This window comes from Drosophila nasuta, chromosome 2L, assembly GCF_023558535.2.
Source record: "Drosophila nasuta strain 15112-1781.00 chromosome 2L, ASM2355853v1, whole genome shotgun sequence".
NCBI lineage: Eukaryota > Metazoa > Arthropoda > Insecta > Diptera > Drosophilidae > Drosophila > Drosophila nasuta.
Genome location: NC_083455.1, coordinates 13,600,915 through 13,881,224, shown reverse-complemented (window position 1 = coordinate 13,881,224; position 280,310 = coordinate 13,600,915). Strand labels below are relative to the sequence as shown.

The window sequence follows — 280,310 nt, the reverse complement described above, 5'->3', positions numbered from 1 at the left end:
GTCAGCCAGAGGATTAGGTGACCATGACAATTGGTCAATGGCCATTGGTCAAAATGGGCGTCTGTTTGTTTTCATCTTTAAAATGCGAAACCCCACAGCAAAAAACAACTTTAAAATGACTCGCAAATTATCCTTTTTTGTGTGAGACAAAACAATGCAGCATTCTAGTGCTTCCTCGGGGAATTCAGTAAAAAGTTTTAATGGAATTGGCTTCAAATGTTTAATGAAAAGATGAGTAATGATGTAGAGCATAGAATGAAAGCACGTACTATTGTGATCGCAGGTCCTCTTTATTTATCTCATTGACACAGTCTGTCCGATACTATGTTTAGTATTAACATAGCTCTTACTTATGTTGTAGTTATGTTAATATTTCAATTACGCTACCTTTTCCATACTATCATGTATTCATCACTGCAAGCCGGCTTCAATATTTATGATTTTAGATTAATATTTTATTGAAACAATGAACAAAATTTCTTTTTGCAATAAGATGAGCTAGAGCGAATAAGACCTTCAGACAACATTTTAATATTCATAATTTCATTAAATGCAAAGAAATTAAGTTTTAAAGTATTTATTATATTCAAAACATTACATAAATACTTTGACAAGATTAAATAATAATTGTCAAATAAACAAGACTGCAAACTTATTTTATTTATATGTTTAATAAAACATCATCATCATGCAATGTAATAATAAAGAAATAAATGAAGAAGTTTCTCAAATTTAATCTATTAGGAGTTCCTCACAAATGTTGTACATTTATTTTTAACTATTATTGTTGTTGTATACAGATTTTGATTCAATTTCTTGTTGTACATTTTTTAGAAAGATTTTACTAGCACTATTTACTTTTATTCCACAATTGTAACTTGATGAATTGACCTCTTCACCTTCATAAGCTATTTACGTTTTCAACAAGATTTTATAGTCTCTATTTGGCGTCTTTTATTCATAATCAATGCAGATTTTAAAATAATTTAAAATGTTAGAAAACTGAATTTGGTAGAGAGATTATTATTATTTAAAAAACGATTCTATATTTTCTCAATTACTCTTTTAAAAATATGTTTATGAACAAAAGCAAACTGAGGATCATTGTGAATTGCCATAAAAATAAAAAGTGTTGCCTACTTTCAGGCAGCTTTAGAAAAACCGTTGCCTACTTTCAGGCAGTTCATAATAATCCCTTCATAGTGGAAAACAACTTTCTCGCTTAACCTATTTATTATTATATCCAATCTATTTTGACTGTTCCAAGCTCTATATGAAATGTTGCCACTCCCCCCGCCCCCGAACTCGTAGCGCCCCTTCTAAAGCCCACTGCCACGCCCCTCGCACTTTAAACTTTGTTGACATTTTTCAATTTGTGGCAACTTGAAAGTTTTGCCAAAAAAAAAGAACGCAAAAAAAAATAAACTTTGCCTCGAAGCTAAAGGAAAAGTAGGAAAACGAAAACGAAAATGTAAAAGGAAAAGCGTCAATGAAACCTGCCCTAAATTTGCACAAGCGGCTTAAAACAACAACAACAATGACACAAAAAGGAAACAAAACATATAAAAAGCACAAAAAAAAACACTGAAACGAAGAAAGTGAAAATAAAAACAGGACACGAAGCGTGGCAAATAAGGCGCTGCAGAAGCAGCAGCAGCACAAGTCACTCAGCGGGGGGGACGGGGATAAAAAGGTGGAAAGTGGCGCAGGAAGTTCTTATTGAAGAAGAAGAAGAAGAAGCAGCGGAAGAAAGGAAACGTCGACGCTGCGTTTTCTTTTTATTTCTTGTGGCTCGTTTGCTGCGTTTCTTGCTGCGCTGTCTACTTCCCTCCTCCTCCTCCTCTCTCTCTCTCTATCTTTCTTTCTTTCTCTCTCCCTGCCTTTTTCTCTCTCAGGACTCCAGCAGGACACGCGCCATAAGCAAAAGGAGGCGCAGCACGCATAAATCTAATGCCAAATTACATTATTTTGTCATTTTGGGGCCGACGCACACACAGCGTCAAAACTCCCTTCTCCACCCCCACCGCCTCCCTCCCCCCTCGTTGTTGCCATTGCTGCAGTGTCCTGGCCACAGGGCATAAAACACTGTCAAAAATAAACTTGCGTCGAGCAGCAGTCGCAGCAACAGCAACAGCAACAAAAGTGAAAGCGAAAGTAAAATATAAAAAGAAAAAATGCAGAAAGCTCTTGGGGTAAAAGTTTTGTTTGCCTCCCCCCGCTCCTCCGCATCTGTTGTTGCCTGTAAAAAGTACATTATATGCAAGCCTGCAAAGAAGCCAGAGGGGGTGTGTGTGTGTGTGTGTGCGAAGAGGGGGAAGGGGGAATGTGACTGTCCCTGGGTCTGGGGTTGTTTGCCAAGTTCGCGGCCAAAGCCGAAAGTGAAAGTAAATGCAAGCGAAGCTCGCGCGTCGCAGTCGCTGCCGGCGTTGCAGTCGACGTCGACGTCGCTGCCGACGTCAGTGTCAGCCAAATATCCTTCGGCACGTTGCTTGGCCAAGGACATTGCGGCCATTAAAAATCGTAGCGCTTTCTTGAGACGCGACTGCAGCGATGTTGTGTGTGAAGCGCACTTTTCTCGCTCTCTTTTCTCTGCACTTGCGCTCGCTCTCTCCGAGTGAAAACTCACTTACACTCTCTCTTTGTCTCTCGCTCTCTGCTCTCTTTGCTGCTGCGCACTTTGTGCACTTTCACTTTCTTTGCCTTGCCCTTTACCTTCGGCAGCTTTTCACTTTCGCTTTTTCAACACAGAGAGAGAAAAACCCTGAAAAGTTCGTCGACGTTTTGTCCCTCTATTGCTATTGCTGTCTCACTCTAAGCTGTCTCTCTGTCGCACGCATTGCGACTTCCTGTCTGTGTGTGTGGGCTTCCGGTTTTGTTTTTACAACTGATAAGGCGTCAGTCAGGCGACGCAACGCAACCCGCCGCCTGCCCCAAAAAAGTATGCTATGCTTTTTGCTTCGCTCCCCTTTTGTGAGTGTGTGCGTGTGTTTGTGTGTGTGCGTGTGTTTTTGTGTTTTGGGAAGACGACCAGCAGGCGCCCCTTTATTGTTGTTGTTGCCTGGCGTTGCAAGGATCAAGGACGTTCAAGAAAACAGAAATGGGCGACGCTCGGCTTCGTGCTTCGCGTTCCAAACTCAACTCAAGTCGAGTCGAGTCGAGTCGAAAAACCGAAAAAACTGCAGGGCGTACATTTCATTTACTTTGGGGCGTCGCTGTTGCTGCTTTTTGGTGGTGGCTTGACTTTGACATGGGTACATTGGGGAGAGGTTGAAGGGAGGCAGTTGTCTTAGAGTGGGGAAAGTTGGGTGGCTTCCTTTTTGCGGCTGCAGCTGCCTCGACATTCAAGTATATAGCCAAAAAGATGTGCGTGTGCGTCTTCTATATACATTAATGGAATAGGGAAAGGGAAACTCTCTCTCTGAGTGTGTGTGTGTGGACTGCGGCTGCAGTCCTTTATTGAGGCGCCACCACCACCACCACCCACAAAACAAAAAAAAAAACAAGAATAACAACAAAAAATAAAAAGCACTTTTGGAAGCCTACGAAAAGCGACCGCTCGCTGCGTTTGTAATTTTGGCGCTTTTTGTGCGTGTGCAGCATTGTGACTGACGTTGATTGCTATTGTTGTTGTTGTTGTTCCTTGTGTATTGCGTGTATATAGACCTATATAATATTGCGACTTCTGCGTAGTTTTTGGCACTGCACAAGCACAAAAATTTCATTTGCTTGTGTTGATTCTTATGTGGGTCGCTGCCTCTGCTTCTCTAGTCTCTGGTGTCTTGCTTCATGTGCGGTGCATAGCAATGAGAATTTATATGCTACTCTCCCTTCCTCCCTCTCTTTCTTGCGGTGCGTTAGTTTAAAGTTGAGTTGCCTTCCCTTTTTCGCCTTTTTTGAGGCTTTTGCGGGTTTTTTGCCTTCCTTTTCAACTTGGTTTCCTCATCAAGTGCGTGCCAAATGTCTTCGTATGCGGTTCCTTTTTTTTAGGAAAGCGGGGGAAAGCGGTTTGAACTCGTTTCCTTTAAACTTAATTGCCAACATTCAGTTTTTGTGCTCGAGCCACGATTTAAATACCTTGGAGATAAATAGTTAAATACACAACATATAATTCAGAAAGGGAAAGCATGCGAAATGCTAATGAGCGTTGAAATGTCAGCAAATGTTTTAGTTAATTGTGAGAAATTGACACTCTTGTGTGGTTAATCATTGACTTTAATATCAGCTGATGAATTTTTGTGGAAAATTATAAATAGAACATAAACTAAATGATTATTTCAATGTTAAGCATCAACTACATTATTAGAAATAAGTACTAAAAAAGAATTTACTTAAATATATCAGCTAACGAATTATAAGAGACTTTTTAATTACAGCAACAATATCATTAATAATTATAGTGATACTTAATCATGAAATACACCTAGAGAATCTGAAAGAAACTTACTATTAAATGAAGAATTTTATGATAATGTTGAAATAAATACAACAAAGAAATTAGTCATTAAATTGCGTAATAGTTTATCATAGTTTAGTTCATTATAGTAATTGTGAATCATTAACTGCAATAAAAGCACAATTTTTCTTAGCATTATGAACATTTTTACAGAATACCATAAATACAATTTTAAAATAAAAAAATGTCAATCCAAACACTCCTAACAAAATGCTAGTATTACTTGTATTATATGAAGTTAAGGGGCAAAATGTCAATGATATGCTCTAAAATGTTCTTCAAACTAAAATATCATCCATATTTAATACTATTAAAAGCAATTCCCTTAATAGTAATCATGAAAAGGCTGCCATGAAACTCAGAAAGTTTTCTTTACAACATTACTTAATAAACTCAATACTTTCGTACATTTGTACATCATAAATTATAGTAATTGAAAAGAGTTAATACAAATTTTTTGCAAAATTTTGAAAAAGGTGCAATCATATTTTAAGAATATTTAAAGTAACGATTTCAAAATTGTTGCAATATAACTTCGTACTAATAGAGTGCTTAGAACTTTATGGTATATTTGATATATGACTTTCGGTATATTTTAGTATTTTATGGTATATTAATTGGTATATTTTATTTAAGTAAAAATTTCAAAATTATTGCAAAGAAAGTATTACTCCCTACCAATAGGGTGTTTACAACTCTATGGTATATTTGGTATATGACTGTCGGTATATTTTAGTATTTTGATGGTATATTTTTTCAAAAAATACCGCACTTTTATGCTTTTAATGGATATTGGGGACTGTAGCATTCTTTCATGTTGTATTTGTCTCCAACTCATAAGTTTTTTTCCAACTCTATGGTATATTTGGTATATGACTTTTGGTATATTTTAGTATTTTGATGGTATATTTTCCAAAAAATACCGCGCTTTTAATGGATATGGGGGACTGTAGCATTATTTCATGTTGTATTTGTCTCCAACTCATAAGTTTTTTTTTTTCTTAACCCTTTTTGCCAATGTAATATGCTTCTCACTTCACCTTTTGATTCGCATTACTTTTGCTTTTTTCGCGTATTCCCACTGCGCATTTGCATTTGACTCAACTGTGTTCGAATTGCTTTTGGCTGCTGCTTTTGTGCGTTTGTGGCATCCTCTTTCATTCAGAAATTACTCAATGACAGCACCTGCCCATCAAAATCAGCAGCGCTTTCTCCCACCTCTCTTCGCTTCGCCTTTGCCTTTGCCCTGGCAACTTGGCAACTACCTGTGTTCCCCCTTCTCTTATTTCATTTGCTGTACTCGCTTTTGTCCCCCTCCACTGACCTCCTCTTGAGTTTTTACTACACTCGTACAATCTCGAAAATGTCAATCAAAACAAAATGTCAGCCTGCAATCTCTTTGCTTTCTTCCCTTTCCCTTTCGCTTTCCCCCAACTCAACTCGCAGCTCATTTGAGCGCAATCGTTGCCATTCGTTACGCTTCGCATTTTCCACTCTGCGTGTGTGTGTGTGTGTGTGCTTTAAGGGGGGCTTTTCAGCTTTTCTACAAAAACAATTAAAAAACTTTCGGGATTAAAATGTATTTGTAATTATGTATTAGGCCAAATAAAAACAGTCAAAAAACAAAAACAAAATAAAAATGTTCGAGGACGCTTTTGTTGTTGTTGTTGTTGTTACTGATAGCACACGCACACACACACACACACACTCACATAGCTACTGCTTTGGGCTATGTAAAAGCTCCGCTTTCTGAGGTACATACTCAACACAGGAAACACGCGCAGCAGCGACGCCAACGTCGACTGCGACGGCGACGTCCAAAAATTTGTGTGTTGCATTGACAGACGCAGCCTACGCACAACATACACACACATACATATACACGCACACAGTGGGAGAGTAATTATGTTGCCCGGCATCCTTTGGCTCTGAACCAAGCCAAGCCTCTGCCTCTGCCAGCTGCCCCGTCCCTGCCCCCCGTCAGCCTTTCCTTTTGGTATTTTTAGTTGTGCTTCTCTGTCTTGTTTTCATTGCATGCCTCAACGCCCCCCCACTCTCCTCCTTCTCCTGCCTTTTCTGGGCTTAGCCTGCCACCTACTAGTTGTGTGTCTATGTGTCTCTGTCTCTCTATGTGCGTGTGTGTGTGTGTGTGCGTTTTGACGTCGCCGTCGACTGCGCAGCTCATTGAAATTTGAGGATTTTTGTCTCAGTGCCCTAATTAATTTTACGTACCATGAAAATCATTGTTTGTTGCTTTGCTTTTACTCTATTTTCCCTCTTGTACTTGCTCTGCTGCTTCTTACTGTTTGCTGTCACTGTATGTGTGTGTGTGTGTGTGCGATTGCGAGTCGCATTGCAGAGACAGAAACCTGTTTGAGCTACAACAACAATGAAGACAACGCAGCAGCTCGCGCATCTCATAAGAACATATTCCTGCAACACTAGTCCCGACTACACTGTACAAAATTTAACTACAGTTATTTATGCCATTCATTATTTGCAACTGTTTTACCTATTACTAGCTCGGATACTTATCAAAACAATTCAAATTCAAATCTTTAAACTTTAAAAAAGAGCATTTATTAAATATTTGAACAGTCAGTGGTATCTTTCTAGAATCTTCAGATAGTATAAAAAAATTAAAAATATAAATAAGGTATAGGAAAATAAATTTGCATGGATATAAAAAGAAAGTAAATCATAAATATAAAGCTTGGCATTATCACATTCTTTTTGAAATTATATGAATAACTGAAAATACTCAAGAAACAAAGTTATCATTAAACAAGTAAGAAAGCTACAGTCGAGTATGCTCGACTGTGAGATACCCGACACCCATGTTGAATAAAAGCAATATATTTTGCGGTATTATTTTCAAAATATACCAAATATACTACATAATTGATAAATATATACCAAATGGTATGTTTGGTATATCGATATAGTACCACATTCAAAATATACCATAGACGGCACAATATACCAGATTGTCGGCCAAAGCAACTCAGACCCCTAGTAAGTAGGCGTTTTTGCCCATACAAAAGTATTTCTTTAATAACTTCAACAATTTTTTATCTGATCGCAACCAAATTTTTACTAAAAACAAATTATAACTACTACAGTTATTATTGTATATACAAATATTCGTAACTCTAGCTTTAAAATTACCCTTGCTATTCGATTTTTTTGATTTGCGGGGGCGGAAGTGGGCGTGGCAAAAATTTGAAACAAACTTGATTTGCGTGCAAACATAACAAATGCTGTCGAAAAAAAATTATAGCTCTATCTCTTATAGTCTCTGAGATCCAGTGTTTCATACGGACAGACGGACAGACGGACAGACGGACATGGCTACATCGTCTCGGCTGTTGACGCTGATCAAGAATATATATACTTTATAGTCTCGGAGATGCCTCGTTCTACCTGTTACATACATTTCTTGCCGGCACAAAGTTATAATACCCTTCTACCCTATGGGTAGGTAAATATATTATCAAGAAATTTCAAGAAATTAGAGAGTATAAATTTCTACAAATTTTGTTATCGAAATAAGAACTACATTTCAAAAAAGAATTCATTGTAACTGGGAAGCTCGATTGTTTCAAAATGATTAACCAATTAGTAGATGCATTTCAAAATCCATTGCTTGAAACTGATTTCTAAGTTATAAATGCACTTTATGATTTATTCGTTTTAAACTGAAAACTATCATATATTTTGAAGCAGTGTAAGAACCGCTTCTAATGAATTCATTTGATTTTATTAATTCTTGAACATTCCTGTATACATATGTATGTTATGAGTTTTGTGAAGTTAACCAGCGTGCTATCAAATATTTTTTGTACAGTGTCAGAACAATGTTTTGTCAAATTTTCTACCAAAATTAATTCTTAAGCAAATCTTAAAATGTAGAACATATTTTATGCAGCTTGATAAGCTTGCCAACAAATACTTTTGTTGCAGTGTATATAACTCCGGCAATCTCCTCAAATAGAACGCACTTAAACTGCGCCATATTTTGCCGACATTGTTGGCCTAAACGTTTGGCTAGAAAGAACATTGGCAGCGTTGTCGTTGCTGTTGTCGTTGCCGTTTGCTGTTGTCGTTTTTGTTGACGTTGTTGTTGGTCGTTTGGAAATTTGAGAAAATTAGGTTTTGTTTTCGCTGTTGGCAAGCCGGCAAGCGAAAGACAGGCAATGTCCTGGCACGTCCTGCGTCCGCGTCTTCATCTGGCGGCCTAACCTGTTTTCTCTGCTCCCCTCCGTTCGTGTTTTTCTCTTTGTGTTTTTGTGCTGAAGTTGCCGCCGTGGTTGGTTGGTAATTAAATGCTGCGTTGCTGGACCACAGCAACAAGGCGAATAAAGGGGAGGCGAGAAGAGAGAAGAGAGTGGAAGTCGATGGCAGGCACCTAATCAGCAATCCCAGCAGCGATGCTCGAATCTGAGCCGACGCCTTTCACCCATTCCTGGGGTGGAAATTATGCAAATGCCAGTTGCCAGTTACCAGGACCAAGGACCAAAGACGACCCTCAGCGCTTTTTTGGCTGGCAAATTGTTTTTCATTGCTGCATTTAAAATATGCTCCAGTTCTCATTTGCCATGGCTACAAATGGCTCTGGCAGTTTAATTAAAATTTCACTTTCGATGTGCGCTTCCATTTTTTAACCCCACTGGAATACCGAAGCGAAGCAAAGCAGTTGCATTTGAATGCTAAGTACGTCTCAAAAGACGCGACTGATGAATTGATAACTCTGATAGCTGCGATTGTACGATATCTAAGACAATATTTTTCAAAGATTATTTATCAGATGGATTGAAACAATAGCTACTCTTGTAATTTAATACTTTTGAAGATAAATTAAAGCTTAAACAGGGTTTTCATTGCAGTATTTGAGAAGATTACATGAGAATGGGAAAGCAGCTTTTCATTGAATAGTTGTAGATCTATTTATGCATACAACGTTTATTAATTAGCTGACCAATTTTCATAGCTAATTATGTTGATTAAGTACTTAGCGATAAGTTTTAATACATAAATTAATATTTAAGAAAGAAGATAAGAAATAGCAGAATATTGAAGCTAATTACGCTAATTTTAAATAATTATTTGATATTGTTGTATTTTAAACGATTAGTTACAACTTTAACGAGTTTTTTATTGCAAATAATCAAGGAAAGTTATAATATTTACTTTATATATTGATTTCTTGATATATTGTCATAGCTATATTTATTTGGCGATATATAATCATAGTTAAATATAAATAAGTAAATAAAGAAAAAGGAAAGTAGTAGTAGAAGTAGTTGTAAAAAGATCCATATATTGCTCAAGCTGTAAAATTGTTTTCAATTGATCTTCGGATGTCGCAGGCCTTTTAAAATTTATTTTTAAATCTTGTAAACAAAAATTTATTGAATATTATGTTAAAGTATAAAAAAATATTTTATATACGATAGGCTTAAGTATATAGTGACCCTTTATTTCTTATTGTTAAATTTTACTCAAAGGAAGTCTCGGGTTCTCTCAGAGATATTAAAATTTACTTTAAAATTGTGTATGCAAAACTTATTGAATAGCAAGTTTCAGTATAAAGAAAGTTTTATTAAAAGTAAACAGATTATAAAATACTTAAAAATTAAATTAATTGTCTTACACAAGATAGAGTTAAGTATTAAGTGGCGCATTTTCTATTATACTTAAATTTTACTTAGTGGAAGTCTTGGGTTATGTTTATAATAATCAATGGATAGCTTAAAGATTTGTCCATATATTTATACCCAATATAAGATCGTCTAATAGAAAAGAAAACTATATATTTTCTAAATGCTTTCCTTCCATAATTATTGGATAATTACAAATATAAATTTTTAATATACTATACTTATTTATAATATCTACGAATCATAGTCCGATAAAGCTCTTTAGAGGTCTCCAGGGGCTACACGGACCATCAATTGCTTGGCCTCACACTTTAGACTTGACTTTTGCAATCTACCCTCTTTTTTTTTTAGCGTTTTCCTCATTTTCCGCATAAATTTATGCTCGTGCATATTAGTTTTGTTATTGCCTTTTGTTTTATTAATTCGACTTCCTCTTTTCACATGGCACATCGCCTTGGCAACTTAAATCCCTCACAATTGTGGCCATCCATTAGTCTGATGCGCTCCTCTTGGATTGAAGCTGACTCAGCTTCAATTGCTTTTGTTGCTGTTGTGGCTAATTAAGTGCCCGTTGGGCCTTCATAAATAACAATTTCTTAAGATTTTTTTAAGCACAGTTTGGCGCAGCTCAAAAGTCGTCACTAAGTAGGAAATATACATTTTGATATTGCAGTGAAAATTCTACGAATTTAAAAATTATAAAGTTTTTAATTTTATGAGCTGGTGTAGAAAGAATTTAGTTCGTTTTAAGCGAAGATAATTTGCTGTCTAATACAAACTGAATGTCTAAAGTATTAAATGAATATTTGATATTAAGATTCGTATATTATTATTTTATAGAGAAATACGAAATCATAAGCATGTCTGCAAACAGCATTATCTTAACTTGGATTGCGAAATTCTTAGAAAATGGTAAGATTTTAGCAAATCTTCAGGCAGCTTTTCAAGTCGCTAGTTTTACTGTATTTAGTTCGTTTTTTTCAATATCTTTGTTTTCACATTTGTATTTATATAATTTTTTAGTAATTACAAGTTGATGTTTAGTTCGTTAGTTTTATTTGTTATTGTTATTGGAGAATTCTTAGCAGCCTTTATTCAAAAGGTCTCAGAGTTTAGCATATCTGCAGATAGCTTTTCTTATCACCAATTTCCCATTATCTTTGCTCGCATATTGAATAGAAATAACCGCAACAACGCATTGCGTTTGACTGCATCGTGCGGCATGATTTATTTGTTCAAATTTGTTGCTCTCGATGTCGTTGTGTGACCATTAAATTAATTGCAATTTATCGATTTTTAAATTGCAATCACAACGTTGCTGCCTCGTCTTTTGTTTTTTTGCTGTGGGGGTCGAGGCCATAAAAAATATTGCGCGTCGCAACGCATGAATCCCCAAAATGCCGCAACGACTCGCGTCAGATAAGGGCGAGAACTGGGCCGTGTGTGTGTGTGAGAGAGGAGGGTGGCTGGGATTGGGGGCGTGGCAAAATAAGCCCACAACTCGTTGGGGTTTTGAGTTGTGCCTCTGGCAGGATGCAGTCGCGAAATTTTGTGTTCTCGCGTGTATACAAAATAAATTTAGTCAGTGTCTGGCTGACAGAGCGTATACGTAATGCGAATGAGGCAGCTAAAAAGGGAGGCTTAAGTGCTACACTATGGAATTAAGTGAACTATTTGTGAGCAAGTTTTGTGAGTGGGATTTGGCAAGTGATTTTATGACTGCGATTTAAGAAAGGAGGCGGCAAATTTATAAGATAGAGTAGAGTAGAGATAGAGTATAATCTAGGGTATTTAATAGTCATTGCTTATTCAATTTGCTGCTTTGCAAATTTATAAGATACAGTAGAGTAGAGATGGAGTACAATCTAGGGTATGTAATAGTCGTTGATTATTCAATTTGCTGCTCTCACTCGCTGTTGCTGCCGCTTTATTTTGTTGCGCTTTTTGTGTGACAGCAGCAATAATGAAAAATATATGTGAGCGCCATTAAAATACATCAGATAGGCATAGATCACACCCGACTCTCTGTACTATCCTCTCCTCTGTCCTTTGCTCTCAGTATGCTGTGCTGTGTCCTGCTGGTCATTTGCTTGCCACACACACACACACATGCATTGAACAATCCTCGCACCATGTTGCTGCCACAGTTGCTGTTGCTGTCGCGTTATCTTTGCTGTCACAGCAACGACAGCCGAGTGTGCTCCCCGGGCAATCTCATGTGGGTGGCGTGTGTGTGTGTGAGTTTGGATTATGTGCGTGTCTCTCCCTCCCTCTCTCCTTCTCTCCCTTGATGTCTGTGCGTGCAACTTTATGCAGGTTGAAATAGCTTGTTAGCAGCGAGCAAAAACAGTAACAGCGACAGCAACAGCAGTATGTAACTTTAATGAGGTGCGGCCCACAGCAGTTGAAGGTAAACTTCTCCTCCTCCTTCTCCCTCTCCCTCTCCCCCTCTCTCTCTCTCTTTCCCAACAGACCCCTAATAAACTTGAGTGCTTGGCTTACCAAAACTCATTATGGCTCGTAGAAACTCTAGAGCTTTGGTAAAAGCAAATGGTAATGAAAGATGCAAGCTTCAATTTCTGCCAATAAATTAAGTTAAACTTCAACTCAATTGAAATACGATCTCTTTGATTGAACTGTGATTGTACTGCGTTGCAATTTGTTAAAACAGCACTCTAAAGTTCGGCTTGATTGCGCATTAAGTGCGACTTGTTACCTTTTATTTTTTAGACTTGCGTACTTAATTCTTTTACAATAGTTGATTAAGCACTGATTGATTGATTTTAGTATTAAAAAAAGGGAATTTTATTCTTTTATAGTTAAGTAGAATCTTTTGTTTGTCCACTTTGAAATATCTAATCTTTTCTTTCTGTTTCTTTCAGTGAAATTTTTTGTTTTTTTTTAAGTGCTGTGTCAATTCTATTTTGTGATTGAAAAGTGATATAAAAAGTGCATAGGTGTTAAAGCTAGTATTAAGTGGAATGCTGTTTGACGCGTTCTAATGCGCAAATTTGCTAAGTAAAATATACATTTTATTTAAATGTAATCATTGAATAATATATTGAAATATTTGACAGCAAAGTTTGCTTTACATTTTCAAATTAAAGTGCGCATCATTCATGATTGATCTCTGATTAAAGCTTATTTATTAGCTATATTTTTTTTAGCTGTTTTCTGTTTGAAGCCCTTTTCTTTTATATATTTATTGTTGTTGTTTATTGATTGAACTCTGATTGACGCCATTTAATTCTTCTAAAAATAATTCAAATCTGAAAGTAATTTCTGTGACTAATAAATGTATAAAAATATACTATGTAGTCTATCTTCATTATTCTCACAAGATTAATACTCTCAAACTATTTGCAAAGCACTTGATTGAACTCTGATTGAAGCTGTTTAACTTTTAAAGAATTATTTGCCAACTTTCGTAAATTAAAATTTAAATTACTTTTAAAAATTACAAATTTCTGTACAAATAATTTCTTTGGCTTATTAATAAACCGTTTAATCTCACTTCATTATTGTGACACATTAATTGCCTCATACCGTTTGCAAAGCATTTGATCTTTGATTGAAGCTTTATACCTTTTAAAGCTTTCAATTCAAATTACAAATTTCTGTTGAAGCAATTTTTAGGTTAATTAATATACCATTTAATCACTTTCCTACTTTAATTGGCTTAAACCGTGTGCAAAGCTCTTGATTGAGCTCTGATTGAAGCTGTTTAAATTTTAAAGAATTCTCGCCCAACTCTCGTTAAATGGTTGGTCAGCACTTGAAGCGAATGCCGAATGTAATTTTTCGCATTTTCGCAGAATCCGACAATTACGAAGGTATTTAGAAGGCTCTGTCGTAAGAAGACGTTGCTGTTGTTGTTGTTATTGTTGTTGCCGCTGTCGTTTGTCGCAAAAGCAGCTTATGTTTAGGATCTATGGCACTTTAAACTGGATGTCTAAGCAACATAAATTTGCGCAAGGAGAGCAAAGTGGAAGTTGCACAAGTAGAAGCAGAAGACAGCGAAATATATTTCAAGTGCTTCTTGACTTGCCCTACTTGTTGTAAATTTTTCGCCCTCGACACACACAAAAAAAGTAAAGGAAAGGAAGAAAAAAAAAGAAGGGAAAAAGAAAGATGAAGCAGAGAAAAACAAGTTGGGCGCCGGTGTAACTTTGCTTCGCATGTGTTGTGGTCTTCCATCATGGCCAGAGCATACTTTTATGGTAGGCGGGGCGGAGCATCAAGTATGCGCACTGTTGGCCAGGCAGGCAAAAGGAAAGCAAAAAGGAAAAAAAAGCACAAAATTCAGATATACAGCTGCCTCACTAAAGAGTGTGTGTGCCTAAAAATTGTATGTTTTGCAACGCAGTCGTCGTCCCACAAAAACAGTCAAGAAAGAAGAAGTTTGGAGAGGGGGGTGGCGACAGGCGGTAGGCGTGGCAACTGCTGGAAAAGTGCGTGTGTCTGCATTGTAAAACTTTTAATGGCTTGTAGGTTGTTGCTGTTGTTGTTAGGCTACAGCATCAAGAGCAACGCAACTTTCGCCTTACACATGTGTCCCGGCAGGTGCGCTTGCCCCTCTCCCCTCTCCACATCCCTTCTCTCTTCTCTCTTTACTAAGGCCTCTTATCGCCTTGCCCGAGTTGCCATAATCATTAACGTTATTGCCGGCATCGCGTGCAGCTGCTAAATCTGCCGCTTGGCTCTTTAAAATAATGCTTGAATTTTCAATTTGTTTTCGTGAAAATGCATTTTCAATATTCGCACAGAGAGAGAAAACGTCGCACACAAATTTATTTGTGTTGCTTTGTTTTTGTGCACATAAATCAAAAATGCGTAAAAAATTTATACGTCGTACGCAAAGAGCCGGCATCTACTTCGTCTCCTGCTTCTCCTTCTCCTTCAGCTGCTTACCCCAGGAGGCAAAACCTCCAGGCCCATTATCATCATCAACAGTCAGCAAAATGGCCCCAACTTGAATGTTGAATGTTGAATGGCAACAGCAACAGTAACAGCAACAGCAACAGCAACGACAGCAGCAATGGTTGTGGCAGCAACAAGCAGCCGCACCTGAAGCTGCTACAAGTTGAACGGGTGGATAAACGAGAGAGGAAAGAGAAAGGGGAACACAGAAGGAAGGGAAGCCATGTGATGTGTTAGCAAAGTGAGCTCGCTTGATGGGTGTATTGAGCAGTTCTAGATAATGCGGCGAATATAAAGCGCACTTTATGATAAACGTCGTCGTGTGCAAAGAATTGTCTGCGTAACTTTATGTCTATGGCATTGTTAAGCCCTCGATCTATGCCTGAGATGAAATGAGAGCTTAGCATAAGGCAGCTCTTGTGCATTTGAAAAGTATTCGAATAGAACTGAAGCAAGCTAAATGTTACTCAAAAAAGATGCTTTCCAAATTAACGTTTGCCACAAACGTGTTGAATTTCATTTTGTTGTCAATAATTGATAGTTAAAAAGGATTTAAAAGTTTATATTCTTTTTAAAAATGAAAACAAACATTTAAGAATATAAAATGAAAAAATAATATATATGTATATATATAAAAAAAAAAACAGAAAATAGTTGATACCTTCCATATTTTATTCAGATTTCAATTAATCCATGCATACTATTTTAACTTTAAATTTCGAAGGGAGGAACACTACATAAATATATGTGCATTTGTATATTTATAGTTAAAAGGGAAAGCTATACAATTATTATCTTTATTTTCACATACAGTTTTAAAATTTTCAGAGAAAACAATTATAATTTGAATTTTTATAGTTGCATTCAACGAAACTATAAGAAATGTATTACATTGTTAATTTTGTTGACAATAATTGTCATTTAAAAGACTTTTCATATTTAGGAGTGCAGGAAAACAACACAAAACATTTATATCGTTTTATATTTGGTTCAAATTTTTTTTAATCTATAGTAATATATTTTTATTTCACTTTAAGGGAAGCAAATTTATATCTATAATTGAAAGCTAAAACAATTTATGAAACAATAAAATAACAGACATTTAAATTAAAATTATTGTTTAGCTTTTATTTTTAAACAGTACATTATTTCCTCTTTATCATATTTTTAAAATACTGTTTAATGAATCAATTGAAAAGTTCCCGGCATGCCTTAGTAAAACAAATTTTTTTTTTGCAAAATTTCGTATTCTTTATTCAACATGGTTCCTTTGAAGTGTGATATACTTATTATAGACTTTTCGATCAAATTTGTGTAGTATGATTTGTTCTTAGCTTCAAAATACGCCTCAGTTTAAGGGATCAATTCATTATTTGACGAAAATTTCTTCCTAGCGAGCATTTTTAGAGATTTGAGAACAGAAAATTGGAACGATTCTTGAACCTGGTTGCATTTTATAGGGTTATAATGTTATAATGTACAGCAACAGGACTTCTATTATATAAATAAGTAAGAGGTTTTTCAAATCTAAACACTAAATACTTCACATAATTAGAAGAGTCAGAAAACAAGACTTTAACATGAATTTCTAGTTAATTTTAAAGCTGTTTATTTCTTTCAAATTTGTTCAAAGATAACACAGTTTTTTAATACTAAAATAGTAATGCAAACATATTTATGACATACTGAAATGTCTTTGACTATTCGGTATGAAATAAATAGTTTGCCTCAAAGTACTTTATATTATTAAAATTTTGTGAACAATTTAAAATTACTTAACTATTCAGCAATTAATTCATTGTTCAAAAATTAATTAACTAAATTAGAGAAGCCTCTAAAGCAGTATAAAACAGTATCAGCAGAACCATCATCATAATCATCATCATATTGATATAAATCTGATGAAATTTCGGTCATCTTTCGAGCTGGCCCTCGTTTAGCCACCCCTTTAATGTTGTATATTTGGGCAACAACGTTGCAGCAACAACAACAACAACAGCAGCAATAACAATAATAGCAGCAACAAGAGAACAGTGTAGTAAAGGCCGCCAGCCGTTGCTACAAGTGCCCATGGCCAGCAACCGAGTACCAGAGAACCAGAAGCTGTGCAAGAAGAAAACGACAGAAAAAAAGGTAGCAACAACAGCAGCAGCTGAGGGGGTGATGGAAGAAGGGGATGAGGGAAAGCGCAAAGGTGCGTACAATCATTTTATTGATTTATATGCCGAAGCTATTACAACTGACATTCGAATTTTCCAACAAAATGCTGCCCAAGTTTCGGCTGTACATGGGGAGCATAAGGATGAGCATGAGGGCATGAGTAAGAGGGGGGAGAGGGAGGAGAGTGCTGTGGGTAGGCGGGATAAATGGGCAAAGGCAGAGAGAAAGAGAGAAAACCCCAAGCCAACAAAACCTTTTGTCAATGTTGCTGCTGATGCTGATGCTGCTGCTGTTGTTGTTGCACTTGGCTGAATCTGAAGCTCATGGCCATGTTGCCATGCCTCTCCCCCCTGCGCCTCTCCTTTGCTCCCCTCGTCGCCAGGCAACCTGCAAAGATGAAGACGCAGCAGCAGCAGCAGTTGAAGTATATAAGGCCCAGTCGAAGCTGCTGCTGTTGCTGTTGCTTTCTTATGTGTAGCACACTTTTAGGCGTTGCTTTTGTCTTTTTAGTTTACTTACTTTGCCTCGCTTCGCTTTTGGTGGGCGTTATTTGGCAGCTGGTTGGGGCGGGGGGTGTGGAGGCAACATCTCTGACAGAGACTTGACAGCGCACTCGTTACTTTGACAACAGCACTGCGAGACTTTCCCCCCTCTTTCTCCTCCTCCCCTGCAAACAACTTGCCATTTGCTGACAGCTTTCCCTCCGGTCTCTCTCTTTCTCTCTCCCTTTTAGTCTCTCTATCGGCTGCCTACAGTTTTGTGTATCCGTGAGATACTTTCGCGCTGCGCTTTTGCACTTGTCGTTTTCTTAGGGCTCCAACAAAACTTTCGCTCTGTGAAAATCAATTCATCATGCGACGCAGCTCCTATAATGCTGTGTGCGTGTGTGTGTGAGCAATGTCACTTGGCCAAAAATTAATTAAGGCCAAAATGAATCCCCGCTTCAAAATGTCGGTTTCTATGCCGCTTCTCTCACTTCTCTCTGTATCTGTATGTGTGTGTGTGTGTGTGTTTGTGTGCAAAGTCTAATTAAAATTTATATATGCGCAGTTGATAAGTTTTTAGTGGCTTTACTTGTTGACGGAGCTGAAGCTGAAGATGAAGCTACAGCTGTCTCTTGTGAGATTTAAGTTCTATTCGCTTAACATCAAAATCAAATTAAATTGCTGTATTTTATATTGACGGAAGCGCTTTACTGTCATTAGTATATATGAAGCTCATATTAAAAATATTGAAAGTATGACATCTAGATTTAATAACTTAATAATTATTGGTAATCTTAGGTAATTATCAAATTATAATTGAGTACCAACAAAAGTTGAGAGCTATAACACAAATTCACTGTTTTCTAATGGCTTTTCATACTAACATTTAAAAGGCAATTCAATAACAGCATAGTTAGAGTATGTAGAGTGAATTAAGGAAACTCATTATCTCTCTATCACACAATCAAAAGACGAAAACTATTGTGAAGAAATTGCAAACTCACTCAAATTCACTTAGTCAAGAATTATGAATTAAATAATTTTCTAAATAAAGGTAAAATGTCTTATAGTTTTTCTTGATAAGTTTAAAATAATATGCGACTATAAGTTTCATTATAGAATTCATTAAAATCACATATTATTTTAGGTTTTTCAAGGAAAACTATTAAATATTTTACCTTTAGTTAGCTTTATTTAGAAATATATGTAACTCCAAAAGATAATGAATGAAGTGAGCTCTAACGTTTTATATTTTCATAGCTATAACTATCGAAAGTCCTATTTAACTTGATAGAGGATTTGGAAATTATTTTGTTAGAAAGCAATTTAATAAAAACAAAAAAAAAAGAAATTGAATTTTTACTTCTGAACACCGAAAAATTCAGCTGGTTTCGCTATATTTTTCGAACCCTAAAGCTTAATAATAATTACGACACTTTATTAAGATAATAGGGGAATAAATGGTAAAAGTCAGCGCTAGTATATTTAGTCTAGGTTAAAATAATTTTGTAAACTGCGCTTTAATAGTAACAAGTAAGAAAGTTACAGTCGAGTGTGCTCGACTGTGAGATACCCGCTACTCATTTTTAATGAAATCAGAACAGTGCGATATTATTCTTAAAATATACCAAATTAATATACCATAACAATACTTAAATATACTACGTATTTAGTATATTATATATACATTTAGTACAATATTGCAAATGTACCATAAAGTACTAAAATGTACTAAATTGTCAGCCAAAGCACCGTAGTAATTAGACGTATTTGCCCATATTTCTTCAATAACTTCTACACTTTTTATCTGATCTACCCTATGGGGTACCCTATAAAGAACTCTTTAACGCAATTAACTTAATATTCTTTTAAACTTTAACACTCTTTCAATTCATTACTCAAACTATTCACACTTAGTCAACTTCTACATTGAATTTTGAATACCTTCCTTTAACTAATATACTATAGTTCTGACGCGTGCTTAATTCCCAGTGTCTAAGGCGACAAAATCTTGAGGGGAAAGTACAATGAATGCTGGTTATCAACAGCTCAATGGAGCTGAAACACAGTGACCAACATTTATGACAAATTTTTAGCAAATTGTAATCCAATTTGACATATTAATTAAGTACATTGTTAATTTGTCGCATTACACACACGCACAACAACAACAATGAATACAAACAATAATAACAACCCTCACAAGGCCAACATTTTTGGCCATTTCTATCCCTTGACACACTGCCAAAACTCTGGCTCCAACTGTAAGTAGTGAAAGTAATAGCCAAAAACTTTTTGACACACTTTGCGCACTGCGGGCAGACACGCACACTAACACACACACACACAGACTGGCATTAATGTATTTTGGGACAGGACAAAGGACGCAGTACATAAGAATTACTTGGACAGAGCCCAGCATACAGGAAGCGTGCATGTTTGTGTGAAAAAAGGGATAAACATGTGGAAATTTATTGTGCGCGCTTTTAGTGCCTGTCTGTGTGTGCATGTGGATGTGGGTGTGTGTGTGTGGGAGAATGTTGTGGTTAGCAAGTGCAGCAAAGCTGCCCGAAAATAAACTGAGCTCAACGTACTCGTCCTGGCGTTAAATGAGATATTTAAGTCATCGAGAGATGCGTGCGAGATAACTTAAATTCGGGTCAGCACAAATGCTGTGCACCTTTTTGCCAATACCCTGTAAAAGCAATAGAAGATGGGTATAAGCAACTGTAGTTGATGAAAGAAAACTTAGTTGGATAATGAAAACAATAAAAAAGTTGTGGAATACATGCATTGAAAACAGCTTCTTCAAAATAATAACTAGCAAAATTTGAAGATAGAAAAATAGTTAATATAGATTAATTGAAAAATTCCGCATTTAAAAAGGCACCTCCAACATTGAATTATTATTTTTAAAAAATTTTAAATATTCAAAGAAATAATTGGAGATAAAAAAATAGATAAATATAGATTATTATTCAAATCAAGGAATCAAAATAGTTTATAAAAATTAATTATTTAAAATAATATTAAAAAATTTAAATTTTTTGTAAATTGACAAAAGAAAGAGCTTCTTAAAAGTAATAACTCAAAATTTTGTAGACAAATAAACAATATATTTCTTATAGATTAATTGAAAAATTAAGGTTTCAAATCAGCTTCTTTAAAACTTAATTATTAAAATTATTTTTAAAAAATGATTTCTTATAAAAAAACATAAAAAGGCATATTTTATCTCGATTTATATTCAATCTCTTCTCATTCTCTAGTTTTGAAAAGACAGCATACTATTTTCTTAATAAACAGAGCATCTTGATAGTCTAAGTCTTCACTCAATTTGCTTAACAGCTGAGATTGAGGCAATCAAAGTATGTGAAAATAATGCAAAAGGTCTGTTTTACAGACAAAATAAAAACACTCGAACAGAAGCGAAGCGCAAATTCAGACTAGATTCATTTTATTTGCATATGTTATATACGCATATTTGAAAAAGGGATAATTACTTGCAGCAACTCTCGCTGTACTGTCTAGATTAAAATGTATATTATGTTACATATTAAGTGGCTTAGTGGGCCAACTTTCTGACAGGTTTGTGCCAGATGTGTCAGATGAAATTGGCTTAGCAAAAAAAGGTTGCATACTTTCAGGTGCTGCGCTTAAAGCTTACAGTTTGAAATTATTGATTCAGTTCCAAATTCGTTGATAATGATTTTAATAAAATGTTCAAAAAATAATAGATAACGTCATATATAATGTTTAGTAATTTTGACTAAAACAATGAAGTGAGAATGTTTAGATATAAAATGTTGTTTTTTGTGAAATTGCACAAAAATTATATTCAACTTGTCTATAATTAATTTGCTTTCTTTTCTTTATATCTCTTTGAATGCATTAGGCAATTAGTTAAACAATAATATGTAAAAGTATAAATAAGGAAGAGTACTGTCATAAATACTATTTGATTTTTTTGAAAATTGCATAAAAGTTATATTGAATTTATCTATAAATAAAATTCCTTTCCATTCTCCCTTTAAATCTTTTTAATTTTATATCATTGGTTAATTAAAGAATTCGAAAATACTAGATAGAGGCACAAAAACAAATAAGTATATACATATATATTTCATTTCCATTATTTCGTATTTTTTTGTTTAATAATTTCCAGAAAATTGTACAAGAACAATTTGTAAACACATTAACAATTACTATTCTTAAATGTTATAACGTTATACGATATGTAGCTAAAAGTATTTTTTAATTTTATTGTATTGTAACTTGCTAAAGTTATTAAAAGGAGTTAATTAACAATTTTTTCAATATTTTTATTGATATTCTAATTGTAGTTCATATATTGTACTCATCCCATTTAACATATTCCTAATTTTCTCTCCCCTTTTTTCTTTTTTTTATATATCAGCTATGTTTTCAATCAAATATTTATTTCTTTATATAGACTATGTCGGTATTTTTTTTTTATTTAATTCTAACTATTTATAGTTCATATGTTGAGCTATCTATATTCCCTCAACAACTCATAAACTGATCAACTTATTTTCTTTATTATTATCTATGCTTTCAATCAAATATTTATGTTATTTATAGTATGTGCACTTGCGATTTGTCAATTATCAACAATTAGTCAATTTATTATTATCAACACTTGAAGTCGTCTCTCTGCTTCCACAACCTACATCAAATGTTTTTTGTTAATAAATGTCCAAAAAATTAGATAAAAATAAATCGCAGATGACAGGCGCACGCACACACACGCACAAATACGCTCAATATTCGCATATTCCCACATCAACTATTTAACTTTATGCTATATATTATATGTTACGAGACAGACAGATAGACTGCTGAGCATAGTAATCATATGTAGAGTAATCCGATGGCAGACTTTTGGCCTGGGCCTCAACTCGACACTAGATGAATCAAAAACCCAATAAACTACTTAATAGAGAGTCATTTAAAATGATGTTGTCGTCGTTATTGTTGTTGTTAGTTCAGAGAAGGCACGATCCGTCAGATTAGATAAGATCTACGTGGTACGTTGGCGTTGTCGAAGCTTTTTTTTTTTTTTGGCATTTGAAAGCTGCGCGGCACACGCAATTTACACACTCACACACTCACACACACACGCACTTCTATATAGTATATACAATAGATAAAGCATATGTCTACTAGTTTTTTTGTGATTCTCTTTTGGGGTCTGCTTTCTGCTGTCTGCTGATTGTTATTGTATTCTATTCTGATCGCACGCATGTTTTGGGTTCCCGGCTTCAGTCCCTAACATTCTCTCCCTCTCTTTCTCCTTCTCGCTATCTATATGTTGCTCTCTCACTCTTTTCTCTCGCTACATTAGTTAATGTTAGTTTTCTCTTTGCTTTTTTTCCTTTTTCCTCAGTTTTGCTTTGTGTATTTGATTTAATGGCACATACCTTGAACTTCACCGAATTTTCGCCATTTGTTTTGATATGTGCAAAAAAAAAGTAAGGAAAAAAAATTAGACGCATGAGGGGAAAGAAAACAAATTATTTTTGCGGTTGTTGTTGTTGCTTTTTGATTTCGCATTTTGCCAATTTTGATAGTTTTTTATTGTGTGTGCGAATTTTTGTTGTTGTTTCTCTGTGCGTGTTTTTTTTGTGGTTTTGATTGCCCCACGCAGACAGAAAACTGCGTAATCAGAACTATTTCATTTTTGGGGTTGCCTTTGGCAAAACCCAAACAGTTTTCGTTTATTTTTTTTTTCTCTTTCGCTCTTTCTCGTACTTTTGTTTTGCAAATGAGTCACGGAGGCTTCCGATTGTGGCATTAATGATAGGAAGTACGCGAAAATTTAGATAGATTTACGGCAAAGTGATTGCGGATCTTCGCCGCTAATTTTGGGGGGCCAAATTTAGTTTGCTTGTTTATGTGGAAAATTTTCTGGAGGATATTGCTGCAGACAGGCTTTGGGAATTTGTGTTAATTTGTAGGTTATCTAAGAAGGGAGAGGGAAGGAAATAAATAGGTAAAGACTTTGGAAATTGAAGATTGAACATTTTTAGCTAGAACATTTTTAATTTGGTAATGAATTAATAAATATGAAATTTATAGAGATAATATGATATATAAATTTTCACAAAAAAAATCTCTACATATTTTATTTTTATTCTCCAGTTTTAACATTCTAAGGCTTTGAAATTGAAGTTTGGCCATTTCTTAACTAGCAAATCTATTATTAGAATGAATTAGTAAATATGAATTCTATATTAAATTTTGCACAAAAAATTCTCCTAACATATATTACTTTCATTTTGCAATTTTTTAATTGCAAATTTACTTGTTCCACGTTGGTAGCGAATAAAACAAGTAAGAAAGCTACAGTCGAGTGTACTCGACTGTGAGATACCCGCTACCCATTTTGAATAAAAGAAACATATTTTGCGGTATTTTCTCAAAATATACCGAATATACTGCAAAATACTAAAAATAAACCAAATGGTATATTTGGTATATCGACATAGTACCACATTCAAAATATACCATAGACGGCACAGTATACCAGATTGTCAGCCAAAGCAACTAAGACCCCTAGTAAGTAGGCGTTTTTGCCCATACAAAAGTATTTCTTTACTAACTTCGACAATTTTTATCTGATCGCTACCAAATTTTCAGGAATCATAACTACTATAGTAAGTACTGTATATACCAAAATTCGCAACTCTAGCTTTAAAATTACGCTTGTTATTCGATTTTTTTGATTTGCGGGGGCGGAAGTGGGCGTGTCAAAAATTTGAAATTTGATCTGCGTGCAAACATAACAAATGCTGTCCAAAAAAAATTATAGCTCTATCTCTTATAGTCTTTGAGATCCAGTGTTTCATACGGACGGACGGACAGAAACACAGACGGACAGACGGACATGGCTATATCGTCTCGGCTGTTGACGCTGGTCAAGAATATATATACTTTATAGGGTCGGAGATGCCTCCTTCTACCTGTTACATACATTTCCTGCCGGCACAAAGTTATAATACCCTTCTACCCTATGGGTAGCGGGTATAAAAATATTGCATCTTAGATTATAGACCAATGAAATTATCATCTCATACTTTAATTACATTTACATTAATTGCATTTTCTTATAAACAGTTTTAACTATGATTTTTAATAGTAATATCAAACATTGGAGAGAAAATAGTAAATAGCTTTAAAAAAATGTGTTAAATTTGGCCAAAAATTTGTTTCACATATTTCGGTTTAAGTTTCTTGATATCTAGAAAACGTATTAGAAATTTGTATTACTTTATGCAGTTCAATGATTTCCATTTTTAGTATTGTAACTTCTTATACACAATAATTTTAACTACTATTCTAAACTGAAATCAAGTTGGGTTAAAAGTTTTACCCACAAAAAAGTGTTGTGTTGTAAGTGTGGTCTGATTGACTGGGCTGTAGTGATAGTAAATTCGTATATAGTATATGCTATATCATATCTGGACTGCACATAATCGCATGATAAGATTACATGTTGGCAACATGCGAGTTTTTCTTCTTTTTTTTTTGCTGGGATCCCTTGCGGAACCTTTTACTGGCATGCCATAAACTTAATTGGTGCGAGGGGGGAAAGGGAGGCCGAAAAATTTGATGGCCCTGCAACTGCGTTGAATGCTTTTCACATGGAATTTCCCAGAACTGTTCGAGAAAAACCCTGAGTGCAAACGTGGCTAAAAGAAATAGAAGTCGAAACGAAACGAAAACAAAAACTTGGTCATAAATAGTCGTTGAAACGTTTGGTAAGAAAAAAGTGCGTATATATTTGCATTATAAACGATTCGCAGTGACCGGCAATTGGTCAGCAGTTAGAAGAACCCAACAACAGCTCACACTCTTTCTCTTTTCCACCTCCACTCATTCTTTTTATTTCTCTCTCTTTCATTCTCTTCCCATCTTTGGCTGTTTCTCTAGTGCGTGCAGGCAGCGAAAAAATAAATTATGTTATTTTTGTGCAAGTTTTTTACTACTTTTTGTTGTTGTGGACTTTGGCGCTGCGTTTCGACTTTTTTTCTGTTTTTTGGCAACGGCGTGAATGAACTTTTCAAGGTGAAACTAGCTAGAATAGGCAAAGTGTAGCGAAGACGTCGACGTCGCCGCTGACGTTGACGCTGACGCTGGCAACGCTGACAGCAACGCAAGCGACAGCAGCGAAGCGGGCAGCGAGTTTAGCTGCAAAAAGGAAAAATGCTTTTGGGAGGCATATTCTACCAAGAGATACGCTATAAATTCGTTCAGCAGACAAGCAAACATGCTGAAATTTTTAGAATCGATTCATAAAATGTCAATAAAATTAAGTGGCGCATATTTAAATTTGTATGGAAAGTGTTTATAACTTTTACAACGTTTTTAGTAAATGCTAAAATTTCAAAAAACAAGCTGAAATTTGCAGAACACCTTAAAAAAATACTAATTTTATATTGTAGTGAAAACTGAAATTGTTGTTAAAGTATTTTGACTTTTATAAAGTTTTTAAGGAATGCTAAACTATTCAAAATACGCTGATATTTTCAGAACAGCTTAAGAGGTGGAAACTGAAAGTGTTGTTAAAGTATTATATCTTTTATAAAGTTTTCAGTATTTCTGAAAACAAGCTGAAATTTTCAGAAATGCCAAAAAAGAAAATCTAAATGAAGCGAATGTTAAAATATAGCGAAAATATTTTACTTTTACAAAGTTTTTAGTAAATGCTAAAATGTAAATGTAGTGAAAACTGAAATTGTAGTTAAACTTTTTTAAATTTCATAAAGTTTTTAGTAAAGTATCAAATATTAACATGCTAGCGAAAGTATTTTGATTTTTAAAAAAGTTTTTAGTAAATGCTAAATAAAAATCAATTCCATCTAAGCACAACTCGTCATTCCCTTTCCTCACATGCTTTAATGTGTCCAGGGTGTTGAAGTAATATAAGAAAACTTGTGTGCAAGAGAACAGGAACAGCTCTTGTGTGTGCCGGGAAGCGTGTGATTGGCGCTGCTTTCTGCTGTTGCTGTTGCTGCTGCTTCAACTACAACCTACGAGCTACAACAGCAACAAGAAATCGCACACACGCATTTGCTGCCCGTTTGGGACGAGTTTCGTCGTCGTTGTTGTTTTTGTTGTTCTTATGATTCGTAGAAAGAGTCAAAGTCAACGCTTGCAAGTCGCCATCGTTGGCTACCACGCAAAAAGCTAAAAAAAACAACAACAAGAAAAAAGAACCTCTCCAAAAAAAAAACGACGACAACAACGAAAAGAAACAGAGACCAAAACTGAACCGTAGTACGTACCCAGAATTTGCTAGACAAAAATTTGAATGAGTCCATAGAAAAAGTTAGACTTGGTTTTTTGGTTGAGTTTGGTTTGGTTTTGCTTCTTGCTTCTTGCGGTTGCCGTTTGCTGTTGTTATTCTTGGCTGAAAAGTCATTTTTGTGGTCTCTGTTGTTCTTCCCTTCATCTTCTATTTCTAGTCTCTATTTTTTTTTCTTTTGCGTGTGTTGTGTGTTGTATTTTACCCTGCCCACAGACATCGACTGGTTGTTAATGGTTTGCACTGCCTCAAAGTTTTGGTCACTTGAAGCCAAATTCGTTTCATTTCGTTTTTTTTTCTCTTTTCATTTGCAGCGTTTGTTGCTGCCTGTAATTTACAAATCATTCACTTCATGCTGAAAATGGCCAATGTCTGAGTGGCGTGTGTTTTAATAGTCGCACATTTCGCTGTTCTACATTTCGTGTGCTCCATTTTCACTGTTCCGTGCATTAAAGTCAGTCTTAACTATCATTACATTACCAATTTCATATCTCTTTGTTCCATATAATCTTTGATCTATCAAGTTTGATATTCAACAAATTTAATTTATTTTTTATTAGGTTAAAGTCAACTATGATTTTACATTGAGAAAAATATTAACTTTGCTATATTCAAATTAAAATAATCAGATTTTTAATAAAAATATTTTATATTCATTTGAAAATAAAGTGATTTCAATTTTGTTTCTATTTAGGAAATTTGAACTATATAAAAAATATAATGATAATATCTTTCAAAATATGATTATATCTGAAAAATACTAATACTCTAAATACATTTGAAAATAATAAATTTGAAAGTTATTTTGGTTATTTATGAAATTATGAACTATATTAAAAATAAAGTTATAATATCTTGAAAGTAAAAAAATTTTAAATTTTAAATATAAAAATATCGTAAATACAAAAATGGAAAAAAAGGAATTTAAACTTGGTTTTATTTATAAAATTAAATATTTTTGTATCTTAAAATAATGTTGAATACAGTTTTTAGTTAATTAAATTTTTCTTAAAATTGTCTATTTAATAACTTATTGATTCTCTTCTTTGAAAATTTCTTCATTTTTAACATAATTTAATTATCGTTAAGATTATTTAATTATTGTTGTATTTATGCTCTTTAAATTTAATAATTTTTGTTTACCATTATTTCTCAGAATCAGACAATTTCGATGTTTTTTTTTTAACTATTGTTTCACATATCTCGGTTCCATTCCACCTGTTCCATCATTCGAGCTTCCGTCCTAATTCCTTCCACATCATTTCGCTCATAATATTCACGTCTTGTCCCCAAATGCTTTTTGTGTGCACTTCAATAATGTATTCTATTAGACCCTCAAATATTATATTGTTTTCCTTTACGAGAGTGTGGCAGAGAGCAGCCTCTAACACTTGAAGTCGAACGAAGAACGAAGCCCCACTCGAGTGCTTTATGAATGCCCACGCATTGTAAGTGACGTCTTGGGCCAAGCAAAAACCCTCTAAAGCTATCCAATGGCTTGCCAATCAATTTACAACGCAGCAAACTTGTCCAAAAAGCATAAATAGATAACAACAACAAAACAGAAATAATAGACGAAACCCAGCGAAAAAAAAACAAACTGCCGGTTAATTAATTGCTTTGAGCGCATAGAACGCACCATCAATTTATTCAAACTATTCGAAGACAGCGCTGGCATAAATCGAGCCTATAGCTATCGACGATTCTATTCGATTCGTTATGTTTCGTTTCGTTTCGTTTTGTATGCAGAGAGTGGAATGATCGCATCTACAATATTTCAAGGTTAGCAAACTTCTTTGCCTGACATAGACATCAATTTACGCGCCGAGTTGCGGCCAACTCTCAGTTTTTAGCTATTAAATTATGCGTTAGAAAATTATGACTATTATGTGAGGGTATGCTATGAAATCAATACGAATTCGAATGCCTGAAAACAAGTTTAGCTAAGCGAGTTTAATAGCTGACAGCTATGTGTAGAGTGTGTTGTTGCCCGAGCAAGCACGTTTTATAGCAGTGAACTAAGCAAGCTAAAGGTTCCACTAGTATTGTTCTGGTGTCATAGCAAGCAGCTTTAATCGAATATTTTAATCGCATAGCAAGCAGCTTTATATAATGCAAGTTGTGTAACAGTGAGGAGTAAGCAAGCTCATTGGATTCTTTTATTGTGTTTTAGTGTCATAGCATATAGCTTTATAAAATTCAAGTTTTATAGCAAACAGCTTTATAAAATTATAGTTGTATAACAATTGTTATTGGATTGCGTTAGTAGTAGTTTGGTGTCATAGCAGGCAGCAAGTTTTATAGCAACGAACTAAACATTTGAAGCTCGCTTATTAAATACACTGAATTCGAATCATTTATTTAAAGTAGTGTATTTATATAGTCGACTTTTCCAAAGTGAGTTTGTCACGCACATTTTGTTGAGTTCTTTCAACAATTTGGTATTCAATTTAATGCGTTGCTCATTTGCATAAATGTGCGTGAAGTCAGCGTCTTCAAACTTTTTTGCAGCAATTTGAATGTTGTTATTGCTATTGCGATTGCCATTGCTGTTGTTGTTCTTGTTTTTTTGGGCAAATAAATTGAAATTTATGTTTTGATAATAGGCAAGTGTATCTATATGCATAATGAGCCGCATTAATTGAACAGCACTCAAGCGGCACAAGCAATCGACTTCGGTGACGCCTCTGCAGATCGTGCCACAAAAATTGGGCACACATGCGAATCTCGTCGCATGAGAATTTTGTGAAACGCGTTAGCAAAAAGCAGAAGGAAATGCTCACACTATAGTACAAATGCCAAAAACAACGTCAGCGACAAACGGCAGCGGCAAACGGCAACGTCAACGTCTAACGCTAGCGACAGCGACAGCAACTGCGACGTCGTTGCTGATTGGTGCACGCCAGCAACAACAGCAGCAGCAGCAACGTCAACAGCAGCAGCAGCAACAGCAAATTCTAGCAAATAAAAAAATAAACATTTCTAATGAAGTCAATGAACTTTTTTATGCGCGAGCGATGCGGTAATTTTTTTTTTTGCTTTCTGCTCGCAAAATTTCATTTTGAGTATTATCAAAATAACACAAAAAAAAACCGAGGGGAACAAAATTCAACCTACAATAACTCAAGCTCAACACTTGTCTTTTGTTGGTGTTGTTGTTGTTGTAGCAGATTTGAACGCTGGCTGAGTGCAATGACTGCTACAACAAAAGCCACCAACAACAACAACAAAATGGCAAACACAACATTAGAAATAATCTTTTGACAGCGTCTTTGCGTGGGTTCACAACAAAGCAAAAAGCCAACAACTGGGCGTATGTGTAATATTTCGAAATTTATTTAAATACTTCAAAATGAAGCACTAAACACTCTGCATATTAGAAATTTATATGTGTGTCATTTGGCTAGTTAACTGGTTAACTGGCACAAATTGATAATGGCAAAGAGCCAACAAAAAAAAAGTGATAGTGATAGTGTTCAGCTGTTGTTGTTGTTATTATTTTTATGTATTTTGATGTCTTTCTTTTTTATTTTTTTCGCCGTGCAAACAGCGACTTTCGTTACCTTTTTATGTATGTTATGTATCCACATATATACAACGTATCACCAGCAACGCTTTGCTTTTGTTTTCTTTTGCAGGAACGTGCCACAAAGTTACACAAAAAAATGCCAAGGTAAGTGACTAAGAAATACCCTAGAAAATATAAAGAAGAATCTATAGAAAATATATTTAGTATTTTCAACTATTGTTAGCCAACTTAAAACTCATATTTTGAAGAAAAAACTCTACAATGAAAAGTGAGCTAGTCATGCCTAATAGACTATTTTATGCTTGCAGGGTATTAAATCACAAGAACAAAAATTATAAATACACGTCAAACAGTCAAAAATATTTTGCTAGACATAGCTAGAAGTGTGTGTGTGTGTGTGTGTGTGTGTGCGTGCGAAAAGTAAAATTAGAATTTTTGTGCGTACGCTGCGAATGGCTAATCATAACAAAAGGCCGCAAAAAATAGATGAAAAAAGAAAAAAAAGAGAAGCAACTTTACTTAAACATGAAAAGCCAAAAATATATACACAGAACAGAACCTAAAAAAGCCTTCCTCAAGGTCATGAAAAACTTACCAAAAGAAACAGATAAAAACAAAAGACAACTTGCTCATAAATTTGCATTGAGATAAAAATGAGGCTGGCAATTGTTTTTTATGGGCGATAACAACGAAATTAATCAGAACTACTTAAATTGATTAGCAAATGAAAGTCTTTAAATTATTTTTATGAAATGTGTTAATCGGGAAAAATCTCATTCAATGATTTATTTTCTAAACATTTGCTGTGCATCATTTTTGCACTTTTATAACATTTTCGCTATTTTGACTTAGTTAATTAGTTATTTGCTTTTAAGAGTCTTTGCTTCATCCTAGAAGTATGCAGAAAAGTTTTAACTAGTTTACTCTCTCACATGATTGATCGTTCTATATAATATGTATATATGGTGAAGGTATTATATACATATGCTAACTTCAACTTTGTAATTTACTTATTCTTCTTTTGGCTGTTTCTCTCTGTCTGCTTTAGCTTGCTTTGGTCTAGCCAATTTGTTGTTGTCTTTCAAATGCAAAAAACTTGTTAAGTGGACTTTGATGAATCGCCATTTTCAGTGCGTTCTTGCTGTTGTTCTTCGTCTCAGTCTTTTTTTTTCTTCTTGTTCTTTGCCTATTATTCATGCTATGTCTGCTACTTCTCGTTCTCACTCTCTCTCTCTCCCTCTCTCTCTCTTTTCCTGTCGAATGCGTCCCACATGTGTGTGTGACTGCGAAATTGGAATTAGAAACAAAAGTCGCAGCCTAGCAAAGTGCAGAGTGCGTGTGGAGCGCCAAAAAAAAAAAACAACAACAAGAATTTGAGTAGTAAGAAAACTAATAAGGCTAGCATATTATATGATGAACTAGGTTGATACCCTGTATCTTAAATAATAAATATGTGCAATAATATCTAAAACAGGGTGTTAACTGTACTTGGCATACTTAACGTTCTACTTGTCTTTATATTTATCAGGTTAGATATTATTAAAATTTTCATTAAACGCTTTTACTAAGTCCTTGGCTTATCGAATTATAATTTTTGACAACTCTTACAAAAATTCAATAGTTTTATTTACTTTATTTCATAAAAACAAATATATTCACATTTCTATTTTGGTAGCTGATAAATCTTAAACTTTCTTATTTAATCGATTAATGTTTTACTTTCTTTAAATACATATTAGTAAAAATATCAAAAAAAAAAAAAAAAAATAAAACTAAAATGTAGAGATGAAATTTTATTATACATTTTTATTGTAATATTGGCGTAGTACATTTTTTATTAAATAGTATTATATAGTATTGTTTACATTTTCCTATGTTAAATATTATCATAGCAAGTGCATATTGATGTGAAACTTATCATTTTTTAATTTCTTTCTTTTTATAAACTTAACTTTAATAATTTTTATAGTATTATAGGAAATTTCATTTAATTTTTGAAACATTAAAATAGTTAATTATTTTCATTATTGAACTATTTTTTTTTTTTAAGTAATTATATTAATAAGAATTATGAGTTATAAATTCACATCATTGAGCTGCTCTTTTGAACTCTCCCTTTAGCCTTTTGCAATTGCAGGGTATCGCAAGCGACGCCCTAAAGAGTTGAGGCGTGTGTGCGAAGACGTTAGAATCAACTGGCAGTTGTTATTGTAGTTCTTATTCTTGTTGTCGGCGTCGGCGGCGTTGGCGTCGCTGAGCAAAATGCGTGTATTGCATCATCAAATTTAGAAAAACAAATTTAACGCACAGCAACAGCAACAACAACAGCAGCAGCGGCAATAGGAACAACAACAGCAATCAAAGCGATTACACGAAGCATAAGAACCGAAGGCTGCTTCGTCACTTCTCGGCTCGGCTGCGAATGAAACGCAGCGCGCTGCCTCTGCTGACTTTGCTGCTACTGCTGCTGCTGCTGCTGTCGCTGCTTCTATTGCTGTTCGTTGCTTTCGCAATGTATTTGAATGTGCATGTGTGTTGGTGCGCGTGCTTTCATGCATGTGTGTGTCTGCGTTTGAGTGTGCGTATTTATGCTGATCATTGGAATTTTTTTCATACACTTTTGCACACACACACAAAGGCAACGCATAAGTTTCGTATGGCTCGTTTAATTGTTTGTGTCGCTGCTGCGTCGCTTACTGCTATTTTTTTGTTTGCTTGCGCGCTGATTGTCTTGCTTTCGGCTGTGGCGATTGCTGTTGCTGTTGCTGTTGTTGTGTGGTGGAAAGTGCAATAACCTCGCAGCAAATTTGTGTTTAGTTCTTCTAGTCAACGCTTGACACTGCGACCGCTGCGCGATAGTGGCAAAGTTCCTATACTTTGTGTGCAGGCTTAAGCGGCGTATGCGTAATATTTGCTATGCGCCATTTTTTCGTTTGCTTTTTTTTTGGGCGCACTTGAACCAATAAACCACATAAAAGACATCTGCTTAAGCGTGAGTACTTCGGTTGTCTTCCCATCATCAAGCATAAGTTATTTATGTACTCCATAATGTCATTATATGTTCTATATAAAGTGAGCAGAAAGTACTAGAAGTTTAACATGGAATACACACTTTTTTATAAAGAAAGTTAGTTGGTATAATATTTGTAAACTACGATCTTTAATTTGACAACATGTTTGACTAAATCGAATATTAAGATATGTTACTACATATGTATATTTTAATTAACTCAATTTTTTAACATTCTGATTAACAATTTAATAAGTTTTATTAAATAATATTTCTTGAACTTTGAGTCCTTTAAAAATATTATATTATATGTATTAATTACAAATGATAGGATTAAAAATAATTGAATTTACTTATATCAAAGTCATAATCCTTATTTATTAATCCTCTTAAACTATATTTTGTAATATTGGAATTCATTTTTAAAATGTTTTATAAATATAAATATTAAAGAAAATACTTCTATCATTGTTTGTGCTTCGATTATTAAAAATATTAGAATGAATAATTTTCTTTAAACTTAATATTCGATAAGTAAGTAATTAAGTTATTTAGACTTATATTTATTTGCTTATGCTGCTTCGATGCCACTTTTAATTCCCTCAAACTAGCAAACTTCAAGTTGTCTGATCGAAATCTGCCAAATTTTATGTAACAATTTCACAAATTGCAGTAAAAGCTTTCAAAATGAATTCCAACTAATTTGCAGATGTTTGTTTGTTTTCTTGTGCCTGCAGATCTTGAACACGCATTCGTCACATGTTTTGCTGCTGCCAAAATTTCTCCTTATAAAAATAATAAAAATCTTGCTCAGCAGAGTGCGGCAAGCTCAATACAATTTGCTCACATTTAGAATAGTTCTCAGCATTTGCAGTACACAAAAGAGCAGCAAGAACTACAACAGCAACAACAACAATGACATTAGCTGACTAAGTTGTTTACGAAAGTGCGTGTAAAGCAAGCACTGCGAATTATTCAGTCATTTGGCAAATGGCAACAACAACAACAACAATGGTCTATTGTTGTAGCTCAGCTTCGAGTTCTACCTGCAACGTCCCACACACACACACACACACACATAGATAATAGCATAGAAAACTACCTGTCATTATTATTTGTGCCTTTTTTATAGTTCACATTCAGTTTTTTTGCTGTTGCTTCTCTTTCGCTCTCTCTCTTTGATTCTATGACATTTTCGACTGCTTCTGCTGCTGTTCCTCACGCACTGCGACTTGAAAAATCAAAAAATACAACAGCAATAACAACAACAAAATGCTCAATTAATTTATTTTTGCTGCTGCGACTCTCTCGACTACGCAAAAGTGGAGAAGGCAGCAGCAGCAAAACAGCAAAAAAAAATTGCCTCTATCGCATTTTTCAAAGTCAGTAACCCTCTAACCTTGAATGTTGTGTTCCTATGTTCCAATGTTCCTATGATTCTATGCCAGCCCGACCCCGCGACCCTTCCCCTCTCATTCGCTCTCTCTCTCTCTCTCTCTCACTCTATCTATCTATCACTCATCTCTCAGCTCTCAATGCGTATGCTGTGAGATGTGCGATGTGTTGTGTTGTGTTTTATTTTATTCTTTTGTGTTGTGTTCCTGTGGTTCTTTCATTATGAAACGCTGCAGGGTGCTCACAACAACAATAACAACAACTACTATCTAAAAGTGTGTGTGTGTTCGACAGTTTTTTTTTTTTTAGTTGCAAGTGCGTGTAATTAATCTCTATTTATCAAATCAGTGAAGCACTTGATTGTAGCCTACTCGTCGTATGAGTAACAGGCATAGATCATCTACTGCGCCTCCTCTTTGCGCTTTAGTAATAGTGTTTTTTTTTTATAGTTTTTAGTCAGCAAATATCGACAGTTTATACACTGAAAACAATTTATAATGCAGTTGACATCTTCTGCATATTCTTAAATGCACGATTTAAATTATGTTTTCTGTTATTTTAAGCTAGTACTACGGAATATTACATATAATATTTTTGATTGTATTAGATTCATTCATATTCATTTTTTTATTTTTATTTTTTTTGGTTGCGATACAATTAAATTTGTTGGAGCTACTTAAGAAATAGTTTTGTATATAAAAATACGCAACTGAGTGCTTTGGCTGACAATCTGGTATATTTTTAACTTTACGGGACATTTAGGATTTAGGATTTAAGATTATATTGATATACCAAAAATTCGGTATATTTATTTGGTACAATTAAATTTGTTATTTGTATTTGTACGCTATGGTATATCTAGAATGTCGTACTATATTTTAGTATTTTCGGTTTATTTTTTGGTATTATCCAATTTGTTATATTTTGTACTCTATGGTATATTTCGAATGTAGTACTACATTGATATACCAAAAACAGCTCTGGTATGATTTAGTATTTTTCGGTATTTTTTGGTGTGATTCGAATATAGTACATTGATATACCAAAAACAGCCCTGGTATGTTTTAGTATTTATTGAATATATTTTTGGTATATTTCAAGAATAATATTACACTATTTTATTCAAAATAAGTAGCGGGTAACTCACAGTCGAGCACACTCGACTGTAGCTTTCTCACTTGTTATACAAATTATAGTTACAGTTGTCAATGCAATAGATAACTCAACATTATTTATATATTTTCATCACTGTTCATTACAGTGTCATTACAGTAGTTATTCCTAGTTTTCTTAGTCACAAACTCTTTAAAATAGTTTCCATTTCAATTTTAAACTCAATAAAAAAATAATTCATTTAGATTTATGTTTTTTATCAATAGATTTGCAGACAAACTTTTATTTCTAAAAGCAATTAATACAATAAAATTATTATTCATTATCTTTTTTTTTAGAAGGTTTCCTGTTCAATCTTCATTTATTTCAACAATTATATTATTGCGTTTTTTCTAAATTTTCAAATAATCATCAATAATCCGCATTTGTTTTGTTTAAGACCAGTTTTGTTCTCTCTTTTTTAGCTACGTTGCAATTGCGTATGATGAAAATACATTAATAATTTGACTCGTTAAAACTATTATTATTTTTATTTGTATTTTGGTAATTGGTTTTCGTTTCGTTTCCATTTTTTTTTTTGGCCATTTACTTCAATGCGTATGCGTATATAGAAGTATTTCCGTCTCTGCTAATGACACAACGCCTCTTTGCTATTTTGTAATTTGTTTATGGTTTCCATTTCAGCGCAAAGTGCGTAAGCTGCATGAGAGTTGCTGCTGCCACAAATAACAACAACAACAACAATAATAACAACAGCAGTGGCAACAACATAAAATGGCAGTGCGTGTCTCGAATGACAGCTGTCAAATGCTGCGGTGAGTTCAGCTTTGATTAATGCTCTGTCGCTTGCTAATTTTGCATTTTAAGTATTTACACACACACACACACACACTTGAAACACTTCTTTCGCGTCAAAATACTTGACATACGCATAAGACAAAATATTGGGTGACAATTTTCCGTTTTTCACATTTTTTTCTCTCTCTTTTTTATGGTGGGTGGTCGGTCCGTCTAGAGACTTGTCTGGTCTCAGTTTATGTCGAAATTTATGTGATTTATCTGCAAGTTATTTATAAACATCTTTAGATAAAAGCTACCACAAAAAAAATAAATTTGAAATTGCAAAAATATAAAAAGTGAGAAAGAATTAGAGGAATAAATGCAAATTGCATCGAGCGAATTTCTTGAAATGAAGTAATAAAAATAAATAAATAAAATTTCGATTAATAAAAACAAATTATAGTAAAAAGTAGTTGAAAAAGTCATAAAATAAGTTTAATATAATAAAAAAAATACAAATAAATAGCGAGAGTTGAAAAATAGAAAAAAAAAACATATTTTATTAGTTTATTATATCTAATTTTTTATTTATTTTAAGATATATTTTAGGTATTCATTTCTTATTTTCAATACTAAAGGCAAGCAAATAGCTTAAAATAATAATCGACCCTTAATTAATTGATTTTTTTTTAATACTTAAACAAAACAAATAGTATAATATTTAGCTATTTTACTTTTAATGTTAATCAAAATTTTATTTTTCATTTTTTCATTTTAAAAAATTTGTTTAATTTATTTGTCATCTTTTAATACTTTTATATTTTCAAATTTATTTATTTTTTTCTTGAAGCTCATGTTTTAGTTATTTATCATACATATTATTATATGTTTGAAGTTAAGTCGGTAATTTTATATTATAACTTAACTTTAAATAAATAAAACATGTTTATATCTATACATTTTTTTTTACATATGAATATCCAAAACTAAGTGAATAGTTTAATCCTTTAAACTGTTGCGTATTCTCAGCGCTAGGTGTCGCCACATACTCGGCTCTTTCGTGGCATTTCGTCATAACTGTCAACTTAATATCAAAACTAAATAACTCAACAAGACACTCGCATGGTAATTAGAGGACCGTAATTAAATTGTAAATATCCCACAAGAAAATAAAATAAAAATAAATAAAAAGCAAAGCCAAAGCTCTAAAGAAAGACATCCCACGCACAACTAGAATATAGAGAACGAAGCAGAGATGAAATAACATACAAAATGAAATGAAATGAAATGATAGAGTCGAGTCGAGTCGCGTTGAGTCGCGTCGAAAGTCGCGTGTGTGTCACACCTTTGAAAGGGCACAACAACAAACAAAAAGGCGGCAAGTGTGAATGTGTAATTAAATTTTATGAATTAATCTGTGGAAACATAGATACACACACACACACACTTTACATGATATGCTCATATATTTAATAGGCACACCTGGCGTATACGCAATTTTCATTTACTCATGTAGCACTCTGATTTATGGCTTTCGAACTGTTTGTGTGTCTGTGTCTGATAAGCCAATGACACTGCCCATCAACAGCTCACGCTCAGACAGTGATAATAAAACAGTGCCCACTAATAATGTTCAAAAAACATGCTGTGGCCTACATATAAAGAATTATACAACTTGGAAAGCAATTCAAATACTTGAGATTAGCAAGTGTTTAGTGTGGCAGCTGAAATGCAAATATAATCAGATGAGAATTAAGTACAGTGAGTTCTCTTTTTAAAGAAGCAAAATAGTTTTGTGTTTTTATTGAGAAAATGTTACCCTAAAAATGTATTATGATAATAAGTTAAAAATCCCCCTTCATTTTTCTTTTGTGTTGGTGAAATCTTTTTGCGCGAACCTTGAAGAGAGAAAAATTTGAATTGACATTGGCATTTGGTAATTCAAAATGTATCGTGATTGATCTAATCAAATAAATTGTTCAACGTTACTTACTAAGTTGTGATTGGATTGAATTCTTCTCCTGTATTGCTTTTTTATTATCCTCATTGCTTTTTTGGCATTGCTCTTGAAAAAAACAAATATAAGTTTTGTATTTAAATGAGTTAAGTTTACACTTACTCAAAAGATTGTGATTTTCATTAGATGTTTTCCTCAAATTCCGAATAGTCGAATCCTTTTTAGAAGACTCATTTCTATGTGCTGCGAAATTCTTTTCGCACGAATATTGAAGGGAAAAAGATTTAAGTTGACATTGGCATTTGGTAATTCAGAATTATCCTACGTTAATGTTCTTATGTATCGTGATTGATCTTTTCAAATAAGTTGTTAAACCTTACTTACTAAGTTGTGATTGGATTGAATTCTTCTCCTGTATTGCTTTTTTATTATCCTCATTACTTTTTTGGCATTGCTCTTGAAAAAAAAACAAATAAGTTTTGTATTTAAATGAGCTAAATTTACACTTACTCAAAAGATTTTCTCAAATCCCGAATATTCGAATCCTTTTTAGAAGACTAATTTCTTAGTCCTGCCAAATCCTTTTTGCACGAATCTTGAAGAGAGAAAAATTTAAATTGACATTGGCATTTGGCAATTGAAAGTTTACTTACCTAAAAGGCTTTTTTGATCACTCTGATATTTTTTAAAGTTTTCATCACTCCGTTTTACAATATTGGTGTTATTTAACTCGCATATATCTGAAAGAAGTGGGATTATATTTTCTGTTTGGTTTATCCAAATTACATTTCTAAACTTACTGATTTGATTTTTTTAGCTCATTTATTTTTTTCGTATCCTTCTGAATTTGAGAGTTTAATTGTGTGATTTCTTGTTGTTGCTGATTGACTTTAGCAGAGTAAGTAGCATATTGTTCTCTGGATTTATAAATATCCATAGTTGATTGCAGTTTTTTCCAATTTGAGATCTTTCACTTGTTCTTCATAGTTGGCAATTTGAAACTTCTGGTTGTTTATTATTTCATTTAGTCTTTTTATTTCGATTGCTTGATCGATTGTTAATTCTTTGAGGATTGAAATGCGCGGCTATAACTATTTGTTAGATTTTTGACTTGTTCTTGACATTGCTCCAATTCATTTTTCGAATTTGGTAATTTCCTTTGGCCTTTCTTCCATTTCATTTAGCAATCGCAATTTAACTTCCTCCGTTAAATTTCTAGAATCAAGAAACGATTTCAAATTTTGGGCATTATTTGGACTTAAACTCATTGCGAGTATTGGCACAATTAGAAGAAATATGTTGAGACACTTTTTCATTTTCGTTTTGGAAGTGCAAAACATTCACATCCGTTCACCGACAACGTACAATAACCACTAGAATTTGTGAATAAATTGAAGATGAGTCGAAGTGAAATGAAATACTATATATAGTATATTTATGCGCTATCAGTGGACCGACAATTCACCATTATTAATAAAAGTGACGTCTCAAATTTCATCAGCTAATCACAGAATATGCTTTAAAAACAACAATTTTTTTTTTTTAAAGTTTCAAGATCAGGAATAACATGAATATACATTTTTAGAAAGCTCGAAGAAAAAATCGTTTATAAAGTACTCAATAAAATTACACCAAAATAATATACCGAAATCTATGTTTGGTATTTTGATGTATTCTAAATATAACATATACTATTAAATATAATAATACAACTTTCTTAATTTGAAATATATTTGGACTTATACAGATTTATTTGGTATATTGGCAAAGTATATATTTGGTATATTGTAATATAGTGTTTAGTAGATTATGTTACAGTTTGAATGTATTGCTATATGTAGTATATTTTAGTACCAAATTATCAGACAAAGTAGTTGGAAAAGCTTTTCATTGCCATACAAAAGTATTTCTTAAATAAATTCAACACTTTTCTGCAAGCACAAAGTTCCCTTCTACCCTATGTGTAGAGTATATAAACAGCAAGAATGAAAAGCTACAAGATTGTAGCTTGAATTGTCATATGAATATAAATACTAACTCAAGCACTTGTTGCTTTAACATTTCAAATCTATCACTTTCAAACTCAATTTTCACATTAAATTCAAATTATTTACTTGACCATAGCAGAGACCTCAACGCTGCTCACGTAGACCGACGATGAATATTCATTTGTAACAGAAAACTTTACACCCCGTCAATGGGCCGTGCATTATAATAATATTGTTATTATAATTTGTATAAATAAGCGTAACTTAAGATTGGCCAAGAAATCAAAAGAAGATAAACACGACTTCCTGTGTCATAAAAACGGCCGCTTAACGATTTCAATGCACACAAAATGCAAAGTCGATCGAACGATCGATCGAATCAAATAGCTGATTTAAACGGTTTATTTCGACTGCATTCGAATCGTCGACAAATCGGTAGTCATAGAGGAGAGTAACCAGTTAACCAGCCCAGAGGTCAAGTTGACCACACAATTCGAATATTGACCTTGAAAACAGCCGACGAAGTTACAAGAGTTACAATTTACAGCTCAATTTAAATATTTGAACAGCGGCGTCGAGGGCGACGGGAGGTCTAACAAATTGACTTTTCGATTTTATTATTTGATAGATACACTAACGAAAAAGCATTACGAAGTGCTTGAACTTGCAGTATTCATTTTAATTGGGTTTCTAAGTTGCCTTCACTTTCAGTTCTTTAACTTGGGCTGCAAGAATTCCAAAATCAAGAAAATGTTATGAATAAGTAAATTTATTCTTCTATAAAATGTAAAACATAAAATCTAAAATATAAAGAGTAAATCATAAAGTATAAAGTATAAAGTATAAAGTATAAAGTATAAAGTATAAAGTATAAAGTATAAAGTATAAAGTATAAAGTATAAAGTATAAAGTATAAAGTATAAAGTATAAAGTATAAAGTATAAAGTATAAAGTATAAAGTATAAAGTATAAAGTATAAAGTATAAAGTATAAAGTATAAAGTATAAAGTATAAAGTATAAAGTATAAAGTATAAAGTATAAAGTATAAAGTATAAAGTATAAAGTATAAAGTATAAAGTATAAAGTATAAAGTATAAAGTATAAAGTATAAAGTATAAAGTATAAAGTATAAAGTATAAAGTATAAAGTATAAAGTATAAAGTATAAAGTATAAAGTATAAAGTATAAAGTATAAAGTATAAAGTATAAAGTATAAAGTATAAAGTATAAAGTATAAAGTATAAAGTATAAAGTATAAAGTATAAAGTATAAAGTATAAAGTATAAAGTATAAAGTATAAAGTATAAAGTATAAAGTATAAAGTATAAAGTATAAAGTATAAAGTATAAAGTATAAAGTATAAAATATAAAGTATAAAGTATAAAGTATAAAGTATAAAGTATAAAGTATAAAGTATAAAGTATAAAGTATAAAGTATAAAGTATAAAGTATAAAGTATAAAGTATAAAGTATAAAGTATAAAGTATAAAGTATAAAGTATAAAGTATAAAGTATAAAGTATAAAGTATAAAGTATAAAGTATAAAGTATAAAGTATAAAGTATAAAGTATAAAGTATAAAGTATAAAGTATAAAGTATAAAGTATAAAGTATAAAGTATAAAGTATAAAGTATCAAGTATCAAGTATAAAGTATAAATAAAAGTATTTATAAAGTATAAATAAAATTAAGTAATTTTACTCTTTTATAAAAAAATATAAATCAAGAAAATTTCCATGACATTTTACTATGAAAGTAACTTTAAAATTACATATGTATGTTTTGTTCCTATTCCATTTATTTTATTGATGATCGCTTAATACAATTTTTGCTAAATTTAAATCAAACTTATTCTTATCACATTCAGCTATGAAAAAGTATTTTTTTTTTCATCTTTTTTATTAATGATTTCTCAAGAAAATGTAAATAGAAATTTTACATTTTGCATGGAATTTACTTTAAATAACTGATTTGATTCCTTTGCAAATTTATATTGAGAAGTGTATTACATTTTTGGAGACATTCAACTATGAATTTATCTGAATATTATTTATTTTATTGATGATCGCTAAACAAATGATTTGCAAGAGAAAGTTCAAATTTAATATGGAATAACTAGGAATAACTGATTTGATTATTTTCCAAATCTATTTTGATTAGTGTATTACATTTTGAGACACCCGACAAAAGTTTTCAGTAATGTGTTTCGTCCCCTTTTTGCGGCTTTATTGCACGCAACTAGTTGAAGGCAGGCAAACGTCAGTTGGAGCAACTCTCATATAATCAAACTGAGAATTGAAAACCTTTTGCTCATTTTTCGATTGACCTTGGGCAAGTTCAATGCTTCCTTGAGTTTTTGGTTATGCACTCTGCTAAAGTACATTTATAGTTCTATTATTATTATTACAAAACAAAAAAAACCGAAAAAAAAACTTTATATTTCTAATCATAATTTCATTGCGACTGCGGAAATGAACGCACCAAAAATACAATACCAGAGCTCGACAAATGTAAACTTTATGATTGAAGGGCCTCGACAACAACAACAATAGCATTTAATTGATATACGCATTGATAGCGCAGTGCGAGACTTTTTAGCTTTTGCTTTTTTAGTTTTTCGCTTTTTCGTTTGTGTCTAGAAGGGCAACGCAACGTTTGCCTTGGTTGTCTCTCTCTCTATCTCTCTCGCTCTTACTATCTGTGTATGTGTGTGAGTGCGCTTCATGGGGGCCCTTAACGAACTGCTCTAGCGATACTTGAGCTTTACAATGTGCTCAAGGTCAGCAGCACCCAGCGACAAATACAAAACCAACAACAAGTTCAACAATAATAAAAAACATAAATCGAAATATTTGTTAGAAGCAAATGTAATAGTCAGTCAAGTTCACACACACACACCCACAGCTTTTGTTTAAACAATTAGAATTGGATTTAGAACAGAAGATCAATGGCAGTAACAAACAACCAGTTGTTATTATTTATATTTCCCTCTTTTGTTATCGAGCGGCAGCTCAATCGAATGCATTTTTAAGGTCAAGAAAGAAAAATCAACTAATGAGGGGCATATTATTTTGTATACTAAAATAGTTTTAGATATTATCAGTATAATTAGTAATAAGCAAATATTTGCATAATATTTAAATATTTTACCTAAATCAATGAAATGAAAAATATCAATATAACAATATAAGTAATTTCCATGCTATTTCTAAACTTAAGTAAATTTTTTAGTATGTTCCTTTTATATATTATTAAATTTTATTTAATTAACATAATGCAATATTATATTTTTAGTTGAATTTCTTCTATTTCAATTTAACAATCATATAATTTGAAATATTTAAAATACAAATTAAATGAATTGGGATTTTCAAACTGATTTTATTTAGCATAATTTCGGTGAAGTTTTAGAATCTTCAAATGAAGTTATTTCATTACATTAATATCGAATTTTAAATTGTTAAAATTTTACATACAAATTCAAAAGTATCCATGATTTATTAGTAATTATTTTGAACTCTTTTGAATTCATTTTATATTTAACGATAACATAATAAAATGTTCTCTTTTTAGTTAAAATTGTTTCAATTAAATATTAGTGAAGTTTAAGAATATAAAAATTCAAGAATTCTCTTGAACATATAATTTCAAATGACTACACAAAGTTTTCCTTAAAGTTTTTATTTTACATCAAATAAAATTAAATAAATTTAGTTTTTCAAATTTAGTTTGGTTAAAATAATTCAATGTTCGTAATATAATTTTCGACAGCAATTTGAATTTAAGGAATACTTTATGTAGCAAATTCCTTTAAATGAATAAATACAATTTGATAAATTCCATTAAGTTTATTCTATGCAGAATTATGAATTTAAGAAATACTTTATGTAGTAAATTCATTAATTTGAGTACTCTAAATTTGTTCGCTGAATTTTAAGAATATTCAAATTAAAGAATTTACTATTTGACATATTTCTTAAATTGAAAATTCTATTTACAAGTCTACTTCTCGAAATATTTCTTGAATTCATAATTCTGCATACAATTAAGTCTTTAATTGTCATCAAAAATTGTATTACGCATACGCCGCGTAATTCCATTCGATTTCACTTTCAGTTCTATAATTGTTAAATGTGAATTTTTGACTTTGATACAACCTTCAGTTCACTCTGTAATTGCAATTGCCACAATTGTGTGTGAGCGAACGATCATTATAATTACAAACAACACTCGGTACATAGATAATTGTTCATTTTGAACATAGTTTTATGTGGCCAACTCTCAATTGAAATGTATCTGTATATATTTTTATTTTATATATTTGTATCTGTATCTGTATCTGTTGGTCGCGCCACAAACTTAGTTTGCACTGCAAATACAAATCAGTTGCGTAAATAATGCGTATCGCCAGCCGCTAAAAAAAAATGACTACAACAAAAAAAGCAAAAAAAAAACAGCTTGTTAGAGGCGTTTATAAATTACAGCGAGCGACAGGCCCGGAGAGTATTAGGCATTTTGATTAGCAGCTGCAAACAAAAAAAAAAACACAGCAACAACTGGAAATATGCGTGAACTACAACAACAGAAGCAACAACAAAGTGACAAACGCACTAACGAAAAATTCGACAAACTGAAAAACGCCAAACGAAACAGAAATTCGTTGTCGATGCGATGCGTGTAGCCCTGAACATAACCTTGAAACGAGTCGAGTCGAGTTGAGTTGACTTGACTTCTGTGCGTATAGAGCCCTATATATATACATACATATGTACTTGTGTGTGTGTAGTTTTTTTTATTTAAAGATTCGTTAACTTATTTTTTTTTCTTTATCATAAATTTGTAGTGTGGTTTTTGTAGTTGTTGAATAAATGCGTTAGAGCAACAAAAAATGCGTTACGCATATGAGCAAGAGACAGAGACACAGATACAACATGTAGTATATAGTATAGATATAGCTGTATGAGTGTGTGTGTGCCTAGACAGAAGCGCATGGTTGTTGAGTTATGCGTGTTGAGCTTTTGTTCAGGCTGCGTGGGTCGTTCGCATGCGCTTCACTTGCTGAGAATCGCATAGAGAGGCGATCGACACCACTTACATTCCCAATCTGCATGACAAAAGATCCAACCTGAACCATCATTAATCATATGCAGTATGCAAATAGTTAGTTTATTTCGACTGGCAACTGTGTTAGCTTTGAAAAGAAATAGTTTATGGTGGCCAAGCCTCGAGTTACAATGTTTATTACACATTAGCTTGAAGCTTTTGTAAATGAAATCATAGTATATTAGTATTTTTTATGTTATTGATTGATGCTCCAAAATAATGTTACTCAGTTTGTTTTGTAATAACAGTTAGTAATGAAAGAAGAATAAACTAAATTGTTCATTTTATTGAATATTTTGAATTTAAGTTATATTTCATTTTTTGATTGATTTCGAATTTGCGATACTTTTTTCTAAGTTCAATTTACAATACGCCGCTTAAATTAATTTAAGTATTATTATTAATTATTTTATGCTTTTATGCAGTATATTTTGTAGTAACTTTAAAGAGCTTTATACGGCTTAGAAGACAAAATGATGCATTTTATTTCATAACATTATTTTTATACAATTATTGATTCTTTCGTATAAAAAATTTATCGTATAAATAAAATAAACTATTTTATTTAGTATATTTTATATGCTTTATTCAGTATAATTTATATACGTTTTTGCAGTATATACTTAATTCAGTGCATTTAATATACTTAATTCAGTATATTTAATATAATTTATTCAGTATATTTTATACACTTTAATCAGTATATTTTATATACTTTATTCAGTACATTTTATATACTTTATTCAGTATATATTATATAGACCTTTATTGTAAAAAAGTTAACTTTTTATAAATTATTTTTTATTGATTTTACACTTGCGATAAGTTTACAACAGATTGTAGAGTCCCTTGAGAGTGCCTAAAATTAGCTGCGGCTCTAAAAAAATCCAATCGAAATCAACTTGCAATAGATTTTACACAAAGTTGTAGCGCACTTAAGAGGTCCGAAAGCACTTCAACTTCTGTCCGAGAGTTGAGCTAGCGAACGCTACGAATATGAAGCACAAAAGGCAGCAACGAATGACGAAGAGGCAACGAAAACGAAAACTTTGGCAAACGCATAAAATTCTGCGTACTGCGTGCTGTTGTTGTTGTTTGTTAGCTATGATTGAAGTTTGTTGCTGTAGTTGTTTGTTTGACCGGAGCTGAGCTTGAAACAGGGCCTAGAGAGCTAACCAAATTTTTCTAGGCACATTTTGTATGCGGCTCGACAAAAAACCAGTCAGTTTTTTTTCTGCTTTTTTTTTTTTTGTCGGACCTGTGAGATCAGCATGCGCAGCGTGTTGCCAACCCAACCAGAGCTCAGCTCTCTGCGTCTATCTCACACGCATTTTATGCGTAAGGTCGCAGCTTCAGCGACGCATTTATAAATCGTACAATAACCGGTAATTATATGGCCAAACTTAGGTTTCAGAGCCTCCAAAAAAAAAATAAAATAGAATGACGCTGCAAACGCTGAAAAAAAACGCCTGAGAAAATGAAGCAAAGCTATTTTGACAAATCATAAGATATCATAAATCTTTGGTAACTTCCGCGTTTCAATTGGATTTTTAAAAAAAAATTATTGTTGGCTGCCAATTAAAGAAATTTTCTTAGCTGTTTCGTCCATTTTGCCATTTCAAATGCTTAACGTACAAAAACTTATTCAAGTTGCAAACCTGCAAATCAATTTGACGAAATGCGCGCGTCACTTTTGCTTTCGTTCAGTTTCGTTAAGTCGTTGCAGCGCGTCTCTCAACTTATTGTTTAATTGCCCCTGAGAGTTGACGAAACAATTCCAATATTTCAAATCAAAGTTTACCCCTCACTTTTTGCTTGCCAAAATCTATTTATATTTTCTTAAAAATTGGTTTATAAATAAATATATATCATTTAAATAATTTCAAGCAAAAAAAATGTATTTTAGCTAGTTTAAGATAGATGTATTTGAAAAAGTTATTTTATTATAAGCTCAGCAGCAATTTCAACTTCATTTTCCCCTCTCAGTTTAGGCTCTCATCTCTCTTTGTCACTCATCAACTTTAAATTATGCACAAAACGTTTAAAAATACATATTTTATTTTTGTATTTTCTGTCTGTTATATTCGAGGCACACTTTTATCACCTTTAAATAGTTTTCGCTTGCAGCTCACGTGCAAAATGTAATTTTTTAATGTTTTCGTTTCGACGTTTTTACACATTGTTTTCAGCCTTATCAGCAATGTTTGCTTTGCTGCTCATGCTTTTGTAGTTGTTGGTGTTTTTATGTTGATAGACATATTGACTTAATTACACTAAAGTGTGAGCAACACTTTGATAAAGTTTCTCATATTTTTGATTGACAAAGTTGATGTAATTATTTGATGAATGCATTCAACAGTGAAAAAAATGCAAAGTTAACATTGAATAAAAGTTAAAATGAATAAAAAGAAAATAAATAATATATATTACCAAATAAATATAAAATAAAAGAAAATAAATTAGGAAGGCTTAGAAAGTTTGTCCTCGCTATTATCTTGTTTTTCCTTTGAAATCTGTAAGAAATAATTTGAATGTTGTTATTATATCGACAGAAACTTCGCTGCCTATCAGGAAGTTTAGCTCTCTAACTATGCATCTTCTAACTCGCTCAAGCATATAAATGAAATTTCTGTGCTTTGGCATAAAAATCAAAAATATGTTTATAGACTCCTTGATATTTTGCTATAGTTGTTGTTGTTGTGTTTGTTATTGGCATTATTAACGCAGCAATTTGTTTGCGTGGGCATTGCTCAACAATAAAAACAGTCAAAAGGGTGGCAAACCCACAGAGTGTGTGTGAGAGAGAGAGAGAGAGGTAGAGAAGAGTGAGAAGGATGCTGGCAGTTGTCCCCAAAGGCAAGTACTTAACGTATTGCCCTCCCTGACTCCTTTGTGACCCAATTCGGACAAGTGGGAAATGGAAAAGGACCTTCAAGTCACTTGGCCCCCGATTTATGTTGTTTGTCTTGATTCCGTTTTTGTTTTTGTTTTCATTTTTATTTTTGTTTTCGCTGCTGTTGCTGTTGTTGTTGCTGTCGCAGCGGTCAGCGAAGTGTGTGCCACATGTTAATGTCTTTGTATTGGCAGTTTCTATTACTTTTCTCTCTGTTTTAGTCTTCTCGCTGTCCTTTTTAAACTGTCATTAGAACTTTTTATTTTTTCTTCCTCGTATTTGACAGGCTCGTTTTACGTCTTTTGACTCTATGAAGTATATTATTATTTTACTTTATTTTTTTAATTTTTTGACATTTATTGCCAAGTTCTTTTTGAAGTGTCTTCGTGTTGTTTGTTTCCTCATTTTGCGATGGGATTAGTTTACTTTTTTTTCAAGCCCAAAACATTTCATCTAAACAGTCAATTAGATGGGATATTGATATTCTCTTGCAGGCAATTAGCTTCGATTGAATCAGGAATCATTTTTGGCAATTCCTTTGCAGCGTTTTTCCCATTGGAGTAAGATTTGAGTTGCCTTAATTAATTGAAATTTTGTTAGCTGAGGATTTTGTTATGAATATAATAATAAAATCTAGAGAATTTAACAAATTAAATGTAGAAATTTTTGTAATTCACATTAATTTATTATTCAATTATCTGTATTTAGTATTTCAGTATATTTAATAACAAATATATTATTATATTATTTGTATTTCAGTATTTTTTACACAAAATATTTTATATTATTGCTGGTATTTGGTAATTTTATGTTGAACACTGCATGTAATTACCATTATTATTTTAGTATATTTAGTATATTTAATACCAAATATCTTATTATGTTTTGTTTAGTATTTAGTATTTCAGTATTTTATACACAGTATATTTTATATTATTGCTAGTATTTAGTATTTTTATACAAAATATTTTCTACTATTACTAGCATTTAGTATTTTCCATTGTATATTTTAGTAAACAAACTCTTAATAAATCTAAAAAAGCTTCCCTAAGATTGTCGTCCATTTAGTTTAATCCTTAAATATCAAGCAAAACTTCTTTGACATTCGCTTTCATTTTCACTTAATGCTCTGTATTTAGTATTTCAGTATATTTAATACCAAATATTTTATTATATTATTATTTTTAGTATTTCAGTATTTTGTACTAAGAATATTTTATTTTATTACTAGTAATTGGTACTTTTATACTGAACATTCCATGATATTACCATTATTTAATATTTTAGTATTTTTATACAAAATATGTTCTACTATTACTATCATTTGGTATTTTAGTATTTCCCATTGTATATTTTAGTAAACAACTTCTTGATAAATCTAAAAAAGCATGCCTAAGACTGTCGTCCATAAAGTTTACTCCTTAAATATCCAGCAAAACTACTTTGACATTCGCTTTCATTTTCACTTAATGCTCTATATTTAGTATTTCAGTATATTTAATACCAAATATTTTATTATATTATTAGTATTTAGTATTTCAGTATTTATTACACAGAATATTTTATTTTACTAGTAGTATTTGGTATTTTTATACAAAATATTTTCTACTATTAATGGCATTTAGTATTTTCCATTGTATATTTTAGTAAACAACTTCTGGATAAATCTAAAAAAGCATCCCTTAGACTGCCTTCCATAAAGTTTATTCCTTAAATATCCAGCAAAACTACTTTGACATTCGCTTTCATTTTCACTTAATGCTCCCCCATCATCTCACAGTATTTTCTCTCTCTACTCCCTCCAATGCTCTATCAAGCGACTGGCATCGTCTTTTGTGGTGGCCCAACCATGCAGTTTTTCTGTGCAGACAGTGGGGAAACATTTTCCTTATCAATTTAATGGCCAAGTGGCGTCAGAGAGCGAAAATAAAAGCAAAAATGTTTGTCTCAAATATATTTTACAAATGTCACAAATGCCGACCAAAAGGACTCGACACACTGCACTATATAATCAAGTGACATATATAACCGAAGAGAATAAAGACAAACACATAGATAGGCCTTACATAAGTGAAGCATTAAATGGATGAACTGGCTCCAAACTCTCTCTATGTGTGTGCTTTCTTGTTGTCGGTGGCCAAAAATGTCGCCAGAATGCAATAACTGTGTCTGGATGCTGGCTCCGAAAAACAAGGCCAAAGATTAAAAACAAACTAGTTAGTTGTATGCCACATGCCACATTTTCTGCTGCTTGCTGCTTGCTTCTTGTTGTTCTATTTGTGTTTGTGTATGCGAGTTAGTTTATTTTGCGACAGCATTTTTATGATGCCCCATCTGAAGGCGCCACGATTCCTGCTTCCTTTTTGTGTGAGTGTGTGTGCTCGCTGCTGTGGCAGCACTTTTTCCAAACAACTTTCTTTCTGCTGTTATGTGCTTTCACTTGCAGCATTATCAGCTCGTTTGGTGATTGGATTGCTTCGCTCTCTGATGCTCGTTGTTTTGTTTTTCCTCTGAACTAATTTGAATGATTTTACGGCGTTGCTTTTTTCTCCTTCCTTGTTTGGGGCCTGACATATAAATTTCTAGTTTTATTATCATATTTTTCGCTAGATTTCAGCCTGCTGCTTGCTGTAATAATCGTAAATTTGTTATCTATACAAATTTTGCATATTGACAAATTGATGAAAATTCAATTTTGTTTTTCCTAGAAATAGTTTTTAGCCGTTTAATATTTTTCTCTCTAATTTTGTTTTCCTCATTTCATTAAACTGATTACACTTGGCTAATGTTACAATTAAGCATATATCATATTGCAAAATTTGCATATTTTTGTCGGCCACAACATGAATCATTTTTCCAGCCAACCCCCAGAAAAAAACTCACAGAATAACACAAAAATTCCCCCAGCTCAATAACATGCACGCACCTCAAAAGAACCGGCAATTGGGGTTATTTTTATTGTGAGCAAGTGAGTGCGGGAGGGTCAACCAAATATTATAAATGAAAACGCAATTTTGCAATAAAAATCCATTGAGCAGAATAATGAGTTCGAGTTACATATTTTCTTCCTGTTGTTGTTCGACAAGCCCCAAAAACGCAGCAGCAGCTGAAACTAACTAACTAAAATATTACAATAATTACCGAATTACTTAATTGTTGTAGCGTCGTCGAGCATTGTCACAGAAGGAGGTACAAATGTTGGGATCATAAATGAAGCGCAAAGAATGAAATGTGAAGCAACAAGAAATTTCCATTAAAATGCAATAAAGGACTCACACACTAGCAGAAAACAACAACTACGTTGAGAATTTATGAGAAAATAATAAAATTAAAAGCCGCAAACGTAAACGCAAAAAAAAAAATATAATTTGTTGCCCTTTTGAATTTGTTTTGGGCTGGGCCAACTGGGCGTATGTGTGTTCTATGATTTCTGACTCTCGACTTTATGGTCATTAACACACGCGCCACACACACACACACACACACGGAGGGACGGACACACGCACTCAGAAGTCTTAGAGCATGCACTGCTTGACCCCTTTTGTCACACACTCACACACACATACACACACTCGCATTGCGTATACGCAACATTATTACTCATACGCCACATTGTGTGTCGCTTAGGCGCAGCTTCGTGCAGGGACTTGAATAGCACAGAAACCATTTTTAGGCTGAAATTTTGTGATATATGATTTCGTAATACTTACGATTTTTATGACATGCCCCTGATTTCATTTTGAGGCATATTCACTTGGTCGCTTCGCTTGACTCTAGGTGTGATTAAAAATGTGAAAGGGAAGCATTAGAAATTGGGCAAGCATTGAATTGAAAGTGAAAATGTAGAGCTAGAAATAAGAATGACAACGAATGGAAAGCGAAATGAAAGGAATTGCTTTAATGGTAAAATCAAACTATGAATTGCCAACAAAATATATAATTGATTTAAAAAAGTTTTACATTAGAGGTACTTAACAATAAAAAGTATTTATACTTGTAAAGAAAGTAATTAAAATTTAATAATGTAAATATTTAAAAGATATATTGAAGAACAAATATAAATAAAATTTTAAACACACTTCCTCAGATTTTCAGTTAAGATTTTCTATAAATTTTTCAAAATTAAATTAAGATATTAAATTTATGAGATATCTATTTAAGGAGTGTTATACGTGACAAGACTTTTAGTTATACATTTTATATAAATTGCACATATTTCAATTATTATTTAAAAATTATTAAGCATATTTGGTATAAATTACACTCATTATAATTATTTTAAAATTATGACGCACTGTTATAAAGTGTGTTAAATATGAAATTTATTAAATTGTATATATGCAAGTTTATTTAATCTTCTTCATATTTTAAACTTATTTGTTAAATAATACAAAATCATATTTAGGTTAAAAAGTTGACCATATCGGAATGTTTATAAATTTGATTTGATTTCTATATTGAATATTCTTTCTACTTAATCTAAATTTTCGTATTGATATTCGTTGTACTTAATCTAATTTATTTTTAAAGAAAATGGTCAAATTATTCATAATTAATTTAGTATACTAGCAATTACCTTCATTTTACTACCTTCCTTTGGCTTTGCAGAGCATTAACACTTCGACTTCAATGCTGTCAAAGTTGTGCTTGCTTCTTGGTTTGATTTATTATCGTATTAGTTTTTACACACACACACGCACACACACAGACACATTTTCCGCATATTTTTCTTTACACCATTTTATGACCAACCTGCTGAAAATGCAAATTACAATAATTATGTGTGGTATTTTACCTTTTTTCCTTTTGGCTTCTGTGGCTTCTTGGGTTGCGTGAAAGATTTGGATGGCTTTTGAGTGCAGCACACACACACCCTTGTTGAGTAGCGCACCTTGCCCATTTTTTTGTGATTTTGATTGTTCGGACTGCGTATTTTGATTAATTACATCAAATGGCATCGCAAAAGTCAACAGATTTAATGGAGAACTTCTGTGTTTTAATATCTTTGTGGCTCAATCTTGTGGCTGCCTAGAAAAAATACAAAAAAAAAAACACACACACAAGAACAAGACACATTTCCGGCTATTACAAGACGAAGCAGCCGTTGAAGTTGAAGTTGCAGATGTCAGCAAGTGAAGGGAGGAGCAAAGAAGAAGACGAAGGGAAGAAGACTTGGCAGGGAGAAGAGAGCAAATGACCTACCATACAAGATTTTACATTCAGCTGAATAAAATAGAAGCATGGCGCAGTTGAGCAAGAAGTGCTACACGAAAAAGAAGTGGCAAAAGACAAAGCGAGACAAGCGCGGTAGACTAAAAGTTACCCTGTAAAGTTCGGGAAATAGAAAAGTGAAATTGATAATAGAAAACTTCATCGAAATCGAAATTTCTAATACAAAATAATCAGAAAATAATTTACAGAATTCAGATTTTCAATTTCAACTTTATATTCTAATATACTTTAGAAGTGTTTTTTTTTAGAACTTTGTTGAGTAATTTTATTTGTAAAAAAAATTAAATTTGAATACAAAGCAAAACGTATCCCCAATTTTTAGACCTCAGCTCTGCAAGATCACTTTACAATGTCAAAATCTGTTCTAAGAATTGTTGATAAAAGATACACTTTTGTACAGTAGAAATTAAACAAAGTTTATTCAATTATGTTTTCATACTACATAAATAATAATATGGTACATCTCAAAGATTGCACTTTAAATGGTTATCTTCTTGTACTTTAACAATTGAAAAGCAATTCTAATTAAGTTAAGTAGTCACAAACATACTGCCTCGTGCAGCATACCCGCTTTATGCAGTTTAGTTGCACAGGGTATTAAATTGTAGAAGCAACGAAGGCATTGCCAGATCATTAATTAAAATGTTGCTGGACCAGTTCTTGAGCGCAGGCTAAAGCAGCAAAGACACAGCGCAAAAGAGACAGAGAGAGTAAAAGAGAGGGAGATAGAGAGAGAGAGAGGGGCCAAGCAAAAGTTACAACAAGCGCAAAAGCTTCGAGCAGCAGCAACGAGCAGCAACAGCAACGCAGCGAAGCAGCATTAATAAGAGATCGCACGCTTTTTTAATCAGCACATAGAACATAGACACACACACACAACACACACACATGCATATGGTTTTATTGGTGTGTTGGTGTGCGTGCGGTGGCCTCTAGCATAGCAAAGTGCGTTGCGTCTCACTCTCTGCCCCGCTTCGCACGCATTCCACGCTTCGCATTTGCTCTGCGCTTTTTGACATTCGCTGCGATGAGGTAATCGCCACATGCGTGTGCTTCTATGCCTATGCGTGCGTGCGTGTATGAGTGAGAGTGTGTGCGTGTGTGTGTGTGTGTTTGAGTATAAAGCTTTGTCGCTCTCGTTGCACGCGCTGTTTCTGTTTTCCCCCCACCTCACTTGGCTCCATCCGCTTGGCTGGCCTTCTTCTTCGTGTTGTAGGTTCTACGATTCGTCGTCTCCTCGCCTCTCCCCGCTCGCCCTTCTTTGTTTTTAGTCGCAGCAATAGCAACAGCAATGTCAGTGAGCAGCAGTCGAAGTCGTCGTCGTCGTCAGTCGACGCGACTCGACGCACAGATTATAGCCCTTTGACATCCCATAAATTTCATGTCCACACAGCGCAGTTTCACATTGTTAGAAGATTAACGCTAAACAAGCAAACAGCAAAAGCTTCTTTTACACAGAACTAGCACCGAAATTTACTTACACTTTCAATGAGTACATCGATTGGCAATCGTATGCACAATCGTTGTTATCGGTGACGTTTATTAAATGACAATAACATTTTTATAAGTTACATGTGCAACACAGAATTCCCAATAAAGGTTATTCCCATAATAAATAATTTTTTAATTATATGTTCTCTACATTATCTAGCCAACAAATCTGTTTAAATTGAATTTAAGTAATTTCTAAAAATGTAGAAGTGATAATAACATTTTTCTAAGTTAGAGTTGCAAATTAAAATATTTAATAAAAGTCATTGCTATAGTTAATGATTTTTTTATTGCGTGTTCTCTAAATTTTCTAGTCAAGAAATCTTCTGTTTGAATTGCATTTAAGTAATAATGATTTTTGAATTCCGTATACTTCAAATTTTGTAACCATAATATGTTCTGTTCTGACTGCATTTGAATATTTTCAATATTCAATATTTTCTAATTAAATCATATTTCTGTTAAATTTTTTTGTTTTGCTTTGAATAGCATTTAAATACTCTTCCATATTATAGAATTATTTTTATTTAGTTTTAACAATTTATTTTTATTGCTTTTCATTTTAGTTAAAATGTTCATAAATGTAAATAAAACCATTATTATATTTATCAAGCCGCATATCACATGCATTAGCTAAAGCACGCTTTTTATTAGAGCATAATGTAACAATGCTAAAACTCGTTTGCCACTCTAGTTTTATATATTTACCTCTATATACATATGTAGACACACACCTTCTATATACACTTAACTTACCTACCTATATATATTTGTTATAGCATTAATCTAGAGGGCCCATTTTTGCATTCACTGAATTCTCTGTAAATCTGTTCTTGTTGTTGTTGTTGTGGTTGATGTATTTGGTTGTTATTGTTGCTTGCGATAGTGCGACATGGACACGAATCATTAAACATACTAAGCCATTTCGCATCGTAGAGAGCGATGAGTGTTTGTGTTTTATTTGAAATGTTTGATTATCAATTTTTGTAATAAACTAAATAGCTTCATGTTTAAAATTGGTTCAAGGGTCTCACAGAACGCAGGTAGAAACAACAACGAAATTTGTACTATATTTTTAATGCGTTTCATGTGACATAAATCTGTTTTACAGGGTATGTGTTTGTTAAAATATAAAAATTTATATATGTAAGTAAATTTTAAAGAAAACAGACTTATTTTCTCTTTCACTTTCAATGAAGTAAAATAGTTTAGGTTCCATTGTTACTTTTATGATTTTAAAATATGCTTTTATTTTTTCTGAGTTCATTATTAATTGTATAATTACAGAGTATTTGTAGTATATAAAATAATAATAAAAAATAAATGACAGTATTTAGAAGAGGCTCTTTAGGAACTAAAGTAAATTATTTGAATTTTATACAACTAAAATAATTTACTTTAGTTCCTAAATATCCTCTATTAATTAATGAATTGAAAAAGTTCTGTTACTAAATATATTGACATTTACAGCCCTGCAATAAACGACGCTTTCAATGCGCTTTTAATACTTGCCGATCGCCATTTTCGCGCATCCAATGGGAAACCAGTTGCGAGTCCACGCTATTGCGCTCTCTGTCTAACGCACACGTAGCGACATACTGCAGTTCTGTGCGATAAGCGAAAGCGCGCAAAAGGAAAAAACAAAACAAGAAGAATTGCAATGTGTGTGACAGCAGCCGTCTCGCTCGCACGCATGCGATCTTTGCGGCGAATGCTCAAAGAAAACTAATTAGCTACAAATTGGCAGACATGTTAGACAATTGCTGTTGTTGTTGTTGCTGTTATTGCTTTTTGCACATCATGTAATGGCTAAAATGATTGATTAACTCGAACTATGCCCCCCTCCACCACTCCCTTCCTCTAACGGCAGATGCGCCAAATCAAGTCGAGTTCTAATTGTTGTTGTTATTATTATTGTTGTTGTTGTTGCCCATTGCGGCAACTTAACCAAAGTCATTAATTTGCAATTAGTTTTTGAGGCAGCGGCACGCGTGGGAATTCAACTTGGAATTGGCATTGGAATCGACTGCGATTTGCCTTTCTTACCACAGACACAGGGAAGGGGAAGGAATGAAGGGCAAAGCAAAGGTTCGCTAAAGGGCAGCAAACAACAACAACAACAACAACAGCAATAGCAAATGTTCATAATTACAAGCGACTTCAAACCCATCCCAAATGCAAAACGCTTTCTTTTAATATTCACAATTGCCTTTTCGCTCTTGTTTCTATCGTTTTGCCGCCACGCCTCCCCCGTTTCCGTCCCTCGTCTGGCCTAAGAGCGCTTCTTACACTCAATTGAATACTTCCAGTTGCTGCAAAACTTCGCTCCACATTTACAATTCATGCATAATAAACAAATAAAAAAATATTGCTGGTCACAGAATGCAGAACTTTTAAATACCCTGTAATGTTGTTGTGTCCTTAAATAAATAATAATTTCAGTTAAATATAACATGAATATATATTAAAAAAAATACAAATTGAAAGCAAGGTAAAAAAAATTGAATTCCAATGATAATTTAATTTGACAACTTAACATTCATGATAATAAAACGATTATAATCAAAGTTATGTTTTTTTTTTAAAGTGAATAGAAAGTTAAATTAATTAAAGTTTATGAAAAAATAATAAATTTCCACTAAACATGAAAAGTTAATTAATAGTAGCAACAAATGGAATCAAAAATAAGTTTTGTAATGTTTGAATTTTTCATAAAATTGATTCATTAATTTAACTTTTCATAGTTCTCAAGTTCATTCCAATAAGAATAATTTGTGATCATCAAAACCATCTTTTAAACTACCCTTCTTCTGCACCTTACAGGGTATAAAGGCGCTGAAAATTTCGGAAAAACATTTGGCAGGCGAATCTTCTGCTGCCTTCCATTTCATTTCTGTTTTTCTGTCTGTTGTTTTTTTTTTTTCTGGGGGTTGCTCTAGCTATTAGATTGTGCAAGTTTTTCAACATTTGTTCTGTTTATTTTCTTTTTATTTTTGGTTGTGTTCCTTGTGTGTTTCTCATTCCTTACGTTATATTTTTTTTCTGTTTTTGCATAAAATAAATATAAATAAAACATTGCCAAAGTGAAGGACTGAAATTTTTGTGGACATTTGGTGGATCGACTCATTTTGGTGGTTAGTTTTCTGCTGGTTTTTGCTTAATTTAATTTATGGTTAACCTTTTTTGAAGGTCTTGTAATGGAATAAAGTACTTACAGTTATGATGTGATTATGCTGTAGTTTCTTTTCCCCCTCTTTGTGTATTCTTGTGTCTCGTAGCAGATGCTGCCGCAAAAGAAATACAATCGTATTTGACATTTGGATTTACACATATTTTTGTGATGACTGCAGCGATGTTGAACGGAAATTCCTTATAGGCAACATCAATTGATTTTGGGGAGTATTTATTGCAAATTAATGGCAATTGTCATTAAACAAGTTATCGATAGATTTATGGAAATAGAATTGTTAGTGGGAAAGGAGACAATGAATAAAAGAAAGTTAACCAAATATTTATTAAAAAAGTAAATAAATCTTTACAGTAAAGTTGGTTTTTATTTTAATTTATTTTATGTTTCATAATTAATCATATATGTTACATACATAAGTAGAAGTTTATATCAAAAAGTATTAACTGAATGCTTTTATTTAAATTACAATTACTGTATTACAATAATTTGTTTACTGTATCAATATACTTAATATAGCTTTCGGTACATTTTTGGTATTTTTGTGGTATATTTTAATAATAACAGTGTTCTGTCTTTTCATATTTCAGAATTTTGTGGTATATTTATTTGGTCTTTTTAATTAATACTGATTTTTGTATATTTTATTATTTTTGCGGTATATAAATTTTGTATATTTTAAGAATAAAACCGCTATGCTTTGATATATTTTTGTATTTTTCGGTATTGATATCTAACTATTTTGCTTTTATTCAAAATCTTATTCCTACTTTCTTTAAATAAACTGTATTTATTTTATTTTATTATACTATATATATTATATTGTTTTATATATCATTTTTATAGGTATACTACAAATATTACATTTTTTTATATTCTTTTTTTATTTGTTTAATATTTCTTAACTTCAGTTGGATACTTGACAAGCCCTTAACAAATGATTTTTTTAATTTTTTTAGTATTTCTAAGTTTTATTTCAAAGTTGAATACTTGACAACCCCTTAATAAAATGTTTTCTCCTTTTTTATATTTTCAGATATTTGCTGCAACTATTTTATATTGATTTTCCTCTCATTTAAGAACTGTATTCAATAACGGTAAGTGAATTTCTGTACTTCTTTATTCTTACTTATTAATAATTAAGCATTTCCCCAAAGACTTTTAAACTCATAGTATGAATAAAGCACTTAGTTGTGCTTTTCCTAGACTCTCAATTAGGAAAACCTTCAATTTGTGTGTTTGTGATTTTGCTTATGTTGCACACACAGTTCTTCAATGCTCCCCCAAATGGTCAACAATCGGCATCAGCAATCAGATTGAGATTCCTATTCTTGAGCAAATTCTCGCAGCGGGTTTCCAAAGATTACATAATTGCTCGGTGGTTGCACACGATGTTGTTGTTGTTGTTGTTGGTACATCTGTTGGCATTGCGTTTGATGGATTGCATTCTGAGTGTTGCCACACAGACTGACAGACAGACAGACAGAGTGAGTCGAAGGGTGGAGGGAGGTGTTGGGCGGTGGGTGGATGTTGCGTGCTGAGGCAGAAGAGCGAAGATCAAAGGCACAAAATAATTTACAGAAATTACAGCAGCAGCAACAGCAGCAAGAGCAGCAGCAGCAACTGCGCCATCAGCAGCATTGCAACATCCACAAATACACGCAGACAAAGTGAGGCACACTCACACACAGAGAGTCACACACACACACAGAGTGAGGCACACACACACACTCGTAAATAGTTTGCGGCGAGACGCACTCCAAATTATATGCATTGACCTAATTTGTGTGACCGAAAAAACAACCAACGAAAATGTGTTGAACAATTTTTTACAGAATTGCATAGCATTGAGAGCGAGACAACTGAAGTGTGAGAGATAGAAAGATAGAGAGCAAGAGAGAGAGAGAGAGAGAGAGAGAGAGAGAGAGAGATAAGGCGAGTAACCGAAAATCAACGTGCGTCAATTAGAGAGCGAACACAAAAAAAAAACGAAACGCAGCGCCAGCCACCCACCGCAACTGCCACAGCAACCGCCACAGCAGCCACTGGCAGTTCAACAATTTTTGGAGTAGCTGCTGTTTCCGCATGTAAATGTCAAACATGAGCTACAGTGAACTGTCCATTAAAGCGATAAGCGTTGTAAGTAAAGCAAAGGTTAAAAGATGAGAGTATAGAATAGAGAGACTTGAATAGTGAAAATCTATATAGACCGTTTACTCTTACTTTTATTAGACTTATTTCTGCAACCCATACCTCACTTAATGACCACTACTGGAATAGGGTAAATAGGCCGCTAAGTTAAATGACGTTAAGTATAAGTTTAGGCACTGTTAAGTAGTGAGGTTGCGAGGCGTAGAAAGAATTAAATACTGAAAATATTTAACATAATTTACTCTTACTTCTATTAGACTTCGCTCTGTAATCTATACTCACTTAACGGCCACTACTGGAATAGGGTAAATGATGACAAATGATGTTTAAGTTTAGGCATTTTGAAGTTGTGAGGGTTCCGAATAACAAACAGATTAACAAAGTGAAAATTCAAAGATGTTCTCTCAAAGTTCTATAAGACTTTTCTCTGCACCCTCACTTAACGGCCACTAGTTGAATATGGGAAATAGGCCACTAAGTTAAATAACGATAAGTGAAGCAAATAAATGTTTTATTTTTTCGAACTTATTTTTAGAATGATAGCAAAGCGTAATATTTCACGACTTAATAATGCCGCTTGGCGTATTTTGCTACTCAATTTATCGTGATCGCTAAGTTAAAAGAAAATTTAAAGCGCAGCGGCCGTTAAGTGAAATTTAAATGTAAGTTAAACACTGAAGATAGATTATTTCGACTTCTGATTCATTTTGGCCTATTATTCCGTATTTTATACTTTTCTCTGCACCCTCACTTAACGGCCACTACTTGAATATGGAAAATAGGCCCCTAAGTTAAATAACGATAAGTGAAGCAAATAAATGTTTTTAATTTTAAATTTTTTTTATAATAATAATATCTTAGAATAATATTTAACGACTTAATAATGCTGTTTGGGGTTTTTTGCTACTCAATTTGATCAAAATGCAACGGCTGTTAAGTGAAATTTAAATGTATGTTAAACACTGAAGATAGATTATTTCGACTTTTGATTCATTTTGGTCTATTATTCCGTATTTTATATTTTCTCTGCAACCTTACCTCACTTGAAGGCCACTACTGAAATAGGAAAAATAAGCCGCAAAATTTAATGACGTTCAGTAAAGCAAATGAAGTTTACGTTTAAGCATTGTTAAGTTGTAAAGGTTGTCAGTTTCAGGCAGAACAAAATAGTGCAATTATTAAAGGTAGATCGCTCCAACTTCTCTCTAAGACTCTTCTCTTCACCCTTACCTCACTTAACCGAAAATAGGCCGCAAAGTGAAACAAATGAATCATTTTAATTTCGATTTATTTAGAGTAGAGGAAAATATTAAATGACATCATAATGCCGCTTAGCAAATACTGTGGCTGCTAAGTCGAAATAAATTTGTAGCGAAGCGGCCGATAAATAAAATTTAAATGTTGGTCTATTACTCCGTCTTTCCGTCTGTACACTTAATTGTTAACCTACTATCCTCTCATATTTTTAATTTAACTTTCTTACTTTTGTGTTAATTTTTGTGATAATTTGTCTGGAATTAATAATGAATTAATTTTTAGTACTTCATTTTACTCTCTTACTTCTATTAAAATGTGTCTTGAGATTATATACATTTATTCTGCATTTCGAGTACATTAGTTTTCTTCAAAATTTCTACACTTCTTCGCTAGTTTAGTTGGCTTTAGGCAGTCTTTACTATACTTTTATTTTCTTAGTCTTTGTACACATTTTTCAGTTGCATTTAGGCAGCTTTTGCTGTAAGTTTTTCTATAGTTTTTCCTCGTAATTTGCATGCGTAACCGCATCGCTTACCTTTTTGTCTCTCAACTCTCTGCAGTTGCTCCACTCCCCCCCTCGTCTCTCTCTCGCTCTTTCTCTTGTGTCTTTTTCCCGCATGACATCACGATGCGTCGCATTGTCTGCCACATTTTGTTGCCATTGTCGTTGTTGTTGCTGCTGATGATATCGCGTATCTTGTAACTCGACTGCCACATCTGTCAGTTTTGTAGCTGCAACAAACAGCAGTCGACAGCAGTCGCGTCGTCACATGCGTGCGTGACCCAATTTTCGCCCCCATTCCCCCTTCCCCACCCGCTCTTTCCCTTTGTTTTTCCTACCTTGCCTCGCTTCGCTCTAGTTCACAAATTGCCCCCCAAAAAATGGAATTGCGACGCATTTGTTGTTGCATTCATTGTTCTCTCTCTCTGTCTCTTTTTCAGTCAAATTTATCGATGCAGCTGGTCACACTGCGCAGCTAATCCTTCATTGTATGCAAATACCTCAAGTCGCTTTGTGTCAATTTGCCTTCTTTTTTTTGTAGCCCAGTTCATTCACCCAAAGTGTAATAATCGATTGGCCCGGCCAAAAAGGTAAACAAAGTCGTAGTCCCAAGCTGCTTTTGGCTTGAAGAGAGTGAAGCGGGGAGGGGGGGGGAAAGCGACTGCTAAAGGTGAAAAGGCAATCAATGTCGTCGTCCTAGAAGTTTAGCTCTCCTTTTCGGTTTTTTATTATTTCATTTGATTTTTACTACCCCGCGTGCCGTTGAGCTGATTGTGCGTAATAGAGCGTTAAACTCTTCTCAAGCAACAGCCTTTTACAATGCTTTTTACAATGCTCTTTCCTGTCGTCAGAGTTGTTTAATTTTATTACACGTTCCGCTGCGACGATGCTCACTTTCTTTGAGGGTCTGTCTGGCTGTCCGTCCGCCTGTTTTTTGGCCTTTATCTCGCTTCATTTTAAAGCTGTGTTGTTCAGACTTGGCAGTGTGTTACACATAAGTAAAATACGTGCTAAATTCAAGAATAAAATCTTGGATCAAGATCGAAAAGTTCTTAAATCAAGATTTACAATCTTCTTTTCAATCTCGAGTAAATCATTCTTGAATCAAGATTTTTAATCTTAAAATAAGATGTTTTTAATCTTAAATTGCAAATTTATAATACAAATTTAAATAAGATTTTTTTTTTTTGGTGAGATAAAAAAAATCATAAAGTTTTTTCAATATAGCTTTTTTTCTCTGTGTAGATTATTGCTAAATGCAATTAATATATCACACGAATCTGCTTTCTAATTAATTAATTAACTAATTAACCGATTAAAAAGCGACTATTGTATTTCGTATTTGTAATCATTTTTGTTTGCTAGTCAATAAACAATTTCCATTTTTTAATTATTTACTTTACTATCATTATTACGTAGTTTTCAAAATATTTTCTTTTATTTAATTTGAAGATATGCTACTAAAACTTAAGTATTAAGACATGAGTCTCTAATTTTTTTAACTCCAATTAAATTGTATTGTAATTTTAAAGTAAATTTCGAATTTATTCTAAGTACATTTCAAGAAAAGTTTGACCTAATTTAAATTCAATAATTTCTTCACTTAGAGTGTGATTTCTTCGTCTTAATTTTTAGATATTTTCCGACTTGTTTATGCATGATTCTTTTTGTCGTGTTTCTGCTGCTTTTTCCTGCTTTATGCCTTTCTTTTTGCTGACTGTGAATCAGGACGCAAGGACGTTGAGAGCGCGTCCTGGCGCACATCTTGAAAATTATTACATTAGCATGAACGCTTCGAGAGGGTCGCGACAAAGGGAAACGCCGGGGAGGGGACAGGCTGAGGGTGCAGGACGTCTTTGTCTGCGTGGCGAGTGTGTAAGGTAGTAAAAATTATGTGTAAAATGTCCTTGAACCCCTTTTGATTTTTTTTTTTTTCTGTTGGTGTTCTGTTGTTGTTCTTGTCTTTTGTGCAGAGCTCTTTATTTTCCCTTCTCTCTCTCTCTCTCTTCATTGAGTTTGCTTAAGGATTATTTCGACTGCGTCATTGTTTTGAAATTATGCTGAAATTTTTACTCATTTTTATACAATATTTTCTCCACTCAGTCGTTTTTTTTTTTCATTTTTGGCTTTTCTGTGTCAACGTCACGAATCTCTTTTCCCTTGTTTTTCGCTGCTGAGTCTCAGCGGGTTTTTTGGCGGTTTTCTTTAAATTGTTGTCGTTGTTCTGTGGTTTGCTTTCCATCCTCCCGCTCTTACTCCCCTGTTTGTAATACATCAATTTATGTTTTTTATTTTCTGTGTTTTTGCTTTGCTTTGATGTCAGTCAAAACAATTTTTGCTTCTTGGTTTTTGCGGTTCACTTTTTCTTCTGCCTTATTTGCGCTGTAAAAGGATTCGCTGGCAAAAAAAAATGATTGTTAAAGAAAGATGACTAAACACTTGTTGATTCCAACATTTATGCTTCATTGTTTTCCCTCGCTTTTGATATCAAAAGCTCTCTTTTCCAGCTAAGGCAATTTTTTGTTACCAGTTTTGTGAATTAAGAATGAACGTGTCACAAAATTTTTGAAGGATATGGGAAATGATTTGGCCAAAAAGACGAAAGTTGTGAATGAAAGATAATATAAGGGCTTATTTTGAGACTCAATTTAGAAAATTCTCAAAGTTTTTATTTTATATTTTATTAGTTTGAAGTTCATATGAAATATTAAGTCTAAAAAACACTCAAATTATTTTTAAAGTAATAACAACTAATAATTGTAATTTGTTTTTTACTAAGTGCCATCACGACAGCAATTTAGCAAAATTTTTGTACTTCACTACTTCACATATGTAGCATCAAAGTACATTTTACAAAACATAACCTCAATATTAAAGTAATTAAATTTATTTGTGTTATATAAGAGTTATACAAATAAAACACTATATCTATTGTTATTTTACTCATCCTTTAATCTTTGCTTCTATATTAATTATTTTCATTTCAATTCCAAATTGTTCAACATAACCTCAATTGCACATTCATAACCTCAATGTCTTGCATTTACTTTAATAACATCTACTTTTCGTATGTGATTCGATATAAATTGTTAGTTAACAACGACATATTATTTATTCCCCAAGCGCTCTTCACATATTCCCCGCTCTATTTCTTGCACTCTTCCATCTCTCTCCCACTCGGTCTGTTGGTCTTCCTCTTTTATGTTATTACTGCAATTACTTGTTCTAATTAGCACAATTACTGCCCTAGACACGGTTCGAATTCCTAGCCCAACATATCGAGCATTTTTTCATTGTCAACTGTGCGAGTGTGTGTGTGTGTGTATTCATTTTAGGTGTGTGTGTGTGTGTGTGCGATAACTGGTTCAAACCAATTGACATCGAAACAGCAAAAGAGCAACAAATAAAAAAGCATAAAACGCAGCCATTGCAAGCATCAAAATTTGGGCGGCAGCCAGAATGCGTAAATACACACACACATACAGATAAAAGATATATGTATGTGTGTAACGAATACAAATTTAATGTGCGCCAAATGGCACAAAAACAAATGATATCATCTTATCTGAAAACGCAACGAAAAATCCATCGAAGCATTCAGCTTTTGCCAGTGCGCGCTTCATGAAAAATACATAAATGTGAGTGAGTTAGCAAGTGTGTGTGCGTATTTGTGTGTGAGTGTGTGTATACAGCAAGCTAAACAACATTTGTTTTTGTGCAATTGAAAAAGCTTTTCGGGTAGTAAGCGAAAAAATGCAGTATACACACGAAGAGCGATGGCAGGGTCACAAGCACACTCACGCACACACACACACATAACTCTACATAATTGCCAAATAGTGTACATAACGAGCCTACGCAGCAGCAGCGACGCAGCGTCAGCAGCAGCAGCAACAGCAGCAGTCAAAGTGCGAGTACATAACAAATAAATGCTAAAATTTCACAAAAACGCACACCCAAAAAAGCACACACACACAAACACAAAGCAACGGCAAACGCAGGCTGCAAAAGTGCGTTCATTTAATGGACAGTGTGGGAGTGCGATAGAGAGCGAGAGCGAGAGGGAAGAGGGGCGCACTGTGGCCTGGCGCCAAAATGTGGAGCATATAGGCACAAAAAAAACTGTACATAGGCAGCAGCAGGATAGGGCAGCAAAGCAGGCAGTTGAAAGTGCGTGCACACACTGCAAACGCGCAGCGACGTCGACGCGTCGCCAAAATACGCAATACATATATAAATACACGCATACGCATACGCACTCACACAAACACACACACGCATAGAGCGACATGCATGTACAGCGCAACGCAATACCATCATCATGCAATATACACGCATATAATGGCCTGCATTGGTGTGCGCGCAGCAAACGCACAAAGCTTTTGCTTATTGGATTTCTACAGCACGCAGCAGGCAGCAGCAGCAGCCGCAGCCACATAAGCGCCAACTCTGAAACACACACACACACACTGACGTACGCACACGCACATCCACACAGCACAGAGTGTGGTGAGAGAAGAGCGCCAAAAAATAAAATGCTCTCGACGCTGCGCTTGGTTGCGCCGGCAGCGCTGCCGCTGCTCCACGTGTTTGTTTGGCATTGCGTAAACTTGCTGCGACTGCGACGTCGTCGACTAAGCAAAAGTTTTTTTTTTTGTGTTGGTTCTCATTCTCGCAGTTTTTATTGCGGCTGCAGGCGGCAATAAAATGGCAGCGCCTCGCTTTACGTTTTGCGCGCGCTTTACGCTCTCTCAGAGAGAGCGAGATTGCTCCATGCGCGCGCTCTCTCGCTCTGGGCTGGGGAAGTCAATTGCCGAAAAAGCTCAAAGCGCTCTCCACACTGCAAAATGAATGCGTATTGTTATGCTGTGTGTGTGTGTGTTTTTTCGTTTTTGTTATTGTGCGTTTTTGCTTTTGTTTTGTCACTGGAAGCGCAGGAGAAACGAGTTTATTATTTGCTCTGTTGTCTCTTTGAGCGCTTTTCGCATTGAGTGCTTTTTAAGACGAGATCTTTTTGGATTTCGGCTGGTTAATAAACAACTTTTAATTAACAATAAAGGCGCATATTCTCTATTTTTTTTTTTTGGGATAGTTTTAGATGGTTTTTCTGTAGACAATTGCAAATTAATTTGAGGAATTTGATATATTTGCTGGGAAAATCATTTGAGTAAAAAGGGAAAATTAAAACGCATTGTTTTGTACACAAAAGGATTCGGAAAGCTTCGCTAAAAGCAACAATTGCATCCTTAAAGAGTTCAGTTACCCCCACCCCCAAAAAATGAAAAGCAAGTTTGTAACTTCTGAAAGTATTTCATTTTTACCCACGAGTATTTTCCACATGAGGGAATCGAGGACTTCTCGCAGTTATTAGCTCATGCGACTTATGCAATTTGCCTGCACACAAAGAGAGAGGGAGAGGCAGCGACAGAGAGAGAGAGAGAGAGTGTGTGTTGAAAAGTAACCCCCAAAAGCAAAACAAGAAGAGGTCCTGCATTGCATACACACACAAATCGCATGCAAAGTTGCAGCAATGACATCATAGCTGAATCAGCCAAAAACAAGCTTTTAAAAGCTGCTGCAACAACAGCTTCGAGCTTCATCAAAGGATTAATCTGATTTGAAATAGGAATTCGCACTCAATTGGGAGACCATTTTGCACACACTGCAAGACACACTGCATTCCAATTGGATTAAAATGGCAAATCAAAGAACACATTGCACAGCCGCTGCGCAAGAGGGAGAGAGAGAGAGAGTGCTAAGAGAGAGATCCACAAGTCCAATAAGAGCATACTCACTCGCTCTCTCGCGCACACCAATGCAAATTCTGCATTTGCAAGCAAACAAAATCAAAAACAAAAGCACAAACACACGCACACACACACACACACACGCACACAGCGCAGAGAGCTTCAAATGCAAAATGGGCGCACTCTCCTCGCAGTGGCAGCGACAGCGACGTCAGGGCCCCAAGCAGCACAAAACTTGTTTTTGGCTGCGACAGCAAATGAGAGAGAGAGCGCGCGACGCTTTATGCGAGAGAGGATTGTATGCGAGTGTATATATGAGTGTGTGTGTTTTTTTCGCTGCGCTTTGCTGCGTTCGGCTGCGTTTTTCTCTTACTCTCTTGGAGCTGTTGCGCTGCTTGCGGCTGCTGCTGCTGCTGCTGCTGTTTGCTGCCTTTACTGCTTGCTGCTGCTGCTGCTGTTGCTGTTGCTGGTGGTGGCTCTGCTCGCGCTGTCAATGTATGCGTGTGTGTGTGTGTGAGTGGTTGAGAGACGTAGCGCTGTGTGTATGCGTGCATTTTGTGCGCTTGTGTGCGTCGTCCGCCGCCGCCTGCCTGGTTGATAGGCCATAAACGCAATTTTTGAATTTCATGCTCGTCTATTCGGCGCTAGGTTTCGGTGGTGCGCAGCTCGCAGCAGCAGCAAGCAGCGTTCGTTGTGTGCATTTCTCGTCTCGTCTAACACTAAAAAAAAAAACAAAAAAAAAACATTTCCCCACAACGGCAACACGGCCACGGCAAATAACACAGCAACACTTTAGCAAGCTGACCACACAACCAACAAATTTTTATTAATTTTCTAAATTATTACGAACAACAACAACAACAATACTAACAACAAATATCAACAACAACATCAACAAAGCAACGACAAAGCGGAAATGCATAAAAAAAATAAATACAAATTCAGTTTATAAAATTGCAATTCGAGTGCAAAAGCAAAAAAGAAAAGTTTTGAAGCAGCCACGAAAAATTTTGTGAAGCAGAAAACTGCTTTTCATTTATGATTTAAGTTTAGTTTACGTTTGTGTTCGAAGCACACATCAAATCAAATCATAAAGTAATATATAAATATCAAAATTAAACCACACACATACGTCCAAGGCCGGCAAACAAATACAATAACAAATGCGTGTGTGTGTGCTGCGTATGTGTGTGTAAGTGTGTGTGTGTACATTTGACAAGTGATTGAAGGTAAATTCATTGTTTATTGTTGCTAATCAATGCAATGCTAAAAGTATTCAATATTTAACAAAAAAAAAAAATCTAGCAACATTTTGTGGAAAGTTTCCCAAATAAAATACGAAAATAATAAATGTTAAATGAAATAAAATACAAGTATATGGATAAACGAATTAAATAAATAAAAAATAATAAATATAAAAAGAATGCAAATAAAAATTAATGAAATAAGCAACTTAAATAAATAAAAAAAATAATGTTACATTAAAAAATATGCTAAAGTGCAGTTGACAATAGTTTGCAATATAAATGTGAAATTAAATGAGAACAAATGTTAAAAATTTTAAAATATATTTAATGCAACATACAAATAATCGAATAAACACTTTCAAAATAGTTGTGCATTAAAAAAAAAACTAAAATTATTTAATTATATTTTATAATTGTGAATATTCTAAAAACAAAAAACTAAACTAAATGAAATTCCTTCTAAAAAATCATAAAAATGCAAATTCAAAATGTTGTGAAGCCTCTAAGAAAAAGTTCTCTCTATAAACTACAAATGTATCTCGCAGATACAATTTCAACTGTGCGTGAAGAACAAGCGAAAAGTGTCCCGAATTTCCGATTTCCCAAAAACTGCTTCAACTCGTTCATCAACTCAGTTCCGGGACAAAAATCCATACAAATGCAGTTTGTGTGTGTGTGTGTATCCTGAGTGCGTAAAATCAAATGTGTGTGTTTGTGTGTGTGTGTATCAAATGGGGTTGCTTGACTCGATTTGGATTTGATCCGCTGCTCGTAACTGCAACTGAAACTGGAAAACGCAAATTCGAAGCGCAAAACTTTTATGCAGAACATGAAATCGTCTGCATTTTTAATCAAGCAACAACAATGCCAAACAACAATTACAACAGCAACAACAACAACAGCAAGAGGAATAACTACAACGATAACAAACAGCTATAACAATAACAACAGCAACAGCAATCCATAAACAACCCTGCCACCCTTCATCCCGCTCCTCCTCTCCGCCCCAAGCAAAACTCGAACCCCTTTTTTCCACCACGTGATTGTGTGAGAGTGTGTGTGTTTGTGTGTGTGTGTGTGTATGTATGTGAGAGTGCAACATAAAAACTGCATAAGTGCCACAGCAGATGAAAGATAATCTGCAAAGACAACAAGTAGTGGGAACTTTAAGAAACCTGAAGGAACAATTGCAAAAATTTACTTAATAAAATATTGCAGACAATAAATAAAAGAAAATAATTCTAAAATTAACTTAATAAAATATTGCACACAATAAATTAAAGAAAATAACTCCAATATTATCTTAAAGAAATATTGCATTCCATAAATAAAAGAATACAATTCAAGAAATATAAATTTTAAAAAATATTTCATGTATTAAAAAAATAATATATAGAAATAATATATATAATAAATATATATTGTATAAAAATGAAAAAAAAAAATGTTTCATATGTTACAATAATAATATATAGAAATAATGAAGCAATTAATAAATATATAATGTATAAAAATGAATAAAAATATAACAACAATTAAGTAAATATAAAAACAAAAATATATAAAAATGATGAAGTAATGCTATTAATAAATATATAATTCATAAAAAAAAATAAGAAATAAAATAAAATAAATTATTACAACAATTTTTGAGCTTATTTATGAAAAAAAAAATAATACTTGCATTAAAATGATTTTAAGATATAATATTAACAGTATCAAAGATTATTTCACAAAAAGAATTTCCAAGAATTTTAAGATATAAAATTAACAGTATCAAAGATTATTTCACAAAAAGAATTTCCAAGAAAAAAGATAATAAAATATTATTGTTGAAACCGATACAAATATTCGAATATGACAAAATTTGTTGAAAGCATTAAATATAATTCTAAGCAACTTTCTGATAATGTAGTTCATTCATTTCCTTTAAATGTTTTATTTCAATCATAGTTGACATAGGCAATTAGAATGTTTCTTTATAAAATTTGTTCATAGAATTGTTTTTTCTATTATTTTCTAGTATTTCCTTATACTAAAACATGATTTAATGTGGTTTAAGTTCTTAGACATATTTTTTAAAGAAAATCAACTTTCAGAACAGCAATAAAATCAAATTTATATATTACAGCTAATAATCTTTCAACAAGAATTTTACAAATTATTCATTTCAAATGATTTCCAATTGTTTCACAACATTGTTTATGGTTTACTTAAATGAATTTGTCGCTGGTATTGCACATGCATATAATACGACTCCGATTAGAAGTGTTTTCCACATGCGCGATAAGAAGACATTGACAATTTCCTGATGCTACACACATGCCTCATGCTTAAGTGGCGCGTGTGTTGTGTTTAATGTTGTGTTGTTTCAAAACTATAGTACAACCGAAAAAAAATCAGAAAAGTGTCAACTCTTGGCAAGAGATTATGAATAGAAATTAGAGTAAAAAACGCTTGTGAGAGGTTTTTTTTTTTGTCAAGATTAAAATGCAAACACTGAATATTTTAAAAGCTGATAAGCTTCAATATATTCTTGTGACATTATTTTGCTCATGAATGAAATGTCTATACGGGCAATCTTTTAAACGGGTGATAATTCAAAATATTAGATTAGAAACTGAAATTATAAATTTTTCAAATATGTTTTGCATATTGCAACTCTTATACGAAATTTCACAACTTAAGATCATAAAGATCCTGAGATATTTACAGTGAAGAACTTAAATAATATAATAAAAAATAGAAATCAAAAGATTAAATAAAAGAAACAAGTAAATTCACTTTAGTCTTTTATTTTTAGATATCTCTTTAATCTTTTGATCATAAAGATCCTGAGATATTCCAGTGAAGAACTTAAATAATATAATATAAATAATATAATAAAAGAGAAATCAAAAGATGAAATAAAACAAACAACTAAATTCACTTTAGTCTTAGACATCTCTTTAATATTATAATCATAATGAACCTGAGATATTTACAAGTTCCAGTGAAGAACTTAAATAATATAACAAAAAATATAAATCCAAAGATGAAATAAACCAAACACGTGAATTCACTTCAGTCTTTTTTTTTAATATCTCTTTAATCTTATGATCATAAGGATCCTGAGACAGTCCAGTGATGAACTTAAATAATATAATATAATAAAATAAAAGAGAAATCAAAAGATGAAATAAAACAAACAAATAAATTAAATTCACTCTTTGTTTCTTTGAGTATCTCTTTAATCTTATGTTCTCCTTCCATATATATTTGCAGGTCCAAATGTCACTGTGAAAATGTCTGAACAAACTAATCACGACAACAAAACCAACAACAATCGACAGCAGAATCGGCGCATGCAACAAAATGCACACTTTGAACATTTAACCAACTAGACTACAAAAGCATCAACAACAACAAATAATAACATTCATTTTGATTATGTTCGAAAATGAATAAATAAACAAAAAAAAAATGAACTGATTCAGAAACTTTTGTAAATGCAAAAAGCAACGCAAAAATTCAAATTGGCAAACATCATTTTGGGCTAAACACAAAAAATTTAAAACAAATACAAAAACTATTTTGGCAAGCTGCGTGCAAAAAAGAAAATATATAATTAATAAAATATATAAAATTTTCAATTAAATAAAACATAATTATTTGGCAAACACATTGAGGAAATCGAAATCGGCAACCTACACACATAAAACCGTAAAGGAAAATCAACGACTAACAAGCAAGGAAAACAACAACAATTAAATGTAACATTTAATTAAAAGCGAAAAACAACAACAACAAATAGCAAAAATCGTCTAATTTAAAAAAAAAACAGACGAAAAACCGCAAAAATTTAAGCCAACAACTAAATTGGAAAACTCTTCAAAATTATTGGTTCGGACATAACGCAATACTAAACACAGCAACACAACAACAACAACAACAGCAACAGCAACAAATAGCAGTCATTACAACAATAACAACTACTACAACAACAACAACAACAAGCAGCAGCAAATCGTGTGTGTTAGTTTGCATAAAAATTTCGTTTCGATAACAAAATATATAAAAAACGTAAAAATTATTAAACAAAAAATATACCCCAAACAAAACAAAAACAAAAAAAAAACAATTAAAATATATATTAAATATTTATATATATATATATATATTTAAATATTAATAACTATTTGCTTACAAATTATATAAGCAAACTATTTGGTAAACATTTTGAACTGTAAAAATCAAACTGCAAATCAATTCGAAAATTATCGAAAAAAGAATTTTCAAAACCTAACTTTTCGGCATAAGTGCAGTGCAGTGTGCTAAAATAAACTAAAACAAAACATATTATAATTAAATTAAACAAAATTTGTAAACATTTTTTACAAACTCGACGATCAGCAAAAAGGAAAGGAACATTTTGGATTAACGCGAACATTTGCAATTGGATTTTAAGGTGAGTTTTTGAAAGAGATTTAAGATTTTGAAGTGTGTAAAACTTCTTTGCCCATAAAACAACTTCAGCAAATTTTTATTTAAATTAAGATATTACAAAATGACGTTCTAAAATGTTCTTTAATATCAAATTCATTTTACACAAATCTTTTAAATTCAAATTCTTTTCTAAAAGAACCCAAAATAACTCATATATTTCAATAAAGTTTTTAACTACTTTTGCATAATTACAATTTTTTTTTAAAAAAATACAATTAGTATTACATTTATACTAGTATTTTTTTTTTTTTGATGCAATTTAAATTTTTTTTTTTAAAATATGAAATTTTATTTTCGAATATGAAATTTGAATAACTAGCTTTAAATTTTTCACTACTCTAATGCTTCATCTTTGAAATCAATTGGTATTCTCAAAGTTGCCATTTTAATTGCTGTCACAACTGCAGCCAACTTAACGTTAGGGTTAAAACTTATAACGATCTGGCAACTCTTCGGTTGAGACTGCAGCGTAAGCTCAACAACTAACTTGATGTGTAATATTTTACGCATTTTCACTTATTACTTTGTCTGCCATTCGTCCCTTGCTTCTTCCCCCTTCTGCAGCTCAACTTTTGTCACAGTTAGTTAAAGTGAACTTTTTCGAAAGTTTTTTTTTTCTTGCAAAGCTTTGCAAACATTTGGCAGACGCACTTTACGCACACATGTAATTGTAATTATAATTACATTTTGCTTGTAATTGTAATTTATGCAAAAAGACGAGTTGAAAAATGAGTTTATACATATTTTCTACGCACTTTTTTTTCGAGGCTTATGATTTATGAGCGTCAACGTTGCACATATTAATAACAATTAGGCGTCAAGTGAACGAACAGTGAAGAAAAAAAAAAGCAAAAGTTGCTCACAATAACATTTTTTTGTTTGCTGGGTTTCTTTGCATAAATTAAACTTTTCTTTACGCTGCGACTGTCGCTGTGGTTGTTGCTGCTGTTGCTGCTGCTGCGTCGCAGTCGACGTCACTGACACGCAACCCCCTCGCTCAGTCAGCGCTGCCGGCGTCGCTGCCACTTTGACCTACTTTAAGCGCAGCGCGTTCCAAATTTTTTCTTGTGCGTTGTGTGTACTATTTTTTTTTTTCGTTCGTTTCCATTGTGTTCCTGCTCTAACACATTGTTTGTGCAGTGCTAAAGCTGTCTCGCTTACGCACTGCGTGTGCTTAAATGTAGTTGTTGTTGTTGTTGCGTTTTTCGTGGGTCTTCCGCATTTAATTAAATGCAACAACAACAACAACAATTTGGTAATTTCGAACATTTGCTTTATGCGTTTGCTTCTTTCTATTTTAGTGTTTGCGTGCGTATATTTGTTGTTGGCGTCCTCTTTGTTGCATTTTCACTTGTCGGAAGTGCGTTTTTGTTTTTGTTTTTTGGTTTTGGGGATTGGCCTCTCACCTCTTAATCAGTCCATCTCGCTCGCACATGCATTTGCACAATCGCTGAGTTCAGTTTCCTAGAATAGCCAACACACCACTATAGAAAGCTCACCCCACCCACCACACCACACCACATTTGTCTCACTCTCTCGCTCTCGCGTGTGCAGCGCAGACTGCGCGGTTTTCGGTCTGACGCAACGCTGCGTCGACGTCGACGTCGACGTCGTTGTTGTAGTTGTTGTTGTCGTCGTTTGCAGTTGCGCAAAGTGTGTGACGCAGTTGCTGCGCCTATGCAGTGCCCCTCCCTCCCATTCCCCCATCTGAACTGAGTTGGTTCGTGTTCTGCTTCGTCTTCTTCTTTTACATCTTCTTCTTCTTCTCGTGCTCGTGCTGCTTTAATAATTGTGGCATTTTTTATGACCTGCCACTGCAGTTGCTTGAATTTTAATGTGGCTACCAAGAAATGCGATCCACAGAAAAAAACATATATAAAGCCCGCCAATAGTTGAGTTGAATTGTTGTTTCAGTTGTGCAGCTGTTGAGTTGTGTGGGGGAGGGGGGAAGGGAGCTGTCATAATTGAGCGCGCTGCGTATGCACTTTTCATAGTAATAATAGTATACAATAACGAGAGCTTGTTTATTATTTAAAGTGCGCTTCCACAGAAATGTCAACAAATGATGCATCATTAATAATTACGACACTCAGAATACTTCAAGAGTCCACTCAAAGAGCACTCTCATGCATATACATAAATATGCAAAACTTTGCTGACTCTCTTTACTCAAAATGGCAGCCAACTGCAGACGCGTCTGCCCCACACACTCATTTACTCACTCACTCACTCACTCTTTCCACCCCAGTGCAGATAATCCCAACGCAAAAAGCGACGCCCATGAAATGCGTTTTCTATTTGTACACTCACACGCACGCACACATGCTCACCAAGTTAGGCTCACAATTGTACGTGTATGTGTGGGCAATGCATGCAAAAGTTTTGCGGGAGAGCGTGTGTAAGTTGGGATTCCCAACTTGGGAATGCGAAATAAGCAGAGGGCAAGTGCTAGTGTGAAAGCGAGTGCGAGTGAGTTGGCGAATGCGATTGCGTATGCGTCTCTGTGTGTGTGTGAGTGCGTGTGTTGCTTTGGCGAAGTGGAGCAAAAGGCAACTGGCAACTGGCAATTAGCAGCTGGGGAATAAAAAGCTACATACAATAGTTTGCCAAAGCATTGCACATAGGCTCGCCATATCTACGAAAAAAAAAGTGTGTACACACCACACACACACACATTCATCTATGCGTATCAGCCAATGTGTGTAGGTTTAGGCCTAGGCAACAACAACAACATTCGACTGGCTGGCCGGCAACAAACTTATTTAAGTGCTACAACAACGAGCGAGTAAAACAAATATTTTTACAATGAGTGACACTGACAGGTTTTCACTGTACTTAAATAATATTTTAAAGAAATATTTGCTTTTCGCCGCACTTTTTGTTGCTATTATGACTGTGGATTTTTATAATGAAATTGTCTAGCATTTCGTTGATAAGCTTAATTAGCACCACAAAAAAAAAGCGCTGAAACCTACAAAATAAAACACAAAACTAGAAAACTAACTGCAAGACTTAAGCCAATGTTTGATGCGTGTGTCGTTTATTTTTTTTTTTTTATGGGCCATAAAATTGCAGATTGCGTAGAAATTATGATGCTTATAAAATTGTAGTAAGAAATAAAAATAAGTTTGAATTGAAAATTCATTGAAAAGAAATTTTTAGAATAAATTTCAACAAAAACTAAAAAAAAAATGAAAATATGTGAGGGAAATTATTAAAATATAATTCAAGCTATATCGAATTACATGAAATATATTTTATAGTTTTGTTTTGACAATTGTCGATTAGTCATAGACACAAAAGAATGCGATCTCAATGATCAAGGTTAGATCTTGTTAATTCTTTGAAATTAATTGTGTAGACAGTTTTTAAGAAAAGTCTTCGAGCCAGAAATAAGTCAATTTGTCGCAATTACAACACAGAAATTGTAAAAAATGCGCCGATAATATAAATTTATATTGAATGCCCTCAAACAGACACACACACACACCTATGTATATTGAGAAGGGCGCAGCGAACAAATAAAACTACAGCTATGTATAGAGCTTTAGATATGTATAGAGAGAGAACTATTTACATATGTATGTACACACTTGTCAGCCCATACAGAGTATGTGTGTGTGTGTGCAAACGCAGCGCAAAAAAAATCATGCGTACACATTTTTGTTGTTGTTGCTGTTGAGTTTCGTTTCGTTTATTTGTAGATTGTGTCAGAGTCGCATCTAAATTATTGCGGCCTACAATTGGCTGAAAGTGCGTGCGAGGGGTACAGCGGGTGGGGAGGGGAGGGGGTGGGGAAGCGGCAGCGGTAGCCGCTACGCTCTATCGCCAACGCCTGCACAGCAACGAACACAAAAAAAAAAATCAACAGCAGCGATAGAAAAAAAAACCTTGAGCTCGCACAACATAATTAAAAATGTGCGTAGACACACACACAGACAGAGACAGACACGCATACATGCGTATTTGCAGCGCGCCAAAAGCTTTTCCTGCTTTTATAAATGACATTCACGCGCAATAAATACACATATAGCAACAACCACAACAACAACGAAAACGAAAACTAAAAAAAGCTCAACTGCAAATACAACAATGCGCAGCAAGAAGAAGAACAAGCAGCAGCCGCAGCGAGCTAAAAATGGTTTTCGCCTCATTCACTCACAACGAAACTATTTGCGCGTCTCTCTCTCTCTCACGCAGTTCAAAATGCAAAAGCTTTCACGTTCTCTCACTCTCACGCACTGTTTTGTGCGTAAGCTTTGTAATGGCAAAGCAAAAGCTTTTGCAGTTCGCCGCAAGATCAGCAGACAACTGTCAAATGGCGTAGATCAGTTCTCTCTCTGAAAACTGAACTCAACGAAGAGAGGGGAAGTTATATTTGTATGAAGCACTAATAAGTCAATTACTTCAATTATATTGTAATTAAATTAACCAAGTCTATTCAGCTAAATCAAGTCTTCACTTCACTTCACTTTTTGTTTTTTTTTAGAATTTCCCTCAGAAATGTTTATTTAATTGCGTGAACCCTTTTGCTGGCGTTTTCCCCCTCAATTTGTTTTTAATAACACCTAATTAAGTCAAGCTCAAGATACGTTATGTTAAACACACACTCTCGAAAAACAAAACCAAAAAAACAGAAGAGATTGACTACGTAGCTCTCTTCCTCTTGTTGCTTGTAAATTGGCTCAATCTTGAAGCGCCGGCGTCACCACTTCAAGCGTGTGTGTGTGTGTGTGTGTGTGTCACATGAGATTCCCCATCGCACAAAATATATATATGTATTTATTCTGTCGTTCTCGTCGTTTGATTTCTCCCCTCCCTCTGGCTCTAGCTCTCGCTTGAGCTCTTTTCATGCCCCTTTTTGGGACTCTTGGGAGGCAAGTGAAGCAAAGACGTTTGGAGTGCACTCGTCTCGCAAACACACACACACGAATACAAAAAGCACAAAAGAAAATGGTTAAGGAAATTAAAAAGCATAAAAACAACAGCAACAGCTTCCGTTAAAACAAAGCGCAAAGAATGAGACCAAAAGAGGGCCACCAAAATCACAACAACAACACAAAGAATGAGAATAATATCACAAAAAGGGGTTAAAAAAAACAAAAAAAAAACAACACGCAACTCGTTTGCAGCATATGCAGCATTTACCGTTAGCAAAGGGGAATGCAACGAAAAGGAAACAACGAAAAAAAAACAAAAAGAAGTTGGGGCGGCAACTCTGGTTAATTGCTGGGTTGCCAACGCTACGCGATGTATGCATATCCCAAAGCTTGTCTTTGATCGGAAAAGATTCATTTCATCGGGGGAAATACGGAAACCACTTGAAGTGGAAATCAGCTAAGAGTCGAATTAAATGCAGATAACCGGGAAATGTGCTGGAAAAAATACGAGAGATCTGAAGTGTGATTTCAGCAATAAATCATTGATTGATGTGCATATCAAAAATAATTGTATTATTTCAGCTATGTTTTAGATAGTTGCATATCTTAAGGTTCTGGCGGGGTATTTAATTCAGGATATTTTTAGAAAAATGCTTACTTATTAATTTTGAATTAATCTTTATATTTTATTTTACTGGAATATTTTATATTAACTACAATTTGATATTTTAGGATTTCACTTTTTATACTTTCAAATGTTTTGAGTTTAACAATTTCAAGAATTATTTGTTTTAAGAAATAATTTAGAAATTGAATTTAACATTTTACTAAGTTGAGCTGTGAAATTTGAGACATTTTTACCCAATAAAAGAAAGTATTTTTTACTATAATTGATTGATATTTTGGAATGTATATTTTGATACTCTAATATGTTAAGTATTTAAGCATTTTAAGCGAATAAATTCTTTTATGATTAATTGAGAAATTTGGATATACTTTCGTTGATACTTTTCTAAAGTTTAGAAGCGCTCATCATGAATATATAAAGAGTATTATGAATAATTATTACTAATGTCTTATTTACAAATTTAAGTTATTATTAAAATTTGAGAATACTTAAGAGTATTTTTAGCAATTGCAAATACTTTTTATATAGCAAATCTAATATTATTATCCAATAGCTCATGTTTTTGTTTTGAGTAACAAATATCTTTTTAATATACATATAGTTAATATTGAAGTAACAGAATATTTTAATAGAATTTTTACTATCATTTTATATACAAAATCTAGGATTATTACCAAAGGGTTTATATTTTCATTCAGAAAATTCAAGCTGTTCTCCAAATTTATTTGCATTAGATATATGACTTTACAATTTCTACTTCAAGTTAACTATAATATTTCGTATTCAACTCTTTCTTTGCCACAATCTCGATGCATTCTCGTATAATTTCACTGACATTGCATAGTTTTAAACCGTTTGTTTTCTTTGTTGTTTTTTCGACCCTCTTGCACTTGCTCTTCCGCTTAAAGCAAATGAAATAGAAGCGAAAAAAAAACCCGCTTAAGCTTTGTTTATTTCTGGCTTTTTTCGCTGTGCCTCTAATGAACTCACCAAAAAGAGTGAGCCCCCTCCCTCCCCTCTTTGCGCCACGGGGGGCACTTGCAACAACGTCAAAGTGAAGCGTCGCGTTGCCGTGGCTGCATTTCGATGTGGTAATTAGAGTGGGTAACTAGGTGGCTGCCAGAGTTGCCCCCCCCCCAACTTCAACTGTCTATCAGCCGGTCAGCCATGTGTGCAGTTAACCCTTGCCCTTCCCCCTCCCTCTCCCACTCTCTTCTTGCCATGTTGAGTGCACTTCAAAGTAGCAATTCAATTTCATGGTTACCAACGTTGTTGCCATCTTCTCTTTTGCTAACTACTTCTTTTTTTTCGGTGTCTTTTTTCTTTGTCTTTTTTTTTTTTATTTGACTGCTTCTGTAAATCACGGCCATAAAATGCACGTGAGTGCAGGCCAAGAATTGTTTTATGGGCTCATTCACACTGCGCAAGGGTTAAAAACTGCATTCTAATTGGATCAGTCAACTGTCTAACTTACAGATACATTTATTACACTCTTCAAGTGTATAGGAAAGAATTTTTTCAGTTTTGTTCAACTACGTCTTATATGGTATAAAATAAAATATCAGAGAAAACGCTTCACCCAAAAGAAGAGATTTCAGTTTAATTTATTAAAATATTTTAAAAATAGTTACCAATACTAAAGATTATATTTTTAAAGTATAAAGTATCCAATCTTTAGCTTTCTTCTATAAATTTAAATCAAATAAAATTCAGACGCCCATTACATCTCTTAAACATACAAAAGAAACTTTTAAAATAAAACTCTTTTGTATAAATTAAAATATTTAAATTATATGCAGAAAAATTAAATAATATTTTGTAAATGAATAGAAAATTAAGGGAAAAGAAGGGACATTAAAATATTTTCCGTCTTTTAAACAAAACCAATCACTAAAACATAGCAAAAATGGAAATCTATAAAGATCTTAAAAAAAACTCTTTTGTGATAATTAAAATATTAAAATGATAAGTAAAAGCATAAAACAACATTTTGTAAATAACAAAAAATTATGAAAAAATTAGAGATATTAAAATATTTTATATACATTAAATGAAATCAATCTCTAAAACATAGAAAAATTAAAATCTAAGGAGCTCTTAAAATAAAACTGTTGTGAGTATTAAAATATTAAAATTACTAGTAAAAGCATTAAACAATGTGTTAAAAAAAAATATGAAAATATTTGGTATATTTAAAGACTATTTTTTATTAAACAAATGCAAATTCGAGAAACAGTTCTGTGTAGCAAAATATTTTAAACATATTTAAAAGGTTTAAGTAACAGTTTTATTCAAACCTAGCTAATACATGCATTTAATATACAATTTCAAATGCTAGAGTATCAGATGTTCATAGTTATCTCTATTATAGTTGTAGTTACAACAGTCGCATCGGCAGTCTCATTATCTCGATCAATGAAACACCTTGCACTCTGGTGTCTCTAGACAATAGTTTTCGGTTTTTTTGGGCAAACGCACCCACGCATAACGCAAGCCACGAGGCCTGAGAAAATGCATAAATTTTCGAAAAAAAAGCATTTCGTAAGACTCCTCCGCACTCTTCTCGCTTCCCCTCACTCCTCGTTCCACGCCCTCAACTCCACACTTTACAACTGCATTTCTCTCTCTCAGTCTCAGTCTATGTCGCTGTTAAGTGTGACTTACAACCGAAATTAGGCAACGAAGCGTAAGAAGCAAACACGTTGCCAACTTGGCTTTGACTGTTGAGTCAACAGAGCGCAAAGTGGCCCAAAAACCGGGGGACTGAGACGAGGAGGGAGGGGGGAATGCGTTAACTGCACTCTTGAATCTCCGCAGTTGACTTCGCTTTTGCCCAATTGCGTTACAGCCAACGGCAAACATTGTGTGCAATGCTTTAGATAAACATGAGGTTGCTTTTTGTGGTTTTTCACATGCAGACTTGGCTTTAAAAAGCAGCACAAGAAATGTGCATACTACAAATAGAAAAGAAAGAAATAAGTCTACTTAAATTGTGGCTAAATATATTTGATATACATGTATATATATATAAATTAAAAGAAAGGGAATATTTTATCCAAAAACAATATATTTATTTTAAAAAAATTCAAATTGTATTTCAAAAAACCAAGTATTTTATCTAGAAATAATATCGAAATATGAAAAATATATGAAAAAATTAGTATTTTACCCCAAAACAAAATTTTGAGAACAACAACATTATATCTTGAAAAAAAAAAAATAAATCTTTTATTTAGAAAGCCAATTTATACTTTGAGAAATTGAATATTTTATGAAAAAACTAAACTTTTAAAAATAAAAATATTTGTAGATCAAATATTTATTTTACTTTATCCTTTTAATGCTCGAATTTCAAAAATATAAATATATTATTTGTATATATCAATTTGAATCAAAAAATAATATATTTTGCCCAATTATTACAGTTGATCTTTTATTTATGAAATTATGACAAACAATGTTTGTAACTATTAATATAAATGTTCTATTCGATTTCTATATAATTTAAGATTACAACATATATTCAAATTTCTTTATTTTTAGTTTATTTTTAATCCAATTTGAAATTCAAAATGTAGCACTAAAAAGTTTAATAAAAAATATACAAAATTTTTTAATTTTGTTCTTTTATGCTACAAAGTTAAAGTAAAAAAAATTTCAATATTTTTTAATTTTTACCATTTTGTATTAACTATTAGTCGATTGTTTAATATTGGAATAATTATAGCTTAACGATTTATTGTATTATATTGTGTTAACGATCAATTGGTAGCTTTCAACTGTGGTTAATTTTTATTTATCATTTTTGTATTTTACTTTAAATATTTCAATAATGATATCTAAGCAATTAATTTTTTTAATTTTTATTATTTTACTTTAAATATTTTAACATTATTGAAATAACTATGACTAATCTAAAATTTAGAAGTAGTATTCCAAATACTTATTAAAATATCACAAGATCAAGTTTAATTTATGAGAAACCCCTTCAAGTGCTCTCTAATAAATAATTACACAATCGTCATAATAGTATTAAGAATTACACAACTTGAGCTTATTTCCGTGATTAATTTGTGGCATTTCCTTTTTGCATTTTCATTTTCATTGCAGGTAAGCAAAAGACTAACACAAACACAGACGAATCTTTTTGTGGCCCCAACTAATTAGGCCTTCTAACCGCAAAAAACGTAAGTCGACTTGAGTCCAAGGCAAGTCAAATTTTTAGCCATTTGCTGCCAGGCTGCGAATTTCTCTTACTTTGTATATATTTTGCCCATTTTTGCATTTAGTCGTTTCTCCGTTTTAGCCATCCTTGTGTGTGTGTGTGTTGCTCCGATTTCTGGCCATAAATTTCGCAATTAACGACAAATGTCACTTTGTCTATGCGCCAGGGGGCAGACTGTAGATGAGAGAAGAGACTGAGAAGACTGCAGGAGACTGCGCGTTAACCCTTCGTTGTCCCCCTCCGATCTGTTCACTCTTAACTGAATGCTTTTAGCCTGGCCAAACGAAGCGTGGCTGCCACCTTCTGGGTTGTTTTTCTCCCACTTGTGCCACTCCCACTTACGGTCTGGTTGTTCGTCCTGCAATTGCATTAAAAAGCATAAATTTACTTTAGCATTGGACGTTATAAAATCAATTTATGCACTTCACTTGCCGCTTCTGCTTTTTTGCCATTTCTTTCTCTCTTTTTCCCTTTTTTTTTGTATTTTCGCCAGGACTTGTTTCGGGTCCTGTGGCCATTGCATGCTGGTCAGACATTGTCCAGTCTCGGGCCTGCAATCTACAATAATTTCTGATTTCTTTTGCTGTCCCTTTTCGTTCTTCTTGTTGTTGTTGCTGTTGCTCTACAAAAAATGCCAATTTCTGCAACTAGCAAAAAAAAAATAAAAATAAAAAACACAGCACAGCACACAGTCTATGCAATTTTTGTAGGGTGAAGCAACAAACGCCCATTGACGCTGCCACGCCCCCCTTCACTATACACTTCACTTTACTCCCATCGTGTGGCGCTTTGTTTGCTTGCCTCCGTTTTGCGTTGTGTTGATGATGATGAAGTTTAATTTAGACACGACTCGAGTGCCACAGCCACAGCCTCTGCTCCCGTCTCTGCCTCGGTCGACGTCGCCTGCAGGCTGCGGTGCCCGCATGGCTGAATTACCTCCGCCCCTTCCCACTCCTTCTGTGTATGCAGCCCCCTTTCAGCTGGCATTTTATTGCATGTCATGCCTCTTTGCACCCAACAACAACAGCAACAACTACAACAACAACAAGTCCAGCTCCAACTTTTTGCACAAACCAATTTTTGCATAAGCTTCTCAAATGCCGAATAATTTAAATACTCTTTCAGAAGCCAAGGGAAAGCAAGTTAAAAATTCGTTTATATATTTTGACAAACTTTAAAGACATTTATTTAATTTACTTCAATTAGTTGTGAAACACTCTTAATTTTCAAATAAGTAATTATTTACCTTTAGACAAATTTACAATGTTTAAGAGTTAACTTTTCAATTCTTTTGAATTTTTGTTACTATTGTAATCTATACTTCAGACACTCTTCAAATATAATCTATACTTCATCAACTATTGACAAACTTTGTTATTGAGTTCGATTAGTTGATTTCCAATAATTCAATAAAATTACCTTATGTTCAGTTTTAATATTCAATAATTCCTTATTTTTAAAATATTCAACCATTTTTCTTCAAGGAAAAACAAAAATATAATATAATCCATTCTTCAATATTCTTTGAATAGACACTTTAGAGTGAATTGAATTTCATTATTGGAATGTATTCAAAACAAAATTCAAATTCAGTTTCTTCAGAATAGCTTGTTTGAAGTTTGATTTTCAAAGCTTTAAAGTTGGACTATATAGAAAGAAAAAAATATAGATTGAAAAAAGTAGAATGGAAATCTAGATTTAAGATTTCTTGAAATAAGAATTTTAGGTTACAAAAATTTTCAATCAAGATTTTTATGCTAAATTTGCATTTTAAGATTATTAAGATAATAAAAATGATACCGAAATGAAATAAAAATGATTTCAACAGCTACTATAAACAATTTATTAGTTCAAATTGCTTAATTTAAAAAATATAAATGAAGCGCAGCAATTTTATGTAATTTTGAAAAGTTTTTCTCTATTTTCAATTAAATATTCGCTAAAGTTTAGATAAAAGTTACAATAAAAATAAAATCAAAAATTTTGCATAGTTTTCCCAATGTGAATTCGTTATTTCCTTTTTTCAATGATGGCGATTAGTCGCTCGCTTTATTTTAGCTTTTATTTTAGCGCATAGAATTTCCTTTATTGGCCAGTTTTGATATTTGTGCAGCTTGCAATTGGCCAAACAACGTTTGCAGCATTTCCTCTTAACCATTTTTTTTTTTGGTGCTCTATGCATATTTATCGTTGCACACTCTTTCCCTCTCTCTCTCTCTCTCTGTCTCTTTCGTATGTTGTCCATCTATTTCTATTGCACACTCGAATCCTTCTGTGTCCATTTCCATTTCCGCTTTTGCTGTTGGCTAATATAATTTCGATATTTGGCTTTTTTCTCCTTTCTGTTTTTTGTTTTCTTTTTACTGTCGCCTAAAAGTTCATTTCCTCCGCCTCCCCAAATGGGGCGTGGTTCAGCTGATTCAAAAAATACTGCACTGCGACTGCAGCGACAGCCCAAAAACAATTCGCAAACTGCAGCAACAGCATAAACAAAAAAAAAACCAAAACAACAAAACAAATATTACAACAAAAAGCAAAGAAATGTTTTTGTGGCGCTTCCTGTGAAATTTGTGTCTGGCGCTTTTTTTTGTGTTGTTTGCTTTTGTAATTTGCTGGCTGTGCATGTGTGTGCATGTCGGCACATGTTTGTGCATGTATGCTTTTGTTTGCATGCGCTTTTCTACAGAATTTTCGGCAATATTCCATTAATACTTTTCCTCTCTCTCTCGCTCTCTCTCTCTGTCTATCGCTCTTATCTTCTTCGTCTCGTTTTGTTTGTTTTGGGGCAGCTTTTGATAAATAAATTTGACGATAAAATGCAATGCAGAATTTGCTGCTATTGTTGTTGTTTGTATTTTATGTTGTGTTGTGAAATCGCCAGCCAGACTTAAACTGAGACTGTCGCTTGGTTCTATGCAGCATAAATAAATCATCAATACATTGGGGGGATTTATTTTCGCCGCTTGTTTTCAATTTATTGAAAGTCCCCCTACACGAATTTGCTTTTTCCCATTCTCTCTCTCTCTCTCTCTTCACTCTGTTTTCAAATTCATATAGGAATATTGCAGTTTTGTGCAGGCAAACATCACAAATTTATTAGCAATCGGATATGGAAATGCACGTGTCAAACTTTTCGTTTTTCTAAAGCATTTTTTGTGCAAATAGTTTTCACTGTTGCACCGAAATTGATTAGAAAATATTTTAGGCGAATTGCATTTCAAATAGTTATTGGAATAAATGTTTATTGTGGCATAAACCAAAGTTAAGTTAATTGAAATATGTTTAAAAATGAATTGAATGCTTAAAAACAAGAAAAGCTAGAGTAAATAAAAGTATATACAAAAAATTCTTAATTGTTTGCTTGTTTATATTGTGAAACGTTATCAAATTCTAAAATACCTAAATAATATGCCACTCTGGTAACACTTTTTCTGTTATGCAATCTGAACTTGAATGATGGAAACTTTTACAGCATTTTATTTCAAGTTACAATAAGTATTTCAAAAAAGTTTTTACTTCAGTATTAATGCTGCAGTTTTTTATTATTATTATTTGCAACTTAACATTTAAAAATAACTAAATACTTTGCAACTCTGGTAACATTTTTTGTAAACTTTTTGTACAGACTTTATACGGATTTATTTGTAATTTAGTGAGAGATAATGATAGGAATATTTTCAATAGTTTGGTTCATAAATAGTAAAATGATTTAGTATTACAATTCAATATTTATTTATTATTTTGAATTTCAAATTAAAGTCTAAAATATCCAAATACTTTGCAAGTCTGGTCACACATTGCAATACAATTATAGAGATAATCCATCTTCATTGAATTTAATTTGAACTTTAAACCCAGACTTTGCTTATTGCATTCCTTCTAGCTGCTCAATCAGCATCGCAATCACGATTGACCAATGCCAAATAGCAATTTCTCCTCACCCCCTGCCCAACTAGCCACGCCCACACAGGAAGAAGTTGTAGCAATTGGCTTCAGAACTCCCAGCAGCAAAAACCAAACGAAACGAAACCAAAACTCTGACAGCCAATGCAGCAAATCACACAAATTAACTAGACAAAACTGCCGCAGGATGCCACACAAAATTCTAATGAAAAATACAACGTCAAGCGAGGGAGGAAGGCAAAAAGAGAGAGGGAGGCAGCTATCTGCAATAAATGCGATAAATTGCTCAAGTGCACAAACCGAGAGTTGCCCACAAAACAGGGCCAAAAGCGAAATGCAGGCAAATTATGGCCTCGAAAGAAGCGAAAGACAACAAGTCAGAAAGAGTGTGTAGTAGAAATAGTAGTAGTAGTAAAAAGGTAGTAGAATAGATAGTAGAGTAGAGAAAGAGGGCCAAATGAATTTTCACTCATTTCCTTATCGTCTGTGATTTCCTTGCCAGACAGTCAAGGCACACACACACACACAAACACACACACACACAACATGCTGACAATTTTAAATGAATTTTCTATGCAGGCTGGCAAAGCTATCTAACTGCCACACCCCCTCCACTCTCCGCCTCCTCCAAGTCTGCCGCATTGTCTGCCACATAGAGAGAAAGAAAGAGAGAGAGGGAGAGAGAGAGAGGCAAAAATGCAGTTTGTGTGTTGGCTGAAAGTTTTTTGCGCAAAAAATCAATGAAAGGCAGCAGAGGGTTGATGATGATCATGATGATGATGACGATGACGATGATGATGATGAGGCAGCATCAACGTTTTTGGCTTGTCATCATTATGAAATACACACAACAACCCTCGCAAGTGCACAGCTGACTGCAGCACAACCCCCAAAACAAAAAACCAAAACCAAAAAAAAAATGTGAAAGAAAGCAAGAGGAACAAGCAAAACTGCAGAGCCCAAAAACCAAACTCAACCTCCCCAAAACAGCACCCCCAATATAAAAGCATAAAGAGGGAGGAAGGCAGCGAGACGTGGCCAAAAAAGGAGCAGCAGAAACTTTCACTTTTTGCAGTCGAGGAAAAAGCAACGTCGCCGTCATGCGGCAATTCGTTTGCAGTGCAATGCGCCAAAAAGCAGACACGAAGAGAGCCTCCGAAAGCGAGAGAGAGAGAGAGAGAAAGAAAGAGTGAGCAAGAGAGAGATAGCTAGGCAATGCAAGAGTTTTTGTTGCAATTATTTCATAATACGCGTGCTTATTTCCATTTCCATTTGCAAAGTGCAGCAACAGCAGCGGGCAAAAAAAACTATAGCATACTTTGTGGCGCTGTCTAGGCAAAAGCGCCCTCTGGGGGTTGCAAATTGCAGCTACACTCACTCTAGGGGGTGGGCACAAAGCGAGTGAGAGTTGGGATGAAAACTTTTGCACTTCCCAGAGAGTGAGAAGGAGGAGTGGGCAAAAGAGAAGGGAGATGTCGGAAATGCTAACGCTTGGAAAAACTTTGCCACAGCTGGCTGTATGTGTGTGTGTGTGTGTGTGTGTGTGTGTGTGTGTGTGTGCTGTTGGGGGTTGCATGCTACGTGCACGAGTGTAGATAAAAATATTTTAATTTATTTTACTTGCGACTGCAGTGAGACGACAGCAGCAGCAACTGCTATTTTCCTCTATTCTCCTCTCCTCTCCTCTCCTTCCTCTTGCCTTGCAACTTGGCTGTTGCCGCAGTCGAGTTTTGTGGCGCTTCTTTTTGCTTTTGGGTTCTGCATTCTGTCTGCATGGCTATAGTGCATATGGCGCTAGTCTGCATGTGTGTTATACCCTATAAGTTTAAATAGAGTGAAAAATGGCAAGGCAGACATTGAATCGATTAAGGGAAACATTTGGTATAGAAATATTGTACAAAAATAAGATTCAGAACATTTTCTTAATTTTTAACCATACAAGATTTAAATTAAGAACAATATTTGCTACAGAAAACTTCAGTTCAAATATAAGATTCCGAAATTTTTCTTAATTTTTTACCTAACAATGTGTAAATTATTTCAATATATCAACTTTTCAATAAAACACTTAATTCTTATATGTTGGAACTAACTTTAATTATTTCAATTCAATAAAATTTTCTATCAATTCACTTTCAGCTTGAAGTTGAACTTTTAATCTAACAATATCAGACTTGGAGATTTTTATTGCATATTATCAATTATTTTTTCAAGAAAAGTAAAAAATATTTAAAGTAATTAAGATTACTTAAATTACAAATTAAATAAAATATAATATAACAAAATAAAATAGAAAATGTTTAAAATAAATTAGATTACCTAATTTACAATTTAAATTCTTCTTCAAGAAATGTCATATTTTCAACTATTTCTCTATCAATTTGATTCACATTTCACTTGTTTAGCTGTCGTATAAGTTCAACCTTTTTTTTTAGCAATATAAGTTTGAGAGTCTTAAGCAAATTGTTCTTGAATAGTAACTTCTAACAAACATTACAAATATTTATATTAAAATTGATTATTAAAAGAGTAAAAACTTCTTCTAAAGAATGAATATTCTTGAACATATTCTTAACTCAACTTCACCTTAGTTTAACTTCAACTCCATCATTTATTTCCCTTTTAAATGCTACTAAAGGGTATCAGCTCGTCGTATACATTCCTCAGCCTAGCTTTGGCAGCTGCATTTGTCGCCTGCAGCCAGCAAAACGAAACGAATTCCCCAACGAAGCATTTTCAGTCTGGACGCTTTTTGCATATTCCTTTTTTATGCTCTTCTCTCTCTCTCTCTCTGTCTCTCTTGCGCTTTTTTTGGGTTTGGTTTTTTGCCTTTGCAGTCATTTTATTTATCTTTGATAAAAGGTTTTAGTTTTAGCGTCTAACATGAGTGTACTTCATGTGTGTGTGTGTGTGTGTTTTGGCCAGCGTCAATAGTGGCTTAGGTTAAAAGGTTTTTCGTTTAAAGGATTTTCAGCTCGAAAATCGCTTGCAAAAAAATGTGTTCTCGATGCAACTGAAATTCAACTTGACAGCATGAAAATTGGACAGAAAAACTATAAATGAAGTTTGGAGAATAGTTTTTAATTGGAAGCAAAATATTTAAAAAATTAAATTGATTTTTTTAATACTAAAAAACAGAAAGATTTAAAGTATAAATAAAAAACACTTTGCAAAGAATTTATTCCCATATTCTTAGCTTTAAGCTAAAATTATGTTATTTGACTTTATGTTTTTCTGTTAAGCTAAAAATAAAAGCTTAAAAGTCAAGAAGACATATTGTAGAATAATTTCACAATAGTTTCTTATGCAAATATCGATTTCAGTCGTATAAAACATTTAATCAAATGCCAACAATGCATTTGTTTGCTGTCTACTTCATGCTTTTATTTATTCAAACTCGAGTGACCATAAAAAAAAGGCAACAATTTGATTGTGACAAATGCCAAATGTTGATAAAAACAATTGATGTTTAATTTATTATGCACAATACTCAAAAGGCATATAAAGCAAACATTTCTTGAAGAAAGCCACAAAATGCTGTGACTCAGTAAGTGGACGCCTACGAAGCAAATGCAACAACAACAAAAACAACTAATAACAATAATAATAATAACAATAGCTGCAACAACAAAAGCAACCACAAAGCAGCAGCGAAAAAAAAAGAGAAGATTGAAATTTTTGTAGATACTTTTGTGTTTATAATATGCACACAGAAGGTGGGCTATATAATAGGGCATATATAATAATACATATATAGTATATAAACGCTGTGTTCCAGACGCGTTTGTCACGACTTTAGCTGACACAGACACACAAAATAAAAGCAAGAGATAGAAATGAAACCAAATAACAGAAATGTCGCATGCAATTTACTGCAAAATGTCAAAAAGGAGAGAAGAAAAAAAATATATATGTATCTTTCGCTTTGTCGCATGACTTTTACTTTTTACACAGACTTATTGTTTATATTATTGCTGTTGTTGTTGTTGTTGTTGTTGCTGCTGATTGCGTGCAACAACTCGACGAGACTCTCTTCTGCAAAAAAATGTCTCCCAACTTGGCAGCGCGCGTCTCGAAGAAAGCGAAAGTTATGACATTTCGCTGCCAGTTTTTTTTTCTTTTCCCCCGTTTTGGCAGTCAACGAAAGTGTGACTCGCTATTTGTGTGCGAGTGTGTGTGTGTGAGATGTGTATCTACAAATTGCAGTTGACATAATATTAAATGGAGTGGAAATGTTCAAGATACTCTAACCACAACATTTAGCGCGCAAATTACTTTCCGCCAAGAAAAAGCTTCGAAATATTTTAAATCTGCTCATTCTTCGAAATATTTGTTTTATATTTATTTTATACAAATACAAATATTTCGAATTATTAGTAAATTTTACATTTATTTTGTTATTTAAAATTTTTCCAAGCTTCTGCATATTACTTTCCATTAAGCAACAGCTTGCAAATATTTTAAATAACTCATTTTTGAGTCTAACCAAATAAATTGAAAATTTTCTAATAATTCGAAATATTTGTATAATATAAATTTTGCAAAATATAATATATCATTATTTTCATACAGTTTTTTTTATTTAAAAAAATAAAAATAAAATAAAATTTATGTCATTTTAGAACTAAATAATTTGAATTTTATCGGAAATAAAATATATTAAGAAATTGGAGAATTTCAATTTCCTTTAAATTTCTTGTAATCAAGAAGTATTTCTTAACAAATTTGAATAATATTCTTTGGCAAACTGATTTAATAACATAAAGTTAAAAATAATACACAAATTTTCATACAACAAAAAATATTTCAATTCCAATAAATTTATTGGAATCAGAAATCATGTTTTTTTGTTTTCTAATTTTCCAAAATATAAATGATAAATATGATGATGATAAATATAAATGATATGATTCAAAATAAAATAAGGTAAAGTCAAAAAATAATATAAAAATGTTAAAAAAACAAAATTATGAATAAATAATAATTTTTGTTGCTAAATATTTTTTTACATTTAATAGACAACATTTCTAAAAAGAAAACTCTTCGAAGACAAAAATAATTGTTAATCAAATTTCCTAAGCTTCAAATTATATCATTTTAAATATATTTTGCACACACTCAGAGTAAAGCACTAAGGAAAAACTCTTAAGAAAAGTGCTGCACAAATTTAACTGGCAAATTCGCTTCACACATAAATAATTGTGAGCAGGAAAAACTGTCGAAAGATGTGTTCAACAAAACTACCTTAAAGAAGCAGCTTCAAAACACTCAACAGACGTCTTTATATATTTATTTATTACTCGCACTTACATGACGTATTAAATACCTCAAGCTTATGTGAATCACGTAAATGTGTTACAGTGTTCCCCCTCTCCCCCTTCCCCTTCCATTGAAAATTAACATTTGCGAGGAGGGAAAAGCTGCAAAAGAAAAGCGAAGCGAAGCGAAGCATCTGAGCTGCTTGCCCGCAGTTCATTGAGTGAGCAGCGTCTCTCTTTCGACTTGTATGAATGAAAATATTTATGCATATAAAGCGCCAACAAGATACAGATACAAACACACACACACACACGAATACTCATCTGTGTGTGTTGGCTTGTAAAAAAGTAGCGTAAAAAGAAAAGGAAAAAAGGCAGCTGAAATAAAATAAAATAAAATTTATCTTGAACTTGAACTTGAAATGAAGACATCGAAGTCAACTTTTTTGTTGGAGGGGGAGTGGAGTGAAGTGGAGTGGGAGAGAGAAAAGAGAAAGAGAAGGGGACAGCGACAACGACGTTTTGTCTGCTTTTGTTGTTGTCGTTGTTGTTGTTGTTGGTAAGACATTTAACGGCAATCTGTTGTTGTGGCTAAAGGCAATGATGATGATGATGATGATGATGATGATGATGATGATTGTGGATGCTCATGATTGTTATTGCTGTTGCTGTTGCTGTTGATGAGCAGCTCGTTAATGTTGCCATCTTTTGTTTATAATTATTACAAATGAAGCGCATTTGTTTAACTTATTTATTCACATCAAATGTGCACTGCGCAGTTTTTTTAATGCAATTACGAATCGAGTTTAGTTGCTCGACTTCAGGTTACTATGTAATATACAAGAATTTAAAAAAATAATTTCATAATTATCAATTATGTAAAAAAAATGATATGATAACAAAAAAATAATATTGGAATTTAACTAGCAAGATTTTACAATCTAATAAAAATCAAAAATCATTGAATAATAAAAAATAAAAAAAAATATTGTAATTTATGTTGCAAGAATTTATAATAATAATAATCTGAAATATTATAATAATCCATTATATAAATAAATTAATAATCCATTATATTGAAAAATAATAATTTACTGTTCAATTTTAAATTTATATTAATAATAATCTAAAATATTACAATAATCTATTATCCATCAAGAGATAATATAATAAAATAATTCGGAATTTAACTGACACAAATTTGTAAAAATAATCTAAAATATTACAATAATGAATCAATAATGAATGAAATTTAAATTTGAAAATTTATCTGAAAGGAATTTATAATAATAATCTAAAATGTTCTATAGCCTATCATTTTAACTGCAAATATTTTTTTGTCTAGCCAAATTTTGTAGATATCAAGCTGATAAACTGCTTTATTAAAGGCCCACTTGCAAAGCTTAATTATTATTGCTTGAATGAATGAATTTTGTCACTTGTTCTATAAATAAAAGCTTTGCTTAAACAATTTAGTAAATTTGCACTATATATAAAACCAATTAAGCTTTAAAGATTAGAGTTATTGATTCAAATACGGAGAGGGAAAATAGCTAAACAGCTTTTTATATAAAATTTATTTGGTATTGGATTGTATTAAATGAATTTCAATTTAAAAAAGGAAAATGTTAAAAAGCGTGTATCAAAAATAACCTGATTGAATATATTTTCATATTCTTAAAATAGTTTTGTTCAAACTTTTTTTTTAATTCACCGAAGGAATTGCAATTTAAAGAACTAAATTGAGAAATAACTTTTATTACATTTTTGAACTTTATTTATTTCAAACAGTTATGTTGAAACAGCTTTTCAAATAATTCAAAATAGTAATTTATATGTTTCAATGTTTCTATATTTTTAAAGAAATTTCTCACATTCTTATCACAATTGCAACAGGGTATCCAAAAAAAAAAAAGAAGCAACAAATTTCGCAACAGAAAAAAACCCGCATTTTTGCAGCCGCAATTTGCAATTAATTTGATTTTATTTTGTGTACATTTGTTTTGCACTTTCCTCCCCTTCCTCAGTTCCCTCCCGTTGACCCCTCCAGCGTCACCCTTGCTGTCTGCCTTCTTTCATTGTCTCACACAGCGAATGCTTCTGCTGCTGTGTTTTGTATTTTTGCGCTTTGTCTGAATGTCATCAGCTCAAAGTCGCCCAATTGTGACTTTGAAATTGCGCCAGACACACAACAAAACTGCAGCAACAACAACAGCAACAACAACAACAGCAACTACAAGAGCAACAACAAAAACTTGTATTCATTTCATTTGCACTGCAAAAAAACAAGAGAGAGAGAGAAAGAGGGAGAGGGAGAGAAATACAGCCGAAAATGGTTTTCAAAAAAATGTCAGTCAGAGTTGTCAGGCACCGCTTTGGGTTGGGTAAGCTTAGCTTAGCTTATAGAGGAACCCCCGAGGGGTGGAGGCGGGGGGAAAGGAGAATGGTGTGAAGCAAAAACTGAATGCATACAAAATGTATTTCAATGAGATAATCGCTAAATTCAACAACTAAATAAAACGGCAAGCTCTCAAATAACATATATGTAGATAAAAGCTTCAAAAATGAAATGCAAAAATTAAAGCTGCATATTGTGTGCGGAAAAAAAAACAAATAATAATACTGAAATAATACCAAAAAATATATACAAATAAAACTAAAACATTAGCAATAAATTATTTTTAAAAAATAATGAAAAGAATAGAAAATTAATATAAAAATAAAACCAAAATTATATGATAACAACTTTTAAAAAATAATACCGAAAAAATATAAAAATAAATACCAACAAAAGTATAATAATACAATGTAAAAAGAGAATACTAAAATAAGATATAGTTAATACTGACAAAAATATAAATACAATTTTAAAAAAATAATACCAAAATAATATAATTTTAAATTCCAAAAAATACATAAATAAAATTTTATAAAAATAAAACTTATATAAATAATGTAATAGAAAGATATATGTTTATCAAATATATATATATATATATATAAATATATATAAATTTAAGAAAATAATACTAAAAAAAATATACAGATAAATATAAAAAAAAATTATAAATACAATTAAAAATAATTTGAAAATAGTATCAAGATAAATTCTAAAAAATATATAAAAATGCAACTAAAAGGAAAAATACAAAAAAATATTTAAAAAAGTAAGGCTGAAAAAATAATAAAAATAATATTTAAGAAAAATGCAAAAATTAATGCTAAATATCAAGCGTAAAATACATTAAAAAATTAATTAAAATAAAAGGAACAACTAAAGTTTAAGGGAAAGTATTCCTCTGGTCAATTGATACAAATTTTAAAAGTTGAATCTATAAATTCCATAAATGAAAATATGTTGTAAAAGAAAACGATAAAAATCTCTAACTTTATTTCAGACTAAATCATTCACTATCAGAGTAACAGAAATAAAAATTACTTTAATAGCAACTGCAACAACCTTTAAAATCAAAAAGAATTCCCGTCAGCATGAAACTCTTAAGTTTTTTTTTGGCAGCTAAGCGCTGCTTACAGGGTATCTCAAAGATACTTCCGCAATGTAGAAAGAGATGGCGCGCACATTTAAAGTAGCTACGCGAAACAGATGCAGAAAAAAAAAATAAAAAGCAAAATGCGCCGAAATAAAACAAAAAGTGTGTGTGTGTGTGTATATAAAATGACATAACAGTGCAAATAAATTTAACAAACAGACAACAGCAAAATATGAAATAAATGACAAATTCAAATGCGAAATGCAAAAGTTCATAAATTAAATAAATAATATGAAAAAAACAAAAACCAAAAAAAAAAATAGATACTTTATGTACTTGACTTTATGCATACAAACATACATACATACATACAATTGCACGACGCCAACGCAGCAGCAACAGCAACAGCAGCAAAATAAAATAATAATTTGTATCTTGCGGCTGTGTACGAAAAATGTATCTGCAGCTGTCTATCAGTCTGCGCCATTGTATCTATAAGTGTGTGTGTGTGTGCGAATGTTGATGCCGCTGCTGTTTTTTTGTTATTATTGTTGTCGTTGTCGTTGTTGTTGCTGCTGTTGCTTTTGCTGTTATTATTATGTATTAGCGTTATTATTTACTCGACTCGACTCGCGTATCTTTCGCTTCGCTTCGCTCGCTGTTCGCTTTTCGCCGCTCGAAGCAGCGTAGAATGAAAGATTCGTGGAATTGGGACACTTGTGTGCAGTGTGCTGTCTGTTTTTTTTGCTTCGTATCTGTGAGATACTTTTACGTTACTTTTGTTGAGTTGACTTTTTGCAATGCTGCAGCTAGTTTCTCTCTCTCTCTCTCTTTCTCTGCTTTCATTTGCGTCTGCTTTGAAAATATATCCACAATAAATATAAATAAATTGACTTTTTTTCTTTTTGCGCGTGGCTTTCAATGTCAAGCGGAAAATTTGTGTATTTATATTCGTGTTAATCGCTCTGTCTGTAATTTTATTTTATAATCATTCCATTGCTAATGCGGCGTATGATTAATATTTTATTTTGTTGTGACTGCAATTGACGCGCTTCCGTTTGGCAAATGCAGAGTTGTTGTTGTTGTTTGCATATCTAAAATGCAAATAATAAATGAAAAATTAAAAACTTGAACAGCATTTATTTCTTCTTTTTTTTGTGTTTGCCAAATACTCAGTCAAGATTGCAACCAAGGTCAGCAATGACGAATAACAGCAAAATGCGCTGCTGCTGCTCTTGCTCTTGCTGCTTTTTTGTACCAGTCACAGATCAAAGCAAACAGCGAGCGAAAGAGAGAACGAGTGTGTGTGTGTGTGGTGTGTGCGAGCGAGATGGCGCGCTTTGAAATGCGCCTTTTTTGGTTTCGCCGCACACACGAAAAAAGTAAATAATTTTATTTGTCAGTCACCAAGTCAGTCGGAGAGTCCGGGTTCTGTGTGTTTGAGCACATAGAGCTTCTATGGATATACCCAAAGCACACTCTCACACACACATACACGCATACACGCATACACTTGCACATATTGTATGCACACGATCCGCATTTGTAGTTAAAGCAGCAGCAACAAAAAACTTTGCTGTTATTTTGTGCATTTCACGCGAACAACCAACAAAAATATATTTATCGCACTCGTCGCAGGTGCCAACCAAAAAAATAAAAAAAAACAATATCTAGCCAAGCGAAAATCTACTAATTTTAAGTGCTCAACTCAAGCGTTTAAAATGCAAAAAAAAAAAACAAAAAACAAAATATAGAGAAGTGAGTTTACAGCAATCAACATTTTAAATTTCAATTATAGTTCCCATATTATACAAATAGACAACTGAAATGTTTGAATTTAAAAATTGACTGCATTTCCAGTGTTGTAAAATGCTTAAATAAGTGTTTTAAGTGCTGAAGAAAACTGCATGTCCTTTACAATCTGTTTGCTTAGTACACAAATATGAATTTCTAGTTTAAATACTATATTTACAGTGTTGTAAAATGCTTACTAACAAGCAATTCCTTCAAGATTTGATTGCTTGGCGTCCAAACTATTTTTTTAGTGTTGTAAAACGATTACTCATATGAATTTCCTTCACTATTTGTTTGCTTAATACACACATATGCATTTCTACTTAAAAAAAGTATAATTGTAGTGTTGTAAAACGCCTGCTCACATGCTTAGCAGTGCTTTTAACTGTTTTTTACCAAATTGCCAGAGTTGTCACTTGTCTAAAACACAACTCTGTCGGTAAAATCATTTCTAACAAAATGCATTTTTACTTGCTGTAGTCTCGTCTTAATTGTCAACAAAATTGACTAAAAAGAAAACTTTCAATTGCAACAAGGAATTGAATTATTAACTAAATATAAGGTAATAAGGGGTTACAGATATTTTTAATTTTTAGGAAAAATAATGCAACAAGTGCTCTTCAACTAGTCTTGTTTAGTATCAAGTTTATTTCATAAAATTGACAGTTGCCAAGCACAAATTTCAGTTGCTTTTATCCACTGACCAGCGCACTAAGTTTACTCAATTTTATCAAAGTTTTATGTGCATATTTCTTATATCTTTACAAACCCTAATCAATTAGCCAATATAATGCGAGCAAATCAGATAATGCATTGGTTTTTTTTAAAAGTCATTCTTCATAAAGGTTATTAGCAAAAAAATAAAAATTCTTTTTATTAAATTTATGTGTAGTTTTTGTTTATGCTTCTTAAAAATTAATATGTATAGATATAGTTCTTAGACCAATTATTTATTTGTATAATTAGAAAAAATTATTTAATTTAAAAGTTTAGTAGAAAAAATATTATATAATTAAAATTATATATTTAGAAAAAAAAATCAAAATTTGTATAGAAATTAATTACCAGTTTAATCCACAATCAAGTTGATTCAGTTACCTTGCTTTTTTGTATGCCAGATGAAATAAAGGTAAACTACTTAAGTACTTGCTAAAAGCTTAAAGAGAGAAGGAGAGAGATATGACTATATATCAGCGATATAACTCTTTTTTTTTTTGATGGGCAAGTCCGTTCGAAAGTCTAAAATTATACTTGAAATTTTGCATATTTCACATTGCATTAATTGCTTAATTGATGCCAATGTGCAAAACGCGCATTTATTCAATTCATTCAATTTCGCATTCGCAGCAACAATGACAGACAAAGAGAGCGCGAGAGAGAGAGAGAGAGAGAGAGATAAAGGCACACATTCATAGAACGATCTTGAAGTTTCATTTCTCACCTCCTCGCAAAGGCAGCACAAACAATTCCTGGAATTCCTTTGACTAACTAACACGAACAACTCATCGTATGTTGTTGTTGTTGCTGTTGTTGTTGTTGATGTTCTTCTCACACGCGCAGCATACAAATTGCAAAGCAAAGCAAAGTAAACGAAAACAAAAGCAGCGCGGCGCCGAATATCCTTGAAAAAGGCAAAAGCCGATAATAATAATAATGGCAAAAGTAAACGCAGCAGCGGCAAAAGCTTGTGGCGCAGTCGCAGAGACTGCACAGCAGCAACAACAACAGCAACAACAACAGCAGCAACAACGGAAAAGATAAATCAAACAGTAACTAAACACTCACACTCATACACACACACACTCAAATACTTATACACTTACACGCGCACTCACACCGAGAGAGTGACGCGCAAATATGCAGCGCAGCGAGCAGGCGACAACAACTGCCAGTAAACCGTTTTTTCGGCAGTTTCATACTGATACCCTGTAAGCAAGCAAAGCTTAACAATGGGTAGCTTAGCAAGTGAGTGCATTTAGAAGGTTAAAATTGATTGAAGTGTATTTTACTGCTTGAAAAGTTATTGATTCTTTAAGTTAATTTGTCTCAATGAAAATATACAATATTTTGTATAACATAAACTAGAAGTAGACAAGAGTGAAGAATTGTATTTTATCTTTGTTCTTGTGTATTTAGTTATGAACAAATTGTATCTTAAACTTTCACTTTAAACTTTATCAAACATTCAAGACTAAAACACAAAATATTCTTTAGGTATTTCTTTAGTTAGATAAAGCAGAAGAAAAATATTGTTAAGTTATAATAAAAAACATATTTTTATAGGATTATCTTTAGATAAGTTAATTTATTTGTCAGAAATATTTCTTTTCGACTCTAGATTTGTAAGCTTAACATTCATTTTAGAAGTAATTCTCCTCTAGTTACATTTTACATTTTTTTTTATTAGATAAATTAAAATGTTATATTCTAACAATAAAATATATCGCACTCATTTATTTTAGACGTAATTCTTTTCTAGTTACATCTTACATATGATTAAAACGCCGTCAATTCATAAAAGAAATAAAAATGTTATATTACAGTTATAAAATATATCTCACTCATTCATTTTAGACTGATTTTCCCCAAGTTACATCTTAAGCAGAAGCGATCACTGTTATTATTTCAACTCATTATCACTTACCGAAGCTTTACAGCGCAACTATGCGGCGAGCTTTCAACTCTTTGTTTGTTGTTATTGCTGTTGTTGCGTTTCATTTTTTTTGCAAACGCCAAATTTGCTGTTGTCGTCGTCGTCGTTGTTGTTGTTGTTGTTGTCGTTGTTGTCGACTGAGCAAATAACTGCATTTGACCTTGTTTCGCAGTGCGCCTGTGTTGGTAACTTAGAACAAACAAGATATGCCGATTGTTGTTGTGTGTGAGCTGCTCCCTCGCTCTATCTCCCTCTTCCACGTTCTCTCTTCTCCACTGTGTGTGTGTAAATATATTTTTGATGCTTGTTTGCTTTGCTTTTAATATTCGCAGAGAACTCAAACTTGCTTTGTCCCAGTGTGTGTGTTATTGTGTGTGAGTGTGTGTGTCCGTCTGGCACAAGTGTATTAATTCAGCTGCGCATGGCACTCACACACACATGCACGCAGACAGTGACTCAGCCAACGCCTGCATAGCGCATAGAAAGCTTTTGTGAACTACAAAACTACATAGAAATGGAACCCACACAAAATACCGAAATTTCCATTAGCCCGGCATTTCTCATTCGCTCTCTCTCTCTCTCTTGCTCCCGCTCTGCCTGCACTTTTTTTCGGCATTTTGTTTTTCGCTATGCTTCGCTTTTTTGCCAAAATACAAAATGTAGGTTAAATTTGCGGAAATCACGCGAGTGCGCAAAAAAAAAAAAACAAAAACAACAAAATAAAGAACCAAGAGGTATACAAATATATATAATGGCTATAAAAAAAAATACGCAGATACGTGCGCAGATAGCACACACATACATATAGGAAATAATTTGACTAATTTGTTGTTGTTTATTATGATGTGTGTGTGTGTTTTCTGGGTCTGTTATTCTGTTATTCTTTTTTCGCGCGATTATGCAATACACATATATTGACCGATAGTCATTCATTCAATTCAGTCACTCAATCACTACGTCGTACTACGACGTCACTCAACACTCGTCGTCACTCGAACAGGTGCTAAAACGTTGAGCTTCTTTATTATTGTATCTGTTCTCGCTTAACTACTCACAGCAATCATCATTTTATGATGAACGCTTCTTTATCATTTCTCAATCAATATGGTTATTATGAATTAGCAATTTAAAGCACATTTAACATTGCCCATTGAGACAATGTCGCGCTCGTGTCATAATCAAAAGAAATGAATTAACTGCCTTGCATTCTAATTAGCCGCAACGCCATTTTTGCGCATTTCAATGCGTCCAATCAGAACTGCACATTGTCTATACACAACTGCATGTAATACATACTAAATGTGTGTGTGAGAGTGGGATCACAAGTTACTTTTGTGCTTGTCGTTGTTGCTGCTGCACTGCTGTTGTTTCGCATGCGCTTTTTTGCAAGTGCGTTAGAGTGAGAGCGAGTGACTTTCACGACAACGATGATCATCGTCGGTGCTTCGGCTTCGGCTAGCTTTCGTTTCGGACTGCAATTGTATTCGGCGCGTCGTAGCGAGAGCGCAAGTTGTGCCGATCTTTTAGTTCGGTTCGGCTGCCTTTGTTGTCGCTGCAATTGATTCGCATGCGCTTTTTTCGCTTCGTTTCAAGTTCGTGCAATGCTATGAATTTTAATTCGTCGTCGGTTCGTTTCGCATTGTTTTGCAATGCACGAAGGTTAGTCAATAGTTGTTGTTGTTGTTGTGTTTGTGTTAATTGGCATTACATGCGCGGTTGGCTATTGGTCGGCATTGATCGTTGTTCGTGTAATGCAAGTTCGTGTAAGTTTGCATATGAAATGCATTCTGATTGGTTGGAGATTGTAAGAGAAGAAATAATATGCATTAAAAAGTTACATTGAATGCAGTAGAGATAAAATAATAATAATAATATTATATAAATGCAGTATTTTAATTATAATTTATATATTTTTGTATACATTAATTTATATAGCTAATTATATATAACTAATTGTACGATTTCTTCTATTTCCTTGCAGGTAATTTCACGTTTGCTTAATACATACTACAAGTTGCCGTTTTAATTGTAAGTCTTATCGATTTTATTATCGTTGCCTATTATAATTTACATCCCCTGGCATAGATTGCTTTCCCTTTTTCTCAATCTACTGCTTATCGCAGCATCATGTTGTCGAAGTAATTCCGGTACTAACATATGCCCAATTCCCGGCAACTGCAATTTCATTGTGTCGAATTGTTACTTTCGAGTTTGTTAACCCCACAACCCAGGGTAACCCAACTGAACCACCGGCTGTGATGCTGTTCAACAGCTGAATGCACACACTGACACACACCACCTCAACCCCAATAGCGTTTCCTGCCACTTTGACATGCAACCACAACAACAACAACAACGACAGCAAAAAAAAAAAAAATGCAATTCCTTTTGAAGAAAATTCGAGTGTAAAACGCCGACGTAGTTGGCAACCACCTAAGCTCAACACACGCTCGACTGGCCGTGGAAAAAAGAGGAAAAATCTCGGACACGAGACTGCAGCGCAGTCTGTTATCCTGCCTGTTGTCCTGCCTATTAGCTGTTCCCTTTTTGGGCACGTGCTGCAAATGCGCCGCTTGATAATGAAGCCAGTGTGCAATGCACACACGTTGCAACCCTCTCATGCCACAGTCACTGTGCCACCTCGATCCCAAGGGTCGAGTGGCGCCCAAGGGGTGAGTTGGCATGTTCGCATCCGTAATCCTTGTTTTGTGTTGCAGCTGCAACGTCATTCAAAAGCAACCCCCGACAAAACTTGCTTCAAGTGCAGCGCGGCTTGCAACAAACCTTTCTACTTCTTCTTCGTTGCTTTTTTTTCCACTACGCGTCCAGTTAATTAAGCAACGTCGTCAGCATCTTTGTTGCAATTTGGCAAGGGTTGTTGTTTCCCTCAGTTTCCCTGGTTTCCCAAAATGCTGTTAAGCTGTCAAAATTGCTGATGTGACAGGCGTGTGCCATTGACGGCAACACAACACACAATACAACACAACTAATTGCAGTTTCCACAGCAGCAGCAGCCGCTTCACTGAACTTTTCTTTAAACCGGTTTCGTCTTCAAAGCAAGCAAACCTTCTGTTGCAATATGTTATTAAGGTGTATTTTACCTAGGCCTAGATCTCAAAAACTCTAATAAATAGGGTTGCTAGAGACTGGAAATTACATTTCAAGTGATACTTGATAGAAAGGCATTTGGAAAAATTTCTCGTTATGCAGCCATAAGCTGAAAAATCTTCTATTTTATGCTCAATTGAAGCGTGTTCGGCTTAAAGATATTTGCATAAACAATTTAAGAGGCATATCTCTTAAGATCTCTAAGTTCGGTTGAGTTGGTTTTGATACGGTTGTCATATTAAAAAGCTATCTACAGTGCTTTGGAAGTTAAAAGGTTTTTGTATGTGTATAACATTATTTTATTTTAATTTCTCGAGTTTTTAAGATTTTCTAGTAATTTTTATAATGTTCTTCACTGATTATATTCCAAATATAAACCAACTTTTTGGTTTCCTGGGTTTAACCAAGCTTGTATACCAAATTTCATATAGTTATGTGCAAGGACTGTTGAGTTCAATGGGTTAACATTGACAAAGATGCACAAAATTAGGCTCTTTTGAAGCGCTGCTTTAAAATATATGCCAAATTCCATTTCTTACTGTCTAAAATTGTGTCAAAATGAATAAAAATCCAAAATTCTTCAAATTTTTTTGCATATACCATTACTTTTTAATAATTATAATGTTTTTGGCTACACATGTGCCATGCTTTAGGCTTCCCTTAAGTTTCTTAGTTGGTAAAGCAACTGCACAAAAAATTTCAAGACTCTAAGCCATAAGCCGACTGAGTTCACTGGGTTAGTTTCGCTGTCCAAGTCTAATCTAGGACTTTTATGAGTTGCCTTGTATTGTAAAACTTTTCCAATGCTTTTGCACCATATTAAATCGCCTATAACAGCACTTTTGTTGGCACTTTTTGCCAAGCACTTGAATTCGATTTCATAAAAGTTGCAGCACAACACGCCACCTGACAACGCAAATTACAACTTGAAGCAGCAGCTGCAGAGTTTGTATCCAAGATGCTATTATTCTTGTGTATGTGTGTGTGTTTGGGGCATGCCACAGCAAACTCCCAGAGCAATTCCAAAGCCAGCTCCAAGTAATCCCAATGGCTGCTGATGCTGCTGCGGCTTCTTCTATGCTCTGTTGCAAATCAACTCAAGTAAAAGTGTCAAAACAATACAAACGACGCACAAGCGCTAGAGGGAGATAGCTTAAGAAAGAACAAGAGAGAGAGAGAAAGAGAAATTTTTGTGGGGTTTGAGGAGCCGCAACGCACATAATTTATGCCCATGTAGCTGGGACCTCTTCGAGAATTGCGTTTTCCACACATAAAACGCAGACTGCAGGCCGAAAAACGAAATAACTGCGGAAAAATCAATTTTCTTTTGTTGCTTAAGGGTGGCTAAGACAAGCTGGCAAGGATAAGGCAGCAGCAGGGGATGTGTGTGTGTGTGCAGGGATGACAACAACAGTCCAACAACAACAAAAGCATAAACATGCTGCGTATATTTGGCATTTGGGGGTTGCACACGCACATACACACACGCATACACACACGCACTTGTGCAGCAAATTGTCACCCAGTTTTTGGCAAATATTGAACCAGCAGCCCTCTTTGCCCTGCCCTTCGTAGAGCCACAACGAGAGAGAAAGTGTAGAGAAAAGTGGAGCTAAGGCAGCGCTTTGAAGTGCAAAAGTGCAGCATAATTTTGGGGGCTAATGCAATTAGGCAATTATTTAGCGTCGAATAAAATACATACTACATAAAAGAGAGAGAAAGATATATGTACTGTGTGTGTATATTAAGTAGGTATGTGTGTGTGTGCGTTGCGACTGCTAATTACTCATGCCGCACGCATTTTTGGCGCACTGAGGCGTATACACAATAATTTACAACAAGGCCAAAAACGTGCACTGAATGCGCAGACAGAGACGACAGTTAAGCAACGCTGTATGCCAGACAGAGACAGTGCTACAGCAAGTCCAAAGTAAACAGTGAAGGAGCAAGGCAGAGAGAGAGAGAGAGAGAGAGAGAGAGAGAGAGAGCTAACTGCAGCGATATTACACAAGCGCCTAAAATAATGCTATGGCCAAAAAATGTCATTAAATGCCGCACCAAAATGCCTGACTGCCTTTCTGTGTGTTGGTGTGTGTGTGTGTGGGTGCGTATATTTGCTTGCCTCTCTGTGTGTGTATGTGTGTGTGTGCCACGCAATTGCCAAACGAAATGTGTTTTGGGGCCTGGACAATGCCAAATGACGTCAGCAGAGTGAAAAGCGCAAGTCAAAATTGTTGTTATTAAAAGGCTTCGAGCAAAGCCAAGAAATGGGAGCAGCTTCGTTGTTGTTGTTGTTGTTGCTGTTATTTTAGTTGTTGCTGCTGCTACTGTTGGGCAATTGAAAGCAGACGGCGGCAGCTGCTCACTAAATTTGTTGCAAGCCGCGCACAACTTTTGTTTTTTCTACCGAAACCAAAAAAAAAATCGTTTGGGCACACAAACGTGACTGGAGATTGTGCTTAAATGGTGTCTTTTTCTCTCTCTCTCTCTCTCTCTCTGGTTCTTTCTCCCACTTTCTCTCTTCCTCCCCATAACAACTGTAATCGACTGACTTGCAGATTGATAAGGGTAAGCCTAAGGGGGACATTCAAGAATACTGAACAGTAAACGTCCACTTGGAATTGGAAATGTGTCAAATTGATGCGCAAAACTGACTGACAAACTGACCAGCAAAATACTGTTGAAATCGATGCAAAGATTGAGCTATTAAATGCTTTATATAGTACTTCGAACTGAAGCCCAAGGGAAGTCTATAAGTAGACAGTAGCTTTGGTTCTCTCCAAGTGCAATCTGAGCTATATTTATGCCCAAAGGAGTTGCACTAATTACTAAAGCTTCACTCTCGTTATAACTCACATATGAAGAACTTTTGCAGCTTATTATTCTGGAGATTATGATGAGAGATTATTATTTTAATGTTTTACAATTGACTAGACTTCAGTTGATAATTAGCTGCTAATCAAAGAATATATTACTGAAGACTTATATGTGAAAATTCATAAAAAGATTACTAAAAGAGAAATTAAAGTAAGGTAAGGAACATTGTATGAGAATTTTAATAGAAAACATAAACTGAAATAGCATATATTTTGCATGGCATTAATTTGCTTCAAAAGTTGTAAATATAAAGCAAACAATTTTGCCTAAAAATACAATTGAAGCTTAAAAAATGAATGCTCAAACAATCGCTAACTTGGCTAAAACAAAGGGAAGTCGTTAATCAGACGCATATATCAAAGTCCAAACAGGCTGCAGTTCAGTTCTGTGATGTGCTGTGCTGCGTGTCCTTTGATAACCCTTAAAACAACTCCTTAAACTCCAGCTCCTTGTAATTTTTTTTTTTTGGCACGCATAGCTGCATTAATGCGTATGGAAAACAATTTTTTTTGTGGCGCTTTATTGAAAAAAAGGTTATGAATTTCTAGAGGGTTGCAATGTGCGTGTGTGTTGAGTAGTATGTGTGTGTGTGTGTTGCTATTGAAAAGAAATTGAAGCGAGACTCGCGGACTCGCGATTTCTATACTATATATGCATATATCCTTTTTTGGTAAGCCACATTTTGCGTGTCTCAGTTGACGCAGCACCCACAAAAAAAAATTATGAAATTTAATAGCATAGAGTGAAAAAAAGGGTTCAGCTAGAAGCTAATGCCACAAAAGAGACGGCAAAGAGGGTTAAGAGGGGGGAGAGGGAGTATCGACTACTCCACTTGAGCTCTTTTTGGCCATACTCCAAATTTATTAATGAAAAGTCAAGTGATTTGCCTGCCAGACACGCACAACTCGTTAAGGGTTGTCCATTCAAATTCTCTCCCTCTCTCTCTCGCATTTTTTTGAAGAAACTTTAATCCAAGTTAATTCTCACTTTTGTTTATACTTATCAACTTGTTGCAATAGATCATTTAAACTTGTTTTGCATCCCACAATTGTTCAACAACTTTCGCTCAACGTGCTCATTAATTTCATTTTTGAATGTCACTTGCAAACAACAATTCTTAGTGACTCTCTAATCAAGCTCTAGAGTCCACAAACAAACAACAAACAACACACACACACACTTTTGCAATTGCCTTGAAATCTGATCGCAACTGCATATAAAGCTGATAAAATTAATGGCAAGCGCTCTCGAGTTATTTTTAGCATCATATTTTGGACTTTTGTTTTTATCAAGTTGTGATGCAATGTGGCTCTTTAGCTTAAATTTACTTGAAATTATTATTGTTTTTATTGCTTGTTAAGCATTTGTTTCTTCTCTACTTCAATGCAGGCGTGTTTAGCTAGAATTTTGATTCGCATGAAATGCACACAATGTATTTTAAGCGAAATTATTTTAAGAGGAAGTGTGATAAAATGTTTGCATTTGAGTAAGGGAAAATTTCAAATATGCTATGGAAGTATTTTAAATTTGTAGGAAATTTTACTGTAGAATATTTCAAATTTTGACGTTATTCTTTTTCATTATAAAAATCTTTGAAATTTGTTAGCATTTATTACTATGCAATAAAATAAGTAATATATGATAATAAATAAAAAAAAGAAAATTTTAAAATCATTTTAGCTATTTAAAATTTTTTTACTTTTAAAATAATAATTGCAGTGCATATTCCTTAACATTTTCTCTACATTTTTGACATTCCAAAACTTGATTATTCTTTCTTAACTTTTGTATAAGAATTCCTATTTCATATTAGCTTATATTAATAAACTTGCCAATAACTAAAGACTTTGCTGGCAACCTTATAAGATGCATAAAATTGCAAAACTGCATTAATTACAAAATTCGCTGCAAAGTATTTCAGAAGCAGCAGCAAAATATTCAGTTCTCAGTTTGACTTTTGTTTCGACCAGCAAAACTTTGTTTTTTTTTGTTTTGTGGATGCCACAAAAGTTGTGTTGAAAAGTTGTGCATGAAAGTTGTGCTGCAACACACAAGCTGTTGCAGCAGTTAATGTCTGTTGCTGCTGCTTCTGGTCTAGTCAAAAATAGTTGCAGGTGAGTTGCGGAAAACTCTATAGCCCGAGGGAAGGGAAGAGTTCAGTGGGGTTGCTTTCAGGACGCTGTTCAAAATTCAATGAGCAAAGTGCCGCATGGCCGTTGAATTTATTGAAAAATCATGATATGTGTGAGGGGGTAGAGTGGGGGGTAGGGGCTGGGTTAGCTGACGATATGACAGCTTGAGTGAACTAGCAAAACGCGGCTAGACAAAAGCTGCCCAGACACGCATACCACGCAAAATATGATTTTTCTTTCTTTTTTTTTTTTGCGTTGTCTACGCAGATGGACAGAGCTGTGGCTGTGTGAAAAGGGGGAGGAAGGGAGGCTGGGAGGCAGGCAGAGGGGTAGTTAGTGAGGCTGTTGTATTAGTCTGAGCTGAGCCTACCCCCAATGCTGATTGACGTGCCTTTTATTGATGCTCTTGATTGGTTTTTACCTTTTTACAAACACACACACACACACGTTCAGCATGCGGGTGGCGCACTCGCTACTCGTCACTCGTTACTCGTCCATGATGCCATGTTGTTGTCCTGCCCTCCGCATGGTCGTTAGTTCAATATGTGTGTGTGTCTCGTTTCGAGTTATGATTTTTATTACAGGTAGGCAGCAGGCAGGCAGCAGGTAACGCTGATGAATTGTGTTTGTATTTGAACGCGAATGCGAACTCGTATTTGGTTTGCCCATTCGTTGTTGTTAATTTTTTATGTCCTGCCTACCACACAAGTTCCCTTTCTCTTCCCCTTTCTCTCTCTCTCTCTTTGCACTCATCTCACTTTGGACTGTTTGCGTTTTTAATCAAATGCTAAAAAACGCTGAACGCGTATCGTTTGTTGCTTGTTTAACTTTTATATATCGTAATTGCATATCGGTAGCCCTCCGCCTGAATAGTGTGAGTGCACTCGTTTGAGTGCTCAGTGAGTACTCAGATCGCTTCGCGCATCGCATTGCAAACAAACTAATCAAATGTCTGCAATCGTTGCGCTGGCTACTTTCCACTTCCACTTCCGTTTCCGCTATCACTTTCTGCCCATCTTCTTCCTCACAGCTCATCCACACTGCTAATGCTTTAATCCTTCGGCTGGCAGGACCTTCGCTGTCCGCGTGTATTAAATCGATGAAGTATTAACGACTTAATTGCATGTTTGTTGGACATTTTGCAACAGCTTCTCCCACTGTATTTTTCTCTACTTTTTTTTTTTGTCGGCCAATATCCTTGTTTGAAGTTTATGAAATTCCTGGCTGAACCTGAAGGCGTTGCAGGCCTCTCTCTGTGCTGCTGACGGCAGCTCATTTCATTAAATGCGAATTCGATTAAAGTAATGGCTTTTTGAATACCTGCGTGGTTGCCAAAGACAGCACGGTGGCGTTTAGGGGAAGTTGAGGGAAAGTGTGGCGAGGGAAAACAACAGTTAAAGCATCGCATTATTAGGAAATTAATCATTTGATTTGCGTGCGGTGGATTCTCAATGAGAACACACAACCAAAATACATAGAGACACACTTTCGGTCTCACTTCGAAGACATGTTAACAAGCTGTTAATGCGGTGCTTTTAATACAATGTTAACTAAATGTTATTGGTTGACTTTAATAAGAAGTGGAAATAATAGTTAAAGCTGTATATTTACAATAAAACTTATAAAGAAATTACGTTATTAAAAGGTTAAAGTTACAAATGAAAATCTGATTTCTTGGCTGTTAAGTGAAAGGGTGTTAGCAGGTATGTTAACAAGCTGTTAATGCTATTCTTTTAACGGAATGTTAAATAAATGTTATGGGAATATTTTGTGAAGAAGATGAAATAATAGTTGAAGCACTCAATTTACAATGTAACTTATAATTAACTGACGTTATTAACAAGTTAAAGTTACAAATGAAGATCTGTTCTCTTGACAGTTAAGTAAAAATGTGTTATTTGGCATGTTAACAAGCTGTTAAGGCGATGCTTTTAGTGGAGATGTTGAAATAATAGTTAAAGGATTAAATTTACAGTAAAACGTGTTAGAAGTTGCAAATGAAATCACGGAAATAGTGTATGAATAATATGTTGATTATAATAAGTTTTGATCAATGTTAATAACACACTTTTTACATTGTTCTTCAATGTTAATTTTTGTAGAGCTTCAGTTAATGAAATATTTTGGAATGACATTTTATTCCTTTGTAAGTATATATAATATTACTGAGACTTCTTTAATCAAATCATAAATCCATTGTAAATATACACTACTGAGACTTCTATAATCAAATAAAATAATAGGTATTCATAAAAATATATAAATCATCTAGCAAAAAGTTAGGAGACAATTACTGTTCATATTCTTAAAGATTTTTCAACTAGTTTCTAAACTCTCAAGATATCAATTTCTCATATATAGCTTGGTTTAAAATTAATCCCTTCATTAATTGCCCTTTCCAAAGTATCAATTTCTCTGCCATTTTCACACTTCTATGACAGCCTTTAAGTTGTTAAAGATATCACTCGGTATTAGCCCAACTCATCGAGAGTGTGGCAATCCCTTATCATATGCGAACGTTTTCGCTCGTTCCCCCAAATTGAATTTTGCGCTTTTGCGCGGCAGCAGCAAATTAAATAAAGCTCAATGACAAACTTCATTAGCCAAAAAATCAACTGGCCAAATGCCAAACAACAAAAATAACAATTTGCCTTTTAGTCTCTCTCTCTCTCTCTCTCTCTGTCCAAAACGTTAGCGAGCTCGTTTACTTCTCCATCCATTCCATCAAATTGGAAAAATAAACCCCACTGAATGTTGTCTGAATCGGATTCGAATTCGGATTCGGATTTGGAATCGGATGGCGATTGACAATGCCTGGGCAAACGTTATGCTAAAAACTAAATTAAGATTGAAATGTAAAACTGAAAACGTTTTACACAATTATTGAACGCTGTTGGTTGAAGAGAACAAAAAAGGGGAAAGGGGACAGGACTCTAAATCGTACAGCGAAAACCACTCGAGTTAACCCTTTGGACATTTTTGACGATTTGTGCGAATCAGTCGACTGCATAACTTACAATGCCGTAAATATAAATTCTAGCCAACGAAATGTTTTGTTTGTGCTTGGGGGACTTCCTTTTTGCTGTACTAATGAAGGATTGACTCTGGGAGGCTTCGGCCCGCTTAATATTATCACTCCAGCATGCATTTTGTAAATGAAACTGACAAAAAAAAAACAAAAATGTAGAAAGCAGCCCCCAAAATAAAAGAAAATAGAAAAAGTCAATGTATGGAAATTTTTGTTCAATCACAAATCCAATGATGTTCGCTTCGACGCATTTTGACAGTTGCACAGCGAAGGAGAGCAGAAAGGGGGAGAGGGAGTAAAAGAGGGAGTGGAAGAGGGAGCGTTTGATGGACAGACTCACACACATATGGAGGGAGGTTTTAAAAGCGGGGTTTCGGTTTTGTGGTTGGGGGCTCACTTTGATGAATTCTCCTGTTCCTGTTGAGCCTGGTGAAACGATTGTTGTTTGTTTGAAAGGCTTCTGCTTCTTCTTTCTTTTTTCACTCTGCTTCTTCTTTGTACTACTGATAGGCCTCGCCTCTGTATTTGCCCATTGATTTGGCATTTTCTTCTATTCGATTTCTATTTTTTTGTAGCATCCAGCCTTTGTGCTTTTTGCCTTGGCCTCGACCAGTGCATTGATTAGAATGTTTGGACTTGGGAGCACGTAAATATTTTTGCTTGCTTGTCAATTAGTACGTTAAGCTGTTGTTGCCGATGTCCATTTTCCATTGCCACTCGACGAGAGCAGCTCTCTCAAGAGGCTGAGAGCTTAAAAGCCACGATTAAAGACAGTTTAAAGTAGCTGAAGTGCAGTTTTAATTTTGGGAAAAAACGTGCAGCAAATGTAGAGTACATATCTATAGAAAAGAGTGTTAATGTGAATTTATCAATTACATTTTCTTATTTAAGTACACTGAGAAATAATCTAGAACGTTTTGTCTTGATTTAAGATTTTGCAATCTACATTCAATTTGAAGATTTTCTTCCAAAAACTAATTTCAATTTGTGGCTAATAGAAATTTAAATGATTATTTATTCATATCTTAAGAAGACTGTCTATTCCTTGATCATAATATATGTATTTATTTTGTTTTATTCTCTATTTAATAAAGAATATTCCTGGATCTTTATTAGAGAAGGAATACTTATGACTTACAAAATGATCTCTTGGACTATATTTCTTGAACTATATTTTTATATAATTCAAATTTAATGTTCAATTGTAAAGAATATTTATTGTTATCTAAAAATGAATGTCTTTTATTTAATTATAATCAATTTTTCTACAAATTTCTTCAGCTTTTATAATTTTATATAGTATAATTCAACTATTTATTTATAAAGTTTCTTTCCTGCTGATTGTAATCAATCGTAGACCGAATTTAAAATGCAGCAAAATAATTTTCCAATCCACTAGCAAGTATTCGATTTTCATATAGTATAATTTAATTATTAATCTCTAAAGTCAGACATTCTCTCTAGCTGTTTATGAGAACTGTTTTTTTTACTTTTTTAATCATTTAAAATGCAGATAATGAATTTTCTAATCCAATCGCAAATTCATTTGCTAATTAGTTTAATTTGATGGTTGACAAGGCTTCAGCGCAATGCTTAACCGCATTGAATAAATGTTTTAAGTCAGGTCAAGGCGGTCAAATTTTCAATTACCGCCGTGTTAATCAAGTGACACTCTTTGACGTGTCTTCCATTTGTGTGTTGGCCTGCATAAAACATAAGGAAATGCATTTGAGCTGACAGACAGTTCGGACAGATGGACGGATGGTCAAACGCTTTTCCTTGTCGTGCTCAACTTTGTGACAGCCTCCAAAACGAGAAGACAATTTGAGCTGTCAGTCAGGTGTGTGTGTGTGTGTGTGTGAGTGTTGGTTTGAATGGCAATGAGGGTCGGTTTTGGGGTCGACAAGTTGGGTCAGCAAGGAGGCGGCGACACTAAAACAATTGCGCATACGCCGCATTGTACGCGCGTGGACTGCGTGAAAATTGCAACATTACCGCATGTAAAGCGAGCTAGAAAAGGGAGTGAGAAGAGTGAGAAAGTAGAAGCTTCGTTGCTGCTCTTCAGCTGTCGCAATGGCTGTCGAATGTGGCGTCTGTTTTGTGCGTCTGTCTGCCTGTTACCTTTTTGACATTTGATTGAGATTTGTTATCGGCGTATTCATCAATGATATATACAATAAAAATACACCGAAAGTGGGTGGCAGACTGCAAAACAATCGAGAAAGAGAAAAAACCTGCTCACACATTCTGTCTGCTCGTCTCTCTCTCTATCTCTGTGTCTCTCTCTCTCTCTTTCTGCTCCCCGCTCTCAAATCAAACCAAGGGCTGGCAATTCACAGTAGTTATCGTGCGGGGCCCAGTGACATTTTTAGGCATTTGTTCAATACACCAGGATACGCTATCCCAAAAAAAAAATAAAAGCAGAACAAAAAAATAGCAGTGAAAACAAAGGCAGCAACAACAAGCAGCTGCTGTTTGAGCTGTGGCAGCTCCCGGCTCGACATTCGGCTCGTTGGCTGTTGCTGTGTATTTTTGCAATAAACCTGGCCAAAAAGGAAGGAGAGTGCAGAGAGGTGGGTGGTGGGCGGTGGGGGAGGCAGGACATTGCAAACTGGCCATGCGTACCTTTCGATCCTTGTGTGACATTTGAATTCACCGAATGAAAGTAAACTCGCTGGAAGGAGACAGAGCAGAACAGAGCACAGAGCCAACAACTCGGTGTGCGTTGAATTTCTTTTATAGAAGTTGTGACTGCCCCACTCCCCCGCCTCGCTTTGCGTATCTATTTTTTAATTTTGCTGACGAGGCACATGAGAAAACATACAAACGCAATTGTTCCTCGTCCACAATGCACATTCCATGGGCCTGGTCTGGCTCCTGACATGTGTGCGTCTCCTGCTGATAAGCAGCAGCAGCAACAGCAGCAGACGTCCTCCCTTTCCCCTTTCCCCACTCTCCTCACTGCCCCCTCTTCGTCACTTCTTGTCCAGCTCAGCCGCGAAATGAAAAGTTAAACTGTGTGACGCGCTTCAGATGCGTGGCAAACCCCACAAAAGTGCCAAAGGATTCAGAATTCTTCACTCTGAGTACAACTCAGTTTGAGGGATTGGCATAGAGCAAGAGTTAAAGGGGAAAAGGAGAGGTGGGGAGGAGGCTACGTGGGCTGTCTTTCGCTTTTGGTTTTGGTTTGGCGTGATGAATATTTACTGCGTGCGCTAACTGCTAACTACCTACAGGTATTTTCATTTTTTGACATTTTTAATTGGGTTTGAGCAATGCACACTCACAACAAAACACACACCACATACTACACACACCTCACAACCCACCGCCAACTCGGTAAACTGACAGTTTTTTGCCGCTAGTAGCAACTTCCGGAAGTTTGGAAATGTGACCTCTTATTAAAGTTGCAAAAATGAATTTTCAATAGCGAAAATGTACAGGAAGTCAAAAGCAATAAATATTTCAAAATTATTAAAGGCAAGCTCGAATTTCAAAATAAACTGAAGAATGCCCAACACAAGATTCATTATAAAACACATTCTTAATATTAGAAATTTAAAGTATAATAAATCTTAGCTTTTGCAAACTGTATTTCCAAAATAGAAAAGAAGAATAGCTTGACATATCCAGGAAGCAAATACAGTAAATATTTAATAATGCTTGAAGACAATACTAAAGTTCATTACCAAAGTCTATCAAAATTATGAATAATATTTATATTCAATATATAAATTACTAACAAAATATTACTATATCTTATTTAGTAAAGCAATTTCGAAGTACTATTTTTTGTAATTTTTATCTGATAGCTAATAACTAAATAATAAAGAAGAATTTTTATTTCATAAAAAGAAATTCAAATTTAATGATCAACTATAATTGTTTAATGTAGATTTCTAAATATTGTAAATGGAAAATATAATAATAATAAATAATAAAAAGCAAAATTTAATACCCAAATACATGTTACCAAGAATATTTATTTCATAATAAGAAGTTAAAATATAATAATCAAAGTATATTTCCAAATATTATAAATAGATTATAATTAAAGATTTATTCCTTTTATCAAAAACTTTATATTATATAGTTTATATAGAAAATATTTTCCCTAATTCCACTTTAATTAACCATATACTTTATTCTTTTTCTACTTGCAGGTAAATATGCATTGCCCACATTCAGATTCTACAAATTATTCCCATAATTGCTGAATTTGTGCTGTGTAAGTGACCAAACTACAATCAGAAACATAAATTCAAAGCACTGCAACACATTCCCATACTAATTATGTTTTCATAGGCAATTAATTGGTTTCCCATTTAAAAAAGGGATTCTTTTCTACGTACAAGTAAAGCAGGCAAGAGCTATGACAATTACAATTATGTTACCAAAATGGTAATTGCGGGCAAGGCAAGCGTATCTTAAAGATACACACGTACTCAAAAGGGTGTTTCCACATTTTACATACATACTTGCTTTTTTTCTGGGTGTGCAGCGAGGCGTGAACTGAAATGCAACAATAACTGTCTAACTGTCAACTATTTGTGTTAACTGCGTTTGCTTTCGGTGGCATCATTTATTACGCTCATCATGCACTTGCATTTCCCATTCGACCCAAAAGTGCATTGCATAACTAATTAGTTCAAATGTTTCGAGTTTCTATTTTGTGGAGCAGCCAACTGAGATATTTACATAACTAAACATGCAACAAGTAAGGTAGAAGTATAGTTATAAATATAAGTTATTCATTTGACAAGTTTACATTTCAAATTTTAAATTTTAAGATATTTAGTTAGCTTAGAAAAGAATAATTCTTCAGCAAATGATTCTTTTTTTAGTAATTGCATTCATTGCAATATGAAAATCACTCACAAGTGTCGCTTACAGTTCTCTTTCTTTGAATCAAGACCTGCATGAAAAGTCAGGACCCTTTCAGGCACCTTTTCAGCACATTCCTTCAACAGCCGTTCAATCAAATTAGTCAACCGACAACAGATGTCGCTTTCAGCATTATTCTTAGAACTCGCACGAGAAGTCAACCGATTTGGGGGATGAGTTTGACAGGTTGCATCAATTATGAAATGCAAGTAACTCACTTGCCATTGTGCAACCCGACAACAGATGGCGCTTTGAGACTATTTGGACGTGCCTTCTTCTCAGTCAATTGCAGCATTCGACAATTGTGCAATAATGCCACACATAATACACATAATACATAAAGTAAGCACATGCTACACTAATATGCAATCGCTGAGATTGTTATCAAAACAGTTGACAGTTGTTTTATCTTCTGCAATATTGCAACAATACATGCACCGCGGGGTGGCGCCATCGTTAACTGTGCTGCGATTATGCGATACTTGTCATATTCTTAGATATGTATATTCTGAGATATTCTTATGCCACATCTGCAAAGACTGCAACATGTTATCGCAGTTACAACACCTTGCAACAAACTTCAGCCCGCAGCAAGCACTTGTCAAGTGCAGCAATTGTTTTGCCACACATTCGACCAAAAAGGGTGCAAAGTCTCACAGACTTCTTCAGTCTTCAGCCTGTCTTTGACAGTTGCCGCAACTTGTGCGGTAATCTGCCTGCAGCTTCCTGCCTCCAAACTTGCCACAAACACAAGCGGCATGTTCAAAGCAAATGAAGTGAGTGCGCCTTCTGTACTTGCCCCCTTTTGATGGCCACGCCCCTCTTTATATTATTGTCTCAATTGTTGTCTCTCAAGCGAAGATCAAAGGCAAAGCATGCTAAAGACATTTCACTTAATTTTTCAAAAAGTTGCGGAATTAGTTTGGGTTTAAGATTAAAGACTTACCTTTTTTATTAGCTTTAGTATTTTGGCTTTTATTGACTATTGTGGAAAATATAAATTGTAACAAGATTTTTTACAAAGTACAATGAAAACAAAATTTCGAAAATTTAAGAACTTTTTAAAGACAAAATATATCAATTCGCTTCTTAAAAAAAGATTGCCACAATAAAAGTAAATGAATTTCGTCAGAAATAGATAGTTTAACATTTCAATATAAGTTTTCATACAAAACTCATCTTCGATTTTTATTTCAAAATAGTCTTAAAAAAAAGGGTAAACGAAATTCAAAATGTTGTTCTTCTTTGATGAAGAAGCGGAAGTTCAAACACACGATTTGTTGGAAGAATTGCAGTTTGTATTGATAACAGTGTTGATAATATTGATGTGCATATTTCTGTGTTTCTTTGTTATCAGCAAATTAAAAAGATTGCCAGCCATACAGGTAGATATAATAGTATACAATTATAAAGAGCATTCTCAATCCTGATGCTTGAACAGATAAAGCTGCATCAAATGGAAGAGGCGCGAAGTAAGTGAGACGTGAGAAACCGCGAGACGCGAGAATGCGAGAAGTGAGAAAAGATGAAGACAAAAATGCAAAGAAACTGACATTAAATAAAACAGTGCGTCATTTGTTTGAATTAATTGCCATTCAAATCAAATTAAGCGAATATAACAAAAATAAAAGACAAGGCGACAACACGTAGAGATGAAAGACAGAGATAGATAGATAGAGAGAGAGAGAGAGAGGAGTAGCGACACACTGCAACTATCGAAGCATGAATCACACGGAATCGAATATCGCAAAATAGTGCACAAGGTCAATTAGTTGAAATACCAGAAAAATATAACAATTAAATATTGAATTTGTATTTCTTTTTTTTTCGTTGTTTATTTATTGACATGAAGTTCGATTTGAGTTCGATTTCGATTTCGATTTGGATTCCAATTCGATCGTTGTCGCATTCAATTTGTTTTTCTGCTGCATTTGCGCATATTTCTATTTCCAACTTTATTGCGTAATTTCTCAGTTGTTGTTTGGTTTTTGTTTCTTCGTATTTGTTGTATTAGAAAAGTGCGTTGTCAGTAGTTTAAAAAGCGAACAACCCCGAAACGCAATCCCTTCCTGTATAGAAAAACAATAATAAAATCATAATAAGAAAGAGCAAGAAAAAAGCTGCTCAACTTCTTTGTGTGTGCGTCTTCCAGGAACACATTGCAAAGCTCTTTGTGTGTGTGTGTGTGTGTGTGTGTGTGTGTGTGTGAAAAGGATTTACGCGTTCTTTCGCACATACAGAGATAGCTCAACAGATACCTGAGCTATTTTGCCAAACAAAAAAACAACAACCACAACACAAACAAAACAAAAAAAAAATTCCAGCTTCGAACTCCCTTCAGGTGTCGTCATTTAAATGCCCCGAAAAGCTAAAAGAACTCAACGCAACTTTTGAGAATTTGCTCTATTTTTTCATGTAGTTGTTGCTTTCATTGTCTGTGCTTTGTGTAATTGAGAAATTGAAAAAAGCATTTGAAATGCAGCTGCGTAATTTTTGTTGTTGCTCAACAAGTACAGTCGCATGCAAAGCACTCTCTTTTGGCATAGGCCCAAGTTGAGAGCTTAAGGGAAAGGTCTTTGTGGCAAAAGCCAGCACAAGATGTAAAGGCTAGATAGCAAAAGCGGATTATGACGAATGCGAGGAGAAGCAGGGGCAAAATTGAAAGAGTCGAAAGTACTAGCAAAGTGCATAGAGTAGTAGCAACTGGGAGATTGCAAAGAGAAGCACAACACAAAGAGAGTCACAGTTAATTCAAATCGTCGAGCTTCTTTTGCTAGCTTTACTAGTGAAAGTAAGCTGGACTCCCGCAATAAGTGCCATCGTATGTTTTTCTCTTCGTACAGCTTAGCCTAGCACGCTGCTCTTAAGCACTTGCCTAGTTAAGCACGTTTCTCTTCGACACTTTGTGTGGGCAGTTGATCATGCTGGGCTTTAATAAGCAGCGCGCATACTCTTGTAGCTGCTTCTGCATTGCTGTTACAGCTATGTTAATGTCCAGCTGTTATGTTAAGCTTAGTTCATAATAAAGTGCTGCAGTTAACAGCGACTTGCAAACAGCATTCTTGCTTAGCCATGCAGAGTGGCGTGACCATAATGTTAATGTTAACATGTTGCTCTCTTTGCATAGCTATTAAGGCAAGCCCTTAGTTTAACCTTTAACTGCCTCCTTTACTCAATAGAGAAATACAAATAGAAATAAAAGCAGTCTTATAGCTGTAGTCCTTGAAAGCATAAAGAACCCCTTGTTAAAAGTGGCAAAGTCAAAGTTTTAATTTACTGACTACACCCAATGACTAACCAATTTTGATGCTCCGCAACACTCAAACACACACAGTGGCAAAATATCCGCTACCATTTGATCAAAAAATTCCCGCTGCCACTGCTGCTACTTCAGTTAACAAAAAGAAAAAAAAGACAACGCAGAGCTAAAGCAAAAAGGCAACAAAAAATAAAAGCAGCCAAAACTGCAAACTTCCCAGGAATTTCTTAATAGCTTTTTACCGATATCTTTTTTGGGGCCAATTCAGTGAGCGAGCGAAACCGTTGATTTTATAAACACACATACATATGTACACAAGCCTTGCCCGAAGGCTTGAAGGTTCTGGCTGCTACGTAGGAAAGAGAAAGAGAGAGGGGGAGAGAGGGGGACTCAGTTGCGCGGTCGCATTTTTCTAACGATTAAACAAATTCGAGGAAAAAAAGCGCATCTCATGCAACGCGCAGCCGCAGCCGTCGTCGCATCTTCTTCTTCTGACTTCATAGCGTCCGTCACCTGCAGTTTCCAAGAATTGGAATTGACCACAACAACAACAACAAGAGGAAGGGGAAGAAGCCAAGGCTAAGCACGCAATGCTAGCAGATAGAGTAAGAGAAAGAGAGAAAGAGAGAAAGAAGGAGAAGTTGTTCTGGTTGCAACGTCGGCATTTTTGAGCGCCTAATTCCAGGAATTAAATCGTATATCTTTTGCGGGTCACTCTCTAAATGCTCGATTAATTTCTAATAAATTGGTTGCCAATGCCACAGGAAATGCTGCAGTCGCAGTCGCAGTTGCCAACACACACACACACACATACATATATTCATATAGTATATAGAGTTACCTATACAGTTGCATTGCGTTCGATTCGCCTCACTTTGAAATTTGAGGCTCGCAAAACTTTTTCTTGGAACTTGCAAAAGCGATAGATGGCGCAAGAGAGAGCAAGCAAATGAGAGAGAGAGCTTTCTGTGCCAGAGAGAGAGAGCTTTCAGGTTGTTGCATTTCAAGCTAGGAATTATTATTAGAAAGGGGCAAGCAAATCTGAGAAAGTGCAAAGCAGGCATTGGATTTGTCTTCTTCTGAGACATTTCGTTAGAAAACGACAGCAGCAGCAGCTACAAAAGCAAAAACAACAACTACAAACAGCAGGCATGCACAAAAGCAATAACAACAACAAAAAATAACATCATAACTAATCAGAAATTTTCTCGTCATTCTCGTTGCAGCATTTGTCGTGTTCGGAGTGCGCGTCCTGAATTTCAAACTGCTTAGAAAAACACACAACAAAAAAAGAAAAACAACAACAAATCCGACAGCTCTCATTGCAAGCGTGTGTGTTGTGTACATATGTGTGTAGAAATCTCTACAACAACACACAAATAATAATAATAATAATTTATTTATAATATTCTTATTATTATTATTATCGATCATCTTGGATAGAAAGCATTTGATGCGAAGAAAGTCAACGCACCACAAACTCAACAAACAACAATTGCAAAATTCCCTTTGGCTAAGAATTTGCAGCGGCTACTTGCAAAATATTATTATTATTATTATCATTGCTTTTATGCAAAGTCCGCTAAATAATTCGACGAAATTCCATTTTGGCAACATTACAAAAATCACAAATCGAAAGCAATTCGCAAAGATTGAGACGCATCACAAATCAAAGAGCAGCTTCTTCCATTTGCTTTGGTCGGTTCCGGTTCCGGATCATTGTCATCATTATCATTCTTCTGTTCTTATCAAACATAATAACGACAACAACAACAACAACAATCGAGAGAGTGTAACAGAGCAACAAGTTGAAGAACAACGGCCTGCAACATGGATCCGCAACAACAGTTTTGCCTCAAATGGAACAGTTTTTCCTCCAACTTGGCAATCACATTCTCCAATCTATTCAAATCGGATCTATTGGCCGATGTCACATTATCATGCGATGGTAAGTCCAGCAATATTTACTCTTTAATATTTTACTAGTTTTATGTGAAGTTAAAGTTCAATTATTTTTGATTTTTGTCGATTCATTTCGACAAATAAAACAATGCCAATTGGGTTTAAAAATGAATTTCAATTCAAAAAAAGTTTTCTGAAGAAAACCTCATTTAAGTTTTCAAGACTTGCAATCTACTTTTCAATTTAAATTGTTTAATCTAAAATATTTTAGTCTAGCAATTGCTTCGATTTCAACTAAAAATGCATAAATGTAAATTTGGAATTAAAAATGGATTTTTTTAAAATGCAGAATTTTAGGATATCTCCTTTTCAAATATTAGAATAGAATATAATAGAAGTATTCCTTTTATATACAATTTAAATAATTATTTAGAAATATTAGAAGATTTATGTATTTATACAAAAAAAAAGAAATAAAAAAAAGGTAGCCAAAATATTATATAGAAAACATCGATGGCAAAATGCTACTAAATCCAAGCAAAAATTCAAAATCCGCGATGTTTTAGATATTTTAGAAAAAAGACAGGTTTCTAGACATACCGATTACACTATAAAAAGAATTGCTAATAATAATCTGTTATGATAATACCAAATCATATTTCATTTCAATTTATTTCACATAGGAAAAACGCCTAAAATTATGTTAATTTGTGTGTATTCGATAATTCAAGTGAATAAGCTCAAATATTTCTAATTAGTTGTTGATTAAGAGATATTTTTCGGAAAAATATTTCAAATAAATCCAAATAATATAGTGAAAAGTGTTTTGCAGTTTGTATAAATAACTTAAACGTTGAACAAGCAAAATATGCAAAATATTTAAATGTTTAGTGAAGTTTTTGGGAAAATTTATTTGAAATAGATTCGAATAATATTAAAAATAAAATCAGTGTAGAAGAGTTTCTGCATTTTGCATACTATAAATAACTCAGTCTCATTTATTGAACGCTTTAGTAAAATATTCAAAAATAGATTATATTAAATGTTAAGTGAAATTGTTGTTAAATATATTTCAAATAGATTCGAATAATATAAAGCACAAAAGAGTTTTGCATTTTGCATAAATAGCTAAGTCTTTGTAGGCTTTAGTTGAGCTTTAGATGTCTGAGGCACCTGCGTCTAATTCCGAGTCCTGGAAGAGTTTGTTTGGGCTGCAATCAATAAATCGACTCGCTGTGTTTATGTAATAACGCGTAATAAAGCAAAAGCAGTGGGAGCAGACAGCAGACAGACAGACTAAGGAGACAGATAGAGAGACAGATACGCAGCAGAGAGACAAAGATAAACAGACAATGAAGACAGACGCACATAAATTGAGTTGAGCTGCTTTTTTTTTTTTGTTGCCTCCAACTCTCCCCTGTATACATATCTTATTCTTGGCTAATAAGCCGCTAAAGTGGCATAAAAGGCGAAAAAGCGACCGGCAAATTTAGCAAGCGAACAGACATTGATTTTTCCTCTGGCGGAAATCGGATAAGAGTGTGGAAAGAGGAAAAAGGAAAAGCGGGAACACAAGCCAAAAGACGCGCTGCCACATTTTATGGCTCCGTCTGTTGCTGTCTGTGTTACCCCAAATGTGTATATGTGTGTGTGTGTGTGTGTTACTATTTCATTTACAGCATTTTACTACAGTTTTATGGCGGCTTATTAAATGAATATAAATGTGGGCGAATGCCACGCGGCCAAAGCATTTAGCCCAGTTACTTGTTATGTATAGCCGCAAGTACATATCAAAAAATCTTTGTATATATATATTTATATGTGGGACAATGTGTGCGTCTTTTGGGCCAGGTCAGTAATTGTTTGAGGGTTTCTTTTTTTTGGTTTGTTTGGCGGCTTGTTTGCTGCTCATTTTCATTGCCGGGACCTTTGTTGGCCTTTTTTATGCACGCATTTTGATTTGGGTTTAAATATGCCTAAACACCCAAAAATCCCGTCTCTGTGTGCGTGTCAGCATCTTGGGCGCATGTATTATTTAGGCTTATGCTTTTATTGGCAAATTGTTGCGTCTATCTACGGTTTTAAAGTCGCATCTTTAAGGTTAGCAAAAATTGCGCATACGCCCCGCTACACATGTTCGCTTTTTGATCTTTTTTTTTTGTTGGGCTCTCTAGCTGTGGGATTATGAATCATCAGACGTGACTGCGTCCTCTAACTCTCTGCTCCAAGGGATTCCACAAATCCTTGCCTGTCCCTGGCTAGCCAAAAATACAAACAAACCAACAACAACAAATATAAAAACCAAATGGAAGGATAAACAAAAGCCCTACGTCCGTTTTGTCAGCCATATCAATCGAAGTGCTACTACTTTTGATTAAAATTTCCAAAAACTCGGTGAGCCTTTTGAAAAAATTCCAAAAAAAAAAGAAATGGTCGCCAGGCAACTGAAATTGTTTTTTTTTTTTGGCTGCTTTTAATTGTGGTTTTTAATATTTCGAATATATGAAGAATTCATATATTCATGTTATGTTTGATTTCCCTTTTGCTTTATTTATTTTTGCAATTTTATTCGGATTCAAATCAGTCTCTTTTTTTCTTGTGGTACATTTCGAAATGAAGCATTAAATATTTGCCAGCCCTTAGCGTATGTTTTTGATTGTTTTTTAATATGCACATGTGTGTGCTTTGCTTTTCCACTTCTATTAGAGAAAGAGAGAGAGAGTGAGTGAGGAAGAGGGAGAGGGAGGACTGCATTGGTTTCGGGCATTTTCAGCACTTGAGAAATGAGCATTTATACGAAATGAACATTTGCTTGGCCTTGGGCCATTTCTCTTCTCTACTCGAATCGAATCGAATGTCTGTCTGCGTATTCGAGCTGTTGCCTTATTTTCTTTCGTTTTGGGGTTGCTTTTCATATCTGTGATTTTACAGCCATTAACGAGTATTAGGTGTACTAATGGATTCCAGCATTTTTCACTCCATTTCGCATTCTCTTTTTGCTTCGTTTTCTTAGGCAAAGTGTTTAAGGTCGCAGCATTTTTAGGGAAAGAAAAAAGGCTTTAATTTTAAGTTTTAAGCTTCGAAAGCACATTAAAATATCTGAAAAGTTTATCTACAATGCGCAACTCAAGAATTTTTGATTGTTGCGATGATCAAAGATAAAATAGTTCACTTTTAATACTAAACTTTGAAAGCACATTAAAATAACATATCTGATAAGTTTATCTACAATGCTTAACTCAAAACTTTTTGAATATCAAATACTTCGTTGACTTTATTTGCCCAATGATAAAGGATAAAATCTATGAATAAACTTTCGCTTTTAATTAATGTTAAGATTGTAAGCTTTCAAAATCTTTTAAATCTTTTAATCCATCTTTTCACATGGACTCTTTACATTAAAACTATTCAAATAACACATATTTTCTTCATTTGATTGCTGCCATCGCAAAGATAAAATAGTTCACTTTTAATACTAAATATTGAAAGCACATTAAAATATCTGAAAATGCTTAACTCAAAATTATTTGAATATCAAATATTTACGAGATGATCAAAAATAAATTTTTTAGAATAAACTTTCATTTTAATTTAATGTTTAAATGGTAAGCTTCGAAAGCACATTAAAAGCTCACCAAAGTGTCTTCAGAATCTTTAAAGAAAAACTATTTAAATAGCAAATATTTCTTTCAATTGGTTGGCGCCATGATCAAAGATAAAATTCTTGAAATTGTTTTTTAAATGATTCAATAAACTTTCACTCGCCGTCTGTGAACTTTGAGAATATTTTCTGTGTGTGTGTGTGTTCAATCAATAAGATATCGCACTTAATCTACCACTTGTTCTAGGAGTATCAACATAATAACCTTGAAGTGTTTATGGTTGAATTAGAATTCAGCCATCGCGACATTCTATGCATTTGACAAACACATAAATGAATCATCGTCACAACTTATGCACGATAAGATTAAAAAATTTTCCCCAAAAAAAAAAAAGAAATAATAACCGCAAACAACTTTCAATTGTTGTCATCAACTTAATCAATTTTAAGAGTGCACTTAATACAAAATCAAAACATATTTTTCAAGAGTCGCGTGGAAGAATTCTAAATCTCTCTATATAGAGTATACTATATACTATAATTTATATACATATATGTATATACTTATATAAAAACAGAACGTAAACAAGCGCAAGCAATTAGCATTGGCTTTGTTGTTGGTATTTTTTTTTTTTGGTGTATTTCTCAGTTTGTTTATCAGCTCAACGCGTATGCATATAGAAATAGTAGTATGTGTAGGGTCTTTCATTTATTTCTTTTTATTATTTTTTGCGTTTTCTTTTTTTGGGGCATTTGTGACCCAATTTCTGTTGTATCAAGTGTTAGAAATTCGACAACAAAAAATAAAGAAAATAAAAACGAAATAAAGATTATTATCAACAACAAAAATTGGCGATACGAATGCAGTTGTACACGAATTATATAAGAGCTTCAGAATTTGTTAAACGAAAGTATTCCAAGAAGGTTTGCAAATTTGGGTCAGCTTATGATTAATAAATACAATTTACGTATTTTTACATTATGAATTTCTCTTAATCAGTTCGATGCTTAAATATTCTGCGAAATTTTTGTAGTTGGGGAATATTTTTAAAGTAACTAATCAAGGAATGGAAATTCCTCAAGCTTTACATTGAGGTAAATATTGAGTAATCCAGAAAAAAAACCCTTTTATTTGTTTTCAACATAAATTACGCATATTTCCAGAAGTTCTCTCGCTCTCACTTTTCTCCTTTTGATTTCATAATAATAAGCTGTATTCGCTTTTTGCTGATTGTGCTTGTTTTTTGCCTTATCAAAAAGCCGTGCGCCGCGTGGCGAGTAACCAACGAAATTGACACACATTTCTAAAGAAATATTTCGTCGTATGGCGACGCTGCATTTGGTGATTAGATTAAAGACGTGCACACTTTATATATATTTAAGTAACGACAACCTCGATGGTGTTGTGTGTGCAGCTGCGTCGCACGTCATATGCGTCGTATGAGTATTGTTATATTTGTGTTGCCAAAAAAAACTTGTGAGGCGTAAATAAGACACCTACACATACACTCTTGGCTCCCTCGAGAGAAGAGAGAGAAGAGAGAGAAGGAAAGAAAACGAAGATGACTCCACTGCGTGTCTGTCGTTTCAATTTGGCTTAAGTAACGCGTCACCAAAACACAACAAGTGCCCCATAAAGTCAAAAAGCGCCCCACACACACACACTCTCAAACAATTCCCCAGTTCTGTATTTGCTTCTCTGTGCTATCTCTGTCGCTTTTGTGTCTTTGGCCAAAAAAGTAAAAGCGTGAAAATTTGTTGTGAAGCACACAGAACTCGAGACCCAAAAAAAAAAACCTTTCCTCGTTCCTTTGCATCGTGTACATAACAAAAGCGAGCGACCGAGTCAAGAAAACACATAAAAATATACTTATACAGCGAGCCAGGATTGGGAGGGAGGGAGGGGGGAGTTGCCGGCAAAAGGGATATTGCGTATACGCCACAGTAGCAGAAGCAGCAGCTGGCTTTGTGTGTCACAGGTACACACACAGACACACACACACACACAGAGACAGCAAGAAGACGACGGCCAAGACGTTGATGTTGACGTTGAATAATAACTCAGACACACACACACAGTTGCCAAAAGCTCTTTGTGTATGTGTGTGTGAGTGTGCTTAGTCAAGAGCAAGGAAATCATTTCCTTGCTGACTTTTATTATGCTTTTCCCTCACAGTCAGTGTTTGTGTGTGTGTGTGTGACATGATTTTTACGAGTTCAAGGTCTCTAAACGATTTGCGCTTGCGGCGCCACCTGTTGGCTGCATTTTATAGCTAGTAACAGCGACCCGCCCGAAAGTATGCTTTAATTTCTATATTACAACATTTGCACAATCTACTTGAAGCAGTTTCGTTGTTTGCTCAGCTTTTTGAGTCTGCATAAACATCGAAGGCATTCTTGATAACAACAAGTTAAACCCGAATTAAATTAGAATACTAAATAATACAAAAAATTAGGTTAAAGTAATGATTAACTCTTCAACAACATTTATTTTAAGTAATTCATGTGAAAGAGTTGAAAAATTGAAATTTTTTTTGTGTCTCAGATGAGGTGCTTAAAAAAGTATTATTTTTAAATGGTTGATGTATTAATATAAAATTCAAAATTATATTGAAGTTATAATCACACATAACAAGCCATTAAAATATTCAATGAATTAGCAATATTTAATTAGCTTGGAACAGAATTTTATACAAAAATATAGATCAAATAATGTATATAATATATAGCAAATGTTCTACAATTCAAACAAATTAAGCAAATACAGTTCAGTACACTTCTTTCTCTTTACTATTAAAACAAATTCAGCAAATAATTTATATTCATTCACATTGTAAAGTATATAATAAATAGCAAATGTTCTATATTTCAAACAAATTAAGAAAATACAGTAATATATATTTATTCACGTTGAATTTAATCACATTGTAAAGTATAATAATAAATAGAAAATGTTCTATAACTCAAACAAATTAAGCAAATATAGTTCACTACACTTTTTTCTCTTTAAACAAATTAAGCAAATAATTTATATTCGTTTCATTCACATTGATTTTAAACTGGTTTTCTTCACTCTTTTCTTTATAGGCGCCGTCTTTAGGGCACACAAATTAATCTTGGCAGCCTGCTCGAAAAAGTTCGCCGACCTGTTCGAGAACACGCCCACAAATGGCCAGTGTGTCATCATACTGGAGGCGACAACGCCGGACAACATGGCCGCGCTGCTCGAGTTCATGTACAAAGGCGAGGTGCACGTCTCCCAGGAGGCGCTCAACAGTTTCCTCAAGTCCGCCGAGAGTCTACAAGTGAGTGCCTTGAAATACTTTCTTTCCATTTAAATACTTTTCGAATACTAATTCGTCTTACACTCTTTTCGTCTCTTCAGGTCAAAGGACTGTCCACTGAGACGGGTCGCTTGGCGGCGCAACAGGCGCAACAACAACACATGGGCGGCGACAGTTCGCCGCTCGATTCGCCGACGGGTCGTCGCAGCATGCGCAACAGTTTAAGCGGCAGCAGCGGCGTTGCCATTGGCATTGGCGGCAACAACAACAACAACAGTGGAAGTAACAACAGTCCTGCTATTTCCGGCAACAATGGCTTGAGCCTGGCCGGCGCACTCAGCGGCATGGCAGCCGCTGGTGGCATGGCTGCAGCGGCAAGTGTGGCCGCCAGCGGTCTCAGTGCATTGGCCACAAGTGCTGGCGCCTTGGATCGTTGCGGCAGCGCTGGTGGCAACATCATTAGCGGCTCTGTTGCTGGCGTTGGTCCACTCAGCGCTGGCTCCGGCGTCGGCAGCGGAAACGGCGGCAACGGCAACGGTGGCAATGGCGTTCATCTTGGCGGCAACAATGGACCGATCAGTCTGAGTGGCAGCGGCGCTGGCGCCGCCATGCATCTGGGCGGCGGTTCAACGGGCAGCCTGAAGCAAGAGTGCGATTCGCTGATGCATCCCAGCAGCAGCTCACAGCTGGGCATGGCCTATGTGCCGCCCATGTACCACCGTCCCATGTCCTTCAACGAACCGCTTCGCAAGCGCGCCCTCCGCAGTCCCTATGCCGAGCAGGAGCTGCGCGGCAGCGTCCTCCGCGATGGCTCCAAGAACTCCTCCGAGTGCCCCAGCCCCATCAACAAGCAACCCTACCATCGACCCTCGTCCAGCGCCAGCTCGACAGCGCCCACCGAGGCGGACACCATGCACTCGGAACGCGCCTCGCCACAGTCCAGGTAAGTCAGCAGACCTAGTAAACAAAAAGTAGTATACCATAGTTTGTTTGATAGTTGAGGATGCAAGAATAGTCCCCTATATCTCTAAGAATTTAAGGACCAATATCACTAAATGTCCTGGCAATACTCACATTTATTCTTGCCGTCCACTTTGCTCGAATTTATTTCACAATTTAAGCCCATCCCTTTGTCTCCACACACTACGTTTGACAGCACAAATATTAAACTTATATAATATAATAATATATATGAATTCCAAATTATAAATGCATTCCAAATATATAGAATGTAACAAATTATAATTATTACAAGTTCGCTTCAATATTTCTTATTCAATTTTTCAACACTTTCAAACGAAAAGTGTAGAATATCTGACCAACAGTGATCAAAATCTTACATTTGAATAGTGCAATTCAAAGATGTGTAACGAGAAAAAAGCTGACTGTGATATAAGAGAATGTAGTTCAACAAATTGTGTACAGAGTCTCACGCAGTCAAATGTTCTGACTTGTATAGTTCTTCAGTGCTTCAATTGTAAACATTAATCGTGCAATTCACAAAGGTATAAGGGATGTCTAACAATGATTTCGTTACATAGATTACAAAATTAGTAAAGGGTCTCGCAAAGTTCAATGTACCCACCTTATAGTTCCTTTTTATAAATTTATGCTCGCTTTTACCTCTACATCACTTGTGATGTCTTCTATCTATTCAATATTATTGGAAGAAGTAGAAAGGGTCTTGCAAAGTCAAATGTTTTAGCTTTTAATTTTATAATAGTAATTTCATTATAAATTTGCGTACACTAAGTGGAATGATCTCGCTGCTACTTCAAATTATACTGTGATTCAAATATAGTATTGCTGAGAAAGGTGTAAAGGAGGGTCTCAATAAGTCGAATGCGCTGGATTGTTTATGTGATTTTTATATTGAAAATCTCTTATAGTCAAATGATCTCGCTGTAGTCGTAATTTCATTATAAATTTGCGTACACTAAGTGGAATGATCTCGTTGTTACTTCTATTTATATTCTGATTCAAATATAGTACAGCTGAGAAAGGTGTAAAAGGGTCTCACCAAGTCGAATGTACTTGATAGTTGTTCTACTCTATTTGTTGTAAATGGATTGCTAACGTTCTAATCAACACACTATTGCAGCAGGTATGAGAACCACAGTCCCAGCACTACGGCCGGCAATGGAAATGCGCCGAGCGGCCTGGATCGGATTGTGAAATCGGAACGCAACAATGGCAGCGCCAACGAGGCTAACGACGATGAACGCGAACTGATGGACGAGTCAACCGATGTAGGATACACTCAAATACGCAATCGAAAATCAGTTGCATCAAGCTCAAATTTCCTTTCGATACTTTTGCAGAATGGTGCCGAGGATTTGCGTGTGAAATTGGAGAACTCAAACTATTCGCCGCCACCCGCCAACTCGAACACCTCATCGACCACACCGAATGCGCTGCTGGAGAACCTGAAGAATGCGGACGGATCGCTGTCGGGCAATTTGGCCGCATCGATTGCACCCGCTGACATGTTGAACGTGTGGAATGCCACCAAGATGAATAACAAGAACAGCGTGAACACAGCGGACGGCAAGAAACTGAAGTGTTTGTACTGCGATCGCCTTTACGGCTACGAGACGAATCTGCGCGCACACATCCGGCAGCGGCATCAGGGCATCCGGGTGCCCTGCCCCTTCTGCGAACGGACCTTCACACGCAACAACACGGTGCGGCGGCACATTGCACGTGAGCACAAGCAGGAGATTGGTTTGGCGGCGGGCACAACAATTGCGCCGGCGCATGTGGCAGCAGCGGCGGCGGCAGCGGCGGCCGCGAATCATTCACCATAGGAAGCGGCCGCAACGGCAGCGGCAGCAGTAGTCATGAGCGCGCACAAGGAGGCGGCGAAGCAGCGTAAACGTAAATCACTCAAAATGGCATTGGAGAAGTGCATGCAGCGACGCGATGCGATGGCATGCACTGAGGTAGCGGGCGGCGAACAGGGGGGCGTAATGGGTATCGCAGGAGGAGCAGGAGAAATGGGCGAAACAACAACAACAACGACGACGGCGACGGCGGCAGCGGCTGCAGCTGCGGCAGCAGCAGCGACTGCAGCAGCAGCTGCTGGTCTGCTTAGCTTTGAGCATCAAGAGATCGCAATGCAAATTAAAGCAGCCATGGCAGCCGAACAGCAGCAACGCGAACGAGCCGAAGCCGAAGCTGAGGCAGAAGCCGAAGCGATGGACACGACGGCAAACACAACAGCGAACACGACGGCGACGACGACGACATCAACAACAACGGCGACGACAACAACAACAACGGGCGAAACATCAACCACCACCGACGAAGGCAGCGATGCCGAAGCCGAAGCTGAGTTAAGCGGCAACGAAGCGTTGCCGAAGGCCACAGCCATGGATATCGATGAGCCCGAGTCGGAGCTTGTTGTTGTTGAGCCAAAGATCGAACCGTTGTCGGACAGCGAACCCGAAGACGAAGAAGACGATGAATTGTTGGCACAACAACAACAACAGCAGCAGCATTATGCGGCTGCCGCTGTAATGCCCATCGATGAGCCTGTTGAAATGCAGCGCACGCCCACGTCCACGCCCACCAGCCAAATGTTGATGATGGCCCATGAAGCGCCCGCTTTGACCTCTACGCCCAAGGTCAATGTGGATGTGAATGAGCAGTAAATGAGAAGAAGAGAGAAGTAGAAGACGAAGAAGAAGAAGAATAGGAAGAAGCCCCCACCCGCCCACAACAAAAGAAAAAAAACAAAAAACTATAACGAATTGAATGCCACAATTCAACAAATTGATTGATTAATTGATAGAGAGTGATTGAGTGATTTACAAAGAGAAAGAAGAAGAAGAAGTTTACGTTACGCGCTACGAAAATGATGATGAAGAAGAAGAAGAATGACTACTGTTGCAACTGTCGTTGCCCTCGGAGACCACCTATAACAAAAAAATGCAAGTCCCAAGCAAATCGCTTGGGCAAAGATGTCTACTATAACTAACTATAACTAAATACTAACTTTATGCACACAACAAACACACACACACACACACACACACATATACAACACACACAAACACAAGTACACAAAGGCAGTATTTGATGTTCTTTTGATGTTTATTATTTTTGATTCCTTTTTCCTTCGACAAAAACAGACCAACAACAACAACAACTACCACAAACAACAACAACAACAATGCTAGCGAAAAATGAAAATATAAATATTTTTAATTTATTAGAAGAAAGAGTCTATAACACAAATCCGGCTGAAAAATCGTTTTCAGTGTGCTAAGAAATCGTCTCAACAAAAAGAATAGTGAATGAAAAAAAAAACAAAACGGAAAATGAAACAAACTCACTAGACTCGCTTTGCTTTCATCAGGCAAAGGGTCGAATGAGCTAAATGAGCGAAAATAAAATATGAAAAGAAAGAAATATGAAAATAGTTATGCTTGCACAAAACAAAAAAAGTTTGAACGTTTTTGATTGGTAGCTGAAAATATAATTGTTTTTAATATACTTAACACAAACATATATATTTATTATTCTTTTGAAGAAAGTATTTCATTTTTTTTAAAACACTGCAAAGTTGCCTCAAATCAAACAAAAACGAAACAAAAAAGGAAGAAGAAAAAACGAGAATAAGAATACAAAATAAATACTTAACTGAATTTAAATAGCTGCAAATCAACAACTAAAAACTACAAACTACAAAAAACTATAAAAACAAAAAACAGCAACAACAAACTACAAAGCAACAATAGCAACAAAACCGCAACCACAAGTACCTGCAATAAATAAATAGTATAAAACAAACAAAAAAACAAAACATAAAATATTGAAATGGAAGCATTAAAAAATCGCCTGCGTCGTCAGCCAATTTGGCATTTTGTTTGTCTAGTTTTTTGTAAATAATTTTATTAAATTTATATAATACAATGACAGCAAAATGCAGTTGGCTGCCACGCCCCCCATGCTGTGCGTTCACATTGCTTTTAAACAACAACATTTTTAATTTACATTACATTTTTCATTTCTGTTTTTTTTTTTCACCATTTTGGGCCTCAAAATTTTAACAATCGAAAATCACGCACAACTTTTGGCCAAATCCAAATGCAAAAAAAAACGAAAAAAAAAAAGGAAAATTCTTATGTTTTTAATTTCAACATTCAAGCAACAGAAGTAAACATAAATATATAAAACAATTGGTAAATTGGGTGCCTATTAACAAAAGTAAATTAATTAAACAACTATTAGTGAAATTTTATAAAGAAAACCTAAAGAATAAAATCTAAAATAAAAACGTATATATTTAAATAAAAAAAAACAAAGTAAACAATTAAAGATAGTAAAAGAAATGCAAAAAAAAACGAGAAACTTGTTATAAAAAGAAAAACCACTCAAAAACGTTCTCAACAAACTTGAATGAAAAGCAACAAACAATTAAGAAACAACAACAAAACAGAACAGCAATAATTACAGCAAACAAAAAGAATTACAAAAACAAAAATTCAAAATCAAAAAACACTTTTGGCACACCTTTGGAAAACATTTTTCATAACCAAAAAAGAAAAGAAAATTATGATTTTACCCAACAAACCACAAAAAAAAAAATGAAAAACTTTTCTTAAATTCAAAATTCAGTTCTTTCGGCTTTTATGATTTTTGTACAAGGTAAAAAAAGAAAAACAAAAAACAACAACACGATGAAAATGCTGTAAAAATAATCTGAGAAATCTTGTTGTAAACGCCTTAAATAAACGCAAATGGGCGTGTCAGGCACTGTAAATACAAACACACACAAAGAAAACACACATGCACACACACACACCAACACACAGTTTAAGGTTCAGTTGTAAAATGATATAATATTGATGTAGGATCTAGTATATATATATTATATATATAAATATTAAGCGCATATGTAGGAACACTTAGGCTCGCCAAAAGTTGCTTGCAAAAAAACAAGATTAGGGTTTATGTTCATGTTTAAGTTTCCCTTTTTACATATTGGACACAATAGTGCAAGTTTTTCTTTTTACATAAACTACAGGGTGATAAAAACACACACACACGCACATAAACAATAGTTAAAAAACAAACAAACACACACACAAACACAAACACTCAAATAGTATTCAACGGAATGATTTAAGCAAATAGCCAAATGTTAAAGATCTAGTTACATATATCAAATGTTAAACATGCTCTCAACGATTTTTGAGAATCGCAGAGAGCGCCGCAGACACACATACACATACACGTACACACACACACACACACACACATTTCCTCCCCCCACTCCCGTCGTGTAGTTCTTACTTACGTAATCTACCCCAAAAACCAGTTTGTTCTGTGATGTGCAACGTTCAAACCACGTTTGGCGTTGCAAAGTTTTTGTTTTCTTTATTTTTTGTAATAATTAAACTAATAATATCGTATGGTTTTCCCGCATGCTTAACACTAAACTTAACTAACTAACCGTATATAACTCGAACAGCAAAACAACAAAACAAATCAACAAAAACAACAACAACAACAAAATGAAAGAAAAAGATTTAACGAAACAAATTATGATAAACGTAATTAATTGCAATAATTTACTTTAAATGCAAAGATGAAAAAAATAACAAATTTATTATTAATAATAATAATCCCACCCCTCTTCCCCTCCTCCGCCTCCTGTATCCCCTAAGCAACCCAACCACGTTCCATTCGCAAGCAGCGATTTGTTTCTCAGCAACGTTCTCTGGAGTCTGAATTACATATTATTTTTTAAGTACGTTGTTGTTGCACTCGTCGCCTATGCTGTGCGAATTGGGGGCGTGGCATTTGTGGGTATGCTGCTCAATTGAAAACAAGAGAAATTACATTACATTTTCGTTTTTTTAATTTTTGAGAGAATATAATAATAATAATGATAATATATTGTGTGTATACAACATAATACAAAGTAAATTAATTTTTTAGGTTTCATTTGAATTAGAGCTTAGTTTTATATAACGACTATGTTTAGACTTATGTACTGCAACTTAATTGTATGTATGGAAATCAAACTCAGGAACTCATATACCTCAGAAACTACCTCTTTGTTTTTTATTATTATTATGTGTTTACTGCAACAAACAAACAAACAAGAAAACATCAATAATAATAGTCAACAAGTCAAGCTAATTTGAAGATGCTACAAAACAGCTTTAGTTCTTAGTAGATTTTTTGTTTAGTTCTTAACTCCTTAATATAATAATAATGATGATGACTAATCTTACGTAATATGCAAAAGACAACTTGCACACACACCAACACACCAACACACACACATGCAATAGCAACAATATCGAACTGCAATAGTTAACTAAACTACCTCAATGGGCTCCCATAGACTGCGCATACTCGTAATATTCGAAATGAAACAATATGAGAAATGAAAACTTACAACTTAATACTAAATGCAATTTTAATTTCATTTGTAAAATGGTGACACACACACACACAGAGACGCTAACACACACACACATACACCCACACACACCTTTTGGCTTATAATTTCGAAATATTTACAAAAACAACAACAACAAACTTGAGTAAATCCTTATAAAAATTAGAAGAAAAAAACTTTGGCAGATACGTTTTTTAGATAGGTTTTTGTAAATATGCGCTAAATTACACACACACACACACACACACACACATACAAAACAAAAAAAAACACACACACATTTAATGTAAACATTACAGCAAATTCTTTGGCTATAACTATAAATAACTATACGACAAAAACAAAAAAAAATATTAAAAAATATCGAGAAAAATTTTACTATGTATGTGTAGAGGCAAATAAGGAAAAATGTGTATACATAATTTTCGGCAAAGCAACTAAATGAGGCAAAAACAAAAACAAAAAAAACAAAACACACACACATTATATTAACTAAATATGTAAACAACAACAAAATACAAAGAAATTATTTTAAGGCTATAAAAATTATGAGAACTAAAAGAAATTTCACAAATTAATCGTAAAATAACGGTAAATAACGGTATACTTTTGCTAGAGCTACGCGTAACTGTTCAAACAAATTTTGTTGACAGCCAAAAAACATAAAACATAAAGCATAAAAACATAACTAACTAAGAATTGAAATTTAAATTAACAAAAAACCTATATTAAATTCACAATTCAATTCACGAAAGCGAAACCCAATGGTTATAAAAACAAAACAAATGTAAAAAAAAACACATGAAAATTGAATTCAAATTATTTAAATGGAAATTCTTTCTTAAAGAATTTCGTCGCATGCATATAAGCATTAACATAAACAATTTTAGGCTTAAACTTTCGGCTAAATATTAACAAACGACACAAAAGCAAAAAACAAAAACAAAAAAATGGGGAAAACAAAAACAAAATTACAAACATATTTTTATGTCAAACTTAACACGAAAACCACATTTGGCACTCGCAGAATATATAAATGAAAATTACGCAAAACTTTGCATAAATATTTATTTATAGCGTTCAGCTAATAAAAATTATAAAAAATAATGATAATTTTAGGCCCAACTTTCGACAAAAGCGGCCTAAAATAATTTCTTTGTAAAATATGTTTGCACACAACTACAAAATGTAAGTGAAACACGAAACGAAACGAAAAGAGAAAAACAAAACAAAACAAAAGAAGATTGCATAAGAAAAATCTAAATTTAACAACAAAACACAAATGTCGCCATTTTGCATTTAGAGCGTTAAAAGTTACAAAAAAATGCTGCCAACTCACTTCAATGGAATTTATCGATAACACTTTATCGATCGATTTCGTTTGAAGTGAGTCGATGGCAGAAAACAAGCTAAATACATTTTCAAACGCAAAAAAAAAAAACAACACTTTTAATGTACATAATAAAAACAAAAATATTGAAGAAATTTAATAATGAAAACAAAAAATGCTAAAAAAACAAACTTGTGTATGTATCATATATGTAATTTTTGTGTTTATAATTGTTTTAATTTTCCTTAATTTTCAGTTGTATAAATTAATTTCTAAGAAATATATTAAACGAAAGTAAAAAAAAAACAAAACAAAACAACATTGTAAAACTTGAATATGTGTAATGTGCACAGGTACAAAATGCTAAGTTTAAACAAAATAAAATAAAAATTATGCAAATGAAAATGAAAATGAAAATTATGCTATAAATTTGACGAAACAAAATGAAAAAAGCAAAACACACACATAAATAGCGATCGTTGTAAGTAATTTTTGTTATATATTTTTGTTAGTACTTGTTTTCTATTCTATTAATATTTAGTTGAATAACAGAAAAGTGAATGAAACAAACAACAACAACAACCTCTTCAACAACCAACAACAACAACAAGCCAATTGTACTTATATCAAGCAAACACAACAATTTCAATTCGAGTTTTCCTTATTTTGTTAATTTGCTCAAAAGAAATACAAAGAAACAAAAACAAAACGAAAACAAAAATGAAAATAGAACAAATCGCAGGTTTCTGCGATTTTAATTTCGAGAGTTTTTTTCCTTCACGAAATATCCAAGTTATTTGAAATAACTATAAAATGAAATATCAAGAAGCTGAAATTGAAATTGAAATAAATTTAAGTGACAAAAATGTATGTAAAAAATATAATATATTATTTTATTTTAAACATTATCTTTTATGTTGTACAATTTTAATTTGTTTAATCACCACAACAACAACAACAAAAATTGGCTTGTTTACACTTTTTAATTTTTAATGTTTATGTTTAAAAACTAAATTTATAATACACAAACACACACACACACAATATATATACATAAATATATATTTACGTAAATGCTAAATTAATGCAACTAAATAAATGTTAAAAACCAAAAAAAAAAAAAAATACAAACAATTGGCAATTTTAATTGGCTCTAAATTCGAACAAAATTTATAATATTTATAATTTCAATTTTCAGTTATTTTTTTTAGCACACGGAAACACACACTTACGTATATCGAAAGAAAAAAAAATAGTAATTAACAATTTAAAATCAGAGTAATGCAAAATGTGTTTAGGCCTAAGCGACTTTACAGTTCAGTTCAGCAGTATACATACACATACATGTATACCTATATATATACCTAACATATATATTAGATTTATACCCTGTGAAATCGGTGTTCCACACACATACACACACACTCGTCTCTCTTTCCCCTTTCTCTAAATGTGTAAATCAAGTTGTTGTAAATTTGTCTAAACGAAAATCGAAGCGAGTACAAATTAAATTAAATATTTTATTGGTTTCCTTAACTTTTCATTTATTTCATTATATTTAAATGTAGGTCACACGTAAAAAGAAAAATATATAAAAAAAAGTAAAAAAAAAATTAAAGCAAGCTATACAAAAAAACTTTTGGAACAATGACAAGTACAAAATTTCAGGTAATACAAAATTTAGCAGTTAAATTAAATTAAATTAACAAAATATATTATGAGAAAACGTACAAATTTTTCGGCATAAAATATAACATAAAATAAAAATGATTGAATGAATGAAATGTTAGACTACAATTGCCAAATATTTGGCAAATTTGGTGTGACTTTAGAATGATTCAGTTAATGGCAAAATGAAGTGAAGTTATTTTCCAATTTAATTTCCTTTTTTTTTGGTTTCAAAAGTGGAAATATTGCAACAGAACTTGAGTTACACATGCACATAAATTAAACAATGAAAATTTGAACGATGTGCTGAACTGCAAAGTGTGCAAAATTAATGCATTCAAAATGGGAAATTACAAAAAAAAAAGGTTTATTTTTATTTTTAAGGAACGAGCAAAAGACAGTCAAGACAGTCCACATAATAAGAATGTACGCTAAAACTAATAAAAAAAAACTTACTTATACGATGTATAGAATATACATGCCTATAAGTTATAAATTTAAAAACGAAAATCGAGAATAGTTTTTAAAAATGAATATGAAAATGAAAATAAATCCGATTGGAGCAAACTCAGGGCATTATGAAGACTCACGACGATGTATACATGCATTTAATACAAAAACCAAAAACCAAAAAGAAAAAGAAAACAACATTTTTTCGATATGTATTAACATTAATGAATAAATGATAAACGATGTAATAATCATGCAAAATGGATTATGAACAACTCAGGTATTAAATATTAAATGAAATATTTTTAAAAATCAAGCAAAGAAAACGACCGTCAAGTCAACAATTTCAAAGTTGTGCAATATTCTTAAAGTTTTCTAAATACGTAATAGTATTAATCAACTAAAAACTAAAACAAACAAAAACGAAAGGCAAAAAATATTGAAGATTGTTCATAAGAAAAGACAAATGAAAAGAGTTTGGCATGGGATTTAGCTGGGTGAGAAGAGAATGGTGAGTTTTTGATACATTCAAGTAAATACTTATATTGTCTACTTGTTTATTGGAATCTTATGTTAGTATCAACCCACAGAACACATCACAACAACAACATCAAGCAACACCAACACACACACACACACACACTCAAACACACACAGACACTCATACACACTGACACAAAATAGTGAAATAAATAGCTAAATGAAAATGAGTTTATATAAAGAAGGAAAACATAAAACTGTGATTACATTTGATTGTCGATGCGTTGATAAACAAAAAAAATGTTGCATAATTAATGAAATACGAGAAAAAAAATACGAAATGAATAATTGAAATGGAAATGGAAAATGAAAATACATGAAAACCGCTTATGATTTTTCAGTTTAGTTTTTTTTTTTGTATAACGAGTATTGGCAAATTGTCTATAAAATGCAAATATGCATAACTAAATAAATATTTACTTAATTAGCCGAAATATTGAACTTCAAAAGAAATGCAAATTATATTTACGTACTTGTACATTTATTTGAAAATTAGAAAATAATTAATTTCATATGCAAATTATTTTCCAGACTATTTCATTTTAACATAACTTATCTCTTATCTCTTAACAATTGTACGATCTACGATTTAGCATTCAATTTAGTTTACGTTTCACTCAACAAAACAACATTCTGTATGTAGTGCACTTTAGTTAAAAATTAAAGTCTGAGATTTTACATTTATATGGTCAAAGTATACACCTAATTAAAAATATATAAAAATAACAAAACAAACTTAAAAACCAAAAAAAAAAATACAAAAATACAAAAAATACTAAAAATTGACTAAGTTTATGGTTATTGAAGAACAACAAACTCAAGAACACCCACAAACGCATACATTTGTATTTGACTATACATGTGTATATAAATGAAAACCAAATTGGAGAAAGGGTGTAACTAAGTAAACTGTATTTTCACACTCTGTGCGTATGATTTCTACATATATGTATATGGTATCTGGAATATGTGCAAGCGAAAGAAACATTTAAGACAAAAACGGCTTAAATATATTTTTAACGACGATTTGGATTAAAAAATTTACGATTATGGCATAAACTTTTGTGTAAAATATAAAATCTAAGCTATACAAAACAAAACATATAAAAGAAAAAACTCACAGAAAAAAAAAACGCATTGTAACAAAAACTCACACAGCATGGAAATGGGGAAAACAGATAATGAGCATAAAAAGTATATGAACGAAAAATCTAAATTCAATAAACTTGTTGCTAAAATATAATAAAAGAAAAAAATCACGATTGTTTTATTTACTTCAACTGCAGCTGACATAAATTCAAATGCCTTAATATTGCGCCAACGAGCCATATCGATACGCCTTGATTTCTGTCGATACTATCGCTGGTTACGAATATCGTACTAACTTATCGTAGTGTATTATCGATACTGACACGCCTGTTTCGCGATGGTCACATTAAATGCTAAACAGCTGATTAGCTGTGCACGCAACCTGTGAATGGTCAGACGCCATTGTGTTACGTGCTGACGAATCGAGTAAGTGCAAATTTTGTTATTTATCTGACGAATTGTTTGTACATTTTCGTTAATCTATAAGTGTTAATTGTTTTGTGTTTTAAGGTATAATTAAATTGCAAAACAACACAAGAAGGCGCGAGTGATTGCAAAGCAGAATAGTACGCGTAAAAAGGAGACGTAAAAATCAAAAGAAATCACACAGTCACAGTCCCAACATAAAAAAATGGTGAGTAATACAAAACGATATCACATCAATACAAATTCGAATTATTTCGGCGGTGACCGCCCTGCTGCGACACTATAACCATGAAAGTGCACATATGGTGCGCAAAAAAAGACAAATCGGTATCAAGAATTTTTGCCCATCGGCCTGTGACCTAAAACTTATGCCCATATATGGTTGTATTCGTGGCGTGCCGGTTGTTGAATGGAAAGGGGGGAGTGGTTTGTGAGTAAAGGGGATATCAACATGAGTCAATTTCAAATATAAACAACAAACATAAATGCTTTTCACTGTGTCTTGTAGACTGAAATGCAAATGGATTGTGCACTGGATCTTATGAGACGACTACCGCCTCAACAGATCGAAAAGAATCTGATTGATCTAATCGATTTGGCGCCCGATTTATGTGAGGATCTGCTGTCGTCGGTGGATCAACCGTTGAAAATCGCCAAAGACAAGGAGCATGGCAAGGACTATCTGCTGTGCGACTACAATCGCGATGGTGACTCGTATCGTTCGCCCTGGTCCAACACTTATTATCCACCGCTGGAGGATGGCCAGATGCCATCGGAACGTTTGCGTAAACTGGAAATCGAAGCGAACTACGCGTTCGACCAGTATCGGGAAATGTACTACGAGGGCGGTGTTTCGTCGGTGTATCTGTGGGATTTGGATCACGGATTTGCCGCTGTGATATTGATCAAAAAGGCGGGCGATGGCAGTAAAATGATACGCGGCTGCTGGGACTCTATACACGTGGTGGAGGTGCAGGAGAAGACAACGGGCAGGACGGCGCACTATAAACTGACGTCGACGGCAATGCTGTGGCTGCAGACAAATAAACAGGGATCGGGCACAATGAATTTGGGCGGTTCGTTGACCCGACAGACGGAGCAGGATGCGAATGTAAGCGAATCGTCGCCGCATATCGCCAACATTGGCAAAATGGTCGAAGAGATGGAGAACAAAATGCGCAATACGCTGAATGCCATCTACTTTGGTAAGACCAAGGATATTGTGAATGGCTTGCGAAGCACACAATCGCTGGCCGATCAGCGTGATCAGGCGGCCATGAAACAGGATCTGGCTGCAGCAATATTGAGACGCAATGTCAAACCCGAATCGAACTGAGCTGTTAAGTTGTTGGCGCCCCTTAAACAAAAAACCAGAAAGCGAAAGGCATTACAAGTATATATACAAAATAATAGGGACAATTCACGACACTTGGCCGCGTCATTATTCAAGATTTATCAACTATATACGCATTTCTAGGCATTAAATTTGTTAATGAGAGAGAATCATAAATGAAATTGTTAAATGAGAAAAACGTATTAATGTAAATTTCCACATTTCCCGCCCCATGTTGCAAATTGAAGTCCACATTTGAATGTTTTGTTTGCCCCAACATAAAAAAACGAAAAGAAACAACGCGCCAACTTTAACCGCCCTTTAGACACAGTATCTTTAAGTATTTGAGTATTTGTATCTGCGTGCATAGTGCAACATCATTTGTATCTGCAGCAATTGCGATTGTGAAACAGATTCGGATGCAATTTGTTTGCTTATGGCATTTTTTTGATTTTCTTTGGAAACGTTTGCTGCGTTCGAGTATAAATAATGTGTTTATAAATAAATCAAATATAATAATTAAATATGTATGTATGTATGTGTATTCTAAACAATAAGAAGCTCGAAGCATAAATTTTACATTATGTACTTTTACTGAAAACGCTCTGTATTATGTAAAAAATACACATTACGTACCAAACACCGAAACATGGAACTTTTCACTTTCATTCTCTCGCTTCAGCTTTTTCAAAATTCATTATTATGAACCACCTTTTTTAATTTGCAGATACAAATTTGTAGATTTCGTTGGAGGTGACAAATAATTAATCAACATTTGGGTGATTTTTTGGTATGGCTATGTTTGTTTATTATTTGTTATATGAAAAGATCGCAAACTACGCTACATTGTATGTATTTAAATAAGGTAAGTGATTGTTGTTGATCTTATATACTTATAATACATGGATACAAATTCAATTGTAGTTTATTTTATAAGTTATATTGCAACATTTCTTTGCCGTGAATCGTTTCATTTCGCTTTCGTTCTTTTTCTCCTTTATCAAAATTTTGTTTATATATATATTAATTAATATTATTTCTTGTTTGTGTGTGTGTGTGTGGGTGTTATCAAGTATTTACAAAGAGTGCGACAACATTAATGCCACACATTGTTGATAGCAACACCTACAAGTGTGTGTGTGTGCGTGTGTACTATATTTGTTTAGAATGATAAAAAGTTTACAAGTACTAGAGTTTTTTTTTTCTTTATCATATCGAAGAATTGTTGCACGTTATTTGTCACGCTAAATATCTACAACTTAAGCTAGCGTTTACAAATAGATTACGATTTATTTTAGGAGCTCGATAATAAGATTAAGATTTTTACGCATCACCATTTTAAGATTTACGATATTACATACAATATTTTACACGGGCTGCTCGAAAATAAACCCTGTGACCAGACCAGACATTATTCTGGATAGCTTAAGGTGAAGGTGAAGGAGTTGACTTGAGGTTGAGGCTGGAGAAGAGAGAGAGTTGAAGAGCTAGGGAAGGGAGGGTAAAAACAGCCTCGATTGCCAACCACAGACTGCGTCAGGTTGTTGTCCAGCAAACAGTTGCTCTTCGTTTCTCTTTAGTGCGTGATTTTTGTTTTCTTGTTTTGCGTTTTGATTAATAAGACATAAATAAATGTGTGTGCATGTAAACGCAACATATGCAAAAGTCTCTAAGGTCATACAGCCAGCTGCAGCTTATTGCATTTTGGAAACTTCAAACTTTGTGCTGATGATCTCCTCATCGGAATCGATTACCGGCAACGGCGTGTCGCCCATTGCCGATGGTATATTCTCCTCCACCCAACGTAAATCGTCTTCCTCATTGGTTGTGGCGGCTGTTCGTGAATTATTCGTTGGTGTTCTGCTGCCGCCATTCTGATGTGAACTTCGCATCTTAACGCCATACGCATCGGCCACAAATTGATCCTCTTCATCTGCGAATTTAAGAATTTACAAAGTGATACCTTCAATTTTGCATACCGCTTACCATCATCGTCCTCATCCTCGGGATTGTCAAGCAGCGGCGTGAAAGCATAACGCTGATTGTTGTTTGTTGGTCGCCAAAGTATCATGATGACCAGCAACAGTACCGAGAAGAGCATATGCCAGAAGCAAGTCTCTACCCAAATGTCTTGCCAACCCTAATTGGAAATGTAAACTGTATTGGAGAGCAACCGTAAATCAAATCGGATTATAAACTTACAGGTGTGCAAGCTTCGGTACGACGCAAACGCAGAGCAAATAGCATAAAGATGACGGAAGCGACAACGGCGAAGATCAACGTATTGGTAAAGTGTCTATACAGCAGCAATTTAACCATGTTTCTGCAATAAAAGAAAATGTTAGTCATCGTTTAGCTGTCGCTTAAGTGACAAACACACCTGCGCAGACGCAGTGTTCTTGTGGTCTGCACTAGTGAAGTGAATATCCACCAGAAGATGCCGCAGTCCAGCACCATCAATGGAATGGTGGCCACCAGCTGCTTGCTGCGATCGCCCTGGACCTTAGTGATGCGCAAATAGCTCTCTACACAGGCGAGTAGGAAGTACAGCGCTCCAACACCCACAACTCGATGCAACATGGGTCCCAAGCGAGGTCTATAAATCAAGATATGGATCAACATTAAAGTGAAGTATAACATTCAATCAACTAACTTGACAATGCCAAAGCCCAGGCTCATAATAATGACAAGCATGCGAGCCAATGTCCTCTTAGCACACGAAACAAATTCGGCAACGATTTCGGCGTGATACACAGGATAACCAGTGTTGGCCACCGTTTGGTACTCGGCATAGAAGAAGGCCTTCTCAAGCATACCGAGTAGAATGACGCCGCCAATCCAGAATTGTATGCGCAGCAGATCGCGCCATTGGGCAAAGGAGACAAACAGCCAGATGATGCCAAAGAACACATATACAATGCACATCGTCAAATAGAACTAAGGAGAGGAAAGTGTTTACAATGATGTGATAATGTTTTTCTTTATAGCTTTAGCTTACTGGCAAGAAAGGCCAATCCGTGGCAGAAATATACCCATGTGGACCCCAGTAACCAATTTGTACGGTGGCCTGGAACTTTTGTCCAGCTGGCGTTGTGATTATCGTCAGCTCCAGCTCATAGATGCCATTATCCGGTATTGTGGCAATGGGCTTGGAAGTCGTCTGCAAATAGAAATTTGTGTTTATCAACAAATGCCAAATACAAAATGTGTACTTCGTAGAACCAAAAAAAGAATTACGATAACTAAAGTTGCTGATAACGTCAGCATATTTCTACTTTTTTGCTGTTGATTTTGCCCTTTTGTGAGTCATTATGAATTTACCGAAAATGGATTTTTTCCCAGCGGCGCATTTTGGTTTTGAGCTGCCACAGCAGCTCCAAGTGTGTTGTCATTCAACACTATCAGATGGGTGCAATTGATTTTCGTTTGTGTCGTTTGAATCACTTCGCTTAGACTGACATTTTGCTGGGCACTCGGATTATCGTTGAGTTGCTTCAGCTGCAAACAAAACAAATGATAAATAAACGAAGCGGAGGAAAAGGTTTCAGTTTCATGTTGCTTACAAAACGTCCATCGAAGAGACAAGGATGCTTCGTCAGCTTAAAGTTGATGGTTAATGGAACATCTCCTTCTGACACGCATTGAACTGCATGCGTGTGTGTGTGAGCGAGTGGTTTGTTTGTTTGTGTGTGTGTGTGGGCGGGGGGAAAGAGGTGAGAAAAGTTGTTCAGTTAAGAGCGAATTTGTCACGTTGCAATTGTGTGTGCAGTGCATTACTAACGTTTAATGTAGATATTTGTGCCACCCAGCAATGGACGCTGATCTATGAGTGGCTGCAGATCCTAAAAATATAGCATATTAAATGTATTCATATTGTTTTCATTACTGTTTTTTTTATTGGTACCTGGTCTATTAGCAAATTGAGTATACCAGGATCAGATTTGCCAGCCGCCAGAGTGGCAGCAAGCGCAATAAGCGCCAGCGCGACTGTAAAATGTTTCGACATTATGTATTGTGTACACACACACGTTTGCAGCTGCGAAATAAATAAATATTTATATGATTTTTTACGTTGCTGGCTGGCTTTACGATTTTAGAACAATACTGTGAGCTATCGCGTATCGAGCTTATCGATTGTTATTGTTTATGCGCAGTCGAAACGATTGCCGGTATCCACCGACAAAGCCCCAACACATGTTAAACCAACATGCATTCAAGCAATTGCATATTGTGCAATTTAAAAACGTGTAAATTTGTTGTGAGTGAAATTATATTAATTTTTTTAACAAAAAACAGCTGTCAATAAGCAAATTGCACTTGACAACGTTTTGCTGTGAATGGCAAGATGTATGAAGTATTTTTTCAGTTGCAAGTTGCGGTCACACTGGCAGAATGGATAGTCTTTTTTAGCATGTTGGATTTTTACTTCGCCGCGCGCTATTAATGATTTTAATTGCCATAAACAATGGTAAATGTAATGAAAGGTGTACTTGTGGAATGGTAAATATGTGTTTTTATTGTTGGTTGATCAAATTATAACATATTCTTCGATTGGTGCAGTGATCCGGCTATGAAACAATTTTTACTGCATTTAGACGAGAAGCTGGCGTTGGGTCGCAAATTTATCATACAAGACTTGGACGAAAATCATCTATTCATCTCAACGGACATTGTGGAAGTGCTGCAGGCTCGTGTGGACGACTTAATGGACCGCATCAGTTTTCCGCTGCACGAGAAAGACGCCTAAAGCACGCACAACAACAGACCAACTCAAACTACAATCAAAATCAAAATCATGACGGGACGCGAATCGCATCGTATCAAAGATGCGGAAAAGAAACGTGTCTTGGACGAAGCAGCGCGGCAGCGACGCGCGCGCAAAGCTCTCGAAGCGCTGGAGCAGGACAATTTCCAAGATGACCCACATGCCGATCTCGTAATGTCAAAAAAGTTGCCCAAATTCCAGGACAGCATCAAAAACAGCAAGGAGAAGAAGGGCAAACGGAAAGGCGCTGAATATTTTCGAGCCAAGTACCGCAAGAATTTCCAACAGCTGCTGGAGGAAGAAAAACAAAAGCCCAACTACGAGACTGCAGCAGCTCCGGCGCCGAAGAAGCCCGTGCGTCATTTTTGCGCCGTTTGCGGCAACTTCTCACAATATTCGTGCACTGCATGTGGCACACGTTATTGTCGCGTTCGCTGTCTTCGTACGCATCAGGACACTCGTTGTTTAAAGTGGACCGCATGATTTTGGTTGTCATGCAGCAAAAGTAATTAGTGGTAGAATAAATTGCAATAAACAAAATGAATAACGGCAGTGTTTCATTTACAAATCAACGATTGATGAGTGACAGCAGTTTAAAGCTCAAAAAATACCTTTTAAGAAGATAGTATTTTAATACAAAAATATTGCGTTATTGCTCATCGATTGTAACTTTCATATATCGATAGCAGCAGGCCCAGTGTTGTCAACCGTACTCAAGTGTACATATTATTTGTTCCACATTTTTTGCGTTACGCTTTGCGGTCACACAACCGCGCAGTCTCACATCATTTTTCAAACAGCAAAGTTGCGGCGCTCCGTCAAACGTATTGTGTGAAATTAAGTTAAATTTGTAGTATCTTAACGGCCACTGCAGCAGTCGCGAAATTCAACCAAAATAGGAACTGACGAAAGTGCTTTCACAATATTTTAAACGTATTTAAAATCAAGCTATAAGCAAAGCTCAACGAAGGTCAGCAGCCAACGACAAACAGCCGGTCGTGTCCGTGTGTGTGTGTATGCATGTGTGCGCACATATGAATTAAAAAAAAATCCCAATCAGAAGAAGAAAAAAAGGATAACGACACCACAATCGAACAACTGACTGTTATTAGATAATTTATTTAACCAAATAATACAAAAAACATAAAAAATTCGAAAATATGGATAACAATTTTGCGGAGCTCAAAAAGGAGGCAGCTGCGACAGCTGAGGACATTTTCCAAGCAGCCAGCAAAAAGGTGACAGGCGCCTACGACGATTTGCTCGGCGATTTCAGCGGTGATGGCAGCAGTGCAGTCAACGCGGGCAGCGCTGCTAACGTAAGCGCAAGCAGCGACGGCGCGCAGGACGATAATGCGCACACCGAACACTATTTTGCCAACGAGCAGAAGAACGTGGACTTCGGTCTCGGTGACCCGCAAGCATTTGTGCAACGTATGTCCGCTGGCGCCAAGGAAGCCCAAGAGCAGCTGGACGCCAAGTTTGCCGCTGCCCAGCAAAGCACAGTGGATGATTTCAGTGATTTCCTCTCGCAGGCAGGCAAAAGCACCAAGCAAGGCATCAGCGATCTGACCACTGACTTTATGAACATGGAGCGTGGCTACTTTGGCGATTCGGCAGCAGCTCCAGTTCCAGCTCCAACAGCTGCTCCAGTTCCAGCTGCAGTTCCAACTCCAGCTGTAGATCCAATTCCAGCTGCAGTTCCCGCTCCGGTTCTGGCTCCAACTCCAGTTGTAGCTGCAGTTCCAGTGCCGGCTGCAGTTCCGGAACCGCAGCAGCAGGATTTGCTGGGCAGCTTCAGTCAGCCAACTTCCGCTACGCCGCTGCAGCCTTTTGAGCCCACAGCGCCTGCTAAAACCAATTTCTACGATGACGACGATGATGATGATGTTGTTGAAGATAATGATAGTGATGATTTGTTGAGCAAACCTGCTGCGAGTGCTTCCGCTGCTGTGCCTGCTCCAGTCTCTGTGCCTGTGGCAGCTGCTGTTGCTGCAGCCAACAAGGACTCGGACACAGACTCGCCTTCCGTCTCTTATACAACTTCGCCGGCCAAGAAACCCATTACCGATGCCCTCAAGGAGCAAGACAATGACAAGTTTATTTCTTCGGAGGATTTGTTAAGCGATTTCAAGGAGGAGCCACGCATTGCCACGCCTCCAGTGGCAGTGACAGTAGCGAAGGCGGCAGCGCTAATCACCGATCTGGATGATGACGAGGTTGTCGCTAAGCCAACCGTTCCGATTCCATCTCCAGTGGCAGCCAAAGTGGAACCCAAAGTCGAGCCAGTCAAGTCCGTGCCCAAAGTGGAGCCGCCCAAGCCGAAGGCAGCAACACCACCACAACAACAACAACCAAAGATTGTGTCCGTCGAGGAAATCTTCTACAAATATGGACTGGGTGAGTGGAGACTTACAAAAGCTTAAACTTTGTTCACATTTCCAATACGCTTGCAGCACATGTCTAATTCGAACGATATTCTAGTTCAGTAGTCTTGTAATTGTCTAATTAGATTCGAATGCTCTTGCAGCTGATGACTGATTAGATTATCAACGAGATTGCCGGCAAACCAGGCACGCTGCAAGCGTATTTAGCATATAATGTAACTGTCTTATCATTTGTACCTAATTTGTTTTTTGTATCTGACTAGTTGTCATTGTTTTATTATTGTTTCGATTTATCCTCTCTTAAATGCCGCACCTTGCATCAACATCAACGTCATCATCAGCTGCTCTGGTCACTCTGTTACTGAGCTTAGTTTGTTGTTGTTGTTACGTTACTTAGTCATTGCCTTTTTTTTTGTTTTGAGTAGCAGTAAACACAAGCCGCTTACCCGCTCTCTTCTCTTTCTCTTTTTGTTTTGCGTGTTTTGCCTCTCCACATGATGTCATCGGCATCCAGTTTGAGGCAAAAATAATTTCATACTTAAATTTTATTTAATGTACATGCCAAACAAACGTAATGTACATATTTGCAATGGGTATTGGCAATTCTTGCATGCCTTTCCTACCTCCATCCCCCCTTCTCCCACCCTCTTATTGAGAGCTTTTGACTGATCGAAGAAGGGGAAGCTGGGAAGGCAATCGTCATCGATTTGACGCGTGAGTCACGACCTCTCTCTCGATCTATCGAATTAGTCAATAAGCAACTATTTTTTGTTTTATATTTGTGAAAACTGAATGTCGCAATTATTTTCATCTTATGAATCAGCTGCGAGTTGTGTTCAAAATTCATAATTTTTCTGTTTGGTTTTGTTATATTTTTTGTTTTAGTCTGCAACTCTTTGTAGTGCTAGCATGTGTGTGTGTACATTCTAGCGTGTGTCCATTAAAGCAATTATGGGCAAAACAAATATAACAAAAATAAATAAAATAAAGCAAAGTAGACTGACGGCGAGCCAAGCGGTTGCGGCTGTCTCGCTCTATTGTTGCTTGCTACTACTATTTCGGATTGGATTTTAGTGCCCTCCATTAATTTAAGCCTTTCGTCTGCATAATCCAATTGTCTGCTTGCCCGCTGAGAAGTGGTCGCAAAAAAGGGGGAAGACGGGCCGTTGGGGTGCCGCTTCACTGCGCAAAATCATTTTAATATCGTTTTGCTCCTCATTCTCTCCTTTCTCCTACTCTTTCAATTGCGCCTTCATTTTTGAGGCGGTGAAAATTTTCCAATTAGTAATGTGCTCTACTGCAGCTGCAGTCGCCAATGAAGATGCCGTTGCTTTGTTTTTTTGCTATTTTTATTACAAGTACATGCTAAGTATTTGATTTTGCTTCCTCTCCTTTTCCTATTGGCATTGACTTTGCTTTGTCTCAGTGTGTGTGCGAGTGCTTGTCATCGACCCAGCTGGAGGCAGCATTTCTTTCGATAACGATACTGATTTCACGTCTTCTACCAGTTGCTTTTCGCTGTCTCTGCTTTTGCCCTATGCATCGTACGTGTGTATGTATATGCGTGTGTGTGTGAGAGTGTGTGATTGCTGTCAGCATCAGTGCTGTAAATGATATTTTTCCGTTACATCTGGCGCAAGTCGAAAGAATTACTTTATATAAATTTCAATTTACTATGATCTGTTATTTTTTATTATTAGAGGTAATATTCTCTATTCTTGATCATTGAAATATTATAAGGATAATCTTGTCAAGCATTCTTTTACAAATTATATAAAATACTTTATTGCATTACTTTCATAATTACAATGCGCTTCCACTTTTTGTATTTATTTTGTAATCCTTATCTGTTTTTTGCTACTGCTGTTTGTAAAGTTGGCATCACTGATGCGCCCTTTGCTTTGGCTTCCCTTTCTCTCTTCCTACGCTCTTTTCAATGCTGTCGCTTAGCTCAGACTAACTAAGCTGGCACTTATCAGCGCCTTTGCTTTGAGTTTATCGCCTGCCTTGGCAGTCAGTCAGTCAGTGGCCACATGTCTATCAAATGGCAATCAAGTGCTTATGCATAAATATAGACTTCATATCGTCGAGTAGTTAATTACACACATACGAACAAACAATTGCATACACTTTATAAGTGTGTATAAGCAGCATATGCTGGTGTAGTGGAAAAAAGTGCTATAAAAACTGATCCAAATTGAGTGTATTTACGAGGCGTAACGAATTTGTGAAAGTTCCCTAAGGCGACACGCTGTAAACAAAGTGTGAATAATACTTAACAATTGTTGTAGACACATGCTTATATACAAGTATATTCTGTGAGGTTTTTGTCTTTGTTTAGTTCAGCGTGATCAATGTGCGATGCAACGGGAAAACTGCGTTGTCAGATTCCACATTGCAGAGCGTGCACTCTTGATCCACATAGAATCCATTCGATCTCTTCTTCCTTTAATTTCCCTTTACTCTTTTCTCTGTGCTCTCTTTGAACTTCATATGTTCTACTCGCTAAATCAGGTCATGAATATTGTGTTTATACGAAAATGTATCCCAAATGTATCACATCAAAATGCGAAATTTAGCTGACAGATTTGGGTCAACGTTTTTGGCGAAATAGTTTTCACAGAAAGAAATCTGCCCAATGACGCATAAGAATTCTAGGTTAATTGCACTTGGCCTAAAGCACTTCCGCAATGCCGAGAGTTGCACAACTTTTCTCCCACTTTCATAATAGTTTCATATGTCGCATCGTCAGTTGGATGCTGTTCAATCGCATCGATTTGCTCTCGTAACCAAATACAATAATCAATTTGATTTATGACCGCTGCAAAAGAAAGCAGCATTAACTAACTTTACTTCTTAAAGAGACGCGTTGTCAGCTCATTGATTTCATACATATATAAATTTCACACCGTAGCCTCCCCCAAGGCGACAACTCCTCATCAGGGGGTTGGCTGCAGTTTGTTGCAATCCACACCCAAAAATACGAAACACCGCCGTCCGGTAATTTCCGGGCCTCAGACCCGCCACCCACAGTGGAGAAACAAAAGCAGCAACTGGAGATGCAATTCGACGCATGCGTTATGCGTTTGGCAAACGAAAGTCTCCACGGCTGTTGTCTCTACAAAGCTCTCTACACTCACCTCGCTGCTGGTCAGCTGCAAGTCTGTCTGTCGTGTGCCAATCGATAGACCATAAACTTTTGCACTGAGCTTGAGCTTGAGCTTTTGCTATGCGGCTGTTGTTGTTATTGTGGGGTTCAGGGCTAAGCGCGGTTGCTCAACCCGCAGCTAATCGATAATTCGACTCTTACATTGCGCTCGCTTTTACTCTCTCTCTCACTCTCTCTCTTTGCTGCGCTACTCTCTCACTGCGGCGTCGTCGTAAGACGTAAGTTGGGCTTTTCTAGTGCTAGAAGTCTGGTCCTTCGTGTAGTAGGTAGGTGACAGGCTTTCCAAAAAAAGCTTACGACCTGCGCTCAGTCTCTTAACGCGTCGTGTGCTTGCTAGACGGAAGCAATTCTTTCTCCAACAAAATAATATTCCGTAAAAGTTCTCAAAACGCTACGTCGTAATTTGTGTATTGCCCTCTCGTTCACACGCGCGCTGTAGTTTTGTTTGTTGCCCCCACAAAAGGAAAAAAGTAAAAAGAAATACAGAAAAATACATATAAATATATATACTGCAATTTTAACAAGCGAGTGCTGCAGTAATTGAAATTGTGAAAAAGTTTTAATAAACAACAACAACAACAAAATGTGCACAATAGGCGAAACCGGACAAAATGGCGTCTGCAAGCAGCGCCCATTGATTTGCTCCATTTTGGATCCCAGTAAGTTCCACATTCTTAATACACACACACGCACACATCAAAAGCAAAAACAAAACTAACCTCTGTCAATGGGTGCGGAAATGTGTCTGGAATTAAATGCAAATGCGTTGTATAATACTTCTTAATTTGGTTTTGGTTTCGGATTTCGGATTTCTTTTGTGCTCTTCATTTACTTTTTTCCTTGCATGTGTATTTGTAATAATTTGCTTCTTCTTTTTACGCCTGCAAGCGCGCTTTCATCTAACATTCAAACACCGCCTAATGCACTCTTAATGCGCTCTCTTGCACGCACTCACTCTCTCTATGTCTTATACTCTCTGTCTGCCTTGCACAAACACACACATACTAAACGCTAACTAACGAAAATCAATATTGTCAATCGCCTATTTGCAGATGCCTGGTTCAAGCCCGAACGTTTGCACCCGCAAGGTAAGTCTCCAGCGCCTCTCAAACTGCGACTTGCCGTGAACTGCTTGCCAACTGTAGTGTGGGCCATGGGCAGTGGCTGCACAACTGTGTCTTCAATATGCGTTCTATGCGCATTTCCCTAATGATGTCAGCGTCGCCCCCGCCTCACTTACGTCTCCTTTCCGTATGCCTCGCCTTAAGCCTAAAAGTATACCACGCTTTTTATTGTCATTGTTGTGCACAAGTTGTTGTCTGTCTGTCTGTCAATCTCTTGTAATTGCGCTCAGCTTGCAACCCTGAAAGATTGCTCAAGCGTATTCATATTGTTCAAGAGTCTCTCCCCCCGCCTTTGAACTACCCCAGTTGTTGTTGTTTTCATTGATTTGTATTCGACACGCCTTGCAAAGTGGACAGCGCCTAAGAGCGCACTACACAATATTGTATATACGACGCATAGTGGACACAAAAACGAGCCACGCCCCCTCGCAATTAGTAGGACTGCAGTTCAGTTACCTCAGCTCGCGTTGGCACCGAAGCGGCAAAAAGCGGCAGCAGCAGCTTCGTAATCGGATCGCATGCTAAGCGCTTTCATGCAACCGTCAGTTGGCCATATAAATATGAAAAGTTTTCACTGCTGCAAGCTGATATGGCTGATGGCAGTGAGAGGAGGGGGGAGACGGGGGGAACCCCTTTCACACGAGGCTCGCATGCAATTGGCATGAGACATACTCTCTATATATATACACAGTAGTATACAGTTTACAGTTTAGGAGGTATAGCTAAGCACCTACTACATTACATATGTCAAATTGTCGCAGTACATTTCATCAGCTTACGAAAGCGACGATTAACTGACGTCTTCTGAGCTTTGCACCCAACTGTAACTGCGAATATAAACCCCTATAAAACACACACACATACTTATAGTATATACTTTAATCGCGTCTGGGAATGAGCTGTACATTTTCGTTTTGTACTTCACAACTCGAGAACATTCGCAATGTGAGCTGGGCAAATACATCTAAGTATTTATACTGAACATATCAAATTGCTGAGTTAATAGAACAAACCGTTTCAAATAGCTAAACACACAAGTAACGTTCCAGGTTAAGCGGTTATGATAATTATGTTAAATTTACTATAGAGATTTCTAGTATGTTTTATTATTCATATTAAATATGAACTAAGCTGAAACATTAAATAATTATTAGAAATTCTGTTCGTATTTAATATTTTAATGTCCATAATTGCAACTCCATTTATGAACACAATAAATGATGCACTTCAACTGAAATTAAATTATACTTAATTTCAATTTTCATATTTCATTTAATTGCAGTTAAGGAATTGTTGATAAATGCAACTTCATCCAATATAAGTGCATTAATTAAAATATATATGCATTAAAATTAAATTTTCATAGTTCATTTAATTGCAGTTAATGAAAAGGCTGTTATTAGGAATTGTGTACTTTATTTAATCTTGAAATTTAAAGCTTAGTTGTGTCTAGTCATTCAATTCATTTCAAATTCTCTTTTACGACTATTAAATTCCCCCTAATTTAGATATAGTTCTCAAAACATCAGCACAATCTCAATTAGCCTTAACTACTATTTCACCATTTTAATAGTATTTCTATTTTCCACACATACCGTTATTCTTGACTTGGCTTTTCAACACTTTGCATACAATTCCACCCCCATTCCGAGTTGCATATTCGCGGTGAAATCAGCTCACCTGCGGCTTGTTTGAAGCCACCCGCTTGGCTGGCATTAAATGGTTCATAAAAAGCCATTTCTCGTCTCGATTTGATGTGTACTTATGCCCAATTTGGCAACCGACCGCTACTTGACAATTAACAGCAGTCGCCTCTCAACCCTCAGCGGCAGCGCAGGTTGCAAAACTGTCGAGCCAGAAAGAGAGAAAGACTGCCCACTGTGCGAGCACTCAATGCTCCATGGGCATAGCAGGCAGTCAGACCCCCTTTCCCTCAGAGTAGACTGTGAGTCACTCAACCCTCACTTAATTCTACAGCAACAACTGGTCTGGTCTTTACCATAAAGAAAGCCCCAGCAACGTGTCTGAACTTCTAAACAGCTCAAGCCTGTCCGTGAAATACTTTTTTTGCCTACAACGAAAATAGTTTGCAACAAAAAGAACTTGATAATTATTTGCAAACTTGTTGGAAGAAATCTTGCAGCATTTCTAAATGAAGAGAATAGATAATAATAGATAATTTTAGAAGAGATCATTTAGAAAATGTATGGAAGAACTTTTGCGATTTACTTTCTTCTATTATCTACGTTTAGAAGGTTGATAATAGAAATTAATATAAAATTACAGCACTTCTAAACGAAGATTATAATAATATAATATAATAATAAATATTTGTTGAAGAGATCATTAGAAAGTTATGAAAGGTTTTGAATGAAATACGTTAGAAGTGACAAATAGAACAAATTATGTTTAGAAAGTAGATATGTTAATATAAATATTTGGAACTGCTAAATATTGAAAGTATAATGAAATTAGGGGAATGATATTTACAAAATTTGACCTTAGTAGAAAATTGATTAAAAATGTATAAAAAAAAAATGGTATATTTCCATTTATAGATTAGTTGTAATTGGAAAAAAAAAATAGACTGAACATGTCTGAGATTAATTACCTTGATTGCGATTATATGAATTGTCAGTTGAAATTCATGTTGTTAGTTGTGATGATAGCATAGTTAACTATAGAAATTTCTGACTAAATGTCCGAAATACTTTAAGCAAAGTAATAACATCGCGATAATGCAACTTGCGAACTGAAGGTTGCTGCTGACTAACGATATAAATATTCAATGCGATTAGTCCAATTTTGGTCATGACTGCATGCAAGTTTTGTGTATGCACAATGAATTTCAACAAATGTTTTTAACGAGTCTAATGCTGACTAAGAACACAATCAAGTCGTTGGTTTAGTCAAGTCCAACCGGCTTTTTTTTTCTTGTTTGCTGCTTTTGCCGGCCGGCTTTTGTTATGGTTATATGAATGGCCAAAAATAGAATGGGAAAGCAAGATAAAAGGAAATGCTTACGTGCCTTACGTGTTGAGGCCAACTACGCTACGTGTCTAATTCGACCATTATTTAATATATATACAAAAAAATATATGCAGTACACACAATAAATGTATACATATTTATAATATGTATTCTACTTGATTCCAGCCAAGCGAACTGAATGAACAACGCGCATTAGATCATCGCAATTTTCGCTGGCAAAGAGAAAAAACACATAAAAAAAAAATTTGCATTTATGTGCGAAACAGATTTCGCCAATTGATAACTTGAATCAATAGATAAAAAAACAGAAGGTTGTCTGATATTGACTCATCGACGTTTAAATACCCTAAAACAGGAAATCAAAATGAATTAATTTTTAGAAGTTTACTGATTGGAATACTATCTCAGAAATTAGAATATTATTTGAGACAAAACATTTCTTGAGAAGAAAAATCAACGAAATTTAATCAAAATTTAAAACTTTCACTTGAATAGCGATCAGTTCCGTTCTCTAATTATTCCATTTTTTATAAGTTCCTATAAAAAAGCAACAATTGTGAAATTTTCTTTTAGTCATCGATCACTTCTTAAGACAGCTTTACTAAAAGAGTAACTCCCATGTTCATTTCCCTACCCAATTCCAAACTTGCACTCGTGTTATCAAAAATATACCCTTCTTATCTCTACCGACTGCAGCGCAGTATGAAAGTGAAATCAAGGTCTAGGCAACGCCTTTGATAACGAACTGTTCTTTCAGTCATGTGCCACATGTGAAAACAGTTGGAGAAAATAAACGCCGACGTCAGTGACTGGATTTTGCTGTGACGTCACGTCTGGGGCATGACTATTAAAATATTCCCACGCCTACACACTACAAAAACGAACAAGACAAAACATTTAAAAGCTAAATCGAATTTGGCGCGTCTAATTGGCAAGCAGTGAAAAGCTCAGCGTTGATTGAAAGCAAGCAGTGCAACAGCAGTCGAACGTAACCTTGAAATTGTAGAGCAGTTGCAGAAGGGGAGCGTGTGCGTGAGAGATTGAGAATGAGAATGAGAAAGGAAGCATGGCATCTGTGGAGCTTGATTGTTGTTGTTCGCACTGATGTTTGCTGCTGTCATTGTGTATGCAGCTCTGTCTCTCTATAGCTCTTTCTCTCACTCATTATTGTTTTTGCTTTTAATTTCTTCGAGCACTTGGCTGCTCTTGCTCTACCTTGCGCCCGGCCGGCGAACTGCGACTTGTTCAATATTTGCCTGCTAATTTTAGCTTTTTAGCTGTTTCTCAGCCATTGTTGTTGTTGTTGTTGATTTTGTTTGGTTTAGTGGAGTATTTTGCGGATTACGTTGTGGGTTGCAGCTAGACGTAGAGCAAACAGCAAAAGCAGTCGCAAGTCGTAAATGAGAGTGAGCTTTTGCTGTTTGTATTAAGCTTAAGGGCTTTGCGGTGTGCAAAGTTTGCTAGCACAGCTGATCTGCGTAGCTGCAAATCTTGGCTGTACTTGCCAGCATCTTCGTCGCGTTCCTTTATACACTTCCTCTCTCTCTCTCTTTTTTTGTCACTCTCTCGAAGTGTACCTGCCTTGCCAGCTGCTGGTTACCTGCGCTTTAGCTGCTGCTGCATGCAGCGACATGTCGCTTGCTGAGGGATCGCTACCTAAGTGCAGACTACAACTACAATGGCTGGCGACAACAATGCGTGTGCTGAGAGAGAGAGAGCAACCCGAGAGAGAGGGCGACGCTTGTTGCTCTCTCGTGCGCTCAGTGATGTGTGTTCTATGCGGAATTTGCCGTAGCCACAGCGCACAAGGGGTGCTTATAGCCCATATGCCCCTATGCCTTGGTTTACCTATAGCCCATATGAATGCGATATATACAGAACGCACACATGTCCAAGTGTGTGCTTGTGTGTGAGTGTATGTACACCTATATACTAGAGCTAAGGCAATGCTCGCCCTGTGGCTGAGCGCATCTGAATTGAATTGTGCTCGGTGCTCGTAGTTTTTAGTTGATGTACGGCCTTTGTCAACGTCACACACACTCAACGTGTTGTCCGAGTTTCGTTTCGCATAACGTCGTGTTTTGTCTCCGTAAGCAACATACTTGCAACTTTTGGTGTCTCTGCCACACATGGTTGCCGACTCGCGTCGCTGCGTCGCTTCGTACCGCGCCATCAGCTGTTGACCCCGCTTGGTCTTGCCACTCAGCCCCCCTCACAACCCCTGGTGACAAGCACAGCGACAGCCAAGAACAAGACAGCTACACAAATACTTTCGATTCTTTGGCATTTACACTGCTTGACAAGGGAATACCAATATCAGTCTATATATATAACGCATATGTCTATGTATATATATGCACACTGCATATATATCTAATTCTGATTATCAGATATTTGCACTTATATAACTTTCTCGATCTGTCAGTTGTCGCTGGCCATATTTCATAATGTCTTAAATCAATTTATACGTGCCTATCGAATTTGTTAACGCATACACTCAGCGAAAAAATGAATAATAGCGAAAGTGAAGTGCATCCTAAGACGATTGTACCATGAATATACATATATATAAAAAATACGATCATAAACATTATGTTAAGAGTGCTATTAAAAACACAGCACCTTAAACTAAACTGTAAAACGGTCATTTAAGTAAACCAGAAAAAAACTATAAAAAATTCGCGATAATTAAATTTGCCTTTTAGTAAAATAAATCAAACAAAACAAACTACAAATGATTTTATTTAAAAAAAAACAGTTCTTCTAATTGAGTTTAAATCCCGTTATTTTAACGTAATATCTGTCAATACTTTCGTCATCCAATTGTGTATCAACTTTTTCGCTGAGTGCACTGTGGCACTTATCTATCATGCAGTTGAGCGATGCGTTGTCGCTTCGTCTATTTTCATATCAGTGGCAAAAAGAAAAAGACGAGCTACTTCTTTCGGTTCTCTTTGCTGGCTGATATTTCGACAAGTCATTCGCCACCTATATAGAATATAGAGGGACGATAGAGGGGGCTGTAGCTGTACAGACTGAGGTCTGTTGGCGCTGGGTTCGCTGATCGTGCGGTCGATTGCCTCGTTTCAGTTAACGGTTAATGTTAATGCCGGCCCGTTTGGCAAATATCGCGTGTGTAACTTCCTAATTCCGTTTCGTTTCGTCTTGTTGCAGTTGTTTAGTTCTAGATATATATACAAATATATACCTCTATATATAATCCTAATTCATACTACAAATATATAAGAAATGGCTGCCGCTTTAGAAACGCTACAGGCGCTACTGCAAACACTGAATGAAATCAAAGAGCTGCCCCTTAATCGGGAGTCTTGTAAGTACTTTCCCTGCAAATCGGACATTCCATTTAATAGATAATCTCCTCCTCCTCCTCTCAGTCTGTCAGAAATCTTGTCACGTTGTTACCAATGGTCGCTCTGATTTATTTATAAACATTTCTTTCTTGTCGGCAGAGAGAGAAGAAATGACAGAATTTGTATTTAAATTTTCCTACGTTAATTATTTATTCGGCTCTACAGACTTTCATATCACCTAGTTGAAATACTTTTGGTTTATCTTTGAAGCACATTTTGATTTATACAAAAAGTATTTTGTTATCTGCAGACTTCAATAACTTAGCCAGCCATTTGTACTTGAGAACTCATTTCGTTTTCTATTATCAATAATTTACACATTGATTGGGTATTTATTCGTTTCCGTTCTGGGGTTTGTGGAAATGTGTAATCTCGTCTTTGGTTTATATTTGCAGAAGATTAATTTTGAACTAAATAAATTGAAATCATTGTTACATGACTGTATTCTATTATCAACTGTTCTCACGATAACAAGAGATAACATTTTATAGGTTCAAGCATGATCCGTGTAAGATTTCATGCCTTTGGATTTAATTTCTTTTATAGTATTTCTAAATACTAATATTATTATTATTTTATGTTAAGACTACAAGTTTATCAGAATTTTAATCAATTTTATGTATTTAGATCTTCGATGTATATAATATAATATGTACCTTTAATAATTTCTGTAAGATGAAATATTAGTTATTCTCCACTGCAGTGTATTTAAAAGTCGCATACGCCCAAGTGCATGCTGCATTCTTTTATTAGTAGACGTCGTTGTGTCTGTGAGAGTGTGTGTGTGTGTTTGTGTCTTCAATTTGATTGTTGCCCGCTGCTGCTGTGGTGACTTTTGCTCTTGTAGCAATTGCTGTTCTCGTTGTTGTTGTTGTTGTTTCTCTTGTCGCATTTCTTATAATAATTGCATTATTTCATTGGCTTTTTATTGCATCTCACATTTGCTGCGTGCTGCGCAGCTTATGCAATTTCGTTTGCCGTCCCCATTCTTGACAATGTCAGGTGCAGAGATTTTATACGCTGTTCATTATTTCATTATTTACCCCGAATACTAAATACTGAATTGAGAATTATGTCAGCTTGCCTCGTTCTTGCTACCCACACCCGATAAATTACCCCGACTTTCTCTCTCTCTCGTTCACTCTTACGTTGTTCGATTTTGGGCGGCATGATATCATTTGAAGCAAAGCTTTATTATTACTCACTCGCCGCGCCAAAAAAGAAGCAGCGAAAAAAATAAACGCAATACATAAATCTGCGTTGCCAACGAGGGGGTTGCTGTTGTATGCTATGATGTCACTATCATCATCATTTACAAATGTTCATTTCATTCGTGGAGTAATACGTAGTTTGTTTTGGTTTTGCGTTGCAGTGGAAAGAAAGTTCATTGAACAATTGTAGTTGAAATTGCGCAGCTTTCCAGACACGAACAGTGCTGCTCAAACTGTAAGCAAGCAGTGCATTGACCACACTACCTTTGTTGTTGGACTGCATTTAATTAGCTACCCAGGCGTCGTTTTATTGATTCACAATGCAATTTGCTGAGTGCGTTCACCACACTTACACCGTTACACACTAACACCTATAGTTTGGGTATTGTTCGTCATGCTTGAAGCACATTTAGACATGTTGGGTCGCACTTTATGAATCACACACAACATCAAATCCCATCGAACGCCAACCGCACCCACTACGTTGAATACAACAAAAACAAAAAAAAAACGTAACTCAACTCGAACATGAACATGAACTTCGGGCCTTTGGCCGAGTCATCGGTTGAGACGTCGCGTCGTCGTCGTGTGCTTGACACGTTGCTAATACATTCTTACGACGCAGCGAAGCAAGCGATTTCAATGCGCCTACGTAGTCAAGTTTGACATGCTGGTCTGCCGCAGCGCAGTTGTCGTTGTGGTTGTTGTTGCTGCAATTGCGCGTTATCTTTTTACTTTCATGCGCTTGGATCGCGCTCTCACTGTTGGCGCTGCTCTCTTTTTGCTCTCTCTCTCAGTTGCTCTCTGCATAAACTTGCTCCATTCCAGAAAACTTGTTTGTCATGCAAGCGCGTAGCGCGCTTTCTCGCTCTTACACACTCAAGCTCCAATGCGCAAGCAGTGGCAGCGCAGCAGCAGCAGTGACTGCGACGGCGACTGCGGCTTATTGGTTTGTTTGGTGTTTGAACTTCTTCCAGTTCTTTTACTGCGTTCAGAGCAGACGGCGGTCCGCAGTGTCGCCCCTCAAGAGTCCAATATATAAATTACACTACAGTGTTTCAGTGTGTGTGTTTGTGTGCATTAGCCAAGTTTAATTAGTGCTAGACACGCTAGTTCCGTTTTGCATACAATTTTGGCGCCAACTTTAACCCCGCCCTCCCCCCACATAAATAAAAAAAAGCGTTACAATGGCCGGTGGCAGCAAACGTTACTCACGCAACAACTCTAACGGCAACTTTCAACCACTTCCCGAACGTGGCCCAGGTAAAAATGACAACAACAACAGAGCATAGAGCTTATCACCTGTCTTGTCCACTTTGATTTACCTCTGAGTGTTATCTATGCTGCTGCTGCTTCTTCTTCTTCGGGTCGTGGTTGCCGTTTGCCAACGTCAGCAGCGGCGCCAACGTGGCCATTAAATCGCTGCAAACCCAAAACAGACGTCAGCAGCAGCAACAACATGAAACCACGACGACAGCATAAACTTTTTGCATAATTTGAATTTTATTTTCGGTGTCTGCGATCGTTTTTTTGAATGTGTTCGATTGCCACGTCGTGAACACAACAACAAAACCGTATTGGAAAGGTGCAAAGCCAACGAACTCGAGCTGGAAGAGAGCTCAGCAACAACAATCAGCTATAATTTCCAATATACATTTCGAGTATTCCATAATTTAATGCTTGCACTTCCAATTTGCAGGCTATCTCTGCGAGTGCATATATGCATGTGTGTGTGTCTGTGTTTTGTCTTGTCTAATTCAAGGTTATCAATGCCGCGTGCCAGCTACGCATACAGAGGCAACACACTGAAGTGTGTGTGTGTATGAGATGTGCACGTGATAATTAAAGCACATAGATAATCACGCACGAAACTCATTAATTTCGATCCTCCTCTGCACGCAATCGTATTTGCTCGGCAAGGCAACCGAAAACTCTCCTCTCTAACAATGGAAGGTGACAAGTCAATGAGCGAGTGGGTGTGCAAGTGGGAGTGGGGGGTAAGAGCGAGTAGGCTAGTAAACACAGGACGAGAAGACAGAGACAAGCATTAAGTTTTTATTGCTGTTTACACGATGATTGGAATACAGGAAGTTTTTGTTTGCGCGAAAGGAAGAAGGAAGAAAATGACAAAGTGTTGAGCATAAAAAAGTTTGCAACTTCATTTATGAATGTCATGCAAAAAGTTGCTTGTAACGTTTGATAGACAGCAAGCAAAGATTATTGATTTACATGCGGAAATCATTTTATTTGTAAATTTCAATTTAATTTCATTTATTTGGAATAACAATTTTAGCTTTGGTAGTTCTATTCTACCACAACTTTCTCTCGCTATAAGTAGCTAAATAATCTAATGCTCACACTGAAACAGAGAGAAACAAACACTTGTCTCTTATCTAGACAATTTCATGCGCTTCTTCTTTTTCTTGGACTGCGAGAGAGTCGATTCCACTTCACTTTCAGCACAAACTTGTTTCAGTTGAGTTTCAGTGCAAACCAGTTGCCAGTATTCAGTATTGCCTCCAGTTCTTCTTCGTTCTCATCGCTCCCTCTTTGGCCCTTTTGTGGAGTTGACATTCCAGTGAGAAGGGATTGCATTTATAAGCAAGCTTTCAATACGCTTAATTGGAACAAAGTCTCTTTTCAATTGATAAAAAAGACGCAACGCAAAAAGAGGAAAAACTTTCTCTCGCAGCGCTTTCTTTATAATGCCAGACAGCAGACAGACAATACAATACAATATACCCATGTATATGATATGTGTCGGTGTATCTCTTATGCATGCTGGTTAACATGCTCTCGTGTCTTAACCCAGTTTCAATTTGTAGCCCTCTCATCATTGTCTCCTTTCTAATTTGCCGTCGATTTACATAACCTCCAAGCGATTGCCGCTTGGCAACTGCCTTAGGCGGCACTTCTCTCTTCCTCTCCCACCTCCCCCTGTGGGCTGTAAAACGGGTTTCGTCGTCGACTATTATAATAACCCGAAACTGATATTTGCTTAGCTGTATCACTTGTAGTATTATTCACCAAAAGTTGTATATCCGCTATTTAACTCATCGGGAAGCACACGGGAATAATTTTGAGCAGCCGCTCAAAAATCTCGTTTATTTCGCGTGGGTTTTTTCTCTCCGAATGCATTTTCCGAATATTGTATTCGACAAGCAGCTGTGATTCCTCATGCGAGAGATGCCAAACAGCCGACTCAACACTTAATTATGCATTTCAATTTTCTTCTACAACAACTAACAAACTGTTTTATTACAACAAGTTGACTAGCAGATACCCTATGCTTTGATTTATTACATAAATAATTTACTTCAAACGCACTACTTGCGTGCTAACGTAAACAAACACGTAGCAAGCAGTGCACTGCTTGAAATACTTATTGCTTAGAAGGCATTTATTATGCTTGATAATTTGTGTTTTTGTTATGGAAAACTATATTTATAAAAAGTTACAACTAATGCAAAATTTAATCAATTTTCCTTGAAATTCAAGATTTTTGTAATATATTTTAATTAATATAGTGAATCATCTTAAACTCTAATATATATTTAATTTAAATTTTATTGTTAAAATTTACTAGTTCCTTCAACTATCTCGATAGCAAATGTTTATTTTGCGAGGTATAGCTAATGAAATAATAAAAAATATCTTTGTTCCGACAAAAACATCCACAATTGGAAAAGTGCTTTATAAATAAAAAGAGGAAGCAGAAGTAGCGACGAGAGAAAAACATATCTATACAAAATTGTGTTAAATTAATCGCATTTCAATGGCCCGTCAAGCGAATTGTTTATTGTTTAACGAGTTAAACTATTTATAGGTGAAACCAATTGAAATCCATTATCCATTTCAATTTCAATTTATGTAAAATTCGCTTTCGATGAGAGCAATGAGCGGGTGCATTGACTGCTTATCGTCGTGTCTCAATTGAAAGGGAAGGGGGGGACTAAAGAACCATTCTACAATTTGGATTACGCATATATCCAAAAAAAAAAAATACTTTTTGTTTTAGTTGTATAGATCGCTGTTTAAGCGTTCCGATTCATATCCGTTCCGCACTTGCGCTCTTTCAACTGATCTTTCTCTCTCTCTCTTTGCTCTCTGTGAGTCTTTTGGCTTTTGCTCTTTTTGTCCGGCGCTGGGGTCCGGACAATCCCGAACCGTAATGCGCACAGACGCCAAATAAGATTGTGTGTCTAGTATAAAAGTTGGCAACGAACGGCACGGCGCGGCAGATCACACGAAAAATCACGAACCCGAAAAGAAAATGTCGAACAAAATCTGTGAGTGTGTGTGGGGGCGAATCACCAAGAGGGAGGGAGATTTAGATATATACACATTTATAAAGAACTACATGTACTATCTATCTATATAGTATATATATAATATATATGTGTGTATTAGCTGTGGCTAATAGTGGTGGCAACAACAACAATTATTACCTGCAAGCGGCGGCAGCGAATGCATTGCAATTTATGCTACAAAATGTTCGTGTATCTCAAAGATTGCATAATTGCTGCTCAGCCAAAAGATATACATATTGTACACAGACTACATACACATATAGACAGCTGGTCTTAACGATCTATGTGATCTACGTGTGTGTATGTGTGTGTGCGTGTGTGCTTTTGTATATTTTGGTCGCACGCAGTCGCTTGTCAACTGTGATGAAAATGAAATGGCGTCACGCATGTAAAACTGTATAGAGATGCCCAAACTGTAACTTAGTCTACTCGACTGCTTGCAAAACTGCAATCAAACTGTAACTCATTCTCTCCTCTCTTTGTTCTTCTTACAGTGGAATCCCTCATCTACTGGCGCGATGTGAAAAAAATCAGGCATTGTTTTTGGCGCCGGCCTGGTCACCTTGGTGGCCATCTCCAGCTTCTCCGTGATCAGTGTGTTTGCATATCTGTCGCTGCTCGCACTCTTCGGCACCGTCGCCTTCAGAATCTACAAATCGGTGACACAGGCCGTACAAAAGACAAACGATGGACATCCCTTCAAGTGAGTGTGACTTTTTTTCTGTCACTATTTTCGCAATGATAAATATTAACGTACTCCTCCTCATCTTTTGCAGAGAATATCTGGAACTGGATCTGACGCTGTCGCAGGAGAAGGTTCAGCATATTGCCGGCGTGGCTGTGGCACATTTGAATGGCTTCACTGCTGAGCTGAGGCGTCTGTTTCTGGTTGAGGATCTGATCGATTCGATTAAATTCGGTGTCATTCTGTGGGTCTTCACCTACATTGGCGCCTGGTTCAATGGCATGACTCTGGTCATTCTGGGTGAGTCTGAATCAAGTTCCATTCCATTCTAGCCAAAAACTAATTTTCCTTCTTTCTTTCATAGCCTTTGTCTCGCTGTTCACCTTGCCCAAGGTCTATGAGAACAACAAGCAGTCGATCGATACCTACTTGGATTTGGTGCGCACCAAGTTGACAGAGATCACCGACAAGTGAGTTAAAGCAGAAACAGCTCCAATCTGTTCCATATAACTAATTCTATTCTATTTATTGCCTTTGCAGAATCCGGGTGGCTATTCCCATTGGCAAGAAGCCTGTGGCTGCAACTGAGTCTGAGAAGGACAAATAGAAAGCAACAACATCAGCATCAGCAACTGCTACAACATCAGCAACCGCAACTAACAACAACAGCAGCAGCAGCAACAACATGTTTATTTATTTATTAAGCATTATTTGAATGGTTTAATATTCATCGGGGCATAACAAATAAATACATATTTAATTGTATAACTACATACATACAACAACAACAACAACAACCACAGCAACTTGCAATGTAAAACCCAAAATAAAAAGCTAATCAAAGGAAAGAAATCGATAAAGCGGAAGATATCAACTCACACATCGTAGAAGTTTCAACATTGTCCAAGTGTCTTTAAGTTTTTAATCGAACGAAAAGTAAACAAGTATATAAACAAATCAAAAAACAACAAAAAAAACACAGCCACAGCAATGCAATTAAAGTTTCCTCGGTTCCAATATGATTTCCTTTTTTTATGCGAAATTTTTAGCGAAAACAAAACCCAATTAAAAAAAGTAAATAAAAAAAATAAACACATTTTATAATTTAATCATTTAGTTAAACAAAATGCATAATTAGCAAGACTATGCAAAAAGCCTTTCAACAATTGTACACCCATTTTTATTAGCAACTTTTTTTCTAATTCAACTCTTTTTGCTTTAGTTCTAATTATAATTTTTGTTGGTATTTTATATAAAATATCAAAATAAAAAACAAATGAAGTAAAATACGAGATATTCCTAAGTGAATTTCCTTTGTTCTCTTTTGTTTGTAATATTTTTATTTCTCTTTTTTCATTTAGCAATTGTATCAAAATTAGGCTGTTCGTCCTTAAACCCTTCGTCCCTCCATTCATAGCAGATTCAAATGCAGCTGCAACTCGAGTAGAGATTGGACCAAATGTGCGAGCGAAATCGAGTTGCGTTAAGAAGAGGGAAGAACGATAGAATTTCAAAATGGGAAGAAATAATACTTCCTCGAAAGCACATTCGATAACTTAAACAAATTGCATATTATAAATAATAACAAACAGCTTTTGCCTTGTTTTCATAAACATTTACTTATGTACAACAATTAATTTGTAAGCATTTTACATCATAAAGAAAACACACACAACTTAAATCAAATATTTAATGTAAATTTTTGTGTAGCACAGCAAAGTTGAGTTTTATTGCGCCAACGTTTTAAGATCATCATAATCATTGTAGCTTAAATGTTTTTATTGTAACTATTTGTTGCTCATTGTTAATGAAATATTGAAAGTGAAAGATTTATGTTTGAGTTGCTTTCGAAAACGTTTTTACATCCAACAAATATTATAAAAGATAAAGAAAAGTCATGTGCAGCTAGAAAGCAGAAATGTTTGTAAGGAAAACTGATAACTTTTTTAGGCGTCGTTTTTTCTCCCGTATAATAAACAATAGATATTTTTGCATATTATGTAACACTTTAAAATGATATTTCTATATATATATATATATACTATATGTATGTAAATTGTAAGTGAAAACATGAGAAATCATCATCAAAGCGAGGAAATAACGAAATTTTTGCACGTGCAAAGAATTTCCAGATAACGATCTTCATTTACATAAACTCACATATATCACATAAATGTGCAGTAAGTTTGCTATATGATAGACAGCGACAACAATGTTCTTACTTATTACATTTAAAAGAGAAGATCAAACAGTTGATATGATCGTCAAAATTTCAAATAAAAATAAACTAATAAAACTAATTTACTTTTGCAATCGTTTCAATCATGTGCTCGTTAAAAATCAAACAGCTTTTGTCAGTGAACACTTGTAAGTGTCAAAATGCTGCTCTGTGCCGTCTAGCACTTGCTTTGCAACAGCAGTTTCGAAAGCTCAACGTTAGAGGGCGTCCAACATGGGCAATCGCAAAGAAAAACAAAAAGCATGAGACGACAAAAAATAATAAACAATACGCATGTATGACCTTCGTACAAGGTGACTGGGACACAGTGCGCGCGCGAGAACGATACGTGAGTATGAGAGAGCGAGAGGTGTGTAAAGAGCGCAATGGAAGCATTGCATTCAATGCATTTAACATTAACATAAAAACTTTTTGTACAAAGCCTAAAATTGCAAAATGACGCTGACAACGGAGAATTTGACGCGCTGATAAGACAAAAAACGTAGAGTTGTTTACTAGAGCGCCATCGAGAGAGAGCGAGAGAAAGCTTTGCATGAGAAAACCGAGAGTGACCAGCTGAAGTGTTTGTAGTGACGGTAAAATACCCTGCACGCTAAGAATATATATATCACTAATATACGTTCATTCTTTCAGCTGTGACCTGTAGCTGTGGCTTGGGCGTTGTGCGCAGTCAGTATACCCAACAGTGCTGCAGCGAGAGAGCAGCGAAAGCTCTCGTGACTAATAACGCATGCGAAAAGTGCACGCCGCCTGAGAAGTGCTCCGGATTTAGCAGCGAACGGTTGTCTGTGGTTTTTGGTCGCGCATCGTTTACTTATTTCGCTGTTCGTCGCGTTCACAAGTTCACGTCTTTACGTTCTGTGTGTGTGAGAGTGACAGAGAGAGGGGACTATACGCACCCACGCAGCATTAGCAGCAGCAGAAGCAGCGGCAGAAGTAGAAGCAGAACCTAGTGACATATAGCACCAGTGTAGCATCTAGCTCAGTTAGCAGCAGAGAGTCAAAGGCAAAATGTCGAAGCCACAATCGGACGCGGATCGCAGGAAGCAGATTTCGGTGCGCGGCATCGCTGAGGTGGGCAACGTAACCGAGGTGAAGAAGAACTTCAATCGCCACTTGCATTACACTCTGGTCAAGGATCGCAATGTGTCCACGCTGCGTGATTACTACTTTGCTCTGGCCAACACCGTCAAGGACAACATGGTCGGTCGCTGGATTCGCACACAGCAGCACTACTATGAGAAGGATCCCAAGGTGAGCGAGCCACTTTCCCCCATCCCCTTTATTGATTATTTCTGCTGGCATTTTCCATGGAGGTGAAGAGGAAAAAAACCTAACCCAACTTTTGTTGCGCCTTTGACCGAATTATTTTCTGTGGTGTCCAAAAAAAAAAGGCAGCAGCAGCAGGTTTTGATTTGATTTCTTTTTTTTTGGGTATTACGACATTCTTATTGCGCGTTGCACTTTCAATACGAATTCTTTGCGTTCTCTCTCTCAATTCTTGCATTGGCCAAGAAGAAACTTTTGGTTTTCATTTTATTTCGTATTTTTCATTAACTTCTCTTTTATTTTTGCATTTTTGTTTTCGTCGCTCGCCCCGTTTGCTGCTGCACAACATTCATTATCATTTGCCCATTTTTATTTTGCTTGCACATTTTGTTGTTGCCGTTTCTTCTTTTATTCTCTTTTTGTCATTTTGGCTTTGCCTTTACCTAATTGCCTGCATTCAATTTTCGGCTGAAGTGCAGTGGGACGAGTGCCAAAAACGTGTGAAGGCGATCGAACGCTTCAACTACTTTCACTACTCGAAATTGAAAATACTCTTCTACTCTATAGTACTATATCGCATCTATACTATAGATAGACATCGTGCTGAAAAGCCGGTGGCCCCAATGCTATATTGCCAGACCAGCTGACTAGACCCCCACTAACCCGCTCTTCTCCCTTCTCTATCAGTTACTAGCTACATAGCATAAAGAGAAAAAAAAACAACAATATATTAATAGCTTATGTGGGCAATCAGCAGCTGTCTCACACGCACACAGGCACACATCGAACACGCAGTTTTAAAGTCACCTAAAATATGAGTTCTACATTAGCTTTATAGAAATTTCTATGCCCTGTCACTTTAAAACACGAAAAAGTTTAAAATGCTAGGAAACAAAATATTTCAAAAATATGAAACTTGTATTTTTCGAAATATAATAGCAATTTTATTAAAAATAAAAGCTTAAGCAAGACGTCAAATTACAAAGAAGCATCATAGAAAAAACTAAGAACTTAAAATCAAATTTTTCCATTCCTATACATTTAATTTCTTTATAAATACTATACTTAAACTCGTCTGGAAAATCTTTCTAATTATTATAAAAAAATTAGTTTTTTGTTTTATTTTATTTACTCCACAATAAAATTTTGTTGAACAACGAATTTACAGATGTTTTTTTAAGTTAAATTGCTTAAATCATTTTAATTGCTCTGACTAACAATTAATTAATTTTTTATGATTCATGAGTGTTGTAAATTTTAAAGAATTTCAACAAACAGCAAATTGTTGAAGCATATATTTATTAATATATGTTATTACAAATGTGTCTTATAGCGAATTTGCTAGTCGGATAGACTAAAATAGGTGACTTGCAAGTACAACTACAACTAGGCCTCTCAGCTGACTTTAAAACGAGTCAAACGAAAGCTTCAGCCGCCGACGAGACAAGTCTAACTAAGTACACACACACACACACACACATACACAGAAACAATCAATCACGTGCTGCAGGCGTGCGAATTTCAGCTGTCAAAATGAAGAGAGCGAGAAAAAGACAGAGAAAGAGAGTGAGCAAAAGGGGTTGCTGGGGGGCTTGGAAATTTGTCCTTGCCTGAATGTCAGTGGGTAAAAGTTGCTGTGCGTCTGTCTGTTGTTCAATCACTTTCAATTTTCCATACATATCTTTGAGATACATTTGCATAGCAAATAGTTTTTTTTGGGGGTGACCAGCAACCAGCTGTTAAATACTCGATTGACTACATATATAGAGTCATAAATATTTGTCAATTTAAATATATTAAACTGCAGCGCTACAACAATAGCAGAAATATGAGTGAGAGAGCAAGACAAGAATGAATAGATATAGACAAGATATATTGTACATAATATAAGGCCTAACATAGTGTTGGATTGGCGGACAAAACATACACTGTAGATACATATTTTCAAGGTCAATCAAAGGTTATTAACAAAAGCGAGAGTCGCTCGACGTTCGGCGCCATCGTCGCCAGCAGGAAAATTTTCATTTATTTTATTTTTTTCCGTATTTCTTTCGCTTTTCGACTGGTGTGCTAGTTTCTCATGTAGTTGTTTATGTGTGTCTATATGTACATATTTGTATTTGTATCTGTGTGTGCGCCGTTGCGTATTTATTTTGGTTCCATAAAAATAACGACAATAATGAAAATTTCCATAGGGTTCATTCGTTTGTTCGCTGATGTTTTGATGTTACACTTTCATTAGGCCCTTACATGCAATTAGAGCACGCAACGAGCCAGTGCTTTGATGCATTGTATCTCACAGATACGTCACAGCAGTAACAGATACTTATGCTAAGGGCAACAGCTGCGTTGACTGCGACAAGTTGAAACTAGTTACACTTAAAACTAATTGAATGTGATTCTTCAATGGTTTTATTCCACTACTTCTTTCAATTGATGAACTCTACGCGTTCTTCAACCAATTGATGGCAGGTCAATTGGGGTAATCGAACTTTATGCCAGCCGAAAAAAGTAGCAAGTGCTTACTTATAGATCAGAATTTGATTAAATTGTCATTTATCAGCGAGTCAAGGTGTCAATAAAGATAATTACACAAACTAAATTTATTAAAAAACTATTAGTTTTACAAATCAATGTATATTAAATTTAATTTCGAGCACTAAGAATAGCTGTCAGTATTTCTGTGCTTATATGAGTGTTTGCATCATATCATTTACTTTATTCATATGCACATAAAATGTATTTTCATTAAACGAACTCTTTTTGTGAAATTCGCATGTTAATAGTTATAAGCGACATTTGAGGGTTTATTCATTTGAGCAGCTGTTGGAAACTCAATTAGCTAGCGTTCTCGCCTTATATGGGCAATAAATAATAATATAACTCGGGCATATGCCCGTTAATACTTATATAGGTCTAGGTTCGATTACAGAAGTGCAAACAAAACGGCATTTTGTTATCATAGTTTTCGCGACCGCAGCAGAAAGAAACATATGTTCAGCTCTCTCTTTCTCTCTCTCTCTCGCACCCTACTGCTCTCTCTTTGCACTCTGTGGGCCTGATTAATAATTTGTTATGGCCAGAACGCTATCGATATTAGGGAATTACTTGCCTAATCTCCTCCATAAAAATATCTATCTACCATAGTTGTATATTCTATATTGTAAGTGTTCTTTGTTAATGGAAACAAACAGGAAACAAACCATGTTTGTGCTTTACGTTACACTAATTAGTTTTAGCATTACCTAGCGGCATGTGAACCCTTTGAACCCGATTCAAAAAGGGACTGATGAGTGCATAGTTGATATGGTTATCAAGTGGCGCATAGAACTATATTATTTGCTGGCGACAGTCAACGATGATGATTATGATGATGATGATGTCGATGTCGATGCTGCTGTCGTCAAAACAAAACACGCAACTCAAGATCACATTAGCACTGACCAGAGATGCAATCAGATAATGATTCAACTAACTATGTGCATTCATTCCATAGATAGTCCCAGTGCATAGAAACATGTCTTCGTAGCATGTGCAATCAAGTGCAATCGGAACAAAGTAATGCCCCTCATGCCTTATGCATTATGCCTCTATCTATCAGTTCAGCTAATCAATCGTGATCGTAATCGAACCGCATCGAACCGGTCAATGTAATAGCCATCCAAACTATTTATAGTTATGATCCTCAAATTAGCAACCGATTGATAAGACGACGCTTATGACTATATAATTTGAGCTAGGTGACCTTCTAAACAAAAAATCACTGGCTAAACATATGTAGAGTATTCCTCCCTAACTGGGTAAATGGGCCACCTAATCACACTTCCAATCAGCGGCTGTACAGCTGTCTTTACAATGAGCAGCTGCCTCATTAGAGCAAACTAAAAATCTATAAGTTGGGTGAACCTTCAATTACATTACTTAATGCCATGTGCTGTTTACAGAGTATTTACAGGTCGAGAATATATTTGTGACTATTTAGTAGTTGATATGATGAAATAATATTGTTTTTTCCAGTACACATATATATGCAAAGCAAAAGTTTCCTATGTCATCCATCTAATTACAATATTTTCAATATGGATAATGTTTGTCTTATAGGGAATTTTTTTCTTAAAAAATTGAACTAAATACTGTGGAGTTCTATACATATTTTTTTAAAAATTATTATTTGAAATCAATTCTTATTTGTAAAATCATTTTAACTTTGTTGAATCTTATTATAGGGTATCTCCAAGTCAAGTCTAGCTCATAAATACAGAAAACCTGCTGATAAGGATTATTTAAAAAGCTTAAGCACATAATATGGGGCAAATATAATTTACTTATAAGTTTGACGAGTTATAATTTAAATATAATATAAATTCTTACAGGGTATCCTTAAGTCTTTACTTAGCAGAATCATAGTTTTATCTTGCATGGTATCTTAAAGAATGTTACTTGACAAAGTTATAGTTAAACTCTACTACTTGATAAGGTTAACTTCATATTTATCCCCGTATGTACCAATTTAATTTAATATATAATTTCTCCAATTCATTTTGCAGCGCGTCTACTATCTGTCGCTGGAGTACTACATGGGCAGATCGTTGACCAACACCATGATCAACTTGGGCATCCAGAGCGAGTGCGAGGAGGCCATGTACCAGCTGGGTCTGGACATTGAGAACCTTGAGGAGATGGAGGAGGACGCTGGTCTGGGCAACGGAGGTCTCGGTCGCTTGGCCGCCTGTTTCCTCGACTCGATGGCCACTCTGGGTCTGGCCGCTTATGGTTATGGCATCCGTTATGAGTACGGCATCTTCGCCCAGAAGATCAAGAATGGCGAGCAGGTGGAGGAGCCCGATGATTGGTTGCGCTATGGCAACCCATGGGAGAAGGCACGTCCCGAATTCATGTTGCCCATCAACTTTTACGGTCGTGTGATTGATACACCCGAAGGCAAGAAGTGGGTGGACACCCAGAAGGTCTATGCCATGCCCTACGATAATCCCATTCCCGGTTACGCTAACAACCATGTGAACACGCTGCGTCTGTGGTCCGCCAAGTCGCCCATCGACTTTAACCTGAAGTTCTGTAAGTCATTTATGGGATATCCATCCTTAATCCTTAACTAATCCAATTGCTTTGTTGCTTGCAGTCAACGATGGTGACTACATTCAGGCCGTGCTCGACCGCAACTTGGCCGAGAACATCTCGCGTGTGCTATATCCCAACGACAACTTCTTCGAGGGCAAGGAACTGCGTCTCAAGCAGGAGTACTTCATGTGCGCTGCCACCCTTCAGGATATCATTCGTCGCTACAAGGCCTCCAAGTTTGGCTCTCGCGAAGCCGTCCGCAACACCTTCGATCACTTCCCCGACAAGGTCGCTATCCAGCTGAACGATACGCATCCCTCGTTGGCCATCCCCGAGTTGATGCGCATCCTCGTCGACGAGGAGCACCTGGAGTGGGAGAAAGCCTGGGACATTACAGTGCGCGCTTGCGCCTACACCAATCACACTGTGCTGCCTGAGGCTCTGGAGCGTTGGCCCGTCTCCATGCTGGAGTCGATTCTGCCCCGCCATTTGCAGATCATCTATCACATTAATTTCCTGCACATGGAGAATGTGAAGAAGAAGTTCCCCGAGGATCTGGATCGCATGCGTCGCATGTCGCTGGTCGAGGAGGATGGCGAGAAGCGCATCAACATGGCCCATTTGTCGATTGTCGGTTCTCATGCCGTCAACGGTGTCGCCGCCATTCACTCGCAGATCCTCAAGGATTCTCTGTTCCATGACTTCTACGAAATGGATCCCAAGAAGTTCCAGAACAAGACTAACGGCATTACCCCACGTCGTTGGTTGTTGCTCTGCAATCCCGGACTTTCCGATTTGATCGCCGAAAAGATCGGTGACGAGTGGCCCGTGCATTTGGATCAGCTGGTTGCCTTGAAGAAGTGGGCGAAGGACCCCAACTTCCAGCGCAATGTGGCTCGCGTCAAGCAGGAGAACAAATTGAAATTGGCCGCCATTCTGGAGAAGGACTATGGCGTTAAGGTGAACCCCGCCTCCATGTTCGACATCCAAGTGAAGCGTATCCATGAGTACAAGCGCCAGCTTCTGAACTGCCTGCACATCATCACACTGTACAACCGCATCAAGAAGGATCCCACAGCCAACTTCACGCCACGCACCATCATGATCGGTGGCAAGGCTGCTCCTGGCTACTATGTGGCCAAGCAGATTATTAAGCTGATCTGTGCCGTCGGCAATGTGGTCAACAACGATCCCATTGTTGGTGACAAACTGAAGGTCATCTTCCTCGAGAACTACCGCGTTACGCTGGCCGAGAAGATTATGCCCGCCGCCGATCTGTCCGAGCAGATCTCCACAGCCGGTACCGAGGCTTCAGGCACTGGCAACATGAAGTTCCAGCTGAACGGTGCCCTCACCATTGGCACCCTGGACGGCGCTAATGTGGAAATGGCCGAGGAGATGGGCTTGGATAACATTTTCATCTTCGGCATGACCGTCGACGAGGTGGAAGCCCTCAAGAAGAAGGGCTACAATGCCTACGACTACTACAACGCCAATCCCGAGGTCAAGCAGGTGATCGATCAGATCCAGGGCGGTTTCTTCAGCCCCGGCAATCCCAACGAGTTCAAGAACATTGCTGACATCCTTCTCAAATACGATCACTACTACTTGCTGGCTGATTACGATGCGTACATCAAGGCGCAGGATCTGGTCTCCAAGACCTACCAGGTACGTTACCTCAGACTACTCTCCATGTAGATCGATCTCTAATCGAATTATATAACTATTTTATAGAACCAAGCCAAGTGGCTGGAGATGTCCATCAACAACATTGCATCGAGCGGCAAGTTCTCATCGGATCGCACCATTGCCGAGTATGCACGCGAGATCTGGGGCGTGGAACCTACCTGGGAGAAGCTGCCCGCACCCGAGGATCAGCAATAAATCAATTAACAACAACAAGGATAACTTCTTTTTTGATATTATATTTTATTATTCGTGTGTGCTTTACTTTTGTTAAAGTCCAATGTTAGGAGCCAAAATGCAACAACTAACAACTAAAAACTATATAAAAAGAGAGAGTTTAAGCTAGCGCTAAGATGTGAACATCGATCGATCGGGCTCATTGTTAAATACTACATATTTTATTTAATAAAATTTAAACAAATCCAATTGCTAATCTTCAATCATTGATGGAATCAACTTAGCAAACAAAGCAGCGACTACAAAAACACGGTACCTACTAGTACTATATTGCCATCGTGACCTCAGGAACACTTTCAAAGTAAACAAAAACAACAAATTAATATATAAAACAAAAAACATTTTAAATAAATTATTAACGAAAGTAATTACAACTTAGTGCAAAGCTTTGTTAGATATGATTATGATGATATGCGTGTTATAAAAAACCTAAATAAATACAAACGTTCAACTGTTACGAGTCTAGAAAAATCGATTTATTTAAACAATTCATCCACAAGTCAAGCTTGAAAAGATTTGCCACACATTTAATATACATATTTATCTTATTTATATCAAGTCAGAATTTTCTAATTTTTGCTTTTAAATATTGTGCCTTTGGGCTATGCTACATTTTTTTTGATTGTCAAAATTCATGAGCAAAGCGAGGAAATTACAAATTACAGGATAACTCGAGAGCCACAAGGACGATTTGAATATCCTTTGGCAGAATAACAGACCTCACCAATAGGCGTCGATTGACACAGAGCACGGAAGGATCAGACAGGATAAGACCGTAATATACGCTATTTTCTCTATACAAAAAAGTCCTTGGGTGTTCGAAGGATATTCGTCCTTTTTAGTATGCCAATCGGTTTTGTTGACAGTAAGTATAATACCCCTAATAGGTAGCGGGTAATCAAGCAAACCAGTAAGATGTTGATTACCGATATTTCATATGAAAAATGACCACATTGAAGAAAGTGTGTCACAAAACCTCTATAGGGGAGTGGTGTCAGCCATAGAAAAATGCAAAGTCATCTTCCCAATCTTAGAATACTTGGCCTCATTTTACCCCCTCCTGCTCCCCCTTAGCACACATGTTCTCATGACTATGAACTGTCCACCCCACTTCACCTCCTTCTGCCATCAAGCAGCTTCGTTGCCTAAACTTAGTACTTAGGCAGAGCCGTCGAGCGAGTGAGCTGCATTGTTGAGTGCACTGTCTCCTGAAGCTGAGTGATGTGTGCTGAGTGATGTGAGCTGCATCAGAGATTAGTCGGCAGCTCCTACGATCCATAGCTTGCTCCGTTGTTAAGGGAATGAATGTAGGTGCGGGACGCAAGTGCTTGCTGCTGATTTATATTCGCAGGTATTTCACTTGATGATATGGCAGTTTTCGTGACGGATTCAGATTCGGAGGCAAGACCCTCTGTAAAAAGCCACTTGGAGCAGCTGAACTACCAGGCCAACCTAATAGAGTAGAACGTAAATTTATCAATAAACGGAGTCAAATATGCTTTGCTGCCATTGGTCAAATTTCCAAAGCTCGAGTTCTTCTTTGTGGATCCTAAGAGCGAGAGTATAAGAGCTTTAATGTGATTGGTCAAAATTGAAAACGTTGCGAAGTGATTTTGTCTGCAGCTACCTACTGATCACTTCTGTTAGCCTGGTAGATAAGAAGAAAATTCAAAAAAATTTGGGTGTAATTCGTAGTTAAAAGCCAAGAGGTGCAGCTGAAATACCAGGCGAACATAAAAGAACAGGCAGGTGGATTAACCCCGCTGTATTTTGAACACTGAGATTCTCTCAAGCCGGGAGCAGATTGTGCAATTGACTTTCTGTATTATTGCTTGTTGCTGATTTATGTTCTCCTGGTATTTCACTCGATTATTTTACACTTTTTACCCATTCGCTAGAACTAAAATTGTCTACAGCAACCACAACCGAACGGCTGCAATACCAGGAGAGCATTACAGAGCAGCAAGTGGATTTACCCCGCAAAATTTAAGAATATCGAGATCCTCTCAAGGCGGGAGCACGTGGTGCAATCGACTTTCTGTATTATTACTTGCTGCTGATTTATGATCACCTTGATCATTTTCATTTAATACAAATCTATTGTAATATTAATACTTACCTAGGAGAAATATTTAGGTATTTTTTAATTTGTTCAGTTTTCTACATCATTTTGTTATATCTTTCCTTTATTAAAAGTCTTGTTTTGTCTTTATTTCTTTTTATTACTAATTACATTTAAAAATATCAAATTACATGCTGATTTAGGTATATCTAGAGAGTTTTAATCAGATAGAATCATATGGTAGTAAGTAGTCTGAAGCTGCATTTCATATACAAATTCTAATTTAAAATTAAAAAAATTGTATTTCAATTGCAAATATTCCGTTTTTGAAAAGCTGGCAAACTTATCATCACGGCCATGAATATCATTTCAAAATTTTTGTTAACTTTAGAAAATCTCAAAAACTAAAATTTTCGCTAGCTTGTGGGCAGACGAAACGAATGGATCAGGAGTACAAACTCTTATTGAATCACCAAAGTTTCGCGAGTAATGGAACAGTTCACGTCAAGGTTTTTGCAGAAAACGCAGCAGCAAGAAGACGCCACATTGCCAACAAGAATACGTTGCATGCAACAGCTTTGTGTTGACATTGAGGCGAATGACAAGAGAACGCTACAAGGAGCAATGATGCCCATTGATAACTTATTAGGTTATCTACACAATGACAGTAAATTCGAGCAAATGCATGAGCATATGCAGGGATCAAATCTTATTTACAATCTAACTACGCCGAGTCTGAGCTCTGGCTATGGCGGTTACGAGGTACAACAGTTATCCGGTGACAACAATTCATCGCCCAGCGAACTCATCACAGCACTGAGGTCCGCGATCGATGCTCTCGAGAGAAGCCCGGGTGCCAACGAGCAGGTTGGCGATGCCGCAGCTACCAGAATGGAAAGTGACACCAGAGAACCGACTTTCCCATTGGAACAAAGATCGCCACAGCCCACTGGCAATAACGAACTGCAAGCACTGACGGATCTTGTGCGTCAGACAATGTTTCGACTGGACAACTACATGGCACTGCAGGCCGAGCAGCAGACGCAGCAGCTCGATCTCGACCCGTACCTGATGCCAGAGTTGCCAGCAAATCCACCGAGTTTTATGAATCCTCTAAAGCAGCTTAATATGTGGCAACAGCTGAAGACGACGCCGTCCAAGGGTAGAGTTAAGCGCACAGTGAAAGTGATGCCTGTGCAGCCGCTGGTCATCATGCCGCCAACGCCTCCGCCACAGTCGACGCCTGCCCCTGAACGTTACCGTCTTCGACCACGTAAAAAGCGAGCTACTGCTGCTGCTCCTTCTGCGATTGAAGTGCCAAAGGAGGTAAAGGAGACGAAGCGGGACAGTGGCACAACGATGTGGTGTCCTAGCGAATACTGTCAACATTTTTGCGGTGTCAACTGTGCTCCAAACTTCAAGTCGGATGACAGTATTATGTGTCCGCATCATCATCAACTGCACTCCAGCCAGGACACTATTCCGGGTAAGACAGTGCGTTGTGCAGCGGGCACTAGGCATCAACCAGAGATGTTAGAGGAGCATCTTCCACAGCCCAGTGAGCAAAGCAGCCTGCTCGATGACTGGTATGAGACGGCGCAACGCAGCCTTGCCGAACTGGAAACGGAAAAGAATAATTATACGAACATGTCAAGCTGCGAAAAACTCCAACAAACCGATTCTTGTGAGACAGTCAGTGAAGCCACGGACACCGAGAATCTGCAAACCAAGGACTTCATTGCCACCACAGACAAAGGCGTCAATACCACCAGTAATGTAGAAAAGCCAATGAAATTGGTGCGCATTTACAAGTGTTCCGCACTGCAGGCGAAGAAAAGTCCGAGCAAAAGCCAAGGCAAGGTCAGGTTTGTCAAGGATACGGTAAGCAAGAGCGAGACTCCCTACAGCAGCAGCAGCAAGGAATCAACTGCAATGAGGAGAACACCTGTAGCCAAGAGAACATCAGGAGGTGCCACATCCATGGCATCGACAGCAACCTCAGCTTATCCCAGGAAAAGTTCAGAAAGTGCCAATCAGGCGGCAACCATGGCACAACCTTCGTGGCCGGCGCTTACCAAGCTGCGTGTGCTTAGCACAATGAGCGAGGCCACCGAAGACTCCCAAAGGCGTCGCTGTAGGCCATCGGAGACGGCCAGGTTTCAGCAGATGCTCGAAGAGGAGGAGCAGAAAGCCAAGGAAGCCAAAGCCAAGGAGTTTGCCAATCGCTTCGGCCGCTGCAAAGGCGGCACCATTGCCAAGTTCGATACGCTGCCAACATATCCCAGCGGCTGGACACAGGTTGCCATGATGGAATAGTCAAGATTGGAGATTGTGTGACACATTTAGTACATTTAGAATTTCATCAGCCAGTAGGGGGCAATGGATTGAATAGATGCCGAACACAATCAAGTTCGTGGATGAGAGCAGGACGCAAAATCGTACAATGGCGACAGGCTTAGAACAGGAGATGGAAGAACCAGTTCAGCAGCCTAACCACTGCAGAGAAGAACAGATAGCTCCGACGCCGGGACAGAAACAACATCAGCACAAAGAGGGCACAAGTTCTTTTGTACCTTCACAGCACGGCAACGGACATGCTTTCGATCTTGGTAGCGTTGCTAACTTAGGTTCTTCAATTCCAATCAATTGTTGGCACCGATTCAATGCGCATCCGTCAACATGGCAAGAGGAAGTGCTGCCTAAAATTGATTCAGAAGCGAGAAGTTATGAGTCCAACGCACAGTGTGCTTCGCAATCGCAATTGCCCCAAGCGGGTTCTACCTGGCCATCTAATGAGCAGGTTTCTCCAGCCCAAAGCGCATCTCAAGGACAATTCAGGACTTATGGGAACCCGATGGTGCAACAGCATCAGCCTAGGCCAACCATCTTAGTCATAGTCGTCAAGTAGATACAACTTTGCTATCAAATTATATTTCCAATTTAAAGTCAGTCACTGTTAGCAAACATGGCGAGTCTTCTGGAGGGGTTCCTGGCGTCGCCTCTGGCGTCGCCTCTGGCGGAGCTTCTGGCGGAGTTCCTGGCAGAGCTTCTGGCAACTATCAGCCGCCCATACCTTATCCTATGACGGAATATCAAGTTAATTATCAGCCGTTGAATCTACCTAATGGCTACACTTTGGCATCACGTTATCCAATTGGTGGCTATCAGAAGGGAGGTTGGACCGGCCAAGCCCCTGAAGGTTTTCACCGTTCCACGTAAGCACAAGTTCTCAATTAACGTTCAGCCTTATCATTAGTTACTTTGCAGCTTGAAGAGTAATGTCAGCAATCAGGCTCAAGCAAAGTCCGTTGAATAGTAAGTCCGAATTTAATTCTCCATTTCGACCCGAGCTCATAAATCTCCTCACAGCGCTCCTGACCGAAATCAGATCATAAACCTTAGGTAAGATAACAAGATTGAAAGAAAATAATGTAATTATTGATATCCATAAATAACCGTTACTACAGAGACACCGCTCAAGCTCACAGCTCTAAGGGGTAAGATATCTTTTAAGCTGTAGTAAAACTTTTTAACAAAAAACCACACCCTGCAGATCTGATTCTGGACAAGAACGTAAAAATAAACGAGGTTGCTGTTGCTGCCCACGCCAAGATACAAACACCAGAACAACGAATGAAGAAAAGGATGAACAATGCTTGTGTGACAACAACTTGGGAGCATTGGAAAAAACCCTCGAAAGTTTAATTCCTAGCGATTCGTGCATTTGCTATTTGGCAAAAAGTGCAAAGAAAAAGCGCAAGAAACGCAAACAACTTCCGTTCAATAGTAGATTCGCGAATCCTCCATTTGTCATCGAACCCAAGCCGAAATTTTGCAACTGCTGCTGTCACAATCCATGCAGCTTTCATTGCTGCAAACAGAGCAACAACAGCTGTTGCAACAACTGCTGCAATCCATGCTGTCCCTGGTGCTGAACTCCACATAAATTGTTCCGTCTCAAAATCCCCGATTCCCACAAACAAAAAAATAAATTAATTAAAACAATTTCAAACAAAGTGTGCTGTCAACTTTACAAAAATGAATTCAAATATTATTAAATTTCGTAGGTATCTGAACTTTTACTTAGCCTAAGGCGGGAACTCACTGATGAACTAACTTAACTATGGTGGCACCACGCAAAAAGAAACATTCCATCAATCAGTTGCTGCTACGTCGCGCTGTTAGTCGCACAAAACCCTCCAAATTACCAGTTAGTGCTGCCCAAGGCGGACTTCCTTTATATCATGTGTACGAACCGCGGTGTGGCATCTCGGTGCGACCATCGATCGCCAGGGACTCGCATTTAGTGCACATCATGCAGAGCAGTCTCCCCAGCAAGGCGAGGAAAATTCGCAGCAGACGCAACTTTCGCAGCAGTCCGCATCGGAATACGGAGAGAATGTCTTCGGAAGGAGGGAAAAAAATCAAGACCCTCTTACAACCTTGGCGAAAGCTGCAGCATGTCGGTAAGTAGCTAGAGAAAGACCAATAAGCAGCTCAATCAGAAACCTTTCGTCCAACTTTCTAGCAATGCCATCAAGCCACAGCATGAAGCCACGTTCCCGTGCCAGTTCGGTGGGATATCCCTCTAGCTGGAATTTTGAAACTCCGCGGAATGAAAACGTCATCATAATGCAAGAACACAATCAACTAACTAGGAAGCCCTTGGGTCGATTTAACGATAGCAGTATCCAATGCACACTGAAGAGTAGCCAAACAGGAACACGCTCAAAGGGTTCGGCACAGACGCAAACAACTTTGGACCCCGATTTGCCAACGGAGAATTCTTCTCAAATGGAATTGAACAGTCATCAGTTGCAACAGCGTCAGTTATCGCCCTCAACAATTGCAGAAATGAAAAGGCTTTTAATTCGAAATCCATGGGTCTCAAACACTTCCAGAAAACCAGAGATGCAACCCCATCGTGTGTTAAGCGGTGATGCAAGTTATAGTATTCCTTCATATCAAAAGAAGAAAAACTACGGTGGTTATACACCATCAGAAGTTAGTTCCGAAACGATGCGAAAATCCTTGGACATAGAAAACCAACCTTCAGAGCGGTTGGGTCGTATTGAGAAAATCAGTTTGCCACCCTCGACAAATGGTCGCAAAAGTAAAGTGAATCATTGGAATTCGGGCATGAAATGCGCGTGCGCAGCCACCATAAGCAGAAAGAGACCTGCTTGCAATTGCGATAAAGTCAAGAAACCTGGCGGAACTTGGAGACTACGACTTGCCTCAAGAGATGAATTAAAGTCCTATGAAGAAGCCGAGATGGTCGACACTTGTCCAATATCATGTGGGGAAAATCGTCACACAATGGATCTTTCACAATGGGATCAAGGAATAAGACCTTCAGATCCGTATAAAAACATGCGGCGTTCAGGACAGTATAAAGAAAATGAGCTTTCAGAAAATTCTCAAGATTCGGAGCACTCAGCATCTGAGATGGATGCAAATAAAAGTTTAATGAGGACAGGCGTGCCGGAACACAGGTCTTCCTCGGGCCTATCCAAAAGGAATGTGGGCTTTGAACATGGACAATTCAATTGTTGTCAATGTGCTAATGCTGAAACGCAAACCCTGCGAAAGGGTTCCATGGCCGGAAAGAGTTCCAAAGAAACTGATTGCAACTGCACGTGCGATGATAAAGAGGCTATAGCAGAAACGGAACAAGAACTCCCCGAAGATACGGCCCTTAAATCTCCAAAACAATCGGATATTTCGTCTGAAGAACGTGGTTCAAGAAGCAGAACGAGCAAAAAATCCCTTGATTCGGTGAAATTGAAAAAGAGTACTTCGAAAAAGTCACTCGATTTGAATAATTCCAGCCGAAAGTCATTTAATGGGGACAAATCCCGAAAAAGCTCAAGCTCAGTTGATGATGAGGATGATTTTGAAAATCGAAAATCATTTAAAGCGGATAAATCCCAAAAGATTTCAAGTCCAACAGCTGATGATTCTGAAAATCTAAAGTCATATTATGGGAATAAACCTCGAAAAATTGCAAAGTCAACTGCTGATGATTTTAAAAATAGAAAGTTAAACTATGGGGATAAATCGCAAAACAGCTCAGGTCCGACTGCGGATAATTTTGGGAATCGAAAGTCATTTTATGGGGATAAATCGCGAAAGAGCGCGAAGTCAACTGTTAATGATGATGAAAATCGAAAATCGTTTTATGGGGATAAATCGCGAAAGAACTCAAAGTCAGTTGCTAATGATTTTGAAAATAAAATAGTTTATGGGGATAAGTCACGAAACAGCCCAAAATCAACTGTTAATGATTTTGAAAATAGAAAATCATTTAATGAGGGTAAATCCCGAAAGAGCTCAAGTCCAACAGATAAAGGTTTCGCAAATTCAAAGTCATTTTATGGGGATAAATCCCGAAAGAGCTCAAGTCCGACAGCTGATGATTTTGAAAATAGAAAGTCATTTTATGGGAATAAATCCCGAAAGACTCAAGACTCAAGTCCGACAGCTGATGATTTCGAAAATCGAAAGTCCTCTTATAAAGATAAATCCCGAAACAGCGCAAGTCCAACTGCCGATGATTTTCGAAATTCGAACACAACAGAGTTAGATTATGCTAACAAGACTTGTGAATATCCGCAATGCCCAGCTTGTTGCTGCTGGAATCAATGTTGGAACAACTACCCCACTTGTCTATATAATCAATCGTGTTATGGCCAACAAGATGCGATGAAGAATAATTATCAAAATAGAAACAATTATCAGATGACCTGCAAATGTGCTACAGCAACAACGCAAACTTCATATACCTCAAAAGTATTACAGAAAAACCGCAAGGATGCGCAACAAGATCCTCGGCATGCTTCTGAACCTGATGATCCCCAGAGAAATCGACGTGTTAGTTATACCGGCTCGGATTCTAGTCCAACGTCTCAGGAACCCACACCTGCTGAAGTAGATAATGCTAGCAAAAATTCTGTAAGAAATAAGGTACCAATTGATTCGAAAAATGACGAGGTTAAATGCAACTGTAAATGCCCCAATTGCGGAATTCTATTCAATACCAAACCAAATACGAAAGCAGACAAAATATCGACAAATAAGAGGAACAGCAATGCGAGACCTGAAGCCACAACGATTTCAGATAGCAATCAAATACCAGTGCGACCTACAACTCCTCAGAATACAACAGTTCCAACACCATTGACAACTCGAACCATGATAGGTAGCGACAAACAGTCAAATGAATTTAATAACAACATATCTGAAAACTGTCGCACCAATCCCAGATGCATTGCCGCTAACTGCGGTCAAAGTTTCGACAATTCTAATCTGACTAATGAATTTAATAACAACACAATGGCAAACTGTCACACCAATCCCAGATGCATTGCCGCTAACTGCGGTCAAAGTTTCGACAATTCAAATCAATTCAACAATTCCAATGTGACTAATGCGGCTATAGATGAAAATTGCAATGTCAATCAAATAATTGAGATATTGCAGAAGACAGTTGTCGGATTGGAAGAACAAAAGAAAATATTAAGTCAAGCGGTGCGAAATCTAAATACAAATCAAAACAATTCTAATAATCTTGCTGAAGATTTCCTAGATGAAAACGATGAGGGAAATTACCCCCACGAAAAAGATAGAAACCGTTTTCCGAATGATACTGATGGCTATACTGTGAATAAATCAAAAGATAAAAACAGTAAGATCGGAAAATATGGGCAGCAATCACAGAAAGCTTCATCCAAAAAGAATACGACTAAAACGAAGTATGCCGATTGCTATGAAAACTGTCCAGGATTGCAAATGAATGGATTTAATCCTGATGACTGTCCATGCAACACTCGGAGACGCAGTGGCAGCGCTTACCCCAGCTTTGAAAAGGGCAAAAAATATTGCTACAACACCTTCAATTTGGGCCGATTTCTTAACACAAACCGATCAGCTTTAAAGAATATTCTTTTAAAGCCTCGGCAAAAGAGAAGGGAACCAACTTTGCATCAAATATTTAGCGAGGAGCCTTGCTTACAGGTTCAAAAACATAGTGAGTTCTTGAATAGCAAGAATTTAAAATATTTGGATGTTCCAAAACAGAATAGCTACGAACGAAATATTTTAATGGCTTTTGAGCAAAAGAAAGCTGCATTGGCAAAATGCAAGGAACAAGAACTATATTACGACGAATCTTCAGATTGTGAAGATCCAGAGGAAATAGAAGAAAGCTGCTGGAATTCCAAATATAAGCGTCGACAGAAAGAACAATCTGAACAAACAGATCTATCTATTCGATATGCAAACGACGACAGAGATAGTTCTGATTGTGGGTTGGCTTTCTGTAGAGCACGCAATGTCTCTACTAGAAGGAAAACAAGGCACATGGATTTATTTAATATATCTACCAAATATAGCAATAGTAATTGTGGCTGCAACGACCAACCTCATCATCGAGGCATAACCAAGCGAGTAGACCCAATTGTCAAATACTCAATTCAGCATTTACCTGATTACAATGAGGGTCTTCCAAGGTCAGGTAAAAATACAGCTTCACATAAAAGCTATTTTCGGAATAATGATAATACATCGAGGAAAACTCAACAAGGCAGAAGTCCAAGCGAGGCTTCTAATTCCAGGTTAGTTTATAAAGATCAACAACAACGTAGAGAGCAGTCTTCAAAATATCAATGTTTTTGCGAAATAGATTCCGCCGCTTATAAAAACAAAACAAAAGTTTTGGACAAATGTCACTGTCCAAAGATTCCTGAACCACCAAGGCCCCCAAAAACGTCAAAGGATATAGACAACAAAAGATCGTCAAAAGAATTTAAAAAGAAAGAATCATCAAAACTATTTCCACTTTGCAAAAAGGATAAAAAAGATGAACCCAAGACCCCTAAGCTCAAACCCTCAAGGAATTCAGTAATCATTAAGAAAAAGTCATCAAGCATATTTCCTTGTCGCAATAAAGAAAAAGAAGAAAAGCCAAGCACTTCAAAAGAATTGAAGAAGAAAGAACCATCAAAACTGTTTCCACTTTGCAAAAAAGAATAAAAAAGATGAACTCAGTACTCCAGAACCCAAAACCTCTAAGGATTCTGTGGGTATAAAGAAGAAAGGATTCTCAGGTCTCTTTCCATGTTGCAGTAAAGCAGACAAAGTCACAACAGAAAAGAACATCTCAAAAGAAAGACACGAAACTTCAAAAGAGTCAGTAGACCTTAATAAGAAAAAAACCTTCAAATCTCTTTTCTTGTTGCAATAAGAAAAGCAAAGAAAAGCCAGAGCCAAAGACTTCTGAGGATCTTCACAAACCTAACCAAAAGAAATCCCGGATATTTAAGTGCTTCATTCAAACAAATAAAGCAAAAAAAGAGGAAACTGATAAAGAGAAAAAGCCAAAGAAATTGTCACCGAATCTCTTTGCGTGTTTCAGTCGAACAGATAGGCAAAAGAAAGAACCGCAAAACCACCCTGATCAAGAGAAGAATCCAAAGACAAAACGATCTGGTCTGTTCACGTGCTTCAATAAATCAAATAAAATGCCTTCACCAAAGGAACCAAAGACATCGGAGGAAATTGTTAAACAACCAAAACCTAAGCAAAAATCAAGTCTCTTTCCTTGCTGCCATAAACCAACAAAGCCAGCCGAAAAGTTGCCACCAAAATCACCCGAGAACCTTGAAAAGAAGCAAAAGCCAACAAACATTTTTCCATGCTGCGCTAGAAAAAAGAAAACTCTCCCTAAGGAATCGAAAAAGTCTGAGGAAAATGAACACATTTCAAAAGCCGAGCTGCCTCAAGAAAAATGTTCTTGCGAAGATTTGCCAAAAGAAATTCAAAATACTATACAAGAGTGCCCGTGTGACAAAAAAGTTGAACTTAAAGTGCTCTACGATTCGAGCTACAGATTTGGGAAGAATCGAAGCGACGTTAATAACAACAACACAGGCTGCGAATGTGAATGTGAAATAAATGAAAAAGTCAGCTCACCGCCACTTCGAAATCAAAGCGCCGTACAGAACAACAACACAGACTGCGAATGTGAATGGGAAAAAAATGAAAAAGTCAACTTACCGCCGCCTCACGAAAGTCACAATAACTTCTTCTCCATGTTGCAATAGTATACGCCTTTTGGCATTCCTTTTATAATGACAGTAGTTGGCAAATCCAAATTGCACACAACAAATCAATTATTATAAAGCGTAATAAAATTCACAAATTTTTTTTCCCGGTCACAGTCTTTCGATTAGCTTTCGATGGAAAGTCTGGTTATCCAATGTGACCGCTGGATAGTTAGACCAAATATACCAAGTGTTGCTGGCTTGCAAATATACCATCAACGCTCATGTTCAGTTGGTATAGTATGGCAGTCGGTCGACAAAAATCTATCGATAAGTCAATAACATCAACAATTGGGCCTATCCGTCCTTAATTGTTGAAAAATGTTGAATTTCTTAAATAAAACGCGACAAGTGTTGTATCCCGGTGTGCGCAATCTGTCAAACACGCTTGCAGCTCTCCAAAGCAATGTCAGCTCCGAAACGACAGCAGCGGCGGGTGATAAAATTGCAGTACCAAAACCGGCGCTAATCTTGCCACAGAACTACAAAGATTATGCGCCGGTAAACAAGAACAGTACACGCCAGGCATGGATTGAGAATGTGGATGCTGTGAAGGAGCGGAAACTGGGCCTCATCGAACTGCATCCCGATGTTTTTGCAGCTCAGCCGCGTGTCGACATCATACAGGAGAATATCGAATGGCAGCGCAAGTATCGTTATGTAAGTTTGGCGCACACCAAAACACGCGCCGAAGTTCACGGCGGCGGTCGCAAGCCGTGGCCACAAAAGGGACAGGGCCGCGCTCGTCATGGCTCTATACGCTCGCCACTGTTTAAAGGAGGTGGCATTAGCCACGGTCCACGTTCGCCCACCACACATTTTTATATGCTGCCGTTTTACAAACGTGTTTTGGGTCTAACCTCGACACTGAGTGTTAAGCTCGCCCAGGATGACTTGCATGTGATTGCAAACGCTGAGATTCCCACACGCGATGCACAATTCCTGAAGGATCTGATAAAGGAGCGCAACTGGGGACCCTCTGTGCTGATTATCGACAAGTAAGTTGGTATCAAATGCAAAATTTTAAATAAACAATTTGTTTTGCTTTGCAGGCAAGATGAGTTTCCGGAAAACATTTGCTATGCCACCGATTATCTGGGCTACGTGAATCTGATGCCTGCTTATGGACTGAACGTCTATTCAATGCTGAAGCACGACACTTTAGTACTGACTGTAGACGCCGTGAAGCATTTAGAGCAGCGTTTGCTGTACCAACTGCATCGCAATGATGCAACGAGCAAGGGCGGAAAATTCAAGTTGGATCAAGTTTAAGTTTAAGTTGCGATTGTAATTATATAACATTAAATGCGTTTGTTAAACCTCAACTACTGTTGAATGCTCTGTGCGCCTTGAGCATCGCCTCTGATCAATGTTTGCAAGGGATCTTTATCCTTTTCCGATATAAACAATTCACAGGCGCCCTCAAGACGTTCGCTTAGAAGCACCTTCAATTTCTTAAGATATCCACGTTCTGAGTTACTGTGGTTGCACAACAATACTGTGGTACCACTGTGATTGAAGTCGAGCAACTCATGATGCGACATTTCACCCGTAATCATCACATCCGCCTGCACACCGCGCAGCAGCGATCCTCCAGAGCCGGCACAAATGCCCACAGTGCTCACTTGTGATTTCGGATGGTGCTCTACTGCATAAGCCACATGGACGCATTGTTGTATGTGCTCCTGTAGCGTTTGCACCAGCTGTGAGATGGTCATATTTGTGTCCACTAAGCGGCCCGATCCAGTCCCCGGTTCGGCGCCTACCTCAGGAACCAAAGGCTTTATGCCCTTGATGTCCACAGCCTTGGCCAGCCAATCGTTTACGCCACCCAACACCTTATCCCAGGCGGTGTGTGGAGAATAGAGCGCTATGGAGTTCAGTAAACACGAGGCAACCACGCGTTCCTTCCAATTTGATTGTGTGATCCGCGTCAGTGGCCGAAAAATTGGCGGATGATAGCTAATTATCAGATCCACATTCTTCTCCAGAGCTTCGCCCATAACGGGCTCTGTGAGATCATTAGTAAGCAATATGCGCTGCACTAATTTCTGAAAATAGAAGAATGTATTACTTTAATAGTCAAATTATGTTTAAGATTTATTTACATGTTTAGTTGGCTCGATCAGCAGTCCCACGTTGTCCCATTTTTCAGCCAGTGAGGTAGGAGCAAAGCTTTCTAGCTGTTTCACCACATGCTCAAGTTTCTGTCCACTAAAACTGGCCATTTTCCGCAGACTGCCCACACAACGTAACATAAAATTCTTTTTTCTTTTATAAATTACAATTTCGTGAAGATGTACGCACAATAAATGTAATAAATAAAGCTCTACGCAACACTAGCACATTATTGCACTTTCCAGCCCTGGTATCAGTTTGGCGCTCAATTAATACAAGTTTAGGTAGCAATGAAATATTTCATTATAGATCCAGTTCCTCACAAAAAACTTGGAGCTCGGTTAAAAATTCAACTATTGGCTTGTACTACATATTTATATTATTGCTGTCATTTTGTGAAATTGTACGAAATTAGTAAAAATAAAATAATATCATTCACAAATAAAGATAGCCGATGGCGATGAAGTCTCTCTTATTATGATCTTGGCATCAATAATGATTAGTTTGATCGAATGACTCATTTTTGGGTTTTTTTAATGCACAAAAAAATACCTCGAGATTATTGCGATGTCCTTTGACTTCTTATGGGTCATGTGCTCTAGAACCATAAGATGTATTTGTCTTTGCGGCGTTTTGGTCGTTCATTCCAGTTTTGTGCATTGAACGTTGCAGGTCGGGCACGGAAATACAGACGGGCGCACGGTAAATATAATGTATTATGTTATTTAGAAATGTTGCTGCTGTTGCCATCGCAGTTGTCGTTGTTACATGTTTTATTTATACAAACTTAATGTATATAAGAAAATTGAAAGATTTGAAATATTACACCAAAGTGTAGTGAGAGCGTAAATTGCATATTTCGTTTGTTTGCGGTCACACTTAAAGAACCGAACGATTTGCTTTTTGCTTTTTTAGAGCAGATTGACAGCCCCGTTTGCTGGCACAGAAAGCTTTTATACAAATACATAAAGCGCTTTTTGGGAGCTTCAACTTTGCTTTTATTGTTGCATTTTTAGTGTAATTTTCGACGTGAAGAAATCGAGACGTTCGTGTGAGTAGCGGAGTCTTAATTTCCTTGCAGCTTAAGCGAAACGCGTATAATAAATGTGGAACAGCATGCAAATCGAATTACAATAACAAGCGATTCCGAAAGGTGTGTGTATGTGTCTGTGTGTGTGTATGTGTGATAAAGAAAAATATTTATAAATTGTCAAGAGCAAGCTGACATTTTCAGCTAAAGAGAGCAAGTAAAAAATACAAAATTTAAAAAGCAACAGCGCAGAGTACAATTTTGTGTGCATTGAAGCTGTGTGTTTGTGTGTGGGTAAACGAGTGATTCTGTATGAGTGCGACACGAAAACAGGTGTATTCATGTGTATATGTACATGTATAGCCGAAAAAGAAAAGCAACAGCAAAACAAATAAATGGATATGTGAAATTCTTATAAACATATATTACTACAAAAACACACAACTCCCCATAGAGCTACTGAGACGTTTATTTTTGATGTTGCGCCAATCTCAACTCTGACATACATACATATGTATGTAGATATGTGCGAATGTATGCTTGTGTACTCGTAATCTCGTCGTTCGTTCGCTGTTATTGCGTTTTCACTTGTATGTGAGCACAATACGGTTGTCTCACTTCCACTTCCAGAGTGTTCGAGAGAGCGAGAGAGAGAGACGCTTAAGCGCAGTTACGCGAGAGCTCCCATAATTGTTTGAGAGTGCATGTGTGTGTGTGGTAGAGTGTGAATGTGTGAGTGTTAGACAAGGCTTAAAAGCAAAGTTCAGCGTGAGAATTTCCATCCAACTTAAAGAAGAAATTTTTTGCAGAATCGACGACAGTCAAGCAAAAGCACTAAAAGCGGAAAGTGAAGCAAACAAAATAAAACATTAATTTTGCGGCTATCGAGCAGCAAGCAACAAATTCAATAAGAAGAAACACTATCGAAATTCAAGTAAAAGGCCCAAAAGCAGGCAACGCGGCAACAAGTTCAAAATGTGGAACCAAAAGGCAACAGCAGCAACAAGTGATAATAACAAGGAAAAGGCACCAACAACAACCACCACAACAGCAGCGGACGATTGTAGCTGTGCTGCTGATGGTGTTAGTGTTGCCAGCACTGCCAATCCAGCCAGTGTTGAGCAACAACCCAAAGTGCCCGCAACAATTGAAAATAACAGTAAACAAATAACAGCAACAACAACAAACACAACATCATCATTTGGCGGCAGAAGTAACGAGAGCAGCAGCAGCGAAAAAAAAGAATTAGCAGCACAAAGCGAAACAACTGATTCTGGTTTCATCTCTGGTCCGCAATCAACGCAAATCTTTAGTGAGGAAATATTCGAAGATAACGACGAAGAGTCGTCATCGGACAAGGGCCAACAAAAACCAGAGCAACAGCAACAACAACAATTGGGTAAAGATAAGAAGCCAGCAACGGCAACAGTGTCGGATTCGGGTTTTCTAACCGAGGAAATTGAAGTCTCTGGAGAGCAGCAGACAGAGCAAGAGCAGGAACAGGAGACGGAAATGCGCCTCAAATACAATGTCGACAAGGGCACCAAGCAATGGACGGTACAATCGAGCCTGGCCAGCGACGAGCCTATTAACAATCTCAATTCAGCCACAACAACTGCCAATAATCCCCCCAGCAGCAACAATACAACAACAACTGGACGCAACAAGAATGCAGCACAGACAACAACAAATGTTGGACTCAATAATAGCAACATCATGAACGCATGGGAGCAATTCTTTCAACAGAACGACGATGGCGACACGTGAGTATACCTTCCAAGTATTTCCGTTTAAATTGACACCCAAAAATAATTCATTGCGAATTAGGAATTACCCAAAGAATTTGTGTACTATAAATAGCATTGTCTGATTTAAGAGATAGGGAAATCCTATAAAAAAATTATATACCATTATGAAAATCCCATGCTTTGCCCTTTGGCCTACGTCTCAAATAATGAGCAAGACTTGAACTTACTCTTAAATTGTGATAACCGGGGGATTCTTATAAAATATTTGAGAATTTCCAAATCTTAGTACTTCCCCAAGTTTTGTTTAAATAATATTTTGCATCACAAAGGCCAACAAACATGAGCTGTATATAAAAATAACACAGAGTTTTAACTAGACTTAGACCTATTAAAAGATAGACTACGAATAAGTCTTGTGGACATAGAATATTCAACATGCTCTTGAAGCAATGTCAAGTCAGGGTGCTTTTTCAACAGAATTTCGTACACAAATTTATACTCAGTGGGGGAGACACATGAATCACATGAATGCAAAGACAAAAGAGGCAAGTTCAGAGACTCTGCCGAGACACATGTTAGTCAGACAGTCAGGGGTTTTCCTGGTATGCAGCTGATCGTTATAGTATTTTACCTGAGCTGAACTGAGCTGAGCGTACATTGAACAGGTTTACGGCGGGGTTTTACGACGCACAACAAGTGGGAAATGTGCAGGTAAACGATCGATCGAATCAACGACTTAACCTTGCACTTTCCTCTCTGTCTCTCTAACAGTCCATTGCATTTGGCCTGCATCTCTGGCTATATGGATGTGGTTGAAGCCTTGATTCGCATGGCACCGCATCCATGCCTCTTGAATATCCAAAACGATGTAGCACAGACTCCACTGCATTTGGCTGCTCTAACCGCACAGCCAACAATTCTGCGCAGGCTTCTTCTGGCTGGCGCCGAGGTGAGTCTATCTTTCAATCTATTCAAATATTTGAATTGAAATTCAGCTAATCAAGCAATCAATTTACTAATCAATCTCTTTCTTCCATCTGTTTAGCCCACAGTACGTGATCGACATGGCAATACAGCACTCCATCTATCCACAATCGCGGGCGAGAAGCAATGTGTGCGCGCTCTAACCGAGAAATTTGGCGCTAGTGAGATCCAGGAGGCGCATCGTCATTATGGCTACCTTTCAAACGATAAGGCAGTCAGTTCGCTGAGCTATGCCCGCCTGCCCGCCGATCTGGAGATGCGCAATTATGATGGTGAGTGAAGAATTGTAACTCTCAAGAACATTCCATCATTATGAGGGAGAAGCAATGTATTTCGGAATGTATTGAAGCCTTTGCGATTGCACTAGAATATAATTTCCAAAAGTCTGCTCTGTATAGTATTCGATTATTATGGTTTTTGGCAGTCACATTTGAAAGCATTTTGAAATGCTGCCAAAAAATACCTTAACATAGTATAGATCTATATTTTAGCTGTCGCCCGCCATCGGCTAGCCACACTGCGAGACACAAGTCTGCGATGTATCTAGATATATACATATATGTGTGTGTATAAATATAAATAAATATTGTACATGTTCAGCATGTGATCTAGGCGAATATGAATGCCTGCTTTTTGCCGCCTCTGTCTGAGCAGATGCCAAAGAATTATAAAAATACATTGGCCTCCGCCGTCGCAACATTTTCGCGAGAAAAATGTTTTTCATTGGGTTTTTGTTATTGATTTTCTATATACTGTATATAGAGAATTTTCCTCGCCGCCTTGACGTCAGCAAATGTGTCGGCATTGTTTATAATCAATTGCAATGGCAATTGTGATATTTTGTGGACGGAGAACTTAACTGAATATGATTACGAATACGTTTATTCGAGGCGCGGCCTTATTTCCTTATTGATTATTTAATTTATAAACGTTCAATCCGATTATCGATTTTCAACAGGTACCAAAGGAGAGGTGGAAAAAAATGTGGGTGTCATTTCGCTTCCTATTGTCTCGCAAAAGTTTCCCAATAACAACTCTCGAAAGGAAAAAAAAAGAAAAAACAGAAAATGAAACTAAGCCGGAAGAAAGTAAAAGTCGACGTTGGCCGTTGTTAGCTAGCTTGTGCAACTGTCGACGGCAAAAAGGTTAATAAACTTGTACTTGTCGTGCCATCGAGCAAAGTTTGTGGGCGTTGCAGTTGTATATACATAGCTGCAGAGTTTACTTTAACCTTTCGCTTCATTTGTTTAATCGATTATTATTTTGGGGATATGTTTAACCTTGTTAAAAAAAAAATATAACAACAACAATCGAGCCGAATTGGCCATCGTTTTATTGTGTGTTGTGTGTTGCTTGAGCATTCGCAAACATATGGCGAACAAACATTTGGCAGCTGCTTACAACCGGACAAAACCGGTTCGCACAAACACACTGCAAACAGCTGCTGACCGAACCCACACATACACTCTGTGATGTGGTCTATATATAAACTAGCAGACATTGCACATAACATGCGGAATTGGTTTAGGTTTATACATATATACATACTATATGTACATATGTTTAACTGTTCGTCGAGTCGGCTGCTTCAATGCAGACAAACTTGCCAAAGAAAAAAACCAATGAAAAGCTGATCATAAAATGAAGACGACTTGCAAATGCGCTTGCCAACAATTTTAAACAATTTAAAGATGCCAAAGTTCAATTTGAAATATTTGGGAAATTTCCCAAATCATTTTCTTAGATAGTTTAATCTGTTTCATAGCTAAAAACAATAGTTAGACTCATGGTAAATTTAGAAATTTTGTTTACAATCAATCAGTCAATTTGTGAGAGCATCCAAAAAACAAGCAAGCGAAACGATGACGATGACGACGACGTCGAAATGTTTCGCCGCGACTTATTTCAAATTTTTTTTTTTGGGTTTTTCCAAAAACATCAACCAACAGTTGCGATTATTTCCGAATATATCAAGTAATTTAAAAAATTTAAGGGAATGGAGGCTATCAGAGACCACATAAATGCAATTACTATTTAAATTAGATTCCTGCAAGTGTGTAAATAACATAAAAATTCGTAGAAAGATTAAAAATAGCGTCACACTAAAAAAAAATTGAAGAAATTCTCAGAAGAAATTAATAAATTTATTTAATCATATAGAAAAACAAATGCGTACAATTTTTTTTTTTTTGTGTGACGTAATTAAGACCAGGATGATGTTAGTTAACATGACTGTTAGTTAACATGACTGTTGGTTAACATATGTTGAGCAAACTTATTTATAGACTGCGATTTGTCTAAATTTAATGTGCCATTTTGTCTTGCACTTAAGCGAATTGCAAAGCAGCAACAACGATGAGTCGAGAAAATGTGGAAAATGTTACGAAAATAGTCAGCGCTTTTCCTTACACATTTTCGCGCTGGCCATAGGCCAAGACTTTAAATACTTATAAAGTAAATATGTCGGCAAAAATAAAACGTTGGAAATTTTGAGCCAATTCTTTTTATGTAGCAGCATCTCAGACATCGTCTGTCCATTATTGAGTATATATTATATATAATTATAGGCAACCACATATCAATCTCAATGCATAATTTACTTATCAGCCTTTTTGATATTTTAATTGTTTGAGGTTATCGCGTTAACAACGACCCCGAAAGTGGTTATGCTTTTATTTATTTAATTGTAAGTATTTTATGCTGGTCATTAATATACCCTATACTTTATTGCAATGCTTTATATCTTAGCTGAGTTGTTAGAATGAAAATTATTTCTTTCAGTGCATATGCAGGTGTGCGAATACTTCATTATGCATTCAGCAGCAATCAGGAGGAGGACGGGGAGCTGTAAAGTATTGAGGGTGGAAAGTATATTTAGATTCTTAAAGGCAGTCGGGTTTAAGCCGTAGTCCGACAACAGACAGGGTATATTGCGGTCGCTCAATTGCTGTTCTGGAATCGGAATAAGAATAACTGCTGGAAATTCCCAGCTATTTCTGGCCTTCAGCTCTTTGGCTGGAGCAAGGACAATTTGCTATTTAATATTCTTTCATTTGGCTTTCATTCACGCGCTCTCGCACACGCAAACCCCAATATCGAATTAGTTTCATATTATGCGACTGTATAAATAGGTGCACGCAAGGGATTAATTATAAATAGAATATATACAATATTGGAATACATTTTGTTCAGTTATTTTGGACTGGCTCGTTTTGGTCATAAACCAGATTATATCGATTATGATTCGGGTCGACATTATCAGCAGTTGTATATAGAACTTGATTTTGATTTGATTTGAATTCGCAACGTAAACACAACCTGATATCATCTCATTTAAGTAAAGAAAGATACTTATGACTTCTGTTAGCAATTCCCAATGGGTTTCTCTTTCTTTCTCTGTATTTTCGGGGTGCTAATCACAACAATCTTATCGCCATTGACGTCACCCCTCTCTCGAAGCACATTAAGGGAATTTCAGAACGATTAACAAAACTCTAACAATCTGATACGTCGACGACGTAAAGATCTGTTGTAAATATGGAAAAAAAACGGCCCACAAAAAAAACCCCAAGGAAAATGTGTCTCATTACAAGACATAAAATGTGACCTCAAAAATCCCAAGATAGTCCAAAAATGGGAAAACATTAAATAAAACCATATACAGCAATATTAATTGAGTAGATTCGTAATCCCCTTGGCAACTGAAACTGACTAAACCTTATCGAATAAACGGCGAATAGACTCGTAAATCCCAAAAAACCCCATTGGTGGTCGTCTATTATTGTGGTTCGCGTTAAATACAGTGTCCGGTAAAAAAAGGCTATCTATATGATAACTATTATCACTGGTTTTACCATTACCATATTTTGTTGCTGTTTTTTCTTGCTTTTTGTTTAGGGTATTTCCCAGTTTATAAAGAAAGTTTGCGTTAATTGATATGAAGTACTTGAGAGAGTACTTCTTACAATATGGGTCTCGAAAACCTTAACCAAAGTTTGAGCTATGTATAGCGTATTCCCCAATGTCGAAAATTTATCTTTCTCTTTATGGTTTGGGGCCAACATGTGTTTTTGCTCATTTTAACGCTATCAGAGTGACTTGCTTCTCCAGTTAATGGTAATGGGTAATAGGTAATGGGTGTTGGGAACTGCGCACACACATGTACTCGACAAAGTCGACTATATTGACTTAGATAGTACGTAATTGAGTGGGGAATGCCGTCGAAATGTGGATTGATCATTCGATGCGACACACATACAGAGAGAATGTAAGAAACTTAATTAAGGAAACTGGAAATGGAAATTCAAGCTGTAGTTGCATAACAATTGCGAACGCAAGCTGCCATAAATGACAAAGTGATGCTTGATCCAGTTATTGATCGATATCGATAGCAACAGTTATCGACTTTAAATAAATGTAAATAGCGCAAGGAAATTGTAACTTCAGAAAGCAGTTATCGATAACAATTGCACTTGCAGAGCTTGCTTTATATAAATGTAACGCGTTAAAAGGAAATGATATCTTCAGAAACAAATTTCAGTATTTACTTTTAATACTCGTATCGCGTTTCATCTAATCTGTTCTAATGACGAACCGACAGACAGACAGACAGAATGACAGGCAGGCGGCAATATGCGACCATGTCCGTACGTAAACAAACAGGTTTAACCCACAACAGTTAACGTCAATAAATAAAATAAAAATATTACTCCGTTGCTTGTTGGTAATGCTTTATTAGCTGCTAATGACATTTACATTTGCATTACAACAACACGTTAGTCAGCAGCAGCGTCTCTAGACAAGGTCAGGCCGGGCTTGATTCCCTCTCCCCAAACCGATGAATATAGCTATTATAACATACATATATGTATATATATTTATAGAGAGGTATTATGAGCTCATTGCAAGCACTGCTTAACGGAAGTTGCAGATCATAATAAATGCTACTTTATATGGACGAAAACAAATGAATCTTCAATTTGAATTGCAATTTCCACGGTGTGACACACATCGAGGGTATTGAGTGAGTTTTACAGAGACGCCTACATGGCGTATGCGTGATGGGGTAAACCCCCGTAACAATTGTCAACAACAACTTTTACCAGTCTTTATCGGCGCTCCCCGCATTATCAGCCCAGGTAGTCAGGCAGTCAGGCGGGCACTTGACAATGCCTTTTTTGGAGCCAGCATTTTACAGTGTCTGACCTCTTCGCATTGCGGGCTTTTCCCACATTTGCTTAACTACAGAGGCATGTGAGGTATTAACTGGTGCCAACACGTGACACGATCACACCTCCCGCGCCCCCTTTTGGCTTTGCTTCCTATGTGATCGTCGCGCATTTCATTTGCATTTCGTTTAAAAGAAAGTCAACAAACGGTTTAATGACATAACCAAAGCTTGAGCTCGGCTTACAGTCGCATTTTTTTTATTTTTGGCTAAACCTCAAGACTTTCATTGCCAAATGGGCAAGTAAAGTACAACAAAAAAATATGGAAAATCCAAGTGGTATTTAATAGTGCTAAATTGTCTTTTTGTGTCATGCTTCGTTTGCCAAATGTGATCTTGGGTTTTCTGTGACAATTAACCGCTTGGGATTTTCACTTCATTTCCACCCAGGTGAAACTTTCCAGTCACAAAATTGACATAAATGTGGCGCCGCCAGAAGTCTTTAAGTAAATACCCATTAACGACATATTGTTCGCTCGTTGTTTAAACAGTTGTGCATTGTCTTTGCTAGACAAACCCGAGCAGAGTTTTCGTTTTCGTCTTCGACTCTATTGCGTTTTAGCCTAGGTAAATCCCCAATCCCCCACTGGCCTGCTTCTTTGTAAAGCTACCGAAATACATAGAATACCAAATTTCTTTGCATACCCATATTTTTAGAAGTCTAGCGAATTATTCGATAACATAACCTTTTCCATTTAATAATAACAAATTGTTTTCGCTTTTAATATCGGAGAGTCTGAACGGAACTTATTTGTTTTGTACAAGAAACCGGTTAAATGAATTCATATTGCGATAAACCTATTGCTCCCTAGGGAGAGTACATTGCCCCTTTGTAAGGCGATTAAGATTGTTCAATAGTTGAGCGATAAATAAACATGATGCTGTGCTTTCCCAATAATTAAATACACTACCAGATGTTTCTCGAAACATGAATTACAAGCAAGTAAAAAGTCTGTAGTCCAAAGTGCTCAGTACTCTGAAATAAATTCAATTAAAATGCTTCACACTTATCCGATCATAATGAAATTTGTAAAAGGTATTTGGAAAATATTGAAATGACGCTGGCAGTAAACAATAATGCCCTATTACACGAGTAAACAATAACAATAATTCCTTCAACAATAGGGAATTCCCAACTTATTACAGACGAAGCGTCAATATTTTTCTTCGATTCAACAGTGCAATTGATAATGTACTTAAGTCAATTTCATTGAGAATGAATTTGTTTTCTAATACTGAAGTATGCATTCACAATCAAGAACCGAAATCTAATGCAAGCGATGACAATCGAAATTGACAGTTATCTATATGCAAAGCATAGCGATCGTTGTCGTTGTCGCTGCCACAGATAATGGCTAAAACTTGTTGAATTATTTAACGAAAAAAAAAACAGATGATACAAGTAGATATTAAATTTCATATAAACAATGCGAATTTATGATTTAATTATGAATCAATGAACTGTTCAATTGCCACTTTGCTGAAGGACAAACAACCAAACGAAACTGAACTGAACTGGCCAGGAAAATAAACGAGTTGTCAAAAATACCAAACAAACAGCTGCCAAGAATTCAAATTATAATAATATAAGAAATTAATAAATATAAAAGAAACAAAAAAAATTGAAATAACGCTTCGGACAATGAGCACAATTAATTAAAAATGAACCAAAGACAAAGGGAGCAGAGGGAGCTACACACAAAACACAAAAAAAAAAAAAAAACACCGTCTTTAATATTTGCGCTGTCAATAAATTTGTGAACTTTGCGACTCGACTTATGGGAGTACTTTCAACTGCGCCGTGGGTTTTTTTCGACCGCTCTTGAGGTCGCGGCATGTGCAAATATCATATGATATAATGGATCAGGGAGAAGCGAGTGGGATGCACGATGACAGAACAATTGAATAATTGCGAAGAGTGCGACAACAATTTGGTTTTTCAGAGCAATTCGAAATGCGTTTTCGTAACGCCTATTAATTGCTTGAACTCACATTCGATTAGCGTTAATACTACTATTTGATTATCTGATTTCAAGTTTAACTGCTTTTATTTCTGCTTGATTCTTTTTTTTCCATTTGTTGTTTAGTTTTTTTTTTATTTGCTGGGGTCTCGCTGGTTTTAACTCTCAGACTTGTTGGCAGCCGCAAAGATAGAGCTTTAGATTATACTCCTCCTCCTCCTCGCCTCCCTTCTGCGCTGCCATCTGATGAGCTCAGGTGTTGGCTTGGAACGGATTTCGTATTTGAAATCTAAGGCGCGTGACGCAGCACAGCTTGGGAATTCCCCAAGTTTGAAACAAACGTTTGTGTTTAATATTTCATATTTAATATATTTGAAAACACAAAACGTGTGTGTGCACATAAATAGTTATACATATATACATATGCCAGATACTGATATATATATATAGATAGTCATATAACATATTTATGTACAAGTTTATAAGTCTTTAATCGTATGCTAACGATCGGCACACAAGTTTTGGGCCACAATGGAACTTTGCTTTTACTATCGAGTTTTGCTATAATCTCGCCTCCTCCTCTAAACCCATAGTAACCACCTCAGAGATGCTGGGACTCGAGCTCCGAGCTTTGTCTCTGCTCGTGGCAAGATCGCTCCGTTTGGCTCACACGATGAAAGAAAGAAAAAAAAATGTTGTCATCGTTTATATTTAAAACTTGTGACACAATTGTTGTTATTGTTTGTAAGCCCGCGAACTGGACTGCGGCGATAGACTAGCAGAGAAGAGACCGACCCGGCTTTAACTTTCTTGCCAAGATTTCGGCTTTCTTTCGCCGGTGTTGGCGCTGCTCATAAAATGTATTGAAATGAAATGTGGATAGCTACTTTTAGTCAGATTGATTCATACGCGATTTATATGTCTAGTCATTTGAGTTAAATCATACGCGTAAATACCTTTGACTCAGCGCTACCTTCAATCATCATCAACATCATACGCGGCATGATTAATTAGATTCTAAAAACAAAACGACGCAACGATAAATCCCAAATGCGCAGTTATCGTGCTGGCAACGCGCATGCGTAACGATAACCACAATTATCGTTTTACAAATGTGAATGTAGTTGGCAACGCGGACGTTTAGCTTATGAAAGTTCTTGCGGAAATTAAATGCAAAACAAGCGGCACAACTGTAAGTGTGTGTGAAAGTCAATCAACAGCACGTGTAGCTCTAAAACCAATAACAACAACATCAGCAATAGCAGCAGCACAACAGCAACAACAACAATAGCTACGTCAAAGCAAAGCAAAGCAAAAGCTGTGTTGGTTCATCTGTATGCGCGATCAGACAGCGGGGGCTCAATTTGAGAATTTTTTTATTTATTTTTATTCATTTTTTTTCTTTGGTTAAGAGTGTCTCTTCAGTAATACTACGCGTCAAATGTCAGTTGAATTATTGCAGATTTTATTTTTTCATTTCTTTTTTTGTATTTTTGTTTATTTTTTTCAAACGTGCAAATTATGTGCAAACATTTTTGCTCTTAAAACGTTAAACCAATTTGAACTTGAGCAAACTTGTTGGCCGGTCGGTTGCTCCAACAAAATTCAGCTTGTTTGGTTTGTTAACTCTTTTGTTGTTGTTGCTGTTGTTGTTGAGGCTGTCGCTTTTTATGCCACTGCTGGTTTTTTTGACTTTAGTTGTTGACTTTGTTGCTGTAGCTGTTATTGCTGCTGTTTTATTGTGGGAATTTCTTGGGTTTTTCAACGCACACCAATGCACACGATACACACTCACACACGCATTCGACACTCGTGGATATGCTTATGTATGTACTATGTGTGTGTACATTGTCTCCATATGGCAAAAGCGTTCGCACAGTTGACTCCCCTTTTCGCCTTCACTCCCCTCACAGTCTTGTCTACCTCGCTGCGCATCGTTGCTGTTGTTGTCGTAATCAAAGCTTTCGCGTTGTTTTTGGTATTTTAAAACGCTACTTGCTTAACAACAACAACACCAGCAACAGTTGAAGTGGCAAAGCTTTTTTATGAAGCGCTTTTGAAGAGATCGTATTTCATTCATAAATGGAAGCTTAAATGTACAATGGGATTGGCAAATTAATTAATGACTTTAATTTCTTGTTATTTTCAGGTGAACGTTGCGTACATTTGGCCGCTGAGGGTGGACACATTGACATTTTGCGCATTTTAGTATCACACGGAGCCGACATTAATGCCAGGGTAAGATTATCTGCAACGATTATAAAAGTGAAAAAGATTACTAACTATGCCATTTTTGTTTGCAGGAGGGAAAAGGTGGACGCACACCACTGCACATTGCTATCGAGTACTGCAATGAGGATCTGGCCAACTTTTTGCTGGATGAGTGCGAGAAACTGAACCTAGAGACAGCCACATATGCCGGACTAACGGCATATCAAGTCGCAAGCGTATTGAATAAGTCACGTATGCAGAACATACTCAAGAACCGCGGTGCTGAGACATTAACGCCGCCCGATAGTGATTGTGACAGTAGCGATATTGAAGATTTAGACGATACGAAGGTGAGCGTCACAGCCTAAAAACAAAAAATCCAAGCAAAGCTAAATCAATACAAAAATCAAAAAGCATTCATTGAAAAGCATTGATACACCCATAGTAGCATTAGGTCTCAATGCAAAAACAGCTTCCAAAATGTTCAAACAAAAAAATAGAAAGAAAGAGTAGAACTGTAAAATACAAACAAGCTGAACTGGTATTCAGTTGATGAAAATGAAATGAATAATTGTACGGTAACACTTATGTATGTATTGTTAATTCAACCAAAAGAAAAAAAACACAAAAAAGGAAAAATCAAAATCAAGGGAAGCAAACAAAATCAAGAAACAACAAAAAAAAGAACCAACCAGAAAAAGAATATAGCAGCATAGATAAGTTAATATATTATAACCAACTACAAATTAGACATGCTCTATGTTTTAGTAGAGCATCGATTGAAAGCTGAATGTTGCCCACTGTAAGAATCCACCAACAAAATAACGAACAAAATGCAATATACATACAACATTATCTCTAGATTAAATGTAAACAAAAAGAAAACGAAGATATATCCATCTTTCATCTGTATACATATGAAATATTATATTTATGCTGTTATATGACGTAACTGTCACCTGCCCCTCTCGTCCCCTCCCCAAATATCTTCTAACTGTTGTCTAATTTAAGCTGTCTATGTAACTTGATGTTTGTCACTCTCTATCTCGCTGTCTCATGCGTGCGATTCTTTAACTATATATCTATCTGTACTTTTTATCTGTGTGTGTGCGTCTTGTTTGTTGTGTATAAATGTGTGTGCGTGTATGTGTAATATATAGATATGTATAACTAAAAATAGATCTAGAACTAGAACTATACGAAATGTATTTACGTGTTTTTTTAGCAGTCAAACATGTTGTTTTGGCTTCTCTCTTAACTCTTAACCACTTATCATCATAAAAAAAGGAAACAAGAAAAGAAAAGCAAATGCAAAAGAAGAAACTTGAACCACATAACATTAAATATGCGCTAGTTAATTAAGTTAGTTAAATCTAATTGATGTGTTTTAATGTTCTCTGACTGAATGAATTATGTTTGCAAAAATAAAACATTTTATTCGAAAATCCAAATTGTAATTCTTTAATCGGCCACAAGTAGAAGAAAAGTATATTATACTATATCTAGTACTATGTAAGTATGTATGTTCTTTTGCATGTCTATCGTTCTCATTGTTTATTTCGTTCTTTTTGTTGGTAAATTCTTTAATTTCATTTCACTTGTAAGCAATTTTAAATATGTTTCTTTTGAACGATGGATATTTATTGCATAACTTAACATGTAGTTCAAATATTTTATTTTCCAATTTTCGATTTGAATTTTTTAATTTACATATACTAAATTTAATTTATTTTATTATGTTTGCTTTGATTCGTTGTGCTGCACACTCTTAATCTTTTGTTTTTCTTCTGAATCTTGTGTCTTACAGATGTACGATCGTTTTGGTGATCCGCGCTACTTTGTCAGCTATAGTGGCTGTAATCCTATGACAGTGGCTTAGAAAAGTATGAACATGTATTTAATTCAAATGATTCCGAATGGTCAGCCGAAAATCCAATATTCCAACATGCAACAACAAAACGAAGCTGAACAAATGAACAAACCCGATTAATTAAGCGAAAAGCACCCGATTTCGAAATGAAATACATAAGGTTTATTACAATATAAAAGTATGTGTCACATAAATAAAAACATAATGAAATACACATAATAGAATGCACATTCTTAAATTAACAAATATAAGCTAAATCAAAATGCATCAAACATCAATTGGTGTCTTAAAATTCCTAGTACATTAATTTTTTAGCTAGTTAAATATTAGATGATGAGATTAAAGTAGTCCTAACGCAGACTCTGACGGAAAACGCTCTTCTTGGCATTGCTGTTCACATTGGCCACCTTCTTGGCCGCCATTGGGATCGGGTGCAAAGCAATTCCATAGACGCAGCGTTTCATCCGCCCCAGCACTAATCACTGTGCTGCCATCCGGGGACATGGCCATTTGGAGCACACGAGACGTGTGTCCGGTTAGATCCGCTTGCTTCACCATCGTTGGATACTTCCAGATTGTCAGTTGATTGTTGGCAAACCCGTGTGCCGAAATCAGCTCCTTGTAGTGGCGCGAAAAGAGCAGCGAGCACACTTGCGATTTGGAGTCCACAGACTTAATAAGCGAACCATTGTGCACATTCCAGAACTTAATGCAACGATCCGCAGTGCCACCTCCCGAAGCCAGAGTATTCGTTTGCCAAGGACACCAGGCTAAAGCGCGCACAGCCGCCTGATGCTCCGTGAATTTATGGAGTGGCTCCTGTGCAGTGCCCACTCCACTGCTGCCCAGCGACCAGACATTAACCAGATTATCGTTGCCACCGCTGGCCAAATACTTGAAGTCGGTGGACCACTTGAGCCCGCACACTTCCTGGGCATGGCCATTCAATGAGGATAGTTTGTGCTCTCGTGAGCGCACATCATGATGGATAATGGTGCCGTCACGGCTGCCCGACGACACTAGATACGAGTTCCATGCCAAGGAGCCAACTCGAGCACCATGACCGTCCATCACACGTAGACGCTTTACTTTGGAGCAGTCCCACAACTCGACGGCGCCAGTGCTATTGCCAATAGCCAGTATTTGACCTTCCTGGATCCAGGAGAGTGCGCATGCATAGTCGCCCTCCTCATACTCGTTGAGCTGCTCAATATTTCCAGTGGCAGCATTCCACAGATATACACAATTACCCAAAGCGACGGCCACAATATTATCGCCGCTCCAGTCCATCAGATTGAGATCTAAAGTGAAGCGAGATTAGCAGATGTGCATCAACGAAGTTAACTCCCACTTACAGTAGTCGTTGATAAAATCGGGAGCATCAAGTATGCGCTCCGAGGTGGTTGGAATGTAACGTGATCCGCTCTTGGTCGATATGGGCGTCTTCAGAGAATAGACAACTTTTAGAGGATTTGTGTGCGATTCAGGCGCAGCAGGTGCTTTGTTCTGATAGCACAAAATGCGTCCACTCTTGGCGTTGTCTCCACTCACTTGCGCTGCTTCTGTAATAAGCTTCTGGTGATCACTCTTGGGCGCCGATGCCTGTACATTGTTATCGTTGTTGCTGCCCGTGGGTTGCTCATCGTTCTCCTCGTCTGACTTTTCATCCTTTTTCACCTGCAGGGGAAGCAATTAATGTGTATTCCAGGCTAAATCGCTTCGCAAGGAATAGTTACCAGATAGTGCGCGAGCTCAAAGTTGGTTGCCGCTCGATTTGGAATGAAACGATCGCCGCCTCCAGGTGTCTTGGATGGCGTTGTCATGGATTTTTTTGCTTTGGCTTCAGAGTTCTTGCCGGGCGTCTTTGTCGACGCCTGGACGCCGGAGAAACTAGTGTTATAGGAGACGGAGAGCACAGAACGTGTGGTGTTTGCACTTCCATTCATGGACGCCTCCAGCTTCTTCTTCCAGCGGGGCGCAGGACCACGCGTGTCCCCGTCCATCACTAGGGCATTTTGCAGGTCACTCACAAAGTTAAATTGCGACATTTTTGAAGTTGTGTATGTTTTACTTTACTAAATTACTTTACTAAATTACTTTACTATATTTTTACTATATTAAAATCACAATTTTTACGTTATTTGCTGTTTATTATTTGACTCGTTTGTAGGATGTGTTGCTTGTTTGAAGCGTCGAGAGAAAAGTGCAATGGCGGTTTGGAAATGCCGCGGTATGAAAATCGCGCCGTAAAATTATACCAGGGCTACACACTCTCATCGCCATATTGCACCTGCAATTTTAAGCACAGCTGTTACTGTTGCAACAGTAATTATATTGCATTAAATCAAATAATAAATTAATTATAATAATGTTTAGCAAAAACGCAATCAAGTATTATTCTATTTAAATTTTATTCGCAAATCATTTGATTTGAACGTGTGCGCAACAAGCATATGTGCGATATTTGGTATATTTTGCAAAGTCACGGTGAAAACAAGAAATTAAAAATAGTGATACCGTAAACCGTGCTGTGCAGAAAAGCTATTTGTATTCGTTTGATTTCGCAATTGTCTGAAAAATTTATTTTTTACGAAAATCTGACCAGTGGTAGAAAGACCAAGTGATGAGATAAAATGTTGAAGACGATGTGTTTTTTGGAAAACACAGATATATCAAACTACTTGACGCGCCTTTTTCGAAATGTCTTGCTCTTTTTTGGCGATAAAATGTATATTTTAGAGATGTAGCGTGTGGCCACACCCCATCTCCAATACAGCTGTCATCATCGCCGCACGACTCACCCCTCAGTACGTTTCTGTAATAATTTTGTAAGAAAAAAAATTCAAAGCCAGTTAATTTGGATTTGATTAAAGGGTGCTAGCACAGTATTCAACAAACCCCAACCAACAGAATGGCCTTCAACTTTACTGCATTCACTTATATTGTGGCGCTAATCGGTGATGCATTCTTAATATTTTTCGCAATATTTCATGTCATTGCGTTCGATGAACTGAAAACAGATTACAAAAATCCAATTGATCAGTGTAACAGTCTAAATCCGGTAAGCAACTTAGTATACACTTTTTTATTACCATATTTAATGAAATTTTTGTTTGCAGCTGGTTCTACCGGAATATTTGTTACACATATTCATTAATTTGTTATTCCTCTTCTGCGGAGAATGGTTCTCGCTATGCATCAATATACCTCTGATAGCCTATCACATTTGGCGGTAAGTTAAAGGGCAAAAGCTTTTGTTGGGTATGTCAGATCTGAGCCCAGCAGACAGTCATTATTCAACAGTTTTTCAGCCGCCGGCAACATAGCTGGTTTGAGCTGAGCTTTGTACTTCGTTTCCCAAATATTTGACCTGGGTAATTTATAAGGGACATTTTTGCAAGATCGTTACGCTAGGGGGAAATTTTTTGTTCTTTGGTTTTTGTTTGTATGGGATATAAAAACAGTAGTGTCTCACAAATTTTGACAAATTAATAAATCATAATTGGTTTAGGTACAAAAATCGCCCTGTTATGTCTGGTCCGGGTCTGTATGATCCCACCACGGTGCTGAAGACGGACACGTTATCTCGTAATATGCGAGAAGGTTGGATTAAGTTGGCTGTCTACCTGATTAGTTTCTTCTACTACATCTACGGGTAATTATAAATGTTTTATAAATCGTGCTGTCTCGCCTAAATATGTATATTATTATTGGCTAATTTTAGCATGGTCTATTCGCTCATCTCAACATAGAGGGTACGGGCAAAGCTGTCTGGGGATCTCATTGTTGTTTGGCACCAGCGCAGCGCATTAACTACATCCTCTCTCTCTCTCTCTCTGCATCGTTAAAGTCGTCATAAACTAGTGCATGTGTGGCAATCGGTTAAAAACAAATCGAACAAATATTTCACGTGTAAATTCAGAGTTAAATTCATAATGCGATAGATCCATAACGAAAGACATCTTCGACATAACGTTAATATTCTGTGTATTGTCGAAGACTGCTAATGTTTTTTAATGATTAATTAATTATTACTCTTTTTTTTAATATTGATTTGCATTTTGGTAGTTGAAGCCTGAAAGAAAATAAAGTAAAATTATATTAAATTCATTTCTATATCTTTTTAAATTACGCATAGCTTCAAGGAGAGCGGAATTTTTGATTGAGACGACCCTGAAGCTAACCCGTCATATCATATTCATCGTAAAGATTACGACTCATACCTTATCAGGCAACTTGTGAACAAGATAAATTTAAATGCTAACAAAATTGTAAGTTACTATGCTTGATAATTGGTTTATTACATATTCGAAATGAAATCGAACTTGGACTTTTGTACAATTCAAACTGCATTCCCATTAAAATATAATATAGTATTATTATTAGCAATGTATTCACAATAATTTATAATTGAATAGTGAAGGACGAGTGGGGCGGTGTGGAGGACAAGGTCGGGGTATTTAGCATTAATTATGACATAAAAACAACAAAGAACAGAAAGAAGAATATCAAGACACCGAAAATCTTAATCATGAGCCAACGATTCTTTGAAACGGACTGAAAGTATTTGAGAATTTCGCCATGCGCCGCCTCAATATTCAGTTCCGCATCCGCTACATTGGTATCGATGCGTTCAACAATCTCCTCCTGCTCTTTGACCATATGCGCCAGCTGCTGAAAGATGCCGCCCAGCTCCACAATGGTCGATTCAATATTCTGCATCGTTTCCGCTCGCTGTTGCACATATGTGTCGGACTCATCGTAGATGGCCAACTGCTGCTGCTGCTGCAAATGCGCTGGCGATGGACCAAGCAGTGGTGAGGTGTCGCTCATATCTATGCTGACTGCTTGATTCTCCTCGCTGAGCAGCAGCGATCCCTGCTTCGCTGTCGACGGTGAAACGGTGTGTGCAGCAAGTGGCCCAGGTCCTTGGCTGAATTGATCGCGACGCGTCTTCTGATGCTTGAGATTTTCGGTGCGCACTTCCAGTATCTGTTTGAAGTCGGTGCTCATGCTGGCCAGCTTGGATTGAAGTGCAAGCACCATGTTAGAGGAATGTGAGACCAGATGTTTGCCATTGCTGGTGCGTCGTTGATCCTTGGAGATGTCCTGCAATCGGGCAATCTGTTGATTCAAGGCATTCAAATCGCCCTTAATGATGTACGTCAACTCTTGGATCTCTTGTGGTCGATCATCGAAAAGAGTCTTCTTTTTGGCCACTGCCAAGAAAGAAAAAGAAACTGTTAGTTAAGGGAAAGTTTGCAAATAGTCAGCTTTACTTACACATGGTCAACTTCTCCAGCTTGGCATATGTGCTGGCAATGTTCTTGCCTATGAAGCGTGCAACCATCATGAACTCGGAGTAGCTTTGCACCTGTTTGGCCTTGCGAGGATCTCTTATATTGACAGCTCTGGTGATGTTCCGAGACTGTAGCGAACGTATCGCATTCGCAAATTCTCCCGTGCGATCTCTGGCTGCCATTATGAAGACTTCCTGCTGCGGTTCCAAGTCCAAATCAAGTTCACCCTCTGGCTGTACTCCAAAATTATCGAAGTTGTTGTTGTCACCTTGCTGCGACTGTAGCTGTGGATGATTGCCAGTGACAACTGCGGCAGCGGCGCTCAGGGGTTGCTGGATAAACGAACGTAGCGCCTGTCCCGAGCGTGACGAGATGCCACTGAAGAGATTCCACTGGCCACGCGCTGCCTTGTTGTATTTGTCGTCTACGTCGACGTCGGCAGCAAAATGCTGCGCTTCGCCAATGTGTATGGCAGCCTCAAGCGTTGGCTGCACAAATTGCTGCTGCAGCCCTGGTTGGATTAGCGTTGAATGTTGTTGTTGCTGCTGCTGCACCAAGGGAGGTTGTGGAACACTGCTGTAATTGCTGGTGTATTCCTGGTCCGTTTGCTGATGGCGACGTCGAGTTTGCATCTCATTGCAAGTCAAATAGCGCTGTTTTTGTTGCTGCTATTGTTATCTGAATTTTGTGTCGTTGACGTTGCTTTTTTGCATTCGTCATGCACTTGTTTTTAACTGCTTGTAATTGTTGTTGAGCTTGCGAAACTCTCTTTCAACTTTATGAAATTTACAGAGGAACGCGCTGATTGACTTGTATGCACACAGTTTGTTTTGCATTAATTTTTGGGATATATTTGCAGTCGAATTTGGCAATTTTTAATTACAAAACGCTAAATATTTTGCCAGAAAGAAAACTCACGAACGCACACACACACACACTGCCAAGCCAAATTCCAGATGACAGATGACGTGTTGCTGCGGTAGTGAGCTACCAACGCATTTCAAACTAAAAAATATCAATTAAAAATTGTATTTAATTACCTATGCCTCATACTATCCAACCTTCTAAATATTTTTTTCAACCCACTTTATCTTAATATAAATTATTATTCAATGGGTTTTGTGATATGAACGTTAATATATTACGATTTCAGATTTTATGGTATAAAAATACCAAATTGGCGGAGGTGGACAGCCCCACCGGTAACTCTTCTGACAGCTGCTCATACTCTTGTGCTGCTTCTTCTTCGACCTAGTGTTTTTTCATTTTCATTGAGGTCTCGTGTGCCAATTGTAAAATTAATTAATGTTTTTACTTAATTAAATAAATATCCGTTGTATTATCAAAGAAAATGACGCTCTATCACTTTGGCAATTGTGTGGCACTATTAATGCCCTATTACTTTACCTATAAATACTCTGGCTTGTAAGTTAAAAATGCCGCTCCCCCAAAATAAACTGTGTCAATCAATAAATTACAATTGTTACCCCTATATATTTTGTAAGATCTGAATATGGTGCATTCTGGAAGTGCGTGCAGGCAGGATGTATTTATATATTTACGCAACTCTGTAAAATGCTAGTTTTAGCCACATTCTTTTACTCGGATAATTCTTCCAATAGCGGGGAGTTTAACTTCTTTGCGGTAAGTTTACAATTTAATTTTTGTTGAAGTGTTATCTGGATTGATATAAAAATCTCTATGTAGGAAATACTGCGTTGCAGTGTGGATATGGCGGATCTTCTCGGCTTTGCTTTAATTCTAAGCCGTATTCCCGGCAAAGGCCATTCTAAGCTGATTACCGCAGGATTGGGATGTAAGCTAATTGGATTCTAGTTGGAGCTCGATGGAAAATTAATTTCTCTTTATATTTTCTAGGGGCAACCGCAGAGGTAATATTGTCGCGTGGCATTATGCTTTGGGTTGGTGCTCGTGGCACCGAATTTAGCTGGATATACATTCAAAAATGCTTGGAGTCTAATGTGCTGCTAGTGCAGCACTTAACCACTGCCACCTTGATTTGGCTTTTCACTCGGCACGATCTCAACAAGGCATTGAAACCGCTAGTTTCCATTCTTCTGGCGGTTACCATCTTTAAGGGCGTCTGGCTGGAGGGTCTGTTGCACATTCTCAGCATTGGACCGTGGTCAGCGATTGCGTTCAAGGCGCTCGTTGCCGGCATCATTGGATTCTGTTCACTGAATATCTATGCAGGCCTCGCCCAGCAAATTGGCATTTAATCTGCACTTGCATATTTAATATACATGTATTGTTTCATTTATTATTTGTGTTGGTTGTCACGGGTTTTAAGTTAGGTACACGATTTTGTAATGACAACCAAGGAAAAAGCTTAGAAAATTACAAGAATGTTAATGAATTATAGTTATTGTATAGCGATGATAACAAAAATCGACTTCTTACAAACGAAAAGAAAACAAAAAGACACTTCTCTTAATACAGATACTAATTAAATACGATTATTCGCCGAAACATTTTCGATGAGCTTTATGGACTCTGGGCCCAAGGCAATGGCATCCATTTCAAGCGTTCCCAATTTTTTTGAGATCTGAATGAAGCCATCACGTGAAAGAGCTGTAAGGGTGAGTATATTTTAATTGATAAGATAAGATTTCAGTGTTTTAGCTTACATAACAAATGGCTAAAAGCTAGGGCGGCTTTAAAACGGTCTGGAAATGATTTGAGAAACTTGTCAGCATCAATTGACTTTAGGTCCGGATTATCACGCCATATCGCTAGGAAATCCATCATAATGCTGTATGAATCTTTGTGAAAAAGAGAAGTTTAGGAATAATCAAAGCATTAACTATAGTTGAATTAAACTACCAAAATCATTACGCTCAGCACACTTAATGTGCTCGACTGGGTTGTTATTAGTGATGTTGCTAAACGGCTGCAACTCCAGGGCAAGTAGTAAATTGTCCTGTGGTTCATCTAACGTTAATATTGGAGGTTGAGAAGAATTCTCTAATTGTTGTGGTAATTGAACAGCGTTTAAAATGTTGCTGGCTAAGGCATCGTTGTAATCGACATCAAGTATTGCTCGAAGTGTGTATTCGCAGTCCGATTCACATTGTTCACTGCTCAACTGAACTCGAAAAAGGACACTGAAAACCAAGCTACTTAATTACACCAATAATTAATGTATTCATTAAATTCTTACCTTTGCTTAAAGCTGTTTAGCAACGTAAAGCATTGCTTTAAAGTTTTTGGTTTTTTATCCACAGTATTTGCATTAGCTAAATCTTCGTAATATTTCATTCGATGCTTAAGGATTTCTCCACGCGAAAGTTTAATATATTTATCAATTTTTAATTTTAATTTACGTGAATTTCGCCGATTTAATTTTAATGAATTAAAGTTAGTTGGATAAATAGTTGATACCTCAGCTGTTGGTGCTACATTGTCCACAATCTCATCAAAATGATGGAGTTCTTGCAGATTATGCTGATTTTGCGAATTGATAGAAATATTTGTTAATGTAGGTTTTTTGACACTTAACTCTGATGATTCATTAGCTTCGGGAGATTTGCGTTTCACTGCAATATACACAAATATTAATAGTGCACAATACTACACATGAATAAAATTGTTATGTACATGAATTTCTAACTGGTAGAAACTGTTGAAGCGCTTCCTCATCCATCTGACCAAGTTCGCCAAAGCCATCATTCCCTACGACTTCTGCTACATCGAACTCAGCTACTGTCAGTTTCTCAGTGATGCTAATATATTGCTCGGTTGTAAAAATAGCCTACATAATTTATTACATTTAAATCTTGTTTTAAAGAAATTATAGCTTCAAACGTACCTGCTTAATGTTAAACAGTTGATTCTCGTCGGACCAAAATTGCGATTCATTTAGCATATTTCTATAGTAATCCATATGATCTTCGTCCAATAGCTGTGGACTCGCAATTCTGGCACGTTTCGACACACAGACGGTTCTAGAGATCACTTGCTTGCGTTTACGCCTCACGTAAATCGAAGAAGCACGTGTCGAAGAGGAAGCCGCTACGACATCGTCGAATGGAAAGTTGGTGCCCTTAATTTGATCTAGCAAACGTTTGGTGTCGTCTGATCGCAATGAAGAAAATAATACAAAATAATTGATTGGACCATACGACTAGTGAGCAGGTGAAGAATTTGTATAAAGCTTTACTATGTTTGGACGCAAACATACCCTACCCTTCTTCACACCCGGGTACCGGGTATATTAACTTACTCAGCAGTGAGGACACCTGATGGTTGTATATGAAGCTGACACCAAAAGTAAGGCGAGCAATGTCGGAGAAAGCCACACTTCTTTTGCATAATTCATTTACATCATCCCTGTTCTGATTGTGTTCTATTATGTCCTTAATTTGTTTACTGGGAGATAAAAATCCATTTATATCATCCCAATTGGAAGATTTCGAAAGTAAGAACTTACCAACAGTTGACAACGTTCGCGAATCTAATTTCATCCAGTGCCAAATGCTTGGCAGATTGAGTTGTAGCCCATTTGTATTGGCCGGCAACCCAACATGGTCGCAACAACTTATTACTTTCTTGCAAGCTGAAGTTATAGTGTTTCAGCGCCATTATTAATTAATTCATTTTTGATTTCCCGACTTCATGAAAAAGTGGGATGAAGTAACGGTAGAATTATACATCCCTGGCGGTAAAACGCCAATCATAGTGTGACCCCACTGTTACGAACTGCAAATAGCCGATATGCTGAAGGCGGATTTAGGACATTTGGTCATAACAACGTGCGGTCACACTGGATAGTTTGTTATTAAAACAGTGACAAACAGGACACAAAAAAGCGAGCGATTTAATTAAATTCTACGCAGTTTTTTTCATCATTCCCTAAAACAAAAACTCCCTTTCGTTATTAAGTGCCAAGTGCGGCTTTATCTACATGGTAATTTGTGAAACATAAATTCACACATAGAACACATCTTCTGACCAATGACTAATAGTTGTTGTGGCTAAAAAATTGTGTGCGGGTGTGGAATGTTTGTGATTGTTGTCGATACGAGATGATAAGGGAGGTGCTTTTTTCATTTTCATTTTAATTATTTTCAATGCATTTCCAGGGTGATAACAAAATATGCGACATTAGCAATGAAGTGCTGGAGGAACTGAAGAAATTTCGCTTTCGCAAGAGTCAAACCAACTCGGCGTTAATATGTAAATAACAGAAAATATGTCACCGCTTGATGATTGGCATGGCAACAGAACATTGATTGATGAGTTTCTTTACTTTGCAGTAAAAGTAGACAGGGAGAAACAATTGGTGGTGCTGGACGAACTAATTGATGATATATCCGTCGAGGAGTTGCAGGACTCATTGCCAGGACATCAGCCACGTTATGTGATATACACATATAAAATGGTGCACGATGATCAACGCATTTCGTATCCAATGTGTTTTATTTTCTACACGCCGCGCGACAGTCAAATAGGTCTGCAAATGATGTACGCCTGCACGAAAAGCGCCCTCCAGCGGGAGGTAGACTTAACTCGCGTCTACGAGATACGCGAACTCGATGAATTGACCGAAGAGTGGCTACGAGCGAAGCTTAAATAGATCGATAACGCTGAGTAATCAATCTGCATGAGGTATAAAGCAATATTTTACAATGTAGTTTCTCTCTCAAAATAGCATTAAAACAAAAAACACTTACATATTTTGAATGGAGCAAAGCCAATACCAACGATAACGATACATACCAATACCAAACAAAAAAAGTAACAAAACAAGAAGTAATTTTTTTCAACAAGACATTATGCATTTATATTGTAATATCAGTATATAGTTGAACATGTGCGTGCATATGTAAGTGATTTAGTTGTGCATTTAAGCGCGAGTAATAATGAATATAAATGACATCAATTGACAATTAGCAATGATCTTATAGAAGCTGTGCTTGCCAAATTTATGTATATTTATTGTACAAAAAGAATACAAAGCTAACATGACAAACAAACAATTCCATTTTATATATACAACACACGTGCGTATTCATATAAATAATAAATACATACACATATGTACTGCTTAAATAAAAGTGTTCATATTATCTACAAACTAATTTCAGTTTAGTTCCTTTAATACTCGCTGAATATAGAGTAAAAGTATTTTATTCATATAAGAATATCTTAGAATTATAAATTAATAGTGCAAGCGTTGCGCCGCCGTGTGATGCAGCATTGTGTAGCGACTCTCACTGGGCGTTGGTGGAGGAGGCGGCGGCGGAGCGAGCATGTGTGCCATGGCAGCCATGCCCATTTGATGGGTGGCCGCGTTTGGAGGTGCCAGATGGTGCAGCTGCAGTGCATCGTGATGATGCATAGCTGCTGCTGCTGTGGCTGATGGCGTCGCCGCGGGATGATGATGCGGATGATAATGATGGGTCATGGGAGGTGGCGGTGCAGGCGGTGGCAACGGTAAATTCAACAGATTATTGTGCGCTGCATGGCTGCGAAAGTGCAGACTTAAGCTCTCCGCTGTGTTGTAGGCCTTGTCGCAGTCCGGACACTTGAAGAGAGCATGCTCTAATGCTGTATCAAGACCCACAGGGTCAGTGTCGATGGCCTCATCATCATCGTCATCCACGATGTCTTGCTCAGTGCCCGCATCCAGTGGATGCAACTTGAGTTTGTGAGCACGCATGTCGCGACGCCTGCTAAACGATTTCCCGCACACATCGCAATGATGATTCTTAATCCCGGTGTGCGTAATCATGTGCTTCGACAGATCACCAGCCGTGTAAAACGCCTTCTGGCACAGCGAACAAATTTGATCACGCACGCCGCTGTGTATTTTCTGGTGTGCCTGAAAGTTGCCCAGCGCCGAGAACTGCTTGGAGCAGATCTCACACTGGAATGGCTTGTTTCCGGTGTGCGTTCGCTCGTGCACCTTAAGATTGTGCTTCTGGGCAAAACGCTGAGCACAATAGCTGCAGGCGTAGGGCTTCTCACCGGTATGTGTGCGAATGTGTTGCGTGAGCTGGGCGGCACACTTAAAGCTCTTGTGGCAGGTGGCGACATAGCAGGTGTGCGGCAGTTTTGGTACCGGCTTTGGACCGCGTTTTTTGTGACTTTCGGGCGGTTTGCGTTGGTAGCGCGATCGTCGCTTGCCGCGTTTCATTGCATCGGCTCCAACGTCTTCGTCGTCACTGGAGTTGAGCGGATGATTGGCTTGCGGCATTGGCTTAATCTCGTTGGCCACGAATTCAGTGTTAGTGGCCGCATCGTGACGCCACGACTCGTGTAATCCCAGATATTGACGGAGTCTCATATCACTATTTTCGCACTCCTGCTGAAAATGATAGGCGACGCCCAGGCGATACAGACAGTTGTTGCAAATGCCCACTGGCAAACCGTCAGTCTTATAAACCTGTATTGCAAAATTAATAAAAAATATTTTTGTGTTTGCTGAGAAAGCTTACGCGAATTTTGGAGCACATCATCAGCATCTGTGAGGGCATCATAGCGAAATCGGTGCTGTAAATGGAAGTTAATGGGTTCGGTGCCCCCTCCTCTAAGCAGACGCGACATATTTTGTGCACATTAAAATCCATATTATTGCAAAGTTGCTGTATTATTCGAATGTAAACATTTTACGTAGTTGTCCATCAGCTGTAAAATTGTTTGCTTCAGTGGTGCAGTGAACAACAACAGCTGGCACTCAGCTCAAAACGCAGTGTTGCTAAATGGCAAAATTTTATTTTTAAAAAAATGCAGAATAGGCATAAAAAACGGTGAACTCGTTTTTTTAAGCTGGAATTTTTATGAAAAACAAAATATTTTTAATAAAAATTTAATAGGAGGGGAATTAACTGAATGATTTAAAGATTAATCAAACATAATTGTTCAACCACAAATAGGGCTTTTTATGAAATAAAGAGGTTTGAGTATCGATGACTGCAAGCAAATCGATTTTTGTCATAATACATCAATATTTGGAAAAGTTTATCAATGATGTATCGATAGTGCCATTGATGTTTCTCCACCTCTAACGCTCTCTCGCTCTACTCTCGTTTAACACACAATCGGCCATCGCTTGCAAAATAAATAATAGAAAAGAACACACAGAAGTGAAATTCAATTAAATAAATAGTATTTATTTATGCATCAATCGTTGTGATTGACATATAGCAAATCGAAAATATATAGCATACATGCAATTTATTTGCAGTGGTGTGGCGTGGCGCAGCTGGAGGCTTAAATAGGGCAGCGGCGTGGCGAGGCGGGGCGACGGAAGACGAGTGTAAAGAAGCAATTTGTGGATTTGGAGCACGCAGGCTGTTTGGTGAAATTTCTGTTGTTGTTGCAGCGCCACCTCCTGCCCACAGCGCGCACACACACATTCACACACATACATCGCATACAAATACAAGATGCTGTGTATACAATATTAGCGAGGAGGAAAATTTATGCTTTTGTAAACTAAACAAAAGCTGTGAAAGAAACGAAACAACAAGCGGAAAGTGGAAGCTGGTGAATGCAAAGTTTAGAATTTTTCAGTCGGTAAACAGCGCATGCAATGGCAACAAGTCAAGAGCAGCAACAGCAGCAAGTTGCATCAGCCACAGCCGCAACTACAACATCAGCAACAACATCTCCCCTATTAAGACAACGACAGGCAAATGGCGGTAACAGTCACGAGACGGCTTTAAATGGTAAAGCAGCAACACCAATTAACGACTACAATTCCGGTACTTTTATGAAACTGAAAACCTACTTGCTGGCGCTGCGTCCTTGGTCGCTGTCCGCCAGCTTGGTGCCCACATTGCTGGGCTCTGCGTTGGCTTACCGCTCGCAGTGGTCAGCGGACTTCTCGCTGGTCACGTTCTTTCTCACCGCATTCACAGTGGTCACCGTGCACTGTGCTGGGAATGTGGTCAATACTTACTTTGATTTCATCAAAGGCATCGACAAACAAAAGGCTGACGATCGCACACTGGTCGATCACATACTCACAAAGGATGAGGTGAGTTTGTAAATTATCTTCACTAGCTCTTCACATATTTCATCGCTGTTATTTTTAGGTGGTTTCACTTGGCGCTATTTTATATTTGGCTGGCTGCGGTGGCTTTGTGCTTCTCGCCGTACTAAGTCCAGCTAAAATGGAACATTTGGCTTTAATTTATTTTGGCGGTCTATCATCGAGCTTCCTTTACACCGGGGGCATTGGTTTCAAGTACATTGCACTCGGAGATCTGGTCATTTTGGTGCTTTTTGGTCCCATTTCGGTGCTGTTTGCTTTCATGTCGCAAACAGGTCATGTGGACTGGACTACGATGGGCTATGCAATTCCACTCGCTCTCAACACGGAGGCAATACTGCATAGCAATAATACACGCGATGCGGAAAGTGATGGCAAGGCGGGCATTGTGACTCTGGCCATACTCATTGGGCGCACTGCATCGCATGTGCTGTATGCCATGTTGCTATTCACACCTTACTCACTGTTCTTCATCTTTGGACTGAAGTATTCGCTTTGGTTCCTGCTGCCGTTGATAACGCTGCCGCAGGCATTTCAAATCGAGAAACGTTTCCGGGATGAGCAGACGATGCATGTGGTGCCCAAGCAGACGGCGAAGCTGAACTTTTTCTTTGGCATCCTCTACATCATTGCCTGTTGTTGTGCCCAACAGTTGCCGACGTTTGTTTGGCGCAAGCATTAAATGCAACATTTTGGTGTGGAGATGGCAACGTCTTTGAAACAGTTTTTGCAACAGTTTTAGGGAATTTCATTAGTTGTAAATGTCTTGTTTTATTTTTTTAATTTGACTTTAGTGAATTGTTTTGTATGGAATTTGTAATTGTATTTGCCTCAAGTTTGCAGTTGCACAAAATGTTAAAATGCTTTGCTAGTCTCCTAGTCTCTAAAACTATCACTACAACTACAACTAATACAAAAAGCTACAGCTAAAGCTAACTCTTAATTATTATTACTAGAACTGAACATATCCCTCAGAAGCTCTCGACCCTTAAGAGCATTGACTTAACTTGATCATACACAAACTTTCACTTTTATTTATTTCACCAGAATCTTTGAAATCGAAATGTATCAAAGCCTCTAGTTTTTATATATATAGTATGATATGTACTTAGGTACACACTCTTCCTCTCGCGCGTTGGAATATTGGACCAATATCGTTATAGCGTCGGCGTGTGCAACAAAATAATTAAATCATTAAATGGCCTAGATATATACTATTACACATACATGAACTCACACTCACACATAAATATACATACTTATACATATATATTCTAAAGTTAATGTTACTTTATAGAAATGCTTGAAAAATGTGCAATTAAGTTTACGACGAATGGACAATGTTCGCTTTGCTTTTTGGTGTGCAGCAATTGTTAGCGTTTTTACATACATACACACGCGCATATTTATATATATATTTCCGCATATATACATCTCTATAAATATATATATTTATATATATATAATTAGATCATGTAAGCCCAGTGTCTAGAAGCAGGCTCAAGAGTGAGAATATAAACACAAAAAAGACAAAACTTCATATTTTAAAATGAAACACAAAAAAAGAACAAGTAAAATGAATAATGCAAAATCGTATATATATTATATACAGAATGAATCGCCAGAATCTGAGCGAGCAACAATTGTTTTCCAAGCATAAATCACAATACCTATGCATATAAACAAATAGCTTTAAATACATATGTACATCAATAACAATAACAAACACAAACTATTTGTGTATTCATCGATCGGATCGAAGCGAAGCGAAGGCAAACTGTGAAATGTCTATTGTTAAATTACGGGCATTTTCCAAAAATACGAAACGATTTGAAATTCATTTTGTGCACTGAATGCTGTAAACAAACAAATCGTTTTTCATATATTTGTATCGGTATTTGTATTTGTATTCGTAATATTAGTGATTAAAACGAATGAAGGGAAATATCGTTAATTTTGTAATTTATATGCTCACACATGAAATGCTTTTGTTGTTTGCTGAGAACGTGCAAAATATCGAGAGGCCAATTATTAAATTGATTAATGTAAAAACAAAACAAAAATCAAAAACAAATCAACTAAATGACAATGTTGTAGACTTCTTAAAAACAAGAAACAATACCAACAAGAATGAACAATAATAATTATAGTTATGAGTATATTGAGAGAAGATACTGCAAAAACAAACACTTAGAGAATGTAACTGAATTGTGTTAGCTACTTTATGTGGAATAATTAAAACAAAAATGGGATTAGTAGATATAATTCGATGTGAACAACAATAATTCATTTATTTGTGTGAAACTGATAGTTTGAAATTGAAATGTGCGGCGCGCAATTGATTGCAAAAGTTATCGATAGACAACTTCGATATGCCCAACACACATTTCTCGATTGGCAGCAGTTAAAATATAAATTTATTTGTTACTTTTTTTTTTTTAGCTTACTCTGGGCACTAGCAGAGCATCATATGGCTTCACTGCCGCCGTGGCGCCTTCCAGAGGCACTTCCTCAGGCATCTGGCCGGGAATGGCAACCAGTTTGAAGTGCTGCAACAATGTGGTGGTAAACATGAACAAATTCTGCCGTCCCAGCAGATCGCCCATGCAACGATGACGCCCAAAGCCGAAGGGATTGAAAGCCTCTGGCAACTTAATTTGTCCACCAACCAAGTAGCGTGTCGGATCAAATGTCTCGGGCTCGGGGAAATCTACCGGATTAATGAGCATGCCACGAAAGCAGGCAATCACCATAGTATCCTTGGGTATCTCGTAGCCACTCAGCCGCGTGTCGCAGACGGCACGATGTGGAATGCCAAAGGTGTGCAGCATGAACATGCGTACCGCCTCCATGGTAATGGCCTCGCAATACGGTAATTTGGTGCGATCCGACCACTCGGGTATGCGTTCTAAGCCAACCACTTCCTTGATCTCAGCGTAGGCACGCTCCTGTATCTCGGGTTGACGTATCAAATGCATAAAACAGAAACCCAAACTCTTGTTCGTTGTCTCCGAGCCGGCGAGAAACATGTCCAGGCAAATGGCCAGCAGACTCTCGTCGCTAAACATGACGCTATCACTACTCTCCTGCGCCCTCAAATAGCTGTCCATCAGATCACGCGGCTCATCATAATTGCGATACGTGCTACGATGCAGCTCAATCTCCTTGCCCATAAAGGCATACAAAGCTCGGTGACTCTGCACGAAGCCGTTGTAACCCGAGTAATCGGGCGCTATGAAGCGCAGCAAGGGAAAATGACTGAAGAGTGCACCGACCATGTCAATGTTCTTGAACAGCTCAAAGAATGTCTCCAGCAACTCGGTGATTTCGGCCGAGCCGGGTTCATAGCGACGTCCGCTGAGCATGCACCAGAGAGTGTTCAGTACATAAACGCTGGTCAGATCATGCATTTCAATCCGCGCCTGCTTGCCACCAGCTGCGGCGAGGCGAGCACGCAAATCCTGCAACAAACAGCTGGCCTCGTTGTGCACAATGTCCACCATGCCGCTGCGTGCAAAGCCAAAATTCTTCAGATGCCGCAAGATGAAGCGTCGCTGCTCCACCCACATCTCGCCATCGGTCAGGAGCACGCCCAGCCTCGAGTTGAAGGTGCGCAGGCGATAGAAGATGCCATCCGGACGACCGTCAATGTCCTCATTCGTCATCATCTCGCTGATGGCCTCGTTGGTATATGCAATCACCACTTTGTCCTTGCCAATCTTTAGTCCGTAGTATCCATAAGCATTGACATAGCGTCGCGCCAGCTCATCGATCACCTTGCAGAACATTCCGAGGCGCATGCGCAGCTGCGAGATCTGCAAGGCGCTGCCCACAATGGGGTACCATCTGGGTCCTGAAAGTGGCAAAGAATTGGCGTAATTTTTAAGTTTATTTTGATTGAAAGTACTTTATTTAGAGACCTGTGGACCTTTAAATTTGAGGGTGTTGGGATAGAAAATAGTATATTATTTTATAGTTAGTTATGTTATGTCAAGGTAATAAACCATAAATAATTATTATTAAATACTTTACTAAACTTTTCAGTAATAGGTCAAGGGATCAATCTGCTTACCTGGTGGAAACTTTTGCGGCTTGCGCACGCCGCTCAGCAAAAAGAGCAGCACAATTGTGGCAAAGAAGATCACTGAGTAAAACATTTTGTTGTGGGTAACTGGCAAGTGGCAAGTGTTAAACGATGATGCAACATACGTTGCAAGCTGTTGGCTTTCACTTTCCTTTGGACTCTCGACTGTTGCGCAATCTCCGCAACAGCTTGTTTGTGCTGCAGTTCCACTTCACCTTGTTATCGGCAATGTGGCAAGTAGTAGACAGGCAGGCAGTCAGGTGGCAGACAGTTTTCTCCCTCGCGACACAGATTTTCGCAAAGTCGTCGAAGTTGCACGCTTCGACTAAAGCCGCCGCCTTGGCGGCAGCTTCCTTATATAGCATATGCACAACGAAAGCTTTCTTTCTCAGACTGGATTTTATTTGATTTAAAGTTTTCCATTACATACATATTTACTGCTGGACACACAGCTTAAAAGCACAGCTTAATGCACCACAAATTATTTACCGAGTCGAGCTTTGACTTCGACTTCCTTCTTTGACTGACCCACTTTTCGGGTTTCCTCATCGTTTGCCTAGATAACAAACCTATTTTTATAGGATAATAATAAATATGCATAAGTTTATCTTAGCGTTGTAGCTGCATAAATTTAAGTTTCTGCTTAAATTCAGTCACGATTCAGTATTTAAAATGTTTTTTATTTTGTTTTAAAATAGGAAATTTTAAATTTTCCCATTGTTCATTTGCAAACAACTAACTATAAAATAAAAATAATAATATATTTTGTATACATAACCGGCAACAGAATAATGTTGGAGTTATCAAAGTTAAACAGTTGGAAAACTCCTTCCATAGTGGAAACAAGCTAAAGTTAGTTTTGTTCTCGTTATTAAATTCGTTTATAATAAAGTAAATATTATAATTAGTTACTCTAACATATCAGAGTTTTCTTTTTATGCATTAGAAATTTAAATATAGATTTTAAAGCTTTGAAAGTTGAGAATACTAAATTTAAAATTATGTTTTTCTACTTCTTTACTTATTTACTATTTACAGGGTATACTTCAGTCACGCACTCCTTTATTAATTCCGCATCAGTTTCAATTTCACCGCTTTGCCATTGATCGCATGGTTGCCTTGAACCGTTAATGATAGTAAATGAAAAACCACTTCGCGTAGTATTTGGCGATTTTCCAACTGCTGCCAACGACTTTTCCCAAATATTTCTGTGGGTGGGGGAGTGGAAAAGTGTTGTGACCCAGTGGCATGGTCAATGCCATGGACAAAGTTCAATTTTGCTTGTGACCGCAACATTGAAACTGGCGCAAACAATAATCAACGGAAATGCCAAAAGCAGAAACGAAATAACCGAAATAAAAAAATTAGGAAAAACAGCAAAAACGAAAAACATAAAGAGGAAAACTTAAACTTGGCCAAAAACATTCGCAAATTGGTAAATTGGCAATCGCGAAAACTAGTTGCAGGAAAACCAAACGAACCCGTTTTGGTGGCCGAACACAAAGTCGAGCCTGAGACAGAGACCGTGAAAGCTGTTGAGGCTGTGGCTTAGGCCGAGGCTGGAGCTGGAGCGGAGGATGTTGATGTCGTCGCAGTTGTCCATTATGTCATAAGGCTGAGTGCCGCCAGCAGATCGCGGAAAGCAGTGAGCGCATGTCAAAAAAATAAGCAAAAAACAGCTCGTTAGCTTCAAATTGCAACTGCATCCAGCAGTGGTTAAACTGGAGCCAGCGAGGCAGAAGCCGAAGTCGAAGTCGAAGCCGAGGCAGAGCTAGAGGCATTCAACTGATGCATAGAAAGGCTGCACATTGAAGTGCTGGCCACGCAACTCAACGGACGTGTTTAGTTAACAGTTAATAGTAACACAGCAATGGGTTTTCGGTAAACAGCAAATCCTCTCAAGCGATTATTCATAGTTCACAATGAAACTCTATTCCAGTGTGGTTCTCTTTGCCGTCATGGGTCTGGGTGCCATGTACATGATGCATCTGTTGGCTCAGGATTGGACACGCATACGTCCCATTCAGGGCATCACGAATCTGGCTGGGCAGGCGAGCAACGCATTGAACCTGCAGAATCTGGCCGGTCAGATTCCCCAACTTGCGGGTCAGATACCCAATCTGGCCAGTCAGGCGAGTGCCGCCTTGAATCTACAGCGTGGCAAGCGAGGCACGCTACAACGTAAGCAGCATGCTGTGCCGGGCATTGACTGGAAACGCATCCTGGCACGCGATCCTTTCGAGTGTCTGCAGTCGCTCATATGCCAGCTGATGTCTGGGGCCGAGGCGCAATCCAGTGAGGCGGAATTATTGATGGACTTCTTGGAATCGTCGCTGGAAATGGCGCCTGCTAAAATTGGACGCGCCTTCAGTCGTGGTTTGGCGTTGCGAGGGAACAGCGAACGTTGCTACGACGAGTATCCTTTCTGCTTGTACTCAGCCAAAACAATGCTGCGCATCCTGCGCTGGTTCAGCGAAACAAAGAGTCCGCCGATGGACGAGGAGTAAATGTATACACCCAACAATAGAGGTTATTAGTTGTACAATAATTAATTAGATTTAAATCCTCTCGAATTTGGCATTCGCATCCATCTCAGTTATAGAACACGTAGTTTATATGATCAGTATAGCAAAAGTTTATTATTTTTGTAACAATTTCAATTTGCAAAAATATTTATTATGTACTCGTTTATGCATAATTTGTGTTATCTGTGTGTTATAATCTATGTTTATACATATAGTATATATAAATCAATAATCAAATGCGGAATGAAATAAGATACATATATCTGGAACTTAGCATTTAGTTTATGATGTAGGAAACTTGTATGACAGTGTAAAAGGCGAGTTAGTGTTTAGGTGCTTTACAATAACGAATGAGAAGACAGAAAGTTAATTCGATCAATAATTTAGCATCTTCGGTTAGTTTTCACAGATTTTGTTCATTGGTTTTTTTTACAACAGTGTAAAGTAAAGAGAGCAATCTTTATAGAGTTTATATAGTTTAAGAGAGAGAGCGTTGGTTGCATCATTTGTGCACGCAATTGTGACACAGAGATTCTTCATCAAAAGTATTTGAGCGCTAATAAAATAATATGAAAAACATATTGTGCTTACAACTAAATAAATATTGCAAAATTTCAGGGGTTAATTCGATTCAATTGTTGCGCTGTAATGTCACGCTAGTCACATCTTTGACAATCATTTCGGCCACCTGCCAGGCGATCTCTTCCTGCACATTATCCTCGGGCAGATTGACCAGCTTACGCATGGCATTCTTCACGCTCAGTGACCACGCAGGCGTCTTCGATGTGCTCACCGCATCCACCGCATCGAAATCTCGTTCATAGCGACCGAGCGAATTAACGTGGCCGAACTTGAGTGCGCTTACCGGACGTTGCCACAGCAATTGGGGATTTGTCAGTTGCCTGGCATCAATATTCATCATGTTCGCTGTCGTTGTCTTGACCGGTTTAGCATGGCCAGTGTCTAATCCAGCCAGCAGCGTGTTATGCTGCGAAATATGCGTGCAGTCGGACATAGACATCGTTTTGCGATGACGCTGCTGTTGCTGCTGTTGAGGCGACAACTTCGGCGTGCGACGCAGACTCAATCTGTGTTGCAGGCTCGAACTATCGGGCACATCCTCGACAGGCACTTGAGGGAGCGGCGACATCTTGGCCTTCAGCTCATTCACATAATTGTCGAAGATGTGCGATTTGAGAAAGTTGGCAAAATGCTTTTGCTCCAAATACTTGGCAGTCACCAACAGTGCCAAGTCAAACGCATGTGCCAGCTGCCCAGGAGCACAGATCGCCTGCTCGACGCGCATGCGCAGCTTCTGCGACATCCACAGACGGCACTCCGACTGCAGCGAGAAGTAGCGTTCATAGATGATCATGGCATCCGTTTGAGCAGCACGCTGTGCCTGCTCATCGTAGCTTTTGCGAAAATTGATGGCAGTTATCCAGAACTCCAAGCATTCACGCTCCTGCTGCTGCTCCAAGTACTCGGTGAGATAGAACAGCGCCAGCTCATCGTACAACACATCGTAGATGCTTAACGTGGACGATTGACCCTCGATTAGCTCCACACAGTATTTGCAGTAGTAGCTGCTCTGCAGGAAACCTTGCAGCTGTTCACGTTCCAGCTGCTGCAGAACATATTCACGCGCCTCCTCGAAGCAGCTGGCGGAGATGGGCTGCGGCGATTTGCCATCCTTGCTGCTGTTGTCCTTGCCACACAACAACAGCGATATGTGCGCCAGGATGACAATGGGCAGCTCCAATTGGTGCGGCGCATTCACAATCAAATACTTTTGATAGATGGCAATGGCATCGTTCATGCTCGCCGCACTGATCGACTGTGATTTGGGTGGCTTCTGGTGCATCTGTTTGTTTGTCTCCGCATAGATGCGACTCTTCTCGTCATCGGTAAGCGGCTTGCGCATGGACAAGTCGCACAGTGTTTTCAATTCAGGTACATCGTTCTCCTCGGTCTCCTCCTCGGTGACAACTGTTGTCGTGGTTGTTGGTGTCTCCTCAGCTTGTTGTTGCGCCACATCGACAGCTGTGGCGTTGCTTTCCGAAGCTGCACGTTCGTGTTGCAACTGCGTTAGTGCCGCACGTCGAAAGTTCTCAATGTCCAGATAGAATTTGATTAGTGACAGTGCATTCTGTGTCTCCAGATATTGTACAAAGTAACTGAGGCAATCGGGTTCGCTCACAATGGCTGCCAGCGACATGGAGAGACGCGAGTTGTATTTGAATATATCTGAAAATCAATAAAAACATGAGTGATAAGCGTCACTTGAATGCGCAATTTATGAATAATGCTGTCCGGAAATAACCAAGTAGCACATTTTATATACATATATGTATGTGTTCATTAATGGCATTGCCTCATTACCTTCATCGGCGACAAAATTTAGCAAGCTTCCATTGCCCAAGCTGACTGCATCGCCCGCTGCTGCTGCCGTCTCCATCTTCTCCTCCTCCTCCATGAAGACTTCATCACAGAAACTTGTTGTCGAGCGCAATGAATGACGTTTTTGCGCCGCTGTCGCAGCACAATCGACCACATCATCATCGTCGACGCCACTAGCATCCACCAACGTCGTTTCGTGAGAGCTGCGTCGGCGGCCTAAGTTTTGTTATTGTTTGTTTGTTTGTGTGCGTAAGTAAAAAGCAGAGAAGAAGAATTAACACCCAAAACGTAAACACAAACACGGGAAAGTTTTGCAACTTACTTGTCTGCCTCTTGATGTATTTCAGCATTTTCACATTCTAGTCGCTCTCAATTTTGAACCAATTATCAATAATTTGTGTTTTTAATTATGATGATTGGCTTTAAAATAACTGAATTATTAACTCCGTAATTTAATTGTGACAAGTTGAATGTAGAGTCACCGATGGTGAATCGATGAATCGATGCTTACAAAAATTTGTAAAATATCAATTCTTTTTTGTAGCCGGGTAATTTTAAAAGAAATTCATCTAATATTAAACAAATTATTTTTTTGACGACGAATTCAGACTATTTGTTTCTTAAAAAAGAAAGAGCTTTCTCAAAGCTGTTTTATTTATCGCAGTGTGACCTCAAGCATAATTTATAAAATATATTGTAAGCTGTTGGTATATACCGATATACAATCATATCTAGAATCACCACTTGGTAACACTTTTTTAAAGTTTGTTCAAAATAAAAAAGGGCGCGCCATTTTAAAGATCTTTCTTTGTCCGTGATTTTAAAAAAATCTGAGTTTTTTGGTCCAAACCATGCGATTTTTCTCCTCGGATGATTAGATTTTCACTAGAAATCAATTAAATGTTTTTAAAATTTTAATTGAATAATGCAAAAGCAGGGTTGACACTCAGGGCTTCCGATTGTGGTAGTGTTTCTCGATAAGTTATCGACCAGTGTGACAACGCAATAATCACTTTTATTCAGATGCACACACTGCAACGCAAGCAGCTGTGCGACAACGTTGCGTTTTTTCTCTAAATTTCACGAAATTTGTGTTCTTATCAAAAAATAAATAAAAAACATAAAAAACGCAATCGCGGGAATCACACGAAGGTTAGAATTAAGAAGTGTCTGTAAAAGACACATAGTATAGCGACACCGATGAGTGTGGCAGCACCAAGAAGCGGCGCAGCCGGCGACAACAACAATAAAAATCAAAACTCAAAACTGCCTTCAAGTGCTCTGGATGATCTCGTACAATATGTGACGTTGCATGTGCGCAAGCCAACGCCGTTGAGTGGCGTGGTCTTGCCCTTTGTCCCACTCTATTTGACCGCATTTTATCTATGGATCTACGTGTACAAAAGCCACGACAGTGAAACGCCGTCCAATGCAATCGAAAAACCGCCGGGCGCTGAAGTTGATTCCCCTGCGATAGATGGAAACGAAGGAGCTGCCTGGAATGATATAGGTTTTATTGCCGTAGTGGCCATAGCATTTCTGCATGTCCTCACACTGCTCTTCTGCTACTGGAGCGTTCATGTGCTAGCCTTTCTCACCTGCTCGCGTGTCAAGCAGCCGGCGGCGGGAGTTCTTGCGAAAGTTGTTCCAACTGAAAACAACGGCAACTCAAAGATTGTGCCCATACGCAGTCTGAAGCTAGAGGACGGCACTCTTCAGTACTATCTGGTATTCCAGAAGACCAAATACGTGTGGAATGACGACAAGAAGACATTCCGTGCAGTCGAGTTCCCTGTAAACCAATTGCTAAGCACCTATGCCAACTCGTATGGACTAGAGACGGAGGAGGCCATCAAAACAGCAACACAGACGTATGGCAACAATGAGATGGATATGGTTGTACCTGAGTTCCACGAACTGTTCGTTGAACGCGCCACGGCACCGTTCTTTGTATTCCAAGTATTCTCTGTGGGCCTGTGGTGCATGGATGATTTCTGGTACTATTCGTTGTTCACGCTCTTCATGCTGATTGCCTTCGAGTGTACGATTGTGAAGCAGCAGCTACGCAACATGTCAGAGATTCGTAAGATGGGCAACAAACCGTATTTCATCTATGCGTTGCGCCAGAAGAAATGGCGCCAAATTGGCAGCGATGAACTGTTGCCCGGTGATCTGGTGTCCATTACACGCTCTCAGAACGACAACATTGTACCTTGCGACGTGGTCATTCTGCGTGGCAGCTGTATTGTAGACGAGAGCATGCTGACTGGAGAATCGGTGCCGCAAATGAAGGAATCTTTGGAGTCACTGCAGCAACTCGACAGCGAATTGGATGTCGAGGGCGATGGCAAACTGATGGTACTTTACGGTGGCACCAAGGTGGTCCAACATACAGCTCCCAGCAGGGAATCGATGCGTGCCCCTGATGGCGGCTGCATTGGCTACGTCATACGCACCGGCTTCAACACTTCCCAGGGCAAACTGTTACGCACTATTTTGTTTGGAGCCAATCGCGCAACAGAGAACAATGCTGAGACCTTTGCTTTTATTGCCTTTCTCATGGTCTTCGCCGTCGCAGCCGCTTCGTATGTGTGGGTCAAGGGCAGCGAGGATCCCGAGCGCAATCGTTACAAGTTGTTCCTTGAGTGCGCTTTGATCCTGACCTCGATTATCCCTCCAGACTTGCCCATTGAACTGACGCTGGCTGTGAACACATCGCTCATTCAGCTGACGAAGTTATTTGTGTTCTGCACGGAACCTTTTCGCATTCCATTTGCGGGCAAAGTGCAAATCTGTTGCTTCGACAAGACAGGCACGTTGACTACCGATAATCTGATGGTCGAAGGCATCGCTGGACTCGCACCCAATGGCAAGTGTGTGCCCATTGATGAGGCTCAAGACAGCACCATACAAGTGCTTGCCTGTTGTCACTCATTGGCGTTGCTCGACGATGGCTTGGTTGGTGATCCGCTGGAGAAGGCGGCACTCGCCGCTGTGGACTGGAATCTGACGAAATCCGATAGCGTGATCCCGAAGCGTGGCAAGCTGAAGCCGCTGCGCATTGTGCAGCGTTATTACTTCAGTTCTGCGCTGAAACGGATGTCGGTGCTAGCTGGTTATCTGTTGCCCTTCTCTAACGATGTGAACTACATTGGTGCCGTCAAAGGTGCGCCCGAGGTTATTCAGGGCATGCTTAAGCAGGTGCCCAGCGACTACGAGAAGGTTAGCTGCACTTTATTTGTATTAGCTCACTTAGTAAACATTTATTGCATTCTTTTAGATCTACTTGGAGTATGCACGTCGTGGTGCTCGCGTCATGGCGCTGGGCATCAAGGACTTTGGCACACTGAATGGTCAGCGAGTGCGGGAACTTAAGCGCGATGAGGTTGAGTGTGATCTAACTTTTGCCGGCTTCGTCATTATCTCTTGTCCCATGAAACCCGACTCGAAGTCAGTGATTAAGGAACTCGTGCAGTCCTCGCACAAAGTGCTCATGATCACCGGCGACAGTCCGTTGACTGCTTGCCATGTGGCCCGAGAGCTGCGCTTTACGACCAAGAAGCTGGTGATACTGACTCCACCACAACAGGGACGCACCGAAGACTGGAGCTGGATGACTGTAGATGGGGATCGCAGCTACGCATTGGATGACAGCAAGTCGCAGAAGAACATTGCCATGCTCTTGTCCACCAACGATCTGTGCATTACGGGCGAGGGACTGCAGTACTTGCAGCAGTTCCACAACCAATACATGCGCCAGTTGCTGCCCCAGGTGACGGTCTGTGCACGCTTTGCGCCCAAGCAGAAGGAATACATTATAACGACGCTGAAGCAGTTGGGTTACTACACGCTGATGTGCGGCGATGGAACCAACGATGTGGGCGCCTTGAAGCATGCCCATGTGGGCGTCTCGCTGTTGACCAGCGCACCTGTGAAGCGCAAGCGCACTGAGGAGGAGCTGCAGCAAATCAATGCAGCTGCCACAGCCGCTGCGGCCGCAGCTCAGGCGCAGGCCAATCAACAATTGTCACCACGAGAGCGTGCAATGCGCCGCCGACAAGAGCATATCAATCAAACACAGGCGCGTCTACAGAGTGCCTTACGCGATATGGAGGAGCAAACGATGGTGAAGCTGGGCGACGCATCCATTGCAGCGCCTTTCACCAGCAAGTTGTCATCGATTACGTGCGGCAAGTTTCAGTGCACTTCTCTCAAAAAGAATCACAACTAATCTATTATTTGGCCTTACAGTGAATCACATCATCAAGCAAGGACGCTGCACGTTGGTGACCACGCTGCAAATGTTCAAGATTCTTGCATTGAATGCTCTCATTCAGGCGTATTGCCAGTCTGTGCTCTACATCGATGGCGTCAAGTTTAGCGACACACAGGCCACCATGCAGGGCATTTTTGTAGCTGCCTGTTTTCTGTTCATAACGCGCTCCAAGGTGAGTTCTGTTTATGCTTATTGTAGGCCGATTTTGAATATGTGTTCTTTGCTTGCAGCCCCTGAAAACACTGTCGAAGGTGGCACCACTGCCAAACATTTTTAATTTGTACACCATCACGACGATTCTCACACAATTCGCTGTGCACTTTGGAGCACTTTACTATTTGACCAGTGAAGCATCGGCGCTGGCGCCGCCCAGGTGAGTGAAATCTTCATAATATATAAATATTTTCTTTATTAATGTTGTGTTAATTGCACAGAGTGGGCAAGGTAAAGCTTTATATTGACATGGACAATGAGGAGAAGACCAAATATGATCCGAATATTGTCAGCAGCACGGTCTACATCATTTGCATATCGCTGCAGGTGGCCACCATAGCCGTTAACTACAAGGTGCGTACAATTTCATGATAATTAGTTGAGTGTGCTCGAGTGCTCGACTATTAAACATATATAGAGTACAAAATATACCAGATTGTCAGCAACGAATTTCAGATTGCAGTAGGAGTTTTTTTTGTTATACGAAAGTATTTAATAAATAACTTCTATTATTTATATCCGATCGCAATCAAATTGTTAGGAATCATCCTGTAGGCACAAAGTTTTAATACCCTTCGACCCTGTGGGTAACAGGTATAAAAACCGAAAATATATACTAATAGACGAAATGATTACTACGAAAATCTATCGAAAATTTAAAAAAGTCTTTATTAATTGATTGTATTAAGTAATACAATAACTTCATTTATGAACCAATCTCTTATTTAACAGGGTCATCCGTTTATGGAGAGTCTGCGCGCCAATCGAATGCTGATGTGCGCCATTGGCGCCTCGGCTGCTTTGGTGCTTTTCCTCACCACTGGCGCCGTGCCCGGACTGACGCAATTCTTTGAAATTGTGGATTTCCCGTCGAATGTAAGTTTGGTATTTCCAATGTTATACTTTGACACTTTTATTTGACAACAATTTGTACTTTGCAGTTCCGCGTCACATTGCTCACTGTGCTGATTGTTGACATCGTTGGTGCCTTTGCTCTGGATCGCATTTGTTCATTCCTGTTTGGGGAGACGCGTCGCAAGTCCAAAGTCCTCAACTGTTAGAAGTAGCATTAATCCCCTTTAGTTAACTACAACAACCACAGACAAGCAGCAAATTTGCATTTTGCTCTTAATCAACATCAAAAACGAAATGTTGAAGATTTTCATAAATTCATAAGTTTTCATTTGACTTTTCGTGTGCCCTGCAACTCGTATTAAAAAATTGTGTGTTTTTCGGCGTCGGTTTCTTAAATGTTAAATCATAAACAAATGAAGTGAAAATGAATGCAAAAGAGAAACAATTAAGTATAATTTATGAATATGTTTTATTTTTATTATTTGCAAAGTTTAATTTTTGTGCATTTGCATTTTGATTTTCCAAGTTGTGCGTACTAGATATGCAATTAGTAAAATTGACGTAAGATTTGTAATCTAGTTAATAAAATGAAACAGTAAACGTTAAATATATATAATCATAAATATGATTAGTTTTGAATCTAAACTTCGTTTTGCACTTGCTCCTCTAACTTAGAATCCTCAAGCTGCTTAAACTGTATCAAGATGACCAAGTATGTGGTTACAGCCGAAAAGATCTAAGAAAAAATAAGTTGATATGTACTTTAAACTATGAATTGTGTTAAGAAGTATTATATTCACTTTAAAGAGCGTGGAGTTGTCGATGGCAAAGAAACCATAAGCTGTGAATTGCACTTCCTGCTTGATGCTCTTGGTGAGAAACTTGTCGATCTGTTCAAAAGAGTATAAATTAATAACAGTTAAGTGAATGTTAGATGTAACCTACAATATTCTGGAACTCCTTGCTCTTGCCGTAGACCCGCGCCAGGATCTGCGATGTGGAATTGGCCTGCAAAGTAATGGAAATTAACAATGAGAGGAAGTTAGGAGAATTCACAGCCCACCTCGTAGGTGGTGGCTCCACAACTGCGCGACAACAAGGCCAACAGAGAGGTGTGCAAACAGAGCCAGGCCAGACACCACTGCAGAATGTGGGCCGAGATGATGCCCTTGTTGTTGGTGATCTGCACAAACAGATTATACCAATTGGTGGTCACCGTGTAGAAGGAGTAGCCGAGAAAGCAGACAATGATCAGGCTGCAGCACTCGTTGATGCTCTTGTAGATGCGCAACAATTTGTTGTGCGTGCGATAAATGAAGAGCGAATCCTCTGGAAAGTGCTCCATTTTCGACACCGGCGGCTGACGACGACTTTTCTTGGCCAGCTTCTGCTGCTGCACATAAGTGAAGGCATTCAGCAGTTGATTGACGAAATGAAAGCGAATGCAAACGATGCGCAACAGAGCCGAGGCAAACACTATGTACGTGGCAGTCAGGCCATTCTGAAAGGCGTAGAACGCAATCAGGATGTAGGATGTGGGAGTAATCACACCCTTGACGGCATAGATGCGTAGCACCATAATGTAGGCCTGGCAGCAGACGATGACCACCAGAAACTTGACCGAGAAATGGCAATTGTTGCTGAGCACAACGCCAAACTGACGCAACACCTCTTTGTCCAGCTTGAGTATTTCGTTCATGATCTCCAGCATGCTCTTCGTGTTGCGTGCGCAAACAAAGACGGCTAAAATATGGGAAGCGGATTAAATGGAGTTCGCTCGAAGCTCGAAAACTCACTTAGAGTGTAGGTGAAAATACAGAGCAGCAACTCGATCCACTGATTCACATTGTCCGTTTCCCGCAGTGAGAAGAACAACTGCGCCGAATTGGGCGTAATCAGGCTGTAGATGTTGAAGATGGTCAGCGCATGGACGACGCCGCGCACAAAGAACGAATAGAACTCGTTGGTCTTGCTGGGCGGACCCACCTCATAGCTGGACAGTTGCTCGTAAAAGGGCAGCAAACCGCTGGCCTTTAGCACCGAAAGAATTGTGCTGATGTCCTCGAAGACGGGATTATCGTTGGACACAGCACGCCGAGCAAATGCATCATTCGACAGCTGGGAGCGAGGATGCGCTTGAGGATGGGTAAACGAACGTGACTTGTGCGAATTCATTTCGATAACCCAAGTGTTTGGACTCATCGCCGACTGGACACTGTCGTCGGTTGTCCAGGATTTCACTAACTAGATGTGACCAGTAAGTGGGCGTGACGGCGGAGCGGGGGGAGCTGAGGGCAACGAAAACGATTGAAACGCACTCGTGTCTATCTTGATCTGGGATATGGTCGAGGGGCCTGTGGGGCTTATGCTTATCGGGTAAAACAGGCGACAGGGTCCATTAAAATAATTAATTTAAATGTCGATTGTATGAGGGAAATTTAATAACGAGTACAACAAATGAGTGTTTTTGAGTGCACTCATGCGAATATTTATGAGTGCCTTAAGTTAATGCGAAAATAAGCACCATTTGAAAAACACTCATGAGTACTTATGAGTATAGTCATGAATGAGCCCAGAAATTTGATTTGCGTTCATCAAAGCATAAGGCGAAAGGATTGTGTACATGTAAATAACGAATTATAGATAGTAATTGTATTCACGATCTCATAATTGGTTGTTGGTTGTGTTTAGAACACGAATCCTTTCTCCGTTGCTGCCGCCAATTGTGTGTAGTACGTTAAAAACATTTAAAATGTACAATTTGTTGTTGTTAAAAAATATCCGAAAGATACAAATGAAATAAAATTTACAGACTGCAAAAACGTGAAATCACCACAAGGAGAGTGAAACTGCTGGAATTTTGTGGGGTAAGGATAAGGGACGACGATCATGCTCCTGTTCTGCATATTTAGCATTGACTTCCTTCTCGTGTCTTTTGGGGTATTGTATCCATTGTGCTGGGAACAGGTTGCTAGGCAAATAGCAGCCAACAGATTAAGATAAAGGCGAGATATAGAAATAGTCTGGACAGTGTCTGCTCATTCTCGTATTGTGTGGTGCCACGATTTGCAGGACGTCGTTCGCCCAAGTTAAGCGTTGATGTAAAGAAGCCGAAAGGAAAAGCGCCAATGCCAAATGAAATCTGGATTCCATCGCCAAAGCCGAATCCTCGGAAGCCTGGTGCTGGCTCTGGTTCTGTTCGCTGTCCGGCGGGACGTGGCGGCACCTTATTGCTTGGATCCTCCTGGCGGGTGCTATTCCGACCGTAGAGCGGTATAACTTTGTCCTTGTCGACGGCTGCCTTGCAGACGGGACAGAGTTTGCGGTTGGGTCGCGTTAACAGCCACTGATGCAAACAGGGCCAACAGAATAGATGGCCACACATGCTGACCACCGCATCCTTGGCTGGGTCCAAGCAAATATTGCACTCGTACAACGATTCATGCTGCTCCTTGTCTTTATCGTTCTTATTGCTCGATCCACTTGCACTGGATGTTGATGTTGCTGTCGCTGTTGTTGGTGTCGTCGTTGGCGTTGACGTGAACGTGGATGTCGCTGTCGCTGTCAACGTAGGATCCGGAGCGACGTATCCGCCAGTCTCATGCGCTGCTAATGAGCTGCCGGTGAAGGAATTCGATGTTGCACGGTGGCGTAGCTTCGATGTGCTTTCAGTTTTATCCCTGGCCCAGCCAATATTGTCGGTATCGACGGTGTTGTTGCTGTTGCTGTTGGTGTTGTTGACATCGCCCAAAGCTGTTGCTGTCGCTGACGATGACGTGGTGGGCAGTTCTGGGGTCGAAGCTGGCGGTGTCGCTGTTGCTGTTGCTCCATCCATGCTGTACGTTGCTTCAAATGTGTTTGGACAATGATTCCCGCTTGGCTGGATTGTGATTGGATGCATGCTCTTCTAATAACGTATCATATGCACACGTCAGTTAATTTATATGCTCCACAAACGTTCACAAAATTGTCACTAATTCTAATATTTGGAATTTACAGTTAACTTGCAACAATTTACAATTTTAACAATAAAAAAAATATTGAAGTGTCCGAATCTTAACGATGGCGTGACCATAACTTGAATTTCCAAAAATTAGTTTGTAGTAAACTATGTAATGCTGACATTTCATATAATAATAATATAAATTGAAATGTATTAAATAATTCATGAATACATTCCAGAATGCATCTTAGTCTTTATTTGAATACATTTGTGAATGCATTTCAAAACATATAAGCAAGTTATTTATTGAAATCGAATTCAGTGATATACCTTTTATTCATGAATATATATTTATATTTCACGAATATTCATGGATACACTTGTGAATACACAATGATGTTATGCACTGTCGTTAATTTTTATAAATACACTCTTGGTGTACTCAAGAAAAATTAATTCTTTTACAAATTTAGAATAATGAATACACTTGGATACACTCATGAACAATTTGAGCTTCCACTCACTTTTCGTGCTCTATACTTACCTCCGATGCGAGGCAGTCAAAGGAGCTGCAGATGACGGCCATAATGATGGTCTCGGCCAGAACCCAAGCACATGACAATCCGATAGTATCGTATTTCTTGCGCAGTTGAATGGGCGTAGTCAAAGTGGAGAAGGCGAGATAGCTCTGGTTGGTGACCGTGTAGAAGGCGAAGCCAAAGTAGAAGAGCAACCCAACACCAGTGATGGAATTCATGTTCTCATTAATGTAGCGAAACTTGCAGAAGATCTCGATGAGATTGCTCAGCTCCAGCCAATCATCTTTGGTGTACAACTGCTTCTCCTGTCGCGTGAACTCATCGAGTCGCACATTGAGGAACTCAATGCGCTGAGCCAGACACTTGAGTATGACGCGCAGATACAAGGCAAAGAGACAGGAGTAGAGCATCTGCATACAGTAGACCACAATCAGGATTAACTCTCGCTTGGCACTAATGTCGCTCTCAAAGTGAATGTAGTAAACAGCAACCAGGACAACGCTGGAGCAGGCGAGCACCAGCAGAGTGCCAACATAGCGACAACTGTAGCTGGCCACATAGCCATGGGAGACCAGGTACTCATCCAGCTGACAGAGATCGCGTATGGTGCGATAATGCTTGGACGCATTCAGCACACTGGAGACCACAATCACCGTGTAACTGCAAATGCAAAAGAGCGTCTCAATCGTTCTGTTGATGTCCTCCGTGTCGCCTTGCAGGTGCTTCATCAGTTTGTATTCGTTCGGTGAGAAGAGCACATCCTCGCTGAAGATGAAGCCACTGATCAGCATTAGCAAGGCCACAAACCGCCCATACAGTTTGCCGATTAAACTTATCCGAAAGCTGTTCAAATGATTGCCACTGAAATGTGGCAACAGCGCACACAGCTGACTAGGGATAGCCACAATTAACAGATCATGCAGGATTTTCATTCTACTTTGGACTGAACTGAAACAAAAAACTGACTATGGTTGCTTGAGTAAGTTTTCATTCTCCGATGTCATTTATGGTGCTCATTACTTATAAATGATGCCATTTGTAGGTAATAGAAAGCGATTATAGACCTTCATAAGCTAACACAATTTTGGTAAAAGTTTTAGTACCCACTTGACGATCTATTCAGTGTCTTTTGGGACATAGAAACTTGTTTAAAACTGTTAAGTAGATTTAAATTTTAATATGCTAATATAATACTATTTTAAAGGAATTAAAGAAAACAAGATTAATCTAAGCATATTTAAAATACAATAAATTAAGTTTACAGCAAGTTCTGATAGAAATCTTTAAAATCATCAACTTGTTAAATTATATTTTAATGAACTCTGTAAATACCTAACATTTGAATGCATTAAAATTGAATACATTTTCATTGCCATAAATAAGAATAATAAAGCCGACAATTAAGAACTCAAATGTAGACCCTTAAAAGGCGAGACAAATCGTTTTGGTATAAACAAACAGGGAAAGAAAGAGATAGAAAATGGAGGTGTGAGCATGAAAATGGAATAACTTGGATAATAAATTGAAAATTCATAGCCCATAAAAGGACTTGGAGCAGCTGCTGGTCGAGAGGCATGACAAAGCGATTAGGCCATAAGATGTGCGATAAGCTTTTTGGCTAAGCTTTCGCAAGGGTGTTGTGTATACAATAAAATATAATGGTGTTGTGGGTGAGTGTGCGTCTGTGTGTGTGTTCGTTCGTGTGGTGTGTAATACCTACCCCTTAGATGTGAACATGTAATTGTTATATACGAGCACGAGCATTATCGCCCTACGAAACATATTTGTCACACCTTTCACACTCCTCTGCCAGAGCCCGAAGCTGGGGGAGAGCCAAGATGTGACTGTGTGTGGATATGACCATGGATGTGACTGTCAATGTAGTTGTATAGTAGATGTGAATGTGGATTGCGATGTAGATACCTGCGCCTTGTGGCACGCCTCGACAGAGTTTTTATAGCCGCTCTCGATAAAAGGGTATTATAAGTTGATGTCGACAGCCTATAAAAATAAATACAAAACTGAGGGGAAAACACAAAACAAGAATATATGCAAGTTTTTCTAAGAATTTCAAAATGATTGTATTAATTAGCTGAGTATTACATGTTTATATAAAGGGTTTGAAGGTTTGTAAGTAGGAATGTTACCTGTCAGTAATAACTTTAATCGATAGAGTTGAAACATCGAATAGCTGGACAATAGCTCAATGTGACCAACAATTTAGTAACTATAGTGAAGTAAATAAATTAAATTGTATATTTCAATTATTCAAATTGCTTTCAGATTTTATAAACATTAATTTATTAAATAATGATTCAGTAACTTTAAATCAATCTAGTTTTATAATCTACATTATTGTCATACAATAATTAAAGAAAAACTTAAAAATAAATTAATTAAGCAATATTATACTATAATTTAAATTTGAAATGCAAAACTATCTTTTCCATTCCCTAAAAATTACGTAGCAGGTATCTCGCAGTCGAACAAACTCGCTTAGAGCTTTCTTGTCTGGTTTCCACCCCTAATGAGGGATTGCAATTCTCAATCAATGCGGCGCGCCGGCAAACGTTTTTTTTTCTCCATTTCCTCTAGGTTGTTTTTTTGTTTGTTGGAGTTGTTGTTGGGGAGAAACTGGCACGCTGTTGCTGTGACTGCGACTGCGGCAGAGGCAGAGACAGAGGCTGCTGTCGTCTCCCTCGGCTGCTGCCGTTGCTTCTGCTACTGCGGCTGCTGCTGCTGCTTTGGCTGTGACGTCACGACAAGGCCGTGGTCAACGGCCAACGGCAACAACAGATACAGAGATACAGACAGATGCCGAGGCGCACTGGAGCAAGCGCTGCTTATCACCAAGCAACATCGAACAGCGAATTGACGCGCAATAATAGTACTGCAAAAGGCAAAAAAAAAAAACAAATATACATAAATAATTCGTTGTAGATTAATTCGACTAGAGGTAAATTGGAAATTAATAATGTGGCTGCTGCTGTGGCGCCTGCTGCTCTTTGCTGCCCTGGGCCACGCCCACTACACAACAAGCAGCGATGTCGTCGTCTACCATACGCTGCCCCACTTCTGGACGGGCGTCGGCTTCTGTCCCGCTGGCGACATTAGTCACACAGGCATTGCCACGGCCCTGACGTCGCCCGCTCTCCAATTGAATCTGCGACAGATTGGCGCGTTGCCCTTTGGAGCCATCACACACATACGCATCCATTGGCTGCTCGAGCTGGTGCAGTTGCTCGAGTATAGTACGGATGGAGTGCCGCGCTATGATTACGAAAAGTTCGATGCGTTTGTCGATCTGCTGCAGGAGCTGCGACTGTCGCCGGTGCTGGAGTTCATGGGCAATCCCGGTCAGGTGTTTACGGCGAATCCCGAACGCAACTGGTTTCTCTGGGAGCACTTCACCAAGAGTCTGATCAACCATCAACTGGGTGAGTTTGAGTAGATGACGATTGCCTTTTCCATTCTCATATTATTCTCATGCTGTAGCTCGTCATGGTGCCGCTCGCTTGTCCAGCTGGCGCTACGAGACATGGAACGAGCCGGATTTGCTAAACTACAACCGCATCAACTTCACCGCACAGTCCTATCTGGAGTACGTGCAGGCCGTGCGTCGTGGCCTGAGCAAAGCTGGCGGCCGTCGCAAGTCCAAGCGTCAGCAGCAACTCTATCGTGCACTGCGAGGTCCCGCGGGTCTCTTCAAGGCGGAGCAACGTCACCCGCTGTGCTGGCAACTGCTCGAGGTGTGCAACGAGCAGCTGGCCAAGTGTCCCATCGATATCCTCACCTATCATCGCAAGGGGATCGATGGCAGTGCAACGGAAATACTAAACGGTTCGCTGGCGTTGCTCGCCAAGATCTATCACGACTATCCGCAGCTCCAGCAGCTGCCAGTGGCCAATGAGTGAGTGTCGAAGTCGGTTTAAGGGTATGGGAGGTATTTAATAGACTGAAAGCTTAATAACTTCATCGGTATATCCATGAGAGTCAAAAGGGAGCGTAGTTACGTGCCAATACTCATTTACAGCTGTGAACTTTGAAATAGCAGTGCGACAGAAAGAAAATCACACAACGATTATAAAATGGGACATAGAGATAAGAAACAAGAAAAAACCCCGTTAAATTTCTTTAGTTTTTCCTGTATTTTCATATATTTACGCAAGAGCAGAACGTTTTGTGGGTCCTAAGAAGAACAAATTTAGTTTAGAAAATTGAATAAAGAATCTTTAAGCCTGGACAACACATTAATAGCCTTTATAGGATCTGATAACCAATTATATATGTACATAACAACGGTGTGGAACTTGTTTAATCGCTTTTTCTTTCCTAGCGAGGCGGATCCCGTTTCGGGTTGGAGCACGCCCCGTGATTTCCAGGCGGATGTGCGCTATGCGGCCACCCTGATGTCCACCGTGATGCAGCACTGGCACGCCAAGCTCGCTGGCGGCGTCATGGATCAACTGGAGTCCATCAGCCATGACAATGCCTTCCTCAGCTATCATCCGCACGAGTTTCAGCAGCGGTAAGACCCGAGCACTTCCTCCACTCGTGAGCTAACTCCGTTTTCTCTCGTAGCACACTTCTGGCGCACTTTCGCATGAATGAGACGCAACCGCCGCACTCGCAGTTCATACAGAAGCCGGTGTATGCCGCTCTAGGCATGCTGGCCAAGCTGGGCATACGCGCTGCGGACCTGGAGCTCGTCAACATGGACAGCAAGCACAGTGTGCAGGTGCTGCGCAGCATTTCCGGCAACGGCGTAGCCCAGTACATGGCCACCATCTTTCTCAGTCCCGAGCAGGCGGGACCACAACTGACGGCCTATCATCACAAGTATACGCTGAACATGTCGATTGCCAACGAGTCGGCGTTCATCACGGAGCTGCTGGTGCCGCACAGCACAGATCCGTTCCGTGTGTGGCAACAGGCCGGGAGTCCAGCGTATCCGAATGCAACACTGCGGGAGCAGATGCGTCGGGCGCAGACACCGCGACTGTATGAGACGGGCCCCATTTGGCAGTACAACAGCGAGTTGGTGGTGAACTCGGCCAGTCTGCCGTTGCCCTGGGTGATGCTGTTGCGCGTTTGCTCGGCGGCGTGGCCCAAATTGAAGCGACCCCAGCAGCTGGAGATTGTGGCGATCACTGGGCGTGAGGTCTTCATCAGCTGGAGCGAACAGCCGCGCTCCACGCAGTGCCTGAAGAGCTACGAGGTTTGGTTTAGGGCTAGTGGCGACACAGCTGCCTCCGCTGACTGGCAGCAAATCTCGCTCGGCTGGCATCTGCCGTATCCATCGTTTCAGTATGCTCCCGGTCTCAATGGCAGCGTCAACGGTGAGTTAAGACATCAATTGTGCAGTCATAGTACTAAATTTAGTAACCTTGTAACAGGTTTCTACAAGGTGCGCGGCGTAGATGTTTTCAATGAGCGCAGCGCCTTCTCGCAAATTGTCGAATATCTCGAGTTGTAATTTAACACACAATTGATGAGCACACAAAACAAGAAATCATAAGGTAATAATGGTTATTAACATATCGCTCATATTAGATGCAAAACATAATCAGGCTTTAATTGGCCGCAAGGCGTCATCGCTGCTGCCGCTGCTGCTTCTCCTCATCCTCCTTCTCCTTCACTTGAACTGTCGTCGATCTCTCTGTCTGGAATGGAACTGAACTTGGGGCACAAATCTTCAGAGAGGCAGCGAAGCAGCTCGAGGCGCCTTGCCAACAATTCAAGTATTCTCATATACATAAATATTTATATAAATATACATATAGTACATAACGCGTGTTTTAACTTTGTGTGTGTTGAGTGTAATAGTTGAAGCAAAGCCAGGATTAAAAGTTGTCAGTTTAGCCTTCGGCATCCAGCACCAGCCACTTCTCATTGATGTGCTCGATCTGCTTGGTCAGTATGGGATTCCGCACACGCACCTTAATCTCCAACTTGCCTCCTACCTGCTTCCTGCCCTCCATCAGCTGTAATTGAGTAAATCGAATTAATCAAAGTTCTATTCAAAATTACTAAAATAGACACTCACATCATAGGTATCGTGTATGTCGCACTTGGTCTCCAGCGGCGCCAGCTTCACATTTACGCTGCCAATCAGAGTGTCGGATCTCAAGAATCCTCTGAAACAACATACGGGCAGTTTACGACTTAGTCCACAACAATCAATACTGCAGCTGCTTAGCGTTTTGTTTGTTTTTTGTTTTTGTGTGTGTTTATTTATTGATTTTATTTTAGCGACATTTTTTTGTGGCGTAGCATTGAGCGCGTTTTGAAATGAGTTGGGATTTGGCAAAAAACATATTTATTAAAATATCTGAATAATGGGTTTAATGTCTTGCAATGGATATGTGTTTATCGAGGCGCAAAGCTCTACAGGAAAACAAAATAAATTTAAGGATGTAGGCAAATTAAGCCAGAAAAGCGAATAACTAAAGTGGTCTAATAATTTAAGACAAAACTAAAAGTGAAATAAAAGCATGCCATCAATTAGGAATTTAGTTGTAGTTTTATATGAAAAGTTTTGAAACAAATGAACAAAACTTGTGATAGCTGAAAATACTTTACTGTCTTTAAAACCAATTTAAATTAGCTTGAATTATGAACTCCAAATCTACTTTACTTTTACTTTTACTATAAAAAACAATTTCAAATTAGTTGATTGAAATTAGATTTCAATTAAGACTTTAGTGAAGTATTGATATAGAGTTATATTAAGTTATCAATTACTACATGAAGTACAATTACTATAATTCTATTCTGTATAGCTTGCGGCTTAGAGTTTGACAGTATTATACGCCACAGAACCTCGAATGAGTTCTACTATATCGAACTTTCGCTTCACCTTGGTTAATTGATATGCGTATGCGTTTGGCATTAGTACAGATTAATTTTGTTACAGCAGTGCTAGTAATTGATTAATAATTCAAAAGCAAAAGCCAATCGCAAAGGCGACACTCACCCTCTTGAATAGATCTCGAACTTAACGCCATGACGTTTGATGATGCGATTAAACTGTCGATTGCCCCGCTGGATATCAACCTTGAAGCGTTCATCGTAGTCCGGACTATCTGTGTCCTTGATCACATTCGTTTTAGCCCTGAAGAATTCATCCTACAGTCCAACAGAAGTTAATATAATGGTTAACTACAAGAGTCATGAAATACTTGCATTCAACAGAGGATATTCAATGCGCACATAGGTGTCTACATCCTTGGGATTTGCCACATTATAGTTTAGACCACGCACCACAACAATTTCGAGTTCATTGTCCGTCAGATCCGTGTTGCAGTGCACAATGTTAAAGGAACGCTTCTCGTAGTGGAATTTGGGCAGTGTTTGATTCTTGCGCTTCGAGTAACGCACCAAATCCAAATCCTTTTGCACTGTCAGAGCGAGATTCTCGAAGCGATTCATTCCTGCCACATCGCCCATGGCCTTGTGGTGATCCCTCGTATTCTTGCACATCATAAGCTGCTTGGCCAGCTGCTCCTCGATGCGCACACCTATCTCACAAATGTCATCGCCCGGATCACATTCCTCGGCTGCCACTATGGCGAACGATGACTCCAGATTATCGCGCTGCGAAGGCGGCACAGGCAGCTGAAAAACAATATTCATTACTAACGATTCTTATCACTGATGAAGTACTCCGCTTACTGTATTCAGATCAACGGGCAATCCGCTGCTCGCCGCATTCAGCAGCGCCTCAAAACCTTTGTAGATCTTCAAGTATTCCTTGGCCTGATCAATTTCACCCGCTTTCTTAGCTGCTATGGCGGCCAATTTGAACTCCCTTTGCCGCTCCAGCAGCAGCTTCATTTGCTGCTCGGCTAGATTGTTCTTGTGCTGGTTGCCCGAGGTGCGTGTCGTCAAATCCTTGGAGGGCGATGGCGATGGCGCCGGTGCTCGGCGTTCCGTTGTTGGTGTCGCTGTGGTCGAGCTACTAGGAGTGCCGCCAGCTGAAGTGCTGGCCGTGGCGGGCGGTGATGTGGGTGACATGGGTGGCGTCGCTGCTGGCGGCAGCTTAGCTGGCGCATCAGCTGTGGGTAGCGCTGGAAAACCAGGTGGTGTGGGCAACTCATCGTAGGCCACGGGACGCCCAGCCTTGTGCTGCTTGATCGCATCTTCATACTGCTTTACAATACGTCCAAAGCGACGCGCTTTGCTCGTGTTGTTCTCCGTCTTGGCGGCTTCTTCCACGGACTTGTATTTATCGAGACGTTGCTGCAGTGCTTCCAGCATGGACGATGGCATCGTCGAGGGGGCTGCAACCGCTGATGGCGGAGCTGGTGCTGGAGTTGGAATTGGAGCTGGGGCAGCAGCAGGAGCAGGAGCTTCACCACCTTGCAACTTGGCCATGAAGGCTAAAAATTCAGCTGGTGGTGGCGGCATATCGCTGAGATCAACCTCCTGGCCATCCTCGCACATCTTGACAACCACATCGAACTGCTTGACGACGCGCAGAAACTGTAGAGCTGTTTCTGTGTCGCCACTCCGCTTGGATTGTACTGCAGCTGCTTTATACTCGCTTTGGCGTTGACGCAACTCTGCCACCAAAGGATTGGCTGGTTGTGTGGGCGTGGCAGGAGCTGCTGCTGCTGGAGGAGAAGGAGAGCTTGGCGTGGGCGGCGCTGGAGCAGCACGAATTGGTTTCGGCGGCTGTGGATCAGCTTCTGATACAGCTGGTGCTGCTGGAGCATCGCCTCCTGCCGGCTTCACACTAACCTCGGGCGGAATGTCGTCCACATTGATGGGCTTACCAGCAGCCGATTGCTTCGCCAGATCCTGCAACGTCTTCAGTCCTCTCGCATAACGTCGCGCCTTGGCTGCTTCACCCGCCGCTTTGGCATTAGCCTCGGCCTGCTTGTACATGTCCAAACGCTGTTTGATGATGCTCAATGTGTCTACTGTGGTGGTGGGCAGAAAGGTTTGCACTGGCTCTGGGTCTGCAGCGGGGGCAGCAGGAGCCGCTTGTTCCTCCTCCTGCTCTTCCAGTTCGCCTCCCGTGATGCCCTGCAATTCGCCCAGCAAATCAGTATCGTTCTCAAGGGCATCGTCGTCATCATCGTCGCTGACATCACGCATGCTGTCTGCAATCATTTTGTCCAAATCACTGTTCGGCATTAGTTTTGCCTTTGGCTTTGCTTTGGGTTTTGGTCCGCCACCACCCGCAATTGCTGCTAATTCGGCTTCCAAATCACTGTCACCCGCATCGTCGTCGTCACCGTAGCCAGCGCTGGGATCAAAGTCATCTGGTATTTCCGTTAAACCAAACTAAATAGCGGACGAGGAAATCATGAGTCATAAAAATAAATAGACTGTCAGAGGGGGGGGAAACTTTTTTTAATAATGTACCTGGGACAAATCGTGTTGACGACGCTTTGGTGGCTCGGGTTTCTTGCGAGAGAACATTCTGAACTAATTTATTGCAATATCCTTATGTCTATGACTAATGTGTAGGCACAATAAATCTTTTTGTTCACGCCAGATTAAATACCTAAATTGCGTTGTAAGCGAAGAGCACAAAGCGCAGACAATAACAAAATTGGTTGTTATCGAAACTAAAGATGAGCGATTATACAGACTCCCATTCACATTCACTTTCATTTCATAAGGTATCGACTTACTACTAAAAATCGTTTATCGCCTTTCTGTAAATATGGACTGCAGTTAAATATATATTAATTAAACAAAATCTAATACGTATGGGCAGAAATTAGACGTGTCGGAGATCAGACACATTTATTATAATCCAATTGGATTCGTTTATCTCGACTATTCCAATTGGATCCGATGCTATCGACCACCACCACTCCGTGTTATTTATCGATGAAACTGTCATCACAGTGCACAACAGTTTGCGAAAAATTCGTGTAAAAATTTGCTATTGATTGGACAATTTGTTGGTTTTTTAAGAAAGGCAAAATTCAATTTTATCAAGTTTGTTGCCTGTGCCGAGACATGCATTAGTGTGCGTATTCAAAAAGCTGGCTCTGGTGCGTGCGTTGTGCGTGGAAAACGTGTCCAAGACCGTTCAATTTGAGTGTTTCGTCCGTTTTTTGTCTCGCACACTGGCCATTATTTTTCCTCGATAGGCGCCGAAGGCAGCGACGTCGACAGCGACAACGACGACCGACGAGGAGACAATAAAAAAGCATTGCGGCAGTTGCGGCGGGGAGACAGCAGCACCAGTTTTGTTTAATTAAGTGTGGCAGAAATAAACAAACAGATTGGCATTTGTCACACAGCGAACGAAGAACGGGCGTGGCTAGAGGAACTTGTTAAGAACAACAACAAAAGTTAAACGAGCGCTGGAGCAGCAAGCAACAAGTAGGCGGCTGGAATGGAAGAGGTAACGCTGACGGAGCCCGAAACACGCTTCTATGGCGAACTATTCCAATGCTGCGACGTGGAGAATGCCGGCAAAGTGCCGATGCTCAAGGCAACCGAATTGTTTCGTTCAGCGGACATTGCCAACGAGACAGTGATTGAGGTAGGTCCAATTAAAGTGTTCCCCAACTCGTGCCTGGCTAATTATGACATATTTCATTGTTAGATCACTGCCTTAGCTGGCATTCCGTCGACGGCGCTGCACATCTCACGTGCTCAGTTCTATTCATGCCTCAAGCTCATTGCTGCCCATCAGGCAGCGATGCCGTTGCGCCAGGAGCTAATAGCGGCCACAATGCCGCTGCCATTGCCGCATTTCAGCTGGAAAGAAGCTGCGACAACTGGTTGCGAGAATGGTTTGGGTGCACTGCCTCCGCCGCCGCCCACAGACCGTCGCAACTCGCTACGTCGCAACTCCCAGCAACAGCAGCAGCAGCAACAACAGTTGGACCAGTTGCAGGACACGTCGGATGTGCCCAGCACTGATTCAGAGGTGGAGCAAAACGAGTCGAGCTGTGGCGGCGATTTCGATGAGCTGGCTGGCGCTGCACACGATGTGGGTGCTGTTGTCAGCAGCAGCAGCAGCAGCCGCGAGACAGTGCGTATAATTAATCTTATCAAAAAAGCTATGCAAACAAGCTCAAGTTATTTTCTTTTGTTCCTCTGTTAGCAACGTCGACGTGGCGCTGGCAACGGCGGCTCACCGGAAGCGTGGAGCACCAATAGCGACAGTCCAACGCCCACGAACAGCGTGGCGGAGCGTCCTTGGGCACAAGATACGCTGTGGCAGGGCTTACTGGGCGACGAGCATCGCCAGCTGCTGGGCACCGAAGAGGAGTCCTCGGATCGCCACAGCAGCGATGAGGATGACAACGAAAATGAGCTAATCACCATCTATCAAATAACCGCCGAGCAGCGCGAATACTATAATAAACAGTTTCGCGCTGTGCAGCGTGATCCACACGGTTTACTCTCTGGTCAGGCAGCGCGGTAAGCTTCAACGTAATCACATGCGAATTGATGCCTATTAATTCCACTGTTACTCTTTAGTGTCTTCTTTGAGAAGAGCCGCATTCCTGTCGAGGAGCTGCGTCACATTTGGCAGCTGTGCGACGTGACACGCGACGGTGCTTTAAGTCTATCCGAATTCACAGCTGCCATGCATCTGGTTGTGCTGCGTCGCAATAATATTCCCTTGCCCAGCAGCTTGCCTCATTGTTTGCATCCTCAAGTGCTCGCGGCGGCAGCGACAGCAACTGCAACATCAACAACATCATCCTCATCGTCGCTGACGGCAACGCACATACCTCAAGAGCCGCCTGAGGCTGATCTCCTGCATCTGAACGATGATGACGATGACGAGCATACGGACAATACGATTATAAGTAGCTCGCAGGCGAATAAGTCACGTGCTGTCGCTGCAAACAACGAAAAGAACATTATGAATCTGAGCAGCATCTCGACTTCGAGTCAGGTGAGCAACAGCAGCGGCTCGCGACGAGAGGTGACTACAACGACGCCACCATCTCTGAAAAATCGCAGCATTTCCAATTCGCCAAATGTTGAAAAGTCAAGCACAACAACATCAGCAGCAACTTCGGGCGGTGTTGCAACTGCCGGAGCAGCAACAGCAGCTGCAGCGGCCACAAACGATTCCAGCCAATGGACCAAGTTTAGCGAATCTCCCACGACAACGACAGGTCAAGTTGTAGGTGCAACTTCTACTGTGGCTGCTGCCGCCAACACTAACGCAACCATTTCTAGTCCGGGTCTCAAGCCAGCGCTGTTCGACATGAAACGCACTGCTCAGGATGTGGGCTCGAATCCGCAAATCTTGCATCCCGTGCCGCTGCGTGTGACGCCAATAGGTGAGACTCTGTGATGCAATTGCAAAACTGTCAAAATACTTATTTTTGTTGATTTGCAGGCACAGCTATTGTTGCCACTGGTGAGCAAGCGAATGCTCAAGCAGTTGCCGCAAATGATATGGATGGGGTGGTCGTGTTGCGCGAAGAGAGTCCCAAGGCTGCAGCCACAATAGCAGCAGCAACAGCAACAGCTGCAACGACAACGACAAACAATCAAACGTCTACAACGCATCGGGATCGCGATCGCGACTCCATGCAGAGCAGTGATCTGCGCGCCATTCAACGTCCCCAGGCTAAAAAGCTGCCAGCTAAAAACATTGGCGCTCTGCCGCCACCGCCTCAACGGGAGCCAAGCATTGGCTCCTTGGGTGTCAATGAGCCACCAGAGCCACAAACGGTAACAGCGTTGCCCATGGGTTATGCCAAAAAGGAGCCGCCACCTTTGCCGCCGCCAAGACCACATCGACACACACGCAGCAGCAGTCTGGACTTGAACAAGTTCAAAATGGGCACAGCTGCATCACAGCAGCCAGAGGTGAGTGCAGCTGTTAGTAGATGTAAGAAAAACGGGAGCAATAATCTTATTCCAGCTAAGCAAAAAAACAATTAATTTTAGAGAGCTTCCATTAATCTAAAGATTACTGAGATACTATTAAACTAGTGCAGTGTTTTGTCTGCTTAACTATATTTCTACATTCTATTTTTCACAAGTCATCCATATTCCATAAATGCATCGAGCTTGCTTTGTGGTAAATGAATGCACACATTCATTATTAACTCTTTAATAATATTACTGAAGAAATTCGTCCGCTTAATAAGTAAACTAATGTTTTTCTCATATATAATCATATTTTCATTATTTCTAACAGTTATTGTTATTATAATTCTGCAGTGTTTTGCGTTCTTAAGTTGTCGTGGTGTTTTTATCATATAACTAACTGGAGTTTGATATGCTTGAATAATAATTATTATACATCTGCATTTTAAAGCATTTGTATGCTGCAGCAATACAAGTGATTTCGGTGTACCGAAACAATTTACATACATGTAACTCGTGTTTTTCCATCGTTTTGATGTAAACAATTTTTGTAATATAAACCCTACTTTAATTAAGATAACCGCGCAAGCCAGCTTCGATATGCAAACCTCAACGGGTTTTGCCGATTTCACGCACTTTGCCAACGAAGACGCGACTGTTGTAAGTGTGACATTGAAACCATCTCTCAATCTTGAACTTGAACTTGATTTTGAATTTGATACTTGCATCCGCAATTGGCTGTAGCTTTTACTAGTGTTATGCGTACAAAATTCTGTAGCTTAACTAATGATTTGAATTCATATGATTTTCGTTTATGACTATACTAATAATGCATTCCAAACTCAATATTACAGTTGGATGCGAGCAGCAGCAGCGCTAATGCCACAGTCGCTGCCTCGATTGCCGAGCAGCAGCAGCATTCATTGCCACCGGTGCCGCCGCCGCCTGCTTTTGTGCCGCCCACGCGCATCTCGTTGCAACAGACACAGCAGCGCATCTCAGCATTCGAGGTGTATCGCAAGCCGCAGACACCGGCACCGTTAACGTCGACATCAACTTCAACGGTGGCAGCACAATTGCCAAATGCGGAGACCTTTGATAAACGTGTGTCGGCCATAAGCGATTCGTTGCGCCATGTCTCCTTCAAGCAGAATCAAACGAGCACCACCGAGTTGCTGCAACGTCTGCGGGAGCAGAACAATTCGCTGCTGCATCTGTGCAACGATCTCAGTGACGAGCTGCTCAGCGTGCAGACCCGCAAGGAGGAGATGCGTCTCAAATTGGAGACTCTAGCAGCTGCTGGTGGAGCTGCAGCCATCGAGGCAGCAGCAGATTCATCGATGATGGCGCCAATGACGGCGAATGTGACTGGTGGCTCAGCCGGATCGTCCGGTGGCCATACAAATGTTTAAAGTGTTTTTGTTGTACTTGTTTCTGTTAGTGTTGTATGCAACACACACACACACACACATATATATATGAGAAGGAGGCATCAACAGTTAATGCGAATTTCGTTTTGCACGCTGCTTGCATTTTTTTGCTGATTTAATTGTAGGCTAGTTCAATCTCAATTAATACAACAATGTATGGAAATTGTCATGCGCATGCAACAAATACCACAAATCCATAACAATAACAATAGTGCCGCCTCTACACACACACTCACACACAAATTATTTATGCAGGCAGATCAATTTATGTATACTTCTCGTTAGCGCACATAAAGCTAATTGAATTAATTGTTAAAGATAAATGTGTAAATGTAAAAATGACAAACGTTCGCTTTAAAGAATATACTCCACTACAGGCCACTCCTCCTTAGATGATCGATTTGGCGGCCACAAAGTGGCAACGCAACATGAATTCATTGCTAATTTTGCATTTCTTTTTGGCTACAAACCTAATAATTCACTGTTTAATCTCTGCTATTATATTAACACTTAATTTGCACGAAAGGCAAACAAAAACAATAATTAATTTTGTAAAACCTCGAAACCTGGTTCCATTAGGAAAACAAAACGACCTTCTCACTCATTCCGGCAATGAAAACAAAATTTATAATGTTTAATGTGCTAAAAAACAAAAAAAGAAAAAAACAAATAATTGTAACGCTCCTAAGCCAGGCTTAAATGTTTAAGTATTAGAAGTGAAAACTTATTACCACAAAAATCATAAAAAAAAACAAAGAAAAAATGAAACATGAAAATTTAAATTCCTTGGAAACTTAGCTTAGGTTAAGTTCTATTCCACAACTATTTTCTATGTATACACAAATTGATATTATGTATATTTATCAAATTTCTTTAGGCATTTGTAAAAAGTATAAACACAAATGAAAAAATCCAATTTACATATTTAATTTACCGGACCAGAAGTATGCTATCTTCGAATTTATAAAGATGATATATACCATAAACGAATATCATCTTTTGAATATGCGTGCGCATTTTCTTTTTGCATACTTGAAAACCTATTTAATAAATGTACGTACGTATATATGATTTTTCTCATCATCAAACAACTGATAATAAATCTTCAACTTGTTAAACATTTTCAAAGATTTACAATAATAATAACAAAAACTAAATGCAGTGAATGGAAAGAAGAAAAGAATATGAAAACAAACAAAAACGAAAGTGATATTAAGCACTATGTAAACATATTGTTACGTTGCAGCGTAATTAATGCGTATTGTTTTGAGGGATATACATCTATATGAAATGAAATGATAAATGTATTAAGTTGATGTTACAAAATGCTAAATGCAATAAATATGTATATGCTGTATAAGCAAAATGTAAAAAACTCGATACACTTTGTTTTTGAATTTCCCCCGCAAGAACTGTTGAATCAAAAAGGCAGCCCTGCTTCGATAGACAATTAGAGCTTTGCGATAACGGACGCAGCATGTTATCGATTGTGCAGCATTCGCCGCTACACATCACTAACGCTTTGCGGCATTGGAGCAAATTTTCGCAAAATTTGCCATACGATTTTTACGTGTGCATTTGTTGAAATTGATTGCTTAAATGGTGTAATAGGCATTAAAACAATTTGCTCCGTGCGTGCGTAATATTTGTGCGCATCTTTTGCACGTTTGTGGCTACCAAAAAAACGGCAAAAGCAAAGCCAACAAATCGCGTGCAACTGGCGAAGAGGCTGCTGCTGAAGTGCAGGTTAGTTTACGTTTACACAATGGGTTTGATTTATAATACTGCTGCAGTCGATAAGTAAATATCTAGATGATGGTCTCTTCCTAGTAAGTTTTATGCGTCAATGTTAATCGCGCTCTTTGCGCTCGCACATTTGCCAATCTTTCGTAACCCGCCGTCCCTGCCATTGCAATCATCAAGGTGTGGCAAAGGCAAAGCAGTAAAGCAAGCGAGCACAGCAACAACAGTAGCTACAGCAGCACCAACTACTACTAAAGCAAATACCAACACTGACGCTGATTTAACGGCATTAACGAGCAACAGTAATTTGCAGACAACAACAACTACATCAACATCATCAATTCTAATTAGAACCCGCCTCAATATGAGCTCTAGCAACATTGAACAGGATCAGACAACGGAAGCGAAAGCCGGCGGTGGAGTCATTGTTGCCGCCAATGGCAATCAAGTGGATAACAAAAAGATCGAAGTCATGTAAGTGATAATTCGGTTGGCTTAAAAATGTTGATCTAGTTCCGATTATACGTTATTTGTTCATTGCAGCAACTTCAAGCCATTTGCCAAGCAATGTTGTCATAATATCAAAACGAATCATACGAAAATCTATGGCTGTGGCGGAACTCATGTTCACGGCTCCTCCAAGGTCAAGCTCAAGAACGTTGTCGACTACAAATGGGAGCACAAATACTACTATCCTGGTCACTTGGTCGCAGTGCATCGCGATGGCAAGCATTTGGCCTATGCTATCAATGGTATGTACTTAAAGTATGGTATTAATTACATTATACATATTTTCTTTCTATCTCTGTATAGTAAACAATAAAGCCACCGGCATGGAAGGCATGGTGCGTGTGTGCAACACCAACACTAGCCAACGTGCTCTCATCAAGGGCATGAACGGTGAGGTGCTCGATCTGCAGTTTGCCCATAGCGAACGTGATCGCATCTTGGCAGTGATTGATGTGAGCTCAATGTTTGTGTATAAGATCGATCTAATCGATGGCAGTTTGTTGTGCAAACTTGTGCTCAAAGTCGATGATCCCATTGCAAATTATACCCCTGAATTTGACATGGTCTCGTGGTGTCCGTATATCACCAGCAGCCACAGCAGCAACGCAGGTGGCACTGTTGGTGCCAGCGGAGAGGAGGAAGATGAGAACCAGCTGTTGCTGTGGTCACGTAGCTCGCAGTTTCAATGCTTCCATGTGCGCATGATTGTGTCCGAGCATGGTGTAAGTTGAACAAAATTAAAACAAATTAAAATGTTCAGTTAATTTGTATGTATTTTTAAATTTTAGCGCGGCCAAATACAGCCAGCTGCTTTAGAGACTGGCTATTTGAAGATCGAAGAAGATTCATTAATCACCTGCGCTGCTCTCTCGCCCGATGGCACCACTGTGGCCGCTGCTTGTGATGATGGCGTTGTGCGTTTCTATCAGATCTATTTGTTTGATGTGCGCAATCATCGCTGTCTACACGAATGGAAGCCACACGATGGAAAACGCGTCTCCTCGCTTTTCTTTCTTGACAACATCAACAAACCGGTGGATGAGTAAGTATTCTGTCAATGTTTTCTATACTATTTGTTTTCAATTCTATTTTGCGTATGCAGTGCCTATTGGCAGTATGTGATCACCACCAGTGATTACAACACTGAGATTAAATTGTGGAACTGCTCGCTGTGGGAATGCCTCCAGACGGTCAATATTGTGGCTAGTATTCCAACGCCTGTGCAGCCATGTAAGTTTATTGCCGGCATTGATCGCAGCGCTGGCTATCTGGTCATCTCAAGCATCGACTCTCTGGCCGTCTATGTGATGCAAATCAACAGCGGCGGCGCCTTGAATAGTAGCCTCAATGATCAGGCCAGCGATAGCGGCGACTCTGAGAATGGCAATGTTTCGGCCGGTGCTGGCAGCGGTAGTGTAGGCAACAAGGAGACCGTTGCACGCATCCAAAACGTGGCGGAATTCAAACTGAGCTCGGGCATTTTGTCCTTTTCAATTGTGGATGCCAGTATGCGTCAGCTGAAGACCACCAACGAAAACTACTATCAGTTCGAGGATGACTACGATGATGATGATGATGAGAATAATGCGACTACTGATGCGCTTGTGGTGCATATGTTTGTCGTGCAGGGCAAGAGTCTGCAAGAATGTCAGATTATCTATCAGCCATGTGCGGCGGAGAAGATAGAACTTAGCTTGACCACTAGCAGCAACAGCAACAAACGGTCGCTCACACCCGATGATGGGACAGCCACTCGACTGTTGCATGTGGGCGACATTAAACAGGAGCCTAGCTCACCGCTCAACAGCAGCAGCGGCTCCAGCGCTGTACCGCTGGACGCACTCTTTGCGAAGCCAAAACGCAACTCGGGTGGCACCACAACGTCCTCTGTGGTTGCCGTCGCTGTTGCTGCAGCGGCCGCTCCGTCAGCCATGCTGCAGGAGCCTTCCTCCGCCAACTCGGCGAACAAGTCGCGTTCTGCTTCGCCATTTAGTAGTCTGCTGAATCTCATGACACCGGATGCATTCAGCGCCACCAGCAGCAACAGCACTACAGCCGTCCTCTTGGCCACTAGCAACAGCAGTGGCGGTAGCAACACAACTGGCACAGATGCCATCAACACCACAGCTGCTGTCGCTGCTGCCGCCGCCGCTACTGTGAATGCAGAGCAGTCGGAGATTAATAGCCATGTGCTGAACACACTGCGTATGTTGGCCACGGTGAATGCCAAGGGCACGGATACATCTAATGCAAATCTATTGAATTTAATGAACAATACATTAATTGAGGATCGAGAGCAGCAGAAGCTAAAGGAAAAATTCGAGGCACGTAAAAAGTTTATTGCCATAGATCGCAATCCGGAACGCAATGTGGCCGAGAATTTGGCCAGCGGTGGCTCAAGTCCTAGTCGTGAGGTGCAAGAGATTATGGCCACCCAGGAGGATGCAGATGCTGATGATTATGAACCAGAGTTGGAAAATTTGGAATCAGACGAGGACAATAGTTATTTTATGCTCTGCAAAGCCGAAAAGAAGTAAGTAATCAATGGTTAAGATAAATTCTGTTTTGGCTTTCTAACTAAGATATATTCTATAATCCCTAGGAAGGAGGAAGAGTTGGCCAATGCATCGCCATCATTGCTGCAAGCGGTGGAGGAATCTGCGGCCAATTGGTTGCCCGATGCATCGTCGTCTAAGTTGCAAAGCGCACCTACTAAGAAATCAGCTGAACTGCAAAATGCAGCACAAATCATGTCGCAAGCAGTGCAGCACAAGAATAATGGCAACGTACCACCGACGCTGGGTGGCAGCAACAGCAGCGCCAACAGCAGCAGCAACAATAATACATCAAGCACTTTGAATAGCAGCAATAATAGCAGCCACAATGCAACAATCGAAAATGCCGCTGGCAATGCGGAAATGAATGCGAAACTGGAACAATTATTGGGTAAATATGAGATGCAAGATTCAAGAGATTCATTTAACATGATCGATTTGACTTTTTGAAGATCTGGTCAAAGCACAATCGCAGCAGTTGAATAAATTAGAGCATGAGATGAACAAGCTGCAACAGCAGCAGCAACAACAGCAGCAACCTGGCAGCAGTAGCAGCAGTGGCAAAGCAGCTGCCTTGCAACCAAAAACTGTCAACGAGCTGGCCTATAAGATTGAAATGCAATTATGCAAACTGATGGAACAATATCTAAAGCGTTACGAGAACGAGCACAAGCGGCGGCTGGCCGAATTTCTACACGAACGGTAAGCAGAGCACATTTCAAAGATATCAATCTTTTATATATATTGCTTTTCACCATAGTGAGAATCAAAATCGCGTAATGCGCGATTCCGTGCTGCAGGTGCTTAATCAATATGTGATGAAGCACTTTACGGACATCATTGGCAATGTGCTCAACATGGAGCTACAACGGCACATACTGCCATGTGTCAGTGCCAAAATGGATCAGTTACAGAATCAAATGCAACTAGAAATGGTGCAAAAATTGAGTGTCTTCGACAAGACCGTGAAAGAGAACATTGCCCAAGTGTGCAAGAGCAAGGTAAGCAGTCCCATATAACGAACCTATTTTTAAATACAGCAATTAAATGTGAGTGTATTATCTAGCAATTTCTGGATGCCTTTGGCAAATCGGTGCTGATAGGAGTGCAGACGAGCCTGCAAACGGCATTCATAGAGTCCATGAGCAGCACGTTGATACCAGCCTATGAGAAGTCCTCGCAAAGCATGTTCAAGCAGCTGCACGACGCCTTCAGCGTGGGCATCAAGGACTGTGAGTGCAGCAAATGCATTATATTCTTCAGTTACTAAATTGCATTTTTCGTTTGCAGTTATGGTAGAGTTTAGTGCGTATCTGCAGCATATGCCGCAACCGCAGGGTGAGGAGCTGAGCAACAAGCTGGGCCTGTTGAAACAGATGGTCGAGACCAATTTGCTGAAGCATCGCAATGAATTAACCGACGCCATGCTCGAGACACAGCGCGAAGTGAAGAGCTTAGAAATACTGCTGGCTCGCCAGGTACAAGAGACCATACGCACTGAATTGCGCAAGTATGTGGATAGCCAGAGCATGGCCATGAGATCACAGGCAGCCACTCCGGCTCCGACTTATGATCTGCGTGATAGCATTAAGCAATTGCTGCAGGCGGGACAAATCAACAAAGCCTTCCATCAGGCGTTGCTGGCTAACGATTTAAATCTGGTGGAGTTCACGTTGCGTCACACGGATCGCATGCAGGTATTTGCGCCCGATGGTTGCCGGCTTGAGCAAAAGGTGCTGCTTTCTCTTATTCAGCAAATTTCTGCCGACATGAGCAATCACAATGAGCTTAAACAGAGGTAAACGGAATAGATGAATTTGTTGGCTTGGGAAGTGTTTTAATAAATTTTATATATTGTAGCTACCTCAATGAGGCACTGCTGGCCATCAACATGTCGGATCCCATAACGCGCGAACATGCGCCGAAAGTACTCTCAGAACTGCATCGCAATTGCCGCATGTTTATTAAGAATTGCCCCAAGAGTCCGCAATGCAGCAACGTTCGCCTCCTCATCGCAATGTGCAGCGCCACGTACCATGATCAGTTTAAATGATATCACGAACAAGCTTTTCCATCCAGTAGTTGGCAATGACAACCTTTTTTGATCCCCCAAATCCCATGCACAGATCCCTAAACACGACACACAATACATAACTATATAGACAACAAGAGACCGACCATCGTTTTGTAGTAAAGCAACACACACACATCCCGCAAAGAATCGTCTTCTAGCTCTAGCTTTGCCCTTATTTTGACTACACAAGCGGAAAAATATCCCAATTTTTTTTTTTCAATTTCGTTACTATTTGTTTTGTGCGTATTTGTTTCTAGTATTTCTTAGATCTTATTTACATCTCTTGTTCTTGTCACGATATATATTGTCTTTTTCCAGTTAAGCAGTAAACAAAACAGAAATCATAATAATTACGAAATTAAGCTGAAAAGAATCATTCAACGTGATTAATATTTACAATAAGTTTAATAATATGTATTTAAAATATTGAGTATTTTTTTTTTGATTTCGTTTCTTTTGCGCGCTTTTTTATCGATAGAATTTTTTCCATTTCTTATGACGCTTATTGAAGATTAAAATAGACACGTTAAAGCAGAGCTATAGAATTACATTTTAAAACAATTACTAAATATTTTCAAGATACGAACGAACTTTTCCAAAAGGGACAATTATGATGATTGCGAAAAAAAAGAATTACAGAACTGCAACTAAATGCGTAAATATTAAGCTAAGCCTAAAAAAAAAAATATAATAATAAAAAAAAATATTAAATACAAATCAAAATATGCGATTCATTACACTATTTTATATCATCCTTTTGATCAAAAAAGAGGGAGGATACATAGAACAAATGTAAGTAGCAATTTAAAGAACTTCAAAAAGACAAAAATATGTAAATATTTTCGCCAGGTAAGTATCAAAAAGGATTAACAATATTCTTAAAATATCATAAATTGGTAGCAAGCAACAATACAGAAAGCCAATTGCACCACGTACTCCCTGTTTGAGAGGATCTACATATGTAAGTATTCTAAGCTAAGAGGTAAATCCACCTGCTCTTCGATTATGATAGCCAGGTATTTCAGCTGAGTGGTTGTAGTTGTTGTTGGAAGAATCTAGTTTCCCGAACGGGTAAAAAGTGCCAAATCGGCCAGTGAAATACCAGGCAAACATAAGTTAGCAGCAAGCAAATAGCTCCCGCTGAGGGGTAAGTCCGCCTGCTGCTCTATTATGTCCGCCTGGTATTTTAGGTGCTTCAGTCATTTTTTTTTTTATTACTTCGAATCCTACCAAGAATTTTTGTACTTTGCTTATTATCTATTACTAGGGGAACAGAATTGACCAGCAGGTCGCCGCAGACAAAGTCACTTCGCTATGTTTTTTATTCTGACCAATCAAATGCAAGCACTCTCTCGCACTTCCGCTCTTAGGATCCTCATACAAGAGAATACTTACTGAAAAATTGACCAATGACAGCAACGCTTATGTGAGTCCATTCTCAGATTGATCCACGTGCCACTCAATTATGTTCGCCTGGTATTTCAGTTCTTCCGCATGAACTTTAATAGGGGGTCTTGAGACCCACTCAGAAACCGTCACGAGATACTGACAAGTGTCGCTGCACTAAGTAGTGTAGTCTGATCTCTTAATTTTTCTCTGAGCACTAAACTCATTCAGCGAAGCTATATGATTGGAAGAGGAAGGTGGAGCGGGGAGGACAGTTCCAGATAGTGCCTAGTCACGTGTATGGTGAGGGGGATGGAGGGGGATAAGGTTAGGCCAAGTACTCTAAGATTGGCAGGATGACTGTGCATTTCCCTATTGCCGACTTCACTCCCCCTAAAGAGGTTTTGTGACACACTTTCTTCAATGCGGTTATTTTTCGTATGAAATATCAGTACTAAATATTCCATTGGTATACTTGATTACCAGCAATCTGCACGGGGTATTACTTACCAACATTAAATATATAAACTTGGAATTATAAAGTATATATATTCCTGTATCTGTATTTATATTAAGATCTCCGACAGTAATGGAATTGGTGGTGTGGCAGATCAATTGAGTTTTAGAACTTTGCTTAGAATTTTGTGTTTCTCTGCTCGACATTTTTAATATCGTTTAGTACCTTTCAATCGTAGCATGATTGCTGCTGATGATAATAAGAGCGTGATGGATAATTACAGACGTAGACTATATATTTGCCAATACAAAATGTGGTCTTAGAGATTAAAACAAAAACAATTATGTGTAGGTGGATTTTGATTTGCACAGCGTAAAAAGTGTTTACCAAAGCTACACTTAAAGCTAGCAGTGTAATAATAGCACCATGTGGTGATCAGCTTATCAAAGCGAGCAGTTCCGAGGTGCGCTGCAGGCAACGACAGCCACAGCCCGCGGCACAAACACTGTGTTTCTGTGGGAAATAAAGAGATCATCTGTTATAGTTGCAGTTATCTTAAAGAACTTTATGCTACACACCTCGAACCACTGCATCATATGCTGCATGTGCCCGCCGTGGCCGCACGAGAGGCACGCATTGGCCGCTCCACGTACGGGCAGGCAGCAGAGCGTGCAGAAGAGCACGGGCCGCTTGCAGGGCTCACATTTGGGCGTTCGCTTAGGCTTTGCACAGCCGGAGCACTCGGTGACAAACTCAACGCCCTGCGAAGGCGGAGGCGCGTGTAGCGTATGTTTGAGAACTAAAGCACGCTTGGAGAGCAGCTGCCAGCCAAAGAGTATGTCAGCATAGACGCGTTTAAACTGATCAAAGAGCGGCATGCGTGTACGCTTAATCAGCGAACAAGCATAGGCATCCGTTTGTCCAAATGTCATCAGGCAATTCAGTGAATCCGACCACGAATTGCTGCGCAGCTGTTTCAGCTGCTGCAGATTGCCGGCAGCAGTGCGTGATTGTGTCGACGACTTAAAGTCCAATGGCAACACTGTGTGATAAGGCGAGAGCTGGGCATGCAATTGACTGGGCAATCGGCAGCTGGGCACATCCTTCAGATCGCTGGGCGCTGCCGGACATTTATCAAAGAGGCAGGCCAAGAGCACCGCTGTCTGCACATCGCCAGCGCCTGCGTAGTGCATGATTAGCGATTCCAGCAGTGATTTCTTAAACGGATCCTTGTGAAACAACATTGGACAGTTCATCCCCAGCTGTTGGCCAGTTGCTGGCGGCGTTGCAATGAGCTCGGCCAACAACCAGATGGGCAACAAGTCTAGCCGGCCATGGGCACGACAAATCTCGCCATTGCGTCGACAGGTGTCGGCAATGTTGCGCTTGTCCAGCGTAAATTCGCGCGCCATCTCGCGATTAATGTGCAGCAGCTGGCTGGCATCGTAGACATGGACAACGGGCGTGGTGCCATTCATTTGACGCATCACACGCTGCTTGCCCGGCTTGCCGGCAATCATGCGCTCCTGCAGATAGAACGAAGCATTCGCATCTCGTTGCGTGGTAGCCATTGCATTGCCCAGCAGGCCGCTGCTATTAATGGCACTCAACGTACGCGGCGTGATGGCCTGATGCTGACGCAGTGTTAGGCGTTTGGTGTTCAGCACCTGGGCAAAAGTGGTCAGCATGCCGATGGCATTAAAGTGAACGCCCGAGGTGCGTGGAAATGGAATGCAGGCATCGTGCAGAGCACTGGACAATGCGCCCTCCAAACGTGGTGACTGCAGCAGCAATTGGCTGCGATCCGCTCCCGCGCCGACGCCGCTCACAGCCGTCACACGTTTCTTCATGGCCGCGACCAGAGCACGCAAACATTGCTCGAGGCAGCTGCGGGATTTCTTCACCCGTTGCAGCGCATTCGAACGCAACACCTTGAGCAGCACGGCGCTGACATCGCTCGAAAGGGTTGTGCCCTGGCACAATTGAAAATCGGGCGGCACATTGGGGCTGGGATACGAGGTGGGGAATGTCACCTGCAGTATGACCGTGTGATCGGCTGCACAGATCTTGAAGCAAGCATAGCGCTTAATGGCATCCAGCATATCCACATCCACATTCGGCATATTCGTGTTCAGCAACGAGAACTCGTGATGCAGCGAACACGTCGGTTGATCCGTCAACGAGCGCGCTATGTGCGTCTCCTCGCGTCGCGTATAGACGCCGCCAAAGCTGGGCGAACGTGCCATGGGAAGTGCGTTGCCCCCAGCAGCACCGGCTGCATCCAGTGTGGCCACAATGGGCAGCGAAGCCGCTGCCATGGGACGTGGATGTAGCGTATGCAGGAATTCTGGTGGTGTTAACGCTCGCAATTCACTCAATTCTGACTCGTATCGTGGCGTCGACTCGCTCTCCTCATCCTCATCCGCTGAGGGTTCGCATAGCTTGAGCATTTGCTCATCGATCTTCCACACACGTAACGTGCGATCTCGCGACCAAGTGACCAGCTCCTAAAATCAGTCGTTAGTAATGTTTTTGATTGTAATTATCGAGCTATTCTTACAATTTCATTAAAGTTCTCGCGATTGGGACGCCAGGCAAAGTCCAGAATGACATCCGTGTGACCCACAAAGGAGCAAATCGGATCCGTTTGCTTGCTGTTGCTCCAGAGCAGCAGACTATTCTCGCCACGACCCAAGTGCGGCACCACAATGCTGACCAATCCGTTGCCAATGGGCTAAGGGAAAATATCGAAAGTTTCAACTAAAGTTGGGGAGAACAAATTACTCGCATTTACTGTATATCGGGCACGCCACACGGGCGACAGCGTGGTGATGATCTTTTCGGCACGACGCGGATTGCACACATCAAAGTACTTGACAGTGCCGTCCTGACTGGCGGTGGCCAAGCACGTCTCGCGCATGTGACTCCAGTTGATGCCATGCACACGATTCAGATGCGCGGTAATGTAGTGTGTTGGGCAGCTGCCCTTGCGTATGTCCCAGATGCGCAAGTCACCATCGTGTGCAGCGGCGAGCAGGTTGCCGGAGACGCGATTGAAACCCACTTGGGTAGCACCAGCTAGAAAAGAGAGGTACATTTAAAGCAACTGCGCAATGAATGCCATAGAACAGCGAGCTATACTCACACATGCAGACGGCATTCAAGGAGAGCGCCGGCTTGCGAGGATCGCGCAAATCCCAAATGTGCGAAAACGTGTCAATGGAGCAGCTAACCAACAAGTTGGGGTTCTTGCCATGCCAGTCGATATCCGTCACTGTGCGCGTGTGCCCACGCAGCGAGTTCTCATAGTAGGGCTCAGCGGGTCCCCAGCGCACAATGTCAATGTTTTGACTGGTCTGAAAAATACAGAGATGGCATTGTATGAGCTGACATTAAAGATGTACTAATGGCATAACTCACCGCTATGGCGCAGTACTCTCGACGACTGGGGCAAATGGCAAACTCGGCCACGGACACATCGTACTTGGACTGACGTTCGTGGCGACGCAGCGTGCCATCATCTTGGCCCAAGCGCTGCAATGCCAAATGACCGCGACCCGCCAACAAGACCCATTGGCCCGAGTAGTCCACGGACATGGCGGTGGCCTGTGAATCGCGGTGCTCGTAGCATTTGTTGCTCTGCCTAATGATGTACGTCTGCTCGGAAACTCCGCCAACGCCGCCTCCAGTTCCTCCACCACGCTCCCCACCGCTGCTGCTGCCAGCTCGCAGCGTCTCTGTTGGCGGCATTTGGTGATTTTATGCTGTTGGTGTGTGGGGGGACAACATAAGGTGCGAAATCTAATGAATTTTACCAACTAAAAGCACGAAACAAAACGAACTGATAAGCGAGAGAGAAAGAGACGATGATGAACACGCACAACGATAACAATAACAAACTATTAGACTGACCAGTGTGACCGCCCTCGTTTTTCAAATATGCCATTTTTTCGTTCGTATCGTTTTCTGCATTACCGATATTGAAGACGTTATAATTCAAAAACATATCGAATTTTCCAATGCTGCAAGAAATTCAACAAGTTAACAATTACAATTTTGAACTAAAATACGCCAAGATGTTCGAAGCACTCGACTTTCCAGTTTATTGGTGTAAGTGCATATGCCAACAAAAACCAAGTTGTTATAATTGGTACGTTTATTTTTAATTAAAATTGTTACTAGTCTTATTTGTTTTATATGTATACGACGGGGAATTTAGCAATAAAAACTTAAAGCTAAAGCATCGTAGTAGTTCTAATGTCTCATCCTCTTCTATGACGAAATCCAGCTCTCTTTAAGCTGCTATAGTACTACTAATATTCTAGTGGTTGGGTTATCATTCAACGTTACAAGGCAAACCTATAATTATAAATGCTTCTGTGAATCAAAATGGAAGGTGAATCAAATTGATTTATTTGATTTTGAAATATGGTCTGAGGAGGCAGAATTCTGGCAAACTGTTGGAAGCTGTCCAAAAGTCTCGATCTACCACAAACATTTGTTTGCCTTTAATATCTGGCCCGGTGGGATTGCAAATTGTTATTTTAAGATACATATGATTGAGGTTTTTTTGGGGTTTCCCTAATATTCCAGCATCGACATAAGGTAACTTATTCGGTATTGAATATACCATTTTATGTTCTAGAATATTCTGATATGGCCACATTGCACATTGTACATTGTTTGGACTACCTATGGTATATTCTGAATGATTCAGTCTAAGCTTATCGACATCGATAGATACTTTCCGGCATTCATGAATCATAATTTCATTGGAATCTTCATAATTGAATGTGAAACTAAGAACGCTAGGATGATGGACTCGCTCAATGACGATTGTCAGATGTCAATAATCAAGCACTTAAACCTAAATGACCAAATCGCACTATATGAAGCCTCCAAGAGCATTTCAAAACTCTTGAACAGGAATGTAACCTATGCCTGGAAATTTCTGCTGAAATTTCTACTTGATTGGAGGGAGTATAAAAAGTTTGAAGAAATACCTGAATTGTTGGACGTGTTCCTATCCAACTGCAAGTGCAGGAATTAAAACTGGACGAAGTAAAATTGGACTTTCTCAAACACTGGGAAAATTACAAATTTTCCCGCATGGTCCAGGGAGGCAGAATTGTGGCAAATTGTTGCCTGTTGCTCAACGCTAACGACATTAAATATCACACGCGTTTAGGCAAGAAGTTTTTTGACGTTAGCCGGCAGATCATGGAAGATACACTAAACAATCGATCTCAGCCTTTAACATTGAATTGCGGATATGCATACCAAAATATGTAAGTTGGTAAGTGAAACTGTTGATCGAGATAAATATATCTATAAATAGATAAATTGATTAATCCTTGCAGATCCTTCAGCATTTTAAGCATCCACGATTGAAGCTGACTTTTGAGCCTTTCAAAGAGTGTGACGATGTCGATTACAATTTCATAGAAATTCAATTTCATTGCAATTATCCTAACATCACAATATGATATTTTTCCGATATAATGGGCCATTTAATTTCTATAATAAAGCCATGATGCCTTACTATAAGTATAAATTTAAACATACATACATATCTATGTAATAATTATATTGTGGCAAAGTGTTGCCAGTTGCAAGTAACTATTTGTCTAACCTTATTGCGATTTTTGGTGGTTTCCCTAATCGCAGCATGAGCCTCGGTATTATATTTATATACTAGAATATACTGAAACATTGTAGAGTGCGGACTACCGATATTCTGCATGTTTCAGTCTAAGCTTATCGAAATCGATAGATATCGGAATTTTCGGGTTTTCTGAATCACAATTTCATAGAATGCTGCACTTAAAACCAGAATTTTAATAATAAAATATGAAACTAAAAACGCCAGGATGTTGGACGCACTTAATGACGATTGTCAGTTGGCAATAATCAAGTACTTAAACATATTCGACCGAATCACACTATATGAAGCCACCAAGGGCACTTCAAATCGCTTAAACAAGAATGTAGCCTATGCCTGGAAACTTCAGCTCAGCTTTATACTTGATTGGAGTGACTATGAGAAGTTTGAAGCGATGCCTAAATTGTTGGACGTGTTTCTATCCAACTGCAGTGCAACAATGCAGGAATTAAAACTGGACAGAGTAAAATTGGACTTTCTCAAACGCTGGGAAAATTACACATTTCCCCGTATAAAAACACTTGAGTACACCTTGGATTTCGGCGATGACTACACATTTCTTTTCGGTGCTGTCAATCTGGTTGCCGATGAAGCAATTCGAACAATAGCAAAGCTCTTTCCTGGACTGCATAGTTTAAAGACTAATGGTGATTTTCATTGCGTTGTGCTACAGAAATGGAAGCAGATGCGTAAGCTGGACTTGAGCAACTGGTATTACCATGATTATGAATACGATTGTGTCAAAGATATTGCCAAATGCCAATTGCTTGAAGAGTTGACACTGGATGACCGTAGGATTAAGTCCAGCAATTATGAAGACCTCATGGCGTTGCCCAAGCTGCGCAAACTTTGCATACTGAGTGCTTCTGAGGTCAAATTAGCCGAGCTTTTTGAAAAACGTGCCGTGGACGTACATAGGATTATCTTTAGTAATGATCACCCAAACAGTCACATGACTACGCTGCATAAAATGCGTAACGTGCGCCACTTTAACATAATGGACATCCAGAATCATTTCTCTATCGAAAACCTACGCGACTTGATTAAGATTTGGAAACAGCTGGAGCAAATAGACTTGATTGACTTTGAAATCTGGTCCGGGGAGACAGAATTGTGGCAAACTGTTGCCAGTTGTCCAACGCTTAAGATTCTAAACATCTTAAACACGGATATGAGAGAGGATTTCTTTGAAGTTGGACGCCATATCATGGAAGAGACACTAAACAATCGTTCTCAAACTTTAACATTGAATTTCTACGAAAATTATACGCCATACAAAGAGTTGGTGAGTGAAAAATGTATATTGAGATGGACTCATATTCTCTATAAATAAATATCAATTGATTTATCTTTGCAGATCCTTCAGAACTTTAAGCATCCACAGTTGAAGGTAACTTTTGAGCCTTTCAAACTATATCACGACGACGATATATGTTTCTTAGAAATTCATTTTCAGCCTTTGCAATCATCCTAATGTCACTATATGATATTTTTCCCCAATATGTTGGGTAATTTGAGTTCGGATAATAAATAAATGTATGATGCCTTATTATATATAAGTATAAATTTTGACATATATTAATAAATTAATATATAATAATAAATTTAAGTAGACATACATACATATTAAGAGAACAAACATACGAACATACCTCCAAATATAACAAAATAAATTGGAAAATTTATTTTTTGGGTTGTTTAATTATATTCATACTACATATACAACATTAACTATAGAATCTTATTAAATAAAATAAATTTCAGTGATTTAATAAGTACTTGTGACATTTGTTACAATCATTTGAAATTAAATAAAACTAAACAAACAAATCGAACTGATAAGAAAGTGTCAATAAAATCAGTATTAAACTAAACAGTAGATTTTAAAATGAACTATTTCATAACCCAGAGAATACCGAAATGGCCACACTGGTCGGATTATCAGCAATGGACCAGGGCTGCTAAACACTATCATTCATATGATTGGCACTGTATTGGTAAAGCCTATTTATTTCGATAACTGATAATAACTTTGTATGATCAAACATAACAATTGTATATAACAAAATAAAGTAAATTAATTACGGAATGAATTTGGACGTACTCAACAATGATTGTTGGTTGGCGATAATCAAGTACTTGGATCTTACGGACCAATTTGCGCTATATGACGCCATCCAAGGCGTTTCATATTGCTTGCACTCAAGTATGGTCTATGTCTGGCGACATCAAATTTCCTGCAAACTAACTGAAGAAAACTTTAAACAGTTTAAAGAGTCGCTGGAGATGTTGGATATTTTCTTAGCCAGCATTAGTCCAACAGTGCAAAAGTTACATCTCAAGTTTGTCACAATGGATTTTCTCAAACGAGAGCAAAATTTCACATTTCCCAGCATGAAGATTTTGGAGTATTCATTCAATGGCGGCAATTTGCATTATGGTGACTATGAAGAAGCAATTGATATAATGACAAAGATCTTTTGCCCCAAAGAGATCGCCAAGTATCAGCGACTGGAAGAGCTGACATTTATTTACGATGATATATTAGCAATGAAGTTGCGTCAGCTGGCTAATTATAATACAAATAAACGCCATGATATCTTAGTGGAGCTACTAAGGAACCGTAGCAAGGACATTCGGAGAATTACGTTTAAAGAAAGCATCAGTCAATATAACATGTGCACATTGAAAAAACCGACCAACTTGGGCCAATTGACTTTGGTTGAATATTGTGGGATCAATGACGAAAATCTGCTAAAGCTGATTGCGAATTTAAAGTACTTAGAGCAACTGGATTTCATCGACTATAATATGAAGATTAGTGAGTTATTGCTGTGGCAAATTGTTCTAACTTGTCCAACACTAAAGATTCTGACTTTATCGAGCGTACTGATGAATTTTGAATATGGCTATATTTACATGGAGGACGCACTGGACAATCGCTCGTTGCCCTTAACGCTGCATTGGGACAACACGGATGCAAATGAAGAGCTGGTGAGTGAAGTGGAAATAGGAGAAACTGTCTTTTCATCAATATGAAATTGTTATATTTTTGCAGATTCGTCATCACTTCAACCATCCAAAACTAAAGCACTCTTTTTTCCCAGTTAAAATCGGATTTATTCAGTTGCAATATGATACAAATTCATTTAGGGCCTTTGCAGTCCTAGTAAAGTAATTTATAATGTCTAAGCTTTTTTAGTCACCAAAGCTAAGACAAGAGTCATTTAATAGATATAAAATATTGGTATTTCACATTTCACATTCACACACTATCAATATTGAACCAGGGCTAACAATCTGTATGATTCATATTATGGCACGTTACAAGTTATCGTTATCGATAACAAGTAATATTTGTTTTATCAGACGTTATTTAGATGTTAACGAATTTGTTGATTAATTAAATACGCAATGAATTTGGACGCAGTAAATGATGATTGCTTGATGACGATAATTAAGTACTTTAATCTTAAATCAACTGTCGCTATATGAAGCCAAAGGCCATTCAAATCGCTTGAGCTCAAATGTGTTCTTTGCCAGGGAGCATGAGCTTTGCCTTGAACTGAATCCAGAGCACTTTCTGAAGTTTGAAGACAATGTTGGACATATTTCCGTCCAGCACCAGTGCAACAATGCAGGAATTGAAACTAGAATAGGTTACAGAGCTGTTCCTCAAACGCTGGCAGAATTTCACATTTCCGAACATGAAAACACCGGAATACACATTAAGTAGCTGCGATTGGAAATATGGTGCTGACGAAGCAATAGAAATAATGATAAAGCTCTTTCCTGGACTTCGCTGTGTAAAGACTCATGATGTGTCTCGTTATGATCGGCTGCAGAAATGGTCGCAGTTGCGCAAACGCGTTGAACGAATGGTGTGAGAATCTTAATGGACATGAGTGACCTGAAATCAGCTGTTGGAAGAGGTGACACTGGCGTGTGACATTGGTCTGACATTTATGATACGCTCATGGCGTTGCCCAAGCTGCATACACTTTCTTATTATGTGTATAATCGTGATGACATTTTGGGCGTATTGCTAAAGAAGCGTGGCAGCGACATATATAAGATTACCTTTCACGATTGCATCGGGAAATACAGCATGACCACATTGTGCAAACTGATCTACTTGTGCCAATTGGTATTGTTGGAAGACGATTGTTTTGCAGGCGAAAAACTACGCCAACTGATTACAGATTTAGGGCCTTGCACCGACTGAATATCATCGACCATCGGGTGATGTTGAATGAAGCAGAGTTGTGACAAACTGTTGCCAGCTGCCCATCGCTATAGATCCTGAATATATCAGGCATTCAGTTGCACTATGATTTCGTTGTCAGTCCGTAGCATTGTATTTCCACAACACAGATGAAAGCGAAAAACTGGTGAGTGCTGTGCATAAAGTCTTCTGCTCTTAAGTATTCATTTCATTATCCTTACAGATACATACAGCGTCATTTCAAGCATCCAAACCTGAGGTTTTCTTTTATGCCTTTAGAACCGGAGAATATCCTGGAATATCCTGCGAGTGCATTTGAAACCGTTGGACCCATCCTAAATTCCGTAATGTGATACTTTTCACTTATGAAATTTAAAATTACAATTACAATAAATGATTCAAAACACTATAATTTGAAATTGATAATTATGATTTTATTATGATATTATTTAATATAACTAAATCTAGTCCTTATACATATGATAATTGCTATTTTTATGCCACCACAAAAATATTTCAAATAACGCACAGTGTGACCATAACATACAATTTCTTTAATGCCGTTTCAAACGTAGGCATACTAAGGCATACTATACATATGTCTATAAAATAATTTGAAAGTTTTTTGGAAAAAAGTAACAGTAATTCGTATTCCCCAGCGTACAATGTATGTGTTGTGTAAATTACCATTCCTATAAAAATATTAATTAAACGCTTTGCCCAATTAACAATGCTGGACAAATCGAAAAAAGTGAGTAATACAAAAAAAAACTTGACGTATAAGCAAATAACGAATTTAAGCATTAAGATTATAAATTAAATACACAATGAATTTGGACGCAATTAACTTTGACTTTGGTTGACAATAATCAAGTACTTAAACCTCAACGATCAACTGGCGCTATATGAAGCCACTCAAGGAGTCGTCAATCGAATTAACTTAAATCTGGTCTATACCTGCAATTGCGAGATCGAGATAAATACATATGTATATCTATAAATAAATATCAGTTGATTTATCCTTGCAGATCCTTCAGCACTTTAGGCATCCACGATTGAAGCTGACTTTTGAGCCTTTCAAACAGTATGACGATCTCGATTAATTTTCATTCTTTGCGATTATCCTAACGTCACTATATGATATTTTTCCGTTGCAAGTAACTATTTTCCTAACTTTATTGCGGTTTTTTGGTGGTTTCCCGCATCGCAGCATAAGCCTCGGTATTATATTTATATACTAGAATATACTGAAACATTGTAGAGTTCGGACTATCGATAATCTGCATATTTCAGTCTAAGCCTATGGATATCGATAGGTATAGGGATTTCCGGGATTTCTGAATCACAATTTCATTGATTTCATGCTGCAATTAAAACCAGAATTTTAATAATAAAATCTGAAACTAAAAACGCCAGGATGTTGGACGCACTTAATGACGATTGTCAGTTGGCAATAATCAAGTACTTAAATCTAAATGATCAAATCGCACTATTCGAAGCCAACAAAAGCACTTCAAATCGCTTGAATATGAATGTAGCCTATGCCTGGAAACTTCAGCTTAGCTTTATACTTGATTGGAGGGTCTATAAGAAGTTTGAAGAGATGCCTGAATTGTTGGACGTGTTCCTATCTAACTGCAGTGCAACAGTGCAGGAATTAAAACTGGACGGCGTAAAATTGGACTTTCTCAAACGCTGGGAAAATTACACATTTCCCCGCATGAAAACACTTGAGTACACATTGGAATCCGGTTATCAGGCTGCCGATGAAGCAATTCGAACAATGGCAAAGCTCTTTCCTGAACTAACTTTGCAGTCTCATGGTGATTTCAATTGCGTTGTTCTGCAGAAATGGACGCAGATGCGTAAGCTGGACTTGGCCAAGTCGTGGCACATTAATAATGACTACGATTGGGCCAAAGAGATTGCCAAATGTCAATTGCTTGAAGAGTTGACACTGGATGACTATAGCATTGGGTCCAACAATTATGATGACCTCATGGCGTTGCCCAAGCTGCACAAACTTTGCATACTGAGTGCTTCTGATGTCACATTAGCCAAGCTTTTTGAAAAACGTGCCGTGGACGTACAAAGGATTATATTTAGTTTTGATCACCCAAATAGACACATGACTTTCGCTGCGTAAAATGCGCAACGTGCGCCACTTTAACATAATGGATATCCAGAATATTTTCACTATCGAAAACCTACGCGACTTGATTAAGATTTGGAAACAGCTTGAGCAAATTGACTTGATTAGCATTCATATCTGGTCCAGGGAGGCAGAATTGTGGCAAACTGTTGCCAGTTGTCCAACGCTTAAGATTCTAAACATCTTAAGCATGGATATGAGAATAAATTTCTTTGAAGTTGGACGCCGTATCATGGAAGAGACACTAAATAATCGTTCTCAAACTTTAACATTGAATTTCTACGACAATTATACGTCATACAAAGAGTTGGTGAGTGAAAAATGTATATTGAGATGGACTCATATTCTCTATAAATACATATAAATTGATTTATCCTTGCAGATTCTTCAGCACTTTAAGCATCCACAATTGATGGTAACTTTTGAGGCTTCCAATCAGTATGACATCTGCAAAAGTTTCGTAGAAATACATTTTCAGCCTTTGCAATCATCCTAACATCACTATATGATATTTTTTTCCACAATGGGTTGGGTAATTTGATTTTTTGTTCGATTATTTAGAATATATAAGTGTAAATTTTGTCATATATTAATAAATAAATAGATTTAAGTTAGATACAGTGTTGTCAGAGTCGCTTTTTTCCCGTAAAATCTGGCTTTTTTCAAATGAACCAAATTGTTCTTCAATTTTATGAAGAGCAGTATTTTCGGGAATTTCTTTAAAAATTTTTATTTTAAGACCTTAAATTAGGGGTGCTCAAATTCGTCTTATGGCAGTGCGTCTACTAACACAGACACAAGAAAACGTGTACATATGTAGCGGCGCTTTTGTGTTGAGGCGCAGCTGTGCACTGAGAGAAATGACGATTGTATTTTGTGTTTACATCCAGAACTACGAAGCATATTACGCATTTTAATAAATCAAAAGCCAACGCAGACAGAAGAATAAGTTCCAGTGCATGTGTTCGCGGAAAAAACAAAAACAAAATACATTGCGGTCAACGAAGCGTGACGACGGAAAGAGATGTAAAGGAGAAACAAGCAAAATTGTTTTTGTTTCGCATGCAAATCGAAGCCCATATGCACGGTGCGTATGGGCGCACTAGCCATAAGCACAGAGCATCTACAAAAACAAAAGTGCACTCAGTGTATAGGCGTTGAGCACCCCTGCCTTAAATCATTATTTTGGAGTCTGTCAATTATGCAATGTTATACATAGTATGTATGGTATGGTATTAATGGTATGTATTACATACCATTAATCTTTTGAATCCATTTGTTGAATTTATTAATGATTTGAAGCATAAACTGTTAAGCATTGGTATTCTAATTATGATTTGCCTAGATACCTACACAGAGTGCGGGATTTAATGAGTTTCTAAATCGAAAAGTCGGGAAATTCAAAAAAAAAAACCAGCGTAGCACAGAAACTTGTTTCCATCCCTAGCATTGCCTATCAACAACCATCAGCTGATGGTAATCGATACATTCCACCAGAACCTTATCGATTTCAATAACCTCTTATGCCCCGGCTTCCACTGCACCAAAAATCTCGGTTCTTTTCCGTTAAGTTTGATTGTAACGTTCGCCCCATATAAGAAAAAACTCGGTTTTTATACGTTCGCCAGCTATCGGTAACGAACGTAGAAACATCGAACACACGTTTTGGGTAATCACGCGATATTTAATCGATGTGACAATGAAAAAGAGCTCACCACTCATCAAACAGCTGACAATTAAGGGCGCCAAGGTATGAAAATGTAAATAAAAAAATATATTTTGCTTTTTAAAAAAAATCTTAAGCAATCTCGTGAAGTAGCATTCGCGAAGAAATGTTGGTTGAGTTTTGGGAGGAAAATTTTATGGCATTGAGGTCTGCGTGAAAAACCCACACACTTACATACATATGTATGTATATCAATGTGTGATAAGTAAAAAGTATATGCACATATGTATGTATGTATTTACATATGTAAATGTTACATAGCAGCCAGCAATTCTACTTACAAATTGCCTATCTTAAATTAGATCTTCTTCCACATTTTCCAAATATTTGTCAAGATATTGAAATTTTAAAAAATTTCCCATTTTATAAATGCGCGTAATTTTTTTTAATTGTTCGTCAACTTTTGCTTACATTTGGACTGCTGGCGGCCATATTACAAAATTTGCCCATATTTTTCCGTTCATGGTGATGAAAACGCCAAAACGAGATTAGGTCAAACGTAAGAGAACTGAGTGGCATTAGAAACGGGGGATAACCTAAATTTCATAGTTAAATTTTCATAGTTAAATTTATAAATTAAATATATAACTATGATGGAAACCTTCAACGGTGATTGGTGGTTGGCAATAATTAAGTACCTGAGTCTAGAAATCAGTTAGGGCTCTACAAAGCCACCAAAGTCTTTTCAAATCGAGTGAGCTCAAATGTTATGTTATATATTCCTGCAAAGTTTGAAAAGATGCCTGAATTGTTGAACGCATTTCGGTCCAGCATAAAAGCCACACAGGAAATGCAACTACACTGAGTCAAACTGGAGTTCCTCAGACTTTTGGAAAATTATTTCCCGGCATGAAAACACTGGAGTACTCAGTAAAAGTGGATTGGTCAAATGTTTCCAATGCAGACGCCGAGGTAGCCCAAGACAATTATGACAAAAATATTTCCTGGACTACAGAATGTGAAACCATCTCTACATTAAAATTAACAGATATTATTTGTACGGTGATCGTTTGTGAAAAAAGACTCAAATGCATAAACAAAAAATTCGCGATGTTTGGTTGGATGATCCCAAAAATATCTTATACAGATTGGTACAAAGGGAAAGTTCTAAAGTTTCGAGGAGCTTCAAATTGGTCAAATTATTAGCAATTTGCTTAATGAAACCGTAAAATAATTAACAATTAATTTACAAATTTAATAATTTATAAAAAACTAACGTTTTTTTTTAATTTACTATTATATAAGAAATCTAGATATATTTGGCTATTTGTTTTTGGCTTTCCCCACCAAGAGTTAACAATTGTTAAGAGTTAACTCTTATGCAAAGGGACATTGACCGTCAAGCAATGTTCCCACCCCCCCCCTATCGCATACACTCTTTAGCTCTTCCGTCCAGCTGAGTCCAATGTGAAGCATTTCGTTTATCAGCAGTAGGAGACAACGACGTCGACAACAACGACGCAGCGTGAGTGCGCCTGTCACTTAAAGCAAACATATGTTTCGGTACAAATTGAACGAGCGACCGCAACAACTTCAGCTTTGCTTATCACTGCTGATGATAGCAGCAGCAACAACAAACAAACGAAAATTAACAAAACCTAAATTTAAACACGTCTTGTTGCGGTTAGTGAAAGGCAAAGGGCGAGAGTAAGTCGGAGAGCGACAATGACAGTGACAGCAGGCGAAAGAGCGTGCGTTTCATTAGCTGCAGCAGCAGTTGCAGTCGCAGTCGCTGCGATGCTGACTGCGGTCGTTTGGCAAGGTTAACAGTGCATTCGTTTGCAGCGAGGAAATGCGATTGGGAGTGGGAGAGATAGAGAATGGTCGCCCTGTGCACAATGAGTGCGACTAGAGGCACAATATGTACCAACTCAACTTACCATTCTTTTTATCATCGATATGCATGTCAATCTTCATACCACTTTCTTGATATTATTGATTCGCATTTTAAACATATGTACATATGTACATACGTTTATCGTTGAATGTTTATTATCGATTGCTTATACGCACACATGTGTAAAAGTACATACATATATGCATGTGAGTGTGTTGGCAAGCTACTTTTGCCATTCCGACTCCTCCTCAGCTTCCCACCTGCAAGTGGCGCTGGCGCCAACGTCAACGTCGCTGCGGCGCGGTGTGAACAGGCAAAGGCAAACAAGCAAATAAACAAACAATCGAAGTGCGGACGAGAGTGCACGTGTGTGTGTCTGTGTGTGCGTGTGTAGCTTTTCGGTCAAGCTTTTCAAAAGGTTGCCATATCTATGTGAGTATGTGTGTATAGGAAAGGGAGAGTGTGAGTGTGCATAGCGTATACGAGGGTTGCTTGCCCTGTCTGTGTGTTTATATTCGAGTGTGAGTGAGCTGTGGTTTATTGTTGTAGCTGACCTATCCACCACTGAAGTGGGAGAGCGAGAGGGGAAGAGAGAGAGAGAGAAAGAGAGTCCGCTGCGATGGCGCAGCAGGAAACAATTAGCTCTAAATAAAATTTCAAAATAAGCAACTGTTTGCGCTTAAATCCGGTGGCCAGAGAGCCAACTAAGCGAGGCGTGTGTGCACGCGAGGGCTTTTAGGCCCAACAACAACAACAGTAGCAACAATCAGCACATAAATAGATACCATGCTATCACTTAATTACGGTATTTAAATGAGCAACAAATGATATGATACAAATAAGCATACACCCACACACACACCCGAACACATCTACACCGACACACACACACACACACACACACACACACAGGCACGACATTCGCTGCAAAGTATGCAGCATTTTAATTGTTAATAATAATTTTCGACAAGTTCGAATCACATGCTGTTTTTAGTAGTTTCAGTTGATAGTTTTGATGGAAAATGTAATTGAAAATCGAAAATAGAAATTTTTGTAGGCACAAACGAAACGCTAATTGGAATTGTTGCATTATGCACAAATTGCAAATGGCAGCCGCAGAAAATGCTAATTAAAATGTATGCAACATATTAGCCACGCATCCTTCTTTTTTATTGCAGCTTGTTTAGCTAACGAAACGAGCAACGTAAATAATTTAATTAACCAATATATGACAAAGCTTTCGCAACAACAAATACACAACAAAAAAATTGCATTCCAATTGAGCGGAACTATCTGCAATCCATTTTCAATTGCTGACCCAATTAGCACAAATATTTCCCTCTAAAATACCCCAAAAAAATATATGTACTATATATTCAAAATAAAATAAAATGTTTTACAAAAATTTAGTAAAATTCGACAAAGCGGCCATAGGTCAAATTATGCATAGATAAAAGGTTTTCAGGTCGCAAAAGTTTCGTCGACTCCCCGGGAAATGGAAAATAATTTTCCTGTT

The 280,310-nt window shown here is 37.5% G+C and overlaps 36 protein-coding genes and 3 long non-coding RNA genes across 54 annotated transcripts; 25 read left to right on the top strand and 14 right to left on the bottom strand.

The window, feature by feature from the left end:
- Positions 1-38,685: 38,685 nt before the first annotated feature.
- On the bottom strand, positions 38,686-39,033 carry LOC132785874 (uncharacterized). Its single transcript, XR_009632368.1, has 3 exons — positions 38,953-39,033; positions 38,827-38,898; positions 38,686-38,731 (listed from the first exon to the last, which is right to left on the bottom strand). It is a non-coding gene; the product is annotated as an uncharacterized LOC132785874 (long non-coding RNA).
- Positions 39,034-68,846: 29,813 nt separating this feature from the next.
- On the top strand, positions 68,847-73,464 carry LOC132799041 (uncharacterized). Its single transcript, XR_009634008.1, has 2 exons — positions 68,847-69,570; positions 72,853-73,464. It is a non-coding gene; the product is annotated as an uncharacterized LOC132799041 (long non-coding RNA).
- A 308-nt stretch (positions 73,465-73,772) lies between these two features.
- Positions 73,773-131,787, top strand: LOC132799034 (zinc finger protein chinmo-like). 2 transcript variants are annotated; one of them, XM_060811164.1, is made up of 6 exons: positions 73,773-74,035; positions 121,420-122,141; positions 128,784-129,001; positions 129,082-129,923; positions 131,085-131,229; positions 131,302-131,787. In XM_060811164.1, the coding sequence occupies exons 2-6, from the start codon at positions 122,024-122,026 to the stop codon at positions 131,785-131,787; spliced, it is 1,809 nt and encodes a 602-aa protein (XP_060667147.1). In that variant the 5' UTR covers positions 73,773-74,035; positions 121,420-122,023. The 2 variants fall into 2 exon arrangements, with proteins under 2 accessions (XP_060667147.1, XP_060667146.1); XM_060811163.1 differs by having other exon boundaries at positions 73,776-74,035; positions 131,082-131,229.
- A 33-nt stretch (positions 131,788-131,820) lies between these two features.
- On the top strand, positions 131,821-136,644 carry LOC132799038 (mushroom body large-type Kenyon cell-specific protein 1-like). The gene has a single exon (XM_060811168.1). It carries the CDS (start codon positions 131,821-131,823, stop codon positions 132,631-132,633), a length of 813 nt encoding a protein of 270 aa, XP_060667151.1. The 3' UTR covers positions 132,634-136,644.
- A 5,162-nt stretch (positions 136,645-141,806) lies between these two features.
- Positions 141,807-143,881, top strand: LOC132799037 (F-actin-capping protein subunit beta). Its single transcript, XM_060811167.1, has 3 exons — positions 141,807-141,900; positions 141,985-142,108; positions 142,409-143,881. The coding sequence occupies exons 2-3, from the start codon at positions 142,106-142,108 to the stop codon at positions 143,234-143,236; spliced, it is 831 nt and encodes a 276-aa protein (XP_060667150.1). The 5' UTR covers positions 141,807-141,900; positions 141,985-142,105; the 3' UTR covers positions 143,237-143,881.
- Positions 143,882-144,017: 136 nt separating this feature from the next.
- Positions 144,018-147,499, bottom strand: LOC132799035 (transmembrane protein 87A). 2 transcript variants are annotated; one of them, XM_060811166.1, is made up of 11 exons: positions 147,323-147,499; positions 147,138-147,269; positions 147,015-147,075; positions 146,797-146,879; positions 146,555-146,731; positions 146,232-146,393; positions 145,887-146,170; positions 145,614-145,829; positions 145,436-145,556; positions 145,220-145,373; positions 144,018-145,166 (listed from the first exon to the last, which is right to left on the bottom strand). In XM_060811166.1, exons 2-11 carry the CDS (start codon positions 147,237-147,239, stop codon positions 144,928-144,930), a joined length of 1,599 nt encoding a protein of 532 aa, XP_060667149.1. In that variant the 5' UTR covers positions 147,240-147,269; positions 147,323-147,499; the 3' UTR covers positions 144,018-144,927. The 2 variants fall into 2 exon arrangements, with proteins under 2 accessions (XP_060667149.1, XP_060667148.1); XM_060811165.1 differs by having other exon boundaries at positions 147,138-147,499.
- Positions 147,500-147,589: 90 nt separating this feature from the next.
- LOC132799040 (general transcription factor IIH subunit 5) lies at positions 147,590-147,980 on the top strand. The gene is made up of 2 exons (XM_060811171.1): positions 147,590-147,733; positions 147,794-147,980. The coding sequence occupies exons 1-2, from the start codon at positions 147,699-147,701 to the stop codon at positions 147,978-147,980; spliced, it is 222 nt and encodes a 73-aa protein (XP_060667154.1). The 5' UTR covers positions 147,590-147,698.
- A 48-nt stretch (positions 147,981-148,028) lies between these two features.
- Positions 148,029-148,538, top strand: LOC132799039 (zinc finger HIT domain-containing protein 1). Its single transcript, XM_060811169.1, has one exon. The coding sequence runs from the start codon at positions 148,029-148,031 to the stop codon at positions 148,479-148,481; it is 453 nt and encodes a 150-aa protein (XP_060667152.1). The 3' UTR covers positions 148,482-148,538.
- A 228-nt stretch (positions 148,539-148,766) lies between these two features.
- Positions 148,767-168,340, top strand: LOC132783541 (reticulon-1). The gene is given in 7 exon segments (XM_060788769.1): positions 148,767-150,398; positions 154,607-154,642; positions 167,056-167,084; positions 167,086-167,264; positions 167,338-167,546; positions 167,611-167,716; positions 167,787-168,340. Coding segments are annotated over 7 exon segments (1,866 nt in total). The 5' UTR covers positions 148,767-149,158; the 3' UTR covers positions 167,854-168,340.
- LOC132783560 (uncharacterized) lies at positions 149,381-153,535 on the bottom strand. 2 transcript variants are annotated; one of them, XR_009632165.1, is made up of 3 exons: positions 153,278-153,507; positions 152,181-153,206; positions 149,381-151,989 (listed from the first exon to the last, which is right to left on the bottom strand). It is a non-coding gene; the product is annotated as an uncharacterized LOC132783560 (long non-coding RNA). The 2 variants fall into 2 exon arrangements; XR_009632164.1 differs by having other exon boundaries at positions 152,181-153,535.
- Positions 168,341-170,238: 1,898 nt separating the features above from the next.
- Positions 170,239-177,945, top strand: LOC132783537 (glycogen phosphorylase). The gene is made up of 4 exons (XM_060788764.1): positions 170,239-170,739; positions 175,302-175,830; positions 175,895-177,501; positions 177,568-177,945. The coding sequence occupies exons 1-4, from the start codon at positions 170,497-170,499 to the stop codon at positions 177,715-177,717; spliced, it is 2,529 nt and encodes an 842-aa protein (XP_060644747.1). The 5' UTR covers positions 170,239-170,496; the 3' UTR covers positions 177,718-177,945.
- Positions 177,946-180,094: 2,149 nt separating this feature from the next.
- On the top strand, positions 180,095-182,134 carry LOC132783543 (uncharacterized). The gene has a single exon (XM_060788770.1). It carries the CDS (start codon positions 180,308-180,310, stop codon positions 182,132-182,134), a length of 1,827 nt encoding a protein of 608 aa, XP_060644753.1. The 5' UTR covers positions 180,095-180,307.
- Positions 182,135-182,210: 76 nt separating this feature from the next.
- LOC132783551 (uncharacterized) lies at positions 182,211-183,894 on the top strand. Its single transcript, XM_060788784.1, has 6 exons — positions 182,211-182,722; positions 182,779-183,033; positions 183,086-183,133; positions 183,188-183,220; positions 183,286-183,315; positions 183,372-183,894. Exons 1-6 carry the CDS (start codon positions 182,211-182,213, stop codon positions 183,751-183,753), a joined length of 1,260 nt encoding a protein of 419 aa, XP_060644767.1. The 3' UTR covers positions 183,754-183,894.
- Positions 183,895-183,928: 34 nt separating this feature from the next.
- Positions 183,929-190,032, top strand: LOC132783533 (homeobox protein 2). 2 transcript variants are annotated; one of them, XM_060788755.1, is made up of 3 exons: positions 183,929-184,284; positions 184,347-188,433; positions 188,502-188,617. In XM_060788755.1, the coding sequence occupies exons 1-3, from the start codon at positions 183,942-183,944 to the stop codon at positions 188,515-188,517; spliced, it is 4,446 nt and encodes a 1,481-aa protein (XP_060644738.1). In that variant the 5' UTR covers positions 183,929-183,941; the 3' UTR covers positions 188,518-188,617. The 2 variants fall into 2 exon arrangements, with proteins under 2 accessions (XP_060644738.1, XP_060644737.1); XM_060788754.1 differs by having other exon boundaries at positions 184,347-190,032.
- Positions 190,033-190,167: 135 nt separating this feature from the next.
- LOC132783554 (large ribosomal subunit protein uL4m) lies at positions 190,168-191,246 on the top strand. The gene is made up of 2 exons (XM_060788787.1): positions 190,168-190,919; positions 190,974-191,246. The coding sequence occupies exons 1-2, from the start codon at positions 190,243-190,245 to the stop codon at positions 191,191-191,193; spliced, it is 897 nt and encodes a 298-aa protein (XP_060644770.1). The 5' UTR covers positions 190,168-190,242; the 3' UTR covers positions 191,194-191,246.
- LOC132783555 (NIF3-like protein 1) lies at positions 191,184-192,397 on the bottom strand. The gene is made up of 2 exons (XM_060788788.1): positions 192,030-192,397; positions 191,184-191,972 (listed from the first exon to the last, which is right to left on the bottom strand). Exons 1-2 carry the CDS (start codon positions 192,177-192,179, stop codon positions 191,247-191,249), a joined length of 876 nt encoding a protein of 291 aa, XP_060644771.1. The 5' UTR covers positions 192,180-192,397; the 3' UTR covers positions 191,184-191,246.
- A 592-nt stretch (positions 192,398-192,989) lies between these two features.
- Positions 192,990-207,270, top strand: LOC132783545 (NF-kappa-B inhibitor cactus). 3 transcript variants are annotated; one of them, XM_060788775.1, is made up of 7 exons: positions 192,990-193,090; positions 193,879-194,832; positions 195,589-195,766; positions 195,863-196,073; positions 205,139-205,227; positions 205,293-205,550; positions 207,008-207,270. In XM_060788775.1, the coding sequence occupies exons 2-7, from the start codon at positions 194,045-194,047 to the stop codon at positions 207,077-207,079; spliced, it is 1,596 nt and encodes a 531-aa protein (XP_060644758.1). In that variant the 5' UTR covers positions 192,990-193,090; positions 193,879-194,044; the 3' UTR covers positions 207,080-207,270. The 3 variants fall into 3 exon arrangements, with proteins under 3 accessions (XP_060644758.1, XP_060644756.1, XP_060644759.1); XM_060788773.1 differs by having other exon boundaries at positions 193,046-193,192; XM_060788776.1 differs by lacking the exon at positions 207,008-207,270 and having other exon boundaries at positions 193,046-193,192; positions 205,293-206,645.
- LOC132783546 (cell division cycle protein 20 homolog) lies at positions 207,210-209,408 on the bottom strand. The gene is given in 4 exon segments (XM_060788777.1): positions 207,210-207,495; positions 207,497-208,371; positions 208,426-208,747; positions 208,807-209,408. Coding segments are annotated over 4 exon segments (1,584 nt in total). The 5' UTR covers positions 209,119-209,408; the 3' UTR covers positions 207,210-207,420.
- Positions 209,409-209,839: 431 nt separating this feature from the next.
- Positions 209,840-211,180, top strand: LOC132783558 (protein cornichon). Its single transcript, XM_060788793.1, has 4 exons — positions 209,840-210,131; positions 210,190-210,302; positions 210,582-210,725; positions 210,795-211,180. Exons 1-4 carry the CDS (start codon positions 209,982-209,984, stop codon positions 210,820-210,822), a joined length of 435 nt encoding a protein of 144 aa, XP_060644776.1. The 5' UTR covers positions 209,840-209,981; the 3' UTR covers positions 210,823-211,180.
- Positions 211,181-211,428: 248 nt separating this feature from the next.
- Positions 211,429-213,326, bottom strand: LOC132783548 (syntaxin-5). Its single transcript, XM_060788779.1, has 2 exons — positions 212,354-213,326; positions 211,429-212,289 (listed from the first exon to the last, which is right to left on the bottom strand). Exons 1-2 carry the CDS (start codon positions 213,000-213,002, stop codon positions 211,541-211,543), a joined length of 1,398 nt encoding a protein of 465 aa, XP_060644762.1. The 5' UTR covers positions 213,003-213,326; the 3' UTR covers positions 211,429-211,540.
- A 286-nt stretch (positions 213,327-213,612) lies between these two features.
- LOC132783556 (BOS complex subunit TMEM147) lies at positions 213,613-214,747 on the top strand. Its single transcript, XM_060788789.1, has 4 exons — positions 213,613-213,795; positions 213,876-214,014; positions 214,078-214,186; positions 214,249-214,747. Exons 1-4 carry the CDS (start codon positions 213,722-213,724, stop codon positions 214,608-214,610), a joined length of 684 nt encoding a protein of 227 aa, XP_060644772.1. The 5' UTR covers positions 213,613-213,721; the 3' UTR covers positions 214,611-214,747.
- Positions 214,748-214,827: 80 nt separating this feature from the next.
- On the bottom strand, positions 214,828-217,048 carry LOC132783544 (uncharacterized). Of its 2 annotated transcripts, none has more exons than XM_060788772.1 (8): positions 216,821-217,048; positions 216,614-216,759; positions 216,200-216,465; positions 215,989-216,142; positions 215,552-215,927; positions 215,215-215,495; positions 215,019-215,153; positions 214,828-214,936 (listed from the first exon to the last, which is right to left on the bottom strand). In XM_060788772.1, exons 1-8 carry the CDS (start codon positions 216,970-216,972, stop codon positions 214,911-214,913), a joined length of 1,536 nt encoding a protein of 511 aa, XP_060644755.1. In that variant the 5' UTR covers positions 216,973-217,048; the 3' UTR covers positions 214,828-214,910. The 2 variants fall into 2 exon arrangements, with proteins under 2 accessions (XP_060644755.1, XP_060644754.1); XM_060788771.1 differs by having other exon boundaries at positions 214,838-214,962; positions 216,821-217,047.
- A 95-nt stretch (positions 217,049-217,143) lies between these two features.
- Positions 217,144-218,417, top strand: LOC132783559 (glia maturation factor beta). Its single transcript, XM_060788794.1, has 3 exons — positions 217,144-217,297; positions 217,473-217,566; positions 217,647-218,417. Exons 1-3 carry the CDS (start codon positions 217,295-217,297, stop codon positions 217,964-217,966), a joined length of 417 nt encoding a protein of 138 aa, XP_060644777.1. The 5' UTR covers positions 217,144-217,294; the 3' UTR covers positions 217,967-218,417.
- LOC132783549 (zinc finger and BTB domain-containing protein 17) lies at positions 218,162-220,295 on the bottom strand. The gene is made up of 2 exons (XM_060788780.1): positions 219,831-220,295; positions 218,162-219,778 (listed from the first exon to the last, which is right to left on the bottom strand). Exons 1-2 carry the CDS (start codon positions 219,960-219,962, stop codon positions 218,552-218,554), a joined length of 1,359 nt encoding a protein of 452 aa, XP_060644763.1. The 5' UTR covers positions 219,963-220,295; the 3' UTR covers positions 218,162-218,551.
- Positions 220,296-220,410: 115 nt separating this feature from the next.
- On the top strand, positions 220,411-223,015 carry LOC132783552 (ubiA prenyltransferase domain-containing protein 1 homolog). The gene is made up of 2 exons (XM_060788785.1): positions 220,411-221,374; positions 221,433-223,015. Exons 1-2 carry the CDS (start codon positions 220,928-220,930, stop codon positions 222,069-222,071), a joined length of 1,086 nt encoding a protein of 361 aa, XP_060644768.1. The 5' UTR covers positions 220,411-220,927; the 3' UTR covers positions 222,072-223,015.
- Positions 223,016-223,617: 602 nt separating this feature from the next.
- LOC132783547 (probable cytochrome P450 303a1) lies at positions 223,618-225,941 on the bottom strand. The gene is made up of 2 exons (XM_060788778.1): positions 225,462-225,941; positions 223,618-225,242 (listed from the first exon to the last, which is right to left on the bottom strand). Exons 1-2 carry the CDS (start codon positions 225,544-225,546, stop codon positions 223,828-223,830), a joined length of 1,500 nt encoding a protein of 499 aa, XP_060644761.1. The 5' UTR covers positions 225,547-225,941; the 3' UTR covers positions 223,618-223,827.
- A 313-nt stretch (positions 225,942-226,254) lies between these two features.
- On the top strand, positions 226,255-228,243 carry LOC132783557 (uncharacterized). 2 transcript variants are annotated; one of them, XM_060788791.1, is made up of 3 exons: positions 226,255-226,325; positions 226,512-227,354; positions 227,413-228,243. In XM_060788791.1, the coding sequence occupies exons 2-3, from the start codon at positions 227,344-227,346 to the stop codon at positions 227,978-227,980; spliced, it is 579 nt and encodes a 192-aa protein (XP_060644774.1). In that variant the 5' UTR covers positions 226,255-226,325; positions 226,512-227,343; the 3' UTR covers positions 227,981-228,243. The 2 variants fall into 2 exon arrangements, with proteins under 2 accessions (XP_060644774.1, XP_060644775.1); XM_060788792.1 differs by having other exon boundaries at positions 226,291-226,364.
- A 248-nt stretch (positions 228,244-228,491) lies between these two features.
- LOC132783540 (A-kinase anchor protein 10, mitochondrial) lies at positions 228,492-231,040 on the bottom strand. The gene is made up of 3 exons (XM_060788768.1): positions 230,721-231,040; positions 230,381-230,614; positions 228,492-230,245 (listed from the first exon to the last, which is right to left on the bottom strand). The coding sequence occupies exons 1-3, from the start codon at positions 230,746-230,748 to the stop codon at positions 228,630-228,632; spliced, it is 1,878 nt and encodes a 625-aa protein (XP_060644751.1). The 5' UTR covers positions 230,749-231,040; the 3' UTR covers positions 228,492-228,629.
- A 374-nt stretch (positions 231,041-231,414) lies between these two features.
- LOC132783535 (endoplasmic reticulum transmembrane helix translocase) lies at positions 231,415-236,295 on the top strand. The gene is made up of 7 exons (XM_060788760.1): positions 231,415-233,620; positions 233,679-234,588; positions 234,650-234,846; positions 234,905-235,047; positions 235,109-235,241; positions 235,620-235,763; positions 235,829-236,295. The coding sequence occupies exons 1-7, from the start codon at positions 231,599-231,601 to the stop codon at positions 235,946-235,948; spliced, it is 3,669 nt and encodes a 1,222-aa protein (XP_060644743.1). The 5' UTR covers positions 231,415-231,598; the 3' UTR covers positions 235,949-236,295.
- LOC132783550 (gustatory and pheromone receptor 32a) lies at positions 235,869-241,235 on the bottom strand. 2 transcript variants are annotated; one of them, XM_060788781.1, is made up of 5 exons: positions 237,539-238,131; positions 236,806-237,485; positions 236,688-236,750; positions 236,543-236,632; positions 235,869-236,478 (listed from the first exon to the last, which is right to left on the bottom strand). In XM_060788781.1, the coding sequence occupies exons 1-5, from the start codon at positions 237,942-237,944 to the stop codon at positions 236,383-236,385; spliced, it is 1,335 nt and encodes a 444-aa protein (XP_060644764.1). In that variant the 5' UTR covers positions 237,945-238,131; the 3' UTR covers positions 235,869-236,382. The 2 variants fall into 2 exon arrangements, with proteins under 2 accessions (XP_060644764.1, XP_060644766.1); XM_060788783.1 differs by lacking the exons at positions 236,806-237,485; positions 237,539-238,131 and adding an exon at positions 240,230-241,235.
- On the bottom strand, positions 238,295-239,816 carry LOC132783553 (E3 ubiquitin-protein ligase RNF185-like). Its single transcript, XM_060788786.1, has one exon. The coding sequence runs from the start codon at positions 239,641-239,643 to the stop codon at positions 238,714-238,716; it is 930 nt and encodes a 309-aa protein (XP_060644769.1). The 5' UTR covers positions 239,644-239,816; the 3' UTR covers positions 238,295-238,713.
- Positions 241,236-242,843: 1,608 nt separating the features above from the next.
- LOC132783539 (alpha-L-iduronidase) lies at positions 242,844-246,060 on the top strand. The gene is made up of 6 exons (XM_060788767.1): positions 242,844-243,111; positions 243,165-243,661; positions 243,720-244,134; positions 244,561-244,752; positions 244,806-245,563; positions 245,621-246,060. Exons 2-6 carry the CDS (start codon positions 243,199-243,201, stop codon positions 245,698-245,700), a joined length of 1,908 nt encoding a protein of 635 aa, XP_060644750.1. The 5' UTR covers positions 242,844-243,111; positions 243,165-243,198; the 3' UTR covers positions 245,701-246,060.
- LOC132783538 (coiled-coil and C2 domain-containing protein 1-like) lies at positions 245,290-249,799 on the bottom strand. 2 transcript variants are annotated; one of them, XM_060788765.1, is made up of 6 exons: positions 249,597-249,799; positions 247,899-249,515; positions 247,410-247,841; positions 247,201-247,352; positions 246,271-246,415; positions 245,290-246,208 (listed from the first exon to the last, which is right to left on the bottom strand). In XM_060788765.1, the coding sequence occupies exons 1-6, from the start codon at positions 249,651-249,653 to the stop codon at positions 246,083-246,085; spliced, it is 2,529 nt and encodes an 842-aa protein (XP_060644748.1). In that variant the 5' UTR covers positions 249,654-249,799; the 3' UTR covers positions 245,290-246,082. The 2 variants fall into 2 exon arrangements, with proteins under 2 accessions (XP_060644748.1, XP_060644749.1); XM_060788766.1 differs by having other exon boundaries at positions 246,271-246,361; positions 249,597-249,798.
- Positions 249,800-250,071: 272 nt separating this feature from the next.
- Positions 250,072-255,159, top strand: LOC132783536 (ralBP1-associated Eps domain-containing protein 2). Of its 2 annotated transcripts, XM_060788761.1 has the most exons (7): positions 250,072-250,734; positions 250,798-251,229; positions 251,302-251,621; positions 251,682-252,499; positions 252,559-253,034; positions 253,614-253,697; positions 253,892-255,159. In XM_060788761.1, exons 1-7 carry the CDS (start codon positions 250,585-250,587, stop codon positions 254,447-254,449), a joined length of 2,838 nt encoding a protein of 945 aa, XP_060644744.1. In that variant the 5' UTR covers positions 250,072-250,584; the 3' UTR covers positions 254,450-255,159. The 2 variants fall into 2 exon arrangements, with proteins under 2 accessions (XP_060644744.1, XP_060644746.1); XM_060788763.1 differs by lacking the exon at positions 253,614-253,697.
- An 806-nt stretch (positions 255,160-255,965) lies between these two features.
- On the top strand, positions 255,966-262,049 carry LOC132783534 (enhancer of mRNA-decapping protein 4 homolog). Of its 4 annotated transcripts, none has more exons than XM_060788759.1 (12): positions 255,966-256,213; positions 256,524-256,684; positions 256,754-256,962; positions 257,024-257,442; positions 257,509-257,762; positions 257,823-259,253; positions 259,323-259,666; positions 259,728-259,977; positions 260,036-260,276; positions 260,342-260,507; positions 260,566-261,073; positions 261,136-262,049. In XM_060788759.1, the coding sequence occupies exons 2-12, from the start codon at positions 256,575-256,577 to the stop codon at positions 261,326-261,328; spliced, it is 4,125 nt and encodes a 1,374-aa protein (XP_060644742.1). In that variant the 5' UTR covers positions 255,966-256,213; positions 256,524-256,574; the 3' UTR covers positions 261,329-262,049. The 4 variants fall into 4 exon arrangements, with proteins under 4 accessions (XP_060644742.1, XP_060644741.1, XP_060644739.1 ...); XM_060788758.1 differs by having other exon boundaries at positions 256,391-256,684; XM_060788756.1 differs by having other exon boundaries at positions 256,298-256,684.
- A 1,416-nt stretch (positions 262,050-263,465) lies between these two features.
- Positions 263,466-267,093, bottom strand: LOC132787650 (GATOR complex protein Wdr59). Its single transcript, XM_060794860.1, has 6 exons — positions 266,613-267,093; positions 266,338-266,548; positions 265,987-266,270; positions 265,753-265,926; positions 263,771-265,699; positions 263,466-263,705 (listed from the first exon to the last, which is right to left on the bottom strand). The coding sequence occupies exons 1-6, from the start codon at positions 266,940-266,942 to the stop codon at positions 263,628-263,630; spliced, it is 3,006 nt and encodes a 1,001-aa protein (XP_060650843.1). The 5' UTR covers positions 266,943-267,093; the 3' UTR covers positions 263,466-263,627.
- Positions 267,094-268,961: 1,868 nt separating this feature from the next.
- Positions 268,962-270,528, top strand: LOC132787656 (uncharacterized). The gene is made up of 2 exons (XM_060794873.1): positions 268,962-270,139; positions 270,212-270,528. Exons 1-2 carry the CDS (start codon positions 269,063-269,065, stop codon positions 270,326-270,328), a joined length of 1,194 nt encoding a protein of 397 aa, XP_060650856.1. The 5' UTR covers positions 268,962-269,062; the 3' UTR covers positions 270,329-270,528.
- A 293-nt stretch (positions 270,529-270,821) lies between these two features.
- LOC132787663 (uncharacterized) lies at positions 270,822-273,427 on the top strand. Of its 2 annotated transcripts, XM_060794897.1 has the most exons (4): positions 270,822-271,060; positions 271,123-271,848; positions 271,913-273,245; positions 273,303-273,427. In XM_060794897.1, the coding sequence occupies exons 1-3, from the start codon at positions 271,022-271,024 to the stop codon at positions 272,030-272,032; spliced, it is 885 nt and encodes a 294-aa protein (XP_060650880.1). In that variant the 5' UTR covers positions 270,822-271,021; the 3' UTR covers positions 272,033-273,245; positions 273,303-273,427. The 2 variants fall into 2 exon arrangements, with proteins under 2 accessions (XP_060650880.1, XP_060650869.1); XM_060794886.1 differs by having other exon boundaries at positions 270,826-271,848.
- Positions 273,428-274,446: 1,019 nt separating this feature from the next.
- LOC132797393 (uncharacterized) lies at positions 274,447-275,865 on the top strand. The gene is made up of 2 exons (XM_060809139.1): positions 274,447-275,541; positions 275,614-275,865. The coding sequence occupies exon 1, from the start codon at positions 274,497-274,499 to the stop codon at positions 275,223-275,225; it is 729 nt and encodes a 242-aa protein (XP_060665122.1). The 5' UTR covers positions 274,447-274,496; the 3' UTR covers positions 275,226-275,541; positions 275,614-275,865.
- Positions 275,866-280,310: the final 4,445 nt, after the last annotated feature.

What these genes read in the sequence shown, in the direction of transcription:
- LOC132799034 (XM_060811163.1), top strand. Translation starts at nt 122,024, where the DNA reads ATGGATCCGCAACAACAGTTTTGCCTCAAATGGAACAGTTTTTCCTCC. An exon ending in TGTCACATTATCATGCGATG is followed by an intron (nt 122,142 to 128,783) that starts GTAAGTCCAGCA and finishes TTTTCTTTATAG; the next exon opens with GCGCCGTCTTTAGGGCACAC. An exon ending in CGCGCCTCGCCACAGTCCAG is followed by an intron (nt 129,924 to 131,081) that starts GTAAGTCAGCAG and finishes ACACTATTGCAG; the next exon opens with CAGGTATGAGAACCACAGTC.
- LOC132799038 (XM_060811168.1), top strand. Translation starts at nt 131,821, where the DNA reads ATGAGCGCGCACAAGGAGGCGGCGAAGCAGCGTAAACGTAAATCACTC.
- LOC132799035 (XM_060811165.1), bottom strand. Translation starts at nt 147,239, where the DNA reads ATGTCGAAACATTTTACAGTCGCGCTGGCGCTTATTGCGCTTGCTGCC. An exon ending in CGGATTGGCCTTTCTTGCCA is followed by an intron (nt 146,171 to 146,231) that starts GTAAGCTAAAGC and finishes TCCTCTCCTTAG; the next exon opens with TTCTATTTGACGATGTGCAT. An exon ending in CTGGGCTTTGGCATTGTCAA is followed by an intron (nt 145,830 to 145,886) that starts GTTAGTTGATTG and finishes CTTGATTTATAG; the next exon opens with ACCTCGCTTGGGACCCATGT.
- LOC132799040 (XM_060811171.1), top strand. Translation starts at nt 147,699, where the DNA reads ATGGTAAATGTAATGAAAGGTGTACTTGTGGAATG. An exon ending in AAAGGTGTACTTGTGGAATG is followed by an intron (nt 147,734 to 147,793) that starts GTAAATATGTGT and finishes CGATTGGTGCAG; the next exon opens with TGATCCGGCTATGAAACAAT.
- LOC132799039 (XM_060811169.1), top strand. Translation starts at nt 148,029, where the DNA reads ATGACGGGACGCGAATCGCATCGTATCAAAGATGCGGAAAAGAAACGT.
- LOC132783537 (XM_060788764.1), top strand. Translation starts at nt 170,497, where the DNA reads ATGTCGAAGCCACAATCGGACGCGGATCGCAGGAAGCAGATTTCGGTG. An exon ending in CGACTTTAACCTGAAGTTCT is followed by an intron (nt 175,831 to 175,894) that starts GTAAGTCATTTA and finishes TGTTGCTTGCAG; the next exon opens with TCAACGATGGTGACTACATT. An exon ending in TGGTCTCCAAGACCTACCAG is followed by an intron (nt 177,502 to 177,567) that starts GTACGTTACCTC and finishes ACTATTTTATAG; the next exon opens with AACCAAGCCAAGTGGCTGGA.
- LOC132783543 (XM_060788770.1), top strand. Translation starts at nt 180,308, where the DNA reads ATGGAACAGTTCACGTCAAGGTTTTTGCAGAAAACGCAGCAGCAAGAA.
- LOC132783551 (XM_060788784.1), top strand. Translation starts at nt 182,211, where the DNA reads ATGCCGAACACAATCAAGTTCGTGGATGAGAGCAGGACGCAAAATCGT. An exon ending in AATCAGATCATAAACCTTAG is followed by an intron (nt 183,221 to 183,285) that starts GTAAGATAACAA and finishes CCGTTACTACAG; the next exon opens with AGACACCGCTCAAGCTCACA. An exon ending in CAAGCTCACAGCTCTAAGGG is followed by an intron (nt 183,316 to 183,371) that starts GTAAGATATCTT and finishes CACACCCTGCAG; the next exon opens with ATCTGATTCTGGACAAGAAC.
- LOC132783533 (XM_060788754.1), top strand. Translation starts at nt 183,942, where the DNA reads ATGGTGGCACCACGCAAAAAGAAACATTCCATCAATCAGTTGCTGCTA. An exon ending in GCGAAAGCTGCAGCATGTCG is followed by an intron (nt 184,285 to 184,346) that starts GTAAGTAGCTAG and finishes CCAACTTTCTAG; the next exon opens with CAATGCCATCAAGCCACAGC.
- LOC132783554 (XM_060788787.1), top strand. Translation starts at nt 190,243, where the DNA reads ATGTTGAATTTCTTAAATAAAACGCGACAAGTGTTGTATCCCGGTGTG. An exon ending in TCTGTGCTGATTATCGACAA is followed by an intron (nt 190,920 to 190,973) that starts GTAAGTTGGTAT and finishes TTTGCTTTGCAG; the next exon opens with GCAAGATGAGTTTCCGGAAA.
- LOC132783555 (XM_060788788.1), bottom strand. Translation starts at nt 192,179, where the DNA reads ATGTTACGTTGTGTGGGCAGTCTGCGGAAAATGGCCAGTTTTAGTGGA. An exon ending in TGATCGAGCCAACTAAACAT is followed by an intron (nt 191,973 to 192,029) that starts GTAAATAAATCT and finishes TTCTATTTTCAG; the next exon opens with AAATTAGTGCAGCGCATATT.
- LOC132783545 (XM_060788775.1), top strand. Translation starts at nt 194,045, where the DNA reads ATGTGGAACCAAAAGGCAACAGCAGCAACAAGTGATAATAACAAGGAA. An exon ending in GGAGATGCGCAATTATGATG is followed by an intron (nt 196,074 to 205,138) that starts GTGAGTGAAGAA and finishes TGTTATTTTCAG; the next exon opens with GTGAACGTTGCGTACATTTG. An exon ending in AAGATTTAGACGATACGAAG is followed by an intron (nt 205,551 to 207,007) that starts GTGAGCGTCACA and finishes TGTGTCTTACAG; the next exon opens with ATGTACGATCGTTTTGGTGA.
- LOC132783558 (XM_060788793.1), top strand. Translation starts at nt 209,982, where the DNA reads ATGGCCTTCAACTTTACTGCATTCACTTATATTGTGGCGCTAATCGGT. An exon ending in ATAGCCTATCACATTTGGCG is followed by an intron (nt 210,303 to 210,581) that starts GTAAGTTAAAGG and finishes TAATTGGTTTAG; the next exon opens with GTACAAAAATCGCCCTGTTA. An exon ending in TTCTTCTACTACATCTACGG is followed by an intron (nt 210,726 to 210,794) that starts GTAATTATAAAT and finishes GGCTAATTTTAG; the next exon opens with CATGGTCTATTCGCTCATCT.
- LOC132783548 (XM_060788779.1), bottom strand. Translation starts at nt 213,002, where the DNA reads ATGCAAACTCGACGTCGCCATCAGCAAACGGACCAGGAATACACCAGC. An exon ending in GCTGGAGAAGTTGACCATGT is followed by an intron (nt 212,290 to 212,353) that starts GTAAGTAAAGCT and finishes CTTTCTTGGCAG; the next exon opens with TGGCCAAAAAGAAGACTCTT.
- LOC132783556 (XM_060788789.1), top strand. Translation starts at nt 213,722, where the DNA reads ATGACGCTCTATCACTTTGGCAATTGTGTGGCACTATTAATGCCCTAT. An exon ending in ACCTATAAATACTCTGGCTT is followed by an intron (nt 213,796 to 213,875) that starts GTAAGTTAAAAA and finishes ATATTTTGTAAG; the next exon opens with ATCTGAATATGGTGCATTCT. An exon ending in GGGAGTTTAACTTCTTTGCG is followed by an intron (nt 214,015 to 214,077) that starts GTAAGTTTACAA and finishes ATCTCTATGTAG; the next exon opens with GAAATACTGCGTTGCAGTGT.
- LOC132783544 (XM_060788771.1), bottom strand. Translation starts at nt 216,972, where the DNA reads ATGGCGCTGAAACACTATAACTTCAGCTTGCAAGAAAGTAATAAGTTG. An exon ending in AACTGTTTAACATTAAGCAG is followed by an intron (nt 216,143 to 216,199) that starts GTACGTTTGAAG and finishes TAAATTATGTAG; the next exon opens with GCTATTTTTACAACCGAGCA. An exon ending in AGCTTTTAGCCATTTGTTAT is followed by an intron (nt 214,963 to 215,018) that starts GTAAGCTAAAAC and finishes TCACCCTTACAG; the next exon opens with CTCTTTCACGTGATGGCTTC.
- LOC132783559 (XM_060788794.1), top strand. An exon ending in AACCAACTCGGCGTTAATAT is followed by an intron (nt 217,567 to 217,646) that starts GTAAATAACAGA and finishes TTTACTTTGCAG; the next exon opens with TAAAAGTAGACAGGGAGAAA.
- LOC132783549 (XM_060788780.1), bottom strand. Translation starts at nt 219,962, where the DNA reads ATGGATTTTAATGTGCACAAAATATGTCGCGTCTGCTTAGAGGAGGGG. An exon ending in TGATGTGCTCCAAAATTCGC is followed by an intron (nt 219,779 to 219,830) that starts GTAAGCTTTCTC and finishes TTTGCAATACAG; the next exon opens with GTTTATAAGACTGACGGTTT.
- LOC132783552 (XM_060788785.1), top strand. Translation starts at nt 220,928, where the DNA reads ATGGCAACAAGTCAAGAGCAGCAACAGCAGCAAGTTGCATCAGCCACA. An exon ending in ACATACTCACAAAGGATGAG is followed by an intron (nt 221,375 to 221,432) that starts GTGAGTTTGTAA and finishes TGTTATTTTTAG; the next exon opens with GTGGTTTCACTTGGCGCTAT.
- LOC132783547 (XM_060788778.1), bottom strand. Translation starts at nt 225,546, where the DNA reads ATGTTTTACTCAGTGATCTTCTTTGCCACAATTGTGCTGCTCTTTTTG. An exon ending in GCCGCAAAAGTTTCCACCAG is followed by an intron (nt 225,243 to 225,461) that starts GTAAGCAGATTG and finishes TGCCACTTTCAG; the next exon opens with GACCCAGATGGTACCCCATT.
- LOC132783540 (XM_060788768.1), bottom strand. Translation starts at nt 230,748, where the DNA reads ATGCTGAAATACATCAAGAGGCAGACAA. An exon ending in ATACATCAAGAGGCAGACAA is followed by an intron (nt 230,615 to 230,720) that starts GTAAGTTGCAAA and finishes AACAAAACTTAG; the next exon opens with GCCGCCGACGCAGCTCTCAC. An exon ending in AAATTTTGTCGCCGATGAAG is followed by an intron (nt 230,246 to 230,380) that starts GTAATGAGGCAA and finishes ATTGATTTTCAG; the next exon opens with ATATATTCAAATACAACTCG.
- LOC132783535 (XM_060788760.1), top strand. Translation starts at nt 231,599, where the DNA reads ATGAGTGTGGCAGCACCAAGAAGCGGCGCAGCCGGCGACAACAACAAT. An exon ending in GTTGTCATCGATTACGTGCG is followed by an intron (nt 234,589 to 234,649) that starts GCAAGTTTCAGT and finishes TTGGCCTTACAG; the next exon opens with TGAATCACATCATCAAGCAA. An exon ending in CCATAGCCGTTAACTACAAG is followed by an intron (nt 235,242 to 235,619) that starts GTGCGTACAATT and finishes CTTATTTAACAG; the next exon opens with GGTCATCCGTTTATGGAGAG.
- LOC132783550 (XM_060788781.1), bottom strand. Translation starts at nt 237,944, where the DNA reads ATGAGTCCAAACACTTGGGTTATCGAAATGAATTCGCACAAGTCACGT. An exon ending in GCAAGGAGTTCCAGAATATT is followed by an intron (nt 236,633 to 236,687) that starts GTAGGTTACATC and finishes TCTTTTGAACAG; the next exon opens with ATCGACAAGTTTCTCACCAA. An exon ending in ACAACTCCACGCTCTTTAAA is followed by an intron (nt 236,479 to 236,542) that starts GTGAATATAATA and finishes ATTTTTTCTTAG; the next exon opens with ATCTTTTCGGCTGTAACCAC.
- LOC132783553 (XM_060788786.1), bottom strand. Translation starts at nt 239,643, where the DNA reads ATGCATCCAATCACAATCCAGCCAAGCGGGAATCATTGTCCAAACACA.
- LOC132783539 (XM_060788767.1), top strand. Translation starts at nt 243,199, where the DNA reads ATGTGGCTGCTGCTGTGGCGCCTGCTGCTCTTTGCTGCCCTGGGCCAC. An exon ending in TCTGATCAACCATCAACTGG is followed by an intron (nt 243,662 to 243,719) that starts GTGAGTTTGAGT and finishes CTCATGCTGTAG; the next exon opens with CTCGTCATGGTGCCGCTCGC. An exon ending in CCGCACGAGTTTCAGCAGCG is followed by an intron (nt 244,753 to 244,805) that starts GTAAGACCCGAG and finishes TTTCTCTCGTAG; the next exon opens with CACACTTCTGGCGCACTTTC.
- LOC132783538 (XM_060788765.1), bottom strand. Translation starts at nt 249,653, where the DNA reads ATGTTCTCTCGCAAGAAACCCGAGCCACCAAAGCGTCGTCAACACGAT. An exon ending in TTCGAGATCTATTCAAGAGG is followed by an intron (nt 246,416 to 247,200) that starts GTGAGTGTCGCC and finishes AACGCTAAGCAG; the next exon opens with CTGCAGTATTGATTGTTGTG. An exon ending in ACATACACGATACCTATGAT is followed by an intron (nt 246,209 to 246,270) that starts GTGAGTGTCTAT and finishes ACTCAATTACAG; the next exon opens with CTGATGGAGGGCAGGAAGCA.
- LOC132783536 (XM_060788761.1), top strand. Translation starts at nt 250,585, where the DNA reads ATGGAAGAGGTAACGCTGACGGAGCCCGAAACACGCTTCTATGGCGAA. An exon ending in CTGCATCACAGCAGCCAGAG is followed by an intron (nt 253,035 to 253,613) that starts GTGAGTGCAGCT and finishes ACTTTAATTAAG; the next exon opens with ATAACCGCGCAAGCCAGCTT. An exon ending in CCAACGAAGACGCGACTGTT is followed by an intron (nt 253,698 to 253,891) that starts GTAAGTGTGACA and finishes TCAATATTACAG; the next exon opens with TTGGATGCGAGCAGCAGCAG.
- LOC132783534 (XM_060788756.1), top strand. Translation starts at nt 256,314, where the DNA reads ATGTTAATCGCGCTCTTTGCGCTCGCACATTTGCCAATCTTTCGTAAC. An exon ending in AACAAAAAGATCGAAGTCAT is followed by an intron (nt 256,685 to 256,753) that starts GTAAGTGATAAT and finishes TGTTCATTGCAG; the next exon opens with CAACTTCAAGCCATTTGCCA. An exon ending in CACAATGAGCTTAAACAGAG is followed by an intron (nt 261,074 to 261,135) that starts GTAAACGGAATA and finishes TATATATTGTAG; the next exon opens with CTACCTCAATGAGGCACTGC.
- LOC132787650 (XM_060794860.1), bottom strand. Translation starts at nt 266,942, where the DNA reads ATGCCGCCAACAGAGACGCTGCGAGCTGGCAGCAGCAGCGGTGGGGAG. An exon ending in GAGAGTACTGCGCCATAGCG is followed by an intron (nt 266,549 to 266,612) that starts GTGAGTTATGCC and finishes TGTATTTTTCAG; the next exon opens with ACCAGTCAAAACATTGACAT. An exon ending in GCGAGAACTTTAATGAAATT is followed by an intron (nt 265,700 to 265,752) that starts GTAAGAATAGCT and finishes GACTGATTTTAG; the next exon opens with GAGCTGGTCACTTGGTCGCG.
- LOC132787656 (XM_060794873.1), top strand. Translation starts at nt 269,063, where the DNA reads ATGTTGGACGCACTTAATGACGATTGTCAGTTGGCAATAATCAAGTAC. An exon ending in ATACGCCATACAAAGAGTTG is followed by an intron (nt 270,140 to 270,211) that starts GTGAGTGAAAAA and finishes TTATCTTTGCAG; the next exon opens with ATCCTTCAGAACTTTAAGCA.
- LOC132787663 (XM_060794886.1), top strand. Translation starts at nt 270,943, where the DNA reads ATGAATTTGGACGTACTCAACAATGATTGTTGGTTGGCGATAATCAAG. An exon ending in CGGATGCAAATGAAGAGCTG is followed by an intron (nt 271,849 to 271,912) that starts GTGAGTGAAGTG and finishes ATATTTTTGCAG; the next exon opens with ATTCGTCATCACTTCAACCA.
- LOC132797393 (XM_060809139.1), top strand. Translation starts at nt 274,497, where the DNA reads ATGTTGGACGCACTTAATGACGATTGTCAGTTGGCAATAATCAAGTAC.